Below are 263,313 nucleotides of genomic sequence, written 5' to 3' on the forward strand. Positions count from 1 at the left end.
GGATAAAGTTTTTACTTTTTAAATACCTTTTTATTTTTTTCAAGTGAAAGACCTTTAGATAATTTTACAGTTATCCATAGTATAAACTAGGATGCTGTGAATAATGTAATTTTCCCCTACAGGTCGTCTGATGAGACCAACCCAGCTGGTAAAGTCATGGCTTTTGTTTTTTCTTGGGAAATCTCACATGGCTTTGGTTAAAGCTCCTTGTGACTGTGCACCTTTTCGTCTTCCCCATTCTCAGTGTCCCAACCTCACTCCTCTTTCATTTGTCTCCTCCCTCATTCTGCATTCCAACGTTCCCACCCACCTCACATCTCTTTTTCTCCAACATTTTGAACTTTTTTAAGCCTCTCTTCACTGTTTGCACTCATCCCATCTCACACTCACCCTTTCTTTTCTTTTTCTCATACTCACTGATTGTCTTTCCAGACAAACTTCATTCCTAAATAGCTGCACAATATCAAGCATTCTCCAACATTTTTAACTCTTCAAAGCAGCTCATTTTGTTGTAGATATTTTTTTCTTTGGGGGGGCATAAAATGCATCTTGAGGTTCAGGTGCTCACGGCATTTCCGAAGTGTATTCTTGTCTGACATGTGTTAAGCATCTTAACCCTCTGCACCTTTCAGTTGATGGCAGGTCAAGAGAAGGCCAAAATCATCTGTCCTTCCGCAAGGCCACCATGCTGTAGGGTCAAAAGTGAATTGTTACGCCAACAAAAGAATCATCCATCAATCCATCAAAGTCCATGTTCTTCTGGTCTTCCAGGACCGGATCATGGGGGAAACAGTCTAAGGTGCCCAGACATCTCTCTCCCCAGCCACTTTCTCCAGCTTGGGGGGACCCCAAGACGTTCTCAGGCCAGCCGAGAGTGGGACATGCCCAGAATACCTCCCCAGGGTGGCATCCGGGAGCCATATGAAACAGATGCCCAAGCCACCTAGCTGGCCCTCTTGAAATGAAGCAGTGGCTCTGCTCAGCTCTCTACTGAAATTCTCGCCCTATCCCTAAAGGATCGCCCATGCAGCCACCCTGTGGAGGAAGCTAATTTTGGTGGCTTGTATTCAGGACTTTGTTCTTTCGGTTACGAGCTCTGGGTCATGACCGAAAGAAGGGGAGTATAGGTAAGTATTGCAACAAAGATCGACCGGTTAATTGAAAGCTTTCCTTTCAGGCTCAGCTCTCTCTTCACCACAACGGGCCAATACAGCAACTGGAGAACGGTGGACGCCGCTCCAATCCATCTGTTGATCTCATGCTCCGATCTTCCCTCACTCGTGAAGAAGATATTTAAACTCCTCCATCTTTGGCAGGAGCACTCCACCGACCCAAAAGGAGTACACTACCTTTCTCTGGTCAAGAAGATAGGTACTTTCTCCAACCTTTCTTCTACCTTTCTTCGTGAGGAAGCATCTCCAAAAAAGTTTCTCTGAATTTCAACTCTGCTCAGCACACATGTATCTTGTTAAGCTAACTATTTAAATTAATATCAAATAACATGGCAGTCCCCACACTACCCAAATGCATATTTAAATGCTTAAAGTATTTAATTTATTAAAACACAAACAAGTAATTTGTTTCAATTAATGGATTCAATAATTCAAATCAGGAGAGTTTGATGACAAACGGAAATGCTTTGTCTTCTTTAGACACATCTTCTAATGTCCCTTCACCCCCCATCCTCAAAACTAATCCAAAGCATGCACCCTCATTTAGATGCAAGTCAACTTCTATTAGGTAAAGATTTTTTTCTGATGACAGTTATGTCTTTAACATAACATAGCAGATTAAAAGTTATCCTTGATGAGGACCAGCACGCAGGTTTAAAGATCAATTACGAGACCAGTGAATGAACACAGTTACAAGACAGCAAGTCTTCTTAGTCTGTCTATAATTGTTTGTGCTGGGGATATTAAAAAAACACAACAATGTTCCAAAATATATCAAATCACATGATGTAGAATTTAAACAAATACTTTGAATAGTCGAAATATTCAAAAACCCATTTATAATACACATTTGCATACATTTACAAAAGCAGCCAATACATTTGTTTGATTTAAAATTAAACCTTTAATTACATAATAACACCACCTTTAATGTGTCCTATAATCATTATTACGTGAGTTCAGAGTTCAAAGACTGTTATCCATTTTTCTGATCACTGACTGGTATCAAGTTATTTATACATCTATAGTCTTCATTTAACTCACCCGGTATTTTTCTATCCTGGGTGACAGACATGGCACTCAGAAAAAGGAAATACTGTAGCCCCCTCTGAGAACATCAGCTGCCTTTGTTTCTAGTGAAATGTGTTGGAGTCAGAAGTCAGGGATGTGGGGTCACAACAGGTTGCGGTGAGGACTGTTATAAGGGAAACAGAGACCCTTTCCTCTGATATTTATTTAACATTTGAACACAAAAATAAAGCTGAAGACAAAAAATAACTTCCACTGTAGTCTCCATGACCCCTCCCCAAATGATTTGTTGCCTCAGCAGCATGTGACAGAGGCTCTGTCCAGAGTTCTGATGGTGAGATTGTGGCTACTTTAAAAGAAACCAAATTATTTGTCTCAAGACTGTTAATTTCTGTATAAATTGCTTCATCAAAAATTAGAAAAAAAAAAATCCTTTGAATGCATTTGCTGTTAGAAACTATAGTTTTGTTTTTTACAAAATTGCAAAAAGGAAAAACACAAAATATACCCCCATGTCCCTTAATCCTCATAATTGCTCCTTTTTAAAAAAAAATAAAATAAAATGTACATAAAAGATTTTTTCCAATATTTGTTGGGAACAAGTTTCTCAAAAACAGATAAATGGTAACGTATAACCCAATTTATGTGTGGTGATGGGAACAGTTCAGTCCAATACAAACATAACTGGTTAGCACAATATAGGAAGACTGATGAATTGTCTATTTTATTTGAACACATTTTTAACTTAACATGTTAAAAGGTCAAATGTCAGGAACTCTATCCAACTGTAAAGCCAAAAGCTGCATCGACAATAACACACCAGCACACCAGCACATCCTCTAAAGAAAAAGAAAGACTTTAAGTCTGATCTAAAATCAAAATCAAATCACTATGAAAACAGAAGAACACTGATCCATACTGCCTTAAAAGAATCTTGAACTCTTTTGTTTTGTAAAGCTTTGTTTTTTATTTAAACTGTATATATCACATTTTAAAGATAAAGAAGGAAAAAAAGGCGCACATAGTCACTTCTGTTTTTTCTCTTTTATTTCTGTTTTTTATCTGTTTTATTTGAATCAGACAATTTTGTGTAAAAAGTAAATAAATGAATAAATAAATAAATCACATTTTTTGCAATCGGGAGGCCACAAGCTCCCTGCTCTGCCCCATTCTGATGCATCTGCTTGTAGACGACTAGATCCATGTACATCTTCATTTTCCTCGTCTGAGCTGGCGTCTGGCTCAAAACTGTACAGCTGGATACCTCCAATATTGCTTACTATTTTTGTTGCACTGGTAATATTAGGCTGGGGGTTAATAAGCCAGCAGAAGAGCGTGTAAACTAAAGGAATATGGGAAATGAAAGAAGGCCCACCTCAAACCAACAGCCCCTTTTACAACTCAGAGGCAACTTTGACGAACTCCTGACGTTCTGCAGACACTAGAAAACAACACAGGTTTTTATTCATTTATTTTGGCTAAAAATGGCATGATCATATTTAAAAGACAGGTGGGAGTGCTTTTAAAATAGATCAAAAGATGATAGGAGGAGGCAACTCGACATGATTAAGGATATTATAAAAACTGTAAATGTTTAAATACTATAAGATAACTTTGGTTTTATTCATTTTCTTTTTTTAGACCATGTGATGCAGGAATATGGATCAAAAAATTCTGGGATAAAATGTCATGTTTTATGTTCCTAAACATCTCCAGGTGAGAGAAGGTGTAGTCATTTATTATTAAAACAGGAGCTAAGAAGAGTCAAACGGGAGGAAGGAAATGGTTGAGAGCAACCATTTGAAACAACAAAGTCTTATATTTGTGATAGCGTAGTTTCAAAAAATGTCTAAGATGTAATTTATTCAGACTCTCAGAGAGTTGACATTGTGGTGGTTTCATGAAGACTGAAGGACATCCTACAAAAATCCTAAACTGTAATGTAATAAACTGACATTGGGGTTGATTAAAAAATGTTAAAACTGGTTTGATTGTATCAACTTTGCCTAAAAAAAATTAGATATACATTTTAACCAAATTGAATGGTAATTGGTTAAACTATAGTTAGCTCTTTAATGTTAAAACTTCCTGAGGTTCATGATAACTTCATGGAAAAAGAAGTCAATGTGTTGAACTCTGATCACCCTAACAGATTTTATGCTAACAAATATCTGTAGGGGTCTATACAATATTTTTTGATGCGACTACAAATCAGTTTCAGTGCTTTGGTTGTTGTTATAAAATATATATATATTCTTTTAATTAACTGTCAGAGTTACATGTTTTTATTGAAAAGAAACAAATCAGAAACCCAAACCATGTGACCACTAATGTCAGGGTCCTCCAGACAGAGCAGCAATTCACTCCACTGTTCATTAGAAAATGTTTTAAAGGTAATATCGAATCTAGCCCAACAAAAATTCAGGAAGAAAACGTTTCCTAATTCAATATACCCAAGATAACCCATGATACCCATGACGTATCCATAATGTAAAACTTTAACGTACAATTGAACCTTTTTGCATGGTATTCTGCAAATATTTATAAAGGAGGACGCAGGATGGAGTGAGTGAGTGAGTGATGGGGAGGAGGGGAGTTCCAGTCTTGCTGGGCGCATTTCGGCACGTGTGGAAAGGAGTGGTCTGGGGCTGGGATAAGAAACCTGGAGGATAGAATAGGAGGGAATTTGGGCTCAGATTTCAACCTGACAGGGGGGCAAAAGGGGCTGGACTGATATTTAGGAATAAACGAAGATTCATTGAAGGCAACGGACACATAAAGCCAAAGCGTCTGGCCCAAAGCGGTCGGTGCTGAGTCTCTGCTGCAGGTCCGGGTCCTGCTGCTGGATTCTCCCCCATTGGTTTCTTGGGAAGTGTGAAGGACGAATGATCCGGCTTTTGTGAAAGGGGACAAAAAGCACTAAACCCCGAGAGACGCATTTGCTCCCCTCGCGCCCTTCTTTTCCCATAAGGACCGTGCATGTCTAATATTTAGACATGATTAGTTTTTTGGAATCCAGGACTGTACTGCTACTTGTAGCAACCCAACTTTGTTTATTAGCCGTTGTGAGATGTCAGCTGGATGACGACCGTAAGTGAGAGTTTCATTATCTGATCAAACAGTTGCATTTAATGTGAGGAGCGTTTCTCTCTCTTTACTCCAAAAATGTGCTGCATTACGCACAGAATCTCAACTTTGGTATGGATTTTAAGGTAGTTTGTTCATCCTCAAGGTACTTTACGCACAGAATCTAGACTTTGGTTTGGTTTTCAAGGTATTATTTTCACCCTTTAGACCCTGCTACGCACAGAATCTGGACTTTGGTTTAGATTTTAAGTTGTTTTTGTCTCCTTAAGTCACTTTTACGCACAAAGTTTGTTGATATTTGGATGCTTCCCTCTGCAAAACCTTTTCTAGGTGATGACATTTTCGGAGTTTATGTACCAATAGTTATTGCATAAAAAGATAAGTATAATTAAAATATAATGTAAAAAATATACAGCATAGCAAAATTGAAGGAAGAATATTTAAAAATGGTTTATAAAGTCTTGATTTTTCGGGCTGTTGTTTGATCGACTAAATTAAAATTTTATAGTTTTTAATTTCACCTGAGTTGAAATTGCAGACTAAAACGCAATCTGATCTAGATAATGTGTTTTGCAATACATGTCTTCCTTTCTTAGTAAAAGTTGAGCTGTCTGACACCTGTGGATGCTTTAGGGGTCTTGGCAGACTCCTCTTTAGACTGCAGATTCATTTTATATGGGAAAGGGGGGAGGGGATGCGCAAAAAGTGAAAGGTGGTAAGGCTCAAGGGTCTTTGGTGAAAACTGTTCACATTCCATTGCTGTCAGAGGGCATTCAGACAAATCCTGGCTTGCTGAGGCAAAAATGTGGACCACTAGCCCAAGTCTTCTCAAACTAAACTTTCAAACTTTATTTGAAACTTCTTTTAAATAGGATATTATTTGAACCTTTTTTCCAGCACATAGAGACTACATAACTTGTTATTTTTTGTGCACCTGCAGGACTGCCCATCATTATTTAGCATTTTAAGAGACACTTAAAATGCCAGAGGAGACCAGAAGTAATATTCCAAATGATTAAAGCATTTCCATCTGCTCCAGAGATTAGTACTGTGTGACAGTCAACCCACTGAGAAAGAGCTAGAGAGGAAGAGAGGAAGGAATGGGAATGGAAAAATATGGGACAAAGACTTTTATAACTATAATTAAAAAAAAAAAGTATTTGCTCTTAGCAAATCAAGCTTAGTTAGCTTTTAGAGCAAAGAAAATGTTATTTATTTTCTTAAGTGAAAAGGGAAAGAAATAGTTGTGTCAAAGTAATTTGGAGTGTCAAGTTACCCTTTCAGACACAAAGAGTTATTAGATAAAATTCAAACCATCCAGAAGCCTCTTTCGTTTTCTTTCTTTTTTTGTGGGGGGGGCAGTCTTTGTGAAGAAAAGAGGTATGACTGTGACCTCAGCACAGTCGCCTCACTGTCCTCTTTTAAGCCTCTGCTAAAAGTTTGTGCCTATAAGTTTTGAGGCCCTGGACTGATCATCCCTGGCGCTCATGAGACAGTAAAGGTATCAGAAGTTAGAAAAGAGTATCAGAAAAAAGCTAGGAAAAGGCAGTAAAGTAAGAATAGATAACTTTTATCTTCTCCTAAACACATCTGGGTTACTTTCATGAGTTTTTTAGAAATTCTAGTTTAGCAGTCCTGACAGCAGACAGCAGAGTTACAAATTATCTGCCTTTATGACAAGCCAGTATGATACTAGTCATTGACTTGATAGAAGATCCTATGTTTCATAATTTCCACTATCAGGTTAATCCTTGATACCTCAGCCAATGGAAAAATTGGTATAGCCCTTTGATAGTACATCCAGGCCTGTAAAACCTGACATCAAAACTGCCAGGTATGCGCATGAAAGAGTACTGCTTTTTTTTCTCTTGAACGTGTTTGAACTGGCATCCCACACAGCTGTGGCCTCCAGATGGGGTTTAAAATGCACCCCATGTTTATACAAGGTAACAGTTTGTGAATTGTCCGCTCAGTCCCACTTCCAGAAAGAGACCATTCATCGCTGCTGAGGTCCGTTGGGTTACCTAGACCTGAAGTAGGAGCAAAAGTAAATAGTTGGTGCCACTGCCACCCTCTGCTTTCACCGTCTTTGCAGTCCATACCCTTAGGCCCGTTTATGAAGCATGAACTACTCTTACCTGTCAGCTCTGGTTCACCACCTCCAATCAGAGCATTTCTTTCAGCAGGTGCCGACAGTCTCTGCCAGACTGAAAAAAAATCAAGCACTGACAGAAATCATTATCTGTATAGTTAGATTTTTCACATGGGATATTATTTAGATCCTGTACAACAGCGACATATAGTCATGCATCAATTTCCACTCTGCTCCCTTTTTGGGCTGTGTAAAGAGTAAAAACAAAAATCAAAAGATTTAGTGAATGCAAAGTCTGTCCTCTCTGTACTAAATTAGGGTGCCTCCCACAAGGTAAACTTGTCCTATATTTAACTTGTTGAGGAATTCAACCACATGGACTACTACTCCTGTGAAGTTACTGCAGCTTTCTTGAGGCTTATTCAGCACAAATCCAACTCTGTTGTCCTATACCGCCACCCTGTGGCCACCTGAGATACTGAATGCAAAAATGCAATAAAAGCTCAAGTCTGCAACAACTAAATTCTTTTAGTTGGACATTATCTAATGAGAAACTAGTTTAGCATATTGTTTATGTTTTTTACTAGATTAATGACTTCAATGAAAATTTTAATATTAAATATTGTCATTTCTTTCAGGGATGTTTCTGCATATTTCTTGCCTGCCAGTTAATAATAATCTGTGATGCTTTAGGAAAATACAACTTAATATCTCAACATGCATTGTAAAAAAAAAAATAGTACGCAATTACTTGCTAATTAAGAAAAATATAATAGTAATTATAAAGCTCTTTAAAAGTCTTTTACGTTTAGACTTTAAGTATAGCAAAAATATTTTGTGTTAGGATGTTTCTCTTTAGCTGCAAAGAAGACACTTAGGTATATTAGGTTAGTTGGGCTGCACAAGTGTCAGTAAGGAGCTTTTATTCCCAGTAATTGATGAAATTATCAAAACAGTTTTAAATAAAATAGCCTTTATTATTGAAAGATTTCTGATGTGGAGTCCTGGTTGTGCAATTCATGTGTTTCCCATCTGCTAAAAAAAAATATCTGCTTTGTTTTCATTCATCTGTGATTAACGAGTGTTGTGACACAGTACAATCATCTATTGATGTCAAAGTATGTGTGTTTCTCTTTTGATGTTTAATCTCCTTTTTCCTCCCTAACTCTGGACTGCTGGTTGTCCTTCACTGGGACCTCACACACAGTGGAAGATGAATTTAGCTGTGTTCAAGATGGACAGCGTTACAATGACAAGGATATATGGAAACCAGAGCCTTGTCGCATCTGTGTGTGTGACTTTGGATCCCTCGTGTGCGATGACATTACCTGCGTGGAGCTAAAAGACTGCCCCAAACCGGAAATCCCATTCGGAGAGTGTTGTCCCATCTGCCCCTCTGATGAGCCTACAAGCCCTGGTTGTAATTTATTTATCTCACGCCTCTCATAAATAAATTATTGTACCTATCATGTTGTTTTTTTGGGGACAAGAAATTACAAAAATGCTGTTTCAGCAAGTAATTTGAATACGTGACTGTCCCTGAAGCAAACAAATGATAAAAAAAAACACTTGAGAACAGTGACACATCTGACAATATTTCACTACAATGAAGCCCCCACTGTTATTTTTCCATAGCTGGTGCACCTTGGGCCCATCTTGTTTAAATACTCTCTTCTTCCCTGAGTATCATGAAAACATGTGGGAGTCATTAAGGAAATACCTCAGTGAAGCACACACTGCCTCACATTTCTACTCTATATCCTCTCTGTGGATTTCTGCAGATCTGATGGCAACAAAAGTAGCCGACTCACTGCTGAAGGCTCGCAGTATGTGAGGACCGTTAACCACATTTGAAAAGCAACATGGCTTCCTGATTAACACAGATGCCACAGATCTCCAAACTCCTCTAGCCAGCTTGGAAAATTGAACAGGTTGAGGAGCATCAGTGAAAACAGAGGTGTCACTGTTTCAAATGCATGCTTGTGGATTCAGCTGATATCTGCTGTGAAGGTAAAATGCATGAACTAACAAAAAGTGAGTTTCAAGTCCAGAATATTTTATAAAAAAGACAGAAAAACATGAAATCGGGTTGGTTGTCAAGATTCTTTTTGGCTAAAATGTACCTGACTGTGTTCATTAAACTTTGTCACACTGCAAAATCTGAGCCTTAAGAAACTAAAAAGAGCCTTGTTTCATGAAAAATGGCAAGTTATTCATTTTAAGGAATGATATTCAGCTCTATTCATTGCAAGTGCTCAAACTGATAAATCAGTTTTGCTAACTTAACATAAAGTCATATTTTTAGGCTCATTTTAGCCAATGCTGTTGAATTTGCTGTTTTGTTATCAAAGAATGATCACGACAATAAACTGTAGTGAAATCACTGCAAAAACAGGCCTATAGAAATAAGTTAAACATTCATAAAACTTGAAAATAACCCAAAAATCATTCAATGGAATGAGAAATTGGTCTTACCAAGAAATCGTATTTTAAGCAAAAATGTGTAGTTACTAAGACATGTTTTCTTAATCTGACAATATTATTTCTTGATAAGATGATTTTTCTTGCAAGACAGGAAATAAGACCTTTTCTTGAAACAAGGCTCAATTTACTTTCTTAAGATTCAGTTTTTTGCAGTGATCTAACACATCCTGCAGCCCTGAAGATTTCATGTTGCTGCAATGGATAACCTGTAGTTCTTCCTTTGATTTTAGCTGTTTATTTCTTATAACTGTTGCTCAAACTGTGTTTGAGTTTCTTGTGTGAGACAGTGGGTCAACCAACACTTATTCAGTTCTAATGGGCTCTTCCGGCACAAATGTCAAGCTTTGGTGGCGCTCTTTGGAATTCTTAATTACAGAGAAAATACAGTCTGTTTAGTTTTGAGGAAATGCTGGTCTACCCATGTGTGTTTTAACCGTTCTGTTTTTTTTCTCTATCCAGGAGTACCTGGAATTAAGGTGAGGATTTTTTTAATATATATTTTAATATACACATCTGTGAGTTTGTGTGTGCTCACATTGTTGCATGTTGTGTGTCTGTGAAGTCAAGCTCACCAACAATTACAAGTGTGTCTGCATGAGTCCTGTAGTTTGCGGATTTAGAAGTGTCTTTGATATGAAAGAGCTTTGACGGGTGGATTTCCTGTTCACACTCTGTCCTGTGTTTTTGGATTAACCTCTTGACGCCTGAATTTTTTTCCAGCTTAAAAAAAATTACTTCTGTTATTGCTTTCAAATAGATGCTAAATTAAGGAAATTTTGGAGCCAAAGTGGTTTGATGCATATTTGCATTAATAGGCATTAAGAGGTTATGTTACTTTACAGGTAATACTTTCAAGATTTTGTGATTTTCGGATGATTTTTTTATAATTGCAGTAAGGTTCAAGGTTCAAAATGTGCGTATTAAGGGGTGAGGACTTTGACAGACTACAATATGTCTTTGCATTTCTTTCCTTAGGGCCAGAAGGGTGAGCCTGGTGACATTACTGATGTAAGTTGACACCACAGGAAATTATATATTTTTAACATTAAATGTAATATCTCCATATAAAACAGGTGCAATAAATACATAAAAACACTTGATCTACTCTCAGCGAGTCTCTGGTGATTAATATTTAAATACTCCACCAAAAGAATCTTCCAACAAGAGAACAATAGCTTCTATAGTCTTAGTCTATATGAAAAAACAAGTCCTTTTAGGGAGAAAGGCTTGTTGATCGACAAGCACAACAAGACTCCTCACCAACCCCAAAAAGATCCTCACAGGACATCAGAGAGTAAACCCCTGCTGCTGTGGCTGCAGCCCACACCTGGAAACACTTTTTCCCTCTGAGAAAGAACAAGTTCATGGCAGGAAATAAGAGGGTATTGTTTACTGTATGTTTCTCGTAATGCTTTGCTCAAAGAGATTAGCAGCTAGCCCGTTTTTGATTAGAAAAAAGATAAAGCCCCTTGTGCAGACACACAAACTGAAATAAAAGCAGATATTTAAAAATGACACATGCCAGTTATTCTGTTATTTCCTATTACGTTTCTACAGGTTGTAGGACCAAGAGGACCATCTGGCCCAATGGTATGTTATTATTATTAATTCCCTTCCTGGCTTCTCCTAAAGGCCACTGTACTATAAAGTACACAGTTTGCAGTTTGTTAAGTTTATGCTGTTTTAATGTCATTCAGAGGGCTAGACATGTGATTTTAATTTGAAACCATTGTAAAAAAAGAACTTGGTTTTATAGTGACTTTTTTTAGACTACATACAATAATAGAAAACCTAGTACAAGTGTCTGCTTCATTGTCTCCTTCTCCTGCTCATCCAGGGCCCACCAGGAGAGCAAGGCCCCCGCGGACCAAGAGGAGAGAAAGGAGAGAAGGTTAGTTTCCAAAAAACTGTGCCGCCCTGTATCCCTTCTGTGGTATTTTCTCCCACTGACCCCCAGAAAATCTATAGTCACAGTCTGCTCAGATTTCAAGTACAGCATGTCTGATTGAATGCAGTAGCTGTAGGTCCTGCGGGGGGGTATCAGAGCACCCAGATTTGAAGAATGGCAGTCTTTCACCAGGCAACTCGGGTTAACCGTGGCACTGCCATTAGACTGTGTGGTCTGGGTTGTTTAACAGATGTGAGACTGTCGGAGACTCATAATGTAAACCTTGGCTCGTTTCAGAGGCCTGACAATCAGTCAGTGTGGGAAACCAGTGTTACAGCATTCGCAAGCCTTTGATCGCCTCATCAATGTTACATTACGGATGTGATAATGACTGCAGGCGTATGTAGACATCTCGTTTATGCAGATTCAAACACAAGGTGAATTTTGGTTTGGCTAATGGACTGTAAGCAGAATTGTAGATCTCAAGAGGACGTTTTGTTCTGGGTTTGCTGGTGGGGTGTTGTGTCACTGCATGCACTCAGGTATGCAAGTTCGTCAGATTTAGCAAAATGAATCATCAGCATGCACTTTAGCTTGCGGGGAACTATTAAAATATTCTTTACATTGGTTTTCAGTAATAATGACTTTTTTCCTTTTTCAACTAATTTCATTACTTTAACTGTGAAGGCATGCTGGCATTCCAGCAGAACACCTTACAAAAGTATCAGATCAAAAAATGTCAAGTTCTGTCATGTTTGCTGTCACTTCAGTTTGAAGATAGTTTTCTGCTGTCAGATGTTGGCGTACTCTGTTGTGAAAGGTTTTTTTCTGCCGATAAGGCTGTTTTTATATGAATCGCTCTTGATGTCCAAGAAGTGGAAATCAATACAGATTTGGGATTTTTTTTCTACCTGCATACCAATACTCTTGCTTGAGAATGTCATTCATGTTGAATTCTAATGGTACTTTTCTTCTATTAGTATGCATTTTTGATTTCAATGTGTAGACCTGATTTTAGTTAATAAAATATATGATATAATAAATTAAGACAATCTAAGGCTTAAGCTGTCAAAAATTGCTTTAAAAAAACTAATTTGCATTGAATTGCTTCTGTTCTCTGTACTTTAGGGAAGTCTTGGTCCTCGAGGCAGAGATGGTGAACCTGGCACCCCTGGAAACCCTGGACCCCCTGGACCTCCAGGACCAAACGGACCCCCTGGCCTTGGTGGAGTAAGTGTCTCAGAAGGGTCCAAAGTGTTGGGCTTCACTGTGAAAGCTGAAATTTAAGGAAAAGAAGGGGTCAGAACTGATTAAGAAAGCTGAATGAAGCAGCAAAATAATGTGAGGACACAAAAGATGAGCCAAACTGTGCGCAGTGGGGTGAACAACAGTGTGATAAGAAAGAGTAAGTTACATAGAATGTCTCTCATTCTTTGCTGGAGTGGTGGGAGGATGAGGTGGGGGGGAAGACGGTGGTGTGATACAGGCAAAGGAGATGGGGGTGAGTTGTGTCTTTGTGAAAACCTTTCAGTTGCTCTATTTGTTCTCTGTCTCCTTCATAATTTACGTGGTGCACTTTGCTGCTAAAAGGAAGCTTCTTGTGTTTGCCAAAACCAAGCAGCTCAGGGTCAAAATGTATGCCTCCATAAAAAAAAAAATCCAATTGAACAAGGCAAAGTCTATAACAAACATGGAGCTGGTTTAGGCCTTTATTGAAGTTCATTTCCTGTTGCAGATAAATGACAGCATGACATCACCATTGACCATACAGCAGATCACACAAAAAAATAACTACACCAAAATTTTGGACCATCCTGTTCTGACTTTTGTTGTTGCTTTTTCCAGAACTTTGCTGCTCAGATGGCGGGCGGTTTCGATGAGAAAGCTGGCGCAGCACAAATGGGAGTGATGCAAGGACCAATGGTAAGGAATCCATAACCAAAGCTGCTGCATGCTTTTTTTGTTTTGTTTGTTTTGTTTTTACATAAAATGAAACGTCAGACTTCAAATGTTCTTTAATCTTCAATTCGGAATCTGCTTGCACTGTTGTTTTAATTTTAATTTAATTTAGAAGGAAACAGATACAAACATTTTACATACATTTGCCAAAACTATGTCTGGGATTGAATTTGAAAGAAGGTGAGCTCTCCATCTATTAAAGGTGGAACTCCAGCAACCAAGTACCTGGAAAAAGGGAACTTCCCTTTGGAGTGCAGAAAGAAAACGTCTGAGGAAACAGCTGTCGACTCTCTTTGCTTTTCAAGCTAAAACAAAAGCAACTGTTGAAGCTGGCAGGGCAGATGGCTTATAATATAGCATTATGCTGGGGGATGAATAATAAGAGCCACAAAGCTACTTAGTTGCGTTGCAGCCCAGTAGACGTCTGAGATGCCTGAAGAAGTAAAGCAGGACTGGGATTGATCAGATATCTGCAGTTAGCATCAGTCTGTGCGGTTTTTCTCCCACTGATGGCCCCACCACACGTCTGTCTGAGAGTTCACTACAATAGTGGTTCATATTCAAACCAGCTGAAGTTTTTTTTGCATTTCCATCCTGTGGAGAGGCAGAGAGCAGCGTAGATGCACAACACATTTGATCATGAGCCTATAAACCACCTAAATACCAAGTCATTAACCAACATATGTCTTACATATATTTAAACAGAGCTCTTACTGAAATGCAGGCACATATAGAGCTCCATTGATAAGCATCAACCACACCACGGTGGATGCTTCTCTCACCAACTGAAAGGTGACTTTCATTCACTTCTGAAGCCATCTGTGCCGGGCTGTGATGTTTTTTCTGGCTGCGTTCGCTGAATTTTTTAATGAAGATTTACAAAAACAAGACTAATGAAAGGGATGTGGTTTTGTCCAGTGGAATGCCTTTCCCAAGTAATCGTCATCAACTATTTTTTTTTTTAAAAAGGAACAACTTGGAAACTTCACTAACACAAAGTCATTGCAGTCCACCATTCCTTTTTCACCTGATTTTATCAGGGTGTTCAAGAGAAGAATGGGCAGTAAGAACTTGGCTTATCACTCCCACAGGCTGTAATTTTGTCTTGTTAAACACTGACTTTGTGGTAAAAAGTACTTGTGTGAGTCCAGATTGAAGGCAGATCAAGTTTCAGTCAGAGAATAGAAAAACCTAAGATGTTGGGTTATGTGCACACTGAAATAAATATTCACCACAACGTAAAAGCAGCAGTACTTTATCTACAAATTTGAGTTGAGACACTTCATAGTACTTACTAAATTGCCAAAAAAAAAGAACAGGAGTGGGTGCAGAAAATGGAGTGAAAAGAAAGACTGGAAGGAGAAAATGGTCTGAATGCCACTGAGGAATTTCTAACGAGTTATGGTTTTGACAAGTGGAGCTGTTGAGTATTATGTAGCTTCAGGGTAAAGCAGGTGATATATGTGTGCGTTTTTCTTTTAGTTTCTGCTTAGATGATGTAAAATGTTTAAGTTTTCACTATTATGTGCTGAAAAGAACCACGGTGTAAAGTCTTCACCTAATTTCTGGTTGATGAAGTTGGTATAGTAAAAGAGCAAATTGTCTATCATTATCTGAGATTGTACCTCTGCTTTCCTACTATTTCCCCAGGGCCCTATGGGACCCAGAGGACCACCTGGCCCCACAGGATCACCTGTAAGTACCTGCTCGACTTCCCAAACAATGCATAGGCGGGCTGCAGCTGCAAAAGAGATGGTGTGCTCATTTACAGACCAAACTCATAGTTGAATCATATAATTGCAAAGTGCCACATTTCTCTTTGTCTGTTGCACCTCCTCGTCCATTTTTTGATAATAGCACTGACCTCTGCTGGTGCACTGACTGTGCCAACACCCCAACAAAGATGCATGTTTACACGGCACATGTAGAGCATTTCTTTCTTCTGGCTGCAGTTTTCCTGCTGCACAATCAAGACATACACCTGACAGATTACCTTTCATGCTGCTTTATAGGCTTACGTGCAGACACGCCCTTCCTTTTTTTCCGCTGCACATGGATCCTGCTTCCAGTCTAAAATTACTGAGACAGAAACAGCCACCTGACGCCTGACCAGTTAATTACACCACTGGCTCAACATCTTCATCCTCGCTGTACTTTAAATGCCTTTAAAGAGCTTTCAAAGACAGACTAGATACTTTTATGGGATTATTTGAGCCCTGCAAATTACATATAGTCTGCTACTCTTTCAACTCTCCAAACATTGGGATACTTTGAAAGAGGTCAAATAGCTTCATAATTTGCTTGATAGTGTATGTACTGAAAACAATGAGATAACAGCAGTAAATGAAATTTAAAATAACATATGTACCAACCAGAAAAGAGTTTCATAAACAAATTCAAATCTCAATTTCAGGCACTTAAACAAGAGTTTTGTTTGTGATTTCTGTTGAAGAATAGCTTTAAATACAAAATGGCTTCCACTTTTGTAAAATCTGCAGGTTGTCTTCCATGTGCCAGAGAATGAAATAGGTTTGGCTCACATCAGACTTCTCCCATCTCTCCTCTTGACAGGGCCCACAGGGTTTCCAAGGCAACCCAGGAGAACCAGGAGAACCCGGACAATCTGTAAGTACTTCTCAGTGTGCATTAGTACTCCATCAGACTTTTTTAAAAAAGCACCCTTTACTGCCTTTAAGTAAGTCCTTAACACTTCCAATGCCTCCCGTTCAAAATGACAGACCTAAAGATTTGATCTATTTGCAAAAGCAAAGGATTGTACCTAATCTGGCCTTCTGCTTCTTCTCTGTAAAACATATTTCTGTAAAACAAAAATAAAAAATGTAGTTTTCTTTTCAAAGAAACAGAACAAAAAATAATGAGGTTCAATTTTTTCTAATAACTTATACTTTTATATTGTTGTCTATCATTCCAGCTCCTATATATCTCCCTTAACCTCTGAAATCAGACCGCATGCCCTTAGTTTCTCAGCAGGTAGACACCGCTGTGCTAATCTGCTGATGTAGATTTAATCATGGAAGAAGTCAGACGTGCTTTTTTGTGTCTTAAAATGTGCCAAACCATCATTAGGAGCAATTAAAATCAAATTCAGGTCCACAAAAATTAATAGATCATTAATTTGGGAACATTCGAGAAACCTTCATGCTGATCATTTTTATCCCTGGAAGCATTCATCTAATAAGAGGGCTTTGTATCTCAATCACAGACAGATCATAGCAGGGTATGCCATCTATGATGACATACTAAATTTGTTTGAAATGCCACCTTCTCCACAGAAGAACCTTAATGACAGCAGGTAATTAAGACAGAAGCAAGTACTGGAAACTATCACAGAATAATTCTTTGTGTCGACAGGTAAAAAGTCAAATACTTGAAGAAGACAAAAAAAAAACACCAGGCTTTCTCATTTCTAAAAAAAAGGCTGGTTATTTAATTAAGTCACAATGTAATTGTGTTTGCCAATTCTGCTGGCTGTTTGTCTTTTTAAACAGTAGATTCAGTAAGTGAATCAAAATTAAAGAGTGCATTGATGCAAATGAGGAGTTTGTGATAATTTCATTCTTTAAATAGAAAAATTGTCTTATAACATAACATACTTGATCATGGGAAGTAATTGAATCGGTTAGTTCAAAAGGGGCCCAAGTCCAAGAGGTTTGTTTTTCCAGGAAACGATTTTAATTGCATAGCTTAAAGGGAGGGTACACCAAATGATTAATATGTTACCCAGAATTAGCACCAGTTCATAGCTTACAAATGCTATAATATGAAGCTCCTCACTTTTATAATTTCAGAGGACTAGCATACTAAAGTCTCTGGAATTGGGCCCTTCTTGAATTAAACAGGGGTGCTGCCATATTGGATATCTAGTGCTGCCATCTATGGGACAAAGCAAAACCCATGAAAGAGAGGCCCAAGTCCAGGAATTTTGCACTTAATGCATTTTAAATGTCAAGCATAGTCAATACATTACAATGGACTTGGGACCTTTTTGCACATAATCAGATACCTTTTCCCTTGAAGACCATAGAACATATATCTCTATTTTGAAAAATTGTGGACTTGGGCCCCTTTTGAACTAACCGATTCAATTAGATTACTATAAAAACAGGAAACATGCAAACTTCACTTCCAAAAGAGTCAGGTTTGTAAAGCAGACCTGACATTATGCATCCACTGCATGGTCAGACTTCAACACATGAACAATAGATAGTCTTTAAAAATAGAAGTGACGAGCTTGAGTTTTTAAATTGAACTGAACTTCATTCATCTTGCATAGGAGAAATTCACCTGTTATGGCAGCTCAAAGGAAAAACAAGTAACAATACAAAAAAAAGTATTAACAATACAGAACAATACAAAACAAAAACAAAATATATATACATACATATATATATATATATATATATATATATATATATATATATATATATATATATATATATATATATATATATATATATATATATATATATATATATATATATATATATATATATATATATGTATATATCATCATCATCAGCCTGTCACGCCACTGCTGGCGGGTGGCCTCCACATCTTACTCCACTCATCACGGTTTTGGGCACTCTGAGTCCACGTGCTGCCTGCCTTCTGCTCGATGTCATCTCTCCATCTTTTCTTCGGTCTTCCCTTCCTCTCTTTCTGTCCCACGGAGTCCATTCTGTTGTTTTCTTAGCCCATTCGTGGTTCTTCATTCGGGCTACATGTCCTGCCCTTTTGCCTTTGGCTTCAATCACTTTCTCGATGACATCCTTCACCCCTGTTCTTGATCTTAAGTCTTCGTTCCTGACCTTATCTCTCCTCGTAACACCCAGCATTGATCGTTCCATGCTCCTCTGGGTGACTGCCAGTTTCTCTCTTTGGCGGTTGGTAAGTGACCATGTCTCAGCTCCATACGTAATTGATGGCAGTATGACAGTGTTCATGATCTTCCTCTTGAGACACATGGGCCTTTTTTGATCTCTCAGAAACGTACTGTACTGTCCAAATCTCTTCCAAGCGGATGTTACTCTCTGGTCTATTTCTTTCGCCATCTCATTTCCTGGTGTTAGCAGTCTTCCCAAATACTTATACTCATCCACCTCCTCCAGTTGTTCTCCATCCACAATTATTCCTTTCCTTCTCCTTTTCCTTGCTATTTCATTGCACATGATTTTGGTTTTCTTTTTATTCATTTTCATGCCATCTTTTCTCCCTTCCTTCTTCAGATCGTTGAGCAGCTTGCCATATATATATTTATATATATATATATATATATATATATATATATATATATATATATATATATATATATATATATATATATATATATATATAAATATATATATGTATATATATATATATATATACATAATATATAAATGTATAAAGCTTGTAATTGTTTGACCCATTGGTTTGCTTTAGGCAGATTTGACACCAGTTTTTAGGCTCCATAACCAGCTGGAAATGACACCACGAAACCCAGAATTCTCCAAATGTGAGCAAATAGCATGATCTCATGATAACTGGAAAATTTATCTCTGATGTCAACTATAGAATTCAAAAAGGGGAAATTAAAACCTAAGTGTTGTGGCCTAATTGGCTGGGGTTTATTCAATTAAACAACTTCCTGAAAAGGATCACTTGTGTCGTACAGAGTAAAGCAAGAGTTTTTTTAGGTCTGTCCAACCTGATTAGGAACATACATGCCCCTTTTTGTGCAAGAATTTGCGCTCTAACAAAATGAAAGCAGCTGATTAAAAAAAAAATTCTCCCAGTTGTAATAAAAAAGTTAATAAAAGTTTTAAAACCAAATATAAGTTAAGTTATGTTTTGAAGTTAAACATTAATGAGAGAAATTAATAGAAAAATAATTTATTTAAAACCAGCCTCTGGTGGTCATTTGAGGAACTGCAAGATTCGATACAGGAACAAAACAGCTTGTCAGAAATGCAAAACAGTTATTACACAGTTATTATGACAGATACAGCCCTTTTCGAGTGGCTCCAAAAGCCCATTTAAATTATTGTGAAATGTAAAATTCTGAGTTTCATAAACAGCTTCATTCCAGTTGTGGTGAATATTACTGATAAATCTATCTAAGGTAAGAAAATATTTAAAAACCGGTGGCTAGGATTAAGTTTCTCCGTTGTGAATTTGAGCTGTTTTACAATAAAGTAAACGTTAACTGAGTTCTATGTGTAAAAAGACATCTGTTGGATACCTGCTGAACACATTTTAAACCCTCTTCACATGAAGGGTGTTGGAAGTGTTGCTCCATGGTGGTCACAGAGAATGTGAGCAGATCGAAAGATTGCTTGCTACTGCCCTCTGTTGGTTGGGAATGGTAACTGTACATTTTCTTTGTTTATCTCTGTTCCTAAAAGGGCCCCATGGGTCCCCGTGGCCCTCCTGGACCACCCGGAAAACCCGGTGATGACGTAAGTATTTATTTCATTTTATCGATATTTCCTACGCTTTTTAGGTCATTATGAATTTCACTGAGTCAAAGTTGGCATGAAACGAGCTCCGTTTACAGCCTCAGAAAAAATCACAAGTGTTTTGAAATTAATTCAGAGATGACACGTCTTAATTTGAAGCTATCAAAATTAGCACTACAAGTACACAACACTGTCAGTGTACCTGCACAAACACTGCATTGTGGCTGAAATTCTTGAATAATAGTTTAGATTTTTTGTTGTTTTACTTTTTTTAAAATCACTCAGTATTTATGCATTAGTTCAGGCAAACTGTGATAATCCAAAAACATTTTAATGAGTTTAAAAGCCTACTACACGCTCACCTATATACAGTAACTCTCACATTATTACAAAGCCAGGTCTCTACATTCTATCATTTTATCACTTTTTTATATATTTATTTATTTTTTGATGTGTGTGGGTGTGGGTGTGGGTGTTTTTGCGGGGGGCGGGGGGGGGGCGGTTGTCGCACAGTTAGTGTTGTCATCTTGTTTTTAAATTTTATTGTATTTTATGCACAGCACTTTGAGTGACATATGTTGTTGAAAAAGTGCTATATAAATAAAGGTTGATTTGATTTGATTTCATTTGATTTGATTATATACGGTTGGACTGAGACCAACACAACTTCCCTAACTCTCTTTAATCGTGTTTACATTGGATTTTCATATTGAGTGTTTTTATCAAGAAACTGTTAGACTAGTTATTGTCAAAACAATTTCTTATCTTTGTATTTCCATTAAACAGGTTATGAATTGTAATTTCCCTTTTTTCTCACATGGTGGCAGTAGATATGAAAAATATCTTGGTAAACCTATTGTACAAATAACTACTTTATTGTTGATTTAAGTACACAAATAATGCTTATTCTAATTGTTAATAAACTTAAAAGAAAACAATTACTCAAAAGTAAAAGTGTACAAGCATGACCATAATATATTTTTGGCTTGTTTTTTTTCCAGGGTGAAGCTGGGAAACCAGGTAAATCAGGAGAGCGTGGACCTTCTGGGCCACAGGTGAGTCATTTCAGATTATTGATATATTGACTTTGAACATTATATCATATGCTAAATATGAACCTTATTTGACTTATCTTAAATGTTCAGGTTTTTGTCAACCTTAGCAAGCTGTTGAGTTTTAACCCAAAAGAACCCAGACCAATTTCTTCTTAAAAATCAAAGTATGTGTATTTTACCACAAACCAAGTGGACCACAGAAACCATTTCTGATGTTTTTCTGTTACACTGATGTCACCATGGGTTCATATGGGTTAGGGTGATACATGAGTTCATAAACTGAGTTAGTAAAACTAACTTGTTTATACACTGAACAAGTTGAAGAATTATATCAGTGTCATTGCTTCCAGTAAAGTAAAAGGGAATATTTTGGGACATAAATGGGACCGTCAGAAAGCATTCCATGGCTTTATAAAATAAAATTCTAAAATAATTTAGATAAAAATCAAAGCAGAGCCTATTATTTAACCATTTTCTGTTTATTGATCTCCCACCTCCTCATACTTTTTTCATTACAGGGAGCTCGAGGGTTCCCAGGAACTCCAGGTTTGCCTGGCATCAAAGGACACAGAGTAAGACTGTTGTCTGATGATCCCTGACATGTAAACAGTTTCCATCACTACTCTCTGATTCCTGACCAATCATCTGCCTCGTCATTATGATAGGGTTATCCAGGTCTTGATGGTGCAAAGGGAGAGACTGGTGCTGTTGGTGCCAAAGTAAGAGTTTTTTCAAAGTTCTTGTCTGCAAGTCTACAAAGCTTTTAAAATAAAAAAAAAGTGTGACAGTAAAAAACAATTATAATGTGGGATTTGTCTAGACATTCAAATTGCTACATAATGAAATGAACAAACAAATAAAGAAAAAGTGGCATCTGTCAAAACATTAAGTACCTTTGTTGAGATTTCCGGTCATATAAAGAGCTGTCCTCTGTTCTAGGGAGAGGCTGGTGCTCCTGGAGAGAGTGGTGCACCTGGACCAATGGTTTGTAATTTGTGACCACATAACAGCAAACTTTAAAATGAACCTTTCAGTCCCCAAAATAATGGGAAAATGGGTGCTCTCCTTTGTCTTCTAAGGGACCTCGTGGTTTGCCTGGCGAGAGAGGCCGTCCTGGATCCACTGGAGCTGCTGTAGGTCTCCTCTTTTAGGAGTGATTGTTCTGATGGGCATGCAAAAACATGCACAGCTTAATTGGCAACTCTAAATTGTCAATAGGTGTGAGTGTGAGAGTGATTGGGTGTGTGATTGTGACCCTGTGACAGACTGGCGACCTGTGCTGGGTGTCCCCTGCCTTCGCCCACAAGTGGCCAGGATAGGCTCCGGCAGCCCCATGACCCAGAAAGGGACAAAACGGAAGAAAATGAATGAATGAATGTTCTGATGGAGGCTTTGCCCATAGTATGTAACTGTACTGAACATGTTTTATTATTTTCTATACTTAGGGTGCACGTGGAAATGATGGCTTGCCCGGCCCCGCCGGTCCACCAGTAAGTGTCATTTTAACTGCAACTACTCCTGATAAGGGTTGACTTGGTTGAGAAACACTGAGTTTAAAAGTAATCTTTCTGGGACGCACTGCCCCAAATGTCTGTGACAAGCTGAGCTGACAGTTCATGTTTTCATGTCTGTAGGGTCCTGTTGGTCCAGCTGGAGCTCCAGGCTTCCCCGGTTCCCCTGGTTCCAAAGTAAGCCATGGGCTTGCACAAGCTCCTCTTTTCCCCTCTTCCTCATTATCACTGTTGATTTAGGACTCACTGCCCATTACTCTTTTGTCTGCTGGAATGAATGAACTTTGCTCTGCTTATTTTAGAAACTAGCTTCCACATGGGGAAATTTAGAAAATGTGGGTGTTTCTTGGGTTTATCTGGCTTCTTTTCCCCAGTTTTTTCTCTTTTCTTTACATTTGATTTATTCCCCCTGCATGGCAGACAAGGTAAGCCCTGTGCTTGAGGGTGCTGCACTTTAAGTTTGCGTTCCACCTCAAGCTGGTTTTATAATCTGTTCATTCTGTGCAAAGCCTCTCAGACATTGCCCACAAAGACATTCTTTGACATAGTTACAGCAGACGAAGTTTGGAAAAACGTCTGTGTTCAGACACACAGATAACTTTCTCTGCTCACTCTCAAAAGTGTTTCCTATGTGTCTGTGAGCACCTTTGTGTGGCTTTGTGATGTACCCACGCAGGTCCCCTGATGGGAAATGTTTAAAATCTCAGATTACCTGCATCTGCTGCGTCTTGTAGAATCAGTTCTTTGTCTATTTGGGTGTGACCCACTTGCAAATTTACTGAGTTTTATACAGGCTTTTATTCTGTTTTTGCTTTTCTAGTTTTAACCCTTAAGAATGTAAATACGCTCAGTAAAAAGGAGATACACAGTAAAACAGTCAGGTTAATCTGACCAAAATACACTACCCTTTTAAAAGTTAACCTGCTGAACTTTATTATTGTTTTTGTACAATATTTCACCCTAGTTTGAAACCAAAACCAAGTCCCCTACAGCAATCATTCCAAACCATGTCATACAATACTGTTTAGTCTACAAACTTCCTTGCACTAATGAAGAAATTCCATTCAGCAGCATGAGAGTGCATAGCAGTAGTAAAAGTCTGGCTGGTGCCCGATGAAGGTTAGTACTCAAAATATTTAGTCTCAATTAAGACAGATTTTTACTAATCAAGCAGAACTTCAGCAAAATCTTCGTGCAAATCTATGGTTAGTCATAAAAGTATAAAATAATAACTTTTGAAAATAGAATTGCGAACATCCTTAAAGGTTAAATTCTGACAGCTTAAAGATCAAAATAAATGCTTTGATTTCTGATCTAGGTTTCGATTTTACATCACAGTTTTTTCTTGACAAACAAAGCAGAAAATGATCTATTAACAGAATTTTAAAGTAACACACTCAACCGCTTTAATACACTAAAAGAATCATCCTTACATATACAACTATAGTTACAGTTTATAGACAATTACAGAAAAAAAAAGGTTTTCCGTGAGAAGCATGGGTAATACTTCGTCATCTTTATTTCTATAAGTATCTTTTTTGAGAAGAAAACATATACTAATATAGTCCCTGTGACTCAGATTACACTTAACCACACAAGATGTAAAGATTGGATGAATACAAAAACTTTGTACAACACCGTGAAACAATTTAAACAGGGCTGCATCAGTCAAACATCAAATCCAAAACCTTTTCAGTTTATGTTTGGACTGCAGCTATTATTTTCTGATATGCAGAATGCAAAAAGGTTTAGGCAGGTGTGAAAATATGTTCCTTTAAATTAAAGACTGAAATAGACAACGTTTAGTTGTTTTATCGCAATTTATTATCATAAATCCAATTTGTGCAATTTGATAGTCAGTGGAAACGGGTTTACTGAAAAGCAGGATGCAGGCTATCATCATCAACACAAGCCACCCACTGCAGACTTGCTAAGGTCACAGATCTTTCTGTCCCGGCTTCCAAGGTTTCATAATAAGATTTGATTAAGATTCAAGGTTTTATAATGGCATTTTAAGAGTTTTTTATATCTTAGAAGTATTTATTTTTCTTTTCATTTTTACTTTTTTAATTGTGTGTATTATTTTTGTGTGTTGGTTACCAGAGAACCAACTTTCTCCTGATGGGGTTGAATGAAGCATTATCTAAGCTGTTCACAAAAGGACAGGGACTGGGGGGGCAGAAAAATGTTAGCAGGTGCTCTGGAGTGATTATGCAGAACTTAAAATATTTGTTTGTAGCACAAGTTACTATGTCCATCAAAGTACTGATACAATGAGTGTCTACGGGCAGTAGTGAAGCATGGTAGAAGTTCCAGGAACGTTTAATACATCTTTTACAGAAGACTTTGCTTCAATGTTCTTTTTTCCTAAAGTATGAACTGAAGCTTCGACATTGTGACAGGTGTAAATGTGAGACTGAAAGATCAAGTAAACACCTGAAAATAGCGTTCTCAGTGCAACTTTTGTCTCAGTGACACACAAAAAAATAATTTTAGTTCTGCTTTTAATGGAGATGAAAACTAAGACAATAGTAAAGAAGTTGGATGTCAGCAACTTAATGGGCCACATGATGTGCATGTTATTTGTTATGATTAATTTAATTTAAAAATTACTAAAATCTTAAAGTCAGTCAGGATTGTTTCTTTCTAATAGCTTAAGAATAATAACATTTTAGAAGGTGCTTAAACAGGAAACAATGCATCCATGTTGTTTCTTTTTATGTATTAAATCAAAAATCTATATTGATCTAAAATATTTAGTTGAATCTGATTGATTGTCAATGTGGGGCTTTGCCAGGATGTGTGTGGTGGGCTTGACTAAACAAAGAGTTAAAGCTTTGCTGTGCTACAATTTATTGCACAGTTGTTATTATTCCTCTCAACTCTATCTGAACAAAACTATTTTCATCATTTCTTTCTCTGAAGACTATTTACTGAAATTCCTATAATATTCACCATTTTCATCTTCAAACATGGATTTTTTTTAAGCTTTCCATGTCATTTATTTTTGCAAAACAATCACATGATTTAGTCTAATTTCAAAGAATTTAGTTTGCAATATTAAAATACCTTCAAACCCTATTATGACGACACCAAATGAATCCTCTTTTTGTATTTACATACCTTATCTAAAAGTGATGCATGAATTTATGTTGATGATGTTATTTTAGACATAATACTCAAGTAGTGACTTTTAGATCCCTCTGTATGTTAAATGGCCAACATTTTATTTTCCTTCAGTCCTCAGTTATACTTACATAAATTGCAACACAGTTTAAGCTAACGTTTCACTTTATCATTAACTTGATAGCTTTGAATGAAAAAAACAATTAACAAAACACAATACAGATCTTCTTAGAGTAGTTTTTTTGTCATATTTCATAAAATATTTAGAGATTTTTGTGAACTTTGTTTCTACAAAGATATACATATACGACTATTCATGGTGTTTTGGTTAACTTTTTGTACATGTTATGTTTTATAAACATGTGATGTGTGTTTTTTTATTCAGGGAGAAGCTGGGCCAACAGGTGCCCGCGGACCTGAGGGAGCACAAGGGCCCCGTGGAGAGTCCGGTACTCCTGGATCACCTGGACCCTCCGGTGCTTCTGTAAGTTATTTAACCTAATGAAAAGAAAAGTTCAAACCTCAGCAAAGCTGTGAATTACAGACCCTGTCTGATTCTGTCTTTCAGATGGGGTGGAATTATATAAGTGGGCCCTTTCAAACAATTAATTAAACTCCTTTTGAGAAATTTTAATATTTAATAGTGTCATATCCTGAATGATCGATGTCTATTTCTGCTGTTTGTTTAGTAATAGTTTATTTTGATTGCTTGAAATAAACCATTTACACAAATGTCATAAGGAGAAAAACCATCTATGTGGGCTCATGTTTTTCAGAATCTATTATGTGTTTCATGCGGGGGGTGAAAGCGAAATTTCGGAAGGAGCTGTGGGTGTTCGTGAGTGCATATGGTCCTGGCAGTGAGAGGAATGAAGAGGAGAGAGTGACCTTCTGGAACGACTTGGATGAGTGCTTGCAAGGATTTGGAGCAAATGTGAATGTAGTGCTGATGGGAGATCTGAATGCTAGAGTGGGTGATGAGAAAATTGAGGGTGTTGTTGGCGGGCATGGTGTTCCTGGAAAGAATGATAATGGTGAGAGACTGATAGGAATGTGCACTGAAAGAGAGATGGTGATTGGGAATACATGGTTCAGAAAGAAAGAGATCCATAAGTATACGTGGGTGAGGCAGAGTGGTGGAAGAGTGATTGACAAAGCACTGATGGATTATGTGGTGGTTTCAAAGGTTGCATGTAGTAGATTGCTAGATGTAAATGTGAGGAGGGGAGAGTGTGGAGGTATGTCTGATCACTATTTGGTGGAAGGAAGGTTGCGTGTGGGTATGCCATGGGTGAGATCGAGAAAGAGTGGGGAGGCAAGAAAAGTTCTGAGAGTGAGTGTTTTGAAGAACAGAGAGAAAATGTGTGAGTATCAGAAGGAATTAGGTGGCAAGTGGAATATGGTGAAGGAGCAAATGGTTGTTGGAGTGGAGGAAGAATGGCAACAGTTCAAAAGTGCAGTGGTTGGAAGTGCAGAGGAAGTGTGTGGTGTGAGACGTGTTGGGGGTGGTCTAAGAAAGGGAAGTGAATGGTGGTGCGAGGATGTAAGGTTGGCTGTAGCTGAGAAGAGATGTGCGTACGAAGTATGGCTGCAGAGAAAGGACAGGGAGTCATATGAGTGTTATAAGGAGAAGAAAAGGGATGCAAAGAGAGCTGTGCGTGAGGCAAGAGCGGCTGCGGACGAAAGGTGGGGCAGACAGTTGACTGATAATTTTCGAGAGAACAAGAAAATGTTTTGGAAGGAGGTGAAGAGGGTGCGAAAGGGAGTGTCGGGGAGGGAGGAGAAAGTGAAAACAGAGGATGGAAGGATGTTGAATGAGGGGAATGCAGTAAGGAAAAGATGGGCAGAGTATTTCGAGAGGCTGCTGAATGTGGAGGAAGATCGGGATGCTGTGATTGGGATGGATGGAAGGGAAAGTAGACTGAATGTATTGGGAGAGTTGAATGAAACGTTGATTACAGGAGAGGAAGTTGAGCAAGCTGTGGGAAAGTTGAAAGTAGGAAAGGCTGCAGGTGTGGATGGGTGTGCTGGGGAATGCCTGAAGTGTGGTGGAGCGATCGTGATTGAGTGGTTAGTGAGATTGTTGAATGTGTGTTTTGCAAATGGGCAGGTGCCGCTTGATTGGATGAGTGCGTGTGTGGTTCCCCTGTACAAGGGTAAGGGTGATAAGTATGAATGTGGTAGTTTTAGGGGTATTAGTCTGTTGAGTGTTGTAGGCAAAGTATATGGGAGAGTGCTGATTAATAGGGTAGTGGAGGGAACTGAGTGTATGATTGGTGAAGAGCAGTGTGGTTTCAGGAGAGGTAGAGGGTGTGTGGATCAGGTGTTTGTTGTGAGACAGGTGTGTGAAAAGTTTTTGGCTAAGGGGAGGGAGGTGTTTTGGGCATTCATGGATTTAGAGAAGGCGTATGATAGGATTGATAGAGAGGCGTTGTGGGTGGTGTTGAGTATGTATGGTATTGATGGTAGATTGTTGGAAGGTGTGAAGAGTTTCTATAGACACAGTAGAGCGTGTGTGAGAGTGGGAAATAGCATGAGTGAGTGGTTTCCTGTGAGGGTTGGTCTGCGTCAGGGATGCGTGATGTCTCCGTGGTTGTTTAACGTGTATATGGATGGTGTGGTAAAAGAGGTGAATGAAAGGGTGTCGGGTACGGGTGTGAGCATGATAAATACTGACGGCAGCGAATGGAGTGTGAATCAGCTGCTGTTTGCAGATGATACTGCACTAGTGGCTGACTCAGAAGAGAACTTGGGACGTCTGGTTGAGGAGTTTGGAAGGGTGTGCGACAGAAGGAAGTTGAGAGTGAATGTGGAAAAGAGTAAGGTGATGAGGTGTACGAGGTTAAAGGGTGAACGCAGATTGAATGTGGCATTAAATGGGGAGTTGTTGGAAGAGGTAGAGTGTTTTCAGTATTTAGGGTCGTGTGTCTGTGTGGATGGTGGAATGGGGGGAGAGGTAGAGTTTAGAATGAATGAAGTACGAAAGATATGGGGGGGAATGAAGAGAGTGTTTGAATGTAGATCACTGGGAAAGGATGCAAAAAGGAGATTGTATGAGGGTGTGGTGGTGCCTGCAGCGTTATATGGGGCTGAAACATGGAGTCTGAAAGTGGCGGAAAAGAGGAAGCTGAATGTAGTTGAGATGAGATGTTTGAGGAGTATGTGTGGTGTGACGCGTATGGATCGTATGAGAAATGAAGTTATCCGAGAGAGAACTGGTGTGACGCGAGAGTTGGCTGAAAGAGCAGAGCAAAAGGCACTGGGATGGTTTGGACATGTTGAAAGAATGGAAAGGGAGCGATTGGTGAAAAAGGTATATGAATCTGATGTGAGTGGAGTGAGAATGAGAGGAAGACCGCGAATGGGATGGACAGAGGGTGTAAAAAGAGCGCTGAATGCAAGAGGGATGACTGTGGTGCAGGGGAGAGAGGCTGCTCAGGACAGGGATGGGTGGAGAGAGTTTGTCTATGGATGAATGGATGGGTGTGGTAGAGGTCTGGTCTTGGGATGAAGCGGCAAGGGGAAACCAGCCTTGGCTGAGGCCCTGCAGTGGAGGTGCCCACACTGGGCTGTGCAGCTGACCCTGGTGCAGTGTGGTGTGGCTTAGACCAGATCTCAGACCAGTCGCACGCACATACGCACACACGCACTCACGCACTGAAGGAGGAGGGTTTGGGGAAGAGACAGAGGGAGCTAAAATTGTGTGCCTTGTCTAGGCTACCCCACCTTGGTGGGACACAGCCTTGGTAAATAATAATAATAATAATAATAATGCGGGGGTGAGAGTTTATAAGGCCTTTGCATCTTCTCTTTCCCATTTGGATTTTTCTTTTAATCTAAAATAAAATATTATCATATCATCACGTGTGTAGAAGTAATATAAATGTTTCTAATGAAAGGAAAACTGCTGCAATAATTGAATGAAGAAGTGGGAAGAAATAACAGTTCTACGTTTAATGGTTTTGTTCAATGTTCCTTTCAGGGGAACCCTGGAACTGATGGTATTCCTGGAGCTAAAGGATCAGCTGTAAGTTTACTGTTTTGTGTTTCCCATTTGCTGCTGCCGACCACTTTTATACTAGATATTTAGGACTGTATTTACATATTTATTTGCGGACTACTTTTGTTAGTCACACTACTGTTTCTAATATACATTTTATGTGCCTAAAGTTTCCTTTCCTTTACACCATTTTCAAAAAACGTTAATTATTTAAGGTGTTTAGATTTCATTGAGATTTAAACCTCATTGATGTCTTTTAAATCCATACACAGATGGATGTTTGATGATTTTTACCAGTCTCCTGTTAAGTGACCCTCTCTGACTGTCTGTAGGGGGCTCCTGGTATCGCTGGTGCTCCTGGTTTCCCTGGTCCTCGTGGGCCTCCAGGGCCTCAAGGAGCAACTGGACCTCTTGGGCCAAAAGGAACATCTGTATGACCTTTTCACATGAAAAATGATAAGCCATTTGTTATTGCTGAGTTGTTAGGAATTATGTTTACCTTTTTCTTTTTATTTACTTGACAAAAACTAGTTTCTTTGCTGAAAATGTTAAGTCCAGACATCTCAGTTTCACTGAAAAGTTAACAAAGGTTTTCTTTTCTTCAGGGAGATCCAGGAATTGCAGGATTTAAGGGAGAAGCTGGACCTAAAGGGGAAATTGTGAGTTTTTGTTTTCTTTTGTTCTTTTCCTAAAATTAAAAAATTAAAACATTCCCGACAAACCTAAATGGAAACTAAATTACAAATGCACATCTTTTTGTGCACAAATAGGGATCCTGACATGATTTCCCAACAGCTGGTTCTTATTTTTTTTTCTATCTATCTACAGGGACCCCCAGGTCTTCAAGGAGCTCCTGGCCCCCAAGGAGAGGAAGGCAAAAGAGGACCCAGGGGTGAGCCTGGTGCTGCTGGACCACTGGGACCTCCTGGAGAGAGAGTAAGTTCTGTCAGACCTGTTAAGCAGGACTTGTTGCTCCTAACATTGTTTAGCATGTACCACACATTTAAGGTCGACATATAGAGCATAAAGCTAATGAAAAACAAGGCTGTTGCAGTCTGAGAACTACTGTTGCTTCTAAATTTGACCTTTTTATTTCAAAAAGTCACAAGAAGCTTAAAGTCATGTTTTTTTTTGTTTGTTTGTTTAGGGAGCTCCTGGTAACAGAGGTTTCCCTGGTCAAGACGGTCTTGCTGGACAGAAGGTGAGGATTATGCTACGTTCACACTGACCAAGTGATGCACATTCTTCAATTGGCGTTTAGCTTATGGTGTTCAAACTGCACAAGCAGGGAGGGACTTCTTCTTTTTCTACTGTTTACTAGCACATGTCCACCACTGACAGTTGGAAGAGGCTTGATGTGAAATGCAGAAGGGATGCAAATATCATAGCTCAAAAGTTTTACAATCATACAACTCAAAAGTAGCAAACAAGTCAGGTCCGCTTAAAACCTATAAGCCGATTCAACTTTGTAATTTCAGTTACATCTTTATTGGACTAAAACATTTTCAGTAAATAAAACCTTGGTGTCAAAACTTATGAGTGAAGAGACGTGATTACGTCATAACGTACGCCCATGAATGTTATGACATGAACTCAGCCACATATTGAGTTCTTCAAGAGTTCTTGCTCTGTTCTTGCTCTGAGGCTGGAGTGTTCCTGCCTCAGAGCAAGAAAACCCCGGTTCAACTCCCAGCTGGGGGACCCGCAACAGAAAACCTTTCTGTGTGGCCCTTTGCTTGCGTTGGGACTCTGGCTTTCTCCCACCATAGGTCTGGTAGCCCCGTGAGCCCAAGAGGATTGTGTATAAGTAAAAAGCATAGTTTAAATTAAGTTAGTGGTAAGTGTCAACTCAAACATTCTAATTTCTGATCAACTTATAATTTTTTAGAAAGATAACTTAAAAAATATTATGTAATCAGTTTCCTCATAAATTTTGAGTTCACTGAACCTCTTCGGGTTTACATTGTATATATGAAAAACTTTGTGTCATAGACGTCTGGCCGGACACAAACCACGGTTATTGATTTCTCCTCCATGAATAATTTTTAAATGAATGGCACCACCGTGAATTTTAGGGGACGCCTTCTTTACATCACTACCAACTCCGAGTCCCGGATTGCTCACACTTCAACCTGATTTAACTTTCAAAACTTCATAAAAAGACCTAATTCTTGGCTGGTATAATGATAACATGGACCAGAACTTTATTTTCATAACACAACTGACTACGTTTTGGGGAAAATGTCATATTCATTAAAGGAAATAGGTCAAACTCCAAAGCTAATTCTGAACACTTGCATGAGTCAATGCAATAGGGTAATATCATCAAACAAATGAAAACAAAGGCAATGTAATGCTTAAAAAGGAATGGTACTTTTTTATTTTACAAACTTAGTAGCCCTTTTTTTTTAAGTTTGTTATGTGATGCTTCTGTACTATGGCTGTAAATAAGGTCTGCATGAATTTTCTCTCTCTTTCACCTTGGCATTCACACATTTGTTGTATATGCTTTTAATATATAAAATATATATTTTTTTAAAGAACGCTTTTAAAAGATGCGAGCGTTGTACTTAGAACTCAAAAGTGGTCGAAAAACTTATTACAAAACTTGTAGCTACATTTTGAATGCAGAAGCCGTAAATGTGCATATATGTGCATATGCGTACACTTTCAGTGAAAGTGGGCGCCCAAACGTGTAGGTGGGGCTGGTGTGTAGGTACCTTGACGCACATTGCTGGTGTGAACGTAGCTTTACAGTAAACCAGAGACTAACAAAAAGAGGTTTCATGTCTGATCAATAAGCTAAATTTTGGTGTTGTTTCAAATCATTAAAGTTTCACCCGAAAATAGTTGAGATGTAAAACTCAGAAGCAGATTTTTTCTTCTTTAGTTTGTTTAATTCCTTTAGAATTGTCATGGATCAGCTGGCAGCTGCACCCTCCTCCTCCCCCCTCTGTGTGTTCACCTGTTTCTCACAGCTGTTTTCAGTTCCTGATTATGTGTTTGGTATTTAAGTTTCTGTCCTTGTTGTTTTCAGTGTCGCAGCGTCCTGTTTGTTCAGTGTCTCTGATGATTGTTTCCTCGAGTTTTTCGAGTAAATCTTTTGACTACACTACAGTTGGTTTCGAGTCCTTCCTGCGTTTGGGTTTTTCGGTTACGAGCCGTAACAAGAATAGCATTACATTAGACTGTAACTTTAATGTATGCCAATTCTCAAGTAGAGTTTCTTATTTATACTTTAAAAAACATTTTTGATTTTCATTGTAATAAAATATATTTGGGAAGCAATTACTTATGTAGGTCATCTAATGCTGACCCTCTTTTATCTTTTTATATACTCAGTTTTCCCTGACGGCAAACATATTTTTTTTACCTGTAGTATCCAATACAACCAGCAGCATGTACTAAATTAATGCGGTTCACGATGCAAACCTCTATTGAATTAAATTGTGTATGTTTTTTTGTTTGTTTGTTTTTTATGATTATTTCAATGTAGCTTTGCTATTTTATCCACGTTGTAAGATGGCTTCTGTCAGCAGTAAAGTGCATCAGCTGTTTGGCCACAGAGGGGCAGCATAGCAACACGCTGTTCTGCACCACTGACCGACATTTCCCACATCCCCAAAGCCGACATCTCATTTAACTTTATCTTCCCATGGACAGTTTCATTTATGGCAAAAGGAATCTATCATAATTTAATCTTCTCATCTTCAGCAGGTCAATGAAACCCCTGCACACTATTAAAAGAAAAACTAATTTCCTTTTGGTTTGAAAAGTGTGTCATTCCCTCCTGGAGTGACTGAGTTACGGCTTTATTCTTTCTACTCCCTTACACAGGGAGCCCCAGGTGAGCGCGGTCCTCCTGGAGCCAGTGGAGCCAAGGGGGCTACCGGTGACCCTGGCCGTCCTGGAGAGTCTGGACTACCTGGCGCCAGAGTAAGCTTTCTCATATTTTTATAGAACAAAGCTCTTGTGTGTCAGTGAACTAAAGATGTAAAAAAAAAAAAGGTCTCTATTGCTATTGATATCAATTCAACTCATCAGGATTTAATTTTCAACTATTTTGTTAAAACTGTTGCTATGTTGCTATGACACCCACTAAATCTTAGGAGTTACCAAATATGTTGCAAATTTTTCACAAACATACTCATTCTTTCCAGGTATACATACAATTGTTAAATCTGGAGCAATTGTGAAACTTTGCCAACCTCAAAAAGTTGTGTTTAATAATAAATAAATGCTGAACTCTAGAACAAAAACCGTGTATTTAAACTTCAGTACTTAAATTTTCCTTTTTCTCTTTAAATCAAAAACTACATATATAAAAGGTCAGACAAATGTATTCACAAAGACCAAGATCTGTGTTGTGATAACTGTAAACACATGTCAGCTAATAAAACTTGTAGCATGAATTTGTGTCATATAATTGAAATGTCTATTTAAAACTGCAGCATTAGAGCCATTCAAACCTTCTATATGCATTAAACTCTATTTAATCTTAGATAGATAGATTCACCCATCCACTCTCTATGACCACTTAATCCTCTTCAAGGTCACAAGAGTCTATCCAGCTATAGACAGGCCTGGACAGCTCACCAGTCCACAGAGACACACAACCACACATTCACATGCACACCCATGGGACAAATTAGTCACCAATGAACCTCTGTTTTCTTGTCCCCGACTGTGGGTGACAGTTCTGAGTGCCCAGAGAAAATTTATGCATGCATTAGGAGAACATGCACATAGAAATGACACAGCTGGAATTTGAACTACGGCCTTCTGTGATTTGAAAGTGCTAACCACCAAACCACAGTGCAGCTGCATGCATAGATAAGCAGCAAAATACAATAAACATGTAACACTGGTAACAGCTTGCCACAGAATTCTACCAAACCACAAAAGAACACAATTTGAACTTTGGAAAAGTTTTGTGCTTTCTTTATTTAGGAACGTCATCAAAGTTCAATCACGTTTTCAGTTAACAGCCACAATATTCATCAATTTGTATATTTTTCAATCTTTATGAATTTGTTTCCCTTGCTCCTTGTGCAATAAGACATCAGCTGATGGCATTAAACTGCTGCTTCTAAGACAATAAACCAGTAAAAGTAATAATGCATTTTTTTCCAACCATGTCATACGTTCTATTTTCCCACATCTCTTCAGCGCATGTCTTCATTGAGCTGACTCATCTGCATTTCATCTGCACTGTTCTTGCTCTTGCTCTCTGGCAGGGTCTGACTGGTCGCCCAGGTGATGCTGGACCACAAGGCAAAGTTGGACCATCAGTAAGCTCACCTTCTGCTGCTGCCACTGCAATAAAAAGAAATCAGGAAACACTATTTTTTTAATAACTTTTGGATGGGACAGACTTGATCCAACATGTGTCCTCTTCATGACACTTATATGACTGTGGTCAGACATACTCCGGTAGCTTTGTGAATCAGATTTTGTAACACATGGTGTTAGCATTTTACAATATAGATGGTCAAGAGATTATTCCAACTGTCTAATTTTTTGCTTTTTCTCAAAATATTTAAAATCTGGTAGAAAATAAACCATTAAATTAAAATAGGTAGCTATTACCCTTTTCTTTTGTCACAAAAATAAAGCATCTATTTACTTTTACAATGAAATTGATAGATTCTGTTAATTTTTTAAAAACATTTTCTGCAAGATCTGCAGTTCTTAACCTAATTTTTTTAATTTACAAGGGAGCTCCGGGTGAGGATGGTCGTCCCGGACCTCCTGGTCCTCAAGGAGCCCGCGGACAGCCAGGTGTCATGGGATTCCCCGGACCAAAGGGAGCGACCGTAAGTGCAAAGATAAATATGCTTGGTATTTTCATTTTGTTCAGCAGCTCACCTGCAGGTCTGCATGACGTTTTAAATATTTTTGGTCCGTGCTAAAAATATATCCTTGGATCAACAACAGACAATACATTTAATCAGCACCATCTGGTGTGCTGCTGAGCACCTTCAAACCCCTTTACTGTTCTCCACTCCTTTCACCTTCTCAGCTCCAAAAATAAGTCCGGTGCCGAACAAAGCAGCAGGTGTCTTTTAATTGCATTTTGTTTTTACTGATTTCAGGGCGAACCTGGGAAGTCTGGTGAGAAAGGACTTCTTGGAGCCCCCGGTCTGAGAGTAAGTCTACATTTTTCTGCTTTTAACCGATGGACTTCTGGTCATTTGATGCACTAATTTTAAAACGGTTTAGACTGGATTGTGGGAACGTATTGTGTCAGAATTCATATTAAATGATTTTTTAGGAGATATAAAGAAGTGAAACTTTCATTCTTTTTTTTTTTGTTTTATAGGTGTAAACCTTAATCTTTCATAAAAACCTGTAGAACTGTTTTTGCTATATTGTAATTGTCATCTGTCCTGTTATCTACTCTTTATTTTTTTCTAAACTTTTCTTTATAAACGATTTAAATGATTTATATTTTTTTATTTTAGACTTCTTAAATAAAAATGTCACTGTGACCTGGATTGATCTGTTGTTCCTTATTGGTTAAACTTCCACACAAAAAGCCAGTTTGGAAGCTTTCCTATAACTCGGCCGTCTTCAGAGGGCTATCGCATGTGACTTTATCTGAACTCATAATCTTTATCCATCACCTCTCCTCAGGGTCTGCCTGGAAAAGATGGAGAAACGGGGTCTGCTGGACCACCTGGCCCGGCTGTATGTATCTCCACCTTCCCCGTCCCACACTCTATGGCTTTAATATTATCTCGTCTTTTCTCAGTCTGCACCTAGAAGCACCCCTCAGAGTCTCAATTTCCCAGACTGACTTAACAATAGGTCTGTCTGCGAGATGAGTCCTCGACACTTCTATCTAAACAATGAAAAGTCAGACTAACTCACTTACAGCCCCTCACCCTGAATTAATGTCTGTTTCGCTGATCACACGAGTGTTAAAAAGAGTGGAAAAGGGTTTCTGCTCCATCATATAAATAAAAATGTGTTAGTTTTCTGAAATCCAGCGGTTAACAGTGTGATGAGCTGTGGATTATTGGTTTAGGGTCCTGCAGGGGAGAGAGGGGAGCAAGGACAGCCTGGTCCGTCGGGCTTCCAGGTGAGGTCTTTTTTTGTGTCTGCTTGTTAAAATCTGTTTGAATACGCTTTTTTTTTTATCAGTCTTTAATGGACACTTAAACTGTGTTGCTTTTATGCTACAAATAAAACCTTACCTCAGCTTATCTCTGATACTCACCAAAGCAGTGCTGAAAAAATACAATTTCTAGTAGCATTTCTGTGAGCCTTTAAATTTTAATGTCTCAAAAGGTCATAGAAGAGCAGCAGGAAGCTTTGTTTATTTTGCTGTTAGAAGTCTGCTGCACAGGGTTTTCTGTGTTTCTTACTATCTCCTCTCCTGCTCAACACACAGGGTCTGCCTGGACCCCCGGGCCCCCCTGGAGAGGGAGGCAAGCCTGGTGATCAGGTAGGTGCCCTATCAGACAAATGGAGTGTCCGAATCTAAAATTTCAAAATCGAATACCCTAGAAATTTCCCAGAGGTCTCTGTGAAAAACCAGTGTGCATCGATGCTCACTAGATTGGCGAATGTAGACCACAATGCATTGCCTTTGAACCATTTTTCATGCGGAAAAAAGTGATTTTAGTTTATATCTGAACAGTGGATTGATAAAGAGTCTTTGTAAGGTATCCATTTTAGTTTTTTACTTCAGGAAATCGGTCACATCAAATTCGACATGAAAAAAAAAGTAGCGAGTATGGTGTCCGAATTGTTTTTAAAATCCAGGACACTATAGTCTCACACTATAGTCTCACAATAGGGAGGGAACTCAGACATAGCCAAAAAAATGTCAAAACAACTCACAAAGTAGACAAGCAATTTTGTCATACTCTAATAGGTTTAATTTAGTACCAAGACTGACAACAAAATACTATTTACAGTTTGATTTCAGTGTGTTTTAAACCAAGCTTTCATATGGATCTAATGATATAAGTATTGTTGTGACACTGTATTATTTCGCAATTAAATATTTAAATAATTTGGCTATATTCATCGTTTTATTATAGAAAAACAGTATTATATAGGCTGCGTTTCACATTCGTCATTACTGATTTACTGATTTTTTCCTTTCGGTAAACCTCCCAACAACAATTTTTGCCAAACTCTGTGGAAATTGGTTATTTTCTTTGAAAAAAAACCCTGATCCTTTTTTTTGTGACCTTGTCGACTTGTCTTTCAAGGGTGTTCCTGGAGAAGCCGGAGCTGCTGGTGCCACAGGACCCAGAGTGAGTTTTACAGCTTTCATTTGATTTCACAATAATCTATAAAATGTGCTCTAAATAGTTGCTTTCTCATTTATTAGGGAGAGCGTGGGTTCCCTGGAGAGAGAGGTCCTGCTGGCCCTCAAGGTCTGCAGGGACCCAGAGGTCTACCTGGAACTCCTGGAACTGATGGGCCCAAGGTAAGTCTAGTAATCTGACTGGAGTCTTTCACTGTTGCCTAAAGTGTCCCTGTGTATGTCTTAAAAATAGGGGCTCAAACAAACTGGGTCACTTTTTGTAAGTAACTGTAAATGAATGCTGAGTCCTGCTGTCTTGACAACTGTTTGCATAAGACAGCCTTGAAGAAGACTTAATTGCACTTGTGTCATGACTCAGCATCTTGATGATAAACATCCTTTCACGTAAAGTAGAATTTGATTATGGAATGTTTGACATGAGCACAACATAGCAGTACATTTTTAGCCACATTTAGGTCTTCATCTTTTCAGAGTTTTTTCTGAATCAACAGATTAGCAGAAGTAGTTACTGTTTTGTATAAGAATTGCTGTTCTAAGGGTTACCATGTTAGTGCGTGAGCCAAAAGTGGGTCAGTTCAGTTCTACACCTATTTTATGTGTGAGTAAGTCTATAAACTTCAGTTTTTTAAGTAGAAAAGCTTGGATTTCTTGCTGGTAGCTTATTGTGTTACCTTTCAAGCTGTACCTTCACGCGTTTTGATCAATAATTCTCATCCACATCAGTTATTTGTCTCCACTGCACTTTGATTAGAGGAAGAGGTAAGAGTGGTTAGAGTTTTCATTTAGGTTTGCTTCTAAATCAGATTTTAATCCTGATTTTATTTCTGTGAAGTCGAATGGGAGTAGATAGAAGATAAGGATTGCAGAGCCAGCATGAGTGTGATGGTGGGATGAGGTCTATGAAAGTAAATAAATGCAGTTGCACAAACGACATTGCTTTGTACATCAGTCACGAGTTCTTTTAAATCAGCGTAAAGCGCAGTATCAAAGGAGGAATCACAAACAGAAATGGCTTCTGCGAGAGCCCTGCAGTTACACTTAATGACTGGATATTGGGAGTACAATAAGTGCTGTGTGTCTGAGTCCACAGCAGAAAGCTGTTCTGATAAGTCTCACAAGTTCTGACCAGGAGGGCATGAGTTGCTCAAAATGAATAAAAGCATGCATTTATTTATATTGTTTTCATAAATGTCCACATTCTTTTGTTTGTAGCATCAAAGGAAAACTTACCATCAAAAGAAAGGCATGAAGTTTGAAATGGATAAAATGTTCTGATAACCATAATTCTTCAAAAAAAAACTGATTTAGACAAAAGCCCTCAAAATATGGCCTGGAATTTGGTTTATAGGAGCAAAGTTTATAACCAAATACGTGCTGTCTCACAAATATAGTTTTTAAAGTAATGGCTTGCTTAATAAATTTAAATCTCTTGGTGTCTGTGGATGTAATTTGTAACAGGGGAGGTTCTATTAATCTACCCATACTTTAAAGACCCACACCTCTTTATTGTTATGCAGTTGTGTTTTTCTTATTTGCTTTGGGAATAAAATTAAGATTTAATGCCTATAAGGCCTGGATGTCACACAGTTTCCTGTCTTTTCAGGACTGATTGTCTCAATGTAACTGTGGAGTTGTCCCTCCAGGCTGATTTTATGCTCTTCCAAACACTGATGTTTGCCACTTTCTGCAGCATCTGGATGCACTCTAAATGTTATTGATCTGCACTTTTTTACACTAATTGTTATTAGGAAGACCTTTTTCCCAATTCATCTATGTTTACATTCAAGTCAACTGACCATTACACACTTTCCAAACTCACTCTGAGAGTTCAGTCCAGCTTTTTCATTGTAATACGCTATACCAGGGGTCACCAACCCTGTGGCCGCGGGCGCCCATGCACCCCCGAGCACCCCTTTTGGCGCTTTGGAATGCTCCAAAAATGGCACTGCTCATATAAAAAATCAACATATTAAAACAACATACTGTGTACAAATAACATACTTAAATCAACATACTTAAAGGCCCCGCCTTCAGCTTTTAAGACTCATGGGAAGTGGGGAATCTTGGTTGTGTTAAATCACTCACCATAAGTGAGGGAGCTGTGAGCAGAAGTGAGGTTAATACTGTTTGGCTGGTGGTGGGTGTGTTCAAAATAAACGGACAGATATGTAAGTTTCGTTCTTGTGCTTTGCATGGGGCAGGGGTAGCAGATTCGGACATGTTCAGTGGGGCCGCCACTAAGTAAGAGGATAGTGAATTAAGACTCAGGCGCAACGGTACTTGCCTGGATAGTAGAGGGTGTTGATTCAGTGCTTGCTATTAGTAATTGTGGCACTTTAGTTCTGCTATCGTGAAATATATGGCAGAGTATGGAAACTTGCGAATCGGCGCTCCCGCCTTTGAGAAAGAGACATGTGTGCGTGTGTGTGTGTGTGTGAGGAGGAGAAGGGGAGGGGTAGTGGGCGCAGGTTCGAAGTAAAACGGCGCACGGAGACCATTGCGCAACACCTGGATCATCGGGGGGCTTAAATACTCAGCTCATTCTAATAATGTCATTCTTTACTAACTATTGCGGACATTTTTAATACTGGTCTGTATTTTCCATATACAATTATTTTTACGGTTGTTTAGTTGGTGATAGTAACATATAAATAAATAGTAATGCAGGCTGGAAAACAGCTGCACTTTTTCAGACCATAAATAAACAATAGATCATTTGTTTATGAAAGGGTTGAGGATTTTGGGGTATTTTTACTTTTGGTGTTCCACAAAATTGGGAAAATGCAGAATATGTTTGGAGTAATCCCAGTGATGAGTTCTGTAATTTAGTTTTTAATGATTAATTTATGAGACCTAAACATGATTTTCACAATAAAAGGTTTTTAAATAATCAAATCCCTCTGATACGTTTCACAAAGACACACACAGGACCAAAGACACACACAGGACATCACACACAGGACCAGAGACACACACAGGACCAGAAACACACAGGACATCACACACAGGACCAGAGACACACACAGGACATCACACACTGGACCAGAGACACACACAGGACATCACACACTGGACCAGAGACACACACAGGACATCACAAACTGGACCAAAGACACACGCAGGACCAGACTCTCACAGAACATCACACACCAAGCAGAAATGAACTTATTGCTAAAAATTATGTCAGGAGTTCCGCTCTAAAAAAATGACAAAAGAGCAAAGAAAACTGAATCATTTTATTTATTATTTCTAATTATTAATATTTCCTGGCTTTGTTTGTTCATATTTGCATAATTTTGACAGAATATATTTATTATTCTGGATTAATATTCCTGTCTGTTTTTATTCATATTTATGTTTAAAAAGTTAAAGTTAAGTTAAAGCTTTAAAGGTTTAAAGTTTAGCTTTAGTGTGTTCAATAAAAAATTTTTTTGTTCACCCCGCAACTGACAGTGTGTTTTGGATTTAGGCCCCCTCTGCAACTGAGTTTAACCCCCCTGTAATACGGGTCTAAAAATTTCATGCATTTATTTGCGTAAAATTAGCAAATAAAAATAGGGCACACAAAAGGATGTCGTCAAATTGTGTTTGTGTGCGTGTGTGTGTGTGTGTGTGGGGGGGGGGGTCCTGTGGCACCCTTCATACCACTTAGTGCCCATGAAATAGCCCTCAGTCTCAAAAAGGTTGGTGACCCCTGTGCTGTACAAATGTCTAACAAAAAAAAGAAAGATCAAGTAGAGCAACATTAGATCTTATCATTATTGTCCAAAGATTGACATAATTTCATTCCGTCCAGATCATTTCAAAAGAGCTAGATTGTCCTAACTGTGTTATAAAATTGGTCTGTGTGACCAACAGATTGAGATTCAGGAATTTTGGGTGTAATCTCTGAACTGAGCAAGCAACGGGTCACGGTGGAGATGAACTGAAGAAAAATTAGGAACAAAGGAAACCTCCAGCAGAATCAAAGGCCAACCATTGACCATGGATTGATGGGGTTTGAGAGAACAGCAAGGAAACAAAAGCAAAAATGCAAAAATGTTTGTTGTCTAACAAAGAGATATGATATGATATTTTAGTTCAGGAAGCTGCTAAACATCCTCTGCGCTTGTATCATTTCAACAAGTATGTTCTATCTAATTTGACCAATTTTGAGCCAGGTTGTTGTTATTTTATGAATAATTAATTTTTGTTGGAATTCAACCTTAATTTGACTAAATCAGAATGAATTGGACAACATAATAATGGGAGACTGTTAATTTTTTTTCCAATTTTTCAAAAGAAAGTTGGTAATCTTTTATCCTTTGTTTCTGTCTATTTGAAATAGAAATTATTTGCTTATATGAAGGATTAGGAGAAGTGAGTCAGCTGACTTACATACAAGCACATGTATTTTTTTAAGCATCATCTTAAGTCATCATTTGAAATAACAATTGGGAGTTAAAGGTACTTCGAGTATTCACAAAAATATATTTTTTATTTTATTGCACTTACCGTATGTGTAATTAGAATAAGAAGTTTAAAAAACTTTATTTTGAGGATTCTCTGCTATTATTGTACCTGCTGTTGACCTTGAACACACTTCCGATGAGGGTGGCTCTTTTGATGAATAAGTTCTCACCATAAAATAACCTTTTCTATATTTTGGAGTGTAGAAAATATAAAAAAAAACATTTAAAAATAAAGCAGATGATTCCGATTCAGTTATTGTCATTGCAAAAATACCTTTCCTACTGCCTCCAAACTCTTTAGGGAGCAATTGGCCCCGCTGGTTCTCGCGGAGCTCAAGGACCCCAGGGCCTGCAGGGAATGCCTGGAGAAAGAGGAGCTGCTGGTATTCCTGGACCCAAAGGAGACAGAGTGCGTCATGACAGGACCAAACCTTTATAAACACTTTTTTTTTGTTCTATGTCTATTATTTCAGCAAGGGACCTTTTTTTTTCTATCCCCACAGGGAGATTTAGGAGAGAAAGGTCCTGAAGGTGCTGCCGGCAAAGATGGTGCCAGAGTGCGTGACTTTCCTGAGTAACTGAAGACAGAACTGAAATGTTTTAAGTTATTTCCTTTAAACTGTAATATTGTTTAAGCTATAGCTATATATTATATATTAAGCTATATATTAATGTGTCTTACATTGATTGCTCCTCTAATTACATTTTTGATGCTCACAAACTGCTTACTTTTTTAACATTTGAAACTTTCTTTGGCTTTTATTCACAGGGTCTAACTGGTCCCATTGGTCCTCCTGGTCCTGGGGGTCCAAATGGAGAAAAGGTGTTTTTCTTTTCTTTTACCATTTTATTTTTATTTTATTTATTTGAATTAGGACGGTGCATATTAAACAATGTTTCAGCAGCTGCTTCTACATAAATATGCCAGAGTTAGCACAGAAGCTAAATTTTATCCGTTGTCCTAAAGCAGGATAAAAGGTCAACAGTTACATTTACAACAGAATATAATAGCACAATATTAGAGCTACAAATATTTACACAGGTTATTTACAATAAAAAAACAGTCTAAAAACCCAAGAAAGACAACAATAACATCAATGTCTTCAGGACTGGTTTGTTTTCAGCCATTGTTTAAGAGCTGTTTTGAAGTTAGGATAGTTTTCACAGTTTCTAATGTGCTTTGGCAGCATATTCCATAACTGTGTACCTCTGATTGACACCACTGTTTGGCTGAATTTAGTCCTGCGCCTTTGAACGTTACAGTTACCTCAAGTTAAAGCCCTGGTGCCTTTCCAACCTTTGTTTTGTTAACTATAAAATCTAATAAGGGGGGAGGGGCCAGCCCATTCAAAACTTTAAAAATGAGACAGGCATCCATGTACATTTAGTAACTTTCAAAATCCATCATGCCATACTTGGTTAGAATGTCACAGTAATGATAACGCAGAGGCTTTTTGTCTAAAACTTTCAAGGTTCTCTTAAACAGAGACTTGAGGGGTTTCAGAGTGCTTTCATTTTAGTAAGACAATAAGTTAAATGACTAAAAATCATTGAATGCATACAAACCTTTGCTGCCTCAGTAGTCAGAGAAGACCTCATTTGCTTAAAATTTGACAGATTTAATTTGACAATATTGGATATGTTCTTTACATGATCTTAAAAAGTTAAGTTTGAATCGAAGATAACGCCAAGACTGAATTGTTCTACAACTTCCAATCGCTCCCCATTGAACACTACAGATGGTTGTTCCTCCCTTGTTGGCTGACGTGAAAAAAACATGCAGACCGTCTTTTTAGTATTGAGATGTAAGCACGACTTTTGGAGCCACTGAAAGACTGGAACCATGGCTCCAGACAGAACTGCAGCTGCTTCAGCTTTTGTTTTGGCATGAACATACAGAAGTGTATCATCTGCATATAATTGTATTTCTTGCATACATCTGGCAGGTTGTTCGCATACAAACTAAATAGAAGTGGCCCCAATATTGAGCCTTGATGAACTTCATCTGAACAACTAAGAAATAAATGATGACTGTGAATTTTCAATTTGTACAGCTTGTTTTCTGTCACGGTTATATGATTTTATCCAGCAGAGGGCAATGTTCGAAAAATGAAAATAAGTTAACTTTGCAAGGAGAACATCATGATTAATAGTGTCGAAGGCGCATTTCAGATCAAGGAAAACAGCACCCACAAAGCCTCCCTTGTCAAGCAGCTGTTTCACATTTTCAAGGAAATAACAAGAGGCTGTATCAGTGGAGTGATATTTTCTGAAACCAAACTGCATTGGATGGAGAAATGTTTGAGTGTTGTTGAGATGTGTGGTTAGTTGTGTTGTGACCCATTGTTTAAAAATGTTTGAAATAATTGGTAGAATGCTTATTGGACGGTAGTTCTCAGGTTTCGTTTTGTCCCCCGACTTAAAAACAGGCATAACCCTAGCAATTCTCCATGTTGTGTGAATGCAACTTCATGAAAAGTGTTTGCTAAGACTTAAGGCATAATGTTTGGCACAGACTGTATGTAGACTGGCGTGTTGCTGATGATGTTCCTCTGTTCTTTTGTAGGGTGAATCTGGTCCTGCTGGTCCTTCTGGGGCTCCTGGTACACGTGGTGCTCCCGTAAGTGCCACCATTTAACTGTTGGTTACTCTTTAACATGCACATGCAAACATAGAAAAACAGACTTTATTTACAGTCATACTGTATTTTTTACACTTGGCTAAAAAGGTTCTAAACCTGTTCATCTTGCTCTTCATGTTTAGGGAGACAGAGGAGAGACCGGACCTCCTGGACCTGCTGGTTTTGCTGGACCTCCTGTAAGTTTGATTAAAACCGACACATTTCCATAGCTTTCCATACAGTTAAAGACCAATAACCTCAAATGATGAACCAAAAAATCTTTTTTTGTTAATTGAGGTTTTACTTTGGTGTATTTTAAGAATTTTAGCATGATGAAAATACAAATTTTCTTTTAAATGCAAGAATGTCTAACGACTAATTTAAAAAAAAATTGTAAAAATTGGTTGACATCAAACTAAATGTACAATGTATGTTGATGTATAAGGGCATAGCTATAGCACAAAAATTTATCAAAGAGCTCTGCTGAAAAACGAGGCTCTGAAATGACTTAAAACTAACCAGCATTTCTCTTCATTGAACAAGGACGCAGCAGCTAATATTTAGAGACAAAATATTTTAGTCAATCTTATATGAAAATGCACATCAAAACATTTTTAATTTGTCTTTTTGCATTTTTTGATAAAAAAATATGTCTGATAGTAAATGTTCAAAACATTACAATATATCAAAGTATATTAGAAAACACTAGTTTATAAGTCAATGCTCATGTATTTGAGTGTCTACCAGCAAAACTATGTATAGAATAAGTATAGAATTACATAAACACAAAAAACAAATACATTTAAGATTAAACACACAAAAAAAGAATTTTATATCAAAACACGTCATTTTGAATAGACCTATTTTTTTAGTCCCTTCTCTTTTGTTGCCATTATCTCAAAAACATTAATATCCACCTGCCTTTGTCTGTGTTTCCCTTTTTTGTAATTAATTATTCTGTTACGGTTTCCCAGCCCATAATTATGTGGACAGTTTGTGGACTGTCAGAAGTCAAAGCAACATTCATTCATTTACTGTTTCACAAAGACTCCAGACAGAATAAATGCTTTTCATAAACCACATCCTTCCAAAATTGATTTCATCATTATATGCTTGTGGCACTACAATTTATTTTAAGACTTTTACTCCCTTCAGGTTGAACTGAGATTAATTATAGATTTTGTGTCAGAACAAATAACGCCAGAAGCTTTGTAAAAAGTGTTTTTTTTTTTTCTCAGCTGTATACATAGTGCAACATCAACGCGTGTCACCACAGAGATAGGAAACAGACCTTCATATTGTCTTCAACATCAAACAGCTGTCATTGAGCAATAAAAGACCTGGAATACATGTTTGTCAATTGGAAATATGATTAAGGAATTTACTACTGCAACTATATAGCTTTTTGGTTTAAGTATATCAGTACAGATCACTTCAGTCACTTTGGCCCCTTGTAACAATTCCAAATGAATGATGTTAAATCAACAGTTCTGTCTGTGTTCCCACCTCCAAATCAGGTCAAATATATCATCTCAGTAATTACAACTAACTCCTAATCAATCTGCCTTTAATCAGACCAAACATTGTAGTAATTATAGCTGTAGATTTTTGTTTTAGGAAGTTGAATGGCTAATTATAGAACTGTCATGTCCATAAGGAGTTGTACAACTTCTACGACTCTCTGCAGTTGAGTTTAGGCATTTGTGTCTCTGGAAATCAAGGCTTGGAATATTTTTAAAAAAAAAGACATACAAAAAATCTTAATTTTTCTGTCCTATTAATATGTTTAAACACCTTAGAACGTCAGAGCAACGTTTGACCACTCAACCTACCATGCTGGATAGTGTGAAGACTGGCAAGATTTTCAAACAATTCCTATTTTTCTATTTAAAAAACCATGATTTGCCCTCTTTGCTGAGTGTCTACTCCCCATCAATGAGAAAGCAACATGGGGTTACATGAAAGAATAAAACATACTCAAATGCTTCCACTTAGTACTGCATCTATAAAAAAAAAATAAACAAGCTTTTACCCCATCAAAGTAAAATTTGGTATCAACTTTTAACTCTTGAAGTTAGAAAGAACAATCAAATATTGGTCAGGGCGTAAATGCAATACTGAAGAAGTTCAAAGTAATTTTCAGCTAATGGTTTGGCTTTAATAAAAGCACATTTAAACACTTTTGTACCATAACCTATTTGTACATGCATACATTCAAGAAGGTAAAGTACTTTCTTTTTTTACTCTGGCTATGCTCAGGTTCCTCCACTGTAGGAGTTTTCGGTTACTGAAAGCTAGTGTCAACATCTTCATCAACTCTTCCTTGTTTTTGTTTCAGGGTGCTGATGGCCAACCTGGAACCAAGGGAGAGCAGGGAGAACCAGGGCAGAAGGGAGAGGCTGGCGCACCTGGACCCCAAGGACCATCTGGTGCACCAGGACCTGCAGTATGTCATTTTTGATGGGTATTTTAAGCTGCTTGTGTCATTAATTCAGATTTTAGGTAAAATATGACATATTATCTAACTGTATAGTTTATTGTAGTTTTATTTTTGATAAGGATGAAAGTTAGATGGAAAGACAGACCCTTTCTGACTGTCCACACTGGAAAATGTTGAGTTGGAAAAGATCAACAATTTTATCTACTGAATCTAAAGTGAGGTTAACAGCCATTGATGTCAGTCATTGTAGCATACAAGAAATGGACTTTCACAGGCAAACAACTCCAAAGGATTCAGAGAGCAAAAAGACAATAAGACAGATTGCTTTCTATTCCAGGGACCTACTGGTGTTTCTGGACCTAAAGGCGCTCGGGGTGCTCAGGGACCCCCTGTAAGTGCTCTTAAGATAATGTTTTTGTTTTCAATTCTTTGAAATTGTTACTTGATTATTGATGACTTCTTCTCTGTGCAAGGGAGCCACTGGTTTCCCTGGAGCTGCTGGACGAGTAGGACCTCCTGGTCCAAATGTGAGTACTTCATCCTAATTATATGAGCCTGCAGTGTTTTCATTGTGTTTCAACCACACCAAAAAATTACAATTAGATTACAGGTTATATAGTAAAAATAAAAACTACAGTCAATAAAGAGATTTGAAAACACTGGATACATGTCAAACAGTAAAAATGTATTGAGACAAAGAATAATGGAAATGTTTAAGAAAGGCTAATTAATTTCTATTCTCACAAGCAGCACTCATTATTGCCTCTTTATTACCCACACACCTCCATTGTCTGAAACAACAGGAGCGTTATGGTAGATTTTTAGCTTTGTTTTTCAACGTGTTTTTATAAAGTTGTTGAAAAGGAGGCACAGTTTATATAGGATGTGTTCAAGTATAACAGCTGTGTGTTGTAAAAAATTATTTACGGCTGCACAGATGCTGCTTTGTTGTGTTTTGCTAGTGCATGCAAACAAGCCCGACCTATAAATTAGTTTTATAATAATGCGGTATTTTCATATAAATAATTTAACGAACACCTTCCTTTTTCCTGTTTAGGGCAATCCCGGACCTGCTGGTCCTGCTGGCCCTCCTGGTAAAGATGGACCCAAGGGTGTGAGAGGAGACCCTGGACCTGCAGGAAGGCAAGGCGATGCTGGACTTCGTGGTCCTGCTGGGGCTCCTGGAGAGAAAGGAGATGCCGGAGAGGATGGTCCTAATGTGAGTTTGTCATTTTTTATTCATACTTTTCCACATAACCTTCAAGACACTAGCTTTTAAATAATCTTAAACGTCTTAAAACTGTGTTTAAAGTAACTTTTTAGTTTCTTCAGCATCCACAAAATGACACGTGCTCATTTATCCCTTCTAAAAAGCCAATGTGGAGAAAATTACATACTAAATGTCTGTTTTCTACATTTATGGCCACTTTTGCGTGGATCTGTCTCCAAGACGGCCAATTTTATCTGCAATAGACACTGATTTAATACACAGAGCTGTCAGAGTCCATGGCTGACTCTCATAGCAGACAAAGACATGTGACAGCACAGGGCAGCACAATCCAATGACAGTCTGATGACGAGACTCCAGGTTTTTACCTTTCTTAAGTTCACTGCTGCACACACACCCATTATAAATATGACAAGAACAGTCAAGATTATAACATGCCGTGTCATACACAATAGCCTGCTCAAACATGGAGATACTGTAGCTCCTCTGTGGAGAGCCTTTCCTCCTATAGACTTCTTTCTGTATATGAAATTGAATCTTGTATCTGCACATCAAATGCAGCGTTTGCTGAACGGCGGGTCTCAGCTGTCATCTACAGTCGGCTGTTCATACTGAACTTGGTGTCAGGAAGTTGCCATGTGTAAAGGCAAAGCAGTCTGTGACGGAGGAACATTTAAACTGGGGAGGTGATGGAGGAACTTAGGATGAAACATCCACCTGCAGCTGGGAATGAAATCTCAAATGTCAGTACTGAGAAAATGTGCCCGTGTTCAGAACAGCGCTTTAACAATTCAGTTCGGTTCAAAGATACTTTGACTTGACTCCCAGCTCTGACATGCTGACTCTGCTACTGACACTTCCTCTGGTGGGATGAAAGGCCAGCTCTTTAATAAAAGAAATGTGATAAATAAAAGTTTTACATGTTTTAAAATAATAAAAAAGTCACAAACAAATGTATTCAAAAACAGACTCATGAGTTGGGTTTTGTGTTGGTATCTCTCTTTTCAGGGCCCTTCAGGTCCCTCGGGTCCTCAAGGACTGGCTGGTCAGCGCGGTATTGTTGGTCTGCCAGGACAGCGAGGTGAAAGGGGTTTCCCAGGTTTACCTGGACCTTCTGTAAGTCATTTGGCTCACCTTCTGACAAAGTTCAATGTGCTCAGCTCTGCCTTCAAAAATACTTCCAACACTGCAACTTTATTATTCATATAAATCTTATTCATCATGAACATCTTTGATGAAAAAAAACATAATTTCAGTATAATAATTCAGGGAAAACATGGTTTGCAGCTACCTGCTTTCATTACGAAGAAATATCATAGGGAGTAAAAGATTAAAGACCAGCTTCAATCAGCTTTACATCAATTTTAAAAGTGCTCCCAGTGGTTTTTTAACTATAATTATGCCATTTTTAGCCAAAATCAAAAAACCTGTGTAGTTTTATAGGACATAGTTTCTGGGGTTTTATTTATTAGAACCATGTAATAAACAGGATTTATTCACTCTGAAATCTTCATCTACTTTAAAACTAAAACATACTCCACTAACTGGCTATATAAATAGACTTTAACTACATAAATTCGTAACAACCATATGTTATATGACCATAGTCTTCCCTTCCTGTCTTCCAGTCCTGAACCATATTTGCTCTCATGTGTTGTTAATGTCGAATAAATGATGATGTGGTTTTTCCAAACCTTTCCAGTTGGCTTTTGTTGGCCAGCAAAGACGGAAACTGATCAATGCAGCTTCACAATTGTTCCTTTGATGGCTGTAAGCCAAGCCTTTTAAAAGCATCTCTCCTAAAGTATTCATAAAATGTTGTTTGGAAACACATTACCAACAAGTCACTAATGGATTTTGTCCACAGCTCCTTAACAGACATATTTTCCTGCCTCAACTAGAAGAAATGTGATATTGTCTTCAAGCTGTAAAGTGCTCTTAAATGCAAACCCTACTTCAAAGGGAGGCAGAACCAGTAAGCGAACCAAAAAGAGATTTTTGACAGCATGTACAGTATCCTGCACCTTTACTTTCCCTTCAGCTTTACATTTATGAAGTTTTTGTTGCATCATTTAAATGTCTTCATTTACTTTACTGTATTACCATCCACCAAGTTTATGGCTGATCTATTTCATGGTCATGATGAAAACTATGCTTAAAAAAAATGCAGCAACGACTCCAGAGAATCACAATGCAGCCTTGGCTGTGGCTCCACGACCACAGTTTGCTCTGATGACAAACTGGAGAGCATGTCTAGACTCACAACTCACTTAGCTCAAAAATACTTTACAAGATGAAAACAACACTGTCCCTGCGGCTGCGGTTTATCATAAATATACATGAACCTGTCATATGAGCTTGATCCTTTAAGTTTAGCGAATCAGTAAAGTGAAATCCAGCAGACAGACTCTGCTGTGTCCTAACTTGATCAAATGAAACCATCTCACCTGCGCCAGAGCTTCCCATCCTGTGATTCTATGGGAACAGCAGGCCAAATGACAAGAAGTTCATTTGATATTAATCATATTCCTTACTTACAGCATCTCAGAGGACAAGTCCTGAGGATTAATTATTTAGTTATTTGCATTCATAAAAGAGATGCCTGAAAATATGTAATGATGCCAAACTCACCAAGGATGGAGCTTTTAAAAACAGACAGAGCTTCAATTAGTCATGTTTTGGGGAGGGGGGTCCAAATGCCCCCTACAAAGAGGGCCAGATTTGCTAAGGTGAAAATGTGTGAGGGCAAACCAATCAGCCAGCGCTCTTTGAACCCTTATAATAACATTAAATGAGAATGAACTATTCAAGGAACATTTTGGGGCAATGGGATATTTTCATTTCTTCACATAGAACAGAACTACATCTAAATACATTTTTATTAAAGTTACTCTGAAATGTATATTTGAAGACCAGAAACAAATAAAGAAAAGGTTTGTCTGGGGGAAAAAGAGGAAACTTTTGTCAGCATTGAATCTCGATCCGCATAAAATGTTACATATTGTTTTTCATTACTAAAGGCTCACTGTCCTAAGTGTAAATCATGTAAACAGGAAAATAACAAGAATAGTTATCTTTTTCAGAAGTCCAAACCACTGGTTTTGATCAGAGAAACTCATCTCCTCATTTTGTGTACAGTCAACATTTTGAAAAGGAGCTGGAAAGTGTCACAGAAAGCCCCCGAAACAGTACCTCCACAAGTGTACTGCGGATTGTGACGGAATTTAGCCAATCACAATCAAGAAACCATACACAGTGCTTAGAAAGGGCGGAGGGGGACATATTATTGAACTTCATGTTATCCTACTGAACTTCATGTTATCTTCTTTGACCCAATATCGATACATGTGACCAACACTAAGTACCATTGAAGGATAGATAATTATGGTGACTGTTTATGGTCAGTCACCTCAATATCTCATTCTGACTGAAATGACCTTAGCTTCTGTTCCTGGTGGATCTGACCACAAAAACATGATCCTGAACAGAGTAAGCTAACAGCTCATCCAGTTTACTGATATACAATTAGATTAATGGCATCTCTGGTCAGTACAGTCTCTGAAGCAAGTGTCATCGCTTGTATATTAAAATGTAATTTCCTTACGTCTTTATCTGAAGGCTTACTTTGCCTGCATACAAAATCTGCGAACAAACAACAAAGCACATTAAGAAATTATTCAGTTTGACTACAAAGTTAAAAAATAGTGCAAGTCTAGATGCTGCAAGAGTGTAAATGGAGGATAAATGCTTACTGGTAATTTGTGTAGGTTAACTGTTTTTTTATGTGATATAATAAATCCTCCTCTTTTCTCTCAGGGTGAGCCTGGAAAGCAGGGAGCTCCTGGAGGTCCAGGAGACCGTGGACCTCCTGGACCCGTTGGACCACCTGGACTTACAGGACCTGCTGGAGAACCTGGTAGAGAGGTCAGAAGCTCATCTCTCACCAATGCAATGATAAAATCCCACATTATGCAGATTATCTTCAAACATCAGGTAAGTCTGAGGTGGAAACTATTCATGCTTGTTCTTTTGTACATCAGGGCAACCCTGGATCTGATGGACCACCTGGCAGAGATGGATCTGCTGGAATCAAGGTGAGGAAAAAAAGATGCAAAGGGCACGACCCTCTTTGTTCCATAATGATGCAGTCAACACTGAACTTAATCTGCTTGCAGGGTTTTCAGAAATCTTTAAAGACATTCACAGATTAGAGCAACTTTAAAGGAATTTTCCCTCATTTCTTACAATATGAACAGATCTTGCTTTGGTGAAGCTTCTGTCAAGGATATTAATTTGCCTTTCCTGCGGCAGTCTTCCGGTGCATATAAAGTCATTTTTCTGATATTCTTTTTCTCAGTCACACTCTTTTTTTTTCCTGCAGGGTGATCGGGGTAACACTGGCCCTGTAGGTGCCTCTGGCGCCCCGGGGGCTCCAGGGGCTCCAGGCCCTGTGGGTCCCACTGGCAAACAAGGAGACAGAGGAGAGCCAGTAAGTAATGACTCCAGTACAAACAAACTGTGAAAAAATGTTAAAAAACTGGTATTATTTTATAGGAAATCCAGGTGGAGGATATTATTTAATGACCCACAGTCCCAGATCATGTATGCTAGAAGACTTGGTAGTTTTTTTGCCCATGAAACTCAATAAATTCACATTGGGCAACATTTTATGCAGTGTTAAACAAGTATGTGCATACATGCCAGTTATGATAGTTAAAAACCACAAAAGAGTTTTCTTTTTCACTAGATTTGCTATGAACATCTCTTATGTTTCTCTTTATTTTTAGGGCCCGCAAGGACCTGCTGGACCTTCAGGACCTGCAGGAGCTAGAGGAATGCCTGTATGAGTCCTGCATATACAAACTTTGTGCTGCAAAAAGTGAAATCAAGCTTTGAAATCAAAAACCTCCCTTTAGCCAGTTTTCGATCAGCTTTGATGTCTCTCCATATTTACAGGGACCACAAGGACCTCGTGGTGACAAGGGTGAGGCTGGAGAAGGCGGTGAGAGGGGGCAAAAGGGACACAGAGGTTTCACTGGTCTGCAAGGTCTCCCTGGACCTCCAGTAAGCTTGACTAACTAAATCCGAATCTAATTTGTGTTCTCTTGATTCAGTCTATTGTACATTTTTTCTGCCAACCTGCTGATATTTATTGAGCTTCCTGTGCAATAGGGTCAAGCTGGAGACCAGGGAGCAACTGGACCTGCTGGGCCTGCTGGACAAAGAGTGAGTTCCTACGCTATAAAAAAAAAACTTCAGCTGTTAGAAGTAAAAATAAATGATCTACATTTAGTCAAATGCTGATGGGTTTTTTATGTGTTGATGCCTATGATGGTATTACTTAAAAGATATTATTTTTTCAAGAACAATGAATAATCCAATACAACTTGAACACCTCTAGGGACCACCTGGACCTGTGGGCCCCTCTGGTAGAGATGGCGCAAATGGTCTACCAGGACCAATTGGACCTCCTGGACCACGTGGTCGCGGTGGAGACTCCGGTCCGGCTGTGAGTAAAATTCTACCTCCATGCTATGTGACTCTTTCTCAGTCATTAGACTTAGGTAAAAGTAACCTTTGAGCAGATGATTTGTCTCAAAAAAGACAAAAGTTCAGAAAGACAAAGCATGATTTATAGTCAAATGAAACTTTATTTATAAAGCGCTTTTACCTTAGTAACACAAATAGCTTTACAGAAAAAAAACCTCGTTCAACCTTAAAAACCAAAACAAAGACCTTAACATTTCAAAAAATAACTGAAATAGGATCAAAAAATCATAAAAAAAGTATCATACACAAGTCCACTATATATAAAAGGCTGTTTGTGATGCGAGCCAAACATTGTGGCTTTTGTCCACCTGAAGCATTTTTATCATGGACCTGCCATTATGCCTCTTTAAATAAGCTTTACTCATTTTATTATGTTGTTCTTTTTTTGTCCAGATTCAATTGAAATAGACCAAATAATTTCTACAATTTTAAATAATGTCTACATTTGTGTAAAATAGATTTCATTTGTTTTTAGTTTTACAAAGAAAAGTTAAGAATTTATTTTAGGAAACTTAATAAACAATTAAAAATAACTAATGGATCTGGGATCATATCAACTGATACTTTATTTTGTGATTTAAAAAATTACACAACATTGCCACCTCCTTTTTGTCTCTTAGGGTCCTCCTGGAAATCCAGGACCCCCTGGTCCTCCAGGTCCCCCAGGCCCTGGCATTGACATGTCTGCGTTTGCTGGTCTGGGTCAGCCTGAGAAATCACCCGATCCTCTCCGGTACATGAGGGCCGACCAGGCTGCTGCTGGAAACCTCCGTCAGCACGATGCTGAGGTCGACGCTACAATCAAATCTCTTAACAATCAGATTGAGAACATCCGCAGCCCTGAGGGGTCCAAGAAGAACCCTGCCCGCACCTGCAGAGATCTGAAGCTCTGTCATCCTGACTGGAAGAGCGGTGAGTGATGCCGAAAGGAATTGGAGGAAACCGGCAGGTGTTTTGGTCAGGAGTTGAGTTTGGCAAAGAGAAGATTTGTGTCAAATTTGCAATCTGGTGTTAGGAAATGTTTGGTTTACACTTATTCAGTCGGTTTTTAACGTGCAGGAATAGCAATTCATAACGTGTACATTTTTTACGGATGTCTTGTACTGTTATTTTGTTAGATTGATTTTTTTTTTTCCTAAGTGCAGGTGATTACTGGATTGATCCTAACCAAGGATGCACGGTAGATGCAATCAAAGTCTTCTGCAACATGGAGACAGGGGAGTCCTGTGTCTACCCCAACCCCTCCAGCATTCCTCGCAAGAACTGGTGGTCAAGCAAGAGCAGAAACAAACATGTCTGGTTTGGAGAGACGATGAATGGAGGATTCCACGTAGGTTTCACCGCATATTTTACTTTTCAATTTCTGAGAGATGGCTTTTGTTTTTTAAATGTTTGACTAAAAAGGGTTTTTAAAACCTTTAATAGATTTGTTTTGTTTGTTACTCTGACTCTGTCCCTCCACCGCAGTTCAACTATGGCGATGACAGCTTGGCACCCAACACTGCTGCCATTCAAATGAATTTCCTGAGGCTGCTGTCCACCGAGGCTTCTCAGAACCTCACGTACCACTGTAAGAACAGCGTGGCATACATGGATGCCTCAACAGGCAACTTAAAGAAGGCCTTGCTGCTGCAAGGTTCCAATGATGTGGAGATCAGAGCTGAGGGCAACAGCCGCTTTACTTACAGCGTCATGGAAGACAGCTGCACGGTGAGGACCGCAGTCAATGATCAAAAATAAAAGCACATAGAAGAAAGAGAATTTTCTCAGATTTTTTAGAGAAGTGACGTGTCATTTTTATCTCCTGCACAGGAACACACAGGTAAATGGGGCAAGACAGTGATGGAATACAGGTCGCAGAAGACCTCACGTTTGCCCATTGTGGACATTGCCCCCATGGATATTGGTGGAGCGGACCAGGAGTTTGGCGTCGACGTGGGACCGGTCTGCTTCTTGTAAAGAACGAAGAATCCAGAAGATGAGAAAGAACAAGTGGGAATTTGAAAACGAAAACACAAAATGAATGAGGAGCACGCTTCTGAAAAACGTGGAGAGAACGACCAAAAAACAAGAAAAAAATCAAGACACTTTTTTTTTTAATGAGACTCTTTTCAAAGTAAAAAGTGCTTTTCCAAGTTGAACTCCATAGGATATCTGCACTGAGTGGCACCAGTAACTGTCATTTGTGTTTCATCCAGCATTGCCTCCAGTCAGCTCCTCCCTCCCTCCTTTCCCAAAATCCCCCAATTCCTTCTATGTAAAATGCAACCCCACCCCCCCACACACACCCGCCGCCACCACCACCCATTTCTACAAACATAAAAGGAGTAAGTATGAGAGTACAGGAAAATGCCAGGGAACAGGAGAACAATGTGTGGGTGTTATTTATTTATTGTTTTGGTTCGGCTCAAGGCGTTGTAGGACTAGGTTTGCTGCAAAGTGAGTAAAAAGTGGATTTACACATATTTAAAGAAAAAAATAGAGAGAGAACTTCAGTCCCCTCCTCTCCTACTTTTTCCTATTTTTTTCCCATCCCATCCCTACTGGATCAAATAAAAAATAAAAATAAAAAAAAATCTGTTTGAAACCAAAAGTCTAGCTACACAACAGACAGAGTGCAGGAGCTCCTGTTTCTGCTGCCACAGTGTGTATCATCAATTGCTGTGTATTATAATAAAGTCAATGGTGCTATTGTTGTAAAACAGCTTGTGTTTTTTTACAACCAGGTTCTCACATGTAGTGACTTGTACATATGTATATATATGTATATGTGTGTATACATATATATACAGCTTTCTGAGAGAGGAAAAAAGCATTTTAGCATGGAATGTTGGATATCAGGGTTATAAATGTTCCTGCATTGACCCCGCCCCCTCACTTAAATTAAAAACATGTGTTTTACATTTAAGGCTTTCAGGAACAAATTCGTTCATCTTTTTTCGTTCCTTTTGGTGTTTAAAGCTACCTCACAGTGGGGAAAAAAAAGAAAAACCAAGTTTCAACCCTTTCAATCTCACATGATTTTACATTGGCTGGATCCCCTGTTTGCTGTGACCCCCCCCCCCCCCCTCACATCCTGTCACACAGCGCGAGCCCTCTGATTGACACACACTTACAAAGGTAAAGGAATTTTAGGTGTGTTTGACTGATTCACAGCAACAACACAGGGGGAATTCGTCTGAGGTTGTGTATATTTTAAATTATTATTAATAGTATTATTATTAATTAAAAGAAAGCATTATTATATTAATATTATTATGATTTTGTTTTTGTTACGTTTTAATTAATGTAAATTGGAAATAAAAAACCAAATCCATGTAACAGATGACATTTGCCCTTTATTTCTTTCCTGTTTGTCCTTCAGCCTCATGGTGGATACCATGAGGAGGTGTTTTCTTTTTTTGTCTCCTGTGCCCTGCTTCCACTAAATATTTGTCTTCCTTAAGCGGGTAAAGTAGGAAAGTGGGGACACAGGAGGTTTAAGGCAGACTTAGAATAGGTTTCTTCCTAGAAACCAGAATGGTTTCTCCTCCTTTAGTACATGGAAAAGGGAAACATGGCGGATCAGCTCATTAAGATAACTGAAGGGATTCTTGTGGTTATTATTACTTCTACTCATCAACCTTCGTCTTTAAATTTGCAGGAGTAATAAAACATAGGTCTCTGAGAGCATATTAAAACATTGGATTTCTTACTTTCTTCCCAGATTTTAGTTTTTTAACATCTACTATTTAATAAATTGATTTCTGCACACATGCTAATACTTGTCTGCTTCATTATGGGGTAATCAAACACTAAAGGGGACGAATTATTGGCACAAAATCCTCACCATTTCAATATAGCCACAGCTAAAGTAATGGATGGTAAAGATGTTTAAGCTTTTTAAGTAGTTCAGTTAAACATGGCTTCAAATTCTAACTACGAGACAATATTAAAAGGAAATGAGTTCTGGCACATTAACATCAGACATATGGCAAACAGTAAACACGGAGAAAATGTTTATAGCATGTTGATTTACACAAACAACACAGCACAAACAAACATCGTTTTTTCCACATGGGCTTTACAAACACATGTACTGCAACAGTATCAGCTGACTAATGCTCACTGTGTGAACAAAACAGACTTAAGCCGCTCTTGCTCCGAGGATTACAAAACACATACAGCACATGTAGCACATTAGAGTTCACAGAGCGCTGACCTTTCCTAAGTTCTGCCTCGGCTCTTTTCACTAACAGATTACCACAGAAAAAATGGGGCACGCTTGTTTTCTACTATATTTCATGAATGCTGACGTTAACACTCGATTCCATTTTGTTCTGAGCTTCAATCCAAAGCGTTGCGGATTTAGAGAAGAGAAGGGAAAATGTCAACATTGATCAGCATCTTCACCCCCACAGCCAAACTTCTAACCTGCCCTCAAAAAAACTTCCAATTTTGGCTTTGAAACTTTTTAACAACATAAACAAAGACAATAGTTTCTTTATCTGAGCCCAAACTCTTCTGTTAAATTACAAAAATATTTGAAAAAGATTATTTTTAAAGATCCATCTACAAATATTTTCATGAAGGTTTTGTAGATTTCCACAGTTTAAGACTAGAATTCCATACATATGACTAAATTTGTGTTTATATGACCGGATTGGAAATTGTGTGTGTGTGTGTTCACATAAAACTATTCAGTAAATAGTTTTAGACAAACTATTAACTGAACTGAATTTATCTTTTAAGAAGAATTTATATTGAATAAAAAGAAGAGTAGCACAGCAGACAATATGGATTGACAATATTAACGCATATCGTCTTCCAAATCAGTTGTTTCTTCTTTTTTTTTTTTTAGTTGATGTATTGGGAGTTAAGAAAATCCAGTAATTTGCAGGTGGAGAAACAAATGAAAGGGAAAACCTATTATCTAAACACAACTTTGCAATTTGTTTACCATCAATAATCCTGCATAGAACCCTCAAAATACACACTGAGCAGGATATTGGAAACGTTTTTTTTTACCCATTTTATAGTGAACTAAATGGACTATTTTTTGTCAAAAACATTTGCATTCCCCTTAGACACAGTAAACAACAGGTATATCTACTGTAAATATAATTACAATTAATTCAAGTAGGCCTAATGACATGTCAGTTTTAATCAGGGTTTGCCCTAAATCTGCAGCTAGGCAGGATTTTCAATGCAGCTCCTTGACTAACATTTTTTTTCTTCCAAAAATATCTTCTGAAAATGTTTAGACTTAAACAATCATTTCAGTTCATTTCAAATTATCTGCATATTTTCACAGTGACTTAAATAATAGAATCAATTATCATAGAGCCAATTGGAAAAATAGGGCAACAAAAATAAAAAATAAATAAAAAAGAGAAGCAATAGTTGGGAGATTACCAAAGCGGGTTTTTCTAAAGGAAGACAGCATCATCACAAATCCATCACGAAAGTGGGTTGAATTTTCCCCATACCAGTCAATGACTGTGCCTGACCAAATAATTCTGAGCTGATTGCTGCAGCTTCCAGACAATATAATTAATCTCCTGCACCAATGTCTTTATGAAAAACTCATTTCGATTAGCTATTTTCCAGAGGCACCAAAGAAACCGGTGTCATGTCAACATAATTGGAAAAGGTTTGAACAGCACATGTGCAACTCACAAACACACTCCAACTGATTTGTGCCTTTCAAGTTTTCATTAAGGGTCAGCTGATCAGACTCCCCTAATTACAGCTTAATGAAAGATAAAGTGCACAGCAAGAGGTCTGCTGGGCGATGAAAGAGGGAACCGCAAAAGACGGTGATTCATTTTAAAGAAAGATGATTTTATCTTACTTAAACTTTACTTGTGTTGTTTTTAGTTTTTTTTTAACTTGTTTTCTGTTGAAATAAACAAAATGTAAAACAAATGTGAGAAGTTATCCATGAGAAATTATATTAAAAGATGTCATAAATATAAAGAAATGTGTTCATTCCACTTGTGTCTGCATTATCCACATTTGATTCATTGTGGCGTCTCAGCTCTTCAGAATTAAAGATGACGTTCAATTATTCCATTTACGGGGCGACAGAGCTCAGAAACCAGTACTCAGGGTGTCTGTTTCAGTGGGTGTCTTGCGGGGGCTGGGCAAACTTTTCAGATACTCCATATGCCTGCGAGCCTCGGCCTGGTTCTGCCGAACATAGTACACAACGTACACAATGACCATGAAGAACCATACAAACATTGTCACCAGCATGGCGATGTCGGTGGTCTTCCTCTGCAGGCTGCAGAAGTTCACCCCAGAGTCCAACAGCTTCACCAGAGATTGACCCGTGTGCTCCCCCTGTGACCCCGGGTCCTCCCACCTGCTCCCCTCGCCTACACCCCGAACTGAGCTCTCGCAGATAATCCCATTCACCGTCTCGGGTTCGAGGTTCAGAGTCTCCATCAGCTCCTGGAGAGCGCAGTCACAGTGCCAGGGATTGTGGTAGAGGCGTGTCTTTGCACGGGTGGAACCAAACTCCTCCCTGCTGGCGTGCCTCAGGTGGTTATGTGAAAGGTCCAGCATACGTAGCTCGGGACCAAGATGCCTCAGAGCACCTGTGGCAAGCGAGTCAATCCGGTTGTGTGACAGGTACAGGTCGCGCAGCTGGACGAGGTGGCTGAAGGCACTCTCGGGGATTTCACGGATGTAGTTGCGCTCAAGGTGAAGTGAGACGGTCTCTGGGGGGATGCCCTCCGGTATCGCCCGCAGCTCGGCGTCCGAGCAGAGCACCGTGCCAGTGTCCCAGGTGCAGTGGCAGCTGGCTGGGCACTGCGGGGCTGCGTGGCCCCATAGAGTCGAGAAATAGAGCCACATGCACAGGCATGAGTAGAGATCAGATCCTTTACCTCTCCTCTTTCCTTCAGTGATGGGAGGACATTTCTCCTCATACCAGGCTGAGCACATGGCCTCACCATAGCCTCCCGACACTCATCAGGTCCCAAATGCACTGGCAGGTCTGAACCGGGAGAATCTGACAGATTGAGAGAAAAGAGGTCAGATGGAAAAAGATGGCTTTGTTTTTAAATCTACAAGCATGTGTAATCAGAATGAACTCTCTCAAGAGGATTAATCTGAAAGGAGGAGAATGAAAGGTCAGTAGCAAAAGAGACAATGCATTTCTAAATGCATGAATAGAATTTATAAAAAAAAAAACATAAAAGGTTTGTGTCAGAAACACAGCTCTACTCATGTTTCTTTGCAGATCCGATTTGGTAAAGCTGCAAGTTTAAATTCAACTTTCAGAAAAGACGCCTGCATATTTCATTGCACTAATTTTCTAATTTAATCACAGTCCAAGCAGCAGTAATGATGGTTTAATTGGCCAAACAAGATTGAAATCTCTTCTTGCATTGCTGTATTAGGAGGACATAAATCATTAGACATGATTAGCTCCTCTTTGCACTCTTTCTGTTGGGGCCCCTTTTCTCTCTCAGTTCTCATTGAAAAAGCAGAAAGAATGGCATCATATTGTAAGGATCAATCCCTGTTCATTTCATTTACCTCTCTATTTATTTTCCTATGATGCCACAGCTCCTCAATCTTGTTTCAATGGTGAGATAGCAGTTGTAAAGAGGGAGGCTGGAAAGAGGAGGGATCGATGGCCCAAGCATTGCCTAATACACTATTAAACACTAGAACATCCATCCTGCCTGAGTCCCACACTGTCAATAAGTGACATAGCTAGAAAAGAAATTGCCCAGCAGCAGTTCAGCTGTTGCCATCTGCGCTCTCCTCCTGAAGATACAAGGGAAAAGTTTTAAAACATGCCGTCTGAAAGTCACTAAATCATAAAAGCAAAACCACTTGAGGACAAGACATGATAAGTTTCTGTTTGCAGTTTTTTTTTTATAACTCTGCAGACCAGCTTGTTGTTTCCAGAACATCCTTGTTTTTTACGAGGAAGCGTGGCCTTCTGATGTTTTTGTACCACATGAGGCAGCTTGAATTTGATTACAAGACCAGCCTCTTAAATGTCAAGCACCTTCTGTTTTTATAACGAAATTAAAAGTTGTTTTGGTGCGTGGTTGACAGGAGACATTGGAGAATGGTCTAAATGTGGCAGCTGGGCTCCCAGTGATGCCCATCAAGTGGCCCCTGTGTCCCATACGCTGCTTTGCGTCATACCGAAATAATTAATAATGATGTGTTCAAATCCCTCGTTAACAAAATAATGGTGTTTTGCATATGAAGGTAAATGAGGTAGACCGATGGAGACTCTCAAATCAAACAAAAAGAGATGGACAGTACTGACATTTGCTCATTCCAGGTAACGTGGGGATTTTTTTTTTCTTGGTAAATTCTTTTCAATTTTTATTAGGACAAATAAATAAATTGATAAATTGCAAATGATAGTCTTTTCTGTTGACATTTCATGGAGGCTAAATCATATCAATCTGGGTGAAACCGGCCAAGTGGATTACTCTAAAGGTTGTGACATCCCATGCAGCATTTTTCCATTTATTCTAAGCAAACACTATATTTGTTTTTATGTCATTTTCAACTGTAAGACAAAAAAATTAAACTTTCAGCATATTAAAATGCACATTAGTAAAAATAAAAGATTCTAAACACATAAACTTACCTGTTGGGTGGTTTATTATAGGAAATCCATGCGAAAGATGATGACTTGTTGATTTTATTATAATTATTTAGTTTCCGTTTGTAGTTTTTCTTGAAGTTTGTCCGGGTGGCAGACGGGGAGACATGTTTCCCATCAGCCTTAAGGAGCGCGTGAGGAGGCTGCGGCCGTGCTCCGCGCGCTGTCGGCGGCGCATCGCTGTCTGCCTCACCGGCGCAGGCAGTTCAAGCGATGGAGATGTGGGGCAAACTGTCTCTCCCTCTCTCACAGACGCGCACTGAGAGACGCGGGTCTGTCTGTGCGCGCATGCGTGTGTCCCGCAAAAAACATAAATTACAGGAAATGGTGAGTGTGTAGAGAGAATGAGTTCTAGTTTCTGTGAACACTCAGGAGTCAGGACCAATCCATTAGTTAATCCCTTAATTACATTTAGCATAATTACATTCTTATGATCATTCTTTCTGAGGGGGGGAACTGATCTATTGTAGGTCACAAATTCACAAGTTAGATGAAAGTAGTTGTTTATTTATTCTATACTGTATTTAAATAAAAGAAAAAAACTTTGACAGAAAACTCACATCTAAAAGATTCAAAAACCCGAAACAAACCCCCAAAAAAGTGTTATATAGGGATGCCACAATTCTCGGTTCAAAACCTAACCATATGTTCAACCATTAAATAGAATCATGTGAAAAGTATATTGTTGCATCTCTACTGCAAACCCAAACGGTTTTTGTATCAAACACAATTTAAAAAAGGATTTATAATTCGTTTTACTAGGCCTACGTTGCACCAGCCTTAGTTTCAAGACCCACTCAAGGAAAAATCATCATTTTGGTGTTTTTAATGTGTTTTTGAGGCATTTTTCTGATGATGGAGGACACATAAAGAAATTTAAGCTTAAAATTGTATTTCTGAGTATTGCTTTATTTGAATTGTTGGGAATCAGGAGCAGATAAGAAAATGGCATTTGAAAATGTGAAAATACAAAAAGGAGACCACAATGCAGTTCCACTCCATTCTGATGCATCCACTTGCTGACAAACAGGTAATAGGTATAAATACATATTTGTTTTCCTCGTCTGAGCTGACATCTGGCTCAGATCTGTCTACGAATGGTTAGCTGCAATATTTGTTGCCATTTTTGTTGCACCAGTGATGTTAGCTTGGGGTTGTGAGAGGCTGTAAGGTAGTGGGGGAGCATGTAAACAGATGGATAATGGGGAAGGAGGCAGGCTTATTTACTCCAACAGTCTAAAAAAAGAGCCACATTTCTAATGAACTACTGCCACTCTGCAGAAACTATGTTCTAGAAAACAATACAGGTTTTTGATTCATTTTATTTAACGGCCTAATCATTTTTAGAGACCACAGGGAATGCTTCTAGAATAAAACAAAAGATGAACGAAGTATGACTTTAAGCTAACTGAAACATATTTTGTTTTGTGTTTTATTGTTACTTGCTTATTAGTAAAATAAAAAGGAAATTTTTCTTTTTTGTGTATGTAATTTTCAACTACACAATATTTCAAACTGAAACTAAACCGTGACTCAAAAATTATTTGAACCAAGTCATGAGGAAACTATATCATCGCATCCCTAGTTTAAAGAAGTCCAAACTGTGATGGCCATTTAACATTTACATGGGAAATTATTGGCCTAAGATTAAACCAGCATTAAATAAATGACCAAAACTGTAAAATGTGTTTTGTCTTCTTTGTTTCTTCATCTCAGATATGGTCATGGTTACTGAGGTTAAACTTTGGTGCAGACTGAGCATAATTTGACAATTTGTTCAAAAAGAATTGCTACAAAAATACAATCAATAAACCTTGTGTGATTAATTCCAGGATATAAAAATAGGATACACACTTGGTGGTGTTGGTGATACACTGTACGAAATGCTTTCATGTAAACCACAAGCATGCTATAGCAAACATGTAAATGTAGGTTTAGATAAAGTACCTTTTTTTCACTCTTTTTTTTTTCTTTCATCTAAAGGGGCAGAAAAATTTGAGTTTGAGTTCCTTTGAATTTCTTTTCTCAGTTCCCTTTCATTTTACAGGAATTGATCCTGTGAAAGATCTCTTGTTACTGTTGTTTTATCAAAATGAAAACACATTTTTTTCTGCTGAAAGTGTCATAGATGTGAAAGAAAAAGAAACAATAAAGATAAAGTTATATAAAGACAAAGTGTAAGTTTCTGTAGGGGAAGAATATGGCAGGGGGCTACTAAGTGAGCATCACTCACCAAGTCTAAAGAAAGTTTAAAAGAAAACAAAAAACTAAAAAAAAAACTTTTAACCTTCACTCCAAATACTGCATTTGGAAAAAGCCCAAACCAGCCCATCATGCAGTGTCATCCAATAATAGGCACAGTATGGTGGCAGCTTCACATTGTGGATCTCATCTCATTTTTTCTTTTCAATATAGCGGTAAAGACATGAAGCTAAAAAGAGCAAAGAACACATATTTCCTAGACATAAGTTTCTCCAGGAATTTCATGCTGAGATGAATTTTCCATAAAGCCAAGATGCTGGAGTCACTTAAGTGCGAATTGCTAAAAAAAACAAAAACTACAAAACGCAACTGATGCTGCAATCACCTAAAAATGTGCTCCATCTGATTACTGACAATCCCATCTGAAAGTCAGTTATTTTTGGTTCCTGCTTCTTGTTTAAGTTTCTTTATTGTGCTTTCACTGTGATTGTTGTCTTTTTTTGGGAACCGGAACCTGCTAAACAGATTAAGACAAAGTAATCTGTAAGAGGTCCCAAATCCCTACTAAAATAACCTGCTAGATGGTAAATATTAGCAGAGTCCAAAGAGTCTTATCGCTTTCTACAGACTCTAACACTGTTTTTTTAATAACTCCCTCCTATCGTTCGCTCACCTCCTTTTTTGCAGCAAGCTGTCATGGAAAATATCATTTTACCTGATTTATGTCAAATTAGTCCCATCCAACCAGAAATAGATGTATCACCATAAAAAATGGTGCACAAAGAAGATTCTAACCAGGATCCAGCTACAATAACGCAGCATTAAAGGCTTCTGCTGCTTTTTCGGCCATTTTTTTCCATGGCGGGTCGAGCAGAGAGACCTTATTTGTGAGAGGGGACAGTGGGCCACTGTGCATCACGTTGAAAATTAAGATTGGCTTTGACAGGCATGGAGTAAATGCATTAAACTAGGCGCGTGCGAGAGGCTGGACTCGTGGAGTCTCCCGCACATCGACAGTAAATTTCCATTTTAACAACAGGATCAGATAAAGCACATCAATGCAGACTAGTACACTGCATTTACTGTGGGGAGGTTTTATTAATGGGGGGGGGGTTAAAGTTAAAGTTAGTGTGAAGTCCACACTCAGCAACAATATTGGGAGCTCTACAGCAGAGCCCTCAGGGAGGAAAGGACGAGTTTGACAGGTATGATTGCACTTCATATTCCCCCCTCTCTCTTTTTCTACCATCCCAGCCTGTCCTGCTCCCATCAGCCGGGAACATTTCCACACCTGATAAATATAATGCACGATGCTGCCAGTGTGAGGCTTCCTCGTCCTGCCTTGCTGATGGACTTTTTCTCTCCTCCTCATTGTTCTGCCCTTGACATTTCCTCATCAGAGGTTTATGTGGGTTTTTCTTTTTAGGAAAAGAGTAATGAGAATGAATATGAAAAGGTTGGGAAAATCCCTCAATCTAAAAACAATATTTACCATTTTATCTGGTTCCTGAACTGAGGGCAATGAGGGTGAAAAAAAATTCAATATGCAGGGGGAAAAAAAACTATACAGACAAGTAAAGCAGAGCTGTAGGGAGGGAGGTGGGCACAGAGCCTGTCTGATCATCTCACAGGAATTTGATTCAAAAAGATGAACACATGAGCCGTTTGTCAATGACAGTGCTGACAGATTGAGCTCCACTGGAGAACATGACTGCAGTGAAGTGAAGCAGTTCGGCATCGGCGTGTTGGGCTTCATCCGTGGAGGCGGAAACTAAACGAACCCTAGAAAAACTTGTAAACGGAAGGAGCCATTGGGAAAGATCTGACAGCCAGCGGGAGGAACCCACTCCTCTGACACACCGCTCACACGCATAATTATGATTTATGTTTCACAAAGGAAAGAGGAAATCACACAGACGCACGCCTACAAGCAGAAGAAACGCTCCTGGAAGTTTGCTCGCCGGCGCAGAAAAAACTGAAAATGCTGAAGATGTTCTTCTTTGTTTGTAAGCAGGCTGTCAAGCCCTCTTACTTGAATCCACTAACAACGGGTCAGGCTGAGGGCAGGTGTTCTGCTGAGGCTCTCGGCTGCCTTTTTTCTGAGTATGGCCACATGTAAGGATGGAGCTAACACAAAAATGCTTACAACCACAGACCAACACAAAGGTTTGCCTCTTGCTTTGTCACTGAAAAACTGCAAAGCAGATAGGATATACAGACCCTTTTAAAAAAAAATTAGAATATCATAGAAAAATGTATTAGTTCCATAATTCCATTCCAAAAAATGTAACTTTCATAGAATATAGATTCAGGGTCTAAAGTCTGATTTCTAGTATTTGTTTATCTTTAAATTAACTGGGGCCCCAGTGCATAAAACACACAAAAACAGGATTTAGAAAATTTGAATACTGAGGAGAAATCAAAATTTACTTCAGTTTTTACATGAGGACAAAGATTATGATCCCTTTAAATCAATCAAAATAAACTATTTTCAAAATCTTCAATTCTTAAATAGTTTCTCCTGTCACATTTTGCCCTTCCTCTGAACAAGCAGCCTCTTTAGGTGGGAACTCTTGTGGCTTGCCCAAACTATGGAGGGGATCGATCATATTGTACCAGACTAAATCAATTTGATGACATCTGTGGAGCCTTTGGCTTTAGTAGATGATCCGTTGGTGCAACTCACTTTAAAACATTTTGGGCAGATTTCTCCAGAATATTCTAATTTTCTGAAATCCTGTTTTTGTGGGTTTTATGAGATGGAACCCTAATTATTGTAAAAAATAAACAAAATAAATACTTGAAATCAACTAAACAATGGGACCTGAATCGATATTCTAGAAAAGGTTAATTTTTTTGAATGGAATTATGGAAATGAATACACTTTCTACAATATTTTGTGAACTGTCTGCAAATAAACATTTAATGCTTTAAAGCTAATGTGTGTCAGGAAAGAGTTTAGTGCAAACCACTCCTGTGCTACAAAATACACCACCACCAAACAAAAATATAACAAGAGGATTCTGAAGACGCATATAAATAAATAAATAAAAATCCATGGAGTGATTTTCTGTGCACTGCAATCAAGCAAGTGCTCTTCATCACAAATATGCCTGAGATCATGCATGCAAGGGTAAAGTGGCGCCTGAAAACTCAAATCAATACAAATTTAGCTGCAAGTTGGTGTTTTTCCTCCCTCCTTTTAGATTGATGTTTCCTTTGAAACATCTCCAATTAGGCCACCATGATGAATACACCTTCACTGCGTCCTGCCTCATTCAGAGAGGGATTGTAAGAAAAGGTTATCACCTGAATCTCCACAAACACTACTATTAGTTGGCAGGGATTACAATGGGGAGTACGTGACCATAAGAGGCCTTTGACAAAAGGCCTATAGATTGGATTGGGACTTTGGCTGCAGTCCAGCACACAAGGGACTAATACCACTAAAATCTGTGGGAACATCTCTGAGTCATCGGTGAAATGGAAAGAACAGATGCAAGAAAAGCATGTTTCTGGAGCCACTCAGACTCAAACTGCAACTAATGATCATTTGATTGATTTTTCCTTTATTAATATTTAGATTTTGACTAGGGGAAGTACAAGGCAAGAGCTGAGAGCTGCTGCATTAATGAGAAAAATTGAAGGTAGATTCACCGACTTTATTACTGCACAATTGACAGCACCGCTAACCTCGTCACAACACCGGCTCCTATCCTTGTAGTGTTTGGGAAAATTAATTTCTTTAAATTAATCAGACCTTATTATTGATGCTTTGATCCTTGAGCCAACGGAGGCTGCCTGCGAATCTCTTTGTTGTACAGCGGCACTATCAGAAAATGCTGCAAATGAAAGGAGGAACGATTGTCCAGGTGTCTGTATAATGAAGCCCTTAAAAGGTAAGCCGGTGATATTTCCAGGGTTTGAAGATGTTGGTACTGGTTCGTCAGACGGCGGTTTATTAACCTCACCCAACAAAACTCAATAGATAATTGAGGAGCAGGGGGGAAAAAAGGTTTACTGTTGCATTTAACCAAGCAGGTAAAAGAAGAATCTAATTTGAGGTGGTAGTCAATAGCAAACAACAACAAAAAACAGACACTTTTATGAGGCAAAAATTTCAGAAAGGAAGGGACTCATTGAATTTATAAATCAGTTTCATTTTATTCCTGTTTCCTGTCATTACCACCTCAGCATAGTAAAACAACATTAACTCGATGGAGAAAACCAGCAACGTCTGAATGCTGCTCCTCCGTGTAAGACTGGCCAGCAGAAAAAAAAAAGCCCTCAACCATCTTGTGCAACCAGTCAACCACTTCCGTTAGCCGGGCACTGAGCGGCAGCCTGCAGGGTCCTTCTGGCCATCTCCAGGGCTCCTTCCTGGTTCTTGTTCCCGCCAATGAAGCCTCCAGCGTGAACAAAGATGCAGTCCTTAATCCCGCTGAGCTCAGACAGAGCTTCGTCCCGTATACCGCGCCATTCTTCCAGAAGGGACAGCCTGGAGCAGGAAGACGGAAGGGTTAGTTGTGACAGACGGACACAGGGCAGATGCCAACTCCCTGTTGACACGTTCTTTCCTACAAACATGTTAGTTGGCATGCAAATCTGAAAAAGGCTGAAAAAAAACATGAATTCTAGACTCATAAATATTAAATAAAATAAACCATAAATCAAGCTGGAAAGGTTATTTAGATGATGGAAAATTGTTTTACATGAGTCAACATAATTTGGGTCAATACTAATTCAACATATTAAACAGAGAGAGAGAAAATGCAAGAAAAGACGAGCAACTGAGTTCATTTCACTGAATCTTTGGAATCTCTTTCGAGATGAAAACAACAAAAAATACAGTGAAACCCAAACTTTTCTCTTTTTTGCTGCCATCAAAGGTAAACTGCAGGAACCCTAGCATATTGCACGATTACCATCAACACCAGCAAATGGAAGCAAAAAAAATCAGCTAAATTCTCCAGCAATTTAAAAGATCACAAGTGGGCAAAGTGGCAGGAGAGCCATACTGCGGCAGCGGTGTCAACAGGCAATCTTCCAAAGTGAGGAAATGATTGGTTCAGCAGGAGTCTATGAGTCGGCCTCGGCAAAGATGAGCAAGAAGGAAACTGACAATTTGTAAAATAAAATAAAAAAGCAAGAAAGCGGGGCAGCTCATTTACCACCTACTGCATGTAGAGCACGTCTGTCAACAACAGCCGGGCAGATCGTTTGAAGAACATGACTGGTTGTCCTGGATGTGTGTGTCACTTCAGCTTTGATGGGCTTCTTATTTCCATTACCATAGCCCCAAATCTCCTCTAAGCATTTTTATATTTAGCAACATTTCGCTCTGATTTGCTTCCCTCTAACACTCCCCCGTCTCTGACATAGGTTTTAAATACCTTTAAAGCAGCCACCAATGCAGCAGAAGCCAAAGAATTTGTTTTAAAAAAAACTATTCACCTAACCTCTACTCAACCCTGTCAAATCTGTGGTGCACACTACATTTGTTTGAGGAATAATGTGACAGCCTTGATGAAAAGTTCTCCAATTGAAAATGACAATTTTTTTTTCACATTTTCTAAAGTTTTATACCTTAAATATTAAGCTCATTTTTGAGTGACATTCTTTAAAACCTTTACTCAAAGGGATAAAGTTATCATCTTTTTAAAATGTGTTTCCATAGTTGTATTCTCTATTTTTCCCCTGAAATATACCCTAATTCTGCCTAATATGGGGGGGTCTACGGACCCCCACCTGACATCCCCGTTGGAAGAGCAAAGCAACAGTACAATTCCTGCTCAAGAATGATCTGATCGATTTCTCCACAGTACGACTGGAAAACAGCTCAGAGGAAAGGTCAACAGAGCTGCTAATGAGGACAGAAGTGGGAGGGAAACGGCTGCTGTTATTACCCCCCCCCCCCCCCCCCCCCAAAACTGTCCTTTTTCAGAGGACCGCAAAAAGAAATGTGAACACTTTTTAATAATAACTTGTATTTAAGGTATAAAAAGCCCTTGGGTATGCAAAATGAATTCTGTTTCCTAATTTTGTTCATGTTTTCAGTTAAACTTTCACAAGTTCTTTCATATTGTTAATGCGAATAAACTTTCTGCAACTATTTGGGTGTTGAGCAGAAAACCAGAGGAAACATTGCACAACAGATTCTTCAGTGTTTCAAGCTTTCAATTAGTGACACAGATATCATAACCAAATACTTTAGTCAGCTGTTTCAGGTTAATTGGGAAGATTTTAATTAAATTTAAAAAGACCCTGATTCAATTGTTGTTTTTCAAATTTCTGATAATTTTACGCCACTTTAATTGCTAATTGTTAAAATGCTTTATTCCTTTGGAGAAAAACTCCTAGAGTTTAAAATATTTTTAATAGTACTATATAATAATTAATATAATAATAATTCATTTTTAATTTATCAAACATGGAGGAAATTTATATATATATAAATACATATATATATATATATAAATACATATATATATATATATAAATACATATATATATATAAATACATATATATATATATATATATATATATATATATATATATATATATATATATATATATATATATATATATATATATAAATACATATATATATATATATATATATATATATATATATATATATGTATATGTATATATATAACAACTGGTAGCCCAGTGCTCCAACATCCACAACGGCAACTCCTATCCCAACTTGAGATTGAAGCGATACAATACAATGCCACGGGAGACCCAGAACAACAGGTCAGAGAGGAGGTTATACCACACTCCCACCCTGAGATTGGGTACACAGCCCCAACAACCACAATTACGCTGAGCAAGGCAGCAACTGACCTGAAAAACAAGATCATGTCTACAATGAACACTAGGCAACCCCGACACCAGCTACAACGGTTAAGGGATGTACCGCCTGAAAGTCTACTGGAAACTGTGAATGGAGCGTTGAGGGCAATTCCCACTACAACCATCACAGAAACCAATGAACTGGTTTACACTTCAGCAGCAGTGATCCTTGAGATGCTTGGCTACAAGAGTAACCATGGAAGAAAACAGTACCCACCATAGAAGCAACGGTTAGAGGCCAAAATCAAGGCAACTCGGAAGGATGTGAGTAAGCTGACAGAGGCTCAAAGAGGTACAATGAGAAAGCAAGTACCTAAGAGATACAGCCAGATGCCCATACCTGAAGCACTGGAAACTGCCAAATAAAGGCTCCTAGCCTTGAGCAGCCGCCTAAAAAGGTACACAAGAGACAATGAAGCCAGACGAATAAACAGGCTTCGCAACTCAACATGCAAAAGTGTACGCACAGTGGCAGGGTCAAAACAGCCGCGCAGACCCACCAAGGCTAGAAACTGAACAGTACTGGAAAAGTATATGAGACAGCGCATAACAGCAAAGCCCAGTGGCTGGTCTCTCTGAGAAAAGAACATAGCAACCTCCCTGAACAGAATCCAGTAACCATCACAATGGCAGACATCCAAGAAAGAGTCTCAGGTATGAAGAACTGGACAGCACCTGGCCCTGACATGATACATGCCTACTGGCTAAAGAAGCTTACCGCACTCCACGAGCGCCTGGCAGCACAAATGAACCAGCTGCTAAGAGATGGGACTCACCCCGAATGGCTAACGGAAGGGCGAACGATCCTGATCCAGAAGGATCCCTCAAAGGGTGCAGTCCCATCCAACTACCGGCCAATAACCTGTCTCTCCACATCATGGAAGCTCATGTCAGGCATCATTGCAACCAAGATAAATAGGCACATGGATCAATTCACGAGTAACACACAGAAGGGCATTGGTAGAGACTCCAGAGGAGCCAAACACCAACTCCTGGTCGACAGAACAGTCGCTCAAGACTGCAAGTCACGACACACCAACCTGTGCACAGCCTGGATTGATTACAAGAAGGCCTATGACTCAATGCCACACACATGGATCACTGAATGCTTGGAGCTGTACAACATCAACAGGACTCTAAGAGCCTTCATAGGAAACTCAATGAAGCTGTGGAAAACCACCCTTGAAGCCAACAGGAAGCCACTTTCACAAGTGTCCATCAAATGTGAGATATACCAAGGGGATGCTCTGTCCCCACTGCTGTTCTGCATAGGTCTGAACCCCCTCAGCCAAATAATCAACAATACTGGCTATGGATACCGACTCAATAATGGGGCCAACATCAGTCACCTCCTCTACATGGATGACATCAAGCTATATGCTAAGAGCGAGCGTGACATTGACTCCCTGATCCACACCACCAGGATCTACAGTACTGACATTGGGATCTCATTTGGGCTTGAGAAATGCAGCCGGATGGTGACAAAGACAGGCAAGGTAGTCCACACAGGAGGGGTCTCACTCCCAGAAGGAACAATAGCAGACATCGAGGACAGTTACAAGTACCTTGGAATTCCGCAGGCAAATGGCAACCTGGAGCAGGCAACAAGGAAAGCTGCAACAGCTAAATACCTCCAACGAGTAAGGCAAGTCCTGAGTAGCCAGCTCAATGGCAAAAATAAGACCCGGGCAATAAACAGCTACGCACTAACAGTTATCAGATACCCTGCAGGAATAATAAGATGGCCAAAGGAAGAGATACAGACCACGGATGTTAAAACACGAAAGATTCTCACCATGCATGGAGGGTTCCATCCCAAATCCAGCACCCTGAGACTGTATGCTAGCCGCAAGGAAGGAGGCCAAGGACTAGTGAGTGTAGAAGCCACTATCCAGGATGAAACATACAAGATGCATGAGTACATCAAGCTCAAGGCCCCAAATGACAGTGTGCTCAGTGAATGTCTCAGGCAATGGAGAGCAGAGGATACAGTGCTGGAGGACAGATCCTCATGGGAGGACAAACCCCTGCATGGGATGTACAACCGGACCATAACTGAAGTGGCTGATATCAAAAAGTCCTACCAATGGCTAGAAAGGGCTGGTCTACAGACAGCACTGAAGCGCTCATCCTGACAGCTCAGGAACAAGCCCTGAGCACCAGAGCGATAGAGGCTCAGACCCAAGGTGTAGGCTGTGCAAAGAGGCGCCTGAAACAATCCAGCACATAACTGCAGGATGTAAGATGCTGGCAGGTAAAGCATACATGGAGCGCCACAATCAAGTGGCTGGAATAATATACAGGAACATGTGTGCAGAATATGAACTGGAAATCCCAAGGTCAAAATGGGAAACACCTCTGAAGGTGGTAGAGAATGAGAGGGCAAAGATCCTGTGGGACTTCCAGATCCAGACTGATAGGATGGTAATGGCGAACCAACCAGACATTGTAGTGGTGGATAAAGAACAGAGGAAAGCCGTTGTGGTGGATATGGCAGTGCCATGCGATGGGAACATCAGGAATAAGGAACATGAGAAACTGGAGAAATACCAGGGACTCAGAGAAGAACTGGAGAAAGCATGGAAAGCGAAGGTGACAGTGGTGCCTGTGGTAATTGGAGCACTCGGGGCAGTAACCCCCAAGCTGGAGGAGTGGCTACAACAGATACCTGGAAAGACCTCAGACCTCTCAGTCCAGAAAAGCGCAGTGCTAGGAACAGCCAAGATACTGCGCAGGACCCTCAAGCTCCCAGGCCTCTGGTAGAGGACCTGAGCTTGGAGGAAAAACCACCCGCGGAGGGTGAGAGGGGGCGTGTGTGTGTGTGTATATATATATATATATATATATATATATATATATATATATATATATATATATATATACACATATATATATATATATATATATATATATATATATATATATATATATATATATATATATATATATATATATATATATATATATATATATATATATACACACACATATATATATATGTGTGTCCAAGTGTCTTCACACTTGGACACATTTGTATAGAAATACATAAATGATCTATATATGTTTTGAAAATATTCATATTAATCTGATACAGTTCAGTGCAACGAGTGTTAATGTAAAGCTGCCAAGCTGGAGAGTTAGTTACTTCCATAGTAATGTATTGCATTACAAATATCTGGTCTGCACACACACACAAAAACACTCCTAACTGATTCAAATGCCTTTTTACCATCAAGTAAACTCAGTATTCAGCAAAGTCATGAACCTTCTTAAAATGATGTCAAAAACTAAATTCATTATGAAGAGAAGATTTAACCATGATAGTTTCACCACAAAGTGCATAACATCAATAAATCCCCCAATAATGATTACAGAAAACACTTTAGAGCCAGGTCCACAGCTTAGGGGAGATGACAGCTCTGAAGCACCAGAGCCGACTGGAGCAGAGTTCACAGACAGACAATGACTCACAACACAGTTTTTCAGAATGAAAAAATTGAATATTCTGAAGCGGCTGACTCAGTCACCCAAACTGAACCAGTTCAACCTTCACTGAACCTGCAAAAAATATATAAAAACACATGTTCAAAGGCTCTCAAAACACAACTGCAGTCAGTAAAGAAAACTGTGTCACTTGATAAACGTTACAGTTCAAGCGGCAAAGCTTTGTCCTGAACAACAAAGTCAAGAACAAAAAGTAGATTTTATACATTTGAAACACTTTTTATAATTAAGCATTAGGACATAAGTGGAAAATAAAAGAATTTAAAGACTCAATCTGATGAAAATCATGTTTTTAACATGCTCCTGTAAGATTTTCCAATGATGAGAAGACCTATATAAAGAAAATTACGCTTAAAAATACATTTCTGAAGATTTCTTTATTCAAATTGTAGTGAAACAGCAGCAGATGAAAAAATGCTGTGTATTTGTTACATAGAAGCCACTATGGCAAGTCACGAGCTCCGTGCTCCGCTCCATTCTGATACATCCACTTGCAGACAAATGGATCCATGTGCGTCTTTGTGCTACTCTTCTGAGATGACAACCGGCTCAGAACTCTACGGCTAGCTTGAGGGTGAGAGGGGCTGTAAGCTAGCGGGACAGCATGTTATCAGATGGATGCTGGGAAGGCCACAATTTAATTCAGAGGTGATGTTCTAATGAACTACTGTCGCTTTACAAAAACGATTTTTCTAGAAAACGACAGTTTTTTTATTTTTGCTAAAACATCATAATCGTATGTAAAAAAAATAAAATAACTTGGAATGCCTTGAAAATTGATCAAAAGATGATTAGAGGGGGTATTTTAATATTTGCTAGTTTAACAAAAACAACATAAAATAACTTCCAATTACTAATTCTCTCCCATCACAACCAAGTTATATTTGATAGTAAATTAAAAAAAGTTTGTAGAAACTTACAAGGGAAGTGTGGCAGCTATCAGTCACTATTCTATTTTCAAAGCACCTTTTCTTTACTTTTACTGAAAATAACTGCAAAGAAAAAAGAAAGCAATAAAATAATCAAAAAAAACAACCATTACTTTCAGGCACAGCGCAAGGCCATTGCTGATAAATGACAGCAGCAATTGATCTTCCAGAAACAAAAGTATTAGTTGTGGTTCGGCTCACACTGCCATCAGCCTATATTGTTATCCTACAACATACAGCTCCAAGAAAGGAAACCTTTCACTCAGTCTTCCTTCTCCTGGCTCACATTTCCCCAGCAGTGTGATGGAGATAAAAATAGACCTATTTCCCCCCAGGTGCAGAAGCAGGGACACAAGTGATAACGACACTTCTTTTGCAGAGTTGGCATAGTCCTGCTGGGAGGAAGAAGGCTGCCCCTGGAAAGAACCATCTGGAGATATGCCTTGCTTTTATAATTATTACTATTATATATTTTTTTCTAGCTTGTAAGTCATTTCTCTTGTTTTCCTCAACATGAGTTAAACATTAAGTCAAACCTTTGATATGCAACATGGCCATAAACAAGTATCTGTCTTTCATTTTAACCTAAATGGTGGCAACGCCTGAAGAAATTGTCTAAAAAAAGTAAAATCGGGGGTGAGGAAAGAGAATTTGAAATGGTCTGGGGGAAAAAAGGAAATGGTGGAAGAGTTAAAATGAGGTTTAGTGACTAGATGGACACTTAAGATGCAGAAGTAAGCTAAATTAGCTAAAAGACCAGATTAGTTTAATAAAAGAAAATCATAACTATGACCAAATTGCCGGTAATTAAATGGCCTAGACTGATATTACAATCAGCAAAATTAGCTGAAACTAGAAACTCACACCAGGAAAATTAGTTAAACATGCAAACATTATGTTAATTTGAGGACTAAGCACAGACTTTGCTTAATAAACTAAAATTATCTTCACAAGCTAGCGTAATGCGAACATTAGCAAACTCTGAAAAAAAGAGTCTCATGCTAATACAAGAGCTATAAGGCAAATTAGCTTTTAAAATGTAAAAGTACATCAATTTAATTACTCTAATTAATTTCTGTGTCACCTTATTGGTTGAATGCTATAAAGCATTCAACCCTTTGTTTTCCTGTTTCTCTTTATTTATTGGTTGAATGCTATAAAGCATTCAACCCTTTGTTTTCCTGTTTCTCTTTATTTATTGGTTGAATGCTATAAAGCATTCAACCCTTTGTTTTCCTGTTTCTCTTTATTTATTATTATTATTATTTATACTATCTTCCGCCGTTTTTTGACACTTAACTACTTCTACAGTTTTTAACCGATTTTTACCATTCAACTTTTAAAATGTTCAGCTCTTTCAGCTTATTATTGGTATGACTTTTGGTTTTTCAAATCCTTTTACTTTTAAAGATATTCCAGTTTTTCCGGGAATTTTTGCCCTATTAAAATGCATTGGGAAGTTATGGTGCCCGAGGCGCCCGGTTCGACACCCGGTTCGGACGCTTCAAAATTTTCTTCCAACCAACTTTTAAAATGTTCAACTCTTTCAACTTATTACAGTTATTACTTTTGGTCATTCAAATCATTGAACTTTTTAAGATATTCCAGGATTTTCCAGGATTTTCCAGGATTTTTTGCTCCATTAAAATACATAGAGAATCCTTGTGCTAAACTTCTTTTACAGGTTTTTACTTACTTTAACCATTGTATGAAACAGTTCAGCTCATTCCTTTCCTTCAAATCTTCAAATTTTCATTAATTCAGCCATTTTTTCAATAATTTCAGGCCTTGTTTAACTCCTTTTACAATTTTTTTACCTCCAAAATTTTTTTTACCACCACTTTTGGTCCTTCAAATCCTTCGACATTTCAAAAGTGAAGGCTCATGGGAAAGTGTTGATTCCCAAACCACGAGTTAGGTGGCTGTTACGAGAAGTGACTATGATGTTTTTGCACCACATAAATTAGTGGTTTAATGAAAATATAATGCTGTATCATTCAGCTAGCTAGCTGATGATCAATATATCTCTCCATTATACATGGAAGTGTGTGCAAAACCGCATGGCACATGCATAGCTGAGAGAATTGGTCTTGATACTTTGCATTTGCCAGAATGTCTCCTGCTGCAGGACGTGGCTCCACTTTTACTGTCAAATGATTAGTGCTTTGGATTACAACATCAAGGTTTGAAGTCATTATGGGATGGAGACTGTTTGGCAGGCTTTTTATGTTTGTCAAATCTGAAGCCTTTGTTTCTTTAAACGAATATAACTTCAACATACTTGTAGCTAGAGACACCGTTCAAACATTGAAATGATCACAAGGCTTTGGACTATTAAATACGTTTAGAAATTATTATGGGATGTCGACACAACCTAATGTTGGTTGCCTTTTTATGACAAAATCTGAAGCAAATTTTTGCTCCATTAAATTACATAGGGAATTCTTGTGCTTAACCTCTTTTACAGGTTTTCACCTATTTTAACCATTTTACTTTTAAAATGTTCAGCTCTGTTCAGCCATTTCTTTTACAAATTAAGCTTTCTTTCAGCAATACAGCATTCAACCCTGCATTTTCTTCTGGAAATGCAGCTCCTTCTAGTTATTATTTATACTATCTTCCGCCGTTTTTTGACACTTAACTCCTTCTACAGTTTTTAACCGATTTTTACGATTCAACTTTTAAAATGTTCAGCTCTTTCAGCTCATTATTGCTATGACTTTTGGTACTTCTACTCTTTGTACTTTTTAAGATATTCCAGTTTTTCCGGGAATTTTTGCCCTATTAAAATGCATTGGGAAGTTATGATGCACAAGTCGCCCGGTTCGACTCCCGGTTCGGACGCTTCAAAATTTTTTACCATTTTACTTTTAAAATGTTCAACTCTTTCAACTTATTACAGTTATTACTTTTGGTCATTCAAATCATTGAACTTTTTAAGATATTCCAGGATTTTTTAGGATTTTCCAAGATTTTTGCTGAATTAAAATACATGGAGAATCCTTGAAACCTTTGTTTATTTCAACCATTGTAACTTCAGCATGCCTTTAGCTAGAAACACCGTTCAAACATTAAACTGCTCATAAGACTTTGTTTTTCAATATAAGTTTTGAAATTATTATGGGATGGCAACACCAACTACGGTTTTGCGGCCATTTTGTGCCTAAATGTGAGGCGATTTTTAACTTCAGTTTTTACCTATTTTAACCATTTTACTGTTGCATGGTTAAGATCTTTCAGCTTAATCCTTTCAGCTATGACTTTTGGTCTTTCAAATCCTTTAACTTTCAAGATTTTCCAGGATTTTCCAGGACAGTTGAGCCATTTCATCCACAAATTCAGCTCTTTTTCAATCATGAAAACCTTTGATTCTTCCAACCCTTACAACTTCCACACAATTTTAGCTAGAGACACCATTCAAACGTTAAAATGATCAGAGAGGCTTAAAGCACACACACAAACACTCGATGTATGTTAGAAAAAACAGTGGGAGCAAATCTAAGTTAGTTTTGATGTATTTTTTATTTTCCTCCTCGTAGCTGGAAGCTGCAGTTCAAACATGTGCTCCAGCCATCTTGTGAACAAATGTCAGGACCCTGGCCTTAGCCCCGCCCACGGCCGCTAAGGCTCATGGGAAGTGTTGATTCCCACACCATGAGTTAGGTGGCTGTTACGACAAGGGACTATCATGTTGTTACACCACGTAAGTCAGTGCTCAAATGACAATATAATGCCGTGTCATTCAGCTAACTAGCTGATGATCATTTTGTTTCTCCATAATACATGGATGAGTGTGTTATGATTGATGAAACATGCACAGTTGGGAGATTCAATCATATGGCTCAGTGTTTTACATGGTGCCCCCTAATGGATGAGATGACTGCACTAATACTTTAGTTTTACATGACCAATGCTGAAAAATCAAGGTTTGAAATCATTAAGAGATTGGGAGGGTTTGGCAGCAATTTTGTGTTTTCAAATTTGATACCTTTGTTGCTTTTAACTTTCCTACCTTTGACATGCCTTTAGCTAGAAACACTGTTCAAACATTAAACTGCTCATAAGACTTTGTATTTCAATATAAATTTTGAAATTATTATGGGATGGCAACACCAACTACGGTTTTGCGGCCATTTTGTGCCTAAATGTGAGGCGATTTTAAACTGTTTTTTTAAACCTATTTTAACAATTTTACTGTTGCGATGTTAAGATCTTTCAGCCTAATCCTTTCAGCTATTACTTTTGGTCTTTCAAATCCTTGAATCTTTCAAGATATTCCAGGATTTTCCAAGATTTTTCCTCCATTTAAATACATTGAGAATCCTTGAAAACCTTTGGTTCTTTCAACCATCATAACTTCAACATGCCTTTAGCTACAGACACTGTTCAAGCATTAAATTGATCACAAGGCTTTGGAATATAAAATACGTTTAGAAATCATTATGGTATGTCGAAACAACCTACTGTTTGGTGGCCATTTTATTACAAAATCTGAAGCAAATATTGCAATAAACTTAATCCATGGCTGGAACTGAACATATTGAAATTCACTGGATCTGGACATATAAGGAATGTGGGCGTGGTTAGCCAACAAACTTCGTTGCTAAGGACGTCCAAAGGTTTACTTTATCCGATTTGTCTGAAACTGACGTCGATTTGTTCGTCATCCCATGCCGACCCAAACGTAAAATGGTTGCTATGGAGATAAAAATAATAGAAAAGCCGCCATTTTGAAAAAAGTGGATTTTCTGTCAACTTAGAACATGTAGCTTTTACCAATATGATACTCTTAAACAATTTGGTTTTTTGAGTCAGTTGATGATGCTGATGCTAGCACTTTTAGCCATTTTAGCATCATCTTCAAATTTTCAACAGTACATCCATTTTTTCAACAATTTCATCTTTCATGCTTAACTCCGTCTACAAATTTTGACCTGTTTTGGTCATTCTACTTTTACAATGTTTACCTTTGACTTTTGGTCCTTTACTTTTTCAAAATATTCCAGGATTTTCCATGGCATTTCAGCCATTTTTTCAAAAATTTTTTAGCTTTCATGCTTAACTCCTTCTACAATGTTTGACCTATTTTAGACATTCTACTTTTATAATGTTCAGCTTTTTCATCATATTTCTGCTTTCATTCAGCAGTACAGCATTCAACCCTGCATTTCCTTCTGGAAATGCAGCTCCTTCTAGTTGGTTGAATGCTATAAAGCATTCAACCCTTTGTTTTCCTGTTTCTCTTTATTGGTTGAATGCTGTAAAGCATTCAACCCTTTGTTTTCCTGTTTCTCTTTATTTATTGGTTGAATGCTGTAAAGCATTCAACCCTTTGTTTTCCTGTTTCTCTTTATTTATTATTCTTTACGCCTATCTTCCGCCGTTTTTCGCCGCTTAACTCCTTCTACAATTTTTAACCGATTGTAACCATTCAACTTTTAAAATGTTCAGCTCTTTCTGCTTATTTGTGCTATGACTTTTGGTTTTTCAAATCCTTTTACTTTTTAAGATATTCCCGGTTTTCCGGGAATTTTTGCTCCATTGAAATACATGGAGAATTTTTCGTGCAGAAGTTCACAGTTAAACTCCTTCTACAATTTTTCACCTATTTTAACCGTTCGACTATGAAAATGTTCAGCTCTTTCATCTTATTCTAGCTATGGCATTTTGTTCTTCAAATCCTTGAACTTTTCCAGATATTCCCGGATATTCCCGGATTTTCCAATTATTTTGCTCCATTGACCACACCTTTGCTTCTTTAAACCATTGTAACGTCAACATGCTTTCAGGTAGAGACACCGTTCAAACATTTAAATGTTCAAAAGGCTTTGGACTTCAACATAAGGCTCAAAATTATTATGGGATGGCAACACCACCTACAGTTTGGCGGCCATTTTGTGCCAAAATGTGAGGCAATTTTATACTTCTTCAAACTTTCACCTATTTTTACCATTCTACTATTACAATGTTCAACTCTTTCAGCTTATTCCTTTCAGCTATGACATTTGGTCCTTCAAATCCTTGAACTTTTCCAGATATTCCCGGATATTCCCAGATTTTCCAATCTTTTTGCTCCATTGGCCACACCTTTGCTTCTTTAAACAATTGTAACTTTAACATTCTTTTGGCTAGAGACACCGTTCAAATATTGAAATGTTCACAAGGTTTTGGACTTCAACATAAGGTTCAAAATTATTATGGGATGGCAACACCACCTACAGTTTGGCGGCCATTTTGTGCCAAAATGTGAGGCAATTTTAAACTTCTTCAAACTTTCACGTATTTTTACCATTCTACTATTACAATGTTCAACCCTTTCATCTTATTCCTTTCAGCTATGACTTTTGGTCCTTCAAATCTTTGAACTTTTCCAGATATTCCCGGATATTCCCAGATTTTCCAATCTTTTTGCTCCATTGGCCACACCTTTGCTTCTTTAAACAATTGTAACTTTAACATTCTTTTGGCTAGAGACACCGTTCAAATATTGAAATGTTCACAAGGTTTTGGACTTCAACATAAGGTTCAAAATTATTATGGGATGGCAACACCGCCTACAGTTTGGCGGCCATTTTGTGCCAAAATGTGAAGCAATTTTAAACTTCTTCAAACTTTCACGTATTTTAATCCTTCTACTATTATAATGTTCAACCCTTTCAGCTTATTCCTTTCAGCTACGACTTTTAGTCTTTCAAATCTTTGAACTTTTCAAGATATTCCAAGATTTTCCAGGATTTTCCAAGATTTTTGCTTCATTTAAATACATGGAGAATCCTTGAAAACCTTTGTTGCTTTCAAGCATTATAACTTTAACATGCTTTCAGCTAGAGGCACCGTTCAAACATTGAAATGCTCACAAGGCTTTGGACTTCAACATACATTTTGAAATTATTATGGGATGGCAACACAACCTACTGTTTGGTGGGCATTTTTTGACATCCCCAGGCGACCGAAACATAAAATGGTTGCTATGGAGATAAAATCAATAGGAAAGCCGCCATTTTGAAAAAAGTGGATTTTCTGTCAACTTAGAACATGTAGCTTTTACCAATATGATACTCTTAAACAATGTGGTTTTTTGAGTCAGTTGATGATGCTGATTCTAGCACTTTTAGCCATTTTAGCATCATCTTCAAATTTTCAACAGTACATCCATTTTTTCAACAATTTCAGCTTTCATGCTTAACTCCATCTACAAATTTTGACCTGTTTTGGTCAATCTACTTTTACAATGTTCACCTTTGACTTTTGGTCCTTTAATTTTTCAAAATATTCCAGGATTTTCCAGGACATTTCAGCCATTTTTTCAACAATTTTTTAGCTTTCATGCTTAACTCCTTCTACAATGTTTGACCTATTTTAGACATTCTACTTTTACAATGTTCAGCTTTTTCATCATATTTCTGCTTTCATTCAGCAATACAGCATTCAACCCTGCATTTTCTTTTGGAAATGCAGCTCCTTCTAGTTATTATTTATACTATCTTCCGCCGTTTTTTGACACTTAACTCCTTCTACAATTTTTAACCGATTTTTACCATTCAACTTTTAAAATGTTCAGCTCTTTAAGCTTATTATTGCTATGACTTTTGGTACTTCTAATCCTTGTACTTTTTAAGATATTCCAGTTTTTCCGGGAATTTTTGCCCTATTAAAATGCATTGGAAAGTTATGGTGCAAGAGGTTCCCGGATCGACACCCGGTTCGGACACTTGAAATTTTTCTACCATTCACCTTTTTAAATGTTCAACTCTTTCAACTTATTACAGATATTACTTTTGGTCATTCAAATCATTAAAATTTTTAAGATATTCCAGGATTTTGCAGGATTTTTGCTCCATTAAAATACATAGGGAATTCTTGTGCTTAACCTTTTTTACAGGTTTTCACCTTTTTTAACCATTTTACTTTTAAAATTTTGAGCTCTTTCAGCTCAGTTCAGCCATTTCTTTTACAAATTAAGCTTTCTTTCAGCAATACAGCATTCAACCCTGCATTTTCTTCTGGAAATGCAGCTCCTTCTAGTTGGTTGAATGCTGTAAAGCATTCAACCCTTTGTTTTCCTGTTTCTCTTTATTTATTGGTTGAATGCTGTAAAGCATTCAACCCTTTGTTTTCCTGTTTCTCTTTATTTATTGGTTGAATGCTGTAAAGCATTCAACCCTTTGTTTTCCTGTTTCTCTTTATTTATTATTCTTTACGCCTATCTTCCGCCGTTTTTCGCCGCTTAACTCCTTCTACAATTTTTAACCGATTGTAACCATTCAACTTTTAAAATGTTCAGCTCTTTCTGCATATTTGTGCTATGACTTTTGGTTTTTCAAATCCTTTTACTTTTTAAGATATTCCAGGTTTTCCGGGAATTTTTGCTCCATTGAAATACATGGAGAATTTTTTGTGCAGAAGTTCACAGCTAAACTCCTTCTACAATTTTTCACCTATTTTAACCGTTTGACTATGAAAATGTTCAGCTCTTTCATCTTATTCTAGCTATGACATTTTGTCCTTCAAATCCGTGAACTTTTCCAGATATTCCCGGATATTCCCGGATTTTCCAATTATTTTGCTCCATTGACCACACCTTTGCTTCTTTAAACAATTGTAACTTTAACATTCTTTTGGCTAGAGACACCGTTCAAACATTTAAATGTTCACAAGACTTTGGACTTCAACATAAGGCTCAAAATTATTATGGGATGGCAACACCACCTACAGTTTGGCGGCCATTTTGTGCCAAAATGTGAGGCAATTTTAAACTTCTTCAAACTTTCACCTATTTTTACCATTCTACTATTACAATGTTCAACCCTTTCAGCTTATTCCTTTCAGCTATGACTTTTGGTCCTTCAAATCCCTGAACTTTTCCAGATATTCCCAGATATTCCCAGATTTTCCAATCTTTTTGCTCCATTGGCCACACCTTTGCTTCTTTAAACAATTGTAACTTTAACATTCTTTTGGCTAGAGACACCGTTCACATATTGAAATGTTCACAAGGTTTTGGACTTCAACATAAGGTTCAAAATTATTATGGGATGGCAACACCACCTACAGTTTGGTGGCCATTTTGTGCCAAAATGTGAGGCAATTTTAAACTTCTTCAAACTTTCACGTATTTTAATCCTTCTACTATTACAATGTTACACCCTTTCAGCTTATTCCTTTCAGCTACGACTTTTAGTCTTTCAAATCTTTGAACTTTTCAAGATATTCCAAGATTTTCCAGGATTTTCCAAGATTTTTGCTTCATTTAAATACATGGAGAATCCTTGAAAACCTTTGTTGCTTTCAAGCATTATAACTTGCTTTCAGCTAGAGGCACCGTTCAAACATTGAAATGCTCACAAGGCTTTGGACTTCAACATACGTTTTGAAATTATTATGGGATGGCAACACAACCTACTGTTTGGTGGGCATTTTTTGACAAAATCTAAAGCAAATATTGCAATAAACTTCATCCATGGCTGGAACTGAACATATTGAAATTCACTGGATCTGGACATATAAGGAATGTGGGCGTGGTTAGCAAACAAAGTTCGTTGCTAAGGACGTCCAAAAGTTTACTTTTTCCGATTCATCTGAAACCGACGTTGATTTGTTCCTCATCTCCAGGCGACCCAAACATAAAATGGTTGCTATGGAGATAAAATCAATAGAAAAGCTGCCATTTTGAAAAGACTGGATTTTCTATCAACTTAGAACATGTAGCTTTGACCAATATGATACTCTCAAACAATGTGTTTTTTGGAGTCAGTTGATGATGCTGATTCCAATGCTAGCACTTTTGGCCATTTTAGCAACATCTTCAAATTTTCAAAAGTTCAGCCATTTTTTCAACAATTTCAGCTTTCATGCTTAACTCCTTCTACAAACTTTGACCTATTTTAGCCATTCTACTATTACAATGTTCAACTTTTTTAGCTTATTCCTGCTATGACTTTTTTTCTCAAATCTTTGAACTTTTAAATATATTCGAGGATTTTTGCTTCATTAAAATACATGGGAAATCTTATAGCTTAACTTCTTATACAGTTTTTTACCCACTTTGACCATTCTACGTTTAAAATGTTGAGCTCTTCCAGCTCTGTTCAGCCATTTCTTTAGCAAATTCAGCTTTCATTCAGCAATACAGCATTCAACCCTGCATTTTCTTCTGGAAATGCAGCTCCTTCTAGTTGGTTGAATGCTGTAAAGCATTCAACCCTTTGTTTTCCTGTTTCTCTTTATTTATTCTTTACGCCTATCTTCCGCCGTTTTTCGCCGCTTAACTCCTTCTACAATTTTTAACCGATTTTAACCATTCAACTTTTAAAATGTTCAGCTCTTTCTGCTTATTTGTGCTATGACTTTTGGTTTTTCAAATCCTTTTACTTTTTAAGATATTCCAGGTTTTCCGGGAATTTTTGCTCCATTGAAATACATGGAGAATTTTTCGTGCAGAAGTTCACAGTTAAACTCCTTCTACAATTTTTCACCTTTTTTAACCGTTCGACTATGAAAATGTTCAGCTCTTTCATCTTATTCTAGCTATGACATTTTGGTCCTTCAAATCTTTGAACTTTTCCAGATATTCCCGGATATTCCCAGATTTTCCAATCTTTTTGCTCCATTGGTCACACCTTTGCTTCTTTAAACAATTGTAACTTTAACATTCTTTTGGCTAGAGACACCGTTCAAATATTGAAATGTTCACAAGGTTTTGGACTTCAACATAAGGTTCAAAATTATTATGGGATGGCAACACCACCTACAGTTTGGCGGCCATTTTGTGCCAAAATGTGAGGCAATTTTAAACTTCTTCAAACTTTCACCTATTTTTACCTTTCTACTATTACAATGTTCAACCCTTTCAGCTTATTCCATTCAACTACGACTTTTAGTCTTTCAAATGTTTGAACTTTTCAAGATATTCCAAGATTTTCCAGGATTTTCTAAGATTTTTGCTTCATTTAAATACATGGAGAATCCTTGAAAACCTTTGTTGCTTTCAAGCATTATAACTTTAACAAGCTTTCAGCTAGAGGCACCGTTCAAACATTGAAATGCTCACAAGGCTTTGGACTTCAACATACGTTTTGAAATTATTATGGGATGGCAACACAACCTACTGTTTGGTGGGCATTTTTTGACAAAATCTGAAGCAAATGTTGCAATAAACTTCATCCATGGCTGGAACTGAACATATTGAAATTCACTGGATCTGGACATATAAGGAATGTGGGCGTGGTTAGCAAACAAAGCTCGTTGCTAAGGACGTCCAAAAATTTACTTTTTCCGATTCATCTGAAACCGACATTGATTTGTTCCTCATCTCCAGGCGACCCAAACATAAAATGGTTGCTATGGAGATAAAATCAATAGAAAAGCCGCCATTTTGAAAAGAGTGGATTTTCTATCAACTTAGAACATGTAGCTTTTACCAATATGATACTCTCAAACAATGTGTTTTTTGGAGTCAGTTGATGATGCTGATTCCAATGCTAGTACTTTTAGCCATTTTAGCAACATCTTCAAATTTTCAACAATTCAGCCATTTTTTCAACAATTTCAGCTTTCATGCTTAAGTCCTACAAATTTTGACCTATTTCAGCCATTCTACTATTACAATGTTCAACTTTTTCAGCTTATTCCTGCTAGGACTTTTGCACCTTTAACTTTTCATGGTTCTTCCAGTACAGTTGAGCCATTTCTTCAGCTAATTCAGCTTTCATTCAGCAGTACAGCATTCAACCCTGCATTTTCTTCTGAAAATGCAGCTCCTTCTAGTTATTCTTTACGCCTATCTTCCGCCGTTTTTCGCCGCTTAACTCCTTCTACAATTTTTAACCGATTGTAACCATTCAACTTTTAAAATGTTCAGCTCTTTCTGCTTATTTGTGCTATGACTTTTGGTTTTTCAAATCCTTTTACTTTTTAAGATATTCCAGGTTTTCCGGGAATTTTTGCTCCATTGAAATACATGGAGAATTTTTCGTGCAGAAGTTCACAGTTAAACTCCTTCTACAATTTTTCACCTATTTTAACCGTTCGACTATGAAAATGTTCAGCTCTTTCATCTTATTCTAGCTATGACATTTTGGTCCTTCAAATCTTTGAACTTTTCCAGATATTCCCGGATATTCCCAGATTTTCCAATCTTTTTGCTCCATTGGCCACACCTTTGCATCTTTAAACAATTGTAACTTTAACATTCTTTTGGCTAGAGACACCGTTCAAATATTGAAATGTTCACAAGGTTTTGGACTTCAACATAAGGTTCAAAATTATTATGGGATGGCAACACCACCTACAGTTTGGCGGCCATTTTGTGCCAAAATGTGAGGCAATTTTAAACTTCTTCAAACTTTCACGTATTTTAATCCTTCTACTATTACAATGTTCAACCCTTTCAGCTTATTCCTTTCAGCTACGACTTTTAGTCTTTCAAATCTTTGAACTTTTCAAGATATTCCAAGATTTTCCAGGATTTTCCAAGATTTTTGCTTCATTTAAATACATGGAGAATCCTTGAAAACCTTTGTTGCTTTCAAGCATTATAACTTTAACATGCTTTCAGCTAGAGGCACCGTTCAAACATTGAAATGCTCACAAGGCTTTGGACTTCAACATACGTTTTGAAATTATTATGGGATGGCAACACAACCTACTGTTTGGTGGGCATTTTTTGACAAAATCTGAAGCAAATGTTGCAATAAACTTCATCCATGGCTGGAACTGAACATATTGAAATTCACTGGATCTGGACATATAAGGAATGTGGGCGTGGTTAGCAAACAAAGCTCGTTGCTAAGGACGTCCAAAAGTTTACTTTTTCCGATTCATCTGAAACCGACGTTGATTTGTTCCTCATCTCCAGGCGACCCAAACATAAAATGGTTGCTATGGAGATAAAATCAATAGAAAAGCCGCCATTTTGAAAAGAGTGGGTTTTCTATCAACTTAGAACATGTAGCTTTTACCAATATAATACTCTCAAACAACGTGTTTTTTGGAGTCAGTTGATGATGCTGATTCCAATGCTAGTACTTTTAGCCATTTTAGCAAAATCTTCAAATTTTCAACAATTCAGCCATTTTTTCAACAATTTCAGCTTTCATGCTTAAGTCCTACAAATTTTGACCTATTTCAGCCATTCTACTATTACAATGTTCAACTTTTTCAGCTTATTCCTGCTAGGACTTTTGCACCTTTAACTTTTCATGGTTCTTCCAGTACAGTTCAGCCATTTCTTCAGCTAATTCAGCTTTCATTCAGCAGTACAGCATTCAACCCTGCATTTTCTTCTGGAAATGCAGCTCCTTCTAGTTATTATTTATACTATCTTCCGCCGTTTTTTGACACTTAACTCCTTCTACAGTTTTTAACCGATTTTTACCATTCAACTTTTAAAATGTTCAGCTCTTTCAGCTCATTATTGCTATGACTTTTGGTACTTTTAATCCTTGTACTTTTTAAGATATTCCAGTTTTTCCGGGAATTTTTGCCCTATTAAAATGCATTGGGACGTTATGGTGCACGAGGCGCCCAGTTCGACACCCGGTTCGGACCCTTAAAATTTTCTTCAAACCAACTTTTAAAATGTTCAACTCTTTCAACTTATTACAGTTATTACTTTTGGTCATTCAAATCATTGAACTTTTTAAGATATTCCAGGATTTTCCAGGATTTTTGCTCCATTAAAATGCATAGGGAATTCTTGTGCTTAACCTCTTTTACAGGTTTTTACCCTTTTTAAGCATTTACTTTTAAAATGTTGAGCTCTTTCGGCTCAGTTCAGCCATGTCTTTAACAAATTAAACTTTCTTCTAGCAATACAGCATTGAATCCTGTATTTTCTTCTGGAAATGCATCTCCTTCTACAATTTTTTTACGTCCACAATTTTTTTACCACCACTTTTGGTCCTGCAAATCCTTAGACTTTTCAAAAGTGAAAATGTCCGTTTGTTTTTTCCACGTAAAAAGGAACTGTGGCATGAAATTGTCTCAACTCGGCTTCTCCCAACAAGATAATACACAACAAGCGTGATTAATTTATACCGGATGTATAATATCATCACCAAAGTGTTAGCTCAGCGGGTTAGCTGGTGGGTTTATCATACAGAGGTTCTGAGTTCAAGTCTGGGGTCTGACTTTTGCTGCATGGTTTTTTACCTTGCCTTTCTTGATGAAATTCAGTTCCACTAACTCAGTTATATTTCGTTACATGGAAGAATTTTCTTTGAGCTGGGGTTACTCATAAGCTTTGACGTTTCAATGTATGTTAGAAAAAACAGTGGGAGCAAATCTAAGGTAGTTTTGATGTATTTTTTATTTTCCTTTCCATAGCTGGAGGCTGCAGTTCAAACATGTGCTTCAGCCATCTTGTGAACAAGCGTCGCCCACGGCTGCTAAGGCTCATGGGAAGTGTTGATTCCCAAACCATGAGTTAGGTGGCTGTTACGAGAAGTGACTATCATGTTGTTATACCATATATGATAGTGGTTAAATGAAAAATATAATGCTGTGTCATCCAGCTAGCTAGTTAGCTGATGATCAACATAGCTCTCCTTTAGACATGGATGAGTGTGCTAAGATTATTGACACATGCATAGTTGAGAGAATAAATCTTGAAGCTAAGCATTTGACATGATGCCCCATACTGGAGGAGGTGACTGCACTTTTGCTGTCAAATGATCAGTGCTTTGGACAACAATATCAAGTGTGAAGTCATCAGGGGATGGAGACTGTTTGGCAGCCATTTTGTGTTTTTCAAATTTAAAACCTTAGTTTCTTTTAACCAATATAACTTCCACATACTTGTAGCTAAAGACACCATTCAAACATTAAAATGATCACAAGGCTTTGGACTATAAAATACACTTAAAAATCATTATGGGATGTCGACACAACCTACTGTTGGTGGCCTTTTTATGACAAAATCTGAAGCAAATATTGCAATAAACTTCATCCATGGCTGGAACTGAACATATTGAAATTCACTGGATCTGGACATATATGGAATTTGGGCGTGGTTAGCAAACAAACTTCGTTGCTAAGGACGTCCAAAGGTTTACTTTTTCCAATTTGTCTGAAACTGACGTCGATTTGTTCGTCATGCCCAGGCGACCCAAACATAAAATGGTTGCTATGGAGATAAAATTAATAGAAAAGCCGCCATTTTGAAAAAAGTGGATTTTCTGTCAACTTAGACATGTAGCTTTTACCAATATGATACTCTCAAACAATGTGTTTTTTTTAGTCAGTTGATGATGCTGATTCCAATGCTAACACTTTTAACAATTTTAGCAACATCTTCAAATTTTCAACAGTTGAGCCATTTTTTCATCAACTTAAGCTTTCATGCTTAACTCCTTCTACATTTTTTGACTTATTATAGCCATTCTACTATTACAATGTTCAACTTTTTCAGCTTATTCCTGCTATGACTTTTTTTAAAATTTTTTAACTTTTAAAGATATTCCAGGATTTTTGCTTCATTGAAATACATAGGAAATCTTTTTTTTTTTAACTTTTTTCACAGTTTTTTACCTACTATAACCATTTTACTTTTAAAATGTTGAGCTCTTTCAGCTCTGTTCAGCCATTTCTTCAGCAAATTCAGCTTTCATTCAGCATTATAGCATTCAACCCTGCATTTTCTTCTGGAAATGCAGCTCCTTCTAGTTGGTTGAATGCTGTAAAGCATTCAACCCTTTGTTTTTCTGTTTCTCTTTATTTATTATAGTATCTTCCGCCGTTTTTTGGCGTTTAACTACTTCTACAATTTTTAACCTATTTTAACCATTCTACTATTAAAATGTTCATCTCTTTCATCTTATTTCTGCTATGACTTTTGGTTTTTCAAATCCTTTTACTTTTTAAGATATTCCAGGTTTTCCGGGAATTTTTGCTCCATTGAAATACATGGAGAATTTTTCGTTCAGAAGTTCACAGTTAAACTCCTTCTACAATTTTTCACCTATTTTAACCGTTCGACTATGAAAATGTTCAGCTCTTTCATTTTATTCTAGCTATGACATGTTGGTCCTTCAAATCTTTGAACTTTTCCAGATATTCCCGGATATTCCCAGATTTTCCAATGTTTTTGCTCCATTGGCCACACCTTTGCTTCTTTAAACAATTGTAACTTTAACATTCTTTTGGCTAGAGACACCGTTCAAATATTGAAATGTTCACAAGGCTTTGGACTTCAACATAAGGTTCAAAATTATTATGGGATGGCAACACCACCTACGGTTTGGCGGCCATTTTGTGCCAAAATGTGAGGCAATTTTAAACTTCTTCAAACTTTCACCTATTTTTACCATTCTACTATTACAATGTTCAACCTTTTCAGCTTATTCCTTTCAGCTATGACTTTTGGTCCTTCAAATCCTTGAACTTTTCCAGATATTCCCGGATATTCCCAGATTTTCCAATCTTTTTGCTCCATTGGCCACACCTTTGCTTCTTTAAACAATTGTAACTTTAACATTCTTTTGGCTAGAGACACCGTTCAAATATTGAAATGTTCACAAGGTTTTGGACTTCAACATAAGGTTCAAAAATTATTATGGGATGGCAACACCACCTACAGTTTGGCGGCCATTTTGTGCCAAAATGTGAAGCAATTTTAAACTTCTTCAAACTTTCACCTATTTTTACCATTCTACTTTTACAATGTTCAACCCTTTCATCTTATTCCTTTCAGCTATGACTTTTGGTCCTTCAAATCCTTGAACTTTTCCAGATATTCCCGGATATTCCCAGATTTTCCAATCTTTTTGCTCCATTGGCCACACCTTTGCTTCTTTAAACAATTGTAACTTTAACATTCTTTTGGCTAGAGACACCGTTCAAATATTGAAATGTTCACAAGGTTTTGGACTTCAACATAAGGTTCAAAATTATTATGGGATGGCAACACCACCTACAGTTTGGCGGCCATTTTGTGCCAAAATGTGAGGCAATTTTAAACTTCTTCAAACTTTCACGTATTTTAATCCTTCTACTATTACAATGTTCAACCCTTTCAACTTATTCCTTTCAGCTATGACTTTTGGTCCTTCAAATCTTTGAACTTTTCCAGATATTCCCGGATATTCCCAGATTTTCCAATGTTTTTGCTCCATTGGCCACACCTTTGCTTCTTTAAACAATTGTAACTTTAACATTCTTTTGGCTAGAGACACCGTTCAAATATTGAAATGTTCACAAGGTTTTGGACTTCAACATAAGGTTCAAAATTATTATGGGATGGCAACACCACCTACAGTTTGGCGGCCATTTTGTGCCAAAATGTGAGGCAATTTTAAACTTCTTCAAACTTTCACGTATTTTAATCCTTCTACTATTACAATGTTCAACCCTTTCAGCTTATTCCTTTCAGCTACGACTTTTAGTCTTTCAAATCTTTGAACTTTTCAAGATATTCCAAGATTTTCCAGGATTTTCCAAGATTTTTGCTTCATTTAAATACATGATGAATCCTTGAAAACCTTTGTTGCTTTCAAGCATTATAACTTTAACATGCATTCAGCTAGAGGCACCGTTCAAACATTGAAATGCTCACAAGGCTTTGGACTTCAACATACGTTTTGAAATTATTATGGGATGCCAACACAACCTACTGTTTGGTGGGCATTTTTTGACAAAATCTGAAGCAAATGTTGCAATAAACTTCATCCATGGCTGGAACTGAACATATTGAAATTCACTGGAACTGGACATATAAGGAATGTGGGCGTGGTTAGCAAACAAAGCTCGTTGCTAAGGACGTCCAAAAATTTACTTTTTCCGATTCATCTGAAACCGACATTGATTTGTTCCTCATCTCCAGGCGACCCAAACATAAAATGGTTGCTATGGAGATAAAATCAATAGAAAAGCCGCCATTTTGAAAAGAGTGGATTTTCTATCAACTTAGAACATGTAGCTTTTACTAATATGATACTCTCAAACAATGTGTTTTTTGGAGTCAGTTGATGATGCTGATTCCAGTGCTAGTACTTTTAGCCATTTTAGCAACATCTTCAAATTTTCAACAATTCAGCCATTTTTTCAACAATTTCAGCTTTCATGCTTAAGTCCTACAAATTTTGACCTATTTCAGCCATTCTACTATTACAATGTTCAACTTTTTCAGCTTATTCCTGCTAGGACTTTTGCACCTTTAACTTTTCATGGTTCTTCCAGTACAGTTGAGCCATTTCTTCAGCTAATTCAGCTTTCATTCAGCAGTACAGCATTCAACCCTGCATTTTCTTCTGGAAATGCAGCTCCTTCTAGTGTTACATTTGTTTTCCTCTTATACTATCTTCCGCCGTTTTTCGGCACTTAACTCCTTCTACAATTTTTAACCGATTATAACCGTTTAACTTTTAAAATGTTCAGCTCTTTCATCTTATTACTGCTATGACTTTTGGTTTTTCAAATCCTTGTACTTTTTAAGATATTTCAGGATATTACAGGATTTTTTGCTTCATTGAAATACATTGAAAAAAATCCTTGCAAACTTTTGTTTCTTTCAACAATTATAACTTCAACATACTTGTAGCTAGAGACACCGTTCAAACATTTAAATGATCACAAGGCTTTGGACTATAAAATAAGTTTAGAAATCATTATGGGATGTTGACACAACGTATATTTTGGTGGCCATTTTATGACAAAATCTGAAGCAAATATTCCAATAAACTTCATCCATGGCTGGAACTGAACATATTGAAATTTACTGGATCTGGACATATAAGGAATGTGGGCGTGGTTAGCAAACAAAGCTCGTTGCTAAGGACGTCCAAAGGTTTACTTTTTCCGATTTGTCTGCAACTGACGTCGATTTGTTCGTCATGCCCCGGTGACCCAAACGTAAAATGGTTGCTATGGAGATAAAATTAATAGAAAGCCGCCATTTTGAAAAAAATGGATTTTCTATTAACTTAGAACATGTAGGTTTTACCAATATGATACTCTCAAACAATGTGTTTTTTGGATTCAGTTGATGATGCTGATTCCAATGCTAGCACTTTTAGCCATTTTAGCAACTTCTTCAAATTTTCAACACTTCAGCCATTTTTTCAACAATTTCAGCTTTAATGCTTAACTCCTTCTACAAACTTTGACCTATTTCAGCCATTCTACTATTACAATGTTCAACTTTTTCATCTTATTCCTGCTAGGACTTTTGCACATTTAACTTTTCAAAGTTTTCCCAGTACAGTTAAGCCATTTCTTCAGCTAATTCAGCTTTCATTCAGCAGTACAGCATTCAACCCTGCATTTTCTTTTGGAAATGCAGCTCCTTCTAGTTTATTATTTATACTATCTTCCGCCGTTTTTTGACACTTAACTCCTTCTACAATTTTAAACCGATTTTTACCATTCAACTTTTAAAATGTTCAGCTCTTTCAGCTCATTATTGCTATGACTTTTGGTACTTCTAATCCTTGTACTTTTTAAGATATTCCAGTTTTTCCGGGAATTTTTGCCCTATTAAAATGCATTGGGAAGTTATGGTGCACGAGGCGCCCTGTTCGACACCCGGTTTGGACCCTTAAAATTTTCTTCCAACCAACTTTTAAAATGTTCAACTCTTTCAACTTATTACAGTTATTACTTTTGGTCATTCAAATCATTGAACTTTTTAAGATTTTCCAGGATTTTTGCTCCATTAAAATGCATAGGGAATTCTTGTGCTTAACCTCTTTTACAGGTTTTTACCCTTTTTAACCATTTTACTTTTAAAATTTTGAGCTCTTTCAGCTCAGTTCAGCCATGTCTTTAACAAATTAAACTTTCTTCTAGCAATACAGCATTGAATCCTGTATTTTCTTCTGGAAATGCATCTCCTTCTACAATTTTTTTACCTCCACAATTTTTTTACCATCAATTTTGGTCATTCAAATCCTTTTACTTTTCAAAAGGGAAAACTTTCGTTCGTTTTTCCACGTAAAATACGAACTGTGGCATGAAACCGTTTCAACTCGGCTTCGCCCACTAGAACGGTACACGACAAGCCTTATTTATTTATACCGGCTGCATTGTACTGTGACTAAAGTGTTAGCTCAGTGGCTAAGGTCAACGGTTTATCATACTGAGGTTCTGAGTTCGATTCTGGCATTCGACTTTTTCTGCATGGTTTTTTACCTTGCCTTTCTTGATGAAATTCAGTTCCACTCACTTAAATATATTTCGTTACATGGAAGAATTTTCTTTCAGGTGGTATTACTCATAAGTTTTGACTTTTTATCCTTTAACTTTTAGGGATTTTCCAGGATTTTCCAGGACAGTTCAGCCATTTCATCAGCAAGTTCAGCTTTCATTAAGCAGTACAGCATTCAATCTTTGACAACCTTTGATTCTTCCAACCCTTACAACTTCCACACAATTTTAGCTAGAGACACCATTCAAACGTTAAAATGATCAGAGCAGCTTAAAGCACACACACAAACACTCGATGTATGTTAGAAAAAACAGTGGGAGCAAATCTAAGTTAGTTTTGATGTATTTTTTATTTTCCTCCTCGTAGCTGGAAGCTGCAGTTCAAACATGTGCTCCAGCCATCTTGTGAACAAACGTCAGGACCCTGGCTTAGCCCCGCCCACGGCCGCTAAGGCTCATGGGAAGTGTTAATTCCCACACCATGAGTTAGGCGGCTGTTACGAGAAGTGACTATCATGTTGTTACTCCACATAAGTTACTGGTAAAATGACAATATAATGCTGTGTCATTCAGCTAGCTAGCTGATGATCAATATGTCTCTCCACTATACATGGATGACTGTGCTGAGATTGATGTTACATGCACAGTTGGGAGATTCAATCATATGACACAGAATTGTACATGATGCCCCCTACTGTATGAGATTACTGTATGTCTAGTTTAGTTTTAAACGATCGATGCATTAGACTGTACCATCAAGGTTAGAAATCATTAAGAGATAGGGAGAGTTTGGCAGCCATTTTGTGTTTTCAAATTTGATACCTTTGTTGCTTTTAACTTTCCTACCTTTGACATGCCTTTAGCTAGAAACACCGTTCAAACATTAAACTGCTCATAAGACTTTGTATTTCAATATAAGTTTTGAAATTATTATGGGATGGCAACACCAACTACGGTTTTGCGGCCATTTTGTGCCTAAATGTGAGGCGATTTTTAACTTCAGTTTTTACCTATTTTAACCATTTTACTGTTGCATGGTTAAGATCTTTCAGCTTAATCCTTTCAGCTATGACTTTTGGTCTTTCAAATCCTTTAACTTTCAAGATTTTCCAGGATTTTCCAGGACAGTTGAGCCATTTCATCCACAAATTCAGCTCTTTTTCAATCATGAAAACCTTTGATTCTTCCAACCCTTACAACTTCCACACAATTTTAGCTAGAGACACCATTCAAACGTTAAAATGATCAGAGAGGCTTAAAGCACACACACAAACACTCGATGTATGTTAGAAAAAACAGTGGGAGCAAATCTAAGTTAGTTTTGATGTATTTTTTATTTTCCTCCTCGTAGCTGGAAGCTGCAGTTCAAACATGTGCTCCAGCCATCTTGTGAACAAATGTCAGGACCCTGGCCTTAGCCCCGCCCACGGCCGCTAAGGCTCATGGGAAGTGTTGATTCCCACACCATGAGTTAGGTGGCTGTTACGACAAGGGACTATCATGTTGTTACACCACGTAAGTCAGTGCTCAAATGACAATATAATGCCGTGTCATTCAGCTAACTAGCTGATGATCATTTTGTTTCTCCATAATACATGGATGAGTGTGTTATGATTGATGAAACATGCACAGTTGGGAGATTCAATCATATGGCTCAGTGTTTTACATGGTGCCCCCTAATGGATGAGATGACTGCACTAATACTTTAGTTTTACATGACCAATGCTGAAAAATCAAGGTTTGAAATCATTAAGAGATTGGGAGGGTTTGGCAGCAATTTTGTGTTTTCAAATTTGATACCTTTGTTGCTTTTAACTTTCCTACCTTTGACATGCCTTTAGCTAGAAACACTGTTCAAACATTAAACTGCTCATAAGACTTTGTATTTCAATATAAATTTTGAAATTATTATGGGATGGCAACACCAACTACGGTTTTGCGGCCATTTTGTGCCTAAATGTGAGGCGATTTTAAACTGTTTTTTTAAACCTATTTTAACAATTTTACTGTTGCGATGTTAAGATCTTTCAGCCTAATCCTTTCAGCTATTACTTTTGGTCTTTCAAATCCTTGAATCTTTCAAGATATTCCAGGATTTTCCAAGATTTTTCCTCCATTTAAATACATTGAGAATCCTTGAAAACCTTTGGTTCTTTCAACCATCATAACTTCAACATGCCTTTAGCTACAGACACTGTTCAAGCATTAAATTGATCACAAGGCTTTGGAATATAAAATACGTTTAGAAATCATTATGGTATGTCGAAACAACCTACTGTTTGGTGGCCATTTTATTACAAAATCTGAAGCAAATATTGCAATAAACTTAATCCATGGCTGGAACTGAACATATTGAAATTCACTGGATCTGGACATATAAGGAATGTGGGCGTGGTTAGCCAACAAACTTCGTTGCTAAGGACGTCCAAAGGTTTACTTTATCCGATTTGTCTGAAACTGACGTCGATTTGTTCGTCATCCCATGCCGACCCAAACGTAAAATGGTTGCTATGGAGATAAAAATAATAGAAAAGCCGCCATTTTGAAAAAAGTAAGTACTCATAAGTTTTGACTTTTTATCCTTTAACTTTTAGGGATTTTCCAGGATTTTCCAGGACAGTTCAGCCATTTCATCAGCAAGTTCAGCTTTCATTAAGCAGTACAGCATTCAATCTTTGACAACCTTTGATTCTTCCAACCCTTACAACTTCCACACAATTTTAGCTAGAGACACCATTCAAACGTTAAAATGATCAGAGCAGCTTAAAGCACACACACAAACACTCGATGTATGTTAGAAAAAACAGTGGGAGCAAATCTAAGTTAGTTTTGATGTATTTTTTATTTTCCTCCTCGTAGCTGGAAGCTGCAGTTCAAACATGTGCTCCAGCCATCTTGTGAACAAACGTCAGGACCCTGGCTTAGCCCCGCCCACGGCCGCTAAGGCTCATGGGAAGTGTTAATTCCCACACCATGAGTTAGGCGGCTGTTACGAGAAGTGACTATCATGTTGTTAAATTATTATGGGATGGCAACACCAACTACGGTTTTGCGGCCATTTTGTGCCTAAATGTGAGGCGATTTTAAACTGTTTTTTTAAACTTATTTTAACCATTTTAACTGTTGCTATGTTAAGATCTTTCAGCCTAATCCTTTCAGCTATTACTTTTGGTCTTTCAAATCCTTGAACCTTTCAAGGTTTTCCAGGATTTTCCAAGATTTTTCCTCCATTAAAATACATTGAGAATCCTTGAAAACCTTTGGTTCTTTCAACCATCATAACTTCAACATGCCTTTAGCTACAGACACTGTTCAAACATTAAATTGATCACAAGGCTTTGGAATATAAAATATGTTTATAAATCATTATGGGATGTCGACACAACCTACTGTTTGGTGGCCATTTCATTACAAAATCTTAAGCAAATATTGCAATAAACTTCATCCATGGCTAGAACCGAACATATTGAAATTCACTGGATCTGGACATATAAGGAATGTGGGCGTGGTTAGCAAACAAACTTTGTTGCTAAGGACGTCCAAAGGTTTACTTTTTTCCAATTTGTCTGAAACTAATGTCGATTTGTTCGTCATCCCCAGGCGACCGAAACATAAAATGGTTGCTATGGAGATAAAATTAATAGAAAAGCCGCCATTTTGAAAAAAGTGGATTTTCTGTCAACTTAGAACATGTAGTTTTACCAATATGATACTCTTAAACAATGTGTTTTTTTGAGTCAGTTGATGATGCTGATTTCAGTGCTAGCACTTTTAGCCATATTAGCAAAATCTTCACATTTTCAAAAGTTGAGCCATTTTTTCAACAATTTCAGCTTTAATGCTTAACTCCTTCTACAAACTTTGACCTATTTTAGCCATTCTACTATTACAATGTTCAACTTTTTCAGCTTATTCCTGCTAGGACTTTTGTACCTTTACCTTTTCAAGGTTTTTCCAGTACAGTTCAGCCATTTCTTCAGCTAATTCAGCTTTCATTCAGCACTACAGCATTCAACCCTGCATTTTCTTCTGGAAATGCAGCTCCTTCTAGTTTATTTATGGTATCTTCCGCCGTTTTTTGGCACCTAACTCCTCCTACAGTTTTTATCCAATTTTAACCATTAGACTATTAAAACGTTCAGCTCTTTCAGCTTATTCCAGCTATGACTTTTGGTTTTTCAAATCCTTGTACTTTTTAAGATATTCCAGGTTGTCCAGGATTTTTTCCCCCATAGAAATACATAGGAAACCCCCCCACCACCCCCTGCAGAAGCTCGCCGGTTCAAGACCCGGCTCATCAGCTTTTACAAAAATATATATATTTTTAGTTTGCTTTTCTTTTTAATTTTATTTATGGTCAACTTTGATTATTTCTTAATTTAAACCTTTTTCCCCCCACAAATTATCACCGTTTAGACCAGGGGTCGGGAACCCTCGCGATCCATAACTGGCTCTTTTGATGGCCACATGATCTGGGTCGTAGACAAAGGGTTTCTCCGGAGCGTTTCACCGGAGCGTGTCAGCGTGTTCTGTCGGTCGAGTTGTAAGAACGAGATGTCGAGACCTGCTCAGTTAACAAGATCCATCATTTATTTTCTTCTTCCGTTTTGGAATGACATTCTATAATAACACCACACAGCGGTGACTGTGTCGCCGGCGACAAGCGGAGCTGGCAAGCCAACAAAAGTGGCAAGAAATGAAAAAGCTGACACGCAGACCACTTGATCGTCAAAACTTGAAACGCGCTTCCTGTCACACTGACGGCTGATTTGACACCGCAGATCCGAATGAGAGCTACTTTGTCTGCAGTTTTCTTGTGACCCACATTATTTCAAGAGAGGATCATGCGGTGCGAAGCGATGCCCTCCTGTACCGCGCGATCCGAGGCACGGGGCTTTTCGCAGCGCATCCGCGGCGGATCGCGCGGTGCCGGCGGCTTTCCACCGCTTAATGCGCTGCAAAAAGCCTCACGCCGCTGATCGCTTTCACTCCGCAATGAAAGGCTGGGTGTTTGCACGGCGTTACCGCTCGGCAGCCCCCGGTCCTCTCTTAAAATAATGTGGGTCACAACAGAACTGCGGTCAAGCCAGCCATCATTCACATACCACACACTGCAGCGTGTGAGTATTGCTGTACTGACAATGTTTGGCTCTACGTCTGCACGTGAGCAGTATTTCTCACATCTAAAGAACATTAAGACTAACCTACGATCACGTTTAACGGGTGGAAGTCTCAACACCTGCATGAACCTTAAACTCACCATGTAGGTATGGTGTCAAATTAATGCCTAAACTATTTGGCATTAAAACTGTAAAACCAGGAATCAAAACCCCAAATCTGCGAATCAAATTCTGAAATCGTCTTTTGAGTTGAGCTTTTATTACGTATGAACCAGATTACAAGACCATGAGCAAAACCATGCAGCACCAGAAGTCGCATAAGAAATACTTATCATTAATAGCAACAGCATCACAATCATATTAAGAAATAATCCACAGATGTTTTGTACTTTAAAATTGTTGAAATTACATAAAATTCACACATTCACTTAAACATATTGTATGGCTCTCATGTAATTACATTTAAAAATGTATGGTGTTCATGGCTCTCTCAGCCAAAAAGAATCCCGACCTAAAGAGCCTAAGGAGCCTAAATAAAAGAGTTTGTTCGTCATCATTTTTTTGTCCATTCAGCCCTGTTTTGAGCTAATTCAGCTTTCATTCAGCAGTACAGCATTCAACCCTGCATTTTCTTCTGGAAATGCAGACTTTCTAGTTGGTTGAATGCTATAAAGCATTCAACCCTTTGTTTTCCTGTTTCTCTTTATTTATTAATATTATTATTTATACTATCTTCCGCCGTTTTTTGACACTTAACTACTTCTACAATTTTTAACCGATTTTTACCATTCAACTTTTAAAATGTTCAGCTCTTTCAGCTTATTATTGGTATGACTTTTGGTTTTTCAAATCCTTTTACTTTTAAAGATATTCCAGTTTTTCCGGGAATTTTTGCCCTATTAAAATGCATTGGGAAGTTATGGTGCCCGAGGCGCCCGGTTCGACACCCGGTTCGGACGCTTCAAAATTTTCTTCCAACCAACTTTTAAAATGTTCAACTCTTTCAACTTATTACAGTTATTACTTTTGGTCATTCAAATCATTGAACTTTTTAAGATATTCCAGGATTTTCCAGGATTTTTTGCTCCATTAAAATACATAGAGAATCCTTGTGCTAAACTTCTTTTACAGGTTTTTACTTACTTTAACCATTGTATGAAACAGTTCAGCTCATTCCTTTCCTTCAAATCTTCAAATTTTCATTAATTCAGCCATTTTTTCAATATTTTCAGGCCTTGTTTAACTCCTTTTACAATTTTTTTACCTCCAAAATTTTTTTCACCACCACTTTTGGTCCTTCAAATCCTTCGACATTTCAAAAGAGAAGGCTCATGGGAAAGTGTTGATTCCCAAACCATGAGTTAGGTGGCTGTTACGAGAAGTGACTATGATGTTTTTGCACCACATAAGTTAGTGGTTAAATGAAAATATAATGCTGTATCATTCAGCTAGCTAGCTGATGATCAATATATCTCTCCATTATACATGGATGTGTGTGCAAAACCACGTGACACATGCATAGTTGAGAGAATTGGTCTTGATGCTTTGCATTTGTCAGAATGTCTCCTGCTGCAGGACGTGGCTCCACTTTTACTGTCAAATGATTAGTGCTTTGGATTACAACATCAAGGTTTGAAGTCATTATGGGATGGAGACTGGCAGCCATTTTGTGTTTTTCAAATCTGAAGCATTTGTTTCTTTAAACAAATATAACTTCAACATAATTGTAGCTAGAGACACCGTTCAAACATTAAATTGATCACAAGGTTTTGGACTATTAAATACGTTTAGAAATTATTATGGGATGTCGACACAACCTAATGTTGGTTGCCTTTTTATGACAAAATCTGAAGCAAATTTTTGCTCCATTAAATTACATAGGGAATTCTTGTGCTTAACCTCTTTTACAGGTTTTCACCTATTTTAACCATTTTACTTTTAAAATGTTCAGCTCTGTTCAGCCATTTCTTTTACAAATTAAGCTTTCTTTCAGCAATACAACATTCAACCCTGCATTTTCTTCTGGAAATGCAGCTCCTTCTAGTTGGTTGAATGCTGTAAAGCATTCAACCCTTTGTTTTCCTGTTTCTCTTTATTTATTATTATTATTATTTATACTATCTTCCGCCGTTTTTTGACACTTAACTACTTCTACAATTTTTAACCTATTTTTACCATTCAACTTTTAAAATGTTCAGCTCTTTCAGCTTATTATTGCTATGACTTTTGGTACTTCTAATCCTTGTACTTTTTAAGATATTCCAGTTTTTCCGGGAATTTTTGCCCTATTAAAATGCATTGGAAAGTTATGGTGCAAGAGGTTCCCGGATCGACACCCGGTTCGGACACTTGAAATTTTTCTACCATTCACCTTTTTAAATGTTCAACTCTTTCAACTTATTACAGATATTACTTTTGGTCATTCAAATCATTAAAATTTTTAAGATATTCCGAGATTTTGCAGGATTTTTGCTCCATTAAAATACATAGGGAATTCTTGTGCTTAACCTTTTTTACAGGTTTTCACCTTTTTTAACCATTTTACTTTTAAAATGTTGAGCTCTTTCAGCTCAGTTCAGCCATTTCTTTTACAAATTAAGCTTTCTATCAGCAATACAGCATTCAACCCTGCATTTTCTACTATCTTCCGCCGTTTTTTGACACTTAACTACTTCTACAATTTTCAACCGATTTTTACCATTCAACTTTTAAAATGTTCAGCTCTTTCAGCTTATTATTGCTATGACTTTTGGTTTTTCAAATCCTTTTACTTTTTAAGATATTCCAGTTTTTCCGGGAATTTTTGCCCTATTAAAATGCATTGGGAAGTTATGATGCACAAGTCGCCCGGTTCGACTCCCGGTTCGGACGCTTCAAAATTTTTTACCATTTTACTTTTAAAATGTTGAGCTCTTTCAACTTATTACAGTTATTACTTTTGGTCATTCAAATCATTGAACTTTTTAAGATATTCCAGGATTTTCCAGGATTTTTTGCTCCATTAAAATACATAGAGAATCCTTGTGCTAAACTTCTTTTACAGGTTTTTACTTACTTTAACCATTGTATGAAACAGTTCAGCTCATTCCTTTCCTTCAAATCTTCAAATTTTCATTAATTCAGCCATTTTTTCAATAATTTCAGGCCTTGTTTAACTCCTTTTACAATTTTTTTACCTCAAAAATTTTTTACCACCACTTTTGGTCCTTCAAATTCTTCGACTTTTCAAAAGTGAAGGCTCATGGGAAAGTGTTGATTCCCAAACCATGAGTTAGGTGGCTGTTACGAGAAGTGACTATCATGTTTTTGCACCACATAAGTTAGTGGTTTAATGAAAACATAATGCTGCATCATTCAGCTGGCTAGCTGAAGATCAATACATCTCTCCTTTATACATGGAAGTGTGTGCAAAGACTAGTAGCACATGCATAGTTGAGAGAATTGATCTTGAGGCTCTGCATTTGCCAGAGTGTCTCGTGCTGCAGGACGTGACTCCACTTTTACTGTCAAATGATTGGTGCTTTGGATTATAACATCAAGTTTTCAGTGTTGGATGGAGACTCTTTGGTAGCCATATTGTATTTTTCAAATCTGAATGCTTTGTTTGTTTAAATTAATATAACTTCAACATACTTGTGTCACTTCAACATACTTGTAGCTAGAGACACCGTTCAAACATTAAAATGATCACAAGGCTTTGGAATATAAAATACGTTTAGAAATCATTATGGGATGTCGACACAACCTAATGTTGGTGGCCTTTTTATGACAAAATCTTTCAACAATTTCAGCTTTCATGCTCAACTCTGTCTACAAATTTTGACCTGTTTTGGTCATTCTACTTTTACATTGTTCACCTTTGACTTGTCGTGGTGGTCCTTAAACTTTTGAAAATATTTCAGGATTTTGCAAGACAGTTCAGCCATTTTTTTTAACAATTTTCGCTTTCATGCTTAACTCCTTCTACAATGTTTGACCTATTTTAGACATTCTACTTTTACAATGTTCAGCTTTTTCATCATATTTCTGCTTTCATTCAGCAATACAGCATTCAACCCTGCATTTTCTTCTGGAAATGCAGCTCCTTCTAGTTTTTCTTGTGGCTTATTCCAAATAAAAAATTCCTAACCATAATTGGAACATTTAAACAAGCACTCCAATGAAAATCATGTTTAGGGTGTTTTTTAAATGTTCTTGCTGCACTTTTCTCATGAGAGTGAACGTATAGACAATTAAGATCACAATTGCATTCTGGGAGATCATTGGCTAAAACACAAACAGGTGTTATAACTGTAAACCTAACCATGGGTTAATTTCATGAAAAAGTTTGTTTAAAACAAAATAAATAAAATTCAATTGATATAAATCCTAAAAAAGTTTAGGCTACATTATTAGCATAAAATTTTTTACTGGAATTTATGCTTAACCAATTTAGAAAGTGGACTAGTTACTTGCTTGAGTTAGTTGTTAACTTGTTGCAGAAACATTTTCTGACCTGGAGCAGGTTTACCCGAAGAAACAAGGTTCAGTGTCCTCCCCAACTGTGAGCCTGAAGGTTCTGTCGATGAATTTCTGCCTTTATGACATTTATACTGAAGCAATTATCGGATGGAATCCATTTAGATTTGTCTTTATCTAAATAAGCTGGGTGATCTTTAAGTATGATGTAACGAGTCAATATAAGATTTAAGATGCATTCAGGTCTCAGTAGGGAAAAGATGATCTGAAATAACAGTTGACTCTGATGAATTTCTCATTAAAATTTTCCATAATTCTGGAGAATCGATCAATTATCTGAACCAAAACTCTTTTCATTTTTAACATTATAGGCTCCACATGGAGGTTTTCTAACACTGGGCATTCTTGTTTTCTTTTTTTTGTGTTGGTCATTGTGTCTATAAGTGACTTTTTCTCTGGAAGTATTGTGGAAAAAAACATTTTAGGCCTAATCTGAATTCATTTCCTACCCCTACGGCTCTTCCCAATTGCTCCAATTGTAGGGGCATTTGGAGCTTTAGCAGTTTCCGAAACTGGTTTTTTTTTTTTAGGGGGAGCTGTAGAGACTTAAGGGTGGGTATCCTTCCGCTGGTAGGGAGATCAGCGCTGCGCTTGTGACGTCGAGGAGAAACAAATTTCTTCACGGGGTGTGCTCTGAAGCACACAAGTTTACATTTAAATGTGAGTAATGACTTCTAAAATGACGTCTTGAGTGGTAGTTACATCCGGTTTTGAAGGCACCATTTCTCCCTCTCCATTTGGAGGGCAAATGTAGGGGGTAGGGAGAAGCCGTAGGGGTGGGGAATTAATTCAGATTCTGCCTTAGTTTCTTCAAACCTCTAATATTATTCAAGATAGATTTGAAGATGTTTGCAAATTTAAAAATCTTGTTTTGGAAAGTACTTTGAGCACTTATTAATTTTGGATCCAATAAATCAATTTTAACAGACTCCGCCTCCTTCATACAGGCATTTCTACAGTCCCTTTCTGATCCAACATTCTTTTAGAGGCTCTGAATCCATTACACATTCCATTTCTGCCACACACATTTTTAATACGTTATGATTCTGTTAAAACAGTTTTAACACTTCTTTTTTCCACAAGCTCCGCCTCCATCAGACTAATCTTTTTCAAGATCTGCCTCATTCACAACAATTTTTCACAGGCAACACCAAATTTTGACACACTATGTCGCTAATACACTAGGCTGTGCGTCAGTTTCCTTTGTTTCTCAAAGGCTCTGCCTATATCAGTCTGTACTAAACCTCTCTCCTACTCTACAGAGTTATGACAGGCTCCGCCTCCAAAGCTTTTTCTTAATTTTTAACAGGCTCTGTCTCGTCACATCAGTTTTTAAAGGTCTCCTCAGTGTCCCTCTAGGTTTGACATGTTCAGCCTCTGTCACATCGATTTCACACATCTTGCATCATACACTAAACATTAGGGCTGCACGATATGAGGAAAACTTGCCATATGCGATATTAGAGATTAATATTGCGAAAACGGTATAATTTGCGGTATATAAACAAATGGCAAAATAACCAAAAATATCATTCTGATTTCATTGTAACAGTTTAAAAATTATACTCCAAATGACCCTCGTCGACATAGGTGACAAACATCTACCATCATAGGCCTCCACCTGATTGGTCAACAACGTGAAGGCGTCCATCCGATTGGTCAAATGCATAAAGGGATTTATTTGATTTGTTAAATGCTTCAAGCTGCCATAAGGTTGTATTAACACATTTAAGGTTTACAATTTATTGCGATTTTTGCTGTCTTTCGTGATATGGATCTTGCAGAGCTGGATATTGCGATAACGATAAATTTGCGGTATATTGTGCAGGCCTATTAAACATTTTTCTCCCCATTGAAAAACCACTGCAGTCAATGGGGAAACCCAGGTATTGGAATTGTAAAAAAAATTGTCTTCAGACTAATACCGTAATTTCCGGACTATAGAGCGCACCTGGTTATAAGCCGCACCGCATTCCATTTTTAAAGGATAAGACATTTTGTACATACGTAAGCCGCATGTGCCCACATTGAAACATGTTTTGTAGAATGAGGATGTGCATGTGCTGAAATGGTGTGCATGTGTAAGAAAGAGGAGGGAGCGCGTGCAGCGGAAGGCAGAGAGAACTCATGCAGTGCAAGAGGGAGAGAGAGCACACAGCGGAAGTGTGTTGGGGGTGCACGTTTATGTTTGATATACAGAGTGAAGGGGAACTGTAATAAAAGAAGGTGTCCCCCGGAAGAGCTGTGAATGATTCTTTATTAACCCGCTATGGAGGCTCTGAGGTTCCGAACGGGGAAGTGAACCCCAAAAGAAGATCCACCTGCATTTTCCAACCACCGTCAGAAAGAAAAAATTAATCGCAGGAAAGGTTCAACACTTACAAAGAAAGACGGTACACAGAAAGATTTTTCACATTTTTAATAATATACCTGAGCTTTTCTTCCAAACAGTGCCTGTGACACGGCAGTAACACGGCAACTATATGGTAGTAAGAGCACTAACAGGGGTGGTTAAAAAAACATACCGGTAAAAGTCACGGAGAGAGAGAGTTAAAAAAAAAAGTCACTGAGAGCAGCAGTAACTTATAGGCGCACGTCTAAGTGACACTGTCAGTGTCACTCTCATCCTGAGGCCAATTCTCTCCTGAGCTTGCGCTGTCCTCTCCGTCACGCAGCAGACCGGCTTTTCCAAACCCGTTGGTGATAGTGGATATTTTCACACTGCTTTAAATGATTAATTTTAACTTGAAAGCTGCGTCATATGCATTTCTTCTTGCATTTTCCATGATGAGGGTCTGTTCGTGCTATTCATTCACAATGCGGGAATTTACAGTAAATTTGTGTCTTCCTCGACACATAGACCATATTCCCCCTGTCTCACTCTTACCCCTTCTGCTTGAGCGCCTGTCAGAAAAATGCATAAAAAAATTAAATAAATGCATAAATTAGCTGCATCATTGAATAAGCCACAAGGTGGAAAGCGTGTGACAAAAGTAGCGGCTTATAATCCGGAAATTACGGTAGTCTTATAAAATAGGGAGAATTCCTGATTTATTATCTTTCCAACTAGAAATATATGCTGAAAATCTGAGGTTTTAAAAGGCTAAACATTTTAGTTTTAGCTACAAACTAGAAAAACTTCAGAAAATAGCTAAACTTTTCAATTAATGAAAGATTTTAATTGCTTAAAGGGTTTTAACGATTTCAATGACCATAAAGCATAAGGAACGATAATGATATGAAACTAAAGAGAAAAATTAATTCAAAAACTAGAAAGACGATTATGCTATGGAGAGAAAAAAACTGAAGTAAATGAGGAACGAAGCAGAGAACCAAAAAAACTGTTAGAGAGCCAGAGAGGCAGATCGTAAAAAGAGGTGAATATAGACACAGCACCTGCTGATGAAACTGACAAAGAATGGCAATTCACGTTCTACCAGTGTCAACGGGCACAATGCCCTCTAAGGCTCCCACTGCTCTCAAACAACCCTTAATCAGTAATGAGACCAGTGAATAGCCAAGCTAAAAGCATATTCTGGTTCAAGTAAAAGGACAGTTCAAGAATAACTCCTCTGTTCTAGCATTTCAACAAATGAAAGAATGACTCTCCAACACGAAATAGGTTTTAATGTCTGATGAAGACAGGAAACACCAAAGTGTATTATTGCTAAATTATTTCCATTTTATGATTTTCAAAATGTAGCTGTTGCATTACTGATTTGTTTTTCTGGAGAATATCTTCCTAAATTCATAAATATTTGTTAAAAAGTTTTTTTCAGCAGCAATTTCTAATGTAATAAAAAAATACTTTGAGTTTTAATTAAAAAGCAAAAAGAGGACAAGCATTTATCGTCATCTGCTCAGTCTGTCCTAAATTGATCCCCTAAACGACGCTGTTTCCAAAAACACATACTCCCATATTCCAACATATGTGAGTAAAAGCTCACCCGATTTTAATATTAATAACAAAAAGATGGTAGATATTAAAGTTTAATTTCATTTTGAGTGAAGAACAATTAATCCCTCCGTCTAGCACTGACTAACCCTGACCTCCTGCAAATATTTCATTATAAATATATTAAAGAATCTAGTTTTACACATGATCAGCATCAGCGAGATGAGAACAGAGGAATCCATGTTTTAAACTTTAATGATTCATGTAGTAGGACATATTAATAAAAAAATAACCAAATCTAAAGTTTATGAAAAGTGATGGTAATATTTGTCAATCTAATCTGACCTTTAAACTATCATTAAGTGTGCCTATGCTCATTTAAAAGTGATACCAAGTCACAAAGAAGTCATAAAATCAACACTGTCCCGCTAAAACAACATTTATTTTTGCTTTTCCTAAATAAATTTGTGTAAAAAGACTTGCCTAAATATGAGATAAGCAGCACAACAAATGAAATGTCAAATAAATATCTCAAAGAAACAACAGAAAAACAACTTGTGGTTGTGTTACGCTGTTACAAAACCTTTTTGCCTTTTCACTGCCAAACAATATTCGTCCGAGTGTCAGCACCAGCTGCAGAGTGCTGATAGATGAAATTTAATTATGGCTTTTACAGAATTAACTTTAATGAAAAGACAGCTGATAAAATCTGCCGTCGAGAAAGTGTTTTATTTCAAATACCATGGAACTTTATATCCAGCCACCATCAGTGTACCTTTTGCTTTTTACAATTTAAGAAAACACTAAAAACTTGTTTCCTTGCTAAGCAGGTAAAAATGGTACACACTGGTATTATAATTACGCTTCATTTTTGCCTTTTGATCCAAACGTGAGGCATCTGTCCTGAACTACAACTAAAAAGTTGAATTCAAAGAGAAGCATGAAGCACAGCAGCTGAAGCTCATGATTAGAAATCAAGATTATCTGACTGCTGTTGCTGTGCAGTGTGTGAGAGATTGTGTGAGGCAGACATTCTCTCACTTAAAATATTTACATCTGGTTAATGAAAGATACATAATACTTTAAATACATGAAAAGAAGACGACAGACAAACAAAAGACAAACTAGCACACTAAACACTCATTAGATCCAGCTAAATAAACTTTTCCTTCCAATCCGGTTGTGTTTGAATTTGTGTAAAATCAAAGCAACTGACTCACTGAATTAACAGTCAGCATTTGTTGAGCAAAAACATCAGCAGATGAGAATCTGTGTCTCAAATAAAGAATTTGAAACTACTGCAAACACCACAAAATTTTACTTTCCAGGCGCCATAACTTTGGTGAGATTTGGTGTACACGGTACCCGATTGGCTATTTGTGAGCATTACTTGCTTTACAGCTCCTTTGGGGTTCCACAAGTCTCGATTTTAGGGATGTTTTTTTTCTTTGAAACTTCTTACTTTACTTTCTACATAAATATTGATAATAATATTGTAAATATGTGACCTTAAAATGGACCCTGCCCAATTTTTTATTTTATTTTGTTGCAATTATTTACATTTTAAGTTTTAAATCATGTTTTGTCCAATTATTTTGTCCATACCTTTTTAAATGCTTGATATATTGTTTACAAAACTTTGGAAAAGTATTTTCATGTCAAAATATAAGCAGACTAAAAATCCTAAAGAAAGGCTTTCTTTATTCTATTTCTTCTTATTTCCTGTTTTTTGTTTAATTTTTGTTCTTGCTTTTTCTGTTTCAGTTACACCTACATTTAGTTTCATTACCTGTTACACTTGCAACATTTTTAAAAGAATGAGATTCACAGAACTCTGTCCAGGACACTTTTTGTTTTTACAATTTTCCAGGATCTGCCTTTTTAGACCATAACGTTTTGTAAAACGTCCTGTAGTAAAAATATATATCACAGAAAAAGTGTTGGTTCCTGATCCCAAATCAAAATACTAAGAGCATAGCTTCCATGTCTGTTTAGAGAAAACCACCATAGCATGATGCAGTCCTAAAAACAGGACAAACGTCTGCAATGATTCTACAACCAAGACCAAAGGGAGTCATCTATCTTCAGCCCTATTATCACCTTCTAAAATGATGTCTCTGTGAATATTTTACTTGTAGCTAACTTAAGATTAGGTTCAAATTATTCATCAGAGGCTTAAATATCTAAATGTTCCTTCTATATCATAGATCATCATCTAAAAACATTACAGTGCAAATTCTCATTGACAGTCTTTAGAAGTACCTGAGCTACACCCAAAGGCACAAACATAGACCTTCCTTAATGTTTTCTAATACTATTGCATAAAAAAGCCTAAAGCTTACCACTTACCTGTACTCAGGTACAGACTTTTTGATGGGGGACAGTACACAGACCTGCTCTTTACAGTTATTCTAATGTTGTCAGATTTATAATCACAAAACATTGTAACTGTAATCTATAGGAATGTCCCAATCAGGTTTTATTTTGGCCCTGATTCCGATTCAGAGTCATTTGATTTTGAGTATCTGCCGATTCCGAGTCCCAATCCGAGACTTTTGTAAAACATTTAAAAAATGAATGGATTTAATAAACAGATCTGGGTTTTTTCCCCTATTTTTCTTTTATTAACCTTCATTTATTGTTTAACACTTACACAGAGCACTTCTATGAAGTAGCTTTGACAGTCAAGTAAAACTAGTACAGCTATATTGACTAGTAAAAACAGTTAACTATTAACTAGTAAAGATTAGTCATGTGGGGAAAGTGTTGTGACTGTAGCTTTAGTATCTCCACAACCATTGAACATTTTTAATCAGATGTAGTTTATACATCTCCACTCTGACAAATAAATTATGATTTTATTTTGTAGCATAAATATGATGAGTATTCATGACATATCAATGGAACCATTAATTAGTTTTGGTTGTTTTTTAGAGATTGTGGGATTCTTTTCTGTAACCTCTTCAGACCTGGCATCAACATGTGTGGACAATCACAATATAAAAATCCGATCTCTAAATATCCTCTGTGTCTTCCATGAGATAAACACAGACGGAAATTTGAAACGTTATGCTGCAAATCCAAGCTTAGCTCACATCCCTGTTTTTGAATGACTTAATGCGAGTTGGTTTGTGTTTATTCGCATAAATGATTTTATGGAAACAGAGTACCGGTAATTGCGAAATTGCAGTTTTCTTTTGGCATTTCTAGAATTTCGATTAAGTTTTGCGCATATTTGCAATAGAAACGCAGCTATTATTTAAAGTCATATTGCTATTAAAACATTTTTAAACATGAGAAAGGTCAACAATGCATAAATATGCATTATAATGAAAAAAACCTGCAAAGAAACACTTGAGTGATAGGTGTATGTGTGTGTGTGTGGGTGTGTGTGTGGGTGTGTGGGTGTGTGGGTGTGTGGGTGTGTGTGTGTGTGTGTGTGTGGGTGTGCGTGCAGGTGTGTGTGCGCGTGTAAAACGGGACTCAGGTGGCTCACAGTGTTTACATCTTTTTCAGCTCCTGTGGGAGCAATGTGAGAACAAAACCGCTGCCTTGACAAAAGCGTCTCTGTCTTATGACAAACAAGTATTTTTATCTGTGTTAAGAGATCTTCTCTCAGTATAGAACATGTACACCCTCTGCGGGCGGCTGTCAAACGCCAGAGCAAGCATGAAAGCTAAATCATGTACCCTGTTTCATCTCTGTCACAAGAGCTCAAATCAGCTGGAAAACCCAAAAGATGTGCTTGTCGCTGTGTTTTCAAAGAAGCTTGTTGTGGTAAAATTTCCTTTTCTGTAAGACAGTCACAACTCTCCTGTGAGCTCCGCATGCCTGACTTTGGAACTGTAACTCCGTCAAGGCGTTCCCCTAACATGAACGATCAAAAGCTGTTCTCGTGAGGGCAGGACTGACCTTCAAGTGACTTTGAAACAAACGGTGGTTGAGATTCTTGCCTTAAAATAATCCTAAAAACTAAAGGAGTACCTGTTCTGAAAGGAGTGGAGATCAGCAGGGACACACTGGACTCGCCAGTGTCCGTTCTGGTCCGGGTAAAGGACAAACTTGATTTGTGTCTCCACCTGGAGCTCATTCTCCAAGTCAAATAAATGCTCCTTCCACGGACATCCTCCCTGAGAGAACAGTACCACCTCCCCACTGGGATCAACCTGAAAACAATAAAGGACAAGCACAAAATCATGGAACTCAATCATTGTTTGCAAAAACATGGAGATCAGGGTTAATATAGAGCACGACGTAGAATATAAAAAATAAAATATGGTGGCACAACCAATTATCCTTTTCACTTGCAGAAAAATGTCTGAATAAAAAAAGCCATTATAATGACTGTCCATCTGCAACTAGCTTCCACCAATCAGATCGGTGTTGAGGAGTAAATGGCAAGTCATAAATAACTCTTCATTAATAAAGCAAACACAACGGGAAGAACAACCAGTCAGTCACTGCAGCTGCTGCATTTGGCCAAAACGATAGAAACAGAATCTGGACCAAGTTCTGTTACCTGATGTCTCTCCTTGACTGCTGCCTCCACCACCTCACGAGCTGGAAGCCAGGAGGACTTGTAGAAATCCACGCGGTCCATGAACTCCTCCCCAACCAGTTTCATTGCCTTTCTGAAACCCTCCTAACACAATGTCGTTCATTTAAAAGAAAGAAGAAAAAACAAAGAGCGCAAGTTAGAATTATCATTAAGGTTATTAGAAACTGAGATACCATTTTTATATAATCAATTCATTTCTAACATCTGTCACCAAAATTTCACTGAACCGAGTTCTGTTTTAAAGTCAGATAGCAGAGGAGATAAAGATTTGAACGAGCAGCTCCACACAAATCATCACAGTTCTACTCGAGCCAGATCTGTTCCTAGTCTGCAACAGCCCGCCGAGCCGCAGTCTCTAATGGCCTTCAAGAATCACCTAAAGGGAGCTAAAAGGAAAGCCTGACACAATGAAAGATACATCCGGAAAACTCCAATAAGATGAAAACGTGTCTTTATAATGGACTTGAGTGAGAAGCTGTGCTCTCTGTGCTGAAGAACATCTGCTTCTTTCCTGACCGGCTTTTCCACTCGGCATTTGCAACAAAGATAAATAAATTAGGTCCTTTTCCAAGTCTATCTTTGCATCTGCCTATAATTAACCTTCAGGCACAGATTTGACTCCACTGCCCCACAACACTCTGCACATTTTCCATTGTTGTTTAGCCACAGCGACTGTCAACAGACTAGAAAAACCTTTATTTATATTTTAAAGAAATGAAAACTGAAAATATATATGACTCTACAGTTTAGATCACATTTTCTAAGAATAATCAATTGACATTTATCAATGAGAAAAGTTATTTAAGTCCAATTCCAAATATCAGTTTATCTATTGTAAAAGTGTTCCCAGTGGTCTTTTAATTAAAATATTAATTGTAATAATAATAATTATTATTATTATATATTTAGCCAAAATAAAGAAAAACCTGTGTTGCTTTTCTAGGACATAGTTTCTGCAGAGCGGCAGGAGGTCATCAGAAATTCACCTCTGAGTTGTGGGCGGGACTGTTGGCGTGGAGCAACTCGACCCCCCCTTTCCCATCACCCATTTGTTTACACTCTCTCCCGCTAGATTACAGCCCCTCACGCACCCAAGCTAACATTAGCGGTGCAACGAAAATGGTGGGCAATATTGGAGCTATCCAGTCGTACAGTTATGAGCCAGATGTCAGCTCAGACGAGGAAAACAAAGATGTTCATGGATCTATTTGTCTGCAAGTGGATGCATCGGAATGGAGCGGAGCAGGAAGCTTGTGGCCTGCCGGATGTAGCTTCCAAATAACTACAAACTTCATCAAACTGCATTTTCAGTCCACTCCTGATTTACAATGATTTGATTTATAAATACTCTGAAATCCAATTTTAAGCCTAATTTTCTTTATTTTTGTTATATAAATGTGACAAGAAAATTAAAAAATCAACAAAAACACAATTTTCATCAAAGTGGATCTTTAAAAGTCTGGTGTAACATAATGTTAAAGGATATAAAACACGTCTGTTAGCGTTCATCTGAACTTTTAATTTTAATGTTGCTTATAATAAATAAATACAATAAAAATGTTTTTTTTCAATCTTTTTTTAAATATTATTTTATGTTGGAAAATAATCTCCAAATGCTTGCCAACTATTTGTATGACTGTTTTTGTAAATCGGCAAATCCAATTATTAGAATTGTTCAATTCTGAAATATAATCAAGTTCCAGTTCTAATTCTGTAGATATTTTGATATAATCTTCAGATGTTAAAAAGATAAAAGTGAGTAGTTGAAGTTGTGTGTTTGTATCCCTCCCATTTCTGCTACAAATTGTCCAGGCTTGTAAGTTGTTTCTCAGCATGGCCCACATGTCAGATAGTAGAATAATGCAAGCTGTGAATGCTGAAACCACTGAAGCAAAGTCCGTGAAGGTGCATGAAATCACAACATTACTTTTCTTTACTATCTGTGCAGAATGGAAACATTACTGTGCTCAAAGATGTGCATTTTGTTGCAGTCTTGGTTTGAGATGCTGTCTTTTTTTAGCCTTTTCTTTCCGAATGAGTCCTTTATTTTCATATTTAAAAAGCTGCACACTTTTCAGCGCTGCTCCATCTGTTTAATATTTTTAGTGGATCTGTTTGAATCCATAGGTGGTGTTGGGTTTAACATACATCAGAAAGTTTAAAGCGTGGGAATCACTGCAGGGAAAGTTCCTGCCGCAGAAATCTGCAGTTCTAAAATGGAAATTGTCACCAGCAGCATTACCTGCATATTTCATTTGTAATAATATATTTACAACTCATCCTACATTGCAAAAACAATACATTTATGGAGGGGCAAAAAGTTCAACATGGGAGGTATGTAATATTTATCAAAAATAAAGACAGAATGTACAAAAATGATCTAGGAATGTTCATTTGAGGATTTTCAAATAATTTAACGGTACAGAAAATAAGTATTTACCTTCTTTTTTTTTTTTTTTTTTTTTTTTTTTTTTTTTTTAACTTGTCCTGTCCAACAGCTAGGCAGGCAGATGAGAGCTGAGGGCCTCTTGTGTTGGACATATTTTACTTTAACAAGAGGGGTTATTAATCTTCAGACAAACCAAAGGTGCGACTGAACAAACCCCTTTTGTAATTGAGGCCAAACTTTTATTCATTTCAACCATGATTGAAAATCTTTGGTGTTGGACCGGACGGAAAAGGAAAGAAGGGAAGAAGAGGGAGGGATGTCAGAGGGGGGGGGGGGGGGGGGTGATAGTGAGAGGGGGGGGTAAGACCATGAAGCAGCATAAAGCAGACAGGTTTACTGGTTGTTTATCATTACGGTATGGTTCAAATGTGGTACAAAAAGGGCGGGGCCTGTCCACACACACTCAAATGTTATCAACACACCTGCTAGCTGCAAAAAATGTTCACATGTCAACATGTACACAAAACAGATAGTGTTCACGAACGCATACCTATGCCTTTAAACCAACTAGTGTGAAATCTTTCATTCATTCAATCATGCAAACTATTAGTGCAAAGGTGAGCTAACACCTGTGCTCAGGTGAGTGTTTATGTTCTTCTAAAATGGATGGTGGAATGTGAAAAAGAAGGAGGAGCGCCCAGCCACCCCCAGTATTTACCTTCTATAAACAAGCCAGACTTCTGTCCCTCACAGATGTGTTAGGTCTTCTTTAAGAAGCTCTTCTTTCCTCCTCTCATTACCTGTATATTAGTTAGGAGCACCTGTTTGACCTGGTCTCTTTAGAGAGACACCCGTCCACAACCTTAAACGCTCAGACCAAAACCTCTCCACCACGACCAAGACCAAAGCTTTGTTGCTTTCTTCAAGCCTGGTTCATCATCAAGAGGCGAGACACTTTGTCTCACACATACACAGCCTGGATAGCATCTGGACTCTGAAAAAGGAGCAGTTTCCATTGACTCCCATCCTAAAACATCCAACAAAACACTAACAATTAGCTTTAAAATAAACTGTTTTGGTTTATTAAAGCTCAAATTTCTGCAGAATTGGAACCGTGTTCATTGATTGGCAGGTGAGTGAACTCAAAATTCCCAAAGATTTTATCAGGTTCACCTGATTTGGTGCATTTTTGAGGTTGGTGGAGCAAACTCCAGCCAATGTACCTGGTACCTCCTCAGGCTCCATTCTCTCCATTTGGAACCCAAAGCAATGGTTCTTCAATGGCTACTCTGTTTTCGGGTGCCAATAACATCTACCTCGCCCTAGCAAACAATGCTTTTAACACCATTTGCACTTTGTTAAGTCATACTGTTGGAATTAGACTCACCTCTGTATCCTGACTCTTGCTGTTCCAGCGAGGATTCAAATACCCCACCCGGGAACTCAGTGTGGAGGAGATTTTGTAACGAGCCTTCCCGTCATACTGTGAGATGCCATTGTCTATGGCGTCCACCTCTTCCACAAAGTTTTCATACAGCTGCAGTTAAACAAAAGAGACATGTGGCATAATAATCAAATGCCTATGTAAATGTTCCAAATGAAATCAGTTGAAGACTTTCAGAGAGGAAGCGTCAGCTGAAATGACAACATGCTGGATTGGAGAGGAGCCATTTTTCCGGTGTCAGCTCACAGAACACAAGGAGACATGTTTAGTGAACAAAGATCACATTCTGAGAACACCACCAGGTTAATTTATCAAAGAGCTGACATTTTATGAGTCGAATGCAAATGAAACTGAGGTTTGGAACAAAAAAACGGAGCGTTCAATTTGTTTTTTTTAATAACTGACAACAAGACATGCATCACTTCAAAAATACAATACAATTGATCATTTGGGACTAAAAGGAAACAGACATATTAAAAGAATAAGTGACCTAAAAAGATATATTATTTATTTTGGTGTCATATTTAGCTGACTGAAATGACTGAGAGCCTTTGGGTACCAGCAGCTCCTGAGGGTTTAACTATTTAACAGACATACATGACTATGTAACAAGAATTGAACACGTTTGTCCAAAATGTGGAAATAAAAACATTTATATGTTTTTAATTTTTTTTCTAGTCTATAATGGTAAATGGCGTACATTTATATAGCGCTCTTCTACCTCTCTTTACAGTCACAGTCCCATTCAACCAGTCACACACACATTCACACACTGGTGGCGGCTCCACTGCCGAACACTGGCGCCAACCTTCCACCAGAGGCAAGGTGGGGTTCAGTGTCTTGCCCAAGGACACTTTGACACATGGGGGGATTAAGGCGGGAATTGAACCCGCAATATTACGATTGAAGGTCAACCGCTCTACCACAGCCTCCCCATAATCTTGAACAAAAGAATAACATTGTTGCTTACACTACAATTGAAAAAGAACAACAACAAAAAAGATGGCTACCGGTACTTAAAAATGACACAGATAATAAAACATTCACTAAAAATCACATTTGGTACTGCAAATTTAAAAGAAAAATAATATATAAAAACTAAATAATCCAGTTTTACCTTTGAAAACAAAGACTGCAGGTAAATTGCCTTTACAACAGTCATACATACACAAAGTGCTCCAGTTATCTCAGGTTTAAAGGGTGTATTCTGGTTTAAATCAGGACCAACTGAAGAACACTTCAAAACCGTTCAACGTTTCGGTGCTGTCTATACTCCGGTGCTTTAATGTTTGTATTTTGGGTCGTTGGGATGTTGAAGGGACATGAATTGTGTCCGAATTCCCTTCCTAACCCCCAACTACTAAAAAACTATATAGTGCAGCACTATATAGGGCCCTGAATTTTAAAAGCAATTCGGACACCATGCTCACTACTTTTTTTTTAAGTTGAATATGACGTCATCGATTTCATGAAGTTAAGATTTATTTGATAGGAGCGTTTTGCAACAATTATTTATTAGTCCACTGTCTTCTGAAGATAAAAACATTATTAAAAAAATACATTTAAATACATTTCTTTGAACAAAAATTGTTCAGATGCAATGCATTGTGGTCTATGTTCTCCAATCTCGTGAGCATCGATGCTCACTGGTTTTTCGCAGAGACTTCTGGGAAGTTTCTAGGGCACTCGATTTGGGAATTGTAGATTCGGACAGAACTACAAAATGGGGACCACACTACATAGTGCACTATATAGGGGTTAGGGTGGGAATACAGACATAGCCAAAGTCTGTAATTGAGACCTAGGCTGCACTTTTTCCTTCAAGACACACTGGTGTTTTTTTGTGGTGTTTTAAACACGTTCTTGTGGCAAATTTCTGAAGATGGTGACATAGATAAAAAAAATTCAGCATAAAATTGCATGTCAGAGGGTTTCTTTATTCATAGTCTTGAGATGTCTGCACAGATGCTCCAAAGCAGCTCCAGAACATATTCGAGCCTCCTCCATGTTTTACGGAGCAGACAGTCTTCTTTTCTCTGAACTTCTCCCTTTTGGACACTGAGCTGGTGTGCCTCGAAAAAGAAAATCTAATCTGTTCAAAGCACCTTTTTCCAGATGCTTTGTGACTTCTCATTCTGAACTTCTTTCTTCCTGGGACTTGCTTTCAACAGTTGCATCTTCCTTGATCGTCTCCCATGAGGTTAACTTGGCTCAAACAGCAATGGCGCGATCTGACACTGACGTACCTTGATCTTGAATTTCACCTTTAATGTCTTTGGAGGTTGTTCAGGGATCTTTGATAACCATTTCTGTCACCTGTCTCTTAAATTTCCTCTTGACTTCCCAACCAGGGAGGTTGAATTTAGTCCTCTGAGCCTTAAACTTCTGAATCAAATGTGCAGCTGTTGTCACAGAAAGATCAAACTGCTTGAAGATGGTCTTAAAGCTTTCACCTTCAGCATGAATATCTATGATTTTCCTTCCCATCTTGAAACCACTCACTATGTCACCGAACAGATAGACCAGAGACTATTGTTACTTTTAAATACTAACAAGTTTGAAAACACTTGTGGTTTGAGAAAAGACATTTCAAGAAGACGTAATTTTTTTAAAGAAACTGTAATCGATCCTTTTAGCTTTTTTTAAAAATAGCCTCTTTAGGTTTGGTTTTCTATGTAAGGCATTGTAGGCTATGTAGGTATTTTTGGGTGTTGGACATCAATTTGTAATCTCTTACCTTGTTATACAGCAACTCCACCAGCCGGTCATCCTCCTTCAACTGCATCAGCTGCGCCAACAACCGACGGCCAAAGTGTAAGTAGATGAGGCCGGCCGAGCTGAGCTTGGTGACCCATGGCTTCTCCGGACACAAACTATTGAAGCTCTCGGTAAAACCCCTGAAGAGCACAAACACAAAAATAACTGAATTCAAGTATTGCCAAGTTCAGTCGGTTAAGTGCAGAACTGGCAGATAGGAAATCAGGGTTCGATTCCCAGAGGGCACAATGAGCTTTATCCAGTGTGGGTCCTTGGGCAAGACCCTGTCTAGCCAAGGGATGGATCTCCCTGTGCCAGTCCCCAGTCTGGATAAAATACAGGGTTGTGTCAGGAAGAACACAACTCTCTGCAAAACCACCTGTGCAATCAGTGAAAGCTGATTTGCTGTGGCGACCATGATGGGATAAGTCGAAAGGTGAACAACTCAATCATTCTATTTAATGTTTATTTTGCGTTTATTTTTGAAAATATTTTTTCTTTAGTGCAATTTTTCAGGTTATAAACTGACCAATCGTCTAAACTGACAAACCGTATTCAATAAAAGTACGTGGTCTCACATCAAACATTGGAAACATTTCGACAGTTTCTCCTGAGCCCGCTTTGGAGTGGTAGGGGTGTGGCCTTTCAACAAGCTCAGTCCTGATTGGTGAGTGGTTGCCAAAGAGATGTTGATTCAGACCAACTCGGAACAATCCCTACTCACGGACGTGATCTGGCCTGACTGCAAACTATATTCATGTCAAATACACGTTTCTGTAATTAGCCTATTAATTTTAGTACTAAAAGTCACTAAAATGCCTTGTGTTATCTTAACTTTTCTCAATAGACTAAAACCTCAAGACAGTTTCAATGATTGGTCAGCAAAATGTCATCAAAATGATGGATCTAACTGCTATCAATGTAAAAATCAAAGGTTTATAGAGAATTAATGCCCAAATTTACCTGTAGAGCTGAGGCGGAAGAGAGAACAGAATCATCAAAAGAGTATTTGCTCCAACACTAAAATCACAGTAATGGACAATTCTTCACCACTCCTTGACATTTGTTTTCTTGTGCGTGTTTAGAAGTGAGAGCGCAGACGAACACAGGGCGCCTCTGCCCTGACAGGTGCTGGGATGGGTGGTCTCCAGCACAGAAGAAGCATTTAGTTCTGGTGTAATTAGGGTGCTTGGGCTCCAGCACAGAGGAAAACAGAGCGGCAAATGAATGAGTGACATGTTAGAGGAGTGGGGGGTAATCACCTCCATTAAAGGGCTAATTGGCCAAGCTGTGACATTCCTTTGCTAATTATCACTACATGATAATTAGGAGAAAGGAGAAAGGAAAATCCCTGAGTGGAATGGCTGTGTGGTTTTAAAGCGGGCGTAAACATTACTCTTTAAAAATGTTACACAACGGTAATAAAGAAAACGATTTGGTTTGAGGCGAGAAATTAAAATTTGAAGCAAAACATGGATGATGGCTTTGGCTTGTGGTTTTTCAGGGCGTCAGCCATGACACTAAAAGCAGTTGTGTAACATCAGAATCCAGAGCAGAAACCCCGAGCTTTTAAAAAGAACTGCAATCAACGAGGGATTGTTTAGCAGTCTCCACAGGATGGAAGGATGAGTGAGGTCGCTTCAGAGACGAAGGCACAGAAATGTCGTTCTCAGGTCCACTAAGGCACGTCAGAGCAGTTTTCAGGGTGTTTCAGGAAGCACTGTAATGAAAGTAGAACTATAGCACCTAAAGTGGCCTCCAGAGAGTGAGGGTTGATTTTTTTTTCCGGCCTGCAGCATTTTCCTCAGTGTGCCGTACAGTCACAACATAAAGGACATCTTGATGTTTCGGCCAGTTATTGTTCTTTGTAAATAAAAAAACTGAAAAAGAATTGCCAAAAATAAACGAGTGAAGTGTGTCCACATAATCAAGAACAGAGAAATGGCAGCCCTGCTGTGTCCATAAACCCTCCATTAAAGAGATGTACCCATTTCTATACATTTCCAGGCCTAATCTCTAAGCTTAATCACTTGAATTCAGTGGTAATGAAGCACAGAAAAGTACTCATTAGCTAAGACTAAACCCACTACTGATGTCATTTGCGGTTATCTGCAGCAATCTTAATTGATAACTGATCCAATTTTCTGCTTATGATTATTTTTTGTTTGGTATTTTCCATCTCTCCCTTCAGAAATATATCTTTTTTTTACTAATAAGGAACATCTGAAGATCTGGGGCAGGTACATTTTTCCTGTAACATATATGAAGAAAATTCAGCTCAAAACTCAAATTGTTGTGAATTAGAAGACGACAAAAAAAAGACCATTGGAAAAAGAGATAATTCGTTAAATACCCAAATACACTGGATGGGTCACAAACTCTCTGCTCCGCTCTATTGTTATGCATCCACTAATAACTGAATAAATCCATGAACGTCTTTGTTTACCTCGTCTTAGGTGGTATCTGACTCAAAACTGTACGGCTGGATATCTCCAATATTGCTCGTCATTTTTGTTGCACCGGTTATGTTAGGCTGTGGTTGTGAAGGGCTGTAAGCTAGCAGGAGCTCCTAGTAACAGTAAAGGGGAAGGGGGTGCAGGGTTAGTCCCGCCCAAAAATCAAAGGCGAATCTCCAATGAATTTCTGCCGCTCTGCAGAAAATATGTCCTAGAAAACGAGTTTTTTTGTTGTGGCTAAAAACGGCATCATCATAAGACCACTGGGAACACTTTTACAATAGATGAAAAGATGATTTCTACACATTTCCATACCTAATCTCTAAGCTCAATCACATGAATTTACTGGTAATGATGCAGGGAAAAGTAATCATTCGCCAAGACGTAACACAGTATTGATATAATTTGTCATTTATCTGCAGCAATTAAAATCAATAACTTATCCTGTTTGCTGATTGTAATTCATTTTTATTTGTGTTTTTTTCCCTGCAGCCTGTCCTTCCAGAAATATTGCAAAACTTGAGTTTGAAAAAGGACATTTTTCTTGTAAACGTTGGGAAATTAAATGTAGATGTTTGAACAAATCCAGAAAAACTTTTTGGCAAAAGTTACAGAAGTTGACTATTTGCAGCTTTTATTTGGTTCTCAGTACAGTTCTTAATCATAAATCATAATCAGTCCAGGAAGAAAATGATGTTTTTACATCAGAGCGTGTTCTGTAAAGTAAAACTTTGAATTATTTTTACTGGATACAAAAAAAAAAAAAACAGCAGCGTAAATGTTAAGGTGTTTAAATCTGCCATTACCTGCTGTCAAACTCGCAATACATATTTAAAAGTTTAAAGAAATGCTTTTACATCGACTCGCTCTGCACCAAAGCTACTGTCAACTTCATGTTCTTCATTTAATCTTGTCCAGTCCCATTTATTTCTCCCATCACAGCCATATGAGTGACAGCCCCCCCCCCCCCCCCCCCCGCTAACTGTGATGTGGCAGACTCTGTGCCTTATGAAACATCAGCAGGGGGGCGATCAATTGAAGAAGTGCTAATTATCACTAACCACCTGCCAGGAGAAGAGTCCTGTCAGATCTTTGTCATGGCCATAAAAGCCATTTCTGATTGTCATTAGGACACCTAACTGGAATGAACTTATCACTCAACATCACGGCACAAACATTAGAAGGAAACTTTGGAAGATATTAAAAATAAAAAGCTTGGAGCCTGTTCCGCCTTCTAATCAGAGCGCTTCAGGGAAATCATGAGAGGAGCTACTGGGAAATGTTTGCTCCCATTCATTCATCACGCCAGATAATGACGACGACAGCAGCACTTTTATGTTGGAGCAGCAAAAGCCCACGACTAATATCAGAGATGAGTTATGATAGGTTGCCAATTTTGTCTATCAGAAACTAAAACTGCTTTTTATCAACTGAAAGCCAAAACCACATTAACCTGGTATTTTTTCAAGATGACATTTGAGCAAATAATTCAATAACTGGGGATTGAAGTTTCTTAAAAGAAAATAAAATCATGAAAAACGGTTTTCTCACCAACAGGAAACAATAGCAAAACGATGGGCCAGTTGTTCAAAAAGTTTAATCTGGATCAAAATGATCCGGATTTGGAAATCACATTTTTTCGTTAGCAGGATCAGGTAATCCGTCTTACTTTTATGCCGGTTTTTCAAAGCAACATTGGACTGGATCACCCTGATCCAGATACACAGTTTTCAAGATTACCAAATCCAGATTACCTGTGCTCTAAATGGGACAACATATGACAACACGGGCTCCCAGCTTTGTAAAGAACAGGTAGAAGAGCCAACATGGGGTCACTGTAAGAGTTTGTTATTCTGAGACAAAACACAAAAATAACAAACATCCACTTCCATTCATAATTTCTTTTATGACCCCTCGACTGAATCACAAAAAATAAAAAAACAAATATACATTAACAAATACATTGTGGATATTTTGAAAACGTCTTAAATAAAATGGCTAAATGTCCGATAGTTAACAAAATAAAGAATGTTCAGGGAGTTTTTTAATCTGAGGAGGAGAGACCAGCATTTCCAAGCTCTGCTTTTAGGAGGCGGATCTGCAGTTCTGCTTTGGTTGTTTTTACTTTACTGAATAGCTTAACTGGTAGCCTATGTCTACTGTATCTACTTCATCACTGTTACAACGGTTACACAAGTCAAGAGCCAAATATAAATAAAAGTATAAACCCTAAATGAAACAAATGTATTATTTGACCAATTTTAAAGTTTTTCTACATTTCCCTCCTGGAATCCACCTTTAAATCCTACCCCCTGTTGGGATCAGGATAATCCAGTTTTTTTGGATCAAAGTTATCCAAATCCTACAGACAAGTTTTGAACAACACAAACTGAAAGTTTGATCCAGATTAGAACTAGAATTGGATCTAATCCGATTTCAGATTCCTTCTTTCCCTTTTGAACAATCCATTTTCAAGATTTGATCCAATCCGATCACCAAAATCCGATCAGCTTACCTTTGAACAACTGGCCCAATGAGACAACAATTATTGTTTGTGGACCTTAAAGTGTGACCCTGATCATATTTTGATCTACTTAAAGCATTCCTAGTGGTCTTTTAATTAGAATTATGTCTTTTTTGGCCAAAAAGAAAAAAAACTATCATTTTCTAAGACCCAGTTTCTGCAGAACGGCATAGTTTATCAGAAATCCGCCTCTAAGTTGTGGGTGGGACCACACTACACCTTTGTGTCATCAACCCCCACAAGGAGGCAGGACCAGACAAGATTCCTGGACGAGCTGACAGACGTCCTCACCTCCATTTTCAACCTCTCCCTCAGCCAGAGGACCGTCCCCTCCTGCTTCAAGACCACTACTAGAATGTTACCCAGAACTATGAACAAGTGAACACATCACCACTGTCATTTAAGTCCCTACATCAGCTAGCAGTTAAGCTTAATGGTGCAGAAAATAAATACTTGTCAGATCTCTACGTGGTGCACAAACCCCTAAAGGATTCTCTTCAGGAGGCAATCAGCAGGTAAAACCTCAGGTTTACTTTATCCACTACACGCCTTTTATCATGGCTTTTTTTGATTTGCTGCACTTTTTAACACATTTCTGTGTTTTTCTAGATGTTTTATTTGTACTAATTTAAATGTTGTATTTGTTATCAAAATTAAAACGCAGGACAGTAACCTTATTTTAAATAAAGTTGAAAAAAAGAGAGATTAGTACCTCTGATGGTGGTCATAGCGATGCCTTTTTGGGTCAAATTCTCCTCCAACGTCGACAACAACGTCACATTCGGCCAAAACGGCGGGGTCCCTGCTGCGAACAATCTCAGCATCCTGACCCGGGAGCAGCAAAAAATAAACACTCTGATTAGGTTTTAAAAGAATGAAAATTAATGTTAATCAATTATGGAGTTCATATTTGCCTCAAGCGTCCTGCATTTTCATACATTTGCATTTCAAAGCAATGTCACCATGATTTAATATACGAATCTAAGCTTTAAAAACCGTTCCATCATTTTTGAACTCATTAAATTCCTACATTATTTTTCCATAGTTTCACATCAGACTATAGGCAGGTTTGATTATACTGATTGATATAAATTTGTATGCATTTTTATAACTAATTAGAAAGCAGGACTATAATGACTCTTTTTCCATTCAATGTTTTATTTGAACTGGTAAATGTTTAGGCACAAGAAAAAAATCTAATGAAAACAAATACCTAATTATTGTTATTAATAAATAAATGATAAATTGTGATAAAGAGATATACTTGGGCAATTTATTCTTTAAAAAAAACTACACAAGGATACTGTACATTTAATTTGCTGTTATTGTATTACGTTGTACGCATGTAGTTACCTCGAAGCAAACATGACATTTGGAGATTGCTCTTAAGGAGATTACTTTATTTCTACAACAGCGCCTCCTTGTGGTTGTTTATTAACATTACACTTGAGTCCAATATTTTTTGAAACTCCTCAAATTAGGATTTGTAATATAAACATGACTCACTCCTCGCCAATTTAAATATGTCTAATTTATTCAATTGTAAACGGCAGCGTACTCACAGCGTATTCCGGTAACTGACGAAGGAAGAAGCAGGCTAAAACCTCGTCGCAATGAAAAGTGCCATTGTGAGTTCCAATCTTTTTAGCGCTCATCTTTTTTTCTTTGCGGATTCTCTTGGGCTCACTTGACATGTGTCGTTTTACGATGCAGCTACAATTTACTGTGAATACAGAGCTGTGTGGTGAACTCAACAAACTACCGACACGTTTGCACAAAGGAACATAAAACGATATTTTTGTTAATTTACGTAAAGACACGCTAACAGAAAACATCAACACGAGACTTCAAACGAGGGCAGACAACGGCGGACTGTTTTGAGAGCCGGACCGGATATGACGTATTTGCACATGTGAAGTTTTTTTTTTTTTTTTTTTTTATTGTACATTTTTCAATTTATAGACATTCACAGTCACTTGCACAATAAACAATTGTTAATATCTAACACACATATAAGACCTAAAAAACAAAAAACAGTAATATTTTTAACAATGTTTGTACCTTTTTTTTTGCACATGTGAAGTGGATAATTAATAAAACCACATACGTTAGCATTTTTTATTTATTTTTGGGAACTTCAAAATCATTACACAACATAATCACACTCAAAAACTGAATGGGCAAAACAGAAAGAAATAAAGAGGAAAAAGAAATAAAATCTAAAACAAGTCTTGTTAAGTGGATGGATGAGATCCTAAAAAATTAACACAGTGGAAATTTGTGTTTTCCTGTTTGATGAGTATTATTTTCTCTTGTTAATTTTTCCTATAACCCTTCCTTTACAATTATTTAACTTACAATTTCTTATTTAAACGCCCCTTGATGTAATTACTTTGTGTAAAAGTTAATTGGTTTTTTTATGCACCTGTCTTTTTGGACTATAAATGACTATATTATAATTAATGATATTAGAAAAAGTTTTAAAAAATGATTATAATAAACAATGAAATAATAAAGTCAAAGAAATACATTTAAAAACTCCTAGATAACATGTATCTGACTAATATGTGCATGGTCAAATTTTCAAATATTGATAATAACTTTAGCTTTTGTAATAACTCTAGAATCTGTGATTCAACTTTTCGATATTTGTGGGTTTTCATTTGAGAACTGGAACAAGTTAGAACGATTTATATAGTATATGAAAATTAATAGCACCATAAACTTTACACATATACATGCTCTTTTTTGTTTCAATAATTAATATTCAACTTTATCTGTATAGCACTTTTCCTGCTACAAAGCATCTCAAAGTGCTTTCCATAGTAAAAATAAATAACAGAAAGATTTAAAAAATAAACAACAACAAAAATAAATAATAATAGAAACATAGAAAATATTGTTCATATATTACTTCTCAATTACTTTTAAATTTTTGGGATTTGTTACTGCATAATTTTAATTCCAAATCGCACCATAAAGTGGAAGTTTGTTCTTCACTGTTTGATGAGTAATATTGTCTTTTGTTTTAATTTGTCTTGTTATTCTCTGTTAAGTTAAAAATTATTTGCTGTAAATGTCCTGCGTAGAAAAGTTTTATAGTTACTGCATGGTCTTGAATGTACTTGACATAAATTTCTGTAATTATGTTTATAACAAAAAAATTAAAACGGTCAAAAACTATCGTAAAACCTTAACAAACATTCACACAAACTGACACCTAAAAATGTATCAACACTCCAATGAAGCTTGAATTTTTCTTTTCTTCCACCAATTAACCTTCTGTTTAAACTTTAGGTACTCATACTGTTTAAGTCCAAAATTAAAAAATAAAGTCAATGATTATGTGTTTGTTTTAGTATTTAAATTTTTTTACGTTTCATGATAATTATAATTCACACATAGATGACAAATACTTTGAGTTATTTTTGTCACGTTAGATATATTCTTCTCATGTAGGTACTAAGAAGAAAGTAACTGAAAAGTAATACAGAACTCTATTAATGCATTGGAATTTTGAGAGTACCATCATAGGATAAGTAATGCACGTTTGAATAGCAATAATTAGCCATCTTTAATCTATTTCAGTTTTGAAGTAACGAAAAAACACTTTTTCTAGCTTTTCGGATTATCTTTTTTTCATAAAACAAAACATGTTTAGTTTGACTTTGAAGTAACATAGTGGCTTACTTAGAATATCTTATGTTCTAGTAATATCGTAAAATTTGACAACAACAGATGCACAGTTATATTTATTTATTCATTAGTCACATAGGTATTTTTATAATATTAATATTCAAACGTGTTCTATGTTTATTTTTTAAAAGTCGATTTTCAGTCATTTTGAGCTACTTACACAGTAGATCAAAATTAACTACGATGAGATGTAAATCTCAAATCTCGTTGGTTCCTGAATGGGACACACCGGACACACCTCTGTTGTCGTTCCAAATCTTGTTCTCGCGATGCTACTGTTAATGTTTATTGACAAGATAATTAGCCAGATGGGACCCCATAGAAGTCAGGGTGTTCAGGGGTGGTTTTTCAAGGGGTTTTCGAGAGGAGTAACCAACTGCTCTGTTTTCATTTTCACCCACAAACAACCTCACAGACATATTCATCCCGCCTCCAGCAAGACTGCGAAAGGTAGGTTTCCTGGAATTAAATTGTGATTTCACATCTTTGGACGATTCCTTCATTAAATTACCGTAATTTTCAGTGAAGTGTCACTACGGAATTTTACATCAATGATACACATAGATCTATGGTACAAGTAGTGCCGGTTTGAGTGCATTGTCCGTGTGCACAGAAGAAAGATTTAGCGTACTTCAAAGAAAAACCGTGAGTCCAATGGGATGAGATGAGATGCTGTTCTACAACACGACAATAGGGGGCGCTGCGGCTTTTCTCTCCTCCGTCGTAAATCACAGGTTTACGAGGCGCGTTGACAGCTCTTCATTTTAGCCTAATGTAATCGATCATCATTGATTTACGATCGGGGAAGCCGATTTTCTTAGAAGGAATGGCTCTGACAAAAGATTGCCAAGATTTTTGTTTTACAATAATTTGATTCTACATAGAGCCTATTTACCTATAAATCATAAGTAGCTCAGTTAAAGCATAAACAAATAACACACATTTAAACTATCAGAAAAAAGTGGAAGCTGTACAAACCTAATAAGTAATCAGTTATAATAGGGTATATATACTATAAATTTTATATATGTCTGTTTTTATGTATCAATGAAAAAAAAAGTCTTTGAAAAAACAGAAGATCCATCAATGAGTTTTCCCTTCTATACTTTCCCTCCATCCATCTTATAAACTCGTTTTTGGCCCTTTTGGGGTCACGGATCTGCTGGAGCCTAACCCAACCACTCATGGACTTCTATATTGAGTTTTTTAATATTTAATCATTGTTGCCCGTATGGAATAGTATAGTTGTTTTTATGAATATTACAATCTTAGCGTTGCTGTTATGGTTTTTATGGCTTTTTTGTCTTTTTAAAAGTAAAGCAATATTTTTCTTTAATTTCTGGTTACTTTTTATTTATTTTCTAAGCATGTAGATTGAATCTCTATCCCTATACAACATCTTCAATTTAAACACTTTGGAACATTTTATCTCCTCAAATTGTCTCACTAGAGGTAAAAAACAAAAATGTCTGCCCAATCCTCACAGAGGTCCGGCATCTGAGTGCACAGTTTAGGGAAAAGACCATCATTTCTCTATTTAAATTATATATTTATTTATTATCAATTCAAACATTCATTACTCAATAAAATCAAACCTTTTGGTTTTTGTCCCTTTAATTCTCAATGGAATTCTCATAGTGGGGGCATAATCTGCTGATATTATGCCCATCAAAGTATCATCGGAAAAATTAATAGTTTCTCTTGTGAATTAATGACTCCTAATGCAGCTAATGTGTGATACAGTGAAGTGGATGATTAGCATAACTCTGGGTAATTGGAGACTTGCATTTCTCTGGAATACTAATTTCAAAAGCAATATCTATAGCAGAATAAATTAGCCAAATTTATATACTAAATCATGTATTTTAATCTTAGATTTAAAAAGAACAAGTGGTTTATTTGGGGTGTAACAAGATTGACGATAAAATAAGATGTTAACAAACAAATTTTTTACCTTGTAGGAATTTCTTTTTAATAATTTCGTATTTTGTCAAATTCTTGTTTTAATGTTGCCCAAAGAAAGAAGAAATAGTTATTACTTATATAAAAGTTGAGAAATCCACAGGAAAGTCTGAGAATGTTGCTTGTGAGCAATGAGTCATGATCCCTGAGTGCATTAAACAGACCTGGGAATAAAAAAAGTCGAGCGACTGCTTTGTTTGACCAATCAGCATTGTGTCATAACGTCAGCCTGTTCTCCATTGGCTCCCTGTAAACCTTGAGATGTTGTTGTGCGTGATGACTCAGGAACGTCACAGGGCCCGTGATCCTCCCCCGTCGCTTCCAGTAGTGCACACAGCCGTGATGGGAAATGAACCCAGGCCGTCGCTCCTTAAAAGGAAGAGCAAAGCGCTGTTCAGTGTAAAGTCAATCACTGGGCATCATGGTCCCTCAGGTTGGAAAAGAGCAGTGTTAGAATGATAGCAACAGAAGAACAGAGCATTTCAATTTTAGAGGAGTTTTTAACCCTGTGAAGTCCACTACATCAAACAAGTGACGGAAAATTCAGTTCATTTGGCATTAAGATTACGCCCTTTGATGAAGTCCACAAAAATGTCCGCAGTATCATTTTTTATTAGATATTGTCAATTTTTATCTCTTGGTTGATTTGGTAATTTTTTGCTCACAAATGAATGTTCAGGAAGGAAAGCATCTTATTTATCCACCGTCTCAAACTTGATCCAAACATTTGTAACAAGGTGTAACTAAAGAATTAAGTATTAACACATTTGACATTTTTTCGATACAGCAAGTAGTCATTTCAAAAAATGAATAACAATAGATAAGTTATTCTCACCAGAAAGTTTTGAAAATTAGCTAAACTTTTCCCCGCCAGAAAGTGTTTTTTAGACTTCATAAAAGCAGCCATTTCCTAAAAGCCCTTATACTGCCCCCAGTGGAATGATGATGAACTACAGAGCAGAAAACATGGACCAAAGTTATAGTCTAAGAGTTTTTAAGGAAAGTTTTGATCATTTTGATGAGATAGGGGTCTCAAGTGTACCAAATATGAAACACTTGGTTATGTAGAGCTAAATCAGCTAACCATTAGTCTTGTTTTCCGTAAATGTCAGCAATGTCATGTCCTTCAAACATTTCTTGTCTAACGTCTGGACAGTTTCTTGCTCATACCCCTATTTGCACTCAAAGCAATCTCACTAAACAGCAACATATTTTTCTGTTCAGAAAAAAAAAAAAAAAAGGGTGACCGTTTTTGCCAAACCCCCTCCACCACCAGCTGGTGAACTCTCAGGGCAGTTTAGAATGTGTAGCTAATCCAACGATAATCTTCATCATGATTTACACCATTTATTCCCTTAATTAGTGCTTTATACCATGCATTTATGACATCATGGATTCCATGGCTGTTGTTTCTTTGCTTGTACTATCATAGATCGTCTTTATCAACACCATCCAGCGAAATCACCAAACTCACTATAAAGGCTTCTGCAATGGCTCTATGAGTTGATGATATGCTCAGAGGAGAAGTTGTTGAAGTTCATCCTGACCCATGCTGTGAAGGAGAAGAGAAAGCAATTTTTAAGTGGAGTGTACTTAAGGTAATGATGAAGGTGTGAAAGCGAAACGGCGAGTATCCATTAGAATGCAGAGCGTGTCGTTCAGCATGAGTCACCCCCTCGCCCCCACCAATCCCTCCCATCAAGCCGCCCAACCTCACGGCAGCGCCAGCTTCAAAGTGCAGTCACCAGCTAATATTTTGCCTCTGACTTCACACCGGCCCTTCAGAGATTTCTGTTGCTACGGCAACATGCTCCAGACTCCTCCTCCCTGGTCCTCAGCACCCACCCACTCCCTCTCTCCCTCCCTCCCAACCTTCCTCCTCATCCTGCCTGGAACAGATCATGTGACTTTCAGGAAGGTCTGTCTCTTTGTTATTAACCCTGTGCTGTCAGGGTCGCTGCCAGAGGCTCCCAGCAGCAGCAGGCAGTCCTGCAGTTCCTCATAACATCTTAATGCAAATTCAGACTCACATAAAATACCCTTAGAGGATCAAAGCAGCAATGTTTCAAGCTAGATGGAGCCCATCTATCTCTCAGCAGCTCCATTCATTGCAGTTGTTTTCTGGCTTTCTGCACTGAATAATCGTTTTAGAGGATATAAATTATAGTAAATATTGGAATTTACCAGATGAGATGGAACATTTAGTTGAACCAAGAACGTAACAAAATATTTCAAGACCAACTCAAAGACCAACGAAAATCGAGGACATGCTGTTTTTAAAGCAAACTAAGCTTAAAATTGCAATTCTGAGTATCTATTTATTCAAATTGTAGTGAATCAGGAGCAGATGAAAAAAATGCTGTCTGAAAAAGCTTATATTTGCGGCATACAAGATACAATTGGGGGGCCACAAGCTCCCTGCTCCGCTCCATTCTGATGCATCACTTGTAGATGACTAGATCCATGTTCGTCTTTGTTTTACACATTTGAGCTGGTATCTGGCTCAAAACAACACAGCAGGACCCCTCCAGTATAATCCCTCGCCATTTTTGTTGCACCGCCAATGTTAGGTTGGGGGTGTGAGGAGCTGGAAGCTAGCAGGCGAGCATGTAAAGAGAGGTCACAGTACACAGTAAGGAGTGACGGGAAGGGGGGGCGGGGTTGTGCTGTGCCAACAGTTCTGCCTACAACTCGGTGGCAAATTCGTAATGAACTCCTGCAGAAACTATGTCCTGGAAAATGGCAGAGGTTTTTTTTTATTTTTGCACAAAAAAAGAAGAATTAAGTTCAAAAGACCACTGGAAATACTTTTATAAAAGATCAAAAGATGATCAAAGTGGATCTTTAAATAAGAGTGTACACTAATGTAATACTAGATATGTAACTATGAAGAAATTCTAATGTCTTTATGTTTGTTGTTTTCTATTTGCGTGTATTTAATTGATCATTTTTCAGTATCAAATCAAAGTAAACCAAATCTAAACAAAAAAATATGTAATTTAAATCTGCAATTTTCAGAGATTTTTTTTACAAGTTACTCAAAAAATATGCAGCGAAATAATAGGTTACCCTTTGAAAAAAATAGCTAAATATATTTTTAATAAAGTGTTGACTGGAAAGAAAGCAGCACTTTCAAATTCAGCTTTATTTGTCAAATATGCTGCATACTCATGATATACAGCACAGATGAAATTTCTTTCCTCTTGACCCAAAAATAAAAACGATGATGATAATAACAGCAATCTAAATAGTGCAAAAGAAATTTCAATCATCGCTTGATCTATTGTAAAATAATTTCCAGTGGTCTTTTTATTATTGTTATGTCTTTTTTATGACATAGTTTTTGCAGAGCGGTAGTATGTCATTAGAAATTCACCTCTGAGTTGTGGGCCTGCCCCCATTTCCCATCATCCATCTGATAACACGCTCTCCCTGTGGCTTACAGCCCCTTCCCCCCCCAGCCTAACAATAATGCCTGTGCAACAAAAATTCCAGCTCAGACAAGGAAAACAAAGACGAACATGAATCTACCTGTCTGCACCAGAATGGAGTGGAACAGGGAGCTTGTGGCCTGCCAATAGTGTCTTCTACATCACAAGTATAAACCTTTTCAAGCTGCACTTTTTTCTCTGCTCCTGATTCACAACAATTTGTGTAAAGAAATACTCAGAGACTCAGTTTTAAGCGTAATTTTCTTTATAAATTTCCTTCATTATGACAAACATGCCACAAGAAACACCATACACATAATTTTTATCAAAGTGGTCCTTTCAAAAAAAAAGTGCTGTACACAATGTGTTTACACACAATGGTTGGTCAACAGCACACAAGCCTCCCTCCTAGGTTAAAAACAATCTATCTCAATCTAAACTTTTAGTCTCAACTTGTCGAACAGAAATGGAGAGAATTAATTATGTTTTAAGTATAAAGGAGGAATTTTTTCAACTGTGGAAGCTCACCATCCCTCTCTGTGGTCAGTCGAGAAGATCAAAACTTTTGTTTAGCATCTCTTCTTAATTGATTCAAACTCTAGTTGTGCTTTTCTAAAGTCCACATGGCTCTAAAAGATTTATTTAAATGGTATTAAAAGAAAAAACTACCATTCAGATTATTTTTATTTTCTTGATTTACTGCAGTGAAAAAATAATGAAAAGTAATCATTCATTTTCTTCTCTGTGAAGTTATTCAAATAAAAGAAAAACGATAGCATCCGGCTGCAAGCTCAGTCCCGCGTTGGCACAACTGTCTCCTCAGCTGCCCTTTGGAGGATGCATGTCTCGGTGCATGTGTGCATGTGCACGTCTGTGCGTGTGTGAATAGACAGGCTTCATGAATGAAAAGTCTTTCTAAACTGCAAAACAGGAGGTGAGATCATCCTGCTGAAATGGAGAGTCCCCCCGCCCCCCACACACACCCACATCATTCTCCTCCAGCCTCCCACCAATTCAGGTTGGCGCCAGAGTTAATGAATTTTATCACTGGATAATACAGATGAAGCTCAGAGAGGGGTCAAGCTGACTGATGACAGCATTTGTCAATAACAGGCTCCTCCTCACTGGTTGTAATCGGGCCGTAATGGAAGTCCACACACATGCTCTTCCAATCAAAACCGTTTTGTCCTTTTATCTAAAAAAAAGTTGGATCTGACCTCCAGTTTGTGTAAATTTAAACCAGAGTTCTTCTCATCCTTGTTTGCAGTCTTAACACTTCCTGTAGGAATTCAGATGAGTGGATTTTGTGGTTTTCTACAAAATGCAAGTCCGATCAACAAATCACTCAATGCAAAAGCATTATAAAGATCACAACAGCGATTTAGAAAACAAAACAAATAAGGAAAAAAAATTTTTAGAAGGAGTTACAGAATTCCAGAAACAAAAATGTAATTTCAAAAAAAGAAACACAATTCCTCCCCAAAACCTATGAAGCATGTTTTTGGACAATGGGAGGAAGCAGAAGATCCAGGAGAAAACCCATGCATGCACGGGGAGAACATGCAAACTCCACACAGAAAGGTTTCCTATAACAGTGTTTTTCAACCGGTTTTTAGCCAAGGCACACTTTAACCTTGACAATAATCCCGCAGCACACCAGCACCCAAAAATTGAAAAAAGGAGAAACCCTATAGTCTGTTTTGAACTACAGTCCCTCCGCAATCTCACATGCGTTGTTTCTTTTTTGATAATTGTGGCCGAAAAAGCTAAAAGTTGCAGCTGTTTTTTCTAAAAGATGTAATAAAAGTTAAGTTAGTTTTCAGTAATATTTTTTAACTAAATTAGTTGAAATTTTACCCTGGTAGTTGTTTTTTCCCCCAGTTTATTAACATGCAATTTGATGTAACCTCACAAAAATACAAATACCGTATATTCTTACTAAACAATGATGTATTTATTTTTGTATAATTATTTCAATGTTAGTGCAAAGACAACTGTAATTTCTGAGCAAGATCAAGAAGATTTAATAACCATTTGATGTGCGTTCGTTGTGGTTTCAAGATGTTTAACAGAGAAAACTCATTGAACGCCGAGATGCTGTCACTTTAACACAATGCATCATGGGAGATGGAGTGCAAACAGCCGCTGAACGCAGACAGACTCTCTTCTCTGAGCTTCATTGTTTTGTTCACTTGTTCCACGAACTGACAGCGGATTCCGTGGAAAGCTACACCACTAAAGACGAGCTTTAGCTCGTATTTTTGTTAGAACTGAGAGACTTTATGAGCTAAATAGAGCTACAAAGTGAAGACTAACATCTTCTGATTGGTCAAACTGATGACGTGTGATTAAGACTCCAAGAATGATTGGTGGAGACAGTTAAATGGGCGGGGCTTTTCCATAAACAGAGCTGAAGCTGCGGCTAAATCGCGGTACCATCATTCCCTCATAACCGTCATTCTTATCAAAATGTCTTTAATAGAATCAAGTAAACACAAATAAAAAAGAATATTTACGATCTTTCATATTAGTAACTACTCAGTGTTTTATCAGTGCCTGTTTGGATGAACACAGAGCTGATATCCTGGAGATGGTAAATGTTTTTAGATCAGTTAATGAGGGCAATTTCCCACGCCACACCTGACCATCTCCCACGGCACACTAGTGTACCGCGGCACACTGGTTAAAAAACACTGGTCTATAAGACCTAGAGTCGGCCTCGGCAGCGAGTCTGAGTTTCGCCCACGAAAACAAACTACATTCAAACTTTTGAAAGCTTGGGGGCAGTGCTGGCAGTGCAGACTCTTCCTGGAAGGGGCTGTTCCCTACTCTCATACGTATGAATGTGAGAACCCGCTCTTTAGAACCCGCTTTTTTGTGGAATAGGAGGGGTTGGTGAATCTAAATACTGCTTTGGGGTAGTTTTTTGTGAGGAATTATCATCATAACACAATTTAAAACTCAAAAAAGTTGATTTAGCATTATGCCCTTTAATATTCTGGCCTTAGCCACTGGAAAAGTTCTGTAATTGCTCAATGAACTCTTTATCACAGTTTGGGCAAAAAAGCTTTCCCTCCTCTTCAAAACTCAAATGTCATCATCAAATCAGTGTTGTCCCATAGTATCTACCTTTTTTCAGTTTCTTTTATTGTTTCATTTTATTTTGATTTCCAGAAATTACTTTTGTTTTTTGAAACGTTTTTTTCTTTTACGTTTTGATTTCTAAAATGTAATGTTGTTTTTAGTATTTGTTTTGCTTTTTCAATTGTCATGATCTCTAATATCCTTTCACACTGAGTGATTTGTTGATGTGATTTGCACTTCAGGGCCACCGTATTATCCTCCATTTCCAAATGTGCATGAGTGAAAGTAAAAACGAGTAACGCTTGAGGCTCGTCTGGCCCCTCCAGAACCATACTGGGAGGGTTCTGTGTGGTTTTGGCTCTGGGCCACCTCATACTGTAACAAATGCGCTCTTCCTGAAGTTGCCCACCTCAGGCTTCTGTTCATTCCCTCCTCTAGATCATGATGCATGTTGCCCAGCAATGCAGCATTTTACATCAGCTATTTGGACGGATGCCACTGTTTTGGGCACTGTTTTTCTTTTAGCTTGCTGGATTTGTATTTTTCTGAAATCTAACAATCTCTCTGTGGGTATTGCAAAAATGGCAAAGTCAAAATAAATTTAATTCATCTTAAAAGTGGAAAGAATTGTGAAAAATAGATGGTTTTGCTCTGTTCCTGCAGGGTTCCTTCATTCATGGGAAGCAGAAGTTGCTCTGGTGAGTGTCAAACGGATCCTTAGAGTCAAGAATCATCTTGCAAATGCAAGTCTGAATAAATAATGAAGACATGTTTAAGGAGAAAAAAAGCACGTCCTTATTCAGACTAGCTTTGGAGGGAGAATTGTAGAAGAGCAATGGAATATAAAGAAACATCATTAGGCTTTCTTGTCTTTAACACTTCTCTTTATATGATATAAGAATCAGCATAAAACCTTTAGAAACCAAATTTAGCCTCTTTGCATATTCACTTGGAAAGATAAAACATAAGAATAATTGATAAAGTAATGTTTTAATTATTCATACTGCAGCTTATCTACAATTTTTTAAAAACTGTTAAAGGTTTTGTTACTTTATTTCAGTGACTTCCAAAACAGGATTTTGCGGTTCCATTGCATGGAAAAGCTTATTTTCTGAAGTTTAAGGACCCACTCCGATAAAAATCGTGTTTTTGGGTTTTTTAACATGTTCTTGTGGCATTTGTCTGAGGATGGAGGATAAATGGGGAAAAAAACTGCATTTGTGAGTATTTATTTATTTAAATTGTTGTGAATCCGGAGCAGTTTGAAAAGAGTGTATATGTGAGGTAAAATATATGCTGGGTGGTTCACCACCCCTCTTGCTCTGCTCCATTCTGATGCATCCACTGGCAGAGAAATAGATCCATGAACATCTTTGTTTTCTTCATCCGAGCTGACATCTGACTCTAAACTGTACGGCTGGAAAGCTTCAATATTGCTCACCATTTTTGTTGCACCAGTAATTGGGGGTGTAAGGGGCTGTAAGCAAACAGAGGGCTCTCAGCAATGGAGAGGGGAAGGGGGGATGGGGTTGCTCCACACCAACTGTTCCGCCCACAACTCAGAGGCAATGTACCAGAAAATGACAGGTTTTTCAATTTGGGTTTATAACAGTATAGTCACAAATCAAAGACCACTGGAAACACTTTTGCAATAGAGCAACAGATGAACGAAGTGGGATATTAAGGTATAAGGACAGAAATGTAATTATATCCTTTCCCTTAGTGGCGTTAACATCTTCACAACTTTGCTCTTTATCAAAACAACTTCCCAATCAACAGACGACAGCAGAGAGGTTTCCACTAGCTGTGCTGCTCTGTTACAATTTGTGCCTTACCTGGGGTTTCCCCAGTGTCTGCAAGCTGAGCGATGAGGTCATCTCTATGGGTTTAAACCCATGTGCAGGCTTAATCTGGGAGATGAGGGAAGGATTTGGATTTGGACTGAAGGACTCGGGTTCACAGCAGCCGTTAAGTCTCCTCATCGCCACACAGCATCTGTAACTGTTTGTCAAATCTGACCCTTCTCTGGGTCAGCTGTTTCTGTGATTTTGTGATCTGATACAGTTAAAGGAGGCGGTTCTCGTTTGGCACATGAAGCGTTTCTCTGGTGAATTCTTTAACATTAGAAAGATTGGACGAAACCAAACGTGATAATTAAATGTGTTCAGTTATGTCAGATTTCCTTTGCTATACCCTAAACCCCTAAAAAGACTATATAGTGCATGGATTTTAACATAATTTGGAGTTGCTCTCTACTTTCTTTTTACAGCAAATGCAACGTCACCCATTTGCCAAAGTAAAAATCTGGTACAAGGACTATTTATGAATCCACTGATGATGAAAACGTGGACAATCTCTAAAAAACATATTTAAATAAATTTTTCAAATGCAATGCATTGAGGTCTATATTTGCCAGTGAGGATGACGTCATCCATAGAATATGGCTTACTTTCCAGCTCCAATCAATAACGTTCATTCAGTTGCCATTTTTTCGCGATACGGATGCCGCCATGTTGGAGCAGGAAGCCGTCAGTAAGCACTGATTGGTCTGAGTCTTCGTTTCCATGGCAAGCAGGAGTGAGCTTGTGGGAAGGCCACACCCCGTTTGAAAGCGGATCAGTAGAATCTGTCAGTCAAATGTTTTGAATAACTTTAAGTATAAAAACATCATGCAAAAACTGTGACTTATGAAAAACAATGAACAATAAAAAGCAGTTCAACAATGGGAATTCTGACAAATAAAATGACTAAGTAACAGCTGTTTATTTCTCAATAGAAGTCTATGATTTTGGCCTCTCGGAGCCAGCAGGTGTCCTGTATGGAATGGGGGGGGGGCACTCAGTCCAGTTCTTGTACACAGTCAATGGTAACCATCGAGGCACAGGTTTTTACAAAGAATTCTTGGAAATTTCCAGGACCCTGGATTTTTGAATTGTGGGTTCAAACACCCCTAAAGTGCACTAAATTTTAGGGATGCCGCAATTATCTTTTTAAAACCAAAGTATTTGTTACACCAGTGAACTGAATCATGAGGAAAGTATATTGTTGCACCCCAGCTGAATTTATATTTAGAGTGTCAAACTTGTGTTGTGCTAAATCTAAGGATTTATTTTTTATTGTTTTATTACATTAAAGGCTTGTGAGCCAAGTGAAATGTTTTCTTCATTGTTACTTGCTTATAAGCAACATTTTTAGAAAATGATTTATTTTTTATTTTGTGTGTGTGTGTGTATGAACTGAAACATTGAACTGAAACAAAATTGTGACCCAAAAATTGAGGTTTGAACTGAATAATGAAGAAAGTGTATCGATGCATCCTACTAGAATGTGAGGGAATTTGGACACATTGGTTATGTTTAAAGTTTCAAAACTGACAACAATGTTTTATTTCTGCCGCACATGAGCAAGTATTAACGTCCTTTAAATTCCTGTTCATCTTTTCTTTTTGTTTTTGGAGTTTCTGTGCTGGTTTTTATTTGATTGCTCATGGAGCTTACTGAATTTAGTCTATGTGACCCAGAGATGTTCTCCAGACCCATGTTTGCTCCTTTGCCTCAGGCTCAACATAGGAAATGGTATTAACTGATCTTCTAGATCTTTTTTGAAAGCTTTGGTGTGTTTATGTACATTTAAGACATAAAACAAAGTGAGATCCCCTTTTTAATAGTTATCTGGTTATTCAGGTTAATCAAAGTTGCTTAGGGAGACTAATCACTCCTGGGGATAGACCCACTTAGGTCCTGGATGTGTGTGGTTCTACTTTTTTCTCATAGAAATAGGTCAATCCAGATTGAAGATGAGAAGCAATGTGTGTGTTTTAGTGTGTGTGTGTGTGTGTGTGGATGGGGGGGGGGGGGGGGGGGTAGGTCCAGTTTGCGGCAGAAGGAGCCTGCAGATTATGCGCCAGTTACAGCCCCCGCCTCCACCCACAGGCTGTTAATAGGGTTTTGGAGGGATTTAAACAGTGTTGACCGGTTAAATGCTGCATGCTTTGGCAATGACATCATTTTGATCACCTCACATACCGGGTGAGGTATCGCCTCCCCCCACTCCCTGCCTCTCTTCCCTCTTTCCGCTTACACCACAGACCCGCACACCTGCGCTGGTCCCGCGCATCACCGCGCTCCTCTCGTCACTGCGCATTTTCGCTCTGATAGGACCGGACCTCCCCTCCCATCCTCCTCTCTCCCATCTTCCCTCTTCCCGTCGGTCGTGTTTACTACGCCGTGGAGTGGACGCCAGTGTGCGCAGAGCACAGCTTCAGAGGGGAATGGAAAGGTGGGAGGAGGCGTAGCGGGGAGGAAAACAAACGAATCCAGGTGGAGGAGAAAGGAGCGCGGATGGCAACCCTCAATTGATCCACCCATCTAACGTGTTTTTAGGCTTCAGATCACAATCTGACGTGGGATATATAAGCGGTACTAACAGCGATGGAGTCCAGCAGGCGGCACTGAGGTAAGACGAAGGTGCTGACAGCTAAGGCGCTGCTGGAAAAACAATCATTTTTATTTCCCTGATGACTCTAACAAAAACAGTTGTGCTGGAGCGGAACCTGACAGTTATTGTCAGCGGAGCTGCTGCGCCTGCGTCGGGAGAAGGCGGCGGTGCGCCTCCGGAGCGTCCGCGTTGCGCTGGCCTGGAACCGGAGGCGCAGCTGGCATCTCCTCATAAAGATAAATGAAACGGAGCCAATATTAGACAGGATCACTCGAATGTGAATGATGTGTGACACCAGATGTGTCTGGCTTTCTTCTTGCTGGTGCGCAAAGTTATAATGAGGATCAGTTACCTCAAAAAGAAATACCTTTTTTTTTTTTAACTTTTAATATATATTGGTATAGCGTTGGTATTCATAATCTTTGAATTGTTTTTTTAATGAGGGATAGATGTGTAAAATGTGTGCACCTATAATAAAGCAATACTGAGTTTTGCCAAAAAATATTGTAATGCATTTGTGGTTTTGAGTTGTGTTGTTACTCATCTCACTTGCAGCTGAGAGAACAGGGTCCATCCGTTCAGAAAGCTTCGATGGGGCATAGTTCTCACTAAAATCCATTTGTCCTTGAAAGCTTTAAGAAAGCAAATAGTTCTCCCATTACCATCAACTATCCTTATCCATATAGTCATGTTGATTAAACATGTATACATAAAATACAAATCTATGCACCACTGCATTTAAATAGTATAATTTAAGGAAATGGCAAAGTTTATACTTAAACTAAGCTTTTTAAAGATTTTCTAACCTGACGTGGGTATGTGCACCCTTCACACTCTTCTGCATGTTTCCCAGCAGGTCACACACACACTATTTGTGAATCTTTTTGTTGTGCATCTTTAGTGTGTTGGGTGTGTACTAAATTAACTTAAGATGCAAAACAATTTTGCATCTTTGCTGTTACCTTGGTCACCATTCAACGGTGATTCTCAGATGATGGGAAGTCCTGCTGTCAGGATTTTTACCTTTTAAGGTGTGAATCTTTTTCTTAAATGTATTTTTGAACGTCTAATTTGATTTGTTTTTCTTTGGTCTCATCAGGGCTCCTGCTGTTTCAAGCAGTCTGATGACCACTGTCCCCCATGGCGCTCATCCATGAACCTCGTGCTCCCTCCCCCTCCCTCTCTGGTTTTAACACACCCCTCTCGGACCCTCCATCCTTCCGTCGCCTCGATGCCGACACGCCGTGCACCCCGGAGATGGACCTGACGCCGACTCAGTGTGTGCTCCGGAACGTCATCTCCATAGACACCGGGGAGGCTGTGGAACCTGGGGGCGGGGGAGGAGAAGGCCAAATAGCCGGACACAACCAGACACCGAGCGAGGAACAACAGGAGCACTTCAACAACAGCGTGCTGAAGCTCCACGAGCATGATGGGAGCTCTGGAAGGACAGAAGAAAAGGGGCCGGAGTTGGACAGCTCTGTGGTCAGAAGCCAGGCGAATGACGCCAGGTTACAGACCCAGTCCACGGGAGGCGGAGGAGGATTTCTGGAGGGGTTGTTTGGTTGCTTGCGGCCTGTCTGGACCATGATTGGCAAAGCTTACTCCACAGAACACAAACACGACCTTGATGGTAAGTCTTGCAGTGAAATCTAGTCTTGGTGCACACAATCTTTTTTTGGTTTTAGAGAAAAGCCATCTCTGCAGTTTTATTTTAGGTCAATACAATTAAACAATCTTATCTCTCAGTTTAATTACATCAAACAGCGGGTGGAAAAATGATGCCGCGTTGTAAACAAACCCCTTCCTTGACATGAGCGAGCTGCACTCAGAGGAGACTCTATCAAAGCTGCAGAAGGGCTTATGTTCCCCTGATACCTCCTCCCATCCATTTTCCTGCCCGTGCCTACCTCCCACACCACCCCCTCAGTGAAACTAGCTCCCCGTGACGCTGTGTTGTTTATGTCTGCAGCCACTACAAAAGCGCGGGGCTCCCCCGAGACTCCTCTGCCAAATCTGCTTCATGAATTATGCAAAGCCACGCTCTGACCCCGTGCCTCTCATCTCTATTAACACAAACCTGACAAACGCACGCACGCTCCAATGTGTATGCACACAAACACACATGAGCACACCCTCACATGAACTCTTTTAATAGGCAGTCATAGCTTTAACGTGTAAAGTTAGATAAGATGCCAAACCCAAAAGGATGAAAACGGTATTTCTTGTCAGAGATGCTGGCAGCTCGACACCCCCATCATGTCTGCATTTACCGTTTCTTTATCAGCTGCCTTACTTTGATTTCCCCCTCGACTCTCTCTTTCCCCTTCATCCATCTCTCATTGTCTCTTTTCCTCTGGTTTTCGTCTTGATCTGTTATCACTCAAAGCCAATCTGCTCCTCTCTTCTTTGCTTTGGCACAGGAGTCACTTAGTCCAGAAAATTAAAAAATATAGCACATGTTTTAAATAGACCTCCTGAAATGTACTTTTCTAATAATAAAAAAAGTCTCTTTAGAAGCTTTCTGCTAAAAAACAGAAGCTTTTCTTTGTTGTGACGGACCAACAGAAGCAAACATTTTTATATCAAGCAATTTGTTTTGATCCAAAATGATCAGAGATCACCCGCTCTTAATGTAGAAAATACAAGGGGCCTTGTTAGAGGCTGACCTCTCAGTCAATCACTGGAGAGCATTAATCATTCATGTTCTCCTCATTAATGTGATAAATGTGTCTGGGTTCTCCTTCCTGGGTTAAAACAGCAGCAGAACCACGTCTGTCTCTGCAGCCCCCTGCTACCCTGACAAGCACCTCCCCACTACCAATCTCTTTTCCTTACACAGATATCACAGTAGCCAGCAATACTCCCTCCTCTCTGTTCCCTACATCCACATTAGGCCCCCAAATCCTCTCTTTTTTTTTTTTGAGCCACTCGTAACATTGGACCCCTGTTTGGGATCAGTCCCACAATGGCACTAAGCAGGCTTTAGAGGACTAAAGGAGAATTACCCACAGCACATTAGAGCTCCCTGTCTGTCTGCATCCACCCCTGAAGTCTTAGGTTGAGGTGAGGTTCAGCTGCAGAACAAGATAACAGCTGAGGATCTGGGTTGTTCACGTTTTTGACTGGAACATGTTTCAAGTGCCAGAATGACATATAGATATGTCAAATTTTATAAGATGCTTTTATCTTGAAACTTTTTGGCTTTTAATGTTTTAAATAATACTTTATTTTAAATCCCATTAAGTAATTAATTAATTCCCATTTTTAAATCCCCCAAAAGTTTAAAATACCATTTAAAGAAATTATTATGATTTAAAAAAGAGATTACAATTTCTTTCTACAATCGAACATCCCTACAACCCCATCTAAGATCAAACTGAACCTCAGCATCAACATTGTCTGCTATTTTATAATTGTTTTTTTAAGCTAGCATCACTGCTGCCCACTGCTTGAGATATTACTTTGACACGGGGAGGTGTCAGAATCACTAAAGTCAACAGGGGGGCCTTCGGCATCACATGCGTTTCAGCAGTTTATGCGAGCTGTCATGTTTGTTATCAAGACTTGAACGGCAAATGTCAACATTGGTTCAGTAAGAGATCCAAGTCAATCAGGCTAATGAATGTTCGTCCTCCGGGGACATTTATGACCATGCAGTATTTTAAGCATCAACACCAAAACGGTTTTGATTAACAGACTTTTTTTGAAGTAAAAGGTCATGAGTTTGCGCGAAAACTGTTAAATTATTAACTGTCTGGTGTTTCATAAACATGAATAAACTCACAGAGGGATTTGCGTCTTTGACTTTTCTCAGAGGGGTGGGAGGTCCCATTCGAGGAGATATCGGACCTGCAGTGGGTGGGCAGTGGAGCCCAAGGGGCCGTCTTTCTTGGCAAATTGCACGGACAGGAAGTGGCCGTGAAAAAAGTGCGGAACATAAAGGAGACGGACATCAAGCACCTACGGAAGCTCAAACACCCCAACATCATCACTTTCAAGTGAGGAGGATTTATCATGCAAACTTACAGTATATTAGGCCTTCAGATGGCATCAAGAGGTCAAAATTACCGACATTTGAGATGGTCTCACTCTTTCTTTTGTATTTTGATGCTTTCAGAGGTATCTGTACTCAGGCTCCCTGTTACTGCATCATCATGGAGTACTGTGCTCAGGGTCAGCTGTATGAGGTGCTGAGAGCAGGAAGGAAGATCACCCCGTCCCTGCTCATGGACTGGGCGATGGGCATCGCTGGGGGCATGAACTACCTTCATCTCCACAAGATCATCCACAGAGACCTCAAATCACCCAAGTGAGTTGGCAAAAAGACCAAAAATATTTTGTTTTCATTATTTACCTACCAAAGGTTAGGTTTACTTCCTCAATACCAGCAATGCAATTGTGTTTTCTGTAGAGGTCACGTCTAAAGCTGGATATCTCCCAGCCACTTTAGTCTACTGAACTAACTCCTTTTAGGATCTACAGAAGACATCCAGGGCTTTTCAAAGATACCAAACGTGACTACAATGAAAATTGTAGTTTTTGGTGGATATAAACAAAAGAGTTTTAATGGTCAACATATTTTTCTGGTAGTCAGGAAGTTAAGTTCTGATCTCACCTAGTCTAACTCTAAAGCTTTACAGGTCACCTAATTAAAAATGTTCATGTTTTTTAATTGTTTTCCATGTGTCAACTCAAATTTCACTCCAGCATGTTGATCACCTATGATGATGCAGTGAAGATCTCCGATTTTGGCACGTCTAAGGAGCTCAGCGACAAGAGCACCAAGATGTCTTTTGCCGGCACCGTTGCCTGGATGGCTCCTGAGGTTATCCGGAACGAGCCGGTGTCAGAGAAGGTGGATATCTGGTAGGTGTGACGCTCCTTTTGACATATCCTGTCCCAGCGCTGAACTCTTGTGATTTTGTCTTATCATCCACCAAATCAACACTGAATCTCATTAGTTGCAGTGTGGTACTGTGCAGGATAAAGGGATCCTATTCCCAGAAAATCTATTCAGTATGATGTATAATATCTCATTACTTGAAATTCTATAGGGTCTCTGCCATATCTGATGGGTTGCCCTATGTGAAGCCTCGGTCTCTCGCTGCATACTGCTTTCTTCTCTCTGCTTTACTACATCCTTCTATCAGTCCTCTTTTCTGTCCTGAAAGGAACGCTAGCTAATTTAATAATTGATCTGCCAGATGCTGCAGTGCTCAGGAGAGGCTGGAATAACCTTCCGAGCCTTTAGACGGGTTGGCCTTGAGCCAGCAGTGCTATTAGTTGGAGGGTGAAAATAGGATTAAAAAGCTCTCCATGCAGAAAGCAAAGGAAAGCCTGCCTGTGTTGTACTTTTTTTTTTGTTTTCGTTTATGTAAATCACTTAATGTTTGATAGTTAAAAAAAACTTTCAAAGAAGGATAGTCTGTTGTTAAGTGCTCTGAAATATTTTACACATTTTGCTTTGTGTTGGTGTTAGAGAGCTGGTTCAACATCAAAAAAGAATATTAGCATTGGAAAAAATGCACCAAAAATGGGGGGACACAGCCACGCAGCAAAAAAATAACATTTGATGAAGTGACTAGACTTAATTTTAAATTAAATACATATGAAAATAAGCTTTTTTCTGCCATAATATTAAATTTCTCAGTGCTAGACTTGATCTAATAATTTACAGTTTAATGATTGGACACATTTTAGCACAAGAAAAAAGTTCTAAAGTATCGGGAGTATTGGATCACTTTTATTTCAACTTAAAAGCAATAAGGAGAAGAGTTAAACATGTACATTCAGGCTGATATCTCGGAGCAGAGATCAAATCTAACCTTTTAACAGGACGGGTTGATTGCTCCATTAAACTCACCACTCCTGCCATCGATGCTTTCATTTGAGCAAAAAGAAATGATTGACATTCGTATTTCAAGTAATGTGATGAGCTGACACTAAAGAAATCCAAAATGGATTTATTTTTCATTATTAGCAGGTTTCCCCCTACTGTTGCCATGGTAACTTAGTGTCTCCGTTTCTTCTTTACATTTTTCTTCTAGCGTTTTACGGTGTAAAAAAACTACATATTTGTTGAATGTATGTTTTATGTAACTTAGATTTAAAAGCAAAAAACATTTTTTGCAATAATGCAATGCAGAAAAATTAGTAATAAATAATAGGTCCAATCAGTTATGTTTTTTTCATATAACAATGTTGTTGTCATGTATACACAAACAGTATGTATAGCCCTCTACAGTGAAAGTAACACAGAAGAATGGTACATGCCATTTTTGTTGCTTTTTCAGTTTTTTATGTTTAGGTAAAAATCTGATATGTTTTTTCACTATTTATGTTCTTAAATCAAAATGAAGCAGAAACAGCTGTTCAGTGAGAGATCCATCTAGTTTTACGTCAGTTCTTCTTTTTTTTTCCTGTGCATTTCTATATTATGAATCATAAACACAAAGATGGAGGAATTCTAAAAATATCCACACGATCGCTATCACACCCCCGCCCTGCGATTCTACATATGATGCACCTTAGATACCATTCACTGTCACCATGGTAACCCAGGGAGTCACCAGCAGCAGACTTTCCATGGTAACCCATCCTATGGACCTGCTGCATCCTAATGTGTTAAGCACAAACTAATTTTACAGCACGTTGTCAGAGTTTCTGGTAATCATTTGATATATATTCTGTGTTTTTCTACAATTGAAGTACCCATATATGCGCTTTATTTTGAATGGGTTGAAAACTCTGGAGACAATAAGATTATTCAAATACTAGAAATCTGTCACCAAACATTTTTCTTGTAGAGACACTTTCACTTAAAAAGTGACTTTAAAAAGACACTTTATCACTGCTTTCTAGAGAAAACAATGCCACATCTATCTGCAGGTCATTTGGCGTTGTGCTGTGGGAGATGTTGACAGGCGAGGTCCCTTACAAGGACGTGGACTCCTCTGCTATCATATGGGGAGTCGGCAACAACAGTCTCCAGCTTCCCGTTCCTGATAGCTGTCCAGACAGCTTCAAACTGCTGCTGAGGCAGTGCTGGTGAGGAGCGCATAGGCGGCAAACTTACTCTTTTAGAAAGATTGATGATTTTAAGAAAGTAGAATGACTAAATGTTAAACTGTATAGGCAGAAAAATGTATCAAATAAATCAAAAGATTTTCAAAATAATGTTTTAATAAATGGATATTGAAACTTTACAGGAACTGCAAACCAAGAAATAGGCCCTCGTTCAGACAGATCCTCCTCCATCTGGATATCGCATCAGCAGACATACTGTCCACCCCACAGGAAAGCTACTTTCAGTCTCAGGTAAGTGTTTTTAAAATATTAAATCCCTCATATCAGTGTTTTTTTTGTGCCTTTTCAAAATAAAGAAAGCTAGGAAAATCTGTTTGCTTTTCTTTTTGTTTTGTAGTACAGTTATTTGTACAAAAAATTAAAATTAATTTTTGAAAAATAATAAATAGAGGTGTAACAATTCATTCTAACAACGATTCAATTCATATCATAATTAGTGGTTGCTGATCCCATTCATAGTCGATAATGGTTCATTTTGAACGATCTGATTCACATCTTTAGCAAAATATTCAACAAAATAAATACCAGGGTACTGAACAATGAAGGTGAAGTTTTTCAGGTTCCTTGTATTTCTTGTAATATAATTAAGCATAAATTTAATATGTTTCCAAACTAACAAGAAAACAAGATTTCATGGCAAATCCATTTCACATTGTAGCTTCATAAAGTTCAGACCACTGTTGTTTTTCCACATCAAAATAATCCAAAGGTAATATTCTTAGAACATTCTAGCACGCTGTGTGGTCACATGATTGTGCTAAATTCAAAGTGTTTCCACACATTGGACTGGAATGATGCTTGATCATTTTTTGCTGACATCACTTGTGTGTTGTCCGCTGTGATGCAGTTGGTAGTTTGTATGTTATAGTAAGATGAACCTACTGGTGCATTAATTCAAATGGTATTTTCCAATATCAATTATGGATGGATTTCTTTCATTTCGAAAGGACTTTATAATGGTATAGGTCAATTTGATTAAGAATATGCCTTAGATTGATTTATCTGGTTGGGTCATAGAAATAAAAAGAAATGAATTGATCAAAATCGATTATTAAGACGGAGTTTTAGGGCCAGTTTACAAAAAAAATATGTTTTTTTTAATTACGACTTTTAAGTCGTAATTTTAACAGAATTTTAACAGAAATTCATAAATGTTAAATTTCGAGATTTTAAGTCGTAAATTTCCGTGTTTTTTTCTTGTAAATTTACAACTTAAAGTCTCGTAATTTAACACACTTGTGCGCACTCCTTCCTCCTACACACGCGGCGCGTTGACAGACATACACATTCTACAACACCTATATAGTTAATTCATTAGTTAGATAGGTAGTAGTTAGTTGTTACTGTTATTTCTTAATAAAGAATACTGCGTTGTAATTGTAGTATTCCTTTGCAACGCGGCCGCCGGGGTATTTTGTGTTGGGGGGGTTAACCGCCACACCGCGCCCCTTGCTGGTTCATCACCGCGGTGATCAAAAATCCCACACCGTCACAGCTCTACACATATTCACATAGCCAGAGGTTCATTTGGTACCTTACGTCATGAACCAATGCAGTAGTAAGCAGTGTTACATACGCCCCCTCCTCCAGATGAAACATCCTGTTTCAACATAAAACAATACAGAGGAAAGAAAATAGTCTGTTATAATAGCATTACAACGTTGAAAATGCCAAAAAGTGCTGCTCCTCAGACGTAAGCATCACACAAACGTGGAGATCTTGTCTTTGGTGGAGGAAGACAGGATTGAAGTGCTGCAGTTTCAGGGCTGCAGAAATCCTCCAAATCACCCATCAATAAATAAAACATTAATAAATCATAAATCAAACAAATGAATTTCCAAACATTTGGAACGTTATCAATAAACATTCAACTTACCTGTTCAATTGAGTTAAGTCGGTCTGCTGTGCGGCGTTCACTTGCTGGTCTGTATGCTCACTTCCACTTTTCTTGTAAATGTACAAGTTTTTTTCTCATAAATCTAAATCTCGTAATTTTAGTTTTTTTTTTTTTTTGGTGGCCCTAAAACTCCCTCAAAGATTATTTCTCACACCCCTAATAAAAGATGAAATGTCTCTCCCCTCAGCAACTGCTGGTGTTGTTTTGAAGCGGCTGCCATGTGTTTCCAGTCCAGCGCAGCTCCAGTTTTTCTCTCAACAAACTGTTCTCTCAATCCCAACTCTTTCTAGTTCCTGTTATTTTTCTCCTTTCTGTTTATTCCAATTAGTACATGGGTCAAACAAAGGACCTTTTTCCATCCCCCATCACCTCTTCAATTAAAAAGGAAGTGGTGTGTCTACCTGAGACTAAGTGGGGGGTGGAAGTGTGCAGTAAATGTGTTAGACCGTCTGAAACGCAGAGACCAAGGACAGACTCAGACAGCAAACTGTGGGAAACGTGTCTTTGTTGTGCCACAAACCCATTTATCACTCAAGCACACATACAGCCATTAGACACCCGTCTTCACAGACACACAAACTAAAAAAAAAAATTAGATTTTATCCGTGCAACCCTTCTTTATCCCACAAAGAGAATAAATAAACCTCCTTTGTTCTGTCCTCTTATCCTTGATCCTTCATTTCTCCCTGCTCCATTCCCCCGTAAAAAACCCTCCCCAGTTTTCTTCTCTGCCACATAATGGATTTTTCTTGTGACATTAGAAAGAAGAATTTGCTGCTGTATTGATTACTTTAATGGTAGGCAGCAAAAAGCAGAGAGGAGACATAGAAAAGTGTGCACACAGACCATTAGCCTAATAAGAAGAGGTTCTCACGCACGGCAGATACGCACACATCCACCAGATTAATTCACCTCGTAAATCTGACTTCATCTGTCCTTTGACATGACAGGAGGCAGAAAATAGCTGCCATCCTGCACCGTGCAGATGAAAAGCTTTGTGCTTAGTTTTTCGAATCCATAATCGTATTTTATTGATTTGTGTCATGTCAATTCATGTTCAGTTTTGTGTACCGAACAGTTGGCTTAGGGACAAACTGTTCCTGATGTTCAGCTAAGAGCTCTCCCAGTAACAATAAGACAAACTTGAGTCGCTACTTTATATTCCTATCAAGTAGAGAATTTGCTAATGTGATCGAGGTGAAAAAGGGCTGTTTTTTTTTTAATGATGAAAACAACTGAAAGAATTAATGTGTGATGGTTGTCTTTGGAACAAAAACTACATCTAAATAGTGCAGTGAGGACAAAAAATATCCCAGAACTACGATGGCCCTGAAGTGCAAATCACATCAACAAGTCACTCAAAGCAAAAACACATTAAAGATCACAAAGATAATTCAAATGGCTAAATAGATAATTTAAAAAAAACAAAATTACATTTCAGAAATCCGAACAAAATTTCAAAAACCAAAACATAGAAAACATTTCAGAAAGCAAAGGTGATTTGCAGGAATCAAAATGATTTCTTTCTTTCATTTAATTTTCTAACATTTAATTTTGGTTTCTGGAAGTTACTTTTGTTTTCTAAAACCATTCATTTCTATCTTGTTTCTTTTTTTTGGAATTGTGTTTTTTTTGGAATCACATATTGGTTTCTGGAATTTTGCTCTGATTTCTAAAACGTAAGGTTTCTTTTTTTATATATATATATATATATTATATGTTTTGATTTTGGAACAAACAGCTGGTTTGCTTGTGCTTCTGCAGGTGGAATGGAGAGACGAGGTGAGACACCACTTTGAGAAGATCAAGTCTGAGGGGACGTGCCTCCACAGGCTGGATGAGGAGCTCATCAAACGGCGTAGAGAGGAGCTCAGGTAGAACGAACGCTTCTCCATGTTCTCCCCTTTCAGTGAAATAAAACAGTTTCTACAAACATTTCACCTTATAATCAGGTTAAAGGAGCTCACCTGAAGGTGTTGATGTATTTGCTACATGTGTTTGGAGCAACCTTCAGAGTCCTTTTTATATAAAAGCAATCAAACTGCTGAAAACATTCTAGAAAATGCTTCCAAATAGGATTTGATCTTCATGTTGCACTGACACAGATGGAGGCTGGTTTGTATACAAAGTTTCAATCTGTTATCATATGTAAGTAAATGATCCCGCCTTTGCTCAACAGTTGCTAGGACAGACTCCGGCAACCCCGTAACTCAAAAGGAATAAAATGGATTTGGAAAATGGATGGATAAATGAAAATAAATGTCTTAAATCGTGTTTTTTTTAACTCTCTTTGTGGCTTTCTCCCCTCTGCAGACATGCTCTAGACATCCGAGAGCACTACGAACGCAAATTGGAAAGAGCCAACAACCTCTACATGGAGCTCAATGCTATCATGCTACAGCTGGAGATCAAAGAGAAAGAGCTGCTTAAGTATGTTGACACTTTGGAGAGTCTTAAGTGGTATATCCCAACAAATCGAGAGGCATTAAACAGACTAGCCCTTGACTGTTTGCATGTTTTCATTGCAGCTGCTTCTTATCCCAATAATGGAGACCTGAAATCTGAACCAAATGGGTTTTCCTTTGTGTATTGCTGTAAAAAGGCAGATTCTGAAGGCCGTGTCGCACAGCCTCTACGTACATTTTGCGCATTTTCCACATATGAAATTGAGGTCTTTTGTGATACATGTGTGATTTACCTAATTCATAAGTGTTTCTTGCATTCGTCGATGAGTGCAGATGTCCGTCAAGGGCAGACGGGTCTTAGCATGAGTTCGGTTTTGAGCTGCTTAAAATTTTTGGCTGGTTGAGAATTACATAGTTTATACGTAATATAAGTAGTTTAATACGCCATTCTTTTTTTATAGTAGTTTATACGCAATTGTTTTATTTTAAGTATTTTATACACAATTATTGTATAAATCTGTGTGATTTCTGCAAGTTGCATACGCACATTTGCTTTCCTCGACTATTCCACGTAGGTCTAATGGACTTTTCATGTATGTACCACTGATGTATACGGCGCACATATCACGTTACAATTAAGTAATTGACGCACACAGTTTGGGCCAGATTTGGCCTTTACGTTGATTTACGTGTTCTTTGCATGGTTTATTCGTTCTTCAGTGGTTTTAATGTGGTTTATTTGTGATACATCTGTGAAAATTTCACTTCTCCTCATGTATATTCACATTTGACTAGTTTTTATCCATGCAATATGTGCAAAATGTGGCTGTATGACACGGCCTTGGTGTTGTCCATTATCCATCTCAGAATACAAATAAGTCATGGTTGTGTATTTGAAACACCAGGAGGGAGCAGTCTCTGGACAAAAAATACCCCGGCTGCTTCAAGCATCACAGTTCCAGACAGTCGGCCTCCTCCAACTCAATGGAGAAGCTCATGAAGAAACGCAGCATACCCCAGAAGCTTCCTTCACACAGCAAGAGGTAAGAATGGCACAGAAGGAAGTCGGTCTGAGTTTAGGCACACATCCTCTGACTTTGACTGCAGCTGCAGGGGATCAGGGGATGAATGCATGCACGGCTATTTAACTAGTTGAAATGAAGAAAAAATACTTTAAACCTACTTTAGTGAAGTGACTGCAGCAGTTCTTTTGGAAGACTAAATACTTTACTGGCTCTTACTGAGGAAACTTTTTTTTTTTTAAATAAAATTTTTATTTAATTTTTTGTTTTCAGGCCAGATCTACTAAAGCCAGAGGTCATCCTCCCCAAACTGGACTCTTCCATGACTCAGGTCACCATTCCCAACAAAGGCTCCACATCACCTGGCCGCTCACGCCGAGGAAAACCCCGCTACAGGAAAGCCGGCAGAGGCAGCAGCGGGGATTTAGCTCAACTTAAAGCCACTCTGTCTTCGTCTTTAGCAATGATCAACGCTGCCTCCTCTATGTCCAGCAGCAAACAACGTTTAGACCCCAGCGCTGCCATTAGAGGCCTGCAGCACGACCTGCTCCTCAAGAAGATGTCTTCCTCCAGCCCCGATCTCATCTCCACCACTTTGGAGGCCGAGGGCCGGAGGAAAGGTCAGGTGAGGCCAGGGCTGGACAGAGCAGGCAGCCAGAGCGCTTCGGCTGGGCTGGAAGAGAGCAGGGTCCCCGAAGAACCAGCCGACAGGCCCAGTGTCGGTGGGGGGAATGATGACTTGGTGGAAACGCCTCTACGCAGCGACACGCCCAGTGAAGACGCAGCATCTATTCCATTCTCCAGCAGTCCGGACTCTCCCTGTGGCAGAGGAGCCACCGCTGGGAGGACGTCTGTTCTCGGGAGCACTCGCGTGTCCTACGATGGAGAGGAGAAGGAGGAAGGGACGGTGATCACCCGTTCCCCCAGAAGTCAGCGGCTGACTCCCGCAGCACTGCTCTACAGGGCAGCCGTTACCCGCAGCCAGGTGAGGCCTGCAGCGCAGGGACCGGTACTAATGTCACGAGATTCTTGTGTCTTGGGAACATCTTAACACTTCTAATGCCTTTTTGAAAACATGTCCAAACTCATAAGTCAAAGTGGAAAGATCAAAAGTATTGTAAAGTTAGACCTTTGGATTTTACTGTTGTTTTTTAATGTTGTGGTCTGCAGTCTACCATGAGGAGCCGTTCATTCTTACAGAAACAGTTCTACAGAAAACACAAAGTTTTGAATGTCACTTTTGTTGTTTTCTGGTTGTCTGTTTTTTGCTGCCGCAAACAAAAAGAATTTCCCCATCGTGGGATTAATAAAGTCTTTCTAATCTAACAAAGAACTGCCTCCATTTGGCAGGAATATTAGGATTTATTTTCTCTGAAGGTTACTCACAAAAGACAAAGCAAAAATGTGACACTTAAAGATACTTATTCAGAGATATGGTTTATCTGAGAAGTGCTCACTGAAGCACACTTCATTCATCTGTCCACAGAGACGTGGAGTGTCATCGGAGGAAGAGGAGGGAGAAGCGGACAGTGAAGTGGAGGCGCCACGGAGACGGTAACAAGACTTCAATATATATATAATTATACATAAGGATGCATAGTAGTTTAATATAGTGATCATCATTTTTGGTTTACACACAATATAGAGTAGGAAACGCACATGTCAGTTCGGACTGTGAACATTTTCTCTCTGTAAGTTTACCAATCACATTGGCTGATTAAAGTGACAGAGGGATGAAACCAACTTGCCTATTAGCATTGTTCATACAAAATTAAACATGAAGCTTTCAAAAAGTCTTTAGTTTTGTCATTTTTGGAGTTTTGCCTGATTTTTGTTTTTACATTTATCACATAGTTTTGACTTTTTCTTTGCTTTTTTTGTGGATTTATACGTTTTTATTTTGTCTCTATACTTGATCTTTTGCTATAAAACATAAAAGCAGTTAGATCTCAAATTTTTGGTGATTTTTTAGGTAAAAATGTGGCAAAATTTACTTCTCGGAATAGTGTTTTTTCGACAGTTTCACATAATGTGTTGAATCTTTATGAATATAATCAAAAATATATCTGTAAAAGAAGATAAAAGATAAATATCAAGCATTTCCACAAACAAATTTTTATGGATAAATTAATAGAGCAAATTATAAAGTAGGAAAATGGCAAAATGTAATTTTTTTGTGTACAAAAAACATTTTGAGTCCAAAACGGAAAGTGATGTGGAACTCAAAATGTTCCTGGTTCTTCTATTTATTAACTTTTTATGATACCTCTGAGTTATCCTTTAAGTATAAAGATGTCCTTAATAAATACATTATCATGTCATTTGTATTTAGTAATGCACACACTCAGTTGAAGGATGACTCTGCTCTTCACTTAAAGACTGCGAGTGGAGTCTTAAAGCACAATTATTGCCCTGATGCATCAACATCACAGCATCCTCATAGTAAAGCAAATCATTTTTCATGATGGTTAATGTGCCATAAAAGCTCCTGTTCGTGCTTACGCTTTAGAAGGCATAATCTTTAGCATGAAAATTGATGTTGTTGCAGAAATTAACTATAACATTTTTAACCTCCTGAACCCACACGTTTGTCTGCAGGCGACCTGTGGGCATCCCCAAATGTCAGTCCCTGTCAACCTTTAGCTCAGAGAACTTGTCCGTGTCCGACGGAGAGGAGGGCAACACCACCGACCACTCCCACAGCGGCACGCCTGACGTGGTGAGCACCAACACGGACGAGCGTCTGGATGACAAAAGTGACGACCTGCTGTCTCAGGGCTCAGAGATTCCTGCCGACCCGTCTGACCCGGCCCAGCTGGCCTCTGATGGGTTATCCGAAAAGGAAGCTGCTCTACAACGGGTGAAGACACAGCTGGCTTCGGACGAACAGAATCATGAGGTGGGTAAAAACAGAAACAAAATAGTGGTAGAAATATTTCATTAGTTGTTTACAAATGCTCCAACGCGGTGAGACTCACCCAGCTCATGCTTTTCCCCCCAAAGCAGTGCCTGTATGACGACTCGGACTGCGACAGCACAGAGCTGGACCACTCATGTGGCGCAGAGCCCAGCCAACCTCCAACCAACTGGTGAAATCAAGCAGCTGAACGCCACTGACATTTGTAAAGTGACAAAATCAGAAGTTTTAATCCGTTACAGTGAGAAAAGGAGATGTTTTTAAAAACTATAGAAAGGAAGAATGCAGTTTCCTTCAATTCAACTTACCTGAATCACTTGCAGAGCCAATAGAGCAACCTGGGACTTCTCCATAGCAACAGACCCTGCTTTTTTTACGCCTTCAGAGAAAACTTCAAAGACTATTACCTGTTTAACGTCTCTTGTACTCTTACTTTTGCTTAATTTTGTATTTTTAGTGTCCATGCTGTCATCTTATTTATATTAAGTCTATGAAAATGTAATTTTTTTTGGAGGGGGGAGCTGTTTTTCATATTTTACTTTTTAAATTTTTTTTAAATATTCTTGTTTTTTCAGTCTTAACCTCTGTTCTAAAATATATGCACTATTCTATTCATTTAGAACAAATTTCATGGATAATGTTTACATACATTTTCAAATTGTTTGCTATTATTTAAACCTTTTTTGTTTTTATATTTCTGTGTTTTAATTTTGTAAAAATGTCAAACTAACAACTGTTTTTCAATGAGATTGTGTCATTGAAGGTGCTGACAGTTTCCTCTAGGTGGCACTGTTCTATATAAACCTCTTTGAAGCTTATGGTAGTGGAATGTAACTTTAGCTGCTTTTTATGTTCAAGCCTCAAAAAGAAAAAAAAACTTTTTAAAGAACAAAAGAGGAAGATGTAAAGAAAGAAAGCAATATGTCTTTGCTCATTCCACTGCTGGGTTTTGGGTTTGCAGACGGGCTTCCCTCCCGCATTCATCTTCTGTTGTTTTTTTAAAACCTTGATGTCTTTATTTTGTTAATTTATTAATCTATATATTACCTTAAGTTACCGGAAAGTTCTAAATCACTTGGTGCAAATACTTTTAATATTTGAATTACTATGAGAACAAGAAAAAAAGGCTAGTTGAATGACTGAAGGCACAACATCTAATAAATTATAAAAAGCAACATTTCACAGGCATTGGTGAATTTCTGTGAAGTTTTTTTTTATCCTAAGCATAACAATTATGGCATTTTATGGATTTTTTTCCTGCAATGATTTGACAACTTTTGTAAATTAAGTGAACACTTAATATCATGGAACCTATTTTCTGCTAATTTAAAAAAAAAAAAATACTTTGTCCTCATCACAAGAGATCACTTTTTAATATAATTTCTTTATGGATTTCCATCCTGGAGGACTGATAAACTTTGGTGCTGATGTCTTTGAGGCCCTAAAATCTTTCTGAGTTGTGTCTTTAAGTTTTGTGTCCCACAATAGTGTTGCCAAAAAGCAGAACTACTGCCCTCTAGTGTTTTCAGCACAGAGGTACACATTTTATTTATTGTGCCGTTTAAATTTAAATGTTGACTTTTTTTTTACTGCATCTCAACTGTACAATAAATATATTTAAGAAATGATTTAAATTAAAAGACTAATTGCAAAAATCCCAACTTTTGTCTGCAGTTATTTGAAGAAAAAAAAACACTATTTGAGACATAGTTTGAGCATTACACATCTTTATTTCTGCATTTTTTAAACAATGTTGTGGCACCCAGATCTACAGTCTCAAAATCGTGCACAAAAGTTTTTCTTACCTGGAAATAAAATTAAAGAAAAAACAAACTTTAGCAAAGCAAAGAGCAGGAATCTAGTGTTAACTCACAACCCTCTCTTTGACTCGTTCCAGAGCATTCATGGTTTCATTTCTAACACATTTATCAACAAATCAGCGTCCAGGAGTCGATTCCCCCCTTTGGTAGTTTTAAAAAAAATTCCTCGATTTAAAACAAATAATCCAACTTTTTTTTGTTTTAGTATATATATATATATTTATATATATGTCTATACAAAAAAAGCGAGGATGACCCTCCGCTTCCGATCCTTTGCCCTGAGCCCAAATCCCCCAAATCCTCCCATACGAGCAAAATATCAACACATGAACTTAGGACCAGGAAGAAGGAGGAAAAAAAACACAAAAAAAAAATAAACGGAATGACATGTAAAGGAGAAGTGACATGCGTTTTAATACATATTCCAAATAATGGAAACGAATTCCTCAGAGTGTTAGAACATTTGTCATGATCAAATATATTCAGTGAGAGTGCATATACAGCTACGTATTCTCATCAGTGGCGTGAGTGTTATCCAGACGACGAGCACTTCATTGGAAACCACAGCAAAGGGAGGATTGCTGTTGATCTTTATAGCAAAGGGTTATGGACAGAGAGAGAGGACTGACTGACTGACTGACTGACTGGCTGGTGGAATCAGGAGCAAACAAAACCAACAAAATAAAAAGCCGGGGAACCAAAATCCAGAATAAAACCATTACTCTGGTCTCATTTTTATTATACATTAGCTTTTTTTTCCCACTTTTTTGTTTTTAAGAAAAATCCTGACTGTTCAGAACTAAAACTAAATGCCTATCAGAGTTTTTCAAGCCTACTCTGGCAAAGAAAGACTAAAGGGAAAGAGAGCGAAATATTTTTAAAAAATATATATAATTAAAAAAAAACAAAAGCTAACAATTCAATTAAAAAGCTCCACCTCTGCTCAGAAAGGAGATTAAAAACCCAATTCTTTGTCTTTTTCTGACTAAAACCAAACCGATAGAAAATAAATAATGAACTGATCAGATCAGTGCCGGCAGACACTATTTATTTAAAAAAAAAAAAAAAAATGAGGAAGAGGCGGTATAATATATAATCTTTGAAGATGAATAAGTTGCATTGGCTGCTTTATGTTAGCCGATGAGATAACATTGTGATTTAGTGCAGATGCAGTGTCCTATCAGTTGGCTGACAGTCCTGTGGCCTCAGAGGAGAGCCTGGAGAAACAGAGACACCCAGAGAGCAGGAGAGGAGGGCATGCAGTCAGACAGAAGAGAAACATCAATGTCACGTTAGAATAACACTCTTCCTGACCAGGTCAATGATGTTCAGGCACAAACAAACATACACTTACACAAAAGATCATTCATTGACTGTTTAAAAATGAACACTTCATACCATGACACTGCGAACATTTGTGGACGTGTTTGACCCTATTTTAAAGATCCACTGTGATGACAATTGTCTTTTTAACATGTTCTTGTGGCATTTTTCTGATGATGGAGGGACATATATAAATAAAATTCAGCTTTAAATTGCATTTCTGAGTATTTCTTTATTCAAATAAAAAGTACCCTATTCAAAGGCAAGTATGATACACCGCCCTGTTATTAAACCTTTGGCTAAATCCAAGGTCAACTGAAGACGCTATGTATAAAATAAGCCAATTGTGATTATTTGTCTAGTTACTCAATTATTTAAGACTATGATAAAATATCTTGTCAGAATTCCCACCTTAATCCCTAACTACTAAAAAACTATACAGTCCGGGATTATGTTGTGACCTAGATTTTAAAAGCAATTGGGACATCAGGCTCTCTACTTTCTTTTTTTTTTTTTAATCAAGTTAAAATCGGATTAATATGAGCGTGTTGCGACGATCATTTAAGAATCCACTGTCTTCTGAAGATAAAAACATTGATGGTTTATCAGAAAAATACATTTAAATACATTTTTTGTTAAAAATTGTTCAGACGCAATGCATTGTGGTCTATATTCGCCAATCTAGTGAGCATCGATGCACACTGGTTTTTCGCAGAGACTTCGGTGAAATTTCTAGGGCACTCGATTTTGCCATTGCACTACAAAATGGCAAACGCACTTTATAGTGCGCTAAGTAGTGAGTGGTGATGGAATTCGGACACAACCTTAGACACATTTTTTGAGCTCTATTTGAATAAAAAAAATGAAGAAAGTGGTTTTAAAACTGTTTTAAAAGGGAGCAATTTCAATATACCGATAAATGTTAATTTTATGTTGAATTTAATGCTTGTCTGGAAAGAGTGATCAGATTTTTTAATGTTTTCTGGTGAACAAACAAAGAAAGGGGAATTATAGCTTCACAAAAAACGCATTGTATTTCTAAAGTGGACACAATTTCTGACTACATATGAACTGTTTTAATACTTTAATAGAATTCTTTCCAATTCAAATCTTTTTTTTTTATCAACATGACCTAAAGGATGATTTAGAAATCTTAATACCTGAGGGGAGAATTTTATTTATTCAAATTTGTGTTTCCGTGCGTAACCAACCATAAAAAATTCAAAGTTTGGTTAGTAAGCTAAGCAAACGTCACCTAAAGGACATCTTAAAGAGAGCTGCTTCCTGAGCAGAGCTTCCTTGAGGAGAAAAGAAAACCCTTCTGGTGAAATTTTCCTTCTGTCTGCATCATTATCCATCCAAAAATATAACACCCACAGCTTAAACCAAGATACCAAGATTATACAAATATGGCATTAATCACTTGAGTTGCTTTGTAAGGGGGGGCTGCCCTCTGTAACAAGCGTGGCACAGCCAGATACAAAGCCAGTGCAGGTAGGAGGGAGGAGCACGGCCAGCACTTCAGTGGGAGACGCATGACTCGTTAGTAATGGGAGAGCCTTCGCCTTTTAGACTTGGAGCCTAACTCTGGGGTGACTTGGGGCTCTGTGGGAACTGGGTGGGGGGGGTTACTGGCCCCGCTGACAACATGGAGGGCCAGAAGAGGCAGAGGCTTCAGACTGAGCAGACTTGACACACAGGCAGGTGAGCTGGGGAGCAGGGAATCAGTGGAGGAGGAAGGAGAAGAGGAGGAGGAGGAAGAGGGGGGAAGAGGCGGCCCTGGAGCCAACAAGGACAGAGGTATGGAGACTGTGGGGGGCACCACACAGGAGGATGAAGAGGAGGAGGAGGTAGCAGCAGAGGAGGTGGTGGTGGTAGAAGTAGTAGTAGTAGTAGAGGTGGAGGGAGGGCACAAGCTGCTCTGTTCGGGGTTCAAGGAAGAGGAGGAGGAGGAGGAGGAAGGAGGAGGAGGAGGTTTAGAGCACTCTACACTGTAGAAAGAGAGACAAGGAGAGAGGGACAACACAGTCGGGATGGGTCACAGGGCAGCCTGGTGAGCAAAGGATTATGGGAGGTGAGGGGGTAAAAGTGGGATGGGGTCCGGCGAACAGAAATCACTTGGAAGAAGGGGGGGTGGGGGTGGAACCAAAAGGCAAAACCCTAATGTATTAAAAAATGAAAATAAAATGAAAAAAAAAGGGGGGGGGGGGGTTATAATTCTTCCTGCTGTAATGGTTTAATGCAAAAAGAAGGGACTGGAAATGTGGAATAAGTACAAACTCATCTCAAATACGGTAAAAACAAAGAAAATTTTTAAAGAAACTCTAAAACATCAGGCCTTGTTGCTGGGTAAAAGTTCAAAGGATTCAAATTCCTGATAACTCTCTTTCTATGAATTATGAGCAGCACATAGAAAAGCTCACTTTAGGAGTAAATCTAGACCTTTGACCTGATTCTGTTAAACCTGTGGTGAGTTGTGGACCTGTGTGCATCGGTTGAACTTCTTTGTTCCATCTCACCTGGCATTGATGAGGTACTCTGCCAGACTGATGCTGGCAGGTGAACCCGTGATGGTGACCTGGCGGTCGGTGGATCCATCCACTGGATTTGCGATCTTAATCTGGGCACCAGACATTTGCCTGATCTCGTTGATCTTGGCTCCTTGGCGCCCAATGATGCATCCAATGAGCTGAGATGAAGAACAAGATATTCATTCTAACAAATAAATAAGACTTTTTCTGCTGCTCTATGTAATGGTTGGTTTTGGCGTCCTTTAAGGTCAATTACCTGCAACCCTCACAATGAAGAATTCCAACTGTCTGTCAGTGCAGTAAAGCATTTCTATGTAATCGACACACAAATATTTACTATTTTACTAGAACATTATTTATTAGGGAACTTTTTACTGTGTAATATTATAGTAGGTTTACTTCAAAATGATTGGAACACACCCCCACCATAGTTGTACATTATGAATGTGGAAACATGATCATGAACACTGAAGCTACGTTCACGTTGCCCTCAGCAGCACGTGTTTCAACGGCCACTTCCAACGAAAAAGTCTACGTAACCCTGCGTAAATGCGCATTTCGGGCTCCGCAGTCAAAACTCGCGTTAAAAGTTAAACAAGGTTCAAGTCCCAACTATTTGAAAATTGATCATGGAGGAGAAATGAATAATTGTGTTTTTTTGGCCGGCTGGAATTATATGACGCAGAGTCTTCCATCTATCGGAATAGAACTGTGTAGGAAAAACCTGGAGCAAGATTCATGAGATTTACACTGCTTGGACATTTCACACCAAGCCTCTTCCCACTGTAGGTGCGGACATGCGCTGGTAAACAGTAGCAAGAGAAGAAGAAGCCCCTCCCTGCTTGTCCAATGTAAACACCATGGGCTACATTCTCCTTCAACAACCCACATTTAGCACGTTCTTGAATGTGGGTGACATGCCCAGGGTGTCCGTAGCTTAATGGTTAAGATGTCTCAATAAAAAGAGCCATTGGTAAAACCCAAAATAGCACATGCTTCAACTTGAAATAATCTGTTTTTTTTCTTTGGTGATTATCAATTATTTCAAGTCCATAAGAGTTTCACTTACATCATTTGGAATGGTCATCTCATGAGAACTCGTCTGAGCAGAAGCATCTATCCCTGAGGAGTATGAAAACAATACATTTACTGTAGTAAACAACAGATCCAGTAGATCTTTACTGGTATAAAGGCTGCAGGTTTTTAGGTTATTGATCATTTTTTCCATTTGCTTCCATTTGTTTTCAGCATAGATGCATCGCTGGATCGAATGAAACAGATTCTTTATCCAAAGATCCTGATCGGAAGGAAAATAAACTTTACTGTAAAGCACTGTTTGTTTTACAGCTTATTTGAAAATGTTTATTTCTTATAAAAGTAAAGTTTTCCACGCAGCATTGTTGGATGTAGCTTGAGGATGTGTTTATATGTGTAGAATGCAGCGATGAAAACTCGTGGGGGCTGCTGCGTTTCCTACCAGTGAAGCCCTGGTTGCTTGGTGCGATGGGGAAAGGACTCTGCTGCATGGCCAGCTGGTGGAGCTTGGTGAGCTGGGGAGAAACAGCAGCAGAGGAAGACTGTGAGAGGGGGGCGGGGCCAAACAGAGGGATGAAGCCACAAGACGAGGAAAGTTCACAGCGAGAACATACACAAACACACACATGACCAAAGGGGACTTTGTGTGGTAAAAGATGTCCACTCCTGCAGCATGCATCTAGAACAGTGGTGGGCCCAGTCATGCTAGTTTTATTTTTTAAATATCCCCTGTTCTGGTATGTTTCGATAGGCTGGAGCGCTGATCTGGGTAAAAAGCCAAGAGTAGGGCATGGTTAACGAGAAAACATGTAGACCACTGTCCCCTTGAGGCCTGGAACGGCCCACCCTTGATCTAGAGCAGTGGGTGGGGAACTCCAGGTCTCAAGGGTCTCCAAGGTCGGTATCTTGGAAAGCAAGCAGGAATGCGCCCACCCCAGATCTAGAGAATGGATCCAGTCATGGATCTACTCGCATTCCAGAATCTGCATTCCACATTCCAGATCTAGAGAATAGATCCAGTCATGGAGTCTGCTGCATAGGTTGCAATGGAACATTGCAATGGAATATCACACTAGGTTTGCAGCTCACGCTCACTTGATTGAATTGAATTGGAATACTAATAAATACTACAAAACAGTATTTTTGCTATGACTGTATTTCTGAATGGATCAGCATCAGTAGTGTGCAGGAAACAGCGGATCCCAACTTCAGACATAAAAATAGCTTAAATTTCTAAAAATCTGATAAATACAAACTTTTATTCACCTTTCATTTTCCATTTGTTCTCCATCAACTTTAAGTCTAAATGACTTTTCCTGTGTTCTACCATTATCTGCCCACACTCTTAACTAAAACTCAATTTGTCATGATTCATGTTTCTTTAACTCCACTGAGAACGTTCACAAAAGATGTTAGTAATAAAAAAAAATCTGTGATATTCAGTTTATTGTTAGAAATATCAGCAGTGGCCCAAGCTATTGACTCTTATATTGCATAAAGAATAAGAAAAATGTAGGATGTTTTAAGTAAAGACTGTGTGTTAAGGTACCTTAACTTAAAAACACAGAAAATTCATTTTAAAGTCTATTAAAATCTGTTCAAATAGTTCATTTCAACAACGTGACACCTTTTTTTTATTCATTAAAACTATATGTCTTTGTATAGGCTTATGTTTATTTTATTTTGAAAGATTTCAAATAAAGAAAAGCAAGAATAAGATCAACAGTGTTAAACAGAAAATGGAGCTGCAGAACCAGCTGAAGAGAAAATGTGTTTAGCTGACGTCCGACACGGTGAGACATCATTTAACCACAGAATAAGAAGTGGCGAGAAAAAATGAATGAAACGCATTAACACTGGAGTCTGGACAGCTTGCGTTTTTAGGGAGGAGCCGTAGCGACTTGGGGCTTGCTATCCCTCCGCCGGTAGGGTGAGCCACGTCGTGATGTGGCGCGGAGGACAAACGCATCTCTTCATCGGTGTGCTCTGAAGCATGGAAGTTTGCATTTAAATGCAAGGACTAGATAGTCCTGCACTTGATCGTTTTTTAGCAGTTAAGGATCAGGGAAGGAAGTTGGACATAGCCCCTGTTTTTTCCATCTCTCCACTTGGTCAGTGATATGGTCAGGGAGATAATAGGGTGAAGCCGTATTGGCAAGAAAATGTTGATCTTGAAACTTTTTAAAAATGATTTTAAGTAAACAGAACAACCTAAACTAAAGCAAGTCTGTAAATGAGCATGTTAGATAGAACATGGACAGCACACATTATGGAACTTAATTATAGCCGGCAGTGATGGGGTCGGATTTGGAAGGTGAAAATGTTGACTGCACTTACATCTGGCTGCGGAATCGCATGCTGACCCTGAACAGCGTATGCCTGAAACAAACAAACAAAAAGGTTTCAAACATCTCACACTTTGTTTGTTTGCGTAGCTTCTGTCAGTCTTACTATTCAAGACAATAAGTTAAAGCAGCTTGTATACAGATAACATCTTAAACTGACATATACTACACACAAAAAAAACATAGAGGAATCCATGGAGACAAAATACTAAGAGAACTGTTGGAGAAATAAAGCTAAATGTTGAAGAAAAAAAACATTTATTAAAAATAAAAGGCTTTGCCATGTTAATCAACAAGCACATGGAGACACTTTTATTCTTACAAAAAATTAATGTTTGTTCCATTATGTCAACAATTATAAATTGTTGACATAATGGAACAAAGTGCAGAAAAATAAACAAACCTGCAGTATTTTAAACCCTTCCAGATTAAACTTCAGGAACAGTCAGAAAATCATGATCTAGCCACTTCCTGCACCAACTTTGATGTAAATATTGCTGGAAGTTGTTAATTGGTTCCCTTTGTCATCAGGGATTTCCAGAGCTCATTTATCTTTAAGGGGAGCACAGCTTTAATGTTCAGGAGACGGCTTCTTCTGTTGCTTTTTTTTGGTTTCGTTTCAGTCAAACTACTGAAGCCGAGTGTATTAGTTTGATCCCTTAATTCACACACCAAAGTGGTAACAATTAGAAAGAAGGGTGCCTTAAAACCACAAAATCGGAAATATGTGAAGCAATGTTTGCAAATGTAACCATTTTTTAGTGTTCTAACCAGCTTTCTGTCTGTTTTGTGAAAAAAATTCTAATCCTCCAAGATGATCAACGTATTGAAGCTTCCTTGTAGTGTTTACCTGTCCACCTGCGAAGATGACAGGCGATCCTGAAGGCTTGGGTCGGTAAGGTATAGTGACACCCTTAGGGGGAGACTGTGTAGACAAATGCAACAATAAAGAGAAAAAAAAAACACTGAAAACTAAAAGTATTTAGTTTCAACACCTATTGTGGTGACAATTACCATATTTTCACAACCATAGGGCGCATAGGTTTCTAGGGCGCAGTTTCAGTTATGGGTGATTTTTCCATATTTGACACATACAAAAGGCGCACCGGGTTTTAGGGCGCGGGCACGTTAACACATACCGGTAAAACATGCATGCTAACGTGTGTTTTTTAAAAAGGCAGCGGTTGTGATTTTAATTTTTCACAAATCAATCAACATCCAAAATCCATCAAAGTCCTCCTCTTCTGTATGCCTTCTGTTTGCCTAAATTTCTATCAAACACGCCAGGTTCCCTTTCGTCATTGTCAGAGTCGGTCTCCTGCCGTGCGGCTCCTCATTACTGATGCCGGCTTGTGCGAAAGTTCAAAGAAAGGTGCAAACAGACACGTTAGCCCAAGCATCCACTCACAGATTGTGGCGTAACTCGCCCGGCGCTGCCTCACAGTCTTAGTAAAACTGTGTTTGCCATTCGTCAATCATCGCTCCCACATCGTTCGCAACCTTACTTTGAACGCCCTGTTCACACTAATGTCCAGTGGTTTGAGCTCCTTCGTCAAGCCTCCCGAAATGACAGCAAGCTCCGAGTTCATTTGCTTCACTTGTATTTGGGCGCGCATGGAGTCACAGATTAACAGAGACGGTGGGGAAAACCATCTGGTCTCTTTACGTAAACCTCACTCAGCCACTCTTTCATTTTATCCTCATCCATCCAGCCCTTTCCATTGGCCTTAACAAATGACTCTGGCTGGAAACTTTAGGTAGAGTCTTCCTCTTAAAATGACCAGTTTCTGTCCATTAGCATGGCAGCCAAGCACAACAGTAAAAGCTGACTTCTCCTGCCCCGTTGTGAGTGTCGCTACCGTGCCGGTGCCCTTCTTCTCGACATTGTGGTGATGTGGCTGAGCTGGATGTGGTTGTCTGCGATCTTTCCCCTGCAGTGTAAGTGGAGGATGAACAGCTTTTCATTGTAATCCGCTGGAAGTTGCTGTGCCACCGTAGTCCTTGCCCGGATGGAAAGATCACGGTGTTTCATAAAACGAAAGCACCAAGACAGATCTCCTAGAAAATGTTCAATTTTAATTTCCTCTGCGAGCGTTACTGCCTTCAATCAAATGGTGACTTTAAAGACGCTTCTCCCAGCGGTTCTCTGATCGTTCATCCACCTATTCTTGTTTCCGCGGAAACTCAGCTGCGTCTTCCTGACTTGGCGGAGAGCGTTTCCCAGCTTCCTCTACTTGCGAACCATGGATTCATTCATGTTGAATTCTCTGGCAGCTGCTCGGTTCCCATGTTCTTCCGCGTAGCTGATAGCTTGCAGTTTAAACTGTGCTTCATAAGCGTTTCTCTTTGCATGTGGCATTTCTTTAAGGTTTCCAAAACGACGATGTTCTACATAATGCACATACCTCCACTTTTGTACTATTCGGGGGAGGGGTGTCTTCTTTCACGTCCTCACTTACCGCTCTCATGTTGTCCTCTCCTATGTCCTCTTTACCGAAGTCACACAACAACACATTAGGTGCACAGCACTATAGGCCGCTCCGTACATTATGAAGAAAATGTATGTCTTTCAAGTGCGCCTTATGGTCGTGAAAATACGATATATTATTAGAATTGATGCTGTAACTTCTTTTCTGTGCTTTTTCAGCCACTTACCTCAAGCATCACCACACAGATCTGCTTTACGCACTCAATTATTGACTGCGGAGTCCCGGCAATGGTGATGGCTCGCTCTGTGGAGTTAGGGAGCATATCTCCTGCCACTTGGACCTGAGCACCGGTAGACTGGAAAACACAAATAGACGTGTCAGAAATCACGGTAACCGTCAAAAAGACCGCCTGTGTGAGGTTTTAGCTGACACGTTGTGGACCAGGCGTTACCTCTCGAATTTCTTTGATCTTGCAGCCACCTTTTCCGATGAGGGAGCCGCACTGGCTGGCGGGCACCACAATGCGGAGAGTCACTGGTGGTTTGCTGGTAGCTGTGCTGTTTGTCATAGAGCTGCTTATGTCCTGAAAAGGAAAATAAACTTGAATAGTGTTGGGGGATTTTTTTTACGCCTTCTACTTATCTCTGTTCACAAGCAGAACCAACCTCTTCCAACTTCTCGATGATCATGGAAAAGGCTTTAAAAATGGCTGTGGTTGGGCCAGCCAGAGTGATGATCCTCTCGGGACAGTTGCCCTCAGAGATGTTGATGCGTGCCCCACTCTAGAGACAAAACAACAGTGATGAGACAAATTTCAACAGTCTGGGAAAATTTGACAGAAAGAGTTGAGGTTACAGTATTCCCTCTTTATCCCAGTCTGAAAATAACCCAAGTTAGGTGAAGTAGATGTTTTAAGGCTGTAAAACTCCTCACTACACACTTCATAAACTCTTCTCAGACAGACACCCAAATTTTTACACTTTTCTCTTTTGCTTAAACTCTTGATATTCGAACCTTTGTAGAAAAATTCGTTCAAGTGATAAAGAATTAAAACAAAAATCTGATTGCGGTTGAAGATTTCTGTAGATTCATCAAGCTGAACGCATTCTGTACAAGACAAGGCGAACCGTGGAGATTGATTGATAATGTCTACAGCCAATCAGGACACAGAACACATAGCACTGTATGAAATATATGGTGAGGGAAAATTATACTTGATATACTACTGAAATAGACCATAATTACAATCCCTTAGTGGGAAGAAACTTACCTCTTCTCTCATTTTCTTCACAGATTCCCCTTTCTAGTCAAAAAAACACAAGAACACACATTTTTTATTGAAGTCAAACAACTGCTAAAAAAAAAAAAATATTGCATATAGTATAATAATTGTACCTTTCCGATAATACTTCCGACTTCCTAATAGAAGAAAAAAAAAGAAACGTTAGATTTCCTTCTCTTGCCAAAGCTCAAAAAGACATTAAAACTGTTGGAAAATTGATTTTAAACATTTGTGGACACAAAGAAACCTTTACAAGCAATATGAAGAAGCAGAGAAAAAAAAACCTGTTTAAAAAAGCTCTCACTTATGAGATTTGAGATTGCGTTTTTTTTCTCCCGCTCCTGATCTATCACGATTTGAATAAAGAAATAGTCTGGGAAAAGGTTTTCATCTTAAATTCTTTTATGCTTTCTTCATCATGCGAAAAATGCTACAAGAACGTGTTAAAAACACAGAAAACATTTTTCATCAGAGTGGGTCTTTAATTCCTTTCTAAAAGCTTGGCTATGGTTAAGTAAGAATTTGAAAGAGAGAGGAGATATTAGAAATTTGGTCACATGCATTCAAAATCAACTAAAAAATGAATAAAATTAAATTAAAAAAATCACTGTAAATTTGAAGATTTGTTCTCAAATCAAAGATCTTTATTATTTAGCAAATGTCTGTCTTTTTCTTTGTGGCTTTTCTTCATGAACCCTCAGAGCAATATATATCTATTTTCCACAAGACATTTTTTTAGGAAGCAGCTGACAGATGACCTCACCTTTCCATGCATGAGTAGCCTAATGGTAAGTGTGACATTGAGTCCTCCTTCAATCACACCGGAGTCCATAACTGCACCTTCGAGTGTAGCCTGCAGCACACAACTGGGGTTCTTTGGTCACTAAAATGAAGCTATGGAGCAAAAACAAACAACATTCTAGGGTCATATTTTCAATCAACCTGAGAAATATCTGCTCCCAGCGCAATGATCCTGCAGACAGATGTGTCTGAACTACAAAATCAGACTTAAAAAGCAACAAAACGTGAAACTTAAGGTTTTGCAATACTATGCAATCAATAAAGTACCCATATAGCTAAAAATGTAGAAGATGGCTGTCCTCAGCCTAAAGCAGGTTGTCACACAAAATAAGTAGCACAACCACAGATGTATACTGAGCCAAAATGGCATCTATGCATAAATATGACATGGATTAATAGTAATTATAGTTACTAATAAATAACAAGTACTATGATGTGCAAAAGAATTTTTACTAAAAAAAAAAAATAAGAAGCCGAGTGAAAGTTTTTCCTCTTAAAAGGGTAAAGTATGATGCAGTGTAACTAGTAAAATAACTGGTTATCTAGTAGTACAATCACCTGTGTTACAGTACAGCTAATGCAAAAGTTGGGGCTTAGATCGTGACAATAAAAATACGATTTCATTAACTACAGGCAGTTCAGCCTATAATTGAAATACGTCTCTATTAGGAAAATTAACAAAAGACTAAAAAAAGTGATTCAGCGTTGAACTACTATGGCATAAGAACATATGGTCGTGTCTATGTATGACGCTCTCATCATTATCTTGAAGCAAGTTTCTTTTAAGTCAGCAACACGATTAGATGGTTTAAATAAAACAATAATCAGCTTTTCCCTCTTTGCAAAGTTTGTGCTCCTGTGTCACTTAAATAGTTCGATCTTTCTGGCAGTCTGTTAGCCTTTTTTAGCCTAGAGGTTGCCCTGAAAATGAATGGAGCATGTGTGCGATTGTTAGCAAAGCTAGTTAGCTTTATTTGCCAATACTATTAACGCTTAATGGGACGAATTTAGTTTTCGTGAAACCACGTTTATGAACGATCTTTAACAAATTCCACGAGCTACTGAAAGAACTTTAACAAAAAAATACGCCGGTAAAGACTACAGACCAAAGCTGCGAATAATAAATTAGCCACATCACAGTGAACAGACTGCGTGCTCATCATTGTGCGGCCTGCTAGCATGTAGCCACAGCTAGCTCCTAGGCGCGTTTTCTTTTCGTTACTTCTGACTAGAACAAATGCTGAAAAGTACAGAACATCAAAACCGAACTCACCTGATTCGAACCCTAATATGTGATCGGGGGAAGGGTTGGGGTTGTGAGGGTAGAAGGGGAGAGGTTCGGGAGGGTAGAAACCCAGGGGGAGAGTTTAGAAAGGACTCGGGGAAGAGGGAAGAGTGATGTGAGATCGAGCTCCACTCCTTTACACAAAGACAACAAAACTACAACCTCTGAACTTTCCTCTCACACCCATCACAAACCCCCACCCCGATCGGATGTTTCCCTAAAAGCCTCGCTGAAATTCTTCCACCATTTGATGTTTTACGTGGCAGGTCACAAGAAAGCACATCATTAGTAGAAGAAAAAGGTTTCGATGGTTTCAGAAAAAACACAGTAGATCACAAACGTCCCATCAAAATGGTTCGTTTTCCGACGGTCAGTAAAGCAACATTTATTCCTTCGAATTTTAAACAACCTAAGACTTTTCCTTGCAGTTATTTAAAATATAATTATTTTAACAAAAAAAACATAATTTTAAACAAAAACCGTGCAATCAATTATTTTTAAAAAATAAATTAAAGGAAACCGATAGTCATACTCAGACATGAAGGCACCGTGGATATAAACATATTTTATTGATGAAATAGTGTTAGGTGAACAGTCACAATCATTTTGACATAAACCGACTTTCAAAGTGGAATGAAATATTTTTTCTGCTGCATCCTACAGTAGTGAATGTAACTAGACTTTTCTGACAAAAGGCAACTTAGTATATTTTCAAAATAAAACAAAATGCGCTGCGTGCATCAGACGTCTAATGTAACAACAAAAAATATATTCTTTAAAAATATATAATAGATCAACATGATTATGCAGCTTAAGTTACAAGAAAGGATTTTGTGCATTTTGATCCACCCTTCTGTAATCCTGACCACAAATGTTTTCAAAAGTAATTTTTAAAACAAGTACAGACTTAAATGCACAAATTAGATTTTCTTCCACCTTTCTACACATTCAATGATAGTATTTTTGCTTTTAATTAAATTCTATATTTTATATGGTTTTTCTACAATAAATTACCAGTTTTATGGTCAGATCCGAGGCAACAGGAAAACAAAACCGAAGTTAATGCAAGTGAAATAGAAAATAAAGACACATTAAAGTGGGCACATTCTTTAACACATTGCAAGTTTAACACATTTTTCCATACATCGTCTTTCAAATATCCTTGTACTTTATTATGGATTCATTTAAGACACGCCTTTTTCTTACACAAACTAACTGACCAAAAAACAATCACATATATTTCATAAATTTCATATGATATCCACAAAAGCAGTGTGACCTTGCCTTTTTTGCTTTGTAACTTAAGTACTTTAAAACGCTTGTTTTGTATTCTAACAACATATCTCTTTTACGTGTATTGGTTATAGATCATTTGCACTTCTGGAAGACTTTTCTTAGATGCTGGGTGTGGAGTTGAAAGCCTTCGTGCTTAGTCACTGCTACTGCTGCTGCTGCTGCTGCTGCTGCTGGAGGACTGGAAAACAAAATGAATACATTGTAAAAAACAAACATTACCTAAAATGCAGCACAATTTATTTTCAAGCAGTATTTGATAAAGTGTATGCAATTTAAAAGTGTAATGATCTTCTGCAACAAGTCAGATGTCCTTAAGTAGTCTGCATGTTTCCAAAATTAGCAATTACCTAAAAATTACACAAATCAATCCTGTTAATAATATTATCCTTATTAGGAAGTAATATATATATGACACGAGTAATAAGAAATGGGGTTAATTTTGTTAAATAAAGTTTTAACAGCCTTAGTGCTATCGTGTAGTTTAATTATTTTGGTATTCAATTTGACTTTTTTAAATTGTCTAACAGCTTGTATAAATGATATCAGGGCAAAAGACAAATTTTAATTTGTAACTTCTGGGAGGCATTTTTTTCCACACTATTTAAAATTTGTACCGCCTGTCACTTTCAAAGAAATTAGGGCAAATTACTGTTGCAGTGAACGTCTCGTTTCAGAATTAGTGCTTACAGAAAACATTGCTGTGTTTCTAAATCTAACCGTAACAATTTTTTTTGTGTATTTTGAAACCCTAGTTCAGGACTATGGCGTTTAATCTCTGCCATAAAGTGAAAGGGGGGGCAGTAACCTTTCTGGTTGATCTGATTGGCCGAAATTTGCATGTCTTATCCGGCGAGGCAGGACTATCATTTTTCAGAGCAGGGGGGGTTAACAGGCGGCTCTTGAGCTGCATGCGGCTCTCTGCCTTTTAACGTAGTTTCTACATACAGTAATTTCACAAGCATAAGGTGAACATAAAAGTCTTACATTTTCTCCAAAATGTACCCCTAAATACCGCCCCACAAGTGACAAAAACGCCCCCTTTAAGGCCCGTACACACCGGGACGAATATTCGCCAGGCGTTATTCGCCAGCGTTATTCGCCAGCGTTTTTCGCCACGTTTTTTGTGTTCACACCCAGGCGATTTTCGCTGACGATGAGTGGAGTGAACATGCAATTTCATTCCCTGACATTAGATGGCGCTTAATGTAAACAGAAATACTCCTGTACACAAGGTGGCGCTGCGCAACTTTACGCTTCTTAAAGTCGCTTTTCACTCAAAAGAAGAGAGCAAGTATTTACGCGCTTGTCAGAATCAAACAAAGAAAACATGAATATTTCAAGCACCAGTAGCTCCAACTGGTGCTTGGTTCGGGGATATTTTAGAATGTCCGTCATTATTGCTTCGCGGCTGTGTAGACGCTACTTGGCGTCTATCTTCTTCGCTGGTATGTGTGCTCAGCAAGGCAGTTTTGTGTTTGAGCGCCCCCAAGTTGTGTTTTACTGTAACTTCAGAAGCTCCAGACACGTGAGCAAAAGCGCCATTCTCATTGGTCGAGTAGATTTCGACGCGACGCGTCGAAAAAAAAAACGAACCCAAGGCGTTTTTTTTTTTTGACGCTTTAACGCGTGGCGTTTTTTCGCGTCGGTGTGCACACTCTCGTTGGTGCCCTTTGTTTAGTCACGAGGCGTTAAACGTCGGCGAAAATCGCCGGCGAAATTCGTCCCGGTGTGAACAGGCCTTAACACTGAGCGTGTAAATCCAAGCAGGGGCGCAAAGGAAAATTGACCGCGAGGGATCACCGCTCATTTAGGATTGCAGGCGTGCAGTTTTAAAATACGGAGTCGCTCGGTTAGAATTGCGCCCGCGCGGTTGTAAGGTTTGCTCACTCAGTTTCCGAATACACCCGCTCAGTTGTCTTTACGCCCTTTCACTTTATGGCAGAGATGAAGCGCCATACAAGACAAACATTAACTAGCATTCTTTCACCCAAGCACAACCTCACCTTGCCATGTTTGTGTCCATGCTTTTGTTTATGAGCCTTCTTCATCTTTTTCTTCATCTTCTTATTGGCTTTATGTCCAACCAGCCCAATTCCCATTCCTGCAACCCCACCCGCTACTACTCCACCCATTGGCATGGCTCCTCCATGATGATGCCCTTTGTGGTGCCCCCCTTTGTGGTGCCCCCCTTTTGGAGAGTGTGGGTAGTGACCTGGATGAACACCAGCATGTGGGACTCCTGGAACTCCACCTGGAGCCATGGGATACGGGTGAGCTCCAGGTGCTCCATATGGCATCATTCCTGGAGCTCCATGTGGTCCCATGGCGACATTCCCACCAGCTGGGTACTGACCAGCTGGGTACTGACCAGCTGGGTACTGACCAGCTGGGTACTGACCAGCTGGGTACTGACCAGCTGGGTACTGACCAGCTGGGTATACTGGTTGTGGAGGAAAGACTCCTGCTGGAGGCACAGGAGGATATGCAGGGTTGTAGCCAGGGGCAAAGGCTGGGTTTGGTGGAGGCACTGAATGGGGAGGACCTGATCCAAAATAAAGCATTTTGTGGCTGACATTGCATTAGGTAATACAAACATTTATAAAGAATTTTGATATCCCACCTTGATTTGGCCACATGGTTTTGGTGTAGAGCCTAATGACAAACACACATCAGGTGTCACAATAGAATCCTGACAAACAAGCAGAAAGGAAAATCAATATAAAAATATGATTAAAAAGGGCAGTAAGTCAACATTACAATCATATAAAAATTAAAACTAAAACCTAGAAGTAAATAATTTCCCATTTCAGTTTAGTTACTTTTGTTCAATCAAGTCCAACCTACCGTTAAAAACAGTTGAATATTCTATAAATTACATTTAACAACATCTTTTGAACAATAGAAACAAGTCTTGAGAAGTTCATTTTAGCTCGGTTTTTGACAAAAATTTGCAACAGAGCCAACGGCACCGCAGTTGGAGACCAAGGGAAATGCTACTTGTTGTGGAGGGACCCCCCCCCCCCCCCCCCCCTCAAAACGTCACATGTGATTGCAGCATTTTGTTTTAAAACCAGAATAATTGACACACATTTGTAAATTACCTTTTAGGATGTACATGAAAGTGAGGAAGAATAGAAATGTAATAATATGAATCATATTTTAAGTATCTCATTATATATTTTCTTATTATATATGCAATAAAACTCCAAATTTTTTGATCCATTGATTCTTCACAGATTTGTGTGTGGGGATTAGATATAGTTTATATTCAGCAGGGTTTTGTTTTGTTTTCTTGACAGTTTGGTTCTCACATAAAATAGTCATCTGTAAAACAAACAAAAAACGTCAACATTTGCATCATGTGATTTTGACACACCTCAGGTCGGACACACCTCAGTGTGGAAACATGATCTGTATGTTCGAATCCAGGGAACCAACAATTTTCAACAAGAAATTCTTCATATTTTTATCTTTCAAAAACCAGTTTGTGTTAAACGTAACAGTTGGGAAATAAAGGGTAATCTACAGCTGTTGGACAAGTGAATAGTGGGAGCTCAACTGAGCAAATCTCTGAAAGCCATGATGATAAGACTGCAATCTTATATTTTACATCAATGGAAGAAATAAACACAAATAATAGAATTATTTAACCACAACACAAGATTGGTAGAATGAGATCATTAAACAAGCTTGAGAAGTTGCCCAAAAGTCTATAAAAACTGAAATCTAAACATCACTGACACACAAAACAACAAAAAGAAAGTAAAACAGCTAACATTGATGTTTAAAGTATCTTGACGCAGTTATTTGTTTATTTTAAGTCCATTTTAATACATCTATTAAATCTACACTGGACCTGCATTATTTCTCCGCCTGCCACAAAGCAGGCCTAGATGTCGCAAAACGAACCCCTCGAGGAATTTTTCTTCGGCTAAGAAATTCACGCAAAGTTCGGCCTCTTACCGAATATCCTGCATTTAAAACACGAGATATTTCCGAATTATCTACTGTCAACATCTGTCGCACTGCCTATAACAAAATGCCAGGTTCCAAAAGCTTACCTGAGTAACTTGCCTCTGCTTGTTCGACGTCACTTAGAAACCCGGAGCTTCTTGTTGTCTTCCGCGTTGAGCTCTGCAGTTAACTGAGACTGCGCCTGGAAGCCACGCCCACCTCCGATCAAGAATGCACAGTATTGTGCCCACGTTGAAAGCTCATTTAATACTTTCAATGTCACAATCACAAAAGACGGAGTTTGTCACCACAGGGTGTGTCCAAAGGAAATACGACCATAATGGAAATGATTTTATCTGAAAATGTCCATTACATCATGGATCCACTGTAATTCTTTTTATTTAAAGAAAAGTTTAACAATTAACTTTTGCTCAAGCTCATAGCAGGATTTTTTATTGAACAAAACAGTATTTACAGACGGACTTTCATAATTTTGCATCAAAATGAGTTTTATAGACCTAATAATAAAATATCGTGCTATTAATGAAATACAATAACCAAACCCCTTTTTAAATTCAGTATTAACCAAATTTTTAAATAAAACTTGTATGAAATTGTACCACTATGCCACAAATAACTGGCAGTTATTTTTTTCCATTACTGTCTGCTTTCCATTTGGTCATCAAAACACAACAATGAGTCATTGTGCCCATGATATAATAACAAGACTGTATCAGCCAAACTGAATTCACTTTTATCAGGTTTACACAATTTTCATGATCTTTTTGTTTGTTTGTTTTTTTGTTTGTTTTTATATATTTAGTAAAACAATTTGGTGAGAGACAGTTATGAAGTGAGAACTCCGAATACAATAGAATTTCTTGTGTTTCATATATTCACAGCAAAACTGATTCTTAAATAAGAAATAAACTTCTTCATGAAAAAAACAATATTATCAGTGGAGATTAAAAAAAAGTCAGCTAAATGAAAGCACCATCAAACCATATGTGATTTATCATTTAAATAAAACTTAACTCGTGAATGAATAGCAAATTAGTAAGTCAAGCTTCTTTTTCAAACCTTTTAACTTGCTCAACTTTGTTTACTCAAAGCCAAATGTCGAGCCTTCTCATATGCAAAATCACAAATAAGGACTTTGAAGTACAGCGTTCTTCCTAAATGACTTTCAAGTACTCGCCACAAACCCACCTTTTTCTTCCGCTGTTCAATCAACCCCCCCCCCACACACACACACACACACCCACACACACACACACACACTTTTTTTAAGGAAAATTTTCTCTACCTCACATTTGGGATTTATGGCTCTTTTTAGGGAGCTGAATCTTTTGAATCAGTTCACTTGGAAGGGACGTTCAAAAGATTGGCTGATTTGGCTCTTTTTATAGTTATTTGCTTTTAAGACTAGCCTGGAGTTTATTCATTTAATCCTGGAAATAATCACAGGGAGGATTGATGGGCCTAGATTTGGATCAGAATAATTCAAATTCAGATTTTCCACCAATAATTGAGTTCATATTATTTTGGAAATATCAATTATAGTTTCATTTGACATGTGTGGACAAGATGTCTGATATGGATTCATTGTAAATATTTATGGAGAGCATATACTGTGTGTATGTATACTTTGAATTATGTTATTAACACAAAAGCTAAATCAGGGGTCTGCAACCTCTAAAAGAACCATTTGGTCCAGTTTCTTACTGAAAAATAAACGAGTTAGAGCCACAAAATCTTACTACTCCTTTTATAAAAATACACTTTTATGCAGCCTGTAGTAGCTTTTTAATTTTTTACAATATTTAAACCTTAACAGAGTTATATTTTTTAAGTAGGTTTTTGATTTATTTTAATCTGACAGCACCAGATTCAAGTTCCTTTCAGAATAAAAATGTGCCAAAAAAGATCCTCCTATAGCAGTAAATTTACTTGCACTTGTTTTTATGCAATCCTGTCATTTAAGAACTTTGCTTCTGAACACAAACTAGGCGCTGCTGTGCAGCAGAAGATAAGAACACGTGTTTTAAACTTAATCTAATCATCTAATCTAATCTTATTCTAATCATCTGACATGTGTGCATTTTGGGGGATTGATTAAGCACCTAAGGCGTCTTGATTTAGTGTCATGTCAGAAGTGGTTAAAAACAAGTTTCTTTTATTATTAAAAGATCATCTTATTTAAAAAGAATACAGTAGCAAAATGTAACCTACAAACTCATTATAGATACACAATAAGAAACAAACAGGCCACTTTGAAGCTCCTTGCAAAAACCTCTGAAATATTTAATATTTTTAACAGAACAGAACAACTCAAACTCATGACTCCACCTCCAGAATGACGACTGAGAAGATTTCCATGTTCACAAACGTCACATCACTGTGGCCCTGTCTGTCACAAACCGCATGTCTGAAGTTCAGTCCAGTCAGACTGAACCATTTTAAAATAGAAATGGGGTGTGGAGAGGGGGTCCTGCAGATGTTGATGTTTCAAAAAGAAAACATACATAGTTACCATGACAATGACAATAATAGACTGAACAAGCTAATCAGAAAGGCGGGTTCTGTCATTGGCTGCAAACAGGAAACATTTGAAGCAGTGGTGGAGAGGAGGTCACTGAACAAGCTTTCATCCATCATGGACAACCCAGATCATCCTCTCCACCCTGTCCTGGAGAAACAGTGGAGCTCCAAAACTGTACCAGAAATCCTTACCATCCAATGCAATAACTCTTTATAATAACTCACAGGATAATAAATAACTTTTGCACATTTTTGCCAGTAATGTTTGTAAATAGTTTTTACATTACACCACTTTATTTTTTTTACAATTGTTTTGTTTTTATGTTATTCTATTTTCTTTTACGATTACAATGCTGCTACTGTAACATACAAATTTCCCATGTGTGGGATAAATAAAGTACTTCTGATTCTGATATTTGTGATCACATATTGGTTAATGACTTACTGAAATTATATTTTCTGTTTTATGATTTCATTATCGTAAGGGGCCTCTGTAGGCTCCCCTTCATATTTAATCTACACTTTCTTATCTTGCAAGAAATACAAGAAATCTGAAAACGTCACCTGTACTGGTTGAATTTTTGGGTGAAAATGTCCTGGACTGATTTTAGGTAAGTAAGTCAGATCGAACTATAATAGTTTGAATGAATTGTTACATTGTTACAAAATATATATTTAGGCGTGTACCAATTGTCCCAGCCAGAGCAACATCAAAATGACAGCTGTTGGTACACGAACAGCCGTCATTTTTATATATATATATATATATATATATATATATATATATATATATATATATATATATATATATATATCCTCTTTAGGACCTTCATTCCAGCTGCAGCACTGCTGAAGCAGGTGGGAATGCTGTGTAAGAGAAAACAGTCTCTACGGTGGTATGTTTAAAGGACAGTCTCTTGAAATGACGTTGATCTTCCCTGGAACTCAGAGGAATTAAAGTCTTTATTGAGCCTTCTTCACTGGACAGTTTGTGTTGTGTACAGGTAAGATAATCTGAGTTCCTGAGTGACACTCTGTCCTTTCCTGTTTAAGGCTGATGCTTGTCTCTTTGCTTTTTGAAATAAATTGCTTTCTTAGTTTGTTTGTCCATGCTCAAGTTCTAAAATATGATTCTTGCATTAGTCTATAAATGTATTAAGGGATTTGGACCTTATTCTTTAATCAGAACTGAGCCTTCAGGTCCTCAGGTGCAGGTCTGCTGGTGGTCCCATCCCACAGCAAGGCCACAGTCCAGCAATTTGGGCCTCACCAAATAAAACTCATCTTTTAATCTTAGCTTGTGTTTTGGGGAGCTTTTCCAATTGCAGCAGGGTTTATTAGCTCAGCTAAAAGTCCACAACGCTAAATCAGGGTCAGGCAGGTAAGGGGTCGATAACAGGCATGAGATCATCAGAGGAGAGACTGGGGTAGGGCAAGATTCAGGGCAGCTAGGGATGGCCCGTTTGACACGGGGCTTTGGCGCGCGGTTCACCTTCATGAAACAGAGTGTTTCGGCACAATGTTTCAAAGCATGTGTCAACCAGCGCAGATCACGTGATTGATGACGTATGACGCGCCAAATGCATCACTCACCTGAACCAGGTTTCAGATCTCAGGTGTGTTTGATCAGAAGGGCGCGCTGTTGTCTATAAATACAGATGAATCCCAAACAACGTTTCCTGACCAGTTCTGTTGTTTCCCGTGTATCGTAAGAATCAACGTCATGGCACCCGGTAAAAAAACGTTCTGTGGCTTGGGATCATTTCAACTTGATTTCTCCAAATAAGGTAATACACCATTAACGTTATTTTATTAGTAGCCATTGCTGATTATGTCAGTTTTATAGGTATGTCTGTCAGTTGAAAGGAATCATTTTTATTCTTTCCATTTTTTTTTTTTTAGGTGCAATGTTTGATTTGCAAACATGAATTTGCATTTAATGATAGTACATCCTCCATGATGCGACATCTCCGCTCCGTTCATCATGTTGAAACTCCGCAGTCGGCAAATCAAGCCTTCAATCCACCTTGTATTGGTAATAAGAATATATCCAACTAATGGCACACTAAGAACTGAAACAGATAACTCAGTGGAAAAATCAGTGACATGTGAATGCTGAGGTTCTGGGTTTGAGGCTCAGCTTCTACAATTAATATTTTTTTTTTCTTCATATGTATATTTTGCAGTGTCAAGAAAGCAAGAACTTGATTCTGCATTGGTGGATATGATTGTAATGGATGCACAACCATTTTCAATTGTTGAAGACAAAGGCTTCAAGGTAAGGTGGCTAATATTATATAGCATTTACATTATTTATGTTTTTGTGTACATAATAAGCTGTATTTTATTTGTCACTATTAGGCTTTTGTCAACCTTTTGGACCCATCCTACATAATTCCTAATAGGAAGGCCTTGAGGACAATGGTGGAGGAGAAGTACAAAGCCAAAAAGGAGAAGGCTTTAGATGTGGTTAGCAGGGCCTCTGCTGTCAGCCTTACAGCAGACATGTGGACATCCATTAACATGGACGCTTACTTGGCTGTAACATGCCATTTTATCACCGAGGAGGTAGGTATCCCCTGCTTTGTGCAATGCTTTGGTTTATGTATCTCAGTTTGACTTTGTTCATTCTAGGTGGAGTTGGCCTCTGTGGTCTTGGGGGTTCTGAAGTTTCCCCAAACCCACACTGCAGCTCACTTGGCTGAGGCCAAAAATCTTCTCATAGAAGAATGGGGAATTAAAGGGAAGGTGCGAGCCAGATCAATAAAGTACAAAATCATTCATCAATATGGCCTCCCAATACCTAATATACATGATTTGTGAACATGTAATCTTTCTTCCAGGTGACAGGCCTGGTTACAGACTGTGCTCCCAACATGGTTGCATGTGCTAATATATTACTGCTTCGGCACATAATGTGTTTTGCACATATGCTTAATTTGGTGGTGAAAAAGTCCCTTGCCCAAACCCCTGAACTAGAGGATATCCGAAGTAAGGGGCGTAGGATTGTCGGTCTTTTTAAATCCAGCACCACAGCGAAGGAGAAGCTGTCAGAGATGCAGCGACAGCTGGCCAGGCCAGAGCACAAATTAATACAAGAGGTGAAACATTTTCTTTTTTTTAAATCTAAGATTTTACATGTTTTTGCAGTTGTTTATTGTGTTACTTTCTTCTCTCCTTTAAAATGTGCTTGCTGTCTTATCTTAGGTGGAAACAAGATGGAACAGCACATTTAATATGTTGGAAAGGTTGTTTAAGGAGAGAGAGCCACTGGGGGCAGCTCTGGCCACCCTCCATACAGACCTTCCTCCACTCACCTCAGAGGACTACCAGGCCATACACCACTGCTTGAGCATTCTTTCACCGTTTCAAGAGGCCACAGTTGAGCTTTCGACAGAAAAACGAGTGTCAGCATCCAAAGTCATTCCCATGGTCAAAATGCTGAAACATTACATCTCAAGCAGGTGTGGTCAGATCACACACCCACTTGGTGAAAAACTGGCCACTAACTTGAAGAACAATCTCCATGAGAGGTTTTCAGCTCTGGAGAAGGTCACTGCTCTGTCAATGGCAACCTTGTTGGACCCAAGGTTTAAAGAGCTGGGGTTCTGCAGCCAAGGCTCTGCCCACACGGCCATAGAGCGACTCACTAAAGAGTGTGCTGCAACAATGCAGGCGCTACTTCCAGAGGCACAGCCACAGTCGCCACCTAGAGAAGGTCCTTCAAGTCAGCAGGAAGATGGTGGTCTCTGGGCCCTGCTGGACAGGCATGTGGGGGTTCAACAGCAGGTGACCAGCACAACTGCCAGTGCAACAGTGGAGGTTCAGAGGTACAGTAAAGATTAGAATCCTCATCATAACTTCTGCTCATTTTAGACTGGTGCATGACAATAGGCTATTAATGTCCTTCTAGGTACTTAAAGGAACCTCACATCCCAAGGACTCAGGACCCACTGAGATACTGGGTTACCCACAAGGTTTTATACCCACATCTCTACAAGCTGGCAATGAAGTTTTTATGCACACCAGCTTCATCTGTGCCTTGTGAGAGGATTTTCTCCAAGGCTGGCGAAATCGTCAGCCAAAGACGAAACAGGCTGAAGCCCATCACAGTGGAGAAAATTCTGTTTTTAAATAAAAATCTATAACATGTATCCCACCCAGTCATGTTAGACCCTGGTTCACAATCACTCATTCTCACTTTATACATGGCATTCACAATGTAACACAAGCACTTCTCACAAATCTTCAAACATTGTCTTTGTTTTATTTCCACACTGAAGTGTTACAAGGGCAAGGAACTTAGTAGAGTAGATGATATATGTCCTGTCTGCCACCAGATGCCGCTGTTCTGTGTGGTTTCAAAGCCCCAAATGCTTCATTCATTTTTCTGGCACATTTACATGAAGCCCCATGAGAGCTTCATGGGGCTTCGATTCCCATCCCTAAGGGCAGCCAAACAGAGACAAAACAGGGCCAGGAAATCACCCACTTACATCTGGCTATAATGCTATGTAATGCATGCAGAGTAGCACAAACAACACTGAGTGAGGCTCAGTACAGTGCTTAAGTATGCTGTGATTGATTGCAGATGAAAGTCAGGTGTGTGGCATCCAGAAACTGGGTGCTGGGGTTGCTGGGAGATGTAGTGTGTTTTGAACTCTGGAGATGGTTCCCGCTGATGGCCAAAGGGGGAGACAGAGGTCTGACTCCTGACACTTTCACTGAGATTCCTATTTCTGCTTGTTTTTTATTGATTTATGTAAGGTGTTCTGCAACAGGAGAAGTGCTCTATAGATAAAGTTTAATTTTAGATTTAACTAGCAGTTTCTAGTGTTGATATTCAACAATATTCATAGACACTTTATCCCCAAGGGATATTGGGGATCATTTTTGTAGGGGGATTAACACGCACAGGTGTATAAAGAGTAAAGGAGGGGGTTCAGAACAAACTCTTGTAGAACTCCTGTGCAAAGACAACAGAAAAAGAAGACTGATAAGAGGCCTCACGTTAACATTTTGTTGACTGTTAGTGATGAGGTCTAGCTTCCATGGACATAACATTTAAGAGAAACCAAGGTTGAACAATTTGTGGAACAGTGTTTTTAGAAAGGGTAGTGTGTTAACATAACTGTGATACACAAACAACAGTCTGGTGAATGTCTGTGGTTCATCTGAATGTAGTATAACTACGTGAAAGCAGAAGAGGAGATATTTTCTGTTAATCTGTTTGGTATACAAAGGTAATAAGACAGCAGCTTTTAGAAATGCCAAAAACCACCTCTCCAGCCACTGATTTATAGTCACAAGGCCTTCTTGGGTAGCGATGGGTGTACACGTTTGTAGACAAGTTGGTGCAGAATACTGTGATGACAGTGAGTTGAAGGTATTTGTGAACTCTCCCAGTAAAGACATGCTCTTCGTAAGCATCCTAACGCTGATGAAACAAGCCTTGTCACCTGCCATTTGTGTTGAGGATTTTCAATTCACCTGTTACTCCCTTTTTACATTGCAGAATTGTTTTAACTCTAAAATAGCAACACTGCACAACTTTGTATCACCTGACCTCTTATTTATCGTCATTTACAGTTGACATTTGGGAAGATCTAGACTCTTTTGTGTTGTTGATGCCCCAATCTTTGTATGTTGACCAGTATATTTGATTGATACACTTCTGAAACTGCTCTGATGCTCCTTCCTGTCACATTCTGATCACAGCATGACCTTCAGTTCGACATTGCTGATAAGCTTACCTTATTTTAATAGTTAGGGAACCTACACAGGAAAGTAGTACAGTAAGGTAGTTTGGTCATTTCCCCACTTGCCTCACAGAAAGAAGGTTCCTAGGCCTTTCTGTTTGGAGATATCAAGTTACACGTGTTTTCTTGGCTTCATCACACAGTCAAAGTGTTTCAAAGGTTATTTGATTACTCTAAATTGGCTAATAATAGGCTGCAGGTTGGCGCAGTCGTTAGTGCTCTTGCTTCACAGCAAGAAGGTCCAGGCTGGGGGACCTGGAACAGAACATCAATGAACAGCATGTTCTCCTCTGGTAAAGTCATGGTCTTGGTAACTCTCCGGGGACTCTGGCTTCCTATCACCATCCAAAAACATGCTTCATAGGGTAATTGTTAATCCCTTAGGTGTGCATGGGTGTGTGATTGTGGCGCTGCGACAGACTGGCGACCTATCCAGGATGTCCCCAGCCTTTGCCCTTAGCCAGGATAAGCTCCAGCAACCCTGTGACCCCAAAAGGGAACAAAGGGAACTAATAGTACATATTGTGGCTATGCAGGGGAAGCATGTTCAGAGAGCAACAAATTACATCAAAGACTGGTATTTAGAAAAACATAAAGGCCAAATAATGCAAGTTAAAACTACAATTATTATTTCATGACTATTCAAAATCCAAGTTTCACTTTTATAAATGTTTGCAGATCCAGGCATAAACAGTTCAGCAGTTAGATTTATTCATAAAAAATGATGGATTAAACACCTTACAAACACCATTTTCTTGTTTAGTAAATCACATATGGTAAACCAATTGAAGTAACATGCATGCACACATCAGACATTTGATCTCAGTCCAATTAACAATAACCACACAATGCTTGGCACCCTAATCAAGCCAAGCTATATGGGCTTGGCGCCCATATAGGAAAAAGTAGTACACTTGAAGTTTATTTTGTTGAGTATACTTGAGTATAAGTATAGCAAGTTTACAATAGAGCATGTATGTGTAGTGTAGGAAGTGCACCAACTACGAACTTTATACTTCTTCAGACTAAATTGAAACATTTTAAGTTTACAATATATAGATATTATATAAACATAAACTTCAAGTATACTGCCTCGCTTTTAGCATAGGCTAAGTATACTTGTAGTACACTTAAATAGACTACTGTTTGCTAAATGCTGTTTTAAAAAAGAAACTAGGTTGATCTAGGCTTAGGCTTGCGAAATGACTGAAATGCCTGTTTTCTGGTGTTCCTTTAACCACAAGCAGAATTGTATTAGCATGCAGATCCCTTTTACTGCTCATTTTGAGCCATAAAACGTCTATTGGTATAATGATTTTATAAATAGTTTTTACTTCCTGCTGTGTTAGTGGACATGTAAATTATAGTTAAATAACATTATGCATAAGTTCTTGATGTGTTTGAGGGCAGAATGTTTCAGAAGTTTACATCTAAAATATGAAGAAATCAGTTGAAAGATCTTTTTAAAAAAATAGTTGAATTTCACTGATTGTAAATATTGCAGATTTAAAATATTATTTTTATTCATAGGGATTCTTAGATCATTCTAATTTACATATTTTTAATTGTGTGTTTCAAATAGCATGAAGAACATACCTAGGGGTTCTTCAAATAAAATCTCTATTTTATTCTGAAAATTATCGACAGAGCTAATATTTTAAACACCTTCCCTATTTGTGTTTACTTATGTCACGTTGACATTTTTCAGCCAATCATAGTTGCGTATCAGTGTTCCCGCCTCCCAGGTGTCGAAGGAAATGTATAAAAATGGGAGCGCCACCTGGTGGAGACACTTTGTATCAAACCCCTACTGGAAACGAAATGCGAAATTTCTGTTAGCTAAAATTAATTTTTTCCTTCAAAATTTTATTTTTAATTAGAATATTTGTTTCGACTCTTATTTTCAAGCTTTTAGGAGGGTGGAGGTAACTCAATTAATCCAGGCCAAGTGTTACCGCATCAACGGTAAATAATATTGCGCGCGTGCAATTTTGAGCGGGATTGATCATATTTTTGTCCATTGAGCCTAGCTTAACTTGAAGAGGGGCTACGCTTGTCAAAAAAGCGAACCGAAAGGTAAACGAATTCCATGACTTGTTTGTTAAGAGAACTGTGTTCCACACAGGAGTTCTGTTCAGAAGCTGCTTCGGTGTCGGTGTCCGTTTGAGCTGCTTTTCAGTATGAAGGAGCTAGCTGACATTTTTGCAGAAGACTCTGAAAACGACGCAACATTTTACGGATTTTCCGACTCTGAGCTTACAGAAAAGGTAGATTTATAGATTCAATATTGATCTTTATTTAGTATCTACTTGTTACATTGATATTTGTTTGCATTTACTCATTTGGGTATGAAGCTGACACTAACGGATGTGTTTATCAGGGTGTTGAAGTTCATGAAGCCCAGCTGGACATGTCCCCTGAAGAACAGAAAGCTGCACCCCAACCATCTGATGCTCCTCAGAGGTTCAGACTGAGGGTTGTTCTGCGCCATTCCTCTTTGTCCACAAATATGCAGGATGAGGAGAAGGAAGAGGACGGGCGAAAGTCAAAACAGGCCAACAAGATCAGGAACAAGAAGAAAGTGAAATTTGAGGATGATGAGAAACCGCTGTCTCATCCGTCTGCCTCTGAGGAATCTGATGTGCCCAACGGTTTTCTGGTGAAGAGAGAAGAGAACATCAAGGCCAACAAAGCAATGGTGACCCATATGAACACAAACAAAGCCTGTAGCACAGTCATACTGATTTTACACAAGATTTGTCTGTGGAGATTTAATAAAAATTGAGCCAAAAGGACTCAAATTTAAGAAAGAAATATCTGAAGACTTGAATTTCAAGCAAGGCACTTTTGGAAGTGATACGAAGATAGGAAGGGTAGGAAGAAGAGAGGACGGTTTCAGGAATTATGAGTGACTGAACTGTGTCATCAAGAATGAAAGGAAAGGTAGCAGACTGGTGAGAGCATCCATGTTGTTAGTTCAGGGAGAGAAAAAACCGAAGAGGTTCTCTTTGGGAGTGATTGTTGGATAGGATCAGGAATGAATCCATCAGAGGATAAGCTCAAGTTTGATGTTTTTTTTTTGTGATAAAATCAGGGAAGCAGATTAAGATGGTCTGAAGGGAAGGACAGGTATGATGTTAGTGAAATGATGCTGAGGTTAAAGTTACCAGCATAGAGGGAATCAGTTTGATGCTGACGGAGGACATGAGACTGGTTGGTGAGAGCAAGGAGGATGCAAAGGATAGGGATGAATGACTGTGGTTTATTTGCTGTGGAGACTCAAAGGAGAAGTTAACTTAAAAAAAAGGAGCAAACTTTTTAGAACATTACTTTTTAGCTCAAGTTTAAAAAAAATAGCCAGGTCGGTTGATGTGTCTCAAATGTTGTGTCAAAGTTTCTTTTTGTTTTTTTTTTAAATAAGGAACCTTTTTTCCAGCGGTGTGCTGTTTGCTGTGACACTATGCAGGGAGTGATGTTATTTTTTTGTCTTCTATGACACTTTCACATTCTTTTTGTACAATTTGTGTTCATATTTAACCAGCTAGCTCAGCTGATGGCCGATCTGCAAAAGCTGCCTGGTGGACCAGGGCTTCTGAAAAAGCAAGAAGGCAAGCAGAAGAGAAAAGAGAGAATTCCTGTGAGTATAGCGACAGACTTAAAGTCAAAAACAAACTTTTATACGTGTGTTTTCTTCCAAACAAGAACTTAATGTAGAAATGATCATTTATAAAATACTTTTTATGATTTCACTCTTATTTTTTTAAGTATTTTTTTTATTTGACCAGTTATTTTCTACTGTTGGACAAAGAATTTTGTGAGTTCAAACTTTAGTGCTAATTCCCATCTAGATCTTTTTAGACTTGGTCTCAGTGAGGAAGTACAAAAGTACACATTTGATTATTTTTCTTCCTCAGGTTTTAGAACAGAAGGTGACTTAAATAAAAAATAGAGGAGGTATTGCTGCACATCTTAACTGCAAATAGTGTAACTTAGAATGTGATATTCTGCGAAAAATCTGAGATTTTCTTTTTAATTAAATGTTGTTTTTTTTTAAGTTTCTGTCAAAAATCATTTTACAATAAAGTTCATGGCAGGGCTGCGTGTGACTTTATCCTCTCACGGTTTCCTTTGGGGCTTCACATAAGCATTCATAGTGCAGCGTTTATTTTCCGGATTCTGTTTTAAACTCCACAGCGCGCTCCACCCACTGGAAACTGGGAGGAAGTTAGGAGCAATCCAGAGCGGGCTTCACGCCGACAGACCCGCTCTATGGGGCTACGGGCAAATCCTTCAGCTCCTCAAGAGGAGAATGTGGAGCGCAGCCTGGAAGAGGAGCTACTGGAGGTCAGTGTTACAGTTTTTCCAAATGCAGGTGTATATCATGAGTTCAATAATAAGTGTTTATTTTATTATCTCAAAACAAAAATGAGACACTCAACAAATACTGGAAAAATGAGAAAAATTTGATCTTTTTTGTTTTATTTGAAACATTTTTTTTCTTTTTTGGTAATGTGTGAAAACATAAAAAATGTTGTGAAATGAAACATCACTTCTGTACGCAAGGTGCGGCGAGCTCCAAGGCGCCGCGGGAATCCTCGGCTGTCTCAGAGCAAAGCTCATGCAGTTCGTCCTGTGGAGGACATCACAGAAGAGGAGCTGCAGCTCGTTGCTGATAACATGACTGACAAAGTTTACAACAGTGTCACAGTAAGTTCACTCCTGGACTCCTGCTAGGTTCAACCTTGTGTTAAAATTCTTACTTAGATTCTTACAAAAATGCCATAAATATTCACAAATATTTCCTATTAATCTAGGTGGGTAAAGGTACTCACCATTTTTTAAGAACAATTACATTATTTTAATGTATTTTTCAAATTTAAATAGAATCGACATGATGTAAAGTGCTTGAAATTCTCGAGTGAAAATAGTTTTTGAGACAATAACATTCTTTTAAATGAAAAATAACCATTTAAGAGCCAAAAATGAAGGGAGAAAAAACAGAGCTATGGTTGTTGTTTTTTCAAGTCATATGTTATTAGTAATATTAATTAATTTATTATTTCATATGAATGTAATATTATTAAATAATTTATTTTTAGGAAGAACTTTGGAACTTTGAAATAGAATGAGATTTTCTTAAATGAATTAAAAAGTTTTACGTTCAAAAGTACGGTAATTGTAAACATCTGAATCTTTAAGTAGGCATAGCTGTTCTGAAAATGCTCTGTTTTGTAAATAATCATTGATAAATTGATTATCCCTGAAACGTGAAGATATTAGCAGTGTACCTATCCACATTATTGCAATCTGATGCATTTGTTTAAAGACAACAGAAATGTTTTAGTCCGAGTTGAGGGGGTGACCCTCTGGGAGTTTTTGGCAAACAGAGGAGCAGCTTCACTTATATAAGCTTCAGAGCAGACAAATGATGGACAGAAGATCAACCAAAGAAGAGAAATACCTTCTACTGCAAGTCGTTGTTATCCTCTGGATGTCAGTGCAGACAGACTATTTCATTATCAATACATGGATATTATGTAAGGTAGAAAAAAACCTTTAGATTATTTTAAATTAATCTCAAATGTGTTATATAACTCAGAGGACACAGATTTAACAATAAACCTCTTATTTACCTGTACATGTATTTTGATAGTAATTTTTGTTTCCATTTTTTACGGATTGTGCTCAACATTTATCGTTGAGCAAGAATAAATAAATAAAACTCTCCGATATTATTTTCTTTAAAAAAGATTCCTCAAAATGTGTGATTTATTGTGTTTTTGTTTGCTTGACATCTGGAATTTTTACTGGTCTTAAAATATTTAAAAATGAACCACTTTGTGGAAAAATTCTGCTGTGCTTATATGAATACGACAATACTCAGCAAAAATGGGAAATTATACACAAAATATTTCCTGTTGAATGAGTTCAAACTTTTTTCATAAATTATAACTAATAAATTTAAAACAGATTAAAATTTATTTCATAAATGCTCAAAAGATTCTTACAGATGTTCTAGTACTTTATATATACTGTTTTATAAATGTCACTACTGGGTATTTTCTGTGTCTTGTTCATAGATCATTATGTTTGACTTGAGTTGTCGGTTAATCATTTCTGTTTTACTGTTTGCATCAAGTTTTTCCTCCTTGTCCTGAACTCTGGAGAGTGTGCAAACTCAGGAATGTCATTCTGGCCTCCATCTCCATTTATTGTGGCTTCCTCTCTGTACACATCCAGGGCTCCACGTGCCATCAGTGCCGCCAGAAGACCGTGGACACAAAAACGTGCTGTCGCAGTGTGGACTGCCATGGGATTCAGGGTCAGTTCTGCGGGCCCTGCCTTAGGAACAGATACGGAGAAGATGTCCGGAAAGCTCTGCTCGATTCGGTCAGAACAAAGATCAGCTGATCCCATGGCTGAGGTTATACTTATGTGGACTCCTATTTTGATTATTTTCACCTGGGCTGCCTCCTCAGGAATGGAAGTGCCCCCCCTGTCGGGGCATCTGTAACTGCAGTTTCTGCCGTCAGCGTGAGGGCCGTTGTCCAACTGGAATCCTCTTTCCTCTGGCCCAGTACCACGGATTCTCTGACGTCCATTCTTACCTCAGCAGGTGGAGTACATGTGTTCATCAAGATACTAGTTAAGTTGAACTAGTAGTAATAGTTACTAAATACCAGGAGAAAATGTGCAGTTTGGAACATAAAAGTGGTCTGTTAGTTTTTGACAAATGGGATTCTGGATTTTTAACTCCAGGATGAATTTCATTAAACTCCACTAAAAGCTAAATTGTTTAACTCAGTAGATGGAACTTGTGCTTTACATTTGAAATGACGAAGCATGAACTCCTCTCTGCTTACAGCCTCCGTGAGAAGCTGAAGTGCGAGGAGAGTATGGGGATGTGAGGAGAGTATGGAGTATTGTCTTATTTTGTGCATGACCCGCATTTTAAACGAATAAATTGGTTTCTGACATGTGTTGAGTGAATGCTGAAACACAAGCTTGCCGTGAACTGAGAAAGTAGATTAATTTTTAATCAAGCTGTTGGCATTTGCAATAGATGTATAAACACATTATAAAATCCCTTATTTTAAAATGCAGGGGGGACATAAGAGCACTTGTCCAATAAACTTAAGTCACTTTTCTAAAAGGTTGTGAAGATACATTGCACAGATTACAGAGTTTCACAAAGCAGAACTAAAAGGAAAAAACAGCAATGCAAACCATAACTTTAGTAACAACATCCTGCTGTTTTTATATTTAGACATAAAAGAAAACTGATAGGTTTCATTCATACTTGTTCTCCAGTTTTAACATATGCATCATATTTGTACAAAGAAAAACAAAGTTCATTGACCAAAGCCAAACTTCTTTCCAGGCTCTTCTCTGGCAAACGACAGAAAATGAATGAACCTTTGGTTTGAGCTTGTAAACTGTATAAACATTATTGCAGTTTTTTTTCTCTTTTTTTTTTTGCTCTGGCCATAAATGACAGGGGAAAAAACTCAAATTGAAACTGAAAGTGACATTGCTCTCAAATTCTTAAAAGAAAGAAGTACCACAGGAAAGGAAAACTTAATATTACCACAATGTGTCAACTGGAAGATTGGTGCTGTATATAACATTCTATGAAAGCTTTGAAGTTTATACAGTTATTCTATATTGATTTATATATAATAAAAAAATAAAATGAAGATTGTGCATTCAGGAAAGACTAAAGCATTATCCTGCAATCAGGTAAGATGATCCTGCCTAATTTTGATTTTTACAAAAAAAAAAAAAAAAAAATATGTACACTTTTTAAAAAAATGCTTTGATACCACAGATATTAGAGTACAATGGCTTGAATGTGTTCTTACATCAGAGTTATCCCCAGGACTTGCTGGCAGACAATGCTTTTGGCCCAGTTTTGCTGCTGGGTAATTCATCCATGCACTAAGACAGTAGAAATGCAAGCCAATAAAATTACCCAATGTTATCACGACTATCAATCAAGTATTCAGTTTTAGAATCTAAAACATGATGTTTCCTTTGAATTTTAGGGAAATGTTTAACGGTGCTGTGGGCGGGGCAAGACACCTCTGATGCAAAGAGGGGCAAACAAAACAGTCCTGCAGGAAGTAGAGCGAGTGACTTAAGGTCACCTCTTCACTAAAGAAACTAGAGAATATTACTGGTCTTAAATTAACTATCAAATGTCTAATTTCAATCCCACTGGTTTAACTTTGTTGGAACTGGGGGGAAAGTTGGTCTAACTGCCATTCCTTTGCAGGGAAAATAAATTTCACAGTGTTTAATAGAGCATCTTAATCTATTAAATACTACCAATATCTAAATATAAAAATCAAAATTTGAATTTAGCATATATAATGTTGCATTGGTGACCCTTTTCTGTTTTAACACCTTGGAGGTTTTGCTTTATGCCCTTTTTTCTGTTTGTTTTAAGCCCAAATTCCAAACAGGGAATTTCCCCCTCTGTTGATTTAATAATTGTTTCCATTGATCTGGTGAAGGTCCACCTGCATCATATTGATACCACTACTGGCTAAACGAGCTAAGCTTTCTGCAGATAAGGTTTCCATGGTGACGATGGAGTGTTGGTCATTGGCCGACACTGCTCCGCTGCCTGCTTCTGTTCCTGCTGCCGGGGAAGCAGCATCGCCCGCTAACGTGGAGCTGTTGGTAACTGTCCCAACTTTCTTGTTAAAGTGGGTCTTGATGTGCTTTGAGAGATGGTCACTACGCATGAAGCGCTTGGGACATTCAGTGCAGGCAAATCTTTTCTCACCTGGAGAAAAGGGGAAGGAAGGGAGAGAAAAGAAAACATTTTAGGCACCTGCTAGATTGACTTTTTGCAACATAAAAGTACTCATTTCTTTAGACTGTCAGTATTTATCTTTTTATTTACAGCCATGGTCAAATATCAGCATCCTTGCAATTTTGTCAGATAATTATTGCAATTGTAAATGTTCATATGTTTATTGTTTTGGACTACAATTTTGGCACCATGTAAAAGCCTTTTAAGCATGTGATACTCCAGTAATTTGTGTTTAGACACACCTGTGGCACCTAACAGGTGTGGGCAATATAGTAATCCCGCCTACAGCCAGTTATAAATGGAGAAATGGAGGACTCTGATCACAGCTGTTCCTGTTCCTTTGTTTTTTCCAGCGCAAAAAACTAAAACACAAATACCAAAACATCTGGAACAATTCTCAGAAAAAAGTGTGACATTTTCGGACAGAATTGCCAGGGCGCCGGCCTTTGGAGCCATGACTACAACAGAGGCAGCAGCTGGACTCTCCCAGAAGAAAATAGTTATTTTATAGGCTTATACACGTCATTCGTGGTGAGGTTCGTGGTCATGACATTCCAGTACACAAGACCAATACTAGCAAACGCACACTGTTAAAGCAGGTTTGTGTAAAGTAAATCCTAATTTCTACCTGTGTGTGTCCTCCGGTGGCGCTGGAGCTCATCTGAACGCGTGAATCTTTTACCGCAGAAAGACCAGTTGCAGACGAAGGGGCGTTCTCCTGTATGCCAACGAAGGTGGGCTCGGAGGTGTGAGGTCTTCCCGTAGATTTTCCCACAGCCGCTTATGTGACAAATGTGCTGCTTCTTTTTAGTTGGATCACTGATTAATACAAACAAAATAAAATAGAAAAAAAACAAGTTGATTAATTTTAATAATTGTCTGAATATTGAATTTGTAATTTTGAACCTGTGTGAACCAGAGGTCATTTTAGTTTAAAATCAGTTTTCTGTCATTTATCAAGTTACATTATCCATAAACTGGATGTGTAATTTTGCTTAAAGTTACCAAGACCACCATATGTCATTAAACTCCAAGCAAAAACTGAGCTTTGCCACATGCCGTATACTGAATCTAAATGAATGAATCTAAAACTATATGAATTTGATGTAAACAAGGAGAGCCACTGAAAATGAGTTTTGTCCCATACCGTGCCTCTCCATCCTTGCACATTGGACAGGTACACGCCTCTCTGCGGTTACGTCGACCCTGATTGGGTGGGCTGATGTCCTCATCGTCCATGATCATACTGTCCTCTAAACCGTCTCCACCTGTGATTAGCGGCTGCTCTCCTACGATAATAGAAGAGAAAGGGTTCGAATAATGTATATCAGAGCTGCCCAACCCCTGACCCTTGAGGATCCACCACCCTGCAAGTTTTCCAGCTCTCACTTCCCTTTTTGCTGCAGATTACATGAACGTAGAAACACTCAGGTGTTTCCACATTCTGATTGAACACACCTGATCCAGGTAATCAGCAGCAGGTATGGTGGTGGATCTTCAGGCCCAGGCAGACCTGATCTGAAGGGTGGCTCAAGAAAGCTTCTAGTCCTTTAACCCTTATGCTATCCTAGGCACTTTAATGTTGGGAGTGGGGTCATCTGGACCCCACAAGACAGTGCGCTGAACCTTTTTTCTTCAATGACATGTGATCTTCACTGGTGTCCATGGATTACATGAAATCCTCTCCACCTTTATCTACCTTTGTCATAGTAGGGAGAACACGTCAATCGTCATCTTGACCCCATAGGATAGCACAAGGGTTAAGAGCTGCATTTCATTTCTCATTTTATCACACAAAGTGTTTCATAAACTTTTCCCCAAAGAAAAACCTGCTCCATACCTGGTGGAGTTAGTGTAAAGGATTTCATTACCAACAGATAAAATATTGAAATTGTGTCTAAAAAAGTCATTTTGGAGAAAAGCATCTCTAATAGGGCGGCACGATATGAGGAAAACTCGCAATATGCGATATTTAAGATTAATATTGCGATAACGGTATAATTTGCGGTATATAAACAAATAACAAAATAAACAAAAACATCATTCCCATTTAATTGCAACAGTTTAAAAATTATACTCCAAATGACCCTCGTTGACATAGGAGACAAACAACATAATAGGCCTCCATCCAATTGGTCAACAAGGTGAAGGCGTCCATCCGATTGGTCAAATGCATAAAGGGATTTATTTGATTCGTTAAATGCTTCAAGCTGGCATAAGGTTGTTTTAACACATTTAAGGTTTACGATTTATTGCGATTTTCACTGTCTTTTGCGATATGCATATTGCAGAGCTGGTTATTGCGATAACGATAAATTTGCGGTATATTGTGCAGGCCTAATCTCTAATATACATTCACAAACTTGACATTTACCGCAGTTTTGGATATTGCAATAAAAGCAACAAACTATTTGTTTACTTAGTGAACAACTGGTAAAGTCTTGATAGAGTGATCTAAATATGTTCCCACTGTAGCTATAATATGATCGTGTTAAGTAATACAGTGGCACAAAGAGGTCAGAAGAAAAAGAGCTGTACCTGCTACTCAGGTACATGATGTGCAGTAAAACGTTCAGACAAACTGAACTAGTTAAACTGGTTAAACTAGAACTGAATATATCACTGAAACAAAAAAAGCACTTGTGTCAAAAACAAACAAACAGCAAGTTAGAGTTTAGGGAGAATTTATTTGACTTTAGTGTTTTAATTGTACTGGTTCTATATCTAAACAGACTACTTATAAAAATCTATTGATTTACTGTTATTTACTGTTAAAAAAAAAAGCTGGAAGACCATGAAAATTGGTTGATTACAAAGACAGCAAGTATAAAACAACACCAACTAGTAAAATGCCCCCCTGCCCCTCAATCACTACACCAAATGAGTCCAACTAGTGATGAAAGGCGCAGACTCACCTGCTGGGTTGGCGATGCTGATGGGGACTCCTGGTATCTGGTGCATCTGCAGTCCAGCACTCCCGAGGGTGTTAAGGTTTATGGTCTGAATGCCTGGGATCTGCAACGTGTTGACAGGTACTGCTCCTGCACCAGTGTTGCCCTGAGCTTGGCCGAGTTGGGATATAGACTGCACAGGGGCCAATGCAATCTGTGCCCCAGTTGGGCTCTGAATCTGAATGGTCTGCCAGCTGACCTGGCCATTGGGGCCCACGGTGCGCAGGAGAATAGGTCCTGTGTTTGGCATAATTTGAAGATTTTGAAGGCCCTCCTGACTGAGTGTTGGAGCTGCAAACACTTGGCCGCCAGCCTGGATAGTCTGAAGAGATGTTCCACCTTGGATGACCTGTTGAGGCTGTATGAGGATTTGCTGAGGCTGCTGTCCATTCCTGTTTTCTGGCTGAACAGCGACCCCAACAGACGAGGGGCTCTGTTGGAAACTTCCTGTGCCTGATCCATTGTTCTTCTGTGTTTGGGTGATTCCATAAGAGGTGGTCTGTGTTGTGACAGTGGATACATTGGTCATGTAACCAGCCCCAGAGGATACAGGTTGCTGCGTCTGATTTTCCACTTGTTGGTGACCCCCTCCATCTCCAGCACAGTTTGCATCTCCCCCTGTAGCACCTGTGCTGACAGGCAGCAAGGTGATGTTTCCATTGAGAGACACTGGCATGTTTGCCAAGATTTGAGGTTGGTTCTGTAACACACCATTACCCAAGCTAATGCTTTGTATGGGAATGGCTCCTGGAAGGACACTGGGCATAGTTATAATGTTTCCTGATGTGCCAGTTCTGTTGGCTGCTGCAGCTATGATTTGCTGCCCGTTGGGAGAGGACACTATCTGAAACTGCTGACCTTGTCCTGTTATCCCAGACTCCTGCTGAGGAGCTGCAAAGTGCAGCTGCTGGCCGTCTACTGTCTGAAACTGGGGAATAACCTGGTACTGAATATTGGGCATCATGCCCGATATGGTGGTAAGCACCTGCTGACCTGTCACTGATGGAGCCTGAGCTAAAACATATTGCTGTTGTTGCTGCTGCTGCTGAGCCTGGCTGCACACTGCAGCTTCAGATGTTGACAGCACCTGTCTGCTCTTTTCCCCTCCTGTCATCACCCCTGTAGAATCGGTGGTTGTGGTAGTGTTACAGCCAGCGGTTGTCTGGAGGCTAAGAGGTACAACCTGCCAGCCATTGGCATTGGAGGTGAAAATTTGGTTTATCTTCAGCTGCTGCTGCTGAGTTTGATGCTGGTCTGCAGATGAATCGTTTTCCCCCGGTGGTTCAATTCTACTGCACGTGGCTGCCAGCAGAGCAAGGGGAGATGGCTGCTGAGAGTCCTAAAAAATAAAGAAAATGGCATCAGTACAGACAAAACGCCATATTTTAAATATTTATCATATGTTTGCTGATAAAATAAACTAAAGAAACAGTAATGGCAGTAAAATAAACCTATTTAGACAGAATAACTGTACACTGTACAGTGAAATAAAATATTTTAGTAGGTAGTCCTTAACCCTTTTCAGGCCACTGACTGTTTAATGTCAGACAAGGCTGAGGTAAAAGTCCACATTTTTTTAAGTTTTCAGTTTCCCTTAACTTTTGATTGTAAAGTTTATTTTCATTCTCTGTAAAATATCTGCAGAGGATTGAAATTTTATTTGTAAACTAGAATCATTCAAATGTGACAAATTTCCCCTAAACTCATAAATGTTAAAGTGGAAGCTAAAAAATTGGCACCAACTTCAGTCTTGTCCAACTTTTAAAGTGCAACAGATTAAAAAATAAAATAACATTACTTAAACACGTATTAAAAGATGAAAAAAAAGATTATTATCATGGTGTTTGGGAACTACTGTAGATAAATCCGTATTTTGAGTACAGACTACTGGTTTTTGTCTGTTAAATACAACTTTCTTTTTCTCTGAAGTCACTGGGTCTTTTTTTCTGCCAAAAAAAGACAAAAAAACATCTTTTAAATACATTTTTTGTTGTTGTTAACTTTGCTGTCTTGGGGGTTTCAACTTAGCGGTCTATGCTACTGGTTTAAGAAAGTAATAGATGGTTTGTCGACAAGTAACAGAGTGACTTGACATGCGTCAAAAACGAGTCGGATCAGTTGAGGAGAATTCTGTTTTTAAAGATAGGATAAGATATGCCTTTATTGTCATTGTCCATTTGGACAATGAAATTACAGCAGTCACGATTACAGTGCAAAAAACAAATCTAACAAAGTATAATGTAAAAATGTCAATATGCACAGAGTGTACCAAGAATGTGTGCAAATATGCAAAATAAGAAATGTGCAAAAATAAAAATGTATGCAATTATGTGCAGAGTGATATGTACAGATTTAAACATGTCAGATGTGCAAAACAGCATGGAGCTATGGAAGTGTTGACAATTTTACACGGAATAAATACAGTTTCTTTCAAAATCAGATTATAAATAAAACAAAAACAAAAATGTAGGTCATAGTTTCTTTCTCTATGTGCCGGTACCAACTATCCCACGGACTGGTACCGGTCTGCGTCCTGGGGTCAGGGGCCACTGATTTAAATGATTGCTATTAAAAAAGTGTGATATTTACAGCTCTTGTGTAATCTTGAAAAATTCACAATGGCAAACCAAAAAAAAAAGGTCAAAAATATTTCAGTAGGGATTTCAAATGATTGTATAATATGTTAAAAAAAATAATCTTGACAGGACTTTAGGTCTAACAAAAGAAAACGATGTAAACATATTTTATGCTAAACAAACACCAATGTAAATATGGATTATTGAATTAAATAGGTGGATTTGCTCTGTGTTCATGGCAGGATTTAGGGAGTGGGCTTCAGATGGAGGTGGGGGTTGAGGTGGGGTATGGGAGGGACCACAGTTGAGAGGAGTAGTGGCGGGCTCGGCTTCCCCCTCCTCCCAAGCCCACCCCTCTCCCTCCCACACTTTATGTTGCCCTATAAACCAGCGCACCACACTGGCCACCCCCTCAAAGGCATGCCAAATGGGCCGAACAAAACGCACTTGTAGTGCCGGGGGTTGACGGGAACACCCAGTCTGGGAGATTTTTACCTGCCCAGTCCCCACCCCGGTGACATGTGCTCTGGGGAGAAATAAACAACCGGTCCCGAATAACGCCTTCGAGCTAATTCAACAAGTAGCGAAAACAAACCAGGCCAAGACTGACTAAAATCAACAGTCCGAGTGAAGGATAAACCTACTTGTGAGTTAGTGTTCCGCTTCTGAGAGAATCCTCCGCCACTCTCCACTGCGGCCATTTCACCTTGTTGCTGATCTGCGGAAGAAGAGTTGCAAGATTCCCAACTTCAACAAACAGCAAAACACGAGTTTCAGACAATGCGACTCTTTAACACAAGTTTAAACCTCAGACGGGACAAAAATAAAACGTCTTATATATATAAAACTCTAAGTCTGTTTTGTCTTTTTGTAGCGGCTTTTCCAAGAAAAGCAAATGTATAAATGGCAAAGTACTCACGGGGCAAGCTAGCTCAATAGCTAAGCTAACATCAACTAATGGCAAGTGATGTTCTAAGAAATCGCTCTTGAATCTCTTTGAGACTTCAGTTAATCTCTAAAATGTAACGGACTACATGGGCTAAGAATACAGATTGGTCCTGAAAGTACACAGATTTTAGTGTCACTTACGAACAACTTTTTGCCGTTTCGCTAAATGTTGTTAGCCAAGTTCCAACAAGTAGCGTTAACGTCGTTAGGTTTGCTGGCCACTTTTTGACTGCATGTTTATGGCAACTCGATATATAATACTGTGCGTTTACCGCTGCTTATTTGTTTTAAAAAATGTTCTTACTACAATAAAAACTCTGTCAAGCTAAAGATACATAACATACCACTGAGTTTTAAAACTTCACTTACTGCTCATATTTGAAGACGGGAGGAGTTTCTGTGCTCTTTTTCTGCTTAACAACTTTTCACAACTTCACACAAACTTGATAGCCCCTTCCCTTTGAAGGAAAGCACAGAGGTGCGTTTAATTTAGGTACCTTTGTAGCCCGCCATCTTTGTTCTATGTAGTCATAGAAAGAGAACACATTTTTAAAAGTAGGTGCGTTTTAACTATATTAATATATTTGTTTTAAAAACTAAATACACATTGAAAATAGAGCCCCTTAAACCGAGATTTTCTTAAAAGTTAAACGAGTAAAGGTAATTTATAGTTGCATCCATTAACATGTAAAATATAAGACAATTTACTGTAGCTAGGTTTATTTTTCCTGCAAGAAAAAAAATGTTTAGAAAAGTTACTAAGTGAGACTATTTTAAATCAAAATTTTATTTAAAAAATGTATAAATTGATTATCTAGTGTTACTGTCATTCCATTAACGTAGAAAACAAGCGCACCCCCTAGAAAAGCGCCTTGTGAAAGATTACTTCAATCTACCAATCAAACCGTATGTCTCTGCCTCTTACCGTCAGCCAACCAATGGAATTTGAGAAAAGGTGGGTGATATAGGGCGGGTTCATCCACGTTAGGCTGCGCTCCTTAGTCTAATTGACATTGGTTATGTTTTCCGCGTTTCTAAAATGTTGACATATATACGCACGGATTTCTTTGTATAATTCCGAAGAAGGTCTTATGTTTAAACTTAGAAATCGTGCTTAGATTTGTGTCTTGAATTAAAACCTGGAGGTGGGGAAAAAGGAGGACTGTCGATTTGAGTCTTGCCTCCGTGGCCGCTGGCCACTCCTTTTTGTGGCGGATGGGTTGGTAAACACTAGGGAGGAGGCGGGAGAAGGCAGCCAGGGTGGAGAAAAAAAACCTCCACCGTCCTCCAGACACCGACTACAGATGGCTGGGAGTGGAAAGCGCCTCTCGTAGGGGAGGGCTTTCATCGCTTAGTACGAAAGAGGGCTGTCAGTGAAGCAGCACATGTGTCCATGTAAACAGGCCAGAAGGTGGAGTCCATCCATTCTTAACTTTAGGCTTGGACCCACCCCTCAGTGTCACCACTACAACCAAAAGCCCCTGCTGTAGTAAACACATTTTTAGTATTGGCAAAGAAACAGCAAGAACTGATATAGCAGTTATAACGTAGGACAGACCTGTTGATAAATTTTAATAAAAGTAAACTTTGTCATGTTTAATTCAGGGGCGAAAAGGGCTATTTTAAAGATCCACTCTGATAAAAATCATGTTTTTGGTGTTTTTAACATGTTCTAGTGACATTTTTCCTTTGATGGAGGACATATGTGAAGAAAATTATTGTAAAACTGCATTTTTTGAGTATTTCTTTATTTAGAAATTCAATTTTATGATTAGTATTTCTTTATATATGTTCTCCATTGTAAAAGTAATCGTAAAATTGTTTTAAATTTCATATGATTTACTATGCCCATTGTTTACTACCCCTATGGGTTAAAGGGGAGTGGGGGTGATGTCTATTTCGTAAATCATGTATTTACTTAGTTTACAGCTCTTTGTGTTGAATGAGAAGGACTGTACAAATAAACACATTTATATTCTAATTATTATTATTATTAATATTTTTTAAAGAATTTTATTTCAAACACAAAATCAGTTAAAAATGGACAAATAAAACAAAACAATGTGCTTGAAATGTGTGGAAGAAAAATCTTTTATGATCCCACCCATTATTTGATTTTTTGATTTGATTTGAAATGGTTTATTTCAAGCAATCAAAATAGAAATAATACACAAAAAACAATATAATCATCAGTTATACATTCATACAGTAACTAATCAAACTTAGGATAATTAGACATAATTAATAAATATTGCTTGAAAGGGAGTGGAAGGAAGCGAACTTATATAATCCCACCCCGTTATACTATAACCATTTTATTACATGATTTATCAATATCCGGTTCCTAGGTTTTATCAGACAGAATTAACAATCATAAGGTATCAATAAAGCAGATGCCAAAGATGAATTACTTAAGTACTACGTCAAAAATAACTATTTTAGAAATCAACATGGCAAATGCAGCATCTGAAATATATGCAAATTATGTTACTTTTAAAAGTCATTCATATGCTTTAAAACATAATACTATATCAGTAGTTTCAGGAATTTTCATAGCAAAATTTCATCAAGTATCAAAAGTTAAAAACATGTGCAAAGTTATGCTACATTAGGAAATTATGAATCAAATGGCTGGAAAGTTTAGCCAAGATGACATTTTCTGGTTGATAACTCAAGCAAACCAAACTGCAATATGGATTTTTATTAAATCAGCTGGTGTTATACTATTATTGGTGTGCAACAAAATATCTTCTGATCTCATTTTTTGATATTTCACATTTTTGAAATCATTGATATCCATTGGTTTTAGACTTATATTTTAGTTTGTTTGTTTTTTTTTTTTAAATCTGGAGCCAGCCTATGTGTGAGTTTTTGTAAGATGTGTCAGCTCCGTCGATTACTTTTTGTTTTGAGATGAGATGCAAAGTGACTTCCTCCAGGCAGGCGCTCCATCTCGCAGCGCACGGACTACATTCATCAGCCTGCAAAGACAAACGCAGTGCGGCTTCAGTGGAGATCAGGGGACAGGCGGCTCGTTTCCACGCGCGGTGGTGTCTCAGGGGCAGCACAGCACAGCACGCCGGCCGCTCTGACCGCCTGACGCAGAAAAACACGTCAGATTCACCATCGAGTCTGCTTCAACAGGAAACGATCGAAACATTTCTTTGACTCAAAACTGAAACCAGAGACGTCGATGAAGGTAAGGCTCTCTTCTCTGATGCTTTAGTCTGGAGAAACTCTTAAGTAAAGTAAGGGCAACTTTATTGATAAAGAAAAAAACATTTTTACAATCACAGTTAGGCTTTAAAAGTTGCACTGTGGTTATAACACAAAACTTTTTATTTTATTAGGTCTTACGTCAGTAGATGTGTTCATAAAGTAAAACCTCACATTTTCTCATAACCGTTTCTGTTTAGAACACCAATCAGTGAAACTTTATTGTCCATAGTTTAGATGACAGTTTTGTAACTTTACATCTCTAACATGAACACATGCACTACTGCTTTATCTTAGTTTAGCTTTATTTCTCTTTTTTAGTTTCTTAATATCATTTATGAATTCATGATCTGCATATGTAACTTTCATTTTAGCTTCATACCAAGTCCTTTGTTACAGTCTATGATAATTTACATGCAGTGATGCGAATAGATATACAACCTCTTCTAGATCTAATGTTTAACATATCAGGATATGGCAAAACAAAAAGGAATCTCAGATTAAAAAAGAAAAGAAAAACCCAATAAACCATTTTAGCATAAAGTAACCCAAAAGGATAATGAAGGTGAGCCAGATGAGGACATATGAACATGTTTTTTTAAGTTAAACTTTAGTATTTTACTGGTCTGAGGTATTATAAAGTATTTGTAAAGATCAATATAGTTATATTTGTTGATTTTTTAAACAAACTTGACAGTTTAGCAGTTTTTTTGATTACGTTTTAAATGGTAAGCAACAAATAGTTCCTTCAAAAAAGATGGAACAACTTGGGTCTCACTCATTAATCAGTGAAGAGTTTATAACAGTATCAATTTTAACACTAACTCATTTTTTAATGAAAGAAAAGGTCATTCACAACTTTAAAATATCCAAATATACAGATTTTTACAGACGTGGAGGTCCAAAGAAATTGATCATTGAATGATCAGAGAAAGAAGAAAGACAAATGAAGTGCATTGACACTGTAATAATTTGTAGATCCCATTTATACGTCTATAAAATCTTAAGAAAACGGAACTCCTTGTGTATAATGGGATTTCAATTAGATACTCATTAAAAATGACTAAAGGCTGCAAGCTAAACCTTTCGTAAGAACCTGATAGCATCAGTCAGATAAGTAGTTTCTATTATTGCCTCCCTAAGCTGGTCTACCAGCCGCACTTTGGTTCTCATCTTACTTTTGAGTTTATTTTTTAAACTTGGAAGCTCAAAAAGAGTGTGCTTTATTTCCCCAGGATTTTAAACTCCAAAATATGTCGGTGAACTGTACTGGAGACATGTGCTGTGGTGGCAAGTTTCCATCTGTTTGCAGCGTTGATATAACACATTAGGAAAGGAAACTATCACAGTTTTGAGTGGGCGTGCTGTTGAAGGTTGGGTTTACAAAAGTGCATGTAATTTTGAAACCAAGTTTTATTTCCAACCCAGTCCTTCTGCATTGGTTGCACTGACTACATATCGCCCTCAAGTCATGGAAAGAGCGTCCATCAAAGATAGGCGGAGAGCTTGGATCAACAGCCGACAGTGCACCACTTTGGAGGAACCTCAAGGGTTGTTATCCACCTCGATGATTGACGACAATGTCTTCCCAGATGGTGAGAACAGGCCCGATGCTTTCTGAGGACAGACACATTTTCCTTAGCAATGGAAATATTTGTGGAATGTTTGATAGCCTGTTTCACAACTCTGATACTTTTAACCACACAAGTGGTGAATATTTTAGTGGGATTTTCTTTTTCTTTTTTCTCAACAAGCTCATCAAAGTTTAAATAAAAGCAACAGATTTGTTCAACAAGGATTTTCTATGTGCCTTATTTCCACAGAAAAGATTGAGAGCTGGCTTCGTGGCTGTAGGTGAGTCAACCTTTTTATTTTTAAGATGCGATTCATTGAATGTTGACGACAGGTGATGAAGGGAACATGTAACTCATTGGAAACGGATGACTTCAGAGAGTGGAAAGTCTGTAGCTGTAAAGATGCTGCATGGCAGCTACAGTTTGCTCCTCACCGCATTATCTTCAGATGAAACGTTCTTAATGTTCCATTGGAAAAAAATACCCTCTGATCAGAACTTTTGCACAGTTTTGTGTGTTTTTGTGATCAGCTGGGTAAATCACCTGTCTTATTGGTAAAGTAGTATACCTGTTATCAAAGGTTAGACCTATACAACAATTTATATATATATATATATATATATATATATATATGTGTGAATGTGTGTGTGTATGTGTGTACATACTCCAGTAGTTTCGGGACATCTTATGTGAAAGCTAGCACTTCTGTAACAGGAAGTTGGCAGCCTTTTGCAGGCTGCTGAAAGGGCATGAGAGGCTAAATCAAGCCACCCTTGACTGCAAACGAGCTGAGCATCATTCTTTAGATGGAAGCATGCATGCAAACCCAGTCACATGTTTGATAAAAGCATGCAAATGGCACAACCATGAATGTGTGTTTGTATGAATGTTTTAAAAATAGAGTTTTGTCTTCACAGGTCAGAGGCCGGGTCGGAGAACAATGCTAGATTCAGTTTTGGTAAGAGCAATTTAAAAATGGACATTTTGCACACCAAAGTCAATGCACTTTGTGTAATTTTCATAAAAGTAAACAACTCAAATTCCTCGTCAAAAATAAAATGTTTCTGTTATGGGAAGACATTTTTGACCACATAAATATAAAAAAAACCTACAAAGTAACATACAGTAACTCCAGAATAGTCCAGTGAACCATGGTTTAAAGGTAACAGATACTGTAAATATTTTAAGCTAAATTAATTCATGATTCCAACTTATCGACTTGACTGTTTCTCAAACAGAAAAAACTAACAATTAAAATCATAAAGTTTTATGAGTCTAATAGGTAAGATGTCCCATTTAATTTTGGAGGATAACGAAAACTTTTTTGTTGCAACTGGACTAATTGTTCTGATTAAACGTTTTTGTTCAAATGTAAACTTGTATTTCATTGATAACTAGAACTTTTTCAAAGGTAAAAATACTTTGACTTGTGCTTAAAAAGCTTATGTTAAATTTTTTAGTTTACCAATCAGGATGTTTATTGAAATATTGAACTGTTTTTCTTTTATTTTCTATTTTCTATTGAATTGGTCAGACCAAACTGTAAGTTAATTCAAAGCTCACCTTAACATAAAGAAAAAAAAGAATTGCCAAAATTAGATTTTAAAAGGCAAATTTTGTGTTTTTAATCAAGTTCAACCAAACGTTTTGTCTTTTTTTCAGATGCTGAACTAGCTTTTAATTTGGCCGATGACCTGAGCCTTGGAGCTGATGGTAAGCTCAGACTCTGCAAGCACACTGATGTTTATCATCTGGATCTGTAAAAAACATGTTAGGGATGATGGGAATTTTTTCTCTTTCAGCAGAAAATCAATAGCAGATAGTCTGTTAACAGAGAACAATACCTACCAATACATATTTTGCCTGCAGCACATAGTGACACAAGCAGACCAGTCTAAAAGGTCAAAATGGATGGGGTCCCGGTTAGCGCAAATTACAGCAGATGTCCAGTTAAAATTTGCACCAGCGTGTTATATAAGTTCAGTTTGCATGCTGCAGATCGAACGCCTACGAATGCCTGATTCATGGGAAATATGAGCTTCTCTGTTAAAGCAGAAGTTTTGTCCTTTTGCTGCTCTGGAGCAGTCAGGTGTGTGCAAACACCATGTCGAGGAAAGGCATTTGAGAGGGAAAGTAGCGTCCCCTATGAGTTTACCTATTCTGCACAACTCATCACTGAAGAATGTGTTCACTAATTTTCACTTCCTCATTCTAAATAAAGTCTGATCGATGATTCACAAATGTGACTTATGCTTACCGGTAGTTGTACTTTGTTGATAAAAACAAAAGTGATGGTGCTGGTAAAGCAAAAGTGATGGTGCTGGTCTACAATGAATGACACTATTTGACAAAAAAAAGTCAATCACACCATTTCAGCAATGCATTTTTATAAAAAAAAAAAGTCCCACTCTGATCATCTTTTGATATATTTTAATTGCGTTCCCAGTGGTCTTTTAATTATGAGTATGCAGTTTTAATTAAAAAAAAAAAACAAACCTGTGTCATTTTCTCGGACATAGTTTCTGCAGAGCGGCAGGAGTTTAAAGAACTGTCATCTTAGAGTTGTGTGCGGGACTGTCGGCGCAGAACAAACCTTCCCTCATTTCCCATCATCTCTTTGTTTACGCTCTGTCTCGCTAGCTTACAGCCCCTAGAAACCCTAAGCTATCATTAGCGGTGTATCAAACATGTACAGTTTTGAGCCAAATGTCAGCTCAGATGAGGAAAACAAAGATGTACATGAATCTGTTTGTCTACAGGTGGATACATCAGAATGGAGAGGAGCAGAGAGCTTGTATATTGATTGTAGTGAGTGACTGTAGATTTTACATAACAACAACAATCTTTTTCAAACAACATAATTTTGTCTGCTCCTGATTCCCAATGAATTAAACAAAGAAACACTCAGAAATGCAGATTTAAGCTTAATATTCTTTATACATGTCCTCCATCATGAGAGAAACGTTACAAGAACATTTTAAAAACACCAAAAACACAATTTTCACCAGGGTGAAAATTAAATTAAATGTGAATGTGCAGGGAGGCAGAAGAAGATGGCCTGCCTTTACTTTTAGCAGCTATAATTAAACAACACAACTGATCAAACTTAACCTATAGCACTTACCATTATCCTTTATAAAAGAAAGTGGCCCATAAACCAATCCAACTGTTTTCATCACCTGCCAAAATGGAGACAATTTAAATGCTCACAAAGCTGGTCAAACTAAATTCAGGTGGTTGATGGTTAAATCTTGACTGAAACTCAAATTAAGTAAATACACGAAACTTGCTACACTATAAAAGAAAGCGGAAAAGAGACTTTTTAGGCCCCTAAAATAGCTGAAGTTAAATTCCAAACTTTAACACAGAATCCAAAGAACGAAAACAAAGGAAGCAGAAAGAAAAACTCCTTCCAGCTGTCCCATTATGATATGTGGGACAGCTGTCATGTAGAAAGCTTAGTTTTTTACCCTTTGAAGGGCCTTGTCAGGTTTTTCTTTAGCCTTTCAGATTAAACTATGTTCATAAATATGGTCATATATTATCTTGGCATACCAAAGAACGATTTTTAAAATTAAATATGAGTTATTTTCACAGTTAATTTTATTACCTGGAAGTAAGACGGCTTGATCTCTGAGGCACCGCCTTCCGCTCTGTGTGGGTGCCGCCCATTTCCTGACGTCAACCTAGAGCTGGCATTGGCAACGCGACTGCGTTTCGCACATAAAAACAAACAACATCCAAATTTTTGCAAAGATGGATGTGTATATTGTGCATATAAAATTTATACGTTTTTCCAGATCACTGCTCGGTCAGTGAAGAAAGTGTGTTTGTGTTAACCTTGGGACCGTGCTGGCAGCGCAGACTCTTCCTGGATGGGGCAGTTCCTCACTTATCTAGGTCACAATGGATGAAATTACCACTTTGGGGTTGTTTTTTGTGAGGAATTAACACGATAGTACACTTAAAAGTTAGAAAAATTGATTTTGCATGACAGAGGTCCTTTGATAATGCCTCCACATGACTAAAAGAGTTAACATTTAAGGCAAATTCAAACCCTTTTCTAGGTAAGGTTGAAATTGCCAATGCCTAATACTCTGTTTCATTTACCGGTACATGTTTACTGACATTAACCCCTTGACACCTGAATTTATTTCCAGCTATGAAATCTTAAAAACCTAAAAGAAAAAGGAGGATGCACTCTAGTTCTCTCATTAGTTTCTAACTTTTAGAGCAGGAAAACATTGTTGTAGTGTTTTCCTTATTGCCACGTTAAAGCTCATTTCAGGCTCTTTGAGTCTAAAATCACCTCACTTGATTCTCTTTTCTATCAGCAGATCAATTCTCAGCAGATCAATTCTAGTGATAATTAATGAAAAATGTAGGTATAAACCATGAGCATATTTTTACTAACTTGATATCCTTCTATTGGATAAAAATAATCTCTCACGGCATCCTGGCACTGACTAAAGATACTGAAGATTAAACTGTCCTTCCTGTTTGTTTTAAAGACGCCTACTCACCACGTTTATAATTGATGATCTCTATAATGATTTAGCAAAGCTGAGCTGGTTATGAGTCATGAAAACCATTCGTGGGTTTAGTGCAGGAACTTTCTCAACAGTATGTGGTGCAAATCTCTTTTTAATATTATATGATAACATTATGAAATTGTTTTTATAGATGGGTTTCATCATTTATGCGGTACAGGAATATGAAGCTAAACTGGCTTCCTGGTGTTGCAAGGGGTTTGACATGCTTCAGAATAGGAAAAAAAAAACAGCAAAAAGTGTGTGCACCGCATGTTCTGGCAAAAGTCAATATTCAGATGTGCAGCAGAATGCTACTTTTCGTTTCTAAACAATAGATGTGTTTATTCATCCAACTTTTGTTTATTTTACAGCTTCAGTCTTAGGTGGCGCTTCAGTTAAACACAGAGCTGGGTAAGTGACAACTGTAATGAATTATCACTGTTAAAATTGCTTCAGTACTCTTCTGGAGCGGGGCCCCACGTTGGGCCCTCCCGGCGCGCCAGGGGGGCTGCTCCCCTGGTGGGCCGGAGCTGCACTCTCTGTCCCCCCATGCCTCCCTGCTCTCTGTCTCTGGGGGCCCCATGGTGGTCCTGCTGGCCCTGGCCTGGGTGGCTTATGTGTTCACCCGGGGGGCGGTTGTTCTCTATCTGCTACCGTGCGGGTGTTGGGGGGTTCTGGCTGCCGCTGCGGCAGGGGTCTTGGTGTTGGGATGACTGGGCGCTCTCCTCCCTCTTTTTACATTCCATCATCCATTCTAGAAGAACATAAACACTCACTTGAGCACAGGTGTTGGCTCATCTTTGCACAAATACTTTGCGTGATTGAATGAAATATTTCACACTAGTTGGCTTGAACGTATAGGTATGCGTGTGTGAACAATATTTGTGTTTTGTACATGTTGACATGTGAACATTTTTGGGTCCAACAGGTATGTTTATAACATTTGAGTGTGTGTGTGGACAGGCTCCGCCCTTATCGACTTGTATTACATCTGAACCTCACTGTGATGAGTATAACCATCCAGAAACTTGTTGTTTTATGCTGCTTCGTGGTTTTACCCCCCCCCCCCCTTTACAATCACCCTCCTATCCCCCCCTCTCTAACATCCCTCTCTTTTCTTCTCTCCTTTCCTTTTCCGTCCGGTCCAACACAAAATATTTTCAAATATTATTTAAAATGAATAAAGTTTGGCCTCGATTACAAAAGGGGTTTATTCAGACATACCTCTGTTTAAGTAAAATATGTCCAAGAAAAGGCCTTCAGCTCTCATCTGTTTGCTCAGCTGTTGGACAGGACAAGTTAAAAAAAGAAAATAGCTTCAGTATAGAGAATAAATGAAATGTTTTTATGATATATATGTAAATTGTGGGCTTAGCTTTATGACCAAATAAAATGTATCTTTAATTCTTAAAAATGCAAGTATCCATCCCACAAATCATCATTTAACCCTTGTGCTATCTTAGATGACCCCACCCTTACATTGACATGTTCTCCCTACCATGACAAAGGTGGATAAAGGTGGAAAGTTTTCATGTAATCCATGGACACCAGTGAAAATCACAAATCATTGAAGAAAAAAGGGTCAGCGCACTGTCTAGTGGGTCTAGATGACCCAACTCCCAATGTTAAAGTGCCTAGGATACCACAAGGGTTACTCCGATATTTGAAGCCATTAGTGGTATTTTTTAGGGGAAAAAAAAAACAGCTATTCCTAGGGTTTTCATGTAGGAATTCACCATTTTATTAATGAAAGTCCACCTCTATTCAGTTTAAATCCCTGGTTATGTATAAAAAATTTAAAATGAAATTTTAAGTGGTTAAAAATCAACATTTTGTTATAACTGGGTAGGAGCAGTAAGGACTCAAACCTAACCAGTGAAGTTCCAATAGATTTAATAACAAAAGTTCCCCACAAACATGGGGAAAGTAACAAAAACCAACAACTACAGAAATATTCAGAGTGAACATTAGAAAGATTACAAGGAAATGCACAAGATGCTCCGGTGCTGAGGACAGAAGAGACACCTTGTTAAACAGCAAACTCTGATCAGGCATTCCAGGTATCTGTGACTGCTTCAAGTAGGACCCTGGGAGGCATCCAGGAGAAGTCACAGCCAACCTGCATGAACAACACAAATGTGAACAAACAGAAACCAAAAAAAAAGGGGTTAACCAGAATGCATTTAACACATAAATGACACTCGATCAGAAATTAAACCAAATTGTGGACATGTGAATGGAAGTGGGTTCCGTAGTTTGGCAGTGATCATCAGGTCTTCATGTCACGTCATTGTGTCAATAGCTGCTTATGCTTATGCAGAAAGAACATAATTGCTGGTTTGGTTTAGTTCTTGTTAGGTGTAAGGGAGGTCAAAATGGTCTCATGGGGCAAAATACACATTCAGAAAATGACTTTATCGCATCAAACCGGTTCCAGGTTTGTTGGTTCTTGTTTGACAAAATAAAGGATTTTATTCATGCTTTATTTGTATTTTAATTTTTTATTTTATTTCAACATTTGTCCGTTTTCCCCCCTTTTCTCTACTCCTGAATTAACATGAAGCATCTCCTCCCATAATTTTTCATATAAAAGATAACGCAGCATTCTGTCCAATAGGTTAGTTGTTGACCTTTCAAAATAAAGTACCATATTCGAGTGATAAGATAAACTCTTTGAGAACATGGTTTCATTTTGAGACATCCTTTATACTTTGCTTCTGAATGTGTATGTTAGAAGTAAAACCAGCAGTTTTCCTATGTTTTTCCCGTGATAATTAGAGTTTCTGTACTTTTTTCTGTGTGAAGAACAAGCCGTCATAGACTTAGATTGCTGCAACTGAAGCATGGGCTCAGCATGGCCTCCAGCTGCTACTCCTCATCCACCTGCAAAACTCTTTCAAGGTGAGGCTTAACTCAAATTACTTAAGCTTCTGTTTAAAAGGCAGACCTCCCACTTTGTTTAGATTTCTTTAAGAAAGTTTTTTTTAGCCCAGATTATTTATTTTTCTAGATTGCATTTTTATTTTCTCTTAAGTTTCCCTTTTTTTGTGATTCTCTTAGTGTGTCAGAGATCCTGCAGCTGTATGAAGAGGATGCAGAGGAGGTTCTATGTGCGCTGGGTTTCGGTAGCGCGGAGGAGCAGATCACCGCACGTGTCCCGTCGCGATTTTTAAACTCTCCCTCCAACGCCAACGGCATTAACTTGCGTCTGTTCCTGGACTCTCAAATTCAGCGCATACGAGAAGAGGACCACAGACTTTGTCTCGCCAGTAAGATACTGGATTTACTTAATCACAGATATCCACCAAGCTTTACATGATCAGTTATTTTACTCTTTATCCCTCCACAGGTCGTTTTAGACAGGTTGAAGTGCTCACGGCTACGGCCAATGCTTTCTATTCGCTCTACTCCCATGTGTCCCGCACTCCTCTACAAAAACTGGACACGCCGGTGTTTACCTTTCCTTCTCCTGTGAACAAGATGAAGCGGTTTCAGCCCAGCACTTGCAGCGAACCGCGGTCTCCTGTGGAGCGGCTTAAGGACACCGTTCACAGAATGTGTCTGTACACAGGCTCCCCTCGTGGGTCTGAGTCCACCTCTCCGCAGCCATTACACAGGAAGAGAAGCAGCGTCCCTGACATCGTGGAAATGATCATGAGAGGTAAAACGGGGACTGCCAAGAGGCTGGATTTGGAGGAACATCATGGAGACAATCAGACTGTGGAGGACGGGCTGACAACTGGAAACGGGGAAAAGAGACCCATGCAGAAAGTCGTGGTGGATGCAAATATACCTCAACATGACACTAAAATCTGCTGTGAAGAAATGCAAGACAACAGACAAAAAGAATATGTTGATGGTGATCAAGAGAGGCCCAGAGAAAAAGAACTTGACAGCACAAATAGTGGTCCAACATTTTTCACAACACTGTCCTCATCACAAGAAACTTTAACAGACTCTGAACAACTGATGCCTTTACGTCGGTCGGAGCTGGACTCTTGTCCCACCCAAAGAGATGCAGGGACAGCTGAGCTGCACCCTGCCGCTAAGGTCACGTGTGATTTTTGTGATCAGAGCACACACAGTACAAACTGTCTATTTCCTGCTTCTTCTGTGGCAGAAAACACAGACGTGCCATTCCCTGCATCCCATGAATCCTGTGCTCTCACACAAGACTGCCACCCACACATGACTAAGGTTGCTGGTTTAGAACCCAGCAGCAGCTGCAATTGTTGCTGCATTACAGTGACCGGCTGGGATGGAGAGATGGAATCTCCACGTTCCACAAAAACGCCACATTTTCATTACGCTTCACCCGTGGCGTCCATGTTGACCAGCGATGAACTGTTAAGTCAAGGAGACACAAAGTACCTGAATCCGATGTCACATCCCAGCATGGGCGCCTTCTCCAAAGCCCGCCAGCAGGTCAACTCCTTTGAGTTGGAGGAGGTACAGTAGTGTCACAGTGGAGCTACATCTGTTGAAGTGGCATAAAATGGAAACCTTACTGAAGACAATCTGCTGTTTACTTTATTTAGCTTTAAGTATTAATCTAGTCTGGGTTTGGGGTTTTTGGTGGAATTCTTTCTTGAGTTCTACATTATAAATTAAGGCAAAAAGATGAACTAATACATGAAAAATAAATCTACATTTTGCATGAGAAAACAACAAAAACCTCAACTGTTTTTACGTTTTTGTTACCACTTCTGAAGAAAAAAGGAGGGAATATTTTATTAGTTTTGGAAATCCTAAGACAGTCTTTCCATCAAGAACTGCATGTCTCCTGTTTTGTTAAGTCATATTTTAAAAAGTTTTGGGGAAGATGTAATAGATCAGACTGGGGTGAACATACACACCTTCTGGTATGTGTCCTTCAAGCTCTGACTTCAACTAAGTAAAAGCTTTATTGTAAAAAATGGATGACGTAAGCATGTTTCATATCATAAATGCTAGTATCCGTTTTGCACACTGGGCTACAAAATGCCCCAATCTGCAAATACAGACTCAGGGATCTCATTTTAATAATTAACTGGTGACTAGACAGGTACAGATATATCCGTGTTACAACCCCGGCCACATGGAGGTGTCAGCTTGAATGGAGGCTCAGGTAAAGATATTTCTGACATCAGAGGTTCGGTTTTGAGGTACCCGCTGAACTAAGGGGGGTCTAAGGGCAGGGATGTGCAGTTTGGCTTAGTCAGTTTGTTAGTTCAATTTAGTACTCTCCTACTGAATTCTATGTATTCATGATCGTTTTGATTTTATGTTTAACTTTTTCAGTTACTGATACAAAGCCCATCGAGACAACTTTTGTTGTGAATTTGGGCTATACTAATAAAATTGAATTGAACTAATTCTCATCACAAATATTACATTCTTACAGAAAAGCTACCATGAAAAACGGACCGGCGCTAAATGCAAAGTTGGCATCACTTCATCATCACGTTCATCATTGTTGTCTGTTTTGCTAAACAGAAGTCCAGTGTTTAAAGCCAATGTTGTCCCTCCTCCCTCTGTAGGTGCACAGCGCTGGAGAAGAGGATTTTGGACAATCAGAACTTTCAAGGACACCAACTTTGCAGCTTTCCAGATGTCCAAATAAAGGTAATGAAAAGCGTACTTTGTGCTTTTTGCATGAACCAATATCCAGAGCATTCTTTAGAATTACTTGCGTCATCTCATGTGAGAATAAAGTTGATGGTTTTCACACTTGTAACTTCCCATGTAACAACCAAATGAACAATCTGAGTCCACAATCTTTCTTCCCTTTTACAAATAAAAAAAAGCCTGCTGTTTTAGTGTCTGTACTTCCTGTACTCGGGTTAGACTGAAGTGATGGAAACAAGCTGATGTGAAAACATGTCTGTGCGAGTTTGGCAGTTTTACTGCAAGGGAATGCTGCGGCATATGCTCTGGAAATAGGTCACGACGCAGGTGTTCATTACTGTCACTCTTCTCTGTGCCAACTGAGGTCAGGCTGCATCTGCTCTTCTACTGTGTTGTGCAGCGCGTAAAAAGGAACTGTGTTTTTGTGTAGGGGAGGTGGTTCGGGGTGACAGTGTGCAGTCGGACAGCAGCGGATTTGCAGATGAAGACCTCAGCCCCTCAGCAGAGAAACTCAGCAGCTGACAGACAACCTTACCTCTGCTTTTCTTTTACTCTGAAGAGTCCATTTAAAAATGTAACAGCTAAGAAAATGACTCCAAACTTTGGATTTACCTTGATCTTCAGGTTACTGAATATATTATATCCAGATGTGAAGTTTTTGTATGCTTTCATAGTTCTTGAACGTTTGGGTGAATACATATAGTTGTGTAGTGCACAATGTGGACTACATAATAGAAAAACTTTTAAAAAGTTGAAACATAATAATGCCTAGGAAATATTTCATTAAAAAACAGCCACAGATGCACTTTGAAAATAAAATTTCATGTTTTTTCCTTCTAAGTTTTTGTAACTATATTAGGATTTCTCAAATGTGTCAGTTGTCACTTTTGTGTTGAAGTAAAACAGCTGTGACTTTGCTGGTATAACCGCATAATATAAACCTTATAAGCTGCATTAAATAATAAATCCCACTTTTTCATTTTAGAGCCTTTATCAACAAACGTGCAAACTGTATGGAACGTTCCAGAATCAAAGAACAAAAAAGACAATCAGTAAAATGAAGTTTCTTTTATTTAAAAGAACCTAATCCACAAGGACAGAGAACACAAGGAGTCTACGCTACACATTCAACACACGCACGGTAATAGTCTTGAGGTATAAATATTTTCACATTAGAACATGTGGTCGCTTTATATGGCGAGTCTGTGATGTGGAAGTCGATGCGTTAAATAACTAGAATAGAGTGAGGCTTGGTCACACCTCACTGTCAGTCAGAAAGGAACATTTGTTTAAAACGGAACCAGATTAGCGAACGGCCTATAACAGAGTTGGTCAGATACTTATGACACCGTGACAACAACTCAAAGAGTTTCCAAAAATACACACCTAATTTGCTTAAAGATAAAAGATAGCATGGCTAAACATTAAAATGTGGCAGTGTTGAACTGTTGGGTTTAAATAGTTTATCAGGACTTGGGTAGGCTCCTTCACTAACATCTGAAATAATTCACGTATTGAGCAGTTTGTTACTTTTTACATTTGGAAGAATATAAACTTTTTTTTTATACTTCCTCCCTGTAAACCAGGATTCTTAATGAAGAATCTCCATTTATAGTTTTACCTGAATACTTTCTAAAATAGTCTGTATTTAATAAAACACAGTGGGTGAAAGGGAAGCTAAAGAACTGGTGTCATCAACGAAGAAGATGAGCGTGAGATTATTTTAGGCAGATAAATCTTCAGTGGCACGTGTCAGACGTAGAATAAAATAAACTAAAAACTGGGTTCAGAGATTGACGTGTAGGAAAAAAGTCTCAATTTGGGATTTATTCATTTGACCCTTTACAAAATAATAATATTATTAATGATAACTTGGCGAGTTTTTGAATCTGTCAGGAGGAAGGCAACAGTTTCCTTATTTCCCTCCTGCCATGATTTTGAGGTACTGAAGTGCGTTGTGAGCTGCGTTGGCCCGAGCGGCGTCGGTGTTCGTAGCAAAGCCGTGGCACACCGTGATTGGCTGAGTGGACAGCTCGACCAGACACTGACACAGGCCGCTGAGGCTGCGCTCCTCTGAAACGAGACGGGACAGAATGTGAAGCAAACACACTCTTCATACTTTTTTCTTTTCACGGAAGACCACATTTTGCATGAATTTATCTGCAATAAATTTCTATCCAACGGCAATAAAATACTACCGGTAGGTAAGTGACCCCCAGTATCAGGTTATGAAACCTACACTTGAGCAATTTCACAACAGTGTGGTTGTTAAGGTGACAAACAAACAAACCCCAAATGTGAAGTTTTGGAAGGAAAAAAAAACCCAAAGTGGTGCAGGTGGACATAATCTGTGTAATCAATCAAACTGCCTTACATTTCATATAAATATGAACAAGAGTCATCAACAAATATGTTTAAGCAAATGCAGCTTTTCCTCTAAAACCCATTGGAATGATGCATTTATCTCCTATGTTCTCTCAGCCAAATAAGGTTTTGAGAGTTCATATTGTCAGTTTTTGATGTAAATAAGCTTCCCTTCATTCTAGATAAGGTTGCATTCTGGCCACCTGTCAAGGCCTGGAGGAACGTCAAATATAGAATAAAGCGGATAGCAAAATGAGGTTGACTTCAACGAAATGATCAATCGAGTTTTACATTTTCCCAGGGGGGGACCCTCTACAAACAAGACGTCCCAACAGTGATGTTTATTGCTTTCAATAAGATGCGGAACCTCTTCCACGCAAGCAAGATGTTTACAATTCTTGCTTTCTTTTCTGCTTGACAAGCACATTCCTTCAATGTGCGCACATGATGTGGCGCGGTGCAGTGGCGACTCCAACTGCATGTGGGCTCACCTAGGTCTAGGTAACTGACATCAAAGCGCTGCTCTGCAGACAGGTCACTCAGCAGAGCGCAGGAGTTGGAGTCAGAGGGCATGCCCAGAGGGTGGCTGCGAAGCTGGAGGATCTTCTCTCCAGCCGAGTTCCGCAGAGAGTCCCACGTGCAGCTGAAGCCTTTCGCTTTGCCCGACTCCACTCTACCGCCCATGTGCTGTGGAGAAAAATCCACAGGCTAGTCGTTTGTGCCATCAAGGATTATGAAAGAGACAATTTTGTTGTGTGCATTTGTGTTTTAAGTGTTTGTTTGGGGACATTTAACCAAAGCATTCCCAAGGATCCTCCTCAACGCAGTCGGCCCCTCACCATGTTAAACGTGTCCTCTTCCGTGTCGGCGTCATTGGTGCTTCGGAGGTCTACTGGCACGTCGTGTATTCGTGACAACATCTTAGCAGCTGCATTCCTCTTGGCTAATTTCTTAGAAGTACCACTTCCTGGAGAAATAACAACAACAGAGTATTAATAAGAGACAAAAAAGCAACCTGATATGTGCTCCGATTTAACTAATTGAATCTAGCATTTGCTAAAAGGTTTCTGCCACTGGAGGCCAGAAAATTACACTGAAAAAAGGAAGAGGGTTATTAGTTTTCCAGTATCAAGTTCTTAGTGACAACATCCATCTTCAAATCTACAGAGTGATCCATCTTTTTTATGTAAAGAGTTGAGTGCACAGCCTGACTTTAAAGGATAATGTAGTCTTTTATCCAAGGCTTACTATTTTTTCACTCCAAGCTCAGAACAAATTTCCTTTTTTCAACAATCAAGACAGACGTACTTTCTTTGTTTCTGTCTGCTTGTTCAGCTGCTTTACACTGGAACATCACGCTGGAACTGTACGCTGTGACTTTACACTGTACACTGTGACAGAAGACAAGCCACCTTGCAGAAAGGTTCGGAACAATGACAGCCAGGGAACTGCCTACAGATGCAATTTCTGCGGCAAAGAATGCCTCTCCCAGATTGGCCTTTTCATCCGCCGCCAACGTTGTCTCAGACGACCAGACAAGACAAGAGTTAGAATACATCATCCATGGTCAACGCTGACCGACAGAGGCCTACGGCACGCTGGGACTGTACGCTGCAGATTCACGCAATGTAAAGTCACAGCATTAACTTTACACTGTTTTCCAATTAAAGTTTAGGCACAAGATGCCAACTAAAGTAGAGCAATTTTACTTTATCTAGAATATTTTGAAATATTTCAGGATGTTTAGATGATGAGAGAAGAAGTCAATATGAATGGAAAAACTCTTAAAACAAAAAAAGCCAGAGCTTGCACTTCAAAATAAAAATTGGTCTGCTAAAAAAATAAAAGAAATAAGGAATCAATAATGTTATGTATAGATAAAGGGATCAACAGGATCAGTACCTCATTGACTGAACCAAAGAATAAAACTGAATAACAAGAAAACCCACCAAACTACTTTAGACGAGAACTTTTTGAGGTTAACTTATCGACATGATCTGCAAAAACCTGCATTACAGAAATTAGGATCTAAAATAGGAGCCCCCTTAGTATCTATTTGAAATATATCAACCTCAGTTCTGTGCTGTTTCATGACATTCCGATGCTAAAATAAGAAATAAAAAAATGACAGTTTTATAACATGAGTACAAACTAAAGTTTCAAAAATAATCAAATAGAAAAGCAGGGCAGTTTGGTTTAAAATAAAGTAAGAACTTGAAGTAGAAACAATATCTCCACATTGAGACTTATACCAATTTCGACAAATCTTTCAACTCTGCAGGTCATCGTAAATTCTTTGCGATGGGCTGGACCAGACTCCTGGGTGACTGTGTACTCTGGCAAACGCCATCCTTTCTGTACCACCAACTCCTAACATGAGGAAAAAACAAATTCAATGATTAAAAACTCAAAGACAGAATTTTGTTGAAGTTTTTTTGTGTTCATTTACCTGAAGAGCCCCGACAGGATTACATTCAGACTGCTGGGAAGTGTTTGTAGTTTTCATCTCTGACTGGGGTCTGCATGAAGGTGAAAAAGTAGACAGGACGTGTCAAACAGGTCTGAATCTCAATCATCTCAACAGAGTCTACCTGGGAATTATATGGAGACTCAACAATGTGAGGCATAAAAAGAAACATTAATTGACCTTTTGTATTAAAAAAAAAAAAAAAAAAGAAAAACAACAAAAAGGGAAACTTAAATATTAAGTTGTATCCTTACCCGTCTTCATCAACCAACACATCCACACCAACAAACTCGTCCACTCCGACAACGACACCAGCGGGACCTTCCAGGCTTCCTTTCAGCATCTTCAGAGCAGCCTCAGCTGCCTTGTGCTTAGCCGCCTTTTTGCTGGGCCCTTGGCCGGTGCAGCTGATCTCTCCCACGGAGACGCGGAATGTGAAGTTGGGCTGGTGGGCCTGTCCCTCTGCCTTCAGCAGGTCATACACTGGGGTTTTGCCTATCCGCGTTCCATACTCCTGCAGCAGACTGATGGGCGTCTTTCCGGGATTCACAGCCAGCATTTGCTCAATACTAGATGAGGAGGGGAAAAAAAACAACAGTTTTAATTAAAAAAAACCTTGATATGCTCTGTGTAGACGATGCTGTTCGATTTAAAAAGAGTTTAAAGAACTATTCAGATGAAAATAGTGTTTTTTAAGCATGCTCTTGTGGCATTTTTCTGATGATGGAGGATATATATGCTGTGAATCAGGCAAAAATGCAGTCGGAAAAAGCTTGTAGATGGGAAGTGGAAGGTACTATGGTAGGCCACAAGCTCCCTGCTCCACTCCATTCTGATGCATCCACTTGTAGACGACAAGATCCATGTATGTCTTTGTTTTCCTCGTCTGAGATGGAATATGGCCTTAAAACTGTACGGCTGGATAGCTCAGATATTGCTCGTCATTTTTGTTGCACCATTAATGTTAGGTTGGGGGTGTGAGAAACAGAGGAATGTCAAGAAGAAGGGGCGGGCTTACTCTGTGCCAACAGTCCTGCCTATAACAGGCACATTTTTTTCCCTTTCTTTTAAAGTAAATATTACGTTGATTATTTCTATGATGTATTGTGATTTTAATGCATTTTTCTGTTTTGTGAAGCACCTTGAATTACTTTGTGTACGAATTGTGCTATACAAATAAACTTGCCTTGCCACATTTCTGATAAACCCCTGCCACTCTGCAGAAACTATGTCCAAAAAAAAGGACAAGCTTTATAATTTAGGCCAAAAATGGCAAAATCAGAATAAAAAGACAGCTGGGAATGCTTTTACAATAGATAAAAAGATGACTGGAGTAAATCTTTAAGAGGTTAAATAAAACAAATATTACAGTCAAATTATTATTAACCAGAACTTCCCCAGAAACACTAAGCTATAAAATGCTTAAAGTACATAAACTGTCCTTGAAATGGTTCTCTTAGTTTCAAATGACAGTAAACAAGTCATTTTTCAGTGACTGGTTTTTGATTAAAAAAAACTGTTTAAATTAACTACTTGAACTAGCATTTTGGCCAGTATAACACACAAAGATGTAGAATGCTATGCAATTAAATTATTACAAAGAATAAAAGCAGCTTTGTGACAGGATTATAGAGAATCTACAACATGGGTTCGCCGATTCTCAGGATCCTGAAATGAGCAAAGCCCGTTCCTCTGATTGAAAGCTGGAGGTGAAAGAAGAGTTCAGTCATCATAAGGAGGGAGGTCACTATTAATTTCAGAAGTTCTTGTGCATGGTTCAGTTTCCAACGCTTTACAGACAAAACGTCTGTTTAACTGGTGTCACCCAATATCTGAGTAAAACAAATTACATAAACTTTCAAAACAAGGCAGGTTAACATGGGTGTGAAAAGGAGGAGGAAGGGCATGTTGGGATGGCCTAGTGTCTTCACGTGGTGTACATTTGTCCATCACTTAGAGACACCAGCATCTCCTATCAAAAGAAAGTCTGCATGACACCCGTGTATACATATTTCTCTATGCAGGCTTCTGACTGAAAGATAAACATTAAATAAAAAATACTGTGCTGCTGCAGGCTTGGATCATCGTGAACTCAGGCCTCAAAAATGTTTAGCTGCATTAAAAACTAAGAATTGCTCATTGCTAGGAATTGCCAGCAAAGACAAGATTTGAGTTAGCTTAGCTTTGGACTCACCTGGAGCACCCGGAGTTTCTCTTCCAGCTGTCCGATGCTGTATCGTCGTTCATTCCCTATTTCACGCAGATAGAGCTGAACTATTGCGGATGGAAAATCCTTCTACCAAAAGCTTATCTAGCATTCATTAGACACGAGTGTTCGTTTGAGTTCTAATCCCATTTTAAGGCTACAGTATTTGAAAGAAAAACGAAGTAAACCCCCTCCATAGCGACAGCGTTCGGCGCACAAATATGACGTAATAGCATCCTGTAGCACACACAAATCGTGATTGGCCGAAAGAAGCGCGGGCTTTTCCTAGTACCAAATATGTCTTGAATTAATACAACATGAACATGTAACATTACAAAAGTACAAAGGGCATAACACAACTTAAATAAATGTTTAAGATGCAATTATTATGGGTAATATGGGTAATCAATGAATGACATGATATGATGTGTATAAAATGAATACAATGATTTGTAATTGTAGTCAGATTGAACTAAAAATTAAAGGCCATTATTTGAAGAAACATAAACAAGTAGAAATGTTTCTACAAAAATCAAGTTAATATTTTTGGCAAGTCTATTCCATGAAAATGGAAATAAGTTGATATATTACACAACTCAAATAAGCCATTTAGCAGTTAAAACAATTTAAAATTTTGTTAACTTATTTTTGAAACTGATTTTGTTAGAGCCGGGGGTCCAGAGCTCTGGAGCCACATGCGGCCCTCCATTATTAGCTCTGCAGTTTTGAAGGAAAATGCAAACGTTTTGAACAAATAATAGGTTTGTTAGTTATGTTTTTATTTACTCTTAGATTTTTAAACTGAAGAAATTTTACCATAGTTAAAAATGAACTCTTTTTTCCCCTTACTACTCTACTTACCTACCTTACTCTAAATCAAGAGGCATTGAAAGCTTTACCGTTCCTCCAAAATGCATTCATTTTTGTAATAATTTAAATTATAAATATTAAAACAGATTATAATACTAATTAAAATAATTACCGGTATTATAAGAATAAGTTTTAACTCATATTCCTACCTATCTAGTTGCTTTTCAGATACAAAGTTCTCAAAATAAAAATTGTATATCTACTATAGCAGGATCTTATTTGACAGGATTTATTTTATTTTGCAAAGAATTTGCATGTGCTATCCCAAAAGTAATACAATAGAAATATAACACAACTATAAATCTATTATTTAAAATGTGTAACCCTTGTGCTATCCTAGGCACAGTAACATTGGGAGTTGGGTCATCTGAACCCACTAGACAGTGCGCTGAACCTTTTTTCTTCAATGATTTGTGATTTTCAGTGGTGTCCATGGATTCCATGAAATCCTCTTCACCTTTATCCACCTTTGTCATGGTAGGAATAACACATCAATGTAAGGGTGGGGTCATTTTGACCCCACAAGATAGCACAAGAGTTAAAAACTATAAATGAATGGCCTACTGGACAGAAAAATATGATAGGCTTTACTTCTAAACAGTAAAGTGGGATTTTGTGGCTGTAGCTGAATTTTGGTCCTTAATAAACTGGTCCAAATGGCTCTTGGTGCTAAAGATGGCACACCCCTGGGTTAGAGGTTAAGTTTTGTGAGCCTCTGGTTTATCATGTTTTAATTTAGCACTTGTTCATTTTAAAGATTGTTTTTATGTTCAAAAAAAGGAAGACCTAACCTATTGTTTTCATTGTTCTTAAGTACTACTGAAAATACAGTCATATGGTCATACTCAAACAAATTATAATACAAAAGAAGGGTTTTAAATTTCAGTAACATGAGTAAATATAGTTCACTATATTTCATCCCTTCATGCAACTAACCAAAAAAAAAGGTGAAATATTCGAAACTGTTTTTAGAAACAAACATTTGGAGGAACATTTTATCGAAGAAGGATGCATATATATATATAGTATAGCAATGAAGAAATGTGTTTTTTTTTGAGTAATCAACTACTTAACCAAGTAGTTGTTAAAATATATGTAGATAATAAAGAAATGATAGTAATATTACCGGTAATACCCAAATAATATAGATTATATAGAAATATAGATAAATTCTTACATAAAATTTAACGTTTGATGCACGTTCTACTTCAAAGTTTGAGTCAGATCTTTTTTCCTCTTTATGTGGAGGGACACACCATTCAAACTTGAGAACAAGTTTTTGTGAAAACTGTCTTATTCTAATGTTTTGGTTTTAAACGACAGACCAGAGTGGTTGCATGAACCAGAGGAGGGCGACATTTAGTTACTGACCATTTGAGCTCCCTTGAAAATGTCTGTTTGGAGTCATGCGCACCTGCCTTGTTGTAAGCTGGAAAAAAAATCTACTTTGAATCTTTTTCACACACATAAAGTTTCCAGTCATCTGATCTAAATTAATAAATTCCCTTGTGCCTTGTGGCTGTGTTGTTTATACAGTTGGGGAGCTTCGTCGGGGAAAAAGTGGCATTGTCATGAAAATATTGTTAGTTTTGACTAGGCCAGTCAGAAATATGCAAACATACAACCATGAACAGTCATGCTGTCTTTTGTGAACAGCTGTAAATCAGCCTAATATGCTCAGTTTTAGACATATTTAATGTAATTTGCATAGTAGCGTCTGATGACAGCATAATTGAAGGTCAAAGATATTTAAACGTTGAATCCAATCTTTAATAGAAAGGCCAAATGCTTCATGAAAAGTTTTTTTTTGTCCAGTTACCAGAAAGATTGAATGTATTTGTGATTTAGGACATCCAAATCTGATAGCTATTAAATCTCCTCCAACCTAATTTATTACTGGATAATATGACAGTTCCAGTGATTTATGTGGACTTTCAATATTGAAGTTGGATCCTCTCACAGTAGTAAAAAAAATGGCTTCAACTTTTCCCATCTTTAAAAAATATATATATATTGCAGGGTTACCATAAAATACTGGTAGATTTTTACCTTTAGGCTTTTTTCCCTATTATTTATGTGGTTTTGCATTGAGTCCCACAATGTTATGCTTGTGAACGCCTGCAGATTGGCATTAAAAAAAGTGAAGCCATGACTTTACATAAAGGAAACGGATCATGACAGCGAGTATAGCTGTCTCCCATTTGAACTTGCAAAGCAACAACTGGAGCATCATGATTAATCTATGACCACACTGTGCCCCTCCTCATCATTTTCTGTGCAGATTTCCCTTCATTTTCAAGCTCAGGCCATAATTTATTGACCTATAATGTGATAATCTAAGAAAATAGAAATAAATGCCAATGTAATTGCTTCGCAATTACAATACTCCTCATCCAACTTGTATGCACACATGGACACAAACTACATCCACAAACACACTTTCCTCTCCCCTGTCTTGGCTGCTGCATAAGTATGTGTGGTTCTTTGGTTGCCAAAGTCATCAGTAGATATCTTCAAGCAGGGAGCTGTATGAATGCTCTTTTCCCCTTTTTCCACAATATGATGTTTCCTTTTTTGTGTGTGTTTTGATCCCTCTCTTGTGGCCAAGCTGTGCCGTGGTGAGGCTTGGGTTCGAGTGGCGCTCCTGTGTTATTTTTGGCAGCAGCAGTGGTTGGTGGCTGTTGAGGGGAGAGGAGACAGAAGGGGAATTGCATGAAGACCAAAACCAAGGCTGTTTAAGGGATTTCTGTCTGAGGGAATTGCTTTGTAATGATCAGAGGCTCATTATGGATGCGTGTGAGTGTGTGTGCCTGTGTATCATGTGCAGTGCACACTTGCAAAACAGGGCTGGCATGCACATTTGTTCCTTTAGCGCTTCACTAACACCTCATATTCGCATTCTAATTCAGGGACCACATACTCTTTCAAATAAAATCTTTACGAAAATTACTTTCTTAAGTTGCTTTCAATACACTTTGTTATTTTGTTTTCTACTTTTGTGACATGGAAACAACTTATTGTTTGTCAACCAATTGGTTGTTGTGCTCTTTCCTCTGGAGGAGTCAGACTGAGACATGTGGGCGGCTCAGGCAACTTGCAGTGTCAAGCGTTCACGCTCCTCCTTCTATACTTCTTAAAACACCATTTGAAAAAGACCAACTCTTTCCTTGGCCACAGATCAAGAGAACATTACTGCTCTCCTTTTTTATTTATATATTGTGGTGGTGGGGATGTGTGTGGATGTATGTGTGCCGGTATATATATATATGTCTATGAGTAATTGTGCATGTATGTGTGTGAACCCACAGAGATATTTCAATTTCTTCAGAATATTAAATAAACATGCAGCAGCGTCAGTGAAGCTAGTGCCTGCCAGTGGGTTTTGGGTTGGATGCGAGGTGGTGCTGAAGGGGGTGGGGGGTTTGTGGCCGTGGCTCTGGGGGGGTGAGGCAACTCATGGTCAGGGCCCCCGCCGGACACGCTGGCGCCTCGCACTGGAGGACTTCTGAACCACCACACTCCTCCACCAATCCCTGCCAGCCCTGGCTCCCAACTTCAGCTTCCAGCCAAAAGCACTCACTTCTTTTTCTGCATTTTGTCTCTCCGTCTTCCCTCCTGACTCTTTCCCTTCAGTTTTCCTTGTTAAGCTGATCCTCATCCAGATTCAAGCTGCTTTGCGACTGCGTGCCTCTTCTTTGCTTCCTCTTAGTTAGTGGCAGAGTCCTCTAACAGTTTTTTCCACCCTTTACCCTGAGGATTTGGGGTGTTTTACCCCATAAACCCCCCTCGTTTAACCATATTTGGTGGGTTTCTTCACACTAACCATTGCACGGAACTGCTTAGTTGCTTGAGTTGAAATTAACACAGAATTGCATGCAAGAAGGGTTTGGCCGTGTCAGTTTTAATATGATCAAGAAAGCAAGGATTCTTGAGAGGAAACAGCACTTTAATGGGGCTCTAGATAGCTGTTGGGCATTTAGGTTATAATGGGCCATCAGTTCTTTCAGTGGTTTTTCAGCTGTTTATCTAGGAGATAATTCACTTCTAAAACTTTCCATGTCAGCCAGAATGATGGGAATACTTTGCTTTATGAACTTTAGCTATTGTTTGTGTTTCTTAAAGCTGAACTCCGAATGTAGAGCTGCATTCAGGATGAACTGTGAAAAAGCAAAATCACAGTTTGCAACAGAAAATAAGCACAAATGCTATTGTTCAACCACTCACCTGTAGCTGCTGACCCCTGCACCTGCAAATTTAGTTACCTAATTTTTCCCTGGAAGCAATTTGTCATCCGGAAGCCATTAAATAGGAAGTGTATTATATTTTTTAGGGGGCACAGAGTCACCCACAGCAGTTGCGCACTACCTATAAACAAAATGGTCTCATTTAGTGGTGCATGTGGTGGAATGGGCTGCTAGGGAGGACTCCCTTTAGACTTTAAAGGATGCTTTCAAGTTAGAAAATGCTGTAACATAAAGTGATTAGAGTTGGAGAAATGACTTTGGCTCAAAGGCTGCTGGTTGTTTTGTAACATGAGGCATTTAAGATTAATACACAAATATCAGTAGTTTGAAATAGAGGAAAACACATGATACTTTATCAAAGATGCACATCTTTTTTGTGATTGTGGCTTCCTTTCCTTACATTTAAATGGAAATTGAGACAAAAAGTGCGGTATACCTTTATTTCTTTTACCTTTTGCCTTCTCTTATCTGTTATGATTTCCTCCTCAGCCTTTGTTTTTCATCGTTTGACCCTCTCCTCTCTCCAGGTCATGTTGTGGGTGGTTCCAGTTAACTTACCTTACCTCCCTGCCTAAAAAAACTGTTATCTTTCCTACTTATGGCCTGACTGCTGGGCCTCTGGGCATGCTGACATTCTTAACCCTTTACCCCCACCGAACTCCTCACTGCAAAGGACATAGTCACACCTGCAGACACCTGTGCTTTTGTCATGCCCGGTGCCTCTCCATGCTCCCTCAGCCCTGGGAGGCAGAGGCAGGCCATGAGGCCTGTGGCTATGTCAAATCAATTGTTTTACTTGGAGCACATAATGGCAGGAAAGGAGCTTAATTAGCTCTTTGCTCTGCAGATCCAGATGAAATCTTTCTTTTCTCAATGCAATCTGAGTCCCAGGATCAACTCACAGGGGGTGAGTTTGTGTAACTCATCAAATAAAGGGCCTTAACTAAACACAGCATGAAAAAATACGTAAAGATATTTTGTGTGTCGGTTACATGGGAAATAAGATGTGTGATGGCTTAAACAGGTGGGTCTGGGATCCTATGGAATAACGTTTTTTTTTAAGTTTTATTAAATCTGTGGTGATTTGATTTTGTAAATAGAAGAAATGGGTTCTTGTGGGCATGCCATATGGAACAGATTGTCTGGTTTCTGCTTTCACTTCCATATGCCAGTACATGTATATTTTTTCTTTTTTATGACCTTATTTGAAGCAACATTTAACATTTCCTGGCTTTTTAAATAAAAGAAGTAAAAATAAAGTTAAGACTACGTTGTGCCACCGCCACTGCTGAAGGAGTGTATTTTAGAAAGGCAGAAGGAAGATTTTTTTTTAAACCACTGACCGATCTTCTTCGAACCCCCCCCACTTGCTAGCCTGGCACACCCTCGCCATACCCATTCCCCGTGCTTGCCTTTTATGCTGTGGACTCAACCATGTGCCCACTTCAGACCTCCATAAACACGCTGGTCCTTGATGACAGAGTGGGTCCAGAGGCGTTTTATATAAATTGACCTCAACTACAGCTCATTAGAGGTCCCAAATTGGAACCATACAGCCAGAGAAGTGTAAATGTTACAACAACTCTTGGGGGTTCCAGCTGCATCAGTGTGCTTCTCATCTGCTGTGTTTTCTTTGTGTTTTTTGACCACAATGCCTTTGAATTTTTACCAGTTCTCCATGAGGCTGTGCTCGTCTGTCTTATCCTCCAGCCTAAGTGGTTGATAACCAGATGGAACAACAGAATAAGTTGTTCAAGCTCATCTGTCTGAGTGATCACTTGGTCTGTCTGAAGGCTATCTTTGAATCCAGTGTGGGATGTCCTCCCAACTGAAGTATTTTTATTAGTTTGTAAAAGCTTGACAGGAACTGCGCCATAAAGATGGACAAATGCCACTTTGTGACCGTTAGTTTGAACCAAAACGCCGAAGCACAGCCTCGTTTCAGTATTTTAATCTCCACATCCCCTCTTTGGTCCTACATCCTACCTTAATTGGGGGTCTTTTGTTTGACCACTGATTCCAACAAACAATGCACCTTCAAGTTCTCCACCTTAATCTCTTCTCCTGTCTTGACTCTGCTGAAGCAATGCTCGCAGTAATTACCCCTCTCGAGCTGGTTAGTGGAGTAATTGTCTTGTGTATAACTACAGTGGCTCCCTGAAAGGGGGTCATTGTAGGACTTCAATTTGGTGAATGACTTTGTTTGTACCTCAGAAGATAATGAAAGTATTTGCTTAGCCATGTTGAGGTAAAAAGATATGAAAAGAAGGACAGTAAGTGAGGCGATCAGAGTTAAGTGGATTAGAGTGGGGCTAACTGAAAAAAAAAGTCACAGTTTAAAATAAGATCATGTCAAAAATAACAACAAAAATGGTTTTTTTGTAGCATCTTTACTCTTCAAAGCACCAAATTGTCAAGATCCACACCAAAAACTTTACACTCTGTACCTTTAGGAGATTTTCATCACTACACAAAGTATTTTTACACAGCAAAGTAAAGAGTGGTAGCTCATGTCTACCATACTGAGGCACTTAAAGATCGACACATAAAGCTTGATTAATTATATTGCTTTTAACAGAAGTAAAATAGATACTTTTTAATTTCCCAAGATTCACAAAACACAAGGAAAATACACTAAGTAGAAAAATATTACATTTAAGAAAATCTACATATTGTAGTCAATATATAGCATTGAAAAAAAGTAAAAAGCCTCTCTAAGTCATTGCATTTCAGGTGTGGAAGACCCAACAATTCAAAGATGATGCAGAAAAATATTAAAATTCAAGATCCATAAATAATAACTAAAAACATTCCCTTCAAGCTCCACAGTTTAACTAATAAATAAGAAAAAAAAAGTCTTAATTTAATGCATTTCATTTTTTTGGCCATCTTTAACCATATTTTTTATTCTTAGCTAATTTTTTCTGCAAGAAACAGGATCATCTCACATGTGTATAATTTAAGACATAAATTAGATTATTCATGTAAATATGTAATTAAATTAGACAAAAGACAGCAAATACAAAAAACAAAAATTCTTTACATCAAGGTGGTTGTGACAATAGTGTGGTTGATGTCAGAATACAGTTTTAAATTAAAATGTTCTCCTGGCATGCAAAGCTTCAACTCATGTCATCCTTACAGATCCTGGTCTTTCCTTTTTGCAGCCTCAGAGTTATTTTCCTTCTGCCTTTTGTTTTTTTCTTTTTTTGCAATTTCCCCAGTGGTTTGTCTCATTTGAAAGGCAGAAAATGTGAGCAGACTTCAAGATGTGTGCATGAGCGTGTTTACTGGTATGTGTTTCTGAACACGCATATTTTTGTGGGCACCTTTGCATGCATGAATGTATTATATGTGCTGGCACATTTGTTTGCAGTTATTCCCGTGCATGCAAATGTGGACATGTGCATGTGCTCTTTGTGTGAATGTTCTAGAGAAAGTGAATGCGTCCAAAAACATGTTCAGTCATTTATGTTGTCAGTTTTTTTTTTACCATCAATCATTTTTTATTTTTGAAGAATTTTTCTCATTTAAAAAAAAAGAAAGTTTCTTCGGAAAAAAACCCCCAAACTTCTATCGTACATAAATGTGTTTGAAAGAAGCCTTAAAGCAGTCAGATCTCCAACAATCCACTGCTGTTCTCCACTCCATTAGGTGTGCCAGTCTTTTCCTCTCCGCCGGTGATTTGGTCAGTGGCGGGATTGGCCGGTGCTGTGCTGGAGTTGAGCTCTGGGGTGTCTTCCCCCCGAGGATCAGTGTCTCCCTCCACGGCTCCAGCTTTACCCTGCATGGCAGAATCAGCGTGGGTCTTCTGATGCTTGGAGAGGTGGTCGCTGCGTGTGAAGCGCTTGTTGCACAGCAAGCAGGTGAACTTCTTTTCCCGCGTGTGGGTGCGCACGTGCCTCTCTAGTTCGTCAGAGCGGGTGAAGCGCTTCCCGCAGAACAGCCAGTTGCAAACAAAGGGCCTCTCGCCAGTGTGCCAGCGCAGGTGGGCCTTCAGGTGGGAGGCCTTGCCATAAACCTTCCCACAGCCTGGGATGTGGCAGCTGTGGACCGGTTTCTTCCTCAGGGAAGCAGCAGAAGCTCCCAGTCTTTCCAGCTCCTGACAGTTGGGGCAGTCACACGAAGATCTGCCTGGCGTCCCCCCTCCGCTATAACCTCCTGATCCCCTGGCAGGCTTAAGGCCCATGGGACTCTCAATTAGCCCTGTGCTTGGTACAGGCTTGGGCTTGTACATATCCTGGGGCAGCATGTGCTGGGAGGGTTGGAGGAGATGTGAGGAGGATCCCAGCCCCACTGAGGGATACGGTGCTGGATTGAGCGTCGTAAAGTCAGTGCTGTAGCTTGGCAGCTGTGGGCTGAGGGACGCTTGCGGTGCTACAGGCTGCAGAGAGGCCTGGAGACCTCCGTCAGTTTGGGGCTGTGTTGCAGACAGCCAGTTAGAGTTGGGGTGGACATCCCACCAGGAAGACGTAGAGTTAGCTGGGGCAGAAGTTATGCCGGGGTGGATTCCAGCTTTGTACCAGGAGCCGTAAGGGTGTGTCATATCCAGCGAGGTGTACACGCTGCTGAGGCAGTCGGCTGTGGCGTGGGCTTTGGACACGAGAAGAGACGGATCCTGGGAGACTGAGGTCTGGAAAGAGTGGGAGAAGGGGTTATATTCTGTCGAGTAGCCTCCAGCTGAAGAAGGGGGGCTTCCAGATGGAGTAAGCAGCCCACCGCCACCTCCTCCAGCTGTGGTGAAGGAGCCAGTGTAGGAGTCCGCCAGGCCACTGGCGTCTGTCGTCCGCCCGATTTTAGCTGTTTGAAGGTCAGAGGCCATGGCGTATGGCTTCTTTACTTGAGTGGTGCTGCCGGTCTTATCTGGTGTAGCCGAATCCCTGACAGGGCTGGTGCTGCCAAATTTGTTACAGGTAGCAGTTAACATAGCCAGAGGACTGGAGCCATAGCGAGTGTCTTCCTGGTGAGGACAAGGGAGTAAATGAGAAAAAATGAGACTGTCAGGAGGAAATGGCTGCAAGCTGCCGTTGCTTCTGTCAGTGTCAACTCTAATAAAAAACGTATGTTGAAGCGTCACCACTGGCTTTTCCTAGTTTCCCCATTTTTAGGTGATTAGCTACATTTCAGGCAGTGGAAAGTGAAGCTGATAACATGAATAAACTCCTAACTGACATCCTTTACATCCTGGCTTCTTTCATCTTCAATCAGTTTGTGTTTCAATCGTGTGAGAAACTGCACACTCCTGTTTCAAACCTATTTGGAGCCAAAATGGGTTAAAATATTATAAAGAGTTGTGTTTTCTTTAGGTAATTTTCTCACACTATCTGTACAAAAAGACATATTTGAGATATTTAAAAATGTATTACTGGTGTTAATTCTTAAAAATAATTATTAACTTTAAGTGTATGTAATCCATTATTTTTGAAACTCTTGGAGTTTTAGTGCAACCTATTAAAAAAAACCCTTTTCTTCATGTTTAAACTCAATAAAGTAAAAACATTTATATTCAACTCTAATTCTCACAACTTGCCAAACAAATTACATCATAATGCAGGGCACAAAAAAGACGTTTTGTCTTACCACACACAAACAAAATATTTTTTTCAAGTATAATTAGAGTTTTTCTATTATAATTTTAAAATAATAAAAAAAATTTAAATGTCCCAAACCTTCTTGCTTTAATTTGACACTCTAATATTTATTATATGCAAACACGTAAAATCAAATTATACTCTGAAATATTCTTCTTCATCTGACTTCCTGTCAGAGGTGAGACTTTCCAAATAAAACTAAAGGGAATTTGTCTATGATTTTAAGCCACTAACTTTTAAACATAATTCAAATATATTTTATGATATCTTGCAGCTCTAAATGTTCACTTACTAGAGAAGTAGATTTGTTTAACATTTTGAATTTGATTAAAAAAAGAAAAAGATAGAAATATATTCCAAACACAGTTTTTAAAAAAATATAACCCTATGACATTGCCCATTACTTCAATTTTTACCAAAATTGCAACAGATTCTGTTTAAAAAAAAAGGAAAAAAAAGAAGGAAAATGACTTTTTACTTACAATTATACTTCCTACCTCCAGAATAGATGCGGCCATCCCTGAGAAACAAAATCCTAAGGAAGCTGAGGGGAGAGGCGCAGCTCCGAGTCCCGGGACAGTTTGGAAGAAGTCGGGCTCTCACGCGGGGAAGTGTTTTGAGGCTCCGAGGCCCCGCCCCCTAATTATAGGTTACGAGCTCTTTGAAGAAGAAGCAATAAAAAAGAATCAGGGATGGAGGGAAACGGACGGAGATTGGTGGCTAAAAAGATGAGATCCCACCTCCTTAAACCGTGAGCCTCGAACTTATAGCAAATAAGTGAATGAATTACACACGAATCAGCTGATATAGTTTGCTTTTATTTAGTTTTTCCCCAGTTAAGATTAGTTCTGATGTGTGTAAACATGATGATTACTGTAAGCAGCACTCCTATGAGATGATCTGCATCCCCATGGACATCGCAGATAATAATAAAAAAAAGAAAAACTGAGAACAAAAATCAGTCATTCTGCTGGTTTTTAAACGGAAAATAACAAAACAGCCCAAAGTTTTGCCACAAGTATAAAAGAAGTGAAGTTGAGCGAGTTTGTGGTTTCTGTCTGAGATTTTATTATTCTGGTTTAACCCCTGTCTCTGTTTCCAATAGTCTTAAATGCACTTAACTGCTTTTTCAGACATTAGTGTGATGGTTAAAGAGGCTGAACGATGGAATCATGCATAAAGGAAAAGGATCAAGTTGTTCAGTAAAATAAATGGGAGATTATCACATCCAATTAACTGAAGTCTGAGACTCTGCAGGGGAATGACTGGCAATGCTGCTGATTCAAGAAAGATGTCTGTCAAATACAAAAACAAAAAACCCAAAAAACTAAAGTTAATTAAGATAGGGAATACAGGAATCAAAAATCTAATCATTTAAATCTAGACACTTAAACCACTGCATAACTAGGAATTACAAAACATGAGATTCAACCCTGAAAATCATTCCATCAGCATAGAAAAATCACGTTTAAGTGATACTTTCCAATATTTTCATGACAAAAATAACCGTGACAAAATGTAGGAAGTTTTTCCCACCAGAAAACTGTATAAATGAATTTTCCTTTTTTTTTAACAGGCTTGAGTCTTTTAAAAATGACAGCAAACAGGTTTTCTAACACTTCCAGCCATAAAACTGCAACATTTGTGACAAACATTTTTCTTTTTAAATTTTTTTCTCTTTCGTTTTTTAGATCCGACCCAGCTTTCTGATGCTCCTGTGGGGATTTCATTTCTTGTGGAAAGAAAATGGTCAAAAATCTTCACTGCCAGCGTCAAGCAGATTCTCAGAGCCTTTTTGTGGGCGTCTCTTTTTCTGAAAGAGAGCACAGAAGATTAAAATTGTTGTCGAAAATAAACATATAATTTCTGTCCTTTTTTTCTCCTCAATTACAGGGCATGGTCAGAGAAGGGCTTGTCGTTCTGGAGAGTCTGGCCCTCACATGAACACAGCAGCTATATTTGGCAGTCTGCTCTCAAACTGACCTTTATCGCTTTATTTTCTTATTCCACAAGGATGTGAGTATAGAAGAACAAAGACTTCACATCCAGTCATTTACAGTCCTCCAGATCTATCTATCTTAAAGTACTGTTGTTACACAGTTAAGTGCGTGAAATTTGTTCTTTGCATTTGACCCATTTCTCAATCCAACCCCTTAATGCAGAGTGTCAAGCAGGGAGACACTGGGTCCCATTTTTCGAGTCTTTGGCATAATTCGACTGTGGATTTGAACTCATGGCGGACACTCTTCCACAAGGCCGCTGACCTGGGATCTATCTATCTATCTATCTATCTATCTATCTATCTATCTATCTATCTATCTATCTATCTATCTATCTATCTATCTATCTATCTATCTATCTATCTATCTATCTATCTATCTATCTATCTATCTATCTATCTATCTATCTATCTATCTATCTATCTATCTATCTATCTATCTATCTATCTATCTATCTATCTATCTATCTATCCAATGGATATGTCTTACGTGGCAATCTTTTCACACTTTCTGAGGTATTTCCCTCTCCTCTCATTTAACACATGGTCTGTCACTGCGTGTCTTTAAGTAAAAAGTTCCTTTTTCTTCTTAAGATTCATTAATTCTTTACAATTGAAGTGAAATGACAGGGGAGCAAAATAAAAACCTTCTAAAGTTGCAGTAAAGCGGTCTGCATTTCGTTGCGTTTTAAGACTTGTAGTAATCCTAAACGCCGGCGTGCTCCCATTTACAGTTGCCTTCAAAAGAGAACAAGTGAGATCTATAATTAGAGAATGTGTTTTGCCCTTAACAGTCTCTTCAAAAAGCTTTCTCTGCTCCATTTTCTATTTCTTGCTCCGTGTTGGTTGCTATAGTTTTGGGTTTTGGGTACTACCAGCTTGCTGAACCCCGGAGCGTTGGGTGGGCATGTTTATATGGAGAGTTAATGCCCATATGACTGCTATCAGATGTATTTAAGTGCTTCTGGTAGCAAAGCTAACTCATTAACAGGGGGCAGTTGCACTGGGATAAAAACCATATGACTGACTAGAGAAAAGATAAAAAACATTTGTCAAATTTTCTTTTTATGTATTTGTAACATAGTCCTTTTGAGTTTTTTTTACAAATTTGTGGACCAAAAAATACTTATTTTTACTAAGTTACATAGAATTACTGTAAAATGCAAAAATATTGTAGTTTTGTTTTGTTGTAGAAAAGTAAAGAGCACAGAGCAAGTAAATCAACAATTAAATTATCAGATGTTTATTCTGTTTTTTTTTAACGTGATATAAAAGTTATACATCTGTGGTACATGCATGAAAAGTCTTTTAGACTGGAACGGTTGTGGAATGTCACAAATTTGTATATGCATTTCACAAGAATTACACACAATTACGTTAGATAATAATACTTGCGTATAAATTATGTAAAATACGCATAAACTGCGTAAATCTCCACTGACCAAAAAATTTTGAACACCTCAAAACTGAATTCATGTAGACCTGTCAGCAGAAAACCTGGACGGACAACTGCGCACTTCAATTACGCCTTCAGAATAAATTACAAGTAACCGTTAGCATTAGCGTACTGCAAAATGTGTTAGCATTCCACCTCTACACGGCTGCCAGGTTTAATTTACATTTGCAGTTTTTTTCGCTGCTCAAATTTTCCACTCAATTTTTTCCCCCACATTTTATTTGTTTTATGCAGAAATTGTTCAAAATCTCCATCAAATCACAGATACCAAATTTTCCAATCAATTTGAAAACAATATTTAGGTAAACACAATTTAATTCTAATTGTAGGCAAAGCAGTGGACGACACTACTGCAAAAAAAAACCTAACAACTATCAGGACGCCAATGAACAGAAATCCTAACGCTACTTTCGCCACGTTTAAAAAACACAAAAAGAGGCCTTCAGCCTCGTTTATTCAGCTACATCCAATTTAAAGTTTTTCTCAGTCACTTTAGTACAATTCTCAGATCAGAATGAAATCCCCAAAACTGTTTGTTCAATCTTCACATCATGATGTCACTTGTGCACATCATATAAGCAGTTTCTCACTTCTTTGAACAAGTTGCAATTGCTTTGGTACATCCATGCAAATGATTATTTATAATTCTCTGCTCTTTGCTACATTATCAATTGTTTATGTCATGTTGATCAAAATGTATTATATAGTTCACTGTGCAATAGTCTTTCTCCTCAAAACACCTAGTCATTAGTTCATCGTATAAGTCATTAACGGCAAAATGGTTGACCAAGTTGTCATAATGTGACAAACATATTTCGCTGCATTGCAAGAGAGGATGTTCGCTGTGATGTGGATGAGAATTTGTGGCCTAACATACAGGAACGACAAGATGGGGAAGGAAGACCACACCAATTCCTACTGCACTGCCTGGACTGTTGTACAGAATATTGTCCTATCTTATTTTTCCCTTTGTGTTACTGTTAGCAGTGGTTTTTTTCTATGTTGGTATGACATGGTCTGTCAACAAATTACAATATGAACAATAAAAGTGTAAATGTGAATCTTGTCCAGTCTCTTGCAATTAAATAAAAAAGGTGTAATTTAAATTTGACAATAATTTTCATCAAAACTTTATCCATAGTTTACATCAGAACCTCCCTCTAAAGTACACAGTTATATTGACAACATGACAAAGTAATTTGACTGTCTTGTTCGTAGACAATGACACAAGGACTTGACATTCTGATGGCACTGACATGTTCAATGACATAAAGACTTAGTTATGAGAGATGAACTAAATATTTTGAGCAAGTTACAGGCTTTTGCAAGAAATCCATAGTGTTTTGCTGTTTGTACAAATTGTTTTGAGAAATGCACACACGTATTTGCAAACTTCAATTCTGATCTGAGGATTGTACTAAAGCGACTGAGAAAAACTGTAAAGTTGAGTTTACTTTTACTCAAAGGTTGTGTCCGAATTCCTTCACTACTATCTACTTAGTAGTGCATTTGCCGTTTCTGTCCGAATCTACAATTCCAAAATCACCTGCCCTAAATCATTTTCCAGACGTCTCTGCGAAAAAGCAGTGAGCATTCAATGCTCACTAGATTGACAAAAATAGACCACAATGCATTGTGTTTGAAGTTACGTTTGATGTCATATTTGCCATTTGAAAAAAAAATAATAGTGGGCGTGGTGTTTAAAATTGCTTTTAAAATTCAGGGCACCATAGACAATCCCACACTACAGTATATAGTTTTTTAGCAGTTAGGGAGTAGGGAGGGAGTTCGGACATAGCCTCGAATTCCAAAGTCCAGTGGCCTAGACATTTCCCAGAAGTTTTTGCATAAAATCATTGTTCATTGACAAAAAGGATAAACCACAATCTATAGTGTTTTGAACGTTTTTTAATTCAATTCGATTCAATGTAATTTTATTTGTATAGCCCAAATTCTCAACAGTTGTCGCGATGGGCTTCGTATCGGTAATTGAAAAAGTAAAACATAAAATCAAAAGGATCATGAATACATAGAATTCAATAGGAAAATACTAAATTGAACTAACAAACTGACTAAACTAAACTGGCATCCCTGCCCTTAGAGCCCTGAAAAAAACGGATTCCGGAAAAAAGAAGAAACCTCAGGGGTGTCCACATGAAGGAGGGATCCTCCCCCAGGAACTTGTGAAAAAAATGTGTGTACGTTGTTTTTTTTCATAACACAATCCAAGTTTTAATCATTAGAACACAGTGGATTCATAAATAGTCTTCATGAAATGTTAATACTGTTTTTTTCATTCATCTACTTCCGTTTATGCCCTTTCGGGGTCACGGGGCTGCCGGAGCCTGTCCCCAGTCCAGGCAGAGGGCACCCTGGACAGGTCGCCAGTCTGTCGCAGGGTAGAGTGTTCACAATCACCCACACACTCTCACATTCACACCTAGCGACAATTTAGATTAACCAATTAACCTATATGAAGCATGATTTTGGATGGTGGGAGGAAGCAGGAGTCCCCGGAGAAAACCCACGCATGCAAGGGGAGAACGTGCTGTGAGGCAAGAGCGCAAACCACTGTGCCACCATGGTGCCCTGTTAATACTGTTTGTTTTAGAAAATCTGTGACATCTCTTTAAGGGTTAAAAAAAAAGTAGCATGGTTTTCTAATTGCTTTTAAATTCCAGAGCACTAGATAGTCCCACACTATATAGTTTTTTTACTACTTATGGAGAAGGGAGAGAATTTGGGCACAGCCAAACTGTTTCTTAAACTCAGTCACACCTGGCATCAGTGACTGCCATCATCAGATTTCTACAAAGATACAAGATGAGTTCTTTTGAGGTTTTGAAAAACAAAAAGTTGATTTACTATGGTACAGTGGCAAGAATTGCACTTCAAAATAAGGTTTTTGAAAAAATTACAATTGGTTTGGGAGAAACATGCAAAATCTCAAACCAAAGGTAGCTAAAATTATACATGTAATTTTAGTCTGGTTAGGGAGAAGAAAATGCAAACTTCACATAGAAAGGCTCCAGCCAAGATGTCTTGTTGTGCGGCAATCCTGTGAACGAGCACATCCCCATGCACAGCCTTAAAACAGACCTAGATTTCCTCTAATGTTTTTAACTGCATAAAAATCTTTTTAGAAGTTGATCCAATACATTTTGTGTGTCTCTGCTGACAAAAAGAAAAACCTAAAATTAGCATAAACTAAATATTACTATAGGTATTCACCATTCTTGAGGCAATTTAAAAAATAAAATCAGCAGTGACGTTTACCTGATAGTTGTAGAAAGAAAAACAGCAGACAGAACGTGCTCTAAAGGCAAATTATAGAAATATTTTCATGTGTCCTTCCATTTAAACTTGGTAGTCTTCTGCTTTCTTCATTGGTTTTAAATAGGCCTCTTGATATCGTTTGACCATCAGAGGATTCAAGAAAGCTTGTATAATGGTGTATCAATGGAATATCTGGTCATAATGCATTTCCCTTGACATTCCCCTCCAGGCTGCAAGCCTCATAGAATTAACAATGTTAATAATATCGCGACAGAGGGGGAAAATTGAAACGATTAGATGTGTTTTACTTCGCCGCTGATGGAAATGTGGTAAGAGGGAATCAGGGTCAGGGATAAACTTGCCTTGCAGCATGACTCCGTGCTATTTTTCCAGGCTGTGTGGTCAAAGTTTCGGAGAGCTTGTCAACGGAAAATGGGAGGGGGGGTAGGGAAGAGGAGAGAAAGAGGGGAGATTTGCAGAGATTACGACTGAGCAGAGATGTTCCAAAATGCAAAAGTGAATGTAAAATTCCTGCTGCTGATCAAGGCATCAGATGTTCGTTCACTAATGTCTTTTTAAGTCCGACAGGCAAAGCAACAGTGTGTTTTCAATAAAATGACCTTTCTAGCTTGAGTGGTCTGTCTCCACTTTGCCGCATGGGTTTTGAACCATGCGGGAGCAGTCATTTGTAGCAACAAGAGCACAGATCAGTGACCCTGTGTTTGTAAGTGCAACTAGAAAAAAAGGAAAATGTTTTTCTGCTTATTCCTTCAAGAACAACATCCCCACCCTCAGTCAAGTCAAGAGTGTTCCTAATCGTTGTCATGTGACCACATATCCAAGAAATAATCCCACATGAACTGGAAGACAGTTATCGCTTTCCTTACTAAAATATTTATTGTTTGCAAAATGACACAAGATGAATTCTTTTTCTAAAAAAAGCTATACTGTTTGTCATTGTCTATATTACATGTAAGTTACAGCGCTAGAAATTCAGAAGTTAGTTTACGCCCAAACAAACTTCAGGACGCCGCCTTCATGCTGTATACAAGCTGACATCTGGTCTGTAATCTCCTGTCTGTCGAAGAGACCTGTGGCCACCTAATGACCCCAACAGGCGTCGTGCATCCAATCCGTTGGGATGGCCCAATGGGAGCAATAACAGTGCCTTTTCAATATCTCAGTATGCTGGGTTTGTAAAATGAAAGGGACTTTGAGATGCCGCTCTTTTGAAGAGAGACAGCGGGGTGTCTGCTAAAGCGGCTCCGAACAACATTTCCAACTCTTAATAAAAATAATCCTTATAAAAACCCACTTAAGTCTTATATACGTGATGTGAATTTACATTTTTTAAGTAATGTTTTCAAATTCAAGAAAACAAAATTTTGCTCGATGTTGTTACATTATTGAAGAGCTACAGATATGCAACTCTGCCAAAGATAAAGGAAGTCAAAGCTTGTATCTCACTTTTAAACACATCTGTGTGTGTCTTTACTGTGAAACTGAAATAATAAATATTTTAAATGACTTTGTAGTAGATTTTTTTAACTTTCAAATTACAGACATATTTTAATCTTTGTCTAACATCATTGACAAAGTGACCCGAAAACAGCTATTGTCCAATTAAATGTCAGATTTTGTTGTTTCAGTCCAGACACAGAGCTGAAACGGTATAATGCAAAGTCATCATTATAGCTTTTAATACTTTTGACAAAATAGGACACAATCTGTTATTGTAACAACTGGATTGTTTTACTGGGGTAAGTCTTAATTGTGACAGATTTTTGCTTGTTTATGAAGTTTTCCCATGGTCTTCAATAAATTATATATTTTTTGTCTTAAGAATATTTTCATAACATGAAATATTTTTGTAATTTTCCAAGGAAATAAACCAAACCTGACTATAAAGACAATTAATTTAACTATGAAAACTTTCATAATCCATAATTGTCTACTTTTAAATATAAAAAAGGCAAAAGCCAATTTATTTTATTTTATTTTTTAGAATAAAAGACCTCTTTCTGCAATAATTCAATTGCTTTTCATTTTTTAAATTATGTATTTGTTATTTTCTTATTGTACCTGGCAGACTATTACACATACATTTTGTGCTGCAATTCTTCTAAGATGATGTGAAATCTTAGGAACAAAGCTACCAGTAATAAGCTTTGTTGTTAGTAGTAGTTCAATAAAGCAGAGTTTTTCAACCAGTGTGCTGTGGTATACTAGTGTGCCATGAGAGATCTGTGAAAAATTATTTAATTTGATTTTATGTGTCTACAAAATATTTATTTGCCAGGAAATCAGCTCTGTGTTCATTCAAACAGGACCAGGTTTCACACTGAGTAGTAAGGAATATGAAAAATCATGAAAAACTTTTTTGGTGCTTAGCGGATTCTTATTCAAGGCACTTTGATAGGAATTACTTATATAATAAATACAAACTACAGTTTATTTCTTATTCTGGTTGATGGTGTGCCTTGTGTCTCAAAACAGGTTGAAAAACACTGCAATAGAGAGCAATGAGCAAGCAATATACATTAAGTATATTTTTATGTGTGTTTTGCTGTGTTTCCAGTGAGTCTCATCATCACCCTTCACCAAACTGGTAGTATTTATGCACATGCGAAAACCATGAAATTCCACATTAGGTTCCTTAAGCTAACAAACGGCTTCATGCTATTAAATCTATACAAATTTCTGCAAGCAAAGTCATCAAACGTTTTTGGCCTGTACCCACCATGACAGCCGACCGCTTTATCCTCTGCCCCCTCTGGTTTTTACATATAGTCATGTCCCCAGACCCTGACAGCACCTGGTGCTGAGGTTTGGGTGGGAGCTCATTACTCCTTGGCGGAACCTCGCCAAAAAAGGAGGAAGGTAGTGTTTTAAAGGGAGTCAATTGAGGTTTTTCTCTTTTGGGTTTCTTTATGTTTTTGTATGGTCAAGTCCATTTCCATGCGTTGTGTGATTTGTTCCATGTGCTACGTGTTTGCCGCAAGCACTCGACTTTGATTGCCCATCATTCTTTGTTGTAAAGTCTCTCAACCTGCTTTAAAAAAAACAGAATTTGTTCTTTGTAAAGCATTTCTCAATTATTGGACTTTTGACACATTTGGCCTATGTTAAAAAATGTTTGATGTTATGTGATAATATTAATGAAAAGTTGTCTCATTTAATAACTTATGTTGACAAAAACATGTAACAAAAATGTACTTTTAAATATTTGACCAAACAACAAGACCCACAAAGTGTAGAGAGACATTTCTTAAACAGTTTTTTTTTTACCCATCATTTGTTTTATTTTTCTGCACTGCAGCATTGGGGTTTCCCACTCACAAAACAAGATTTTTTCTGTACTGATTAGAAACATGTTGCACTGCAGGTGATGGATAAAACCCTTCAGTGGGTCTCTATGTCTCTTTGTTTCAAGATAAGATAAGATAAGATAAGATAAGATATACCTTCATTAGTCCCACAATGGGGAAATTTCCTAAGTGCCCCCTCTCTGCCGAGTTATTGTGTAAAATACAAATTAAAAGTATTGACTTGTTTGTTTTCATTCAATTTAGAAAAATTTTGTGAATCTTTGGCAGTATTTATCTCTGAGGGAGAGGATGATCAAGATAATCAAAGGGATTCAGCAAAGACGGATTATGGCTTTAGGCCTGTAATGTAATTAGTTTTATAACATGCAAAAGTTGAGTCTGATGATCACAAAACTCTCAAGTGCATGTGGAGAAGTTTGGACAGAGCATATGTAGAAAAATAAAATAAAGATATGGATGGTTGAAAAAGCAAAATGACCTGTGGGGGGTTACTTTCTTAGAATTTCCAACCCTTAAAATCAAAACAAAAGGGCCAAGCCGCACCACATGTGTGCAAGAGGAAGCAAAAGACTTCTCTCCTTGAGACCACCCAAAGTTTCACCCACACATTCTCTTCAAAAAAAAAAAACCTGAGACTTTATGAACAAAACTTATTCCTCAGAAAATGGGAGTTTTATTTCATATTTTCATTTTACTTTTTAAAAGAGACACAAGAACAAATGCAAAATTGTCTTTCTTTGCAAATGAAAGGAGTTGTTAAACAAAAGATGGAGCATAATTTCAACAAGAAATCCATTGATATGTTCACTTTTTTAAAAATTTCTTTTAGTTATCATGTGGATAAACAGTAGCGTCCTGCTTGTTCTATTGAAGTGCATAAGTATCCTCCCAAAGCCCATGGTGCTCCCAGTGTAAAAAAAGAAGAAACCTTCCTTCCCCCCACTTGACTGAAGCCACAGCATGTGGTCTACTCTGTTGCTGCTCTAAAAATGGCAGGCGGGCGGCCTCGGAAGAAGCCCAGATCAGCCTTCCCCGTAATGGCCTTGTGGGTGTGGCTCCTTGTAGATGGCTTTTGAGGGGGCCCCTCCCGGACGCCCGCACCCCTTGCCAGCTCCCAAGGGCTCCAGGCTGCCTGACCAGATACACCACGATGCGGCCCACGCTGAACCCAGGCCGAGCTGGGCTAAAGTTTGCTTTGGTGGGCTGGGGTCAGGACAGGCTGCACAGCTGCTCAGGTCCCTGCTCTTCCGCCCTCTGCTGGGGTCAGGGACAAACACGAGGGCCGACAAAAAGTGAGCAGAAAAACAATAAGAGTTCAGTCAAGCAAAATGAAAATTTTCAATGTGCTGATGAACCATCTAAAACTATTGTTTGAGGTGGTTTCTGTTAGAACAAAAATGTACTTTCTTAAGTTTAAAAAAGGTTAAGTAATGAAAACACAAAAATAAAACATTAATAAATGCTGTGATGCTTTATGTAATAGCATTTGCTTTCATTGATTGATTCTGTCTGTCATCAGTTTTCAACACATTTTTAATGTTGACAGAACAACACATAGCATCCACTTTAGGAAGACACTAAAATAGTTATTCTCTGCAAGAATGGGTTTATCCCATTTGACAGTGCACTTTATAATCCAGAGTCTTCTGTATGGATTAATATATAAGGATTTTATATTATATACATGGATTATTATGGTTGGGTGTTATTGCAAATATTGTAACAGGGCTGATGTGTTGCAGTTAGTGTTTTTTTTAAATGTTTTACTAACAAGGTTGGGAGTTAGCATAGCCACAATAACGCATGTTTTAGCAGTATCATCATCGTTTCTTTACGAGTTACAAACAAGGTTGGTAGTTACAGGTATTGCAAATAAGCTAATGTGGCAAATTCTGCATGGATAAAGCTGCACGGCTTGTGTGTAGCGTGTTAAAAACTTGTTCTAGAGTTACTGTGGACTCACTTAAAGGGAGTATATCATACAAAATTAACTTCTTTGAACTTTTAGGTGCATTATAATGTTAATTCCTCACTAAAAACAACCTCAAAGCGGTATTTTGATCCATTCACACATCACTTACCATTCCTTTTAAAAACCTAAGCTCTGAGCACCAGCCCTCTCTCGATCCACAAAAATGAGTGGGTTCTCACATTGCGACATAGATAAGTGAGGAACAGCCCCTTCCAGGAAGAGCATGCGCTGCCAGCAGCACCCCAGAATAAAACACACACCCAGTTTCTCTTTGGAGCTAGTGGTACTCTTTGAAATGCTTTTTAATGCACGTCCATCTTTGCAACAGTTTGGTTGTTTGTTTTTGTGGGCGAAACGCAGATATATATATATATACTTAATGTGCCTAATAGTTTAGTGTTCCAGTGTTCCTTATCAAATCAAATCAAACTTTATTCGTAAAGCACTTTTACAACACAAGCTACCCAAAGTGCTTTACATAAAAACATAATCAAATTTAAAACCAAAACAAATATTTTGTTTGAAACCTGCACAATGCCAACAACCCCTCCCCCCTCACACATACACACGCACCCACACACACCTAGACACACACACGCACGCACACAGACTGTGTTCTGTCTGCCAGGGTCACATAAGCCCAAGCCGGTTGGGCACATGAGTGCATGACACTTAAATAAAATCAAACTCAACTCAACTATACACACACCATGATAAAAAGTATGATAAAATGATGCAATTTAGAAACCTGGCTTTGTACTGAAGTGGCGAAACGATGTTTTGGGGACATGTCCTCATCTATGACCCCCCACTCTAGTTCAAAAAATACACTACCACAGGACCCCCCAGATCTAGACAAAGAGCCAGACCCGGGAGATCCCATTGCAGCGAACCCAATCACTCAGAAGGGTCAGGCATAAATATGGAGGATCCCTTTGACGAAAACACTGGAGTTACAACTAAAATGTAAAAGGAATAAAATAAAAATTAAAATAGATTTTAAAAAAAAACAAAAAAACAAATAAGTACATAAATAAAACTTAATAGACATATAAAATGGTAAGTATGAATAATTACATTATAATAAATAGATACATAAATTAAATAAATAAATAAATAAATAAATATATATATGCAAATACACATGTATCAAATTGGTAAAAAGAGAACATAAATAATTAAAAGATCAAATAAGTTACTAAATTTCAACTAAAAGCTGGATTAAAAAGTTAGGTCTTAAGGCTTCCCTTTAAAAACATGAACAGTCTTTGTGGCCCTGAGGCTCTCTGGGAGGCTGTTCCACAGGCGAGGTCCATAATAACTGACTGAAGCCTTGCCGTATGTTTTAGTTCTAACTTTTGGAATAACCAAAATGCCTGTATCAGAGGACCTCAGGGCTCATACTTTAAAATGATATCAGATAAATGAAATGAAAGAGACCACAAAAACATTTATAAACTAATAAAAACAACTTTAAAGTCAATTCTGAAACGCACGCAGTGATTTTAAATCGGGTGTCATGTGTTCCCGATCCCTGGTCTTCGTCAGCACGCATGCAGCTGAATTTTGCAGCAGTTGAAGGTTCGATATCCTTCTTCTGGAAAGATTAGAGAGCAGGGCATTAACATAATCTAATCTGCTGGAAAGAAAAGCATGCATTAGCACCTCTTTGCTGGCAAGAGAGAGAAATAGGTGGACTCTGGCAGTATTTGTACGATGATAAAATCATGTTTTTGTTATATTTTTAATTTGTGGGATAAAATTAATCTCAGTGTTAAAAATAACGCCCAGGTTTCTTACACACTGAGAAGTTTTGTAATTTTTTTGTTCAGACAAAACAATCTCTCTTTTATCTTCAGAACTGATCACTAAAACCTCTGTTTTGTCCTGAGGTTCTCAGCCATCCACGACAGCATATTGACTAACTCTTCGTCATCAGGAGACAAGGCGATGTAGAGTTGAGGGTCATCTTATATATGAAATAATTATGAAAATGGACCATTCATTGACAGTGTGCCTTAGAATAGGGTACTGACAACATGAAATCCAAATGAGCTACAGGGAAAACAGGATCATCCATTTAGGCAAAAACAATAAAATAGAGGATGTAGTCTGTATGAGAGGACTGATGTAAAAAAAAAAAAGAAAAGAGGAAGGAAAGAAAAACATTTCCACTGTTTTAATGTGGCTAGGAAAAGGCTTTCATCTATAAAAGTATCAGATAAACAGTATAGTTGCATATTGGCATCTCGATGAGCAACAGTCTGTCATTGTCAGAAACACAGCAATAAACACAGAAAAACATTACCCATCTGAGCACACTTTTTGCAAATAAAAATAAATCCAGCAGACCTGCCTTAGTATGTTTCACAATTGACTTAACTTTGTTCTTGCGCTGATATAGTTTAATGTAAGGCAGCATGCTGAGGGCCTGAACAGTGATAGTGAGTGATACGGTGAAGCCAGTCACCTTCTGGTTTGAATCAGCGGGATGGTAGGGGCTTGCTCTCGGTAGGTTGGCTTTTATTGCTTCTCCCCTCTGGTTTTAAACAGATCTGCCTGTTTGTGGAAGTGTGGCGGGCGGTTGGCTCCTCAGCTGGCAAGGCTACGGCGTTTAATTGCTCTTTGTTGTGGTGGATGGGTGGGTGGGGGGGCGAGGAGGCTCTGTGGTTGCTGCTGCACAATGGCGCTTTGGCCTGCCAGCACGCAGAGTCTGAGACACACACTGATGTAGTCAGGCACACAGACGTGTACCTTAATCCTGACATGAGATTAACAACTGGGTCAAAATTGACGGATTTTGTAAAAAAAAAAAGAAACAAATTATACGTTTTCTGATTTCTATATGTTCTTGATAGCCTGTTGGTTTGATTTTCTATAGTTTCATGTCAGTGGATGTTATCTTTACAAGCCACCGTGTAACAGAAGGTCCTAATGGCGTTGGTTGGTAATGACTTAACTGTTAGTGCTCTAGGGAATAATGGAAGAATTAGAGGGAGAGTAAACTGAAGCGGCAGCTTTGTATATTTTTGCTGTTCCAAGAACGGGCAAGCATACAATTATCACATTTACTGTGATTAGCTTCTGAATAATGGCTCACAGTGATTTTAGCTGTGGAGCTCTGGATCCTCCAGATCCTTCCTGTTGTGTGCATGCGAAGGCATTCGTCTGTGACTTTTTGACAAACATTTTGATCGTCAGTGTTTGTCGACCCGCTTGCACCCGTCTGTTTAAACTACAAGAGCTCACTCTGAGTCATACTCCCAGGATCGTCATCTGACCTTGCCATCCTGTGGCACAAGCCATTGTTGGTCCACACTATGCTTACATGTTGCTCCATCCTGGTGGGATGATCTGCTGGCAGTCATCAGAGCAGGGGCTTCCCTCTGCCTTCAAAAACAACCTAAAGACACTCCTCTTTCAGCTTTATTTCACTTCCTAACAGAGCTAAAACAGCCTGCTAAAGTTCCACGCCGATCTTTTAATTATGATTATACCATTTTTAAAAATCGAAGTTGTTTTCTTGGACATAGTTTCTGCAGTGCTGCAGTGGTTCATTAGAGATTCACCTCTGAGTTGTGAGTGGGACTGTAAGCCTGCGCTCATTTCCCATAGTTTTGTTTACACTCTCTCCCACTAGCTCGCAGCCCCTCACAACCCCAACCTAACACAATTGGTGCAACAAAAATGGTGAGCAATTTTGGAGCTTTGCAGCTGTACAGTTTTGAGCCAAGTAACAGGTTCGTAATTGTATAATTACACAAAACTATATATATTTTTTAATTTTACAACTGGCAATTGTGTTCCATGCTATTAGGGTCCTTCAGATCCTGAGTATAAGTTGATGCCCCCCCCTTCTCTTTTTGCTGTTTTCTTAATCAGGAAGAGTTTCGAGAATTGTCTAAGCGTGGCACCTTTTTGACACAACATTTTGTTGTAACCAGAGAATAAACGGAGACTATTCCAAGAAAATTCCTCCAGTGTCACGTGGCTTCCTGAGGTATCACAACGCAGAGCAGAGACAAAAACTGGTTACAGATACATCAGAATGGAGTGGAGCAGGGAGCTTGGGGCTTGCTTATTGCCGATTTGTATGTAACAACAGGGTTTTTCCAAAATAATTTTTTTGTCTGCTCCTGATTCACAATGATTTGAAGAAAGAAATCCTCAGAAATGTCATTTTAAGCTTAATTTTCTTTATATATGTCCTCCATCATCAGAAAAATGCCACAAGAACATGTTTAAAACAACACAAACACAGTTTTCATCGGAGTGGGTCTTTAAAATACATATACTCTGCCTTCCTGGAACTCCATTGTTTCCCTGTCTTTTGCCTGCTTTAAATATAAGAATCTACTAAATATTGACAAGTAATACATCACAGTTCAAACAATAGGTCAAAATCTCCACATTTAACCTTCCTCCGTGCCGGTTTCTACATTTTCCGAGGTTCAGCCCCAATTTTCTTTGCCTTGTTTACTTCTTCTGCAGCCCCTGCACGTGTGTTTATCCAAATCTAACCTCTTTTTTTGCTCCCCGTCACAGCGACTTTTGAGCTCAGCTGTGGTGAGCTTTGTGTATTTTTTTGCAATTTACTCCTACAGTCGGTGGAGCGATGTGCTCCTCTGTCGCTCCTCTGCCTCCCCCACCCTGCATAGAATCTTTTCCACTGAGGATCTGACTGTAAAGTGTTCCCTCTGCCTCTCAATTGCTGACCACATCAACTTGGCTAATCACTGATGACTCATTATACACACATAAACACAACAAAGCACAGTCATCGTAGGGTCTCTGCACACGTTTACACTTGAAGAACAGCAGAGTGTCTGCTGGCTGTTTCTGTCCGCTTTTCTATTTCCCCCTCCCTCCGTTTTTCTGTCTTTATATGTCCACAGAGTATGGATGCACAGGGAGCGAACAGGACGCCACTGTAATTTTTGGAAATGAAAATGGAAACTGGCACCAATTAGGGAAACCAATAAAGTAACCTCAGCTCCAAATGGCTGCCAAACGGCAGAAGGAGATTCAACTGGAGGGTATAGAGTTACATCCACAGAGTGTTGAGGTTATCGTGCAGATAGCATCATCCATTTTCTGCCCTCCTTTTTACCTACACAAATGCTGAAGGTTATAGCAGCCATGTTTGACCGTTTATCACTCCTGTAATGGCCGATTACATGCTGTCTTTATTTAATAGCGTTTCTCCACAAGACAATTTAAGCTGCATGGCTTCTGAGCCTCTCATTAGATAAGTCAACATTTACATCCACTGGCAACGCAAATAACAGCAGAACAGATTGAAGGAGCTGATGTTGTTTAGTTAATGCTTATCATTCTGGTTACTGCAATTAATTGTTTCCTGCAGAAAGCACAGTGGGAGACTGAGGAAGGAAAAGAGGGCAGTAAGTGGATTTCTGTTTTTTGGCACAAAGTAACAGGATAGGAATCCTGTGCTGATGTGGTGTTGAAAGACAGAGAAAGGCCCAAGCGTCAGTAGAACCACTAAGTGCTGCCACATTCACACAGGCCAGTGACGCCATGCCGCAACACCCGTTAAACAATCAGCAAAACAAGCACACACTGTACTATCCTCACCAATAGATCAAGCCTCTTTTTTCTTTTTACATGATATTAGTACTATTGATGTTTTTTGTTTAAATCACCCATTTTACAGGAGCCATAATTTATCCTGTGGCTGTCGCAATGCCATCCTTTTTGTTAATTATAAATATAGGTTGATTAGCAGACAGGTGTGTTTCAGCCAGAAGGGAAAAGGGTGCGTGAAGAATGAATGTGGATTCACATATATACTCGTCGGATGAAACCTTTTTAGGACATCTGCCCACATCGACGAACGCAAGAAAAACACATGAATTACATACATCACGCATGCATCATGAAAGAAAGTGGCTGTGTGACACGGCCTTTAAACACAAGCTTTAGTTTTGTCTCATACATGTGTTTGTGTCACTTTCAAAGAATAGAATAGTATAGATTCCTTAAGCCTTAAACACAGTCAGCTTTTGTTGGGTTTTGTGTCTTTCACTTAGTTTGCCTGTTTTCATTCTGCAGTTTTCATTCTTAATTTTTTGTATTTAGTTTTTTTTTTCAGCACTCTTCTACTGTTCTGTGGCTCTGTAATTCGGTTTCTTTCTCATCACCACTCACACCTGCTTTCAGTTTCAATTAACTCAGCTGCTTCTCATTGCTGTAATTACCTTCAGTCTATATTAGCTCATAAAGTTTCACTCAGACTCGGTCACGTTCTCCTAATGTGTTTCTTTCAGTAATTCTTTAAAAGTTTATCCCCCCCCCCACTGTCCTGATGGTCTTTCTTCAACAATCACTTTTTTATAATGGTTTTGATGGAAATCTGCATGGGAATAAAGATAATGGGATTATAAGAGAGAAAAGAATTAAAGAACTTAACATTTTTGGAATTTATAGTCTTTTTGAGTCAATTACTTTGTTTAAGAAAAATATTTTTTCTACACAAATCAGAGGTAACCATATTTGTTTAGTGGAAAAAGAGCTTTCCAGCTTGTTGAAAGGGAATAAATTTCCAAAACAAAAGTTATATGAAACCTGCATTAATTCTGTGTCACACTGTTTTTTTGTACTTTGTCACCTTACTGAACTTTAAATATTAGCTCAAAATTAGCCCATTAACCAACACAAGTCCTGCATGGAGATAGTCAAAAAAAAAACTGCACAAAAACACTTAACATTATTTTGTTGTTTGAAAATGCAGCACTTTTAACTGTTTATACATATATGTAGTTTCTAAATAAAAACATGTAACAAAATAATTTTCTGTTAAAAAAGCTTAAAACAAAATTCTTCAGATAGTCTTAAAAACAATTATGAAAATTCTTAACTACAAATATCAGACCACATCTAAAAAGACTTGATTTCTTACTGATATCTATTGATGATGAAAACTAATCTTAGACCAAAAATCTTTACACATTCAATTCAGTAAGATTGCTTTTCTTGTCATTATAGAATTCAATATTGTGCATGTACAATACTTTCAATGAGACAGCAGTGATTACATATAAATAGACTTTAGTCCATTGTCAGAGAGCTGTAAACATGCTTCATCAGCAGAATATTTTGGAAAAATGTCCTTTTATTTTGTACTGCTGAAGCTAATAGTGGCAAGTTTGACACAAACTTGGTACTGCAAAAACTATTCACACACAGACTGTTTTAAAAATATCAGTTGAAATATTAGTTATTATTTGTAGTCAGAAAGGAACTCCCAAAAGATTTTGGTGACCTTTTTTCTGTAATTATTTTCATTAAATCCCCTGGGGATTTTCTACTTCCTCTACTCCTTGTCTTTTAACATCTAATGCTTCCTTTTTTTCTTTTCTTTCTTCTTTCCTTAGACTCCGTCTCTCCATCCCCACCACCTCTTTTGTCTCCTGCAGTCTTTCTGGCCTCCCTGTCTCCCTCCTTACAGCTGGACTCATGTGGGACTGATTGAGCTGGAGGATCCAGCCCCCATCAAAGGCGTAGTGTGGTTGAATGCGAGCAAGCCATGGAGGCTCCAATCTCAAGCTGGTTAATGAGCCTCCGCTCTCCAGCTTTTCTTCTTCCTCCTCTCCTTCTTCACTCTAGACCTCTGGCATCCATCCAGCATAGAACTTATGTGACAGTCTTCCTCCATCCTTCTCTCATTTTCAGTTTTTTTCTTTCTGTTTTTTCTTATTTATTTTACTCTATTTTAAAACCCTGATATCCTCCAGTAACTTTTCTTCTTTCTGATCACTCGCCCCATTCATAACGCTCTGCTATCATGTGTCCATATTTCAGAACACAGTCCACAGTCTTTTTTCCATCTCAGCTCCAAACCAAGACTGGCGTCTGTGTTTCTGTCTGACCCCCTCTTCATCATCCTAAACCCCCCAACTCTTTTCTGAAACCACGACTACCATCACCACACTGAGGATAGCTACACCCTCTCACTACCTCATGGATCTTAGACTTACAGCCAAACACACTTTTGTGACATTTGCACAAGTGCAGAAGCACACAAAACAAAATTGTTTGACCCACTCCGAAAGAAAAACAAATATATATATATGTATATATATATATATATATATATATATATATATATGTATATATATATATATATATATATATATATATATATATATATATATATATATATATATATATATATATATATATATATATATATAGATATATATATATATATATATATATATATATATATATATATATATATATATATATATATATATACATATAGATATATACATATAGATATATTTATAGATATATAGACAATTAAGATTAAACTGCATTTTTTGAGTATTTTTTTATGGTGAATCAGGGCCAGATGAAAAATGCCATTTGAAAAAGCTTGTATTTCACAAGCTCCCTGCTCCACTCTATTCTGATGCATCCACTTACAGACAAATAGATCCATGTCTGTCATCATTTTCATCGTCTGAGCTGGCATCCGGCTCTAAACTGCACGGCTGGATAGCTTCAATATTGCCAGCCATTTTTGTTACACCAGTAATGTTAGTTTGCGGTTGTGAGGGGCTGTAAGCTTGCAGGAAAGAGTGAACAAAGAGGTGATGGGAAATGAGTAGGCTTACTCCTTGCAAATGGTCCTGCCCACAACACAGAGGCACATTTTTGATGAAGTCTTGTGGCTCTGCAGCAACAATGTTTTCTAGAAAACGACACATTTTTTTTAAATTCTCTAATAATTAAAATACAACTGGGAATGTTCTAAACTAGTGGGACCTTAATTTTGCTGAGTTTGCCTAAAAAAATATATTTTTTCTTGAGCAATCATACATTCTTTACAAAAGGAAGTAGGGTTTTAAAAGTGTTATTCAAATCAGTAAAGTTTTCAAGATGTCCATCTAATAAATGTTTTCTTTTGTTCAAAGTGGACAAACAAACAAAGAATTTTTTTTTTACAGTTTTTCTCAGTCACTTTAGTACAATTCTCAGATCAGAATTGAAGTTTGCAAATACGTGTGTGCATTTCTCAAAACAATTTGTACAAACAGCAAAACACTATGGATTTCTTGCAAAAGCCTGTAACTTGCTCAAAATCTTTAGTTCATCCCTCAAAACTAAGTCTTTATGTCATTGAACATGTCAGTGCCATTAGAATGTCAAGTCCTTGTGTCATTGTCTACGAACAAGACAGTCAAATTACTTTGTCATGTTGTCAATATAACTGTGTACTTTAGAGGGAGGTTCTGATGTAAACTATGGCTGAAGTTTGGATGACAATTATGTAAAATGTAAGTTACACCTTTGTTGTTTGATTGCAAGAGACTGGACAAGATTCCCATTTACACTTTTTTACACTTTTATTGTTCACATTGTAATTTGTTGACAGACCTTGTCATTTCAACATAGACAAAAACCCACTGTAAACAGTAACACAAAGGGAAAAAAAAGATAGGACAATATTCTGTACAACAGTACATGCAGTGCAGTAGGAATTGGTGTGGTCTTCCTACACCTCTTGTCGTTCCTGTATGTTAGGCCACAAATTCTCATCCACATCACAGTGAATATCCTCTCTCGCAATGCAGTGAAATATGTTTGTCACATTATGACAACTTGGTCAACCATTTTGCCGTTAATGACTTATACGATGAACTAATGACTCGGTGTTTTGAGGAGAAAGACTATTGCACAGTGAACTATATAATACATTTTGATCAACATGACATAAACAATTGATAATGTAGCAAAGAGCAGAGAATTGTACATAATCATTTGCATGGATGTACCAAAGCAATTGCAACTTGTTCAAAGAAGTGAGAAACTGCTTATATGATGTGCACAAGTGACATCATGATGTGAAGATTGAACAAATAGTTTTGGGAATTTCATTCCGATCTGAGAATTGTACTAAAGTGACTGAGAAAAACTGTAAATAAATGTCAACGAATCTGCTTTGAAAAATATATTTTAACAGAAGAATCAAGTCTAATCTTCAAAATGGCAACAAACATGGAAACCTTCACAAGCACCCTCATGATTGACATTAAAATGTTACTTAACAATGTCCGACTTCAACAGTTCATTCAATTATGAAAGACTGTAAGAATAAACATATGAATCCTAAATATATCATCTTACTGTTACAAAGTTGTTGTTTCCCTTTTGGCTTTTCCCATCAGGGGTTGCCACAGTGAACGAGTCGCATGGTAAACTTGGCAATGTTCTACGCTGGATGCCCTTCCTGACGCAACCCTCTCAAAGCAACCGGGCTTGGGACCGGCACAGAAGCAGAGAAGGGAACAGGGAGCAGCCCTGAGTTGAACCCTGGTTTCACGGACAGAAGGCGTCGCAAACCAGCACGAGCTAAACCGGCTCCTCACTGTTACAAAGTATTCGGTAATAATTTGAAGTTCTTTACAAAGTTATTGGTTAAAAATGTTTGTAATTTAAAGTCTTTCCTATCGAATTATTATTATATCTATAATTATCATATGCAAGAGTTGTTGCATTTTAGAAATATTTGGTACATAGTGGCACAGTGGTTAGCATTCTCACCTCACAGTGAGAAGGCCCTGGTTCTAATCCTGGCTGTGTGCATGTTTTCCTGTGCATGCATGGGGCTTTCTCCAGACACTCCAGCCTACTCCCAAGCTCCAAAAACATGCTGCTTCATAGATTGAATGGTTACTTGAAGTGTCCCCAGGTGTGAGTCTAGGAGGTATTAGTGAGTGTGTGCTCTGTGACAGGCTGGCAAACTGTCCAGGGTGTGCCCTGCCCTTGCCCAACAGTAGCCAGGACAGGCTCCAGGAAACCTGTGACAACAAAAGGAGTAAGAGGGTGGAAGGAACATTAAAAATACATATTTGCAAAGAAAGCAACATGTTTATTTGTACAAATAAAGGAATTCCTCCATATCTAAAAGTTGCTTTACAAATATAGCTGGCTTGTCTTCTGTACTGCAGTCTCTTGATTTTACAGTATTGTTGCATAGAGCCTGTGAAGGAGGTCTGTCAGCATAGTGGTTATAATTCTCCCTTTTTGATCGTTGCATCAGTTAAATAAGAAATGGATCATCACATTATTCCTGAAAGACATTTTCACTGAAGATGGTGGGGAGATTTAGAGACTCGCTAACTGTCGTGACCCTTCAAGGCATGTTTGTCATAGTTTGGGCCTGAAACGATCTGCTGTGATCAAACCTAATCAGAGTCTGATGTGTCATCTCCATGACTGTTTTTATTGTTGTAGTGACATTCCTTTGAGTTTCTTTGGATCACCACACAGTCGACTGGGTTTTGGACAATAAATTCACACACTAATCGTTGAACTATGTCTTGACTTCATCTGAGGGGAAAAAAATTGAGAAAATGAATTGAAACCATACAAAATCTTTGCGGTTACAAACAGTATGTGTGTCTGCGTGCTACAAAAAATTGCATTTGAGGAACAAAAGTGACATAAACAAACCAAAAAGCACATTAGAGTCATTCGGTCGTGTGTGTTTGTTTAGCTTCTGCTGGTCGCCATCTTTATTCCATAAAGTGCCAGTTACTGGCCATGTGTCATCACCTTCGCAGTCGGCCTCACACCATTTTTGGCCTATCTCCCGTCTTTGTTGTGTGTGGTTGTCTGGATAACGCAAAGAGGGGAAGACCGGCAGCCAGACCACTGCATATGTTTCCAATTCCCCCCACAGATCTGCCCTCTCCTTCTCTGGCCTATTCTTGCCCTTCTTTCTCCCCTCCCCATCCCATTTTTCCCTCATGTCCACCAAATTGCCCATTAGACTCTGTGTTTGTCTAAACGCAGGATCGTCTGTCTGTGGTGTGGCAGCCATCAAAAAGTGCTCTCCAGTCTTTGCCAAGTAGATCACGGGAGGCCTCTTCTGAGATTTTTGTATATGTTCAATGTATGCTGCACTTTTTCCAACTATTTTTTCAGTTCTATTTTCTCTGTTTCTCTGTTGACATATGCCTGCAACTGATCAAAATGCTTTTGCTGCATTGTTACACCTACAAATCTATATATTACAGACATTATAGAACAACACATTTTCATCTATGTTTCACAAGCAAACAATTATTTATGTAAAAATAATAATGCAGCTTGAGTAGGTAATCAATTACTTTATGACTGACTACACGGCATGGAAGTGGGTTCAGGGTCACCCATCCTTTACACGTTACTTCATGGATTAAATTGGGGTTTAAGGAAACGTTAGCTTGCCATCCAGTCCATGCTAAAAACACCACCATCCCCAATGAAGGAACTGGTGATTGATAGTTTGGTAGTGTGACTGGAAGCAGTAATCTTGGATTTGGTCAAACCAACCAGTTGACATGGCTCTCCAGTCTTTCTCTGAGTTAGGGAACTTCATACAAGACTTTATGCAATTTGATTTGTTTATCCTTTTTTTTTTTTTTTAGGAACTCTGGTCACTAAAAATCCAAAAATAAAATTCCTCTAAATGTTTGAATGAGATTAGTTTCAAAATTCTGTCAAGGATGTGATTATCTTTGTTGATTATTGACTTGTTTTCTTCCCCACATTTTCAACTTCTGTGCTGCATGGTGGCATAGCGGTTAGCGCTCCTGCTACACAGTGACAAAGGCCCGGGTTAAAAACCCAGCATGAACCTTTCTGTGTGGAGTTTGCATGTTCTCCATTGTGCATGCATGGGTTTTCTCTGGGCACTCCAGTTTCCTCCCACAGTACAAAATGGGGTAATTGGTGTCTCTACTTTGCCCCAAGGTGGGTGTATGAGTGTGTGGCCCTTCAACAGGGTAAACCACACCTTCATCGTATAGTAGCTGGGTTGCCCCAGCAACCCTGTGACCCCAAAAGGGGATTCCATGGGTTGGAGGAATGGATTCTCTACTTCTATTCCAATTTACAATGATGCACTTGGAGCTTCATCTTTGAGCCCCTTCAATGTGTAGGGTGACAGTGACCTTCCTTTAGTAGAGATCTGTCCAGTTAGTAGTCCATCAGACTGACCATTTAAAAGCCCAGGAAGCCTCTGCAGGTGTTTAAAATGATCTATAATAAACAGGCATGGCATCATAGGACTTTAACATTAAACCTGTCACAATAATTTAACATCCTAAAATACTGAATTTTGGGGTCAGAAGCCTCAAAGCTAAAATAGAAATCAATAAAAATGTATGAGTCTCTGTGTAATAAACGGAATTTATCTGTGTCATGAATCGTTTTTCAACCAAAAAGTGCGTACTAGTAAGTAGGGATGCCACAGTTCTGTGTTTAAAACCAAACCATACGTGACACCATTGAACCGAATCGTGAGGAAGGGGAATCGTTCGATCCCTACTAGCAACCAAAAGGAGTGAAATTATGTGGTTAAATGATAAGCTAAACATTTTTGTTCCACCTATATTAAAGAGGGCAAAGCCAAAGAAAAAAGAAAGAACCCTAAAATCTCTGAGGGATAGTTATAAATATCATGTCAGCATTTAATTAGGTGAATGTATCCTTTGTTTGCTTTGTTTTGTCTAGCAACAGCTGTCCCACCGCCACTGCTGACTGAGTCAGAGTGAAGCAGCAAGACACAAAACTGCTGAACAAAAAGGTAAAAAAAAAGGATGTTCTGAGAACATTCTTGTGTCATGCGTGACTTAGTTTGATCGATGGTCTGTAGGTGGGTGTATTTGTGTGCGTAACATATCTATAGATTAGACTAATAAACCAAGGAAACGTTTGAGTCACGCTGGGAAACTGTGGTTGACTGGAGAAAGGATGGAAAAGTGGAAAAAGAAACAAACACCACGAGGCACGAGTCATGAGTCACCTTGCCAATGAAAATAACTTGAGGACGTGAAGGAAAGGAATGAAGAAAAGTTGAGGATCTGCGCAGATGCCCTACAGGAGGAAGCTGTGCCACACACAGCGAAAGGATCCTCTCCACAGTCACGGTGAGGTCTCTGCGATGACAGGGGTGTAGTGACTCTGCTACAAAATAATTAGAGACGCTCTCCACAAAGTCACAGTTTAGTCTATGGTGGCCTTAAAAGAGACAGAGTGGGAGGGAGTGCCCAAAGAACAAGGTAAGAGGGAGGAGGATGTAATAAAAATCCTTCCTCCTTGAGTTTAATGATGTCCTTTATTTGGATGGTAGCCACATAAAAGTTGCACAAATATAGTGCAAACTAAGAAACTGTGTCAGATGATGGTAACAAGTATAAAATGAGTAACTGTATGACACTTTCTCTGCACATCTAAACTTAATTTCCTGCATCAGTCAGCAGCTTTTACCCAAAGAAATCCACCAAACTGCCGACAATGATTCCTCACTCCCGTCATCTACTCAGCGTTTAGAGGCAGAAGTGACAGAAATGCTCTGAAAGGGATGTGGATTTCATTTTGTCAGGCGGTTGTATATTTTCATAATAATGTTCAATGTACTGATTGTCCCAAAACAGTTGATGTAAAACTATAACTTCTAGTTTTATAACTGCTCAACCTGGTTCTGCTGCCCCCATGTGGTAAAACCAGGAATTAAATTACAGCTGTCGAAAGTAGAAGAAAAGTGATGATGACTATTAATGGACTATAATTTTTGAGTGTGTTTATAGTGTGTAACAGTCATGTAGTTCTATCTGTCACACACAGTATGCACAATAGTACACATTTGCTATATATGTTTCTATTATGTTTTACAGTAAATGAACCAGGAGCTAAAGGTGAAGCTCCAAGTTTATTTCTTCTGAGAGTTAAAAAATCAAATATTTCTGGAGAAAGTAAAAAAAAAGTAAACACAAGGACATGATGGTCAGAGCACACAGCAGTGCAGTGTTGAATAAATGATGTTCCTGTGAGGAAACATCATACTCTAACTGATGAGTTCAAACTGCAACACGTTTGTCTCCTCTGCATGAGGGCCATCATTGTGGGTTCCTGCTAAGGTCTGCATATCCTGCTTGCAGCCTCAGGGATTCCTTAACGACTTCCCCTCTTTAGCTGCTCAGCCACTATGTCAAGTCATTCATGTTTTCATGCAGCCCAAACTAAGAAGAAGAAGACAGTGGAGAGGGTGTAAGAATATAGGAAGCATGAAAGAACCTGTTGCTTGGATCATAAGCTGATGGTGTTTTGATGTTGCACATTATTATTAGTGAGAAAGTGGAGGTCTGTACAATGGTGTAAAGAAGGTCCTGGTTCAAATCCCAGCTGGGATCCTTCTGTGTGGAGTTTGCGTGTTCTTCCGGTGGATGTGTGGGTCTTCTCCGGGCTCTCCAGCTTCCTCCCACAGTCCAAAAACATGATTCTTAGGTTAATTGTTGTCTCCAAATGTCCCCTAAAGGTGTGAATGTACTGTCTGTAAGTGTGTGATTGTGTGACCCTGCAACAGACTGGCACCCTGTTGAGGATGTACCCCACCTTCACCCAACAGTAACCAGGAGAGGTTCTGGCAGCCCTGTGACCCCAAAAGGGATACAGTGGCTCAAGAAAATGGATGGATGGATGAAAAAGAGGAAAATCAAACCATGGGGTGCATGGAACACTTTATAACTTGTTAGGGTTTTTCCCCTTTATTATCAATGACAGGAAACATGTCACTCAATAGATTGACTGATACACTTTCAATTTAGTATTTTCTTCATCATTTCCCATCCGTAAATTCCTGGAACCTAATGGCACAGCTTTCAGACTTCCCTGTTTTACATTTGAGTGGTGCCATCTTGTGGTTTATCTGAACGGACGTTTTACAGTCGCCCTGAGACAGGAGCCAGAGCTGGAGGCAGCAAAGCTGATGATGTTCGCATTAAGAGTGACGAAGATGGAAATATCAGGGATGAATCCATCAGAGGAAAAGCGCATGTTGGATGTCCGGGAGATAAATGCAGGGAAGCAGACTGAGAGGAGGAACAATGATGTTGGTAAAAGGAAAACGTGGTTGGAAGGAAGGAGGCCCAGGGAAAGACCAAAGAGGAGGTTCAAGGATGTAGAGAAGAAGGACATGAAGATAGCTGGTGTAAGTGAGAAGAATGCAGAAGTTAGAGTTAGATGAAGGCAGATGACTCACTGTGGTAACCACTAAAGGGAGCAGCTGAAAGATAAAAGAACATTAATTATTTTATTTAGTTCTGTTGATTTTTTTTTCTGTCTTACAATTTAATGATTATCGTGCAAATATTCCAATAAACTGAGTGGCTGATTACAAGAGGAATGTATTAAAGAACCAATCCAATGGAACTTGTGCAGAAACTATGTCCTAGAAAACAACATGTTTTTTTATTTTAATGAAATAAGTTGCCAGGATGCAAATAATATTGATGTAATCCCTTTTTAACTAAATGTCAGTTCCTTTACAGGTGTGACATGTGAATAGAGGAAGAGAAGTTTTTTTTCATAATTTGCTTTTAGGGAACAAAGTGAACCAGTTGTTCCAAAAGCTTTGTAAAAAAGGAAGACTGAAGACTCACTGCAGGTATTTTTACTTGTTTAGTTGTTTTGGTATAGCGCTGAAGAATGTATCTTAGCTTTAGTTTTGAGAATTCAGATATTCTTGCATTCATTTGTAAAGCTGCTTAAATTTGTAGAGTAAAATATGAAAAGTGGTGTTTTTTTTAATAAATCATGGAGTTTGTACT

At 38.3% G+C, this 263,313-nt stretch overlaps 12 protein-coding genes and 1 long non-coding RNA gene across 26 annotated transcripts; 6 read left to right on the forward strand and 7 right to left on the reverse strand.

The window, feature by feature from the left end:
* Window positions 1-4,881: 4,881 nt before the first annotated feature.
* Window positions 4,882-57,759, forward strand: col2a1b (collagen, type II, alpha 1b). 2 transcript variants are annotated; one of them, XM_023954654.2, is made up of 54 exons: window positions 4,882-5,291; window positions 8,588-8,797; window positions 10,324-10,340; window positions 10,840-10,872; window positions 11,422-11,454; window positions 11,702-11,755; window positions 12,881-12,982; window positions 13,598-13,675; window positions 15,362-15,406; window positions 16,283-16,336; window positions 20,116-20,169; window positions 21,171-21,224; window positions 21,743-21,796; window positions 21,890-21,943; window positions 22,164-22,208; window positions 22,304-22,357; window positions 22,670-22,714; window positions 22,859-22,912; window positions 26,247-26,345; window positions 29,844-29,888; window positions 30,194-30,292; window positions 30,467-30,520; window positions 30,690-30,797; window positions 31,009-31,062; window positions 33,699-33,797; window positions 35,099-35,152; window positions 35,579-35,677; window positions 35,957-36,010; window positions 36,498-36,551; window positions 36,892-36,945; window positions 37,258-37,311; window positions 38,087-38,131; window positions 38,209-38,307; window positions 42,898-43,005; window positions 43,100-43,153; window positions 43,366-43,419; window positions 45,163-45,216; window positions 45,360-45,413; window positions 47,555-47,662; window positions 47,994-48,047; window positions 48,130-48,183; window positions 48,714-48,875; window positions 49,893-50,000; window positions 52,701-52,808; window positions 52,925-52,978; window positions 53,266-53,373; window positions 53,672-53,725; window positions 53,841-53,948; window positions 54,057-54,110; window positions 54,286-54,393; window positions 55,055-55,346; window positions 55,580-55,764; window positions 55,902-56,144; window positions 56,247-57,759. In XM_023954654.2, exons 1-54 carry the CDS (start codon window positions 5,198-5,200, stop codon window positions 56,391-56,393), a joined length of 4,476 nt encoding a protein of 1,491 aa, XP_023810422.1. In that variant the 5' UTR covers window positions 4,882-5,197; the 3' UTR covers window positions 56,394-57,759.
* Window positions 57,760-58,415: 656 nt separating this feature from the next.
* Window positions 58,416-63,366, reverse strand: LOC101160062 (leucine-rich repeat-containing protein 3). The gene is made up of 2 exons (XM_011474861.4): window positions 63,043-63,366; window positions 58,416-61,431 (listed from the first exon to the last, which is right to left on the reverse strand). Exon 2 carries the CDS (start codon window positions 61,362-61,364, stop codon window positions 60,507-60,509), a length of 858 nt encoding a protein of 285 aa, XP_011473163.1. The 5' UTR covers window positions 61,365-61,431; window positions 63,043-63,366; the 3' UTR covers window positions 58,416-60,506.
* A 6,037-nt stretch (window positions 63,367-69,403) lies between these two features.
* Window positions 69,404-128,241, reverse strand: myg1 (myg1 exonuclease). Its single transcript, XM_004068672.5, has 7 exons — window positions 127,914-128,241; window positions 127,064-127,176; window positions 121,352-121,511; window positions 118,558-118,707; window positions 114,743-114,865; window positions 114,208-114,389; window positions 69,404-69,757 (listed from the first exon to the last, which is right to left on the reverse strand). Exons 1-7 carry the CDS (start codon window positions 128,184-128,186, stop codon window positions 69,568-69,570), a joined length of 1,191 nt encoding a protein of 396 aa, XP_004068720.1. The 5' UTR covers window positions 128,187-128,241; the 3' UTR covers window positions 69,404-69,567.
* A 2,086-nt stretch (window positions 128,242-130,327) lies between these two features.
* On the forward strand, window positions 130,328-159,952 carry LOC101160549 (mitogen-activated protein kinase kinase kinase 12). Of its 7 annotated transcripts, none has more exons than XM_023954887.2 (15): window positions 130,371-130,497; window positions 139,188-139,222; window positions 144,061-144,594; window positions 146,779-146,962; window positions 147,082-147,273; window positions 147,672-147,830; window positions 149,853-150,011; window positions 150,173-150,281; window positions 153,712-153,821; window positions 154,261-154,377; window positions 155,258-155,395; window positions 155,648-156,359; window positions 156,861-156,928; window positions 157,973-158,273; window positions 158,378-159,952. In XM_023954887.2, the coding sequence occupies exons 3-15, from the start codon at window positions 144,102-144,104 to the stop codon at window positions 158,465-158,467; spliced, it is 2,832 nt and encodes a 943-aa protein (XP_023810655.1). In that variant the 5' UTR covers window positions 130,371-130,497; window positions 139,188-139,222; window positions 144,061-144,101; the 3' UTR covers window positions 158,468-159,952. The 7 variants fall into 7 exon arrangements, with proteins under 7 accessions (XP_023810656.1, XP_078803223.1, XP_023810655.1 ...); XM_078947098.1 differs by having other exon boundaries at window positions 158,381-159,952; XM_078947095.1 differs by lacking the exon at window positions 130,371-130,497 and adding an exon at window positions 133,442-133,607.
* Window positions 159,953-160,001: 49 nt separating this feature from the next.
* Window positions 160,002-173,621, reverse strand: LOC101160803 (poly(rC)-binding protein 2). Of its 2 annotated transcripts, none has more exons than XM_004068674.5 (13): window positions 173,131-173,621; window positions 171,820-171,950; window positions 171,170-171,193; window positions 171,045-171,077; window positions 170,440-170,556; window positions 170,226-170,357; window positions 170,001-170,129; window positions 168,196-168,270; window positions 167,338-167,379; window positions 165,443-165,515; window positions 165,035-165,087; window positions 163,954-164,123; window positions 160,002-161,328 (listed from the first exon to the last, which is right to left on the reverse strand). In XM_004068674.5, the coding sequence occupies exons 2-13, from the start codon at window positions 171,886-171,888 to the stop codon at window positions 161,292-161,294; spliced, it is 954 nt and encodes a 317-aa protein (XP_004068722.1). In that variant the 5' UTR covers window positions 171,889-171,950; window positions 173,131-173,621; the 3' UTR covers window positions 160,002-161,291. The 2 variants fall into 2 exon arrangements, with proteins under 2 accessions (XP_004068722.1, XP_078803229.1); XM_078947103.1 differs by having other exon boundaries at window positions 160,002-163,425.
* Window positions 173,622-173,692: 71 nt separating this feature from the next.
* On the reverse strand, window positions 173,693-178,646 carry prr13 (proline rich 13). 2 transcript variants are annotated; one of them, XM_078947105.1, is made up of 5 exons: window positions 178,500-178,646; window positions 177,059-177,127; window positions 176,820-176,980; window positions 176,442-176,774; window positions 173,693-174,616 (listed from the first exon to the last, which is right to left on the reverse strand). In XM_078947105.1, exons 2-5 carry the CDS (start codon window positions 177,072-177,074, stop codon window positions 174,572-174,574), a joined length of 555 nt encoding a protein of 184 aa, XP_078803231.1. In that variant the 5' UTR covers window positions 177,075-177,127; window positions 178,500-178,646; the 3' UTR covers window positions 173,693-174,571. The 2 variants fall into 2 exon arrangements, with proteins under 2 accessions (XP_078803231.1, XP_004068723.1); XM_004068675.5 differs by having other exon boundaries at window positions 176,442-176,980.
* A 3,805-nt stretch (window positions 178,647-182,451) lies between these two features.
* LOC144992296 (uncharacterized) lies at window positions 182,452-183,591 on the forward strand. Its single transcript, XR_013656166.1, has 3 exons — window positions 182,452-182,968; window positions 183,120-183,211; window positions 183,295-183,591. It is a non-coding gene; the product is annotated as an uncharacterized LOC144992296 (long non-coding RNA).
* A 72-nt stretch (window positions 183,592-183,663) lies between these two features.
* On the forward strand, window positions 183,664-185,230 carry LOC111947439 (zinc finger BED domain-containing protein 4-like). The gene is made up of 4 exons (XM_023954891.2): window positions 183,664-183,681; window positions 183,777-184,034; window positions 184,141-184,763; window positions 184,847-185,230. The coding sequence occupies exons 2-4, from the start codon at window positions 183,810-183,812 to the stop codon at window positions 185,079-185,081; spliced, it is 1,083 nt and encodes a 360-aa protein (XP_023810659.1). The 5' UTR covers window positions 183,664-183,681; window positions 183,777-183,809; the 3' UTR covers window positions 185,082-185,230.
* A 3,243-nt stretch (window positions 185,231-188,473) lies between these two features.
* LOC101161306 (cell division cycle-associated protein 7) lies at window positions 188,474-196,116 on the forward strand. 2 transcript variants are annotated; one of them, XM_004068676.5, is made up of 9 exons: window positions 188,474-188,657; window positions 188,818-188,959; window positions 189,073-189,390; window positions 190,234-190,329; window positions 190,887-191,036; window positions 191,256-191,399; window positions 192,933-193,082; window positions 193,172-193,308; window positions 193,558-193,669. In XM_004068676.5, the coding sequence occupies exons 2-9, from the start codon at window positions 188,873-188,875 to the stop codon at window positions 193,598-193,600; spliced, it is 1,125 nt and encodes a 374-aa protein (XP_004068724.1). In that variant the 5' UTR covers window positions 188,474-188,657; window positions 188,818-188,872; the 3' UTR covers window positions 193,601-193,669. The 2 variants fall into 2 exon arrangements, with proteins under 2 accessions (XP_004068724.1, XP_078803230.1); XM_078947104.1 differs by lacking the exon at window positions 193,558-193,669 and adding an exon at window positions 195,867-196,116 and having other exon boundaries at window positions 188,484-188,657.
* sp1 (sp1 transcription factor) lies at window positions 193,709-202,515 on the reverse strand. Of its 2 annotated transcripts, none has more exons than XM_004068677.5 (6): window positions 202,358-202,515; window positions 201,685-201,758; window positions 198,429-199,803; window positions 196,661-196,802; window positions 196,142-196,332; window positions 193,709-195,483 (listed from the first exon to the last, which is right to left on the reverse strand). In XM_004068677.5, exons 1-6 carry the CDS (start codon window positions 202,362-202,364, stop codon window positions 195,179-195,181), a joined length of 2,094 nt encoding a protein of 697 aa, XP_004068725.1. In that variant the 5' UTR covers window positions 202,365-202,515; the 3' UTR covers window positions 193,709-195,178. The 2 variants fall into 2 exon arrangements, with proteins under 2 accessions (XP_004068725.1, XP_078803228.1); XM_078947102.1 differs by having other exon boundaries at window positions 202,130-202,374.
* A 2,534-nt stretch (window positions 202,516-205,049) lies between these two features.
* On the forward strand, window positions 205,050-217,901 carry tespa1 (thymocyte expressed, positive selection associated 1). Of its 2 annotated transcripts, XM_023954892.2 has the most exons (11): window positions 205,050-205,187; window positions 206,633-206,799; window positions 207,028-207,058; window positions 207,696-207,736; window positions 208,441-208,491; window positions 211,682-211,721; window positions 214,116-214,211; window positions 214,371-214,579; window positions 214,660-215,759; window positions 216,830-216,914; window positions 217,348-217,901. In XM_023954892.2, exons 2-11 carry the CDS (start codon window positions 206,676-206,678, stop codon window positions 217,437-217,439), a joined length of 1,869 nt encoding a protein of 622 aa, XP_023810660.1. In that variant the 5' UTR covers window positions 205,050-205,187; window positions 206,633-206,675; the 3' UTR covers window positions 217,440-217,901. The 2 variants fall into 2 exon arrangements, with proteins under 2 accessions (XP_023810660.1, XP_023810661.1); XM_023954893.2 differs by lacking the exon at window positions 205,050-205,187 and having other exon boundaries at window positions 206,537-206,799.
* Window positions 217,902-217,970: 69 nt separating this feature from the next.
* On the reverse strand, window positions 217,971-224,239 carry tarbp2 (TAR (HIV) RNA binding protein 2). Its single transcript, XM_004068678.4, has 7 exons — window positions 223,943-224,239; window positions 222,003-222,317; window positions 221,731-221,800; window positions 221,534-221,651; window positions 220,121-220,248; window positions 219,773-219,968; window positions 217,971-218,990 (listed from the first exon to the last, which is right to left on the reverse strand). Exons 1-7 carry the CDS (start codon window positions 223,993-223,995, stop codon window positions 218,833-218,835), a joined length of 1,038 nt encoding a protein of 345 aa, XP_004068726.1. The 5' UTR covers window positions 223,996-224,239; the 3' UTR covers window positions 217,971-218,832.
* Window positions 224,240-232,259: 8,020 nt separating this feature from the next.
* sp7 (Sp7 transcription factor) lies at window positions 232,260-235,328 on the reverse strand. Of its 2 annotated transcripts, none has more exons than XM_004068679.4 (2): window positions 235,157-235,328; window positions 232,260-234,028 (listed from the first exon to the last, which is right to left on the reverse strand). In XM_004068679.4, exons 1-2 carry the CDS (start codon window positions 235,175-235,177, stop codon window positions 232,682-232,684), a joined length of 1,368 nt encoding a protein of 455 aa, XP_004068727.1. In that variant the 5' UTR covers window positions 235,178-235,328; the 3' UTR covers window positions 232,260-232,681. The 2 variants fall into 2 exon arrangements, with proteins under 2 accessions (XP_004068727.1, XP_011473169.1); XM_011474867.3 differs by having other exon boundaries at window positions 235,142-235,328.
* Window positions 235,329-263,313: the final 27,985 nt, after the last annotated feature.

Source organism: Oryzias latipes, chromosome 5 (genome assembly GCF_053564925.1).
Source record: "Oryzias latipes strain Hd-rR chromosome 5, Olatipes_Hd-rR_3.1".
In the NCBI taxonomy this organism is placed as follows: domain Eukaryota; kingdom Metazoa; phylum Chordata; class Actinopteri; order Beloniformes; family Adrianichthyidae; genus Oryzias; species Oryzias latipes.

Excerpts from the sequence above, each read along its gene's own strand:
- LOC111947439 (XM_023954891.2), top strand. The coding sequence starts at position 183,810 with ATGGTTGCATGTGCTAATATATTACTGCTTCGGCACATAATGTGTTTT. Across the intron at positions 184,035-184,140 it reads AGCACAAATTAATACAAGAG|GTGGAAACAAGATGGAACAG; the intron begins GTGAAACATTTT and ends GTCTTATCTTAG. Across the intron at positions 184,764-184,846 it reads GCAACAGTGGAGGTTCAGAG|GTACTTAAAGGAACCTCACA; the intron begins GTACAGTAAAGA and ends ATGTCCTTCTAG.
- tarbp2 (XM_004068678.4), bottom strand. The coding sequence starts at position 223,995 with ATGAACGACGATACAGCATCGGACAGCTGGAAGAGAAACTCCGGGTGC. Across the intron at positions 221,801-222,002 it reads GTGTTGGTTGATGAAGACGG|ACCCCAGTCAGAGATGAAAA; the intron begins GTAAGGATACAA and ends ACCTTCATGCAG. Across the intron at positions 220,249-221,533 it reads TGAAAGATTTGTCGAAATTG|GAAGTGGTACTTCTAAGAAA; the intron begins GTATAAGTCTCA and ends TTATTTCTCCAG.
- myg1 (XM_004068672.5), bottom strand. The coding sequence starts at position 128,186 with ATGTTTTCTGTTAGCGTGTCTTTACGTAAATTAACAAAAATATCGTTT. Across the intron at positions 121,512-127,063 it reads CGCTATGACCACCATCAGAG|GGGTTTTACCGAGAGCTTCA; the intron begins GTACTAATCTCT and ends TGTGCTCTTCAG. Across the intron at positions 114,390-114,742 it reads CAGTCAAGGAGAGACATCAG|GTTGATCCCAGTGGGGAGGT; the intron begins GTAACAGAACTT and ends TATTGTTTTCAG.
- col2a1b (XM_023954654.2), top strand. The coding sequence starts at position 5,198 with ATGATTAGTTTTTTGGAATCCAGGACTGTACTGCTACTTGTAGCAACC. Across the intron at positions 52,809-52,924 it reads CTGGAGAACCTGGTAGAGAG|GGCAACCCTGGATCTGATGG; the intron begins GTCAGAAGCTCA and ends TTTGTACATCAG. Across the intron at positions 53,949-54,056 it reads AAGGTCTCCCTGGACCTCCA|GGTCAAGCTGGAGACCAGGG; the intron begins GTAAGCTTGACT and ends CCTGTGCAATAG.
- prr13 (XM_004068675.5), bottom strand. Across the intron at positions 174,617-176,441 it reads ATGGACACAAACATGGCAAG|TCCTCCAGCAGCAGCAGCAG; the intron begins GTGAGGTTGTGC and ends TTTGTTTTCCAG.
- LOC101160549 (XM_023954888.2), top strand. The coding sequence starts at position 144,102 with ATGGCGCTCATCCATGAACCTCGTGCTCCCTCCCCCTCCCTCTCTGGT. Across the intron at positions 150,282-153,711 it reads AAAGCTACTTTCAGTCTCAG|GTGGAATGGAGAGACGAGGT; the intron begins GTAAGTGTTTTT and ends GTGCTTCTGCAG. Across the intron at positions 156,929-157,972 it reads GTGGAGGCGCCACGGAGACG|GCGACCTGTGGGCATCCCCA; the intron begins GTAACAAGACTT and ends GTTTGTCTGCAG.
- tespa1 (XM_023954892.2), top strand. The coding sequence starts at position 206,676 with ATGGAAAGAGCGTCCATCAAAGATAGGCGGAGAGCTTGGATCAACAGC. Across the intron at positions 206,800-207,027 it reads CGACAATGTCTTCCCAGATG|AAAAGATTGAGAGCTGGCTT; the intron begins GTGAGAACAGGC and ends TTATTTCCACAG. Across the intron at positions 207,737-208,440 it reads CAATGCTAGATTCAGTTTTG|ATGCTGAACTAGCTTTTAAT; the intron begins GTAAGAGCAATT and ends TCTTTTTTTCAG.
- LOC101161306 (XM_004068676.5), top strand. The coding sequence starts at position 188,873 with ATGAAGGAGCTAGCTGACATTTTTGCAGAAGACTCTGAAAACGACGCA. Across the intron at positions 189,391-190,233 it reads TCAAGGCCAACAAAGCAATG|CTAGCTCAGCTGATGGCCGA; the intron begins GTGACCCATATG and ends ATATTTAACCAG. Across the intron at positions 193,309-193,557 it reads GTCCATTCTTACCTCAGCAG|CCTCCGTGAGAAGCTGAAGT; the intron begins GTGGAGTACATG and ends CTCTGCTTACAG.
- sp1 (XM_004068677.5), bottom strand. Across the intron at positions 196,803-198,428 it reads CAGCATCGCCAACCCAGCAG|GAGAGCAGCCGCTAATCACA; the intron begins GTGAGTCTGCGC and ends CTATTATCGTAG. Across the intron at positions 196,333-196,660 it reads TGCAAGGATGGAGAGGCACG|TGATCCAACTAAAAAGAAGC; the intron begins GTATGGGACAAA and ends TGTATTAATCAG.
- sp7 (XM_011474867.3), bottom strand. The coding sequence starts at position 235,177 with ATGGCCGCATCTATTCTGGAGGTAGGAAGTATAATT. Across the intron at positions 234,029-235,141 it reads TGGAGGTAGGAAGTATAATT|GAAGACACTCGCTATGGCTC; the intron begins GTAAGTAAAAAG and ends TGTCCTCACCAG.
- LOC101160062 (XM_011474861.4), bottom strand. The coding sequence starts at position 61,364 with ATGTGCTCAGCCTGGTATGAGGAGAAATGTCCTCCCATCACTGAAGGA.
- LOC101160803 (XM_078947103.1), bottom strand. The coding sequence starts at position 171,888 with ATGGACTCCGGTGTGATTGAAGGAGGACTCAATGTCACACTTACCATT. Across the intron at positions 171,194-171,819 it reads GGCTACTCATGCATGGAAAG|GAAGTCGGAAGTATTATCGG; the intron begins GTGAGGTCATCT and ends TTCTTCTATTAG. Across the intron at positions 170,130-170,225 it reads AGATCAAAGAAATTCGAGAG|TCTACCGGTGCTCAGGTCCA; the intron begins GTAACGCCTGGT and ends TGTGTTTTCCAG.